At 47.3% G+C, this 224431-nt stretch overlaps 9 protein-coding genes, 1 long non-coding RNA gene and 1 other non-coding gene across 21 annotated transcripts; 2 read left to right on the forward strand and 9 right to left on the reverse strand.

Moving 5' to 3' along the window:
- The first annotated feature begins 230 nt into the window (after positions 1-230).
- On the forward strand, positions 231-21376 carry LPCAT3 (lysophosphatidylcholine acyltransferase 3). Its single transcript, XM_028711441.2, has 13 exons — positions 231-433; positions 11798-11905; positions 12017-12123; positions 12274-12367; positions 12891-12928; positions 14469-14647; positions 15009-15117; positions 16692-16778; positions 16882-17048; positions 19045-19192; positions 20566-20724; positions 20833-20959; positions 21050-21376. The coding sequence occupies exons 1-12, from the start codon at positions 307-309 to the stop codon at positions 20947-20949; spliced, it is 1440 nt and encodes a 479-aa protein (XP_028567274.2). The 5' UTR covers positions 231-306; the 3' UTR covers positions 20950-20959; positions 21050-21376.
- A 615-nt stretch (positions 21377-21991) lies between these two features.
- On the reverse strand, positions 21992-26089 carry EMG1 (EMG1 N1-specific pseudouridine methyltransferase). Its single transcript, XM_028711445.2, has 6 exons — positions 25922-26089; positions 24000-24101; positions 23543-23684; positions 23069-23127; positions 22833-22982; positions 21992-22251 (listed from the first exon to the last, which is right to left on the reverse strand). The coding sequence occupies exons 1-6, from the start codon at positions 26051-26053 to the stop codon at positions 22138-22140; spliced, it is 699 nt and encodes a 232-aa protein (XP_028567278.2). The 5' UTR covers positions 26054-26089; the 3' UTR covers positions 21992-22137.
- A 143-nt stretch (positions 26090-26232) lies between these two features.
- On the forward strand, positions 26233-33138 carry PHB2 (prohibitin 2). The gene is made up of 9 exons (XM_077921131.1): positions 26233-26381; positions 27076-27208; positions 27302-27386; positions 28198-28277; positions 28699-28883; positions 30635-30764; positions 30989-31092; positions 32146-32223; positions 32992-33138. The coding sequence occupies exons 2-9, from the start codon at positions 27082-27084 to the stop codon at positions 33070-33072; spliced, it is 870 nt and encodes a 289-aa protein (XP_077777257.1). The 5' UTR covers positions 26233-26381; positions 27076-27081; the 3' UTR covers positions 33073-33138.
- Positions 33139-39931: 6793 nt separating this feature from the next.
- Positions 39932-80743, reverse strand: PTPN6 (protein tyrosine phosphatase non-receptor type 6). 5 transcript variants are annotated; one of them, XM_028712360.2, is made up of 16 exons: positions 80587-80743; positions 79447-79522; positions 73817-73939; positions 71414-71608; positions 61153-61369; positions 58711-58827; positions 55771-55884; positions 53935-54031; positions 52415-52485; positions 52165-52314; positions 50077-50208; positions 47848-48002; positions 45996-46063; positions 44409-44560; positions 43338-43426; positions 39932-41906 (listed from the first exon to the last, which is right to left on the reverse strand). In XM_028712360.2, exons 2-16 carry the CDS (start codon positions 79458-79460, stop codon positions 41792-41794), a joined length of 1809 nt encoding a protein of 602 aa, XP_028568193.2. In that variant the 5' UTR covers positions 79461-79522; positions 80587-80743; the 3' UTR covers positions 39932-41791. The 5 variants fall into 5 exon arrangements, with proteins under 5 accessions (XP_028568193.2, XP_028568191.2, XP_028568192.2 ...); XM_028712358.2 differs by having other exon boundaries at positions 79447-79525; XM_028712359.2 differs by having other exon boundaries at positions 79447-79525; positions 80581-80743.
- Positions 80744-86567: 5824 nt separating this feature from the next.
- C17H12orf57 (chromosome 17 C12orf57 homolog) lies at positions 86568-90409 on the reverse strand. Its single transcript, XM_028712855.2, has 3 exons — positions 90106-90409; positions 88445-88621; positions 86568-86908 (listed from the first exon to the last, which is right to left on the reverse strand). Exons 1-3 carry the CDS (start codon positions 90179-90181, stop codon positions 86760-86762), a joined length of 402 nt encoding a protein of 133 aa, XP_028568688.1. The 5' UTR covers positions 90182-90409; the 3' UTR covers positions 86568-86759.
- A 2039-nt stretch (positions 90410-92448) lies between these two features.
- On the reverse strand, positions 92449-92507 carry LOC114588209 (U7 small nuclear RNA). Its single transcript, XR_003704415.2, has one exon. It is a non-coding gene; the product is annotated as a U7 small nuclear RNA (small nuclear RNA).
- Positions 92508-95658: 3151 nt separating this feature from the next.
- ATN1 (atrophin 1) lies at positions 95659-128125 on the reverse strand. Of its 3 annotated transcripts, none has more exons than XM_077921127.1 (11): positions 127993-128125; positions 112543-112755; positions 110551-110604; positions 110147-110284; positions 108570-108683; positions 106257-108253; positions 104731-104953; positions 102366-103083; positions 99788-99931; positions 98174-98354; positions 95659-96640 (listed from the first exon to the last, which is right to left on the reverse strand). In XM_077921127.1, the coding sequence occupies exons 2-11, from the start codon at positions 112618-112620 to the stop codon at positions 96607-96609; spliced, it is 3681 nt and encodes a 1226-aa protein (XP_077777253.1). In that variant the 5' UTR covers positions 112621-112755; positions 127993-128125; the 3' UTR covers positions 95659-96606. The 3 variants fall into 3 exon arrangements, with proteins under 3 accessions (XP_077777253.1, XP_077777254.1, XP_077777255.1); XM_077921128.1 differs by lacking the exon at positions 127993-128125 and adding an exon at positions 127783-127947; XM_077921129.1 differs by lacking the exon at positions 110551-110604.
- Positions 128126-146839: 18714 nt separating this feature from the next.
- Positions 146840-159228, reverse strand: LOC114588109 (uncharacterized). Its single transcript, XR_003704375.2, has 3 exons — positions 157493-159228; positions 157022-157113; positions 146840-147974 (listed from the first exon to the last, which is right to left on the reverse strand). It is a non-coding gene; the product is annotated as an uncharacterized LOC114588109 (long non-coding RNA).
- A 4803-nt stretch (positions 159229-164031) lies between these two features.
- ENO2 (enolase 2) lies at positions 164032-191103 on the reverse strand. 2 transcript variants are annotated; one of them, XM_028712265.2, is made up of 12 exons: positions 190950-191103; positions 181673-181774; positions 178231-178326; positions 177960-178018; positions 174659-174728; positions 173679-173812; positions 171828-172050; positions 168976-169173; positions 168149-168350; positions 167919-168027; positions 166806-166864; positions 164032-165007 (listed from the first exon to the last, which is right to left on the reverse strand). In XM_028712265.2, exons 2-12 carry the CDS (start codon positions 181755-181757, stop codon positions 164938-164940), a joined length of 1305 nt encoding a protein of 434 aa, XP_028568098.1. In that variant the 5' UTR covers positions 181758-181774; positions 190950-191103; the 3' UTR covers positions 164032-164937. The 2 variants fall into 2 exon arrangements, with proteins under 2 accessions (XP_028568098.1, XP_077777125.1); XM_077920999.1 differs by lacking the exons at positions 177960-178018; positions 181673-181774; positions 190950-191103 and having other exon boundaries at positions 178231-178328.
- A 183-nt stretch (positions 191104-191286) lies between these two features.
- On the reverse strand, positions 191287-201420 carry LRRC23 (leucine rich repeat containing 23). Of its 4 annotated transcripts, none has more exons than XM_028712266.2 (8): positions 201239-201420; positions 199067-199201; positions 197363-197475; positions 196941-197194; positions 196695-196825; positions 195796-195932; positions 194721-194988; positions 191287-191589 (listed from the first exon to the last, which is right to left on the reverse strand). In XM_028712266.2, the coding sequence occupies exons 2-8, from the start codon at positions 199190-199192 to the stop codon at positions 191548-191550; spliced, it is 1071 nt and encodes a 356-aa protein (XP_028568099.2). In that variant the 5' UTR covers positions 199193-199201; positions 201239-201420; the 3' UTR covers positions 191287-191547. The 4 variants fall into 4 exon arrangements, with proteins under 4 accessions (XP_028568099.2, XP_028568101.2, XP_028568100.2 ...); XM_028712268.2 differs by having other exon boundaries at positions 201235-201420; XM_028712267.2 differs by having other exon boundaries at positions 201171-201420.
- A 6491-nt stretch (positions 201421-207911) lies between these two features.
- Positions 207912-219547, reverse strand: TPI1 (triosephosphate isomerase 1). Its single transcript, XM_028712496.2, has 7 exons — positions 219346-219547; positions 212025-212148; positions 211282-211366; positions 211022-211154; positions 209975-210060; positions 209728-209815; positions 207912-208501 (listed from the first exon to the last, which is right to left on the reverse strand). Exons 1-7 carry the CDS (start codon positions 219455-219457, stop codon positions 208383-208385), a joined length of 747 nt encoding a protein of 248 aa, XP_028568329.1. The 5' UTR covers positions 219458-219547; the 3' UTR covers positions 207912-208382.
- Positions 219548-224431: the final 4884 nt, after the last annotated feature.

A 224431-nucleotide genomic window follows, 5' to 3' on the forward strand; every position in this document is an offset into this window, starting at 1 on the left:
CCCCCTCCCTCTCCCCCCTCCCACAACCAGACACCGCCCTCTCGCGTGGGGGCGGGGGGCGGGGAGGCGTGAGTAACCTTTGCCTCAGTTACGCTTCGGAGCCGCTCGCTCCGCCCCCTGCCACCTGTTAGCCAATGAGGCGCGGGAGCCGGCGGCCCGGAGGCCAATGGGCCCGAGAGGCGGGGCGCCGCGGGGGGGGCGTGGCTTGGGTGAGGGGGCCGCCGCGCCGCCGGTGCTGCCAGTGCCGTTGCCGGGCGTCGAGAGGGGTCACCAGAGCGGGTCCAGTCGGGCGGGCGGGCGGAGAAGATGGCGGACGAGGGCGGCGGCGCCGGGGCCGGGGCCGGTTTCCACATAGCCACCAGCCTGGCGGAGGTGGCGAGCTCGCTGGGCACTTCGGAGCAGGCGCTGCGCCTCATCCTGTCCATTTTCATGGGTGGGTAAGGGACGGGTGGCGCTGCTGCGCGGGGTGAGGGAGGGAGAGGGAGGAGAGCGGGTCGCGGCTTGCGGGCGGGACACCCCATTCCCACGTACCCCGCGCACACGTGTCTGGCACGGAGGAGGGCAGGCGGACCCTTCTCCGCGTGGAGCGGCTCACCTGTGGCGCCAGGGATCAAGCCACGCCCGCCAAAAGCCCAGTCCTCTTTCCTGCACATGTTCCAGCTGTTCCTATTTTCGCCTGCAAGCCTCCTTGAGCCCCTTTCGGGGGGGGAGGAGGGAGGCGGGGTAGGAATAAGCAGAATAATTATAATAAACCCGCATATTCTCTGAAATGCACTTCCTGGGAAAACTGGGAGGGAGCCTGTAGCATGTGGTTTACATGCAGAGGAAGTGGGGGGGGGGTTTGTTGGGGGTTTTTGGTAGCCCGTTGCATCTGGAGGATCTTAACTGTTTTACAAGTAAAGTTATAAGAATAAATCTTGAGCAGGTGCTGGGAAAGAACTCTGCTGGAGAGCCACTGCTACTTCCTCTGTGTAGGCCACTGAGGGCTGCATGGACAAATAGTCTGATTTACCATAAGGTTGCTTATCCTAAATTGCAGTTGTAGTGTGTGTGTGTGAGAGAGAGAGAGAGAGAGAGGAAAAAAACAGGAAATGGTGGGCTGCCCTTCTGTGTGGGCTTCTTAGAAGCATGTGGCTGATCACTTCGAAATAGGGAAAGGTTCTTCTGTTTGATCTAGCAAGGCTGTTCTTGTATGTACCTGTATACTGACCTCCATAGCCTTTCTGGTTTCTGTTCCCCTTGCCTTTGTTACAGATGTCTGCCATAGAGATTGGGATCAGCAAGTTGTTTGACTGACTGTCTGCCAAGGAAGGGGACAGCAAGACTTACCTACTTTTAATAACTGTGTAGAAGACAGAAGTTGGGACGCGGGTGGCGCTGTGGGTTAAAGCCTCAGCGCCTAGGACTTGCCGATCGAAAGGTCGGCGGTTCGAATCCCCGCGGCGGGGTGTGCTCCCGTTGTTCGGTCCCTGCTCCTGCCAACCTAGCAGTTCGAAAGCACCCCTGGGTGCAAGTAGATAAATAGGGACCGCTTACCAGCGGGAAGGTAAACGGCGTTTCTGTGTGCTGCGCTGGCTCGCCAGAGCAGCGATGTCACGCTGGCCACGTGACCCGGAAGTGTCTGCGGACAGCGCTGGCCCCCGGCCTATAGAGTGAGATGGGCGCACAACCCTAGAGTCTGTCAAGACTGGCCTGTACGGGCAGGGGTACCTTTACCTTTACCTAGAAGACAGAACTTGAGTTAAGCAGTGTCTTCTCAGTCCCATGCAGTGGGTTTCACATACCAGTCTTCCCTCTCGGAATCCATAAAAGCTTATGCTGCAATAAATCAGCTAGTCTTAAGGGTCCTGCAGAACTCTGCTGTTTGTTTTACATAGCTGTCAAAGCCATGGGAACCCTACTGTCCTACATTACATGTATGGCAAAGGTGGCTAACCTCTAGGCCTCCAGATGTTGTTACAGATGGTGTGCTAGGGGGAGGGGTAGTACCTCTGCTGGGGGACACACCATGCTCCTTCTGGGGTAGTTTGTCCTGTCCACCTTTGATCCTCACCCTGCACTCAGTTCTCACCTGTGGCTCCTAGAAGCTGTTGCAATGTGATAGCAGCCACACCCCAGGAAACGGCTTCAACTGGCTGGCTAAAGCAGGTGAGGGCAGTTGATGGGTCTCAAATCCTTGGTGAGTTAGGGATTCCCCTGCGTGCGAAGACAGGCTCCGGCGGACGGAGCAGATGAAACCAATGGTGTATCCAGTGGTCAAGTAGGCAGTTTCTACACGTGCCATAGAGGGAATTGGGGGGCAGATGAAGCTTGTCAGCTTGGAAAGGTAGCCCATCTAGGAGAAGGAAAACTCTGGTCCTAAACCTCAGCTGCCTTGCGGGACACCTTCAGGAGATGAAAAGGCTAAGGGGTAAACCCCACAAATCCAGAGTGGAGTTCCCGAGACAGTTGGATGGTGCCTTGTACACTTCATTTCGGCAACTCCTGCAGCCAACCTGGTGCCAAATGTATTGCTTTGTTTTCCTTTGGACCATATCAGCAAGGCTGAGAGGGGAGTCTTCTCGTTTGGGCAACCCAGGACCTCCACACACACTGCCCAGGCTTGCGCCCCAGGAAGGCCGCTTCGGTGCTGCTAACGTAGTGGTTTGGCAGACAGACACCAACAACAATTCCCATCATCCCTTGAGCTTTGCTAACTGGAGCTAATGGGAGTTAAGAGTTCAACATCTGGAGGATCTTAGGTTAGCCACTCCTAATCTACAATCACTCCTTGCGTACAGGTGTGTGAAATGAGCACGGATCTGCCATTAAGAGTTAGAGCAGTGAGCACTGAATAAGGGCAGCATGGCTCCTTTCCTTTTTTCATGATTGCACAGAAGAAGGAAGCAGAAACAGGTGCAGTTACTTTTCACTCCTACAAATGTTCTGTGCAGTTCTTAAAGGTGCATGAGTTCAGCTGCCTGCCTTCTGAATCAGCAATCACCCCCTGGCTACAGCTGCAGGTGGTCTGCCTGCAGCCCAAGTCTAGGGCAGAAAAATATATGAGTGACCTTGGGAGCACATATGCATGTCATAAAATGAATAGTGCTGGAGTTGTAACCTGTGACACAGTTCTAAGCATACTTCCATTGACATACTTCTAAGTAGACATGGTTAGGGCTGGAGAATTTCTAGTTCTGTCTGCCCTATTCCGAGTCCAGCACAACACAAGAAAAGAAAGGGTGGAAGGATTCCAGGTTATTTTTAGATGAAAGAAAGGTTATGTCTCCAAGCATCAGTGAAGATTGTGGGGGCACCATGTTGAGTGCTGCACATTGCTGGGCTCATGGCACCACATGCAGATTGATAGGCAGGCTTGAAAGTAAAGGATGAGTCATAGCTATGTTTTGGATTTGTGGCTTCCCAACAGCCTTTACAATGGATATGGATGGCTTAGGGTGGTTTTTCTGAATTCTGACAGTCTTCTAAGTCTAATTCACCTAAAACAAAACAGATACCCCATTCACTCTTAGTCCTCTCTTTGGCAGGAAAGTGCATACCATCTTTACACCATTGAATTTGTGTGTGCCATCTGCTGCTGTGCATAAGGATCTGTAAGTTTGGGCATGAATCAAACTTGGCATTAGAAGTGAACAATTACAGGACATCTCAAATTTCCTCCTAAAGCCAGCTAGCCAGACGGCTTGGAGAGGCACTGCTATGGCAGGAACTAGCATGTGTTCTTTATCTCTCTCCAGCTCTCATGGTTAATATACGTTTTGGTGGCACAAACCTAAGTTCTGCTAGGAGGAAAGCATATCTGTGTTCCACAGAAGCCATCTTTGCAGTTTTGTATGTGTGTTCCCAGGCCAAAATAAATAGTCCCTCAATTCAGAGCTGCAACGTTAGAATGTCTTTTTCTGTGTTCCTTTGGATCTCTTGGCATTCTGAAATGTGGATGGTGGACTCTCTTTTTTCCAGGGAGACCTGTTCAGCTAAATATGAATCACTATCACCAGGCTTAATTTTAAAATGTTTTGGTTTTTAGATGTTTAGGAATGCATATCAAAGGAAAAAGATAGCTGACTGTGTTCAGTTTAACTAGGAGGACTGTATCTTAATTGTGCAAATGAAAACTAGCTCTGGGTTTATGTAAAGACCTCTGATGGGGAAACCTGAGGTGGTAATACTCCAAGATGGAACCACTGTGCTTTCAAACAGGATAGTGGTGATGCTTTCAATGAAGCAATGCTCTAGGGACCTATTTATGGTCTCTCTTACTTGCTTTTGCCAATCACTTCTAAAAACCAACTACTTCAGTTTAAATTCTCCACATGTCTTAGTCTCAGTTTAGACCAAGCATGATCATGTGTGTTTTCTCAGAAGTAAAAGGTTTGCATTGCATATACTGTGGAGAAGCATCCAAACCTGACTGGGAACTCTGCTAAGGTGTGGCTGTCTTAACTAAGAGGATCATGTGGGAAAGTTGGATCACTGTTAATTATTGAGTAGGGCGAGGCAGATCTGCTGATCTTGCTATCAACTGATCTCACGTGAGAAGTATTGTGTAAATGTACTGCACTCCAGAGGTTCAGCATTGTCAAAATGCAGCACATCTTTCTTGAGCCACACAATTCTTTCCTCACTTTGATGGTCAAGAACATTATTGCTAATTTCAGGAAGCTCTTGCTAATTTCTTTCTCTTGATCCTCACTTGCAGGTATTCTGGGATGATTTTGTAAATGAAACTGGAACCAATCTTCTCTTACAGAACCTCCCAGTTTGCCAAACCCACAGTGGCCATCCAGTTTCCAGAATGTGCCAGAGCCAGTGACCATGATCAGCATGTCACTTGCACCGCCACACTCTCATCCCTTAGGTCAGGGAGTAATTAACTTGTGGTCCTCCAGATGCGGTCCTACTATTCCCAACACCTGTGACTATTCACCATGCTTCTTGGGGCTGATGGGAGTCCAGTAACATCTGGAGGGGGACAGGTACCCACCTCTGCCTTATCAGGTAATGAAATGAAAGAAGACAAGTATCCACCGTGTGGTGTAGTGGTTAAGAGCAGTAGACCCGTAATCTGGTGAACTAGGTTCACGTCTCTGCTCCTCCACATGCAGCTGCTGGGTGACCTTGGGCTAGTCACACTTCTCTGAAGTCTCTCAGCCCCACTCACCTCACAGAGTGTTTGTTGTGGGGGAGGAAGGGAAAGGAGAATGTTAGCCGCTTTGAGACTCCTTCGGGTAGTGATAAAGAGGGATATAAAATCCAAACTCCTCCTCCTTTCCCAAACAAGCTTCTTGCCCTCTTTTTCTTCTCATTGGGGCACCAGATTTCTCCTAACCCCTGACACCTGTCAGCAGCTTCTTCCCACTAAGGCTTGATGCAGAGCGCTCCTTCCTTTGGGGGGCTATTCCCTTCTGGTCAGTGCAGAATAGTTCACTCCCGCAATAACTTTTGCCATTTCCATCCATGCGTCATGTTTTTATGAACAGTGAGAGAGGAGACTTAAAGGGATTGACAGAATAAATCTTAGAAAGAAAAAACACTTGGACCCGTTTTAAAGCTTTTTTTCTGTATCTGTTTTGAAGTGTGCACCCTACTCTTGTGTTCCTTACAAAGATAAAATAGCCTGTCTATCTCAGATGTATCTGATGCTGGTTACATCAGTCTTCTTTATAAGATTAGTGATGGTGTGTGTTACTGCCTATCTCCTCCTCCACTTGCCAGAGGTGCTCCACCTGCTCTGTCTCTTGCCTTCTGTTCCCTACCCCAGTGTTTCCCAACCCTTTTCCGACCGTGGCCTCCCTTCCCACCTTGTTTCCTTCCTGTGCCCCCCCATGGGCGTAGCCAAGGGGGACAGCTCCTCCTCCAATAAGTAAAAATCAATACAAATCTGAGTTTCTGCCTCCCCCCAACAAAAATCCTGGCTATGCCCATGCCCCCCCCCATCCTACCGGTTGAAAGGTAGCTATTTAAATGTTTTGTTTGTAAATAGAACAGGTTTTATTTATAATTTTAATAATTGATACAAAATGCAATTACATAAAATGATAGGAACATAATGAAATATTGTTGAAGCAAAAGAACACAGAATCATGGAGCTGGAAGAGACCCCAAGGGTCATTTTTCTAGTCCACCCCACTGCTATGTAGGAAACTAAGCTAAAGCATCCATGACAGATGGGCACCCAACCTCTGCCTAGAAACCTCCAAGGAAGGAGAGTCCAGAACCTCCCGAGGGAGATCCATCTTCCGTGAATTATAAAAAGCAAACAATGATTATTTGACCCCAATTATTTGGAGTTCTGCATATGTGGGAGAATTTTAAAAGGCTTCACTGACCTGGTGCAAAAAGATCTTGTCATCCGGAGGTGCCCTGGCTGCCTAGATAAAACTCTGCAGCCCCAAACACACTTACCTGGGAGTAAGGTCCACTGAATTCAGTGCAGCTTTCTTCTGAGTAGACACTTACTTACTAGATGCCAGTCAGCAGCATCAGATCCCCCTCGGCTAGACGGTGGGGTGGATTGCACCCTGCACTTTGCAGAGTCAGGCCCAGGCTGCCACCCGGCCCAGCACTGGCAGCAGCAACAAGCAGCTCTGGCTCTCCCAGCCCCACCCATTGCCACCCCCCCCCCCCACGCCTGAGCTGGGGGTTCTGGATTGCAAGCTCTACTGGTCAAAACGGGAGCCTCAGCGATTGCCCTCTCCCCCCAGAAACAAACCAGGACTGCTCCAAGAAAACACACGTGGCAAAAAGGAGTGCTAGGCCCTGGTGGGCCGCCCCCTTACCCGCTGTGATTGGCCAAGTGGATAGCCAGTCAATCAGGATTATAAAAAAATAATGATTTCCCTCTCTTCACTTCTCACTTCCCTCTGTGGCCCCTAGGCTGGTGCTATGCCCCCCCCCCCCAATTTGTGCGATTTTATCTTGTGGCCCCCTTGGAATACGCTGGGGGCCCCCAGGGGGCCATATGGTTCCCAATTTGGGAAACACTGCTCAGCCCTACCCAACTCCATTGCCTTTAAGTTATGCTAAGGTAACGGCTCTGCAGGGCTGCATATGTGGGACACTGTGACTGTTCCCTTGTCTGTAAACAGACAGTTCACTATCTCTCTGCCAGGCAAGGTGGTTGTACTTCAAGGTGCACACTCAGGAGCCACTGGGCACACGGAACTCCTAGTAAGCATAAGCTACAGCACTTTACAAAATGCCCTGTACAGTCGTTCCTTCTGGAAATGCAATCCTATATGGCATGAGCTGTATCGTAATTGGATCTTGCCCTAGCTTCGCCTGTGCTTTCAGCACCACACCTTATTGGAGGCAGCTTTACTCATCTCAGGTGAGCGTTGGATTAAAAGTGCATTTATGTCAATGGGCATTGTGTAAGATCTACAGGAAGACAGCATTTTGAACTAATATCCAGCACTGTCTGATCATGCTCCTCACATTTTTACAGAATGAATGCTTTCATTTACTATGTAGTACTTCTGCTTTTTCCATGTCAGGTCTCCAGCTAGCTTCTTAACTGTCACAATCTTCCATATAATAGTTTCTGTATTCATTTGCCGGTAGTGTTTTTGGCCCTCTAGTATAAGGTTACCAGCTTTTTTTCAATGAATCCGGGGACACTTTTCAACTTTGGTGGATTTTGTATGGGGACTGATTTGTAAATCCGGGGACTGTCCCCGGGAAACGGGGACGTCTGGTAACCTTTCTCTAGTACTCTTTTGGTACTTGAAGTGGAAAGTTAGCCTTCAGCACTAGCATGTCGGCTGCCTTGATGCCGAGCATTTGGGGCTTTCGTTCTCAGCTGTCTAGTGATACTATGATATCAGCATTCTGTACCTCTCACGCTCCTTCTACATGTTTTCATGTCTCTGGATGCATTGATATGGTTGGATGTGAACAAGATTCGCAGTGCACAAAGTCTGCTATGTTTCCACCAACTCACTTTTGACTGTGTGCTCGTTCCGCAGCCTGTCCCTGAGAAGAAGGGTTTGCTACTGATAGCTCAGTTGGTTAGAGTGGTGCTAACAATGCCAGGGTTGCAGGTTTAATCCCCATATGGGACAGCAGTGCATTCCTGTATTGCAGACTGCTGGAGTAGATTATCCTCAGGCTCTACGATTCTATGATCTTGAGTTGGGTCATTGGTTTATTAGCCCAGTACTGCTCACTCTTGATTGGCATCAACTTCCCAAGGTGTTGGAAAGAGAGTGATATTTCCTAGCGCAGGAACCTGGGATGTTTTTACTGGAGGGGCTGGAAATACAACCTGGGACATTCGGCTTGCAACACCTGTGCTGTACCACAGACAGATGACCCTTCCCAGGTGAGCATTGCCAGGTCCTCAGGAAGTCTAATGTTGGATTATATAACATTCTTTTGGATACATGTTGAGGTCAGGGATGGCCATGCCAGGAGAGAAGCTGAGGGGGCAGTTTGGGGTCACTAAGAAAGGGATCAGAATAGGAGGAATACAAATTTGACACACAGCGTACAATCGATTGGGGAGTTCTGTGCAAACCCCATTGGCACGTACCGCTGGTGCAGCTCCGAACTGTATCAGATAGGGCCCGACAGGATAATTCCCGCAAACATTGATCCCTCTTATCTTATTTTTAATTACAGGAAATTCTGCCCTGCTTCTCAAATAATTCCTATGGTGACTTACGGTACTATAATACAAAATCCAATAAAACATTTAAAATGTATGAAAGCACTCTAAAAATATAAGAAGGTAGCAACAAATCACCAGCCGAGATAAAAACTGATTGGACTAAGAGGCCTGGAAAACAGCCTCTGCTTGCTGCTGAAATGATTTCAAAGGAGGCACCAGGTCACCCTCCTTGAGGAGAGCGGCCCACTGTTGGGTGGCCACAGCCAGGAAGGGCCAGTCTCCAGCTGGATGCTGGTCACATCTCCAGTAGAAGGGAACCCAGAGACAGACCTCACTGAAGATCTAATGGGAGTGGACAGGGAAGGTGCTAGTAAGATCTCCTCCTGGTCCAGAGAGCCAGTGTGGTGTAGTGGTTAAGAGCAGTAGTCTCGTAATCTGGGGAACCGGGTTCGCATCTCCGCTCCTCCACATGCAGCTGCTTGGGCTAGTCACACTTCTCTGAAGTCTCTCAGCCCCACTCACCTCACAGAGTGTTTGTTGTGGGGGAAGAAGGGAAAGGAGAATGTTAGCCGCTTTGAGACTCCTTAAAGGGAGTGAAAGGCGGGATATCAAATCCAAACTCCTCCTCTTCTTCTTCTTCTTCTTCTCTGTGTAAATACTACCTGCTTTTTCTTCATCAAGCTCCTAGGCAAAGCCTCTGGTATTATGAGTACATTGGAATCATGACTCTCAGTTTCATGGTATTCAGAGACTCTTAATTTATGGTTGCTCTACGTCCTCAACTTTGCCAAGAACTTTGCCACCTACCTCCTACCGTCAGGAGCATTCCGAGAATCAGCATTTCTTTTGGAACTCCTTGCTTTTATGGCTGCAAAGATAAGTTTGGAGCGAATAGTGCCTGTGATTAACGACATCATTGCATTGGCAAGGCGTGTCATAAGGACAATAATCCACATTGCGTACCAGAACACTTGCGTGTGAATTTATCCCTTTAAATTACTGCTTAGTCCTGGATCTTGATAGCTAGTTATTTTTTTAGCTTGAGAGAAGAGAAGCAGTGTATCTGTGGCTCCATTAGTTTGTCTTCCGCTTTCCAGGAAAGTTGAAGTGTGACAGCCCTTGTAGCTCAGGGTGCTCTTAGAAATAAGCGCTCACCAACTTATTTCTTTTTATCCTACAATCATTACTGGGAAACTAAGGTTTTGCAGATTTTTACAGTGCTTCAGAAACTTGTTTCACCAGAGGTGCAAGTGTGCTAAATTGGTGTGTCATGCATCATCTCAATTTGTTTTTTAAAAATCTAGTGAGTATCTGCAGTCTAAAAGCTCCCAAGAATGTGGGCTGCTGCTAATTCTGCTAAAAGGATTAGGTGGCACAGAACAAGACTAATGGGATTTGAACCTTTGATTCCATTAGTAAATCATTAAACCTGAGGGTGGGGAGTAGGAAGATTTGAACCTTGAGGCTTGAAGCCTTTGGGCTATAAACTTGTGGATTTGTCGATGTGTTTCTTTAATTTCAAAACAAACAAAATAATGGAGTACAACCTCACAGGATTGGCATGAGGGTAAATGCAAGAGAAGTTGTAGCTGTGCTATATATCTGATATTAAAATAATCCAGAAAGCTCTGTAGGAGACTCATAAATAAACCACTTCTTCAGGGGAAAGGAGTGTGAGATCCAATTACAATGTCACTTGGTTACTAGGTAGTATTTATAGCATGGCCGGTTGTACTGGAGAGCAATGGTAAAATATGGCTTGTGTGGTCGATTACACTTACTAGAATCTAGTTCATTGTGCAACTGGCTGAAATGTGCAACTGTCAGTCATGAATGGGGGGGGGGAGAGGTGAGCCAAGGGGGGCTCTTGGTTAGAGCAGCGTTGCAGTTCAGAGCGTTGAAGGTCTTGATGCAGGCTTACAAAACGTTAGAGAGAGTAAAACTTGTGCAATCAGTAAACTGCCTGAATACGAAATAATCGACTCAGGAAATTTTACTGGTAAGTTTATTGTCAGCAGTTTGGAATGAGACGTGTGTGAAACAAATCATTTTAATTTTCAAGGGTTCTTTGGGGCGGCACATGGCATTTCGGTCTATCCTGCACCCTAGAATACATTGCATCTCTTGACGGGTTCTTGGTCAACTCCAGCTCCCCAACATCCAGGTCATGGGGGCGGGTGGGGGTGGCAAGTTTTGCCGCTTCTGCACCAGTGTCTCCAAACGTAGCACTTTAGTACTTCCTCCATAGGACTGAACTGGAAAAAAGTAAAGGTGTGTTTAGGGTGTCAGCCAAAGCTCCCTCCAGTCCTTTCTTCCAAAGCTCTGTTTCTTAGTCACTTTAAATTGTTGAGTACAGAGAGAAAGATGTGGTAGCATCACAGTGAATTGTGCTAAAAGAACATTTTATTATTATTATTATCATTATGTATTAAATTTGTATACCACTCTGAAGATCACAGCATCACACTTAGCAGCATTAGTATGCCTGGGCAGTATTCTGGGTGTGTGGAGAAACCAAGGATACTCAGCCATTGTCAACAGCCCAGTTAAAACTGACTCAGGAAGTATCTTATGCAGTGGGTGGAGAATTTTTTCTGTCTCCATGGGGCAGATCTTTATCAGGATTAGCCTTGTGGGTCTGTTAGAAGATTGATGCAGTTTTCCAGGGTTTCTACTTCCAAAGGCTGTCTAAGTTTTCTCTGATCATTACATAGTGTTGGACGTCTGATGTAGTTCTCTTGTCATTGAGAACTGGTTCTCATTTAAAAATGCTGTCATAATTTTTGTATGGTTTGAAGTCTTTATAAAATTTTATCTGTGCCTCTTTGGGGGTTTTTAATTTTGCTTTTCCCCCTCAAAAAATGTTTATGGGTTCTCTCATTTTCTACTCTTATTGAAATGCTGCCCCTCAATGAGTACAAACTTAATTCACAAAATTAAGTGTACCCCTGCGTCCCCTGGAGCAAGGCACTCTTAACTTCCCTGTTCCTCCTTACAGACTGGGCTGAGTCTAGAAGATAGCCATGAGCTCACAGTAAAGTCTTATTTAGCTAATGTGAGTCCTAAACGGTCAGTTTGGTGCACCCTCTGCGTCCCCTGGATAGTAGAATAATCAAAAGGGAATGCTTTTATAGAATCCATTTGTGTTCGTCTGGACTGATCTGTGCTCCTGTTCTTTCCCTATAGGATACCCTTTTGCCTTGTTCCAGCGCTATTTCCTTTTCCAGAAAGACCTCTACCTCATACACCTGTACAACACGCTAACGGGGCTCTCGGTTGCCTACTTCAACTTTGGTAAGGGGGGCTGAGAAGATGGCTGCCCGACCAGTGAGTACCAGAGTGGGGGTGGGGGGGCCATGTTGCTTTCCCTTGCGGTTTCTAATTGTCTCACATTTACCTCCTCAGGGCCGCAGTTCTGTCACTCCCTCATATGTGTCTTCGTTCAGTTTCTCATACTGAGGCTCATGGGCCGCACAGTCACTGCCGTCTGCACTTCCTTCTGCTTTCAGATGGTAAACCTGTTCCTTCTGTGTTCCTCTCTGAGATTCTGATCTTGCTGTCTTTTGCTCTGCCCAGCAAGAGCTGAGCAGGAGCCTGGGGAGTGGGGGCGGGAGGGCAGATAGAGGAAGCAGCGGTTTATCCTCACGGCTAATGTCTTTCAGCTATATCTGATGGCCGGCTATTTCTTCACTGCCACAGAGAGCTATGACATCAAATGGACCATGCCACACTGTGTCTTGACTCTCAAGCTGATAGGTAAGCAATTTTGCTCATCCAGTTCTGTTCCATCGCCGTGCTTTGGCGCCACAGATTCCCTCCTACGGTCCAGCTATGTTGCTGCTTTAAAACATGTACAGTCGTACCTTGGTTTGCGAACGCCTTGCGGCTCAAACATTTTGGCTCCTGAATGCTGCAGACTCGGAATTGACTGTTCCGGTTTGCGGACTATTTTTGGAAGCCGAATGTCTGATGGGGCTTCCATGGCTTCCGATTGGCTGCAGGAGCTTCCTGCAGACAATCAGAAGGCACACTTTGGTTTCCGAATGTTTTGGAAGTCGGAACAGACCTCCGGAACGGATTCTGTTCAAGAACCAAGCTACGACTGTATTGGGAAATCCCAGGGCAGATTACATGGGACTTCCAGTAGCCTCTCAAGCAGATAGTAATCTGGTTCATACTCACTGAACTGCAACATTGGGTTTTTCAGGCCATTCGGTGGGCTGACTTTTTGTACAGTGTTGGCCTCCTTGATTATATTGGTATCTCTTTCTACCCCTAGGTTTGGTCATTGATTACTATGATGGCAGAAAGGAAGTGGTGAGTGAATTTTCTTTCCCCCATTCCTCTCAACGGGATTGTGTTCAGGGGAGTTATTGGAGATAAAGGCTGTAGCAATTAGGAAAGGGTCCTGTGGAGCAGGCTGGGTATCCAGGAAAGTGTTTTTTTCAGGGTAGAAACCGACCACTTCTCAAACAGGTTATGAGTGAACCTCTAAATTCCAAACACTTGTACAAACAAGCACAGAGGAAAAATCTGATATAAGAAGTCAAAAGTCAGGCTTGTTAAGAGAATCAGAAAGTTACAGATACAGTGGTACCTCGGAAGTCGAACGGAATCTGTTCCGGAAGTCCGTTTGACTTCCAAAACGTTCAGGAACCAAGGCGTGGCTTCCAATTAGCCACAGGAAGCTCCTGTAGCCAATCAGAAGCTGCGACGGACGTTCAGGTTCCAAAGAACGTTCGCAGACCAGAACAATCACTTCTGGGTTTGCGACGTTTGGGAGCAAGGCGTTCGACTTCCAAGGTACGACTGTATTTGAAAGATGAGGCAGTGAAAGCAGAAAAGGTGCAAGAAGCAAACAAAGCTGGCAGAGTTACAAAGCCCTGGTTACAAAGAAAATGGGGCCAAAATTCCTAAGCCATTTTGATCACCTTAACACTACACAGACACACAACTCACTTTCTTATTTTAAAGTTATCCTTGGGGCTGAGCAGAAAATGTGCTTCATCCAATCTAAGTGAGACTTGATAAACTTGGCCCATGAGAAGATGACTTGAAACGTCCAGTCTGAGGGGGCGGTCAGCTGGGACGTTGAATATGCTGAAACACCTATGAAGCATGAATCCACTCACACCTGTCAACGGCAGTATCCAGATCATGATTCGAGGGGGAGGGCAGGACTCCAACTCATGCCTTTGCTTTTGTGCATAAGGGCTGCTGGGAACAAGGCCAGAAAAATGAAGGGCTCTTTTAAATGAAGCTTCTTTTAAACAGGCCACAGGCCTGAGGCAAAGATTACAGATAATAGAGTGATGACTTAAGGGAAAAAATAACAAATAAAGTTGGTGCAAATGCTGACTTTGTATCCTCCCGCTCCTTTGCAAAAACCTCCTGCTTTCAGGTCTATCAAGCAGTATTTCTTCAAGTTTGGACATATGTGGGTGGGAGTGGGGGGTTAGTTCATTTGAGGATGTTAGGGAGGATTGGGTAGAGAAATGCTATCTGTTACTGTGCCCTTGAGCTTATCATGGCTTCTTCTGTGCCAGTCCCTGCTTCCATTTCTAGAACTCCAGGGAACAAAGCCAGAAAAAGTTGCAGTTGACAAGTCCTTAGGAAAGCAAATACCAGAACAGTTCGCTGTTAGGATTATGAACGACACTACAAAGCATGCTATGAACCTAGAGATTTCTGTCCATGATTGACCTATGGGATTCCTAATGGTGGATCTTGTTCTTCAAAGCATTTAGAGCAAGTGAGTTAGGCAGCTTTAAGACTAACAAAAAATCTCATGCATGCAAGCAAAAGCAAAATCACGGATGCTGATGCTGTTGTTGGTGTCTTTATTATTTTTCTACAGCAGGCTCTCACTCCTGAACAACGACAGTTTGCTGTTCGGGGAGTTCCTACTTTACTGGAAGTCACTGGCTTCGTGTATTTCTATGGTGCCTTCATGGTGGGGCCACAGTTCTCCATGACACAATATCATAAGCTGACAAGAGGCGAGTTGACTGACGTTCCAGGCCAAAGACCCAACAGGTAATTTTCCTTGCCCCGCTTCCCAGTGCCTGGAGTATTCTTGTCCATAGCGCTACTAATCAAGACTCCAAACATTGTGGGGTGTGGGGCATTCCAGCTTCCTCATGGTGGTGATTCCAAAATCCATGCAAGGGCTATAACTTTATTGGGTCAAGCAAAATATTACAGACTCATGTGCAGTGCCCAAGATTTCAGGTTCTCCAGGGTTCCCCCCATAAAGGTACTCATTGTAATTAAAAGCACATAACATTGTCCATTTGAGCCACAGTCCACTTTCCCTTTGTTCTGAAATAGTGCACCGCTAGAAGACTGATTTCCTCTCTCTCTCTCTCTGTCTCTCTCTCCCCAACGTTCATTTCAGCTTTGTGCCTGCCCTTAAGCGCCTGGGCTTGGGCGTCTTCTTCATGGTAGTCTACACTCTCGTGGCCCCCTACATCCCTGAGGAATACCTTGTCTCAGATGATTACCTGGTAAGAAGGGCTTGGAGGAGAAAGAGCGGTAACTCCAGGAGGAATAGTATTAGTAATTATTATAATTATTATTATTGCTAGAGTATTTGTATGTGGTCTAAACCACAGAGCCTAGGGCTTGCCAATCAGAAGGTCGGCAGTTCGAATCCCCGCAACAGGGTGAGCTCCCGTTGCTCGGTCCCTGCTCCTGCCAACCTAGCAGTTCGAAAGCATGTCAAAAGTGCAAGTAGATAAATAGCCCCACTGATCCTCTGCGACCAGTACCAGTCAGGCTGGCAGACAGCAGTCCTGAACACCCTTCAGAAACTGGGGTTTGCCTCTCAAGCCCTTCTAAGTCTGGGGTTGGGCCAGGCAAAAGCTACGGTCAGGCAAAGAATCATAGACACCGAGAGACAACAGGACTGCTCAAGTTGCCCCGACTATAAAATTGGAGAAATCAAGAGATATATATTGCCGCACCGGCAGCATCTCTCTTCTTTCTCATATCCAAAAATGCAAGAAGGGCTTTTACACCCGCCAGAAGCTTGGCTCTGCCCTTGCCGGTCCTGGAAGGAGCCTTTAAAAAAGTCCCATGTGCTCAGAGACCTCGCGCCTGTTCATTGGGGGATATAGGATGCCCAGAGCACTTGTTCTTTAGATGTCCCTTTTATAAAGAGGCACATAGTGAGACCATTGATCCCATACTGGTGAGGCTCGCCAATCTCCCGGAAAAGCAAAACTTCAACCTTTTCCTGTTAGGCAAAGATCATAAGACGACCTGGATGGTCGCCAGCTTCTGTGTACAGATCTGTAGGCGCAGACCATCCCCCGACTCAAACTAGTTTGTTAAGAAAATCCCCAAACTCGGTTCCATGGGTGACTCTGGGTCATCTCTCTGCAGTAGCTTATCTTAAAGTTTTAAGTGTCTATACGCTTATCGCATTTATAAATTTTAGTTTTCCTTCTGGGATTGTACCCCCAAGTGTGTTTTATAAGCTGGTCTCCGACCATAATAAATTATCTATCTACCTTGAGTCCAAGTACTTTCTCAGCTAGAAGAAGCTTTTGTCTCTGTCCCATCTCAATGCATCTTCTTTTTCCATGAACCACCATAAACACTTGCATGAGAATGTATAATTCTAAACAAAAATCTACACTTCCACTCAAAATTACATGAGAAACCACTTGATTTGTATTGAATGCACTCAAAACATTGCACGCCTTTAAATTTCCCTGCTGCTTTTTTATTATGTGTATATATACATAAATGTGTACTGCTAACTATATGAAAGGCATCCTTAGATATTTTGCACATCCTGTTTGCATCATACATCTATGAGGATATTTTAATACTAGTTTTACCTACCACAACCCAGCTTTATATGCCATTTCTCTGTACTGTTGCAACTGCACTCGAGTTTTTTGAGACGAGCCACAGCTTCTTCCCAGAGGTGCATGTTTGATTCATCATTAGGTTCTTGTTTCTTGCATGTTGCAACTGAGCAGACTCTCCCATCATAGCAAGTTCATTGAAGTCTTGCCTCTGATTTCCAGTGCAAAGCTTACCTCACAGATTTTTTTTTTGTTTCCTGCAGGAACAGCCCTTCTGGTTCCGCTGCGTTTATATATTGATCTGGGGCAAGACGATGCTCTATAAGTATGTTACCTGCTGGCTGGTCACGGTAAGCCTGGAAGCTAAACTTGGCCTGCTAAACCACTTTCGCCTGTTGAGTAAGGCCAAGCAGCGTCAAGACAACTAGTTAATCTTCGCCGGTTTCGTTGCAGGAAGGAGTCTGCATCATCACGGGACTTGGCTACAATGGAAAGGATGAAAAGGGGAGGCCAAAGTGGGATGCTTGTGCCAACATGAAAGTCTGGCTATTCGAGACAACCCCTTATTTTACAGGCACCATCGCCTCCTTCAACACTAACACCAACGCCTGGGTGGCTCGGTAAGCAATGCTGATAGCTTTTCTGCAGAACAGTTGTCCCCAAACCTGGCTAGGGAGGAGGTAGCCTTTTGTACAAGACCAGAAAAAGTCCTGAGGGTATCTGTTTTTTTGTGTTTGCTACCTTGTCCCACTTTTGAAATGTGAGCAGTGTTTAATTTTTTAAAAAAGCATATATCCAGAGCTTAAGGGAAATCAATAGAAATACCAGTGGGCAAGAACAGGGCTTCTGTGCTCACGATTAGCCCAATGTAGTAAGTCTCCTTGTTTGAACTCAGTAGGATTTATTTCTTGGTTAGATTTACTACTAAGTAAAGCAATCTTACTTAGTAAATGTATACCCACCATTCTTTGCCCATGGAACTCTAGGTGTAATATACAGTGGTGCTTCGCAAGACGAAATTAATCCGTTCCGCGAGTCTCTTCGTCTTGCAGTTTTTTCGTCTTGCGAAGCACGGCTATTAGCGGCTTAGCGGCTATTAACGGCTTAGCGGCTTTAAGAAAAAGGAAACAAACTCGCAAGAACTCGCAAGACGTTTCGTCTTGCGGAACAACTCAAAAAACGGAAAACCCTTTCGTCTAGCAAGTTTTTCGTCTACCGAGTCTTTCGTCTTGCGGGGCACCACTGTAGAGTGTAATATAGAAGGCTTCTTTGGTGGTTTCCCAACCAGGAAGTGAGCAAGCCTGAGACCTGCTTAGCCTCAGCAAGGCACAAAAGCACCATGTACCTTCCCAGCATGCACACAAAATCTCTGGGATGGGGGAACCTGTGGCCCTTCAGATGTTGCCACGTGGTGTGGCTCCTGGTCATGCTGTCTAGGGTAGTACCATTTGGGAGTTGAACATTTGAAGGGGCCACAGGTTCACCATGCCTCACCTAATGTCTTTGTGCATAATCCAGCTGCTCCACAGTAGATTCACATGATTACCTTCTTCAGAGCAAGGTGTTCATCCCCAACCCATTTTTCCTTCTTTACATCACCTGGAGTGGTGACGACTATGCAACTATCCTTATCTTGCAAAATGGCTTGACAATGTCCTGTTATGAATTACAAGCTGGTAACGTTTGGAGCTGGTGGGATTGTGATTTTTAATACCCTGGGTGGTATTCAAATAGGTGTGACTCAGAGGAGACGAAATGAATGGACCTAATTTAGTCACTTTCATTAATTTCACTCAGTCTGCTCTGAGTAAATCTTAGTTGACTACCACCTTGGCTACTCTGGGAATTGTACAGCACCAATCAAGAAAGTGCTTTTACACATGAAATAGAAAATATCCGCTGCATGCCTATGATAGTGGAAATGGATTCCACACAAAGTTTGAGCCCCCAGAACCGCTCATTCAGAAATTAAGCTGGAACGCAAGTTGTTCAACTTGAGGGTTTTCTTGTGGGCAAATGATGTTTGTATTTACCTAACTGAAAAGCATTCTCCATATCTTTTAGAAACCAGTCCAATAAAGAAAAAAATTCATGCAGTAAAATAAAACCTATATGAAGGTTGTCACAACAAATCTAAGATACAGAACACAAATTATTCTAAGAAGTTAGCTAATTAAGAGGTTAGAAGTTATCACCATGGCAGTCTATAGCAATAGATTTAACTTGCACAGAAATCTTGTATATAAAGAAAGCCATAGCGCAGTACCAAAGCGTACGTCCCAAGTTTGATTCTTAGCATCTAATTACTCTGTTTGCCCAGTGCCTCCACCCCAATCTAACTAAAACCAGCTTTTTCCATAAAATTGAGATCAAATTATTTCTGCTACATGGAGAAAAAGATAACTTTGAACCAGGGCCCGCCAGTGTTTTTAAGTGCTGGTTTAAAACCCTTTTCTTTTGCTGTTTGAGCCTCCTGCAGCAAAAAACCAAACCAAAACTTGATGAAACCACCATTACCTTTTGGAGATGACATTGTTTCTTTTCTTGAGAAAACTAAATGGTGATTAATGCCTTCAGGACTGGCAACTGAAAGGATTTATTGTTTTCCATCTACAGCTACATTTATAAGCGGTTGAAATTCCTGGGGAACAAGTTATTATCTCAAGCACTGTCCTTGCTTTTCCTGGCTCTCTGGCATGGTCTGCACTGCGGATACTTGGTGTGCTTCCAAATGGAGTTCCTCATTGTCATTGTTGAGAGACAGGTGAGGAGCTTTAAATGAGTGGAGTTAGTAGGACTGTTGCTAAAGTCAGCCTCTAGGTCAGGGCGACCCAACTTTTCATTCCAAGCGGGCTTCAAGAGTGCTTCAACACAGAAGCCATGGGCTGCACACAGCCTTATTTCACTGGAGGTGGGAAGTGAGGCAAAAGCTTTGATGTCCCCTCCCAGCCCTCTTCTTAAAGTCGCTGCCTTCCCAGAGGCTTAGGGAAAGAGGCACAAGGCTCTGGCAAGGTCCTAAAGCCTGCCCACCTACTCCCTAAAGTGCTAACTATACTTAGGCAGTGGCGTAGCGTGGGGGGTGCAGGGGGGCCAGCCGCACCGGGCGCAACATCTGGGGTTAGGGCAAATCCACAGGTTAGGGGGCGCAAATCCACGGGTTAGGGGGCGCAAATTACTTGCCTTGCCCCGGGTGCTGACAACCCACGCTACGCCACTGTACTTAGGGAAGGAGATGGGAGGACTCTAGGACCCTGTGAGAGCCTTCAGGCCTCCTTCCCAAAATCCAGGGCCTCACCCAGCTTTGGTATGGCAGCAGGAGGTGGCTCACCTTGATCTAGGTACTCTGGCTTTCTTGGAAAGTCCTCCATCAGATCCTATAAATTGGTAACACCAGATTGCCAGGAAGGATGTGGAATGAAGTTTCTGAATTGGAGGTTAGTTGACTTCTTCCTTGTGTGATTCCTCAGTGAGCAGCATCAGTTTACAAAGGGTCATGTTGGGGTTTGGTTTTTCAGGCTATCTTTTGTGTTCTAGACTGCAGAATGAAAGAGAATGTTTTCTTACTACAGTACCCAAGGCTAAGACACTGGCTTTCGTAAATGCCAATGAATCAAACCGATTTAAGATTGGGGGCTATAGGTTGACAGCCATATTAAGCAGTCAATTTATTATACGTGTCCCTTCAGTGAAATCTAATTCTGTAGACCAGGCTAGGGTGCCTGTGTTCATCCTACGTTTTTGTCGACTCCCAGCTCATGTCCAGCACAGCGGATGGACAGGGGTTGTAGTCCAGCAACAGCTGGAGGTCTGCAGTTTCCCCATCCGTTTCATATGCAGTCTGGTTTTAGACCACACAAAACTCTGGCTCATGTTGTCTCCACTCAAGCCTGCCCACAAGCTAGCTTTTTGAGGGGTTTACTGACCACTGACAAGCCACATCTGGGGCTGCTGTTCCACCTTAAGAGCTGCTGCACATTGGATTCTAGTACTAAACAAATAGAAATCAGAAAAACAGTTAAGACCTGTCTAGTCAGTGGAAGCTCAAACTATGGTGTGGGCCCTTAATTGCTGTTAGTACAAAGTAAGGTTTGGTGTTGTCTGATCCTAGTCATGGAGACCAAGTTCTTCTTGTTACAGCTTATTGACCTGGTACACGACAGTCCACCTCTGGCTGCCATGGCCTCGACCACTATCTTGCGGCCTTTCTTCTACGTGATTCAGCAAGCTGTCCACTGGATGTTCATGGGATATTCTCTGGTGCCATTTTGCCTCTTCAGTTTGGAAAAGTGGCTCAAGGTACTGAAGAAGTCTAATCCATTGGGAAAGAGGACTTCCCCTCCCACCCTCCCCTTATTGTCAGCAGTAGCATGTCTTAACTCTCGCTTCCTCATTCGCTCCTTCTAGGTATACAAGTCTATTTATTTCCTAGGCCACGTGGTGTTCTTCACATTACTGTTTGCAATGCCTTACATGCGGAAAGTACTTGTGCCACGAAAAGAAAAGTTAAAGAAAGCCGAGTAACAACGAAAAGGTAAAAAAAGTAGTCATGGGGGTGTGCTACTGCTTTGTAAGCAGAATCAGGTGGTATGCAGCTAATTAATTGTGCTTCTTTCTCTTCCAGATTGTACCACGTGTGCATTTATTATGGGGATGGTAGAAGCATTACCTGCCAAACTTGCTGCGGTCAAACCCATGCAGAGTGACAGTGGGAAAAGAGCACAGGGGCGAAGACCCCAGACTGAGGGGGACTGGGGAACTGGCTGCAAACTCCCTCCCTCTTCTACAGGTTGCCTTATCTCTCAACTTCTCCCTACGGACACTCCAGTCTCTGGAAATGTCAGATGATTGTAAAGCACTTGACGCAGCTGCCATCTAGGAATGGAGCCACCGCCTGACTTTTTCTACTTTCCAATTCTGTTAGATAAAATTGGTCCCAGTTGGTTTTTCACTCGTGCCTCATCTGCTTTTTAAAAAACAAACCAGCTGGGGAAGCTGGTGCTGCTTCTGTCTCCTAGCTTTGTAGGCAAGGGGAAAGATAGGTTGGTGGTGCTCATAAGCTACACAGGAGTATGTGGGACTCCAGACCCACCCGCACTGTTTTAGGTAAATCGAAGGACGATCCTCTGTTGTAACAACTGCTGCGACCCTCCAGCTATTGTTGGACACAGCTTGGCTATGGGGCTATCATAAAAGGCCAGAGACACTGGGAATGACAGCAGAACAATATCTGAAAGGCTTTAGATTTACTGTGCTACTTCATTTTCGTACTTTGCTGCATGTCCTTTTATACAACACCAACTGAGCAGAAAAATCTTTTTCCTGCTATGTTTTAACCCTTCTGCATTGGCAGTCACTTCTTTTTGGGTGCCATCTAAGAGAAAGTAAGCAGGGGTAAATCCCTGACACTGCTCCTACTCAGGTTTGTTTTTCCCATCTTACTTCGAACAAGCACAGCTGTATATTCAAATGACCTCTTGAAATGCCTATTGAGGTGGATACCCAACCAAGGCAACACACAAGTGCCATCCTGGTGCTTACATACCTCTCTACTGAGACTATCCACCACAGTAAAAAAACAAACATTTATTTATGCTCCCAAACAAAACATGAGGCAATTCTAACAGGTAGAACCCTGTAGCGCACATTGCTCCAGGACTTGGAGCAAGCAGTTAAGTCCAACTGCACAAAGTCCACATTGCATTAGTAAGTTCACACCACTCCCCACATCTCTTCAAAGGCTGTGGTGATCTTGGCACAAGTCAAAGCAGCAGAGAGTGGGTAGTTGCTGATAGAGATAGTCTTTTCTGTGTATTCCACATTAACCTGGAAAAGAAAAGAAACAGCCAGCATGTCAGTGAATGTCTGCATTGTATTTTCTGTATGCTACAGTGGTGCCCCGTAAGACAAATGCCTCGCAAGACGGAAAACTCGCTAGACGAAAGGGTTTTCCGTTTTTTGAGTCGTTCCGCAAGACGAATTTCCCTATGGGCTTGCTTCGCAAGACGAAACGTCTTGCGAGTTTGTTTCCTTTTTCTTAAAGCCGCTAAGCCATTAATAGCCGCTAAGCCGCTAATAGCCGTGCTTCGCAAGACGAAAAAAACCGCAAGACGAAGAGACTCGCGGAACGGATTAATTTCGTCTTGCGAGGCACCACTGTACATCTTAAACTCACCAGAGCAACATATGCAAATTACTACCCCTTGAATTACGAGCTTAAATCAAGTGTTCTACAGCCACTTTATCCTCAAAAATATTCCTATAATAGGGCATTATAATCCTGTAGAGTAGACCATATTCAACTACATGCACACTACCTATGAACAGTGCCTTGCCCTAAGGCCAGCTTGTGCATTCAGGTGAGATTCCTGACTTACAACTGACTGGTATGGAAATGGACGTCTTACCGAGCCGTGAGCAAAAGCTCCCACAGTGATAGCTATTGGGTCTGCAGTAGGGACTATGTCACGGACGTCTGTCACAGTAGGGGCTGAGAAGGATGTGTTGATCTTCGCACAGCCTACAGGGAGGTGATCGGTCACAGGATTCTTAATTACCTAATAGAAGAAAAATGGACGGGCTTGAAAGTAGAAGCAAGAACAATCTTGCAAAGAATCACAGTGAACTAGTAGATTTTTTTTACCTTTAATAACTTCTGAGGCCCATCAGCAGCTCTGACGCTAAATTTGTGCAGCAACTGAACTGAGGAGAAAAAGGCAAGATATATTTACATTGGCATTACAGAACAGAGGCAGACTCTAAGATAGGAGAAATAAATGGGCAGTTCTCACAACTGAGGTATTAAAAATTGGATCTTCCCATTTTTGTAACACTGTGCATGTCTGGAATAGCTTTTCTCACCCTTGTACTATGAAGATGACTGTTGGAAGATTCAGACTGGAAAAAGGAAGAACTTATTCTACATAGTGCACTTCTGAACTTCACTAATTGAAGATATAATGGCCACCAGCTCGGGATAGCTTTAAAAGGGCTTTAGATAAATACATGGAGAATAAGGCTACTATAGATGGCTACTCCCTCTCACATACAACCCTGCATTTATCTCCACTGAAAGCATAAAATTTTCTGAGGGGAAAGCAAGCCTCTGTCCTCTTACCCATGAGGCCACAAAAACGATCAAAGGTGCGAGGGATTCTGGTCTGGGGATTGACTTCAATTAGAACATTCTTTTCTGTATGGATATAAACTTGGAGAAGGCCAGCTCGATTCAAGGGACTGTCCATGAGCATCAGGAGGCTCTGGGAAGAAGAGAGAGAAAGAAATAAGCTAAAACAATTCAGAAGCAGGGAAATTCGCTGCAGTAACATCTGTCAGACCCCTGCAATTGTGTATTTTAAAAAGGCAGTGTGAGAATGAAATTCCAGCATGCGAGTTTTCTAGGAATCTTTTGGGAACATTTGCAATCTGAATAATTTTAAAAGTTGCCAACGGTATTTTTAAAAGCTGTTGTGTGGGAACTAAGTTTTCCTATCAATGCTTCAGAAATAGCAACACACCACAGAGGCGACTTAAAAGTACACTACTTTAATTATGTAGTAGATACGTGAATGTACCTGGTGGGTGATGTCAGGTCGAACTGTTCCAGGGTCCCGGCCACTGCGCAGAAGCAACGATTTATGCTTGTCGCAGGTCAGTAGCTCATAGGTTTTCCCAACCTGGACGAATAATCATTTTATTTGTTTACATGTATTCGGCACAATCTTTCTACAGTGAAGTGTACTCAAGACAGCTTACAATAAAATGTAACATGACACAAACTTAACACAAATTGACAATAGAACAGTAAAAGGAGACAGTTAAAATGTGCTAAATTGGGAATTGTACAGTAGATTAAAGGTTCCTTAAGTGCTAGTTGGCAAACAGAAGCCTGACAAGTGGCTTTAGAAAGCCCACAAGGAGGACGTGAAAGCGGCAGCTCCAACTCCTATCAGAGACCCATGTTTAGAGGTAGACTATATCAGAAGGTAAGGTACGCAGGTGGCGCTGTGTGTTAAATCACAGAGCCTAGGGCTTGCCGATCAGAAGGTCAGCGGTTCGAATCCCCACGGCGGGGTGAGCTCCCGTTACTTGGTCCCTGCTCCTGCCAACCAAGCAGTTCGAAAGCATGTCAATGAGCATAAATAGGTACCGCTCCGGTGGGAAGGTAAACAGCATTTTCGTGCGCTGCTCTGGTTCGCCAGAAGCGGCTTAGTCATGCTGGCCACATGACCCGGAAGCTGTACGCCAGCTCCCTCGGCCAATAAAGCGAGATGAGTGCCGCAACCCAAGTCGGCCACGACTGGACCTAATGGTCTGGGGTCCCTTTACCTTTACCTTACCTCAGAAGGTGCGGGCTCCATGCAGTTACCATGGTCAACTGCCATTGATACATTGCCCATGATGAATATATTATTAAATATTTACTTATACCCCGTCTATTTCCCTGATGGGACTCAAAACATCTCCCACCTCCCCACCCACAAGGCTTGATCTACACATAAAGCAGAGGTGAAATAATGTGCTGTTTTAAAGTAAATCAATTAAATGCATATACAATTTAAACTGTATTAATGTTTAATTGTTTTGTCGGGGGGTGGGTAAGCAGGGTATAAAACAAAATGATTTCTGAATGATTTCCCTACGTGAAAAACCACCTACACACCATAGCGTGGCACATCAGAGATAGGTTTGACACCATCCTTTTGGCAAAACACAGGGCTGTGCGGGGCAATTCTTTTTCTTTCATCTGGTGCTGAAGTGACTTCAGAGCAATCCATTACAATCTATTGCAACCTAACAGGATGGCCCTTCTGGAATTCACACACAAGAACACATACGAATTTGTAGAATCAGAGTTGGAAGAGACCACAAGGGCCATCGAGTCCAACCCCCTGCCAAGCAGGAAACACCATCAGAGCATTCCTGACATATTGTAAATCTGTCTGTACCTGGCTACCCAGAGCTTAAATGCAACATCTTTCACACACATTGTCAAAGACATACATTTATTTGGAGAGGATCCCTAGTTTGGCAGAGAGAGAGAAAAGCTCTGAAATACAGGACGTAGCATTTTAGTACTGAAACGCGGGGCGATCCTGTATTATACAGGACAGGTGGCAACCCTAGCACCCGTCCTTCCTTGCAGGGGGGCGATTTGATTTTTAAAGGGGGGGGATTCGAGAACGAGCTATTAACAGTTAATGACCTTTTAGGCTTCCTCCGCGTGAATAGTTCACTTTTTGAATAATGAGAATTATGTGGGGGAGAGAGATCGGGATTTTAGAGATGCTTAGGTGAGGCATGGCCAGAAGAAAAAGGTTGGGGGCCACTGCCTGAGGGGAAAGGCCGTTCAGCTTTTCCCCTGGCAGGCGCCCTCGGCCGCCCCTTCGCGGCCGCCCCTTGTCTGAGGGAGCAGGGCGACGTCCAGGCCCCGCATGCGGCTGCCCCCCGCTTCGTTCTCAGGCCCCCTCACGGCCCGCCCCGCCCGCCCCTTCACCTTCACGGTCTCCAGCGACGCTCCCTCCAGGATGACCAGCAGCCGCCGCTTCCCTGCGCGCTGAGGCGGCCCCCGCTCCCCTCCGCCCGCCGCCTCCTCGCTGGGGCGCTTCCTCGCGGAAGCCGACGCCATCTTGACGCCGCGCAGGCTCCTCGAGGTCGGCGAAGCTGCTTCCTGTCGCCTTCCTGTGAGGGCAGGGGTCAGGGCAGGAACTACTTCCGGTCCCCAAGTAAACCCTCCCCTTCCCTTCAACCCTCGTTTGAGGGGGGAACGAAAAATACAGAGAGAGCAGCGGCGTTCAGGCGGAGACCCGGAAGTACTGTTCCCCCCCCCCGCGAGGTTTCACTTCCGGCAGCCCTGCTTGTCTGCCGGGGAAGCATTTAGTGAGCGGCCACTTCCGGTGTCCTTTTCCCAGGTGGGGCAACGGCGTGCTTGGGAGAGGAAGAAGAAGGAGGAGAAGGTGAGGGGTCTCTGCGCTCCTTCGAGCCTCTGTAGCTTCTGCGAGTCCTTGAGGCGACTCTTCTGAGGGTTGCGCTCCTGAGTCGGGACGAGCTCGCTTTTAGGAGGCCCCGGGGTGCAGTGCTTCTGAGCATGTCAAGAGCGCTGTTCCACGAAGGGGGAGCAGCCTCTCTTTCGTTTTCCCTTCCAAAAAGTGCTCTAATTTAACCAGTTAATTAATTTTTATTGTATATGTGTTTGTGGTTGTATTTTTGGTTATCATTCGTTATATTTGTTTTATTTTGATTTTTTCTCTTTTCTTTTTGTTTCATTGATTTTATAGTATGTGCTGTGTTTGTATGAAACTTAATATATATTATTGGAAGTCAAAAAGTGCTCTAAACGTAAGGAGTTCTGGCTCGAAATGTCATTCTGCCAGGGGGGGGGGGAGAACTAATTCATGTTTTTAACTCAGCGCTTAAAAATGGTCAGCGCCCCCCATTGGTGCTGCGTGTAAAGATGCAGGATTCATGACTGAGAGGAATCAAAGAGGGACCTTTCTATGTATCCATGCTCAGAGAGCGAAAAATGGAAACATGTGTTTCTGTGTATCACTGCTTTTCTGGCAACATAAGAGTTTGGATAGGAAAACCTGCAGAGCTGTGTGAAATACATGGCTTTGGTTTTTCATTCCGTGTTTCTTTCCCCATATGAAGGTTGCCATGGCTCAGAGCCTGAAAGACTTGGCTGGGCGCCTGCCCACCGGCCCTCGGGGCATGGGTACTGCTTTGAAGTTGTTGCTGGGTGCTGGTGCTGCAGCCTATGGTATCCGTGAGTCTGTCTTTACAGGTAAGTCAGTGGTATTTCTGTATGGTCATCTCCTACCTTTTGCACAATGCTTGGTGGTAACTACTGACTGCTTTTGTCTCTCTGTTTCCACAGTGGAGGGTGGCCAAAGAGCAATATTCTTCAACCGCATTGGTGGAGTTCAGCAGGACACCATTCTTTCTGAGGGACTGCATTTCAGGTAACGGGTCAAGAACTATGTCAAGAACAGGAAATCCCAAGTTGTTGTCATTCCCAGACAAATGTTTTCTAACAGCACCTCACCTCCAGAGATTCCTCATTATAAAGCATACAAACCTTAATTTAATTTGAAATTCTTGTAGCATGCCAATATTTTTTATCTGATCACAAACTCCTAAGAATCATTTGTCAACTCTTAAGAGGCACCATATTTTTCGCTCTATAAGACACACCAGACCATAAGACGCATCTAGTTTTTGGAGGAGGAAAACAAGAAAAAAATATTCTGAATCCTAGAAGCCAAAACAGCAAGAGGGATCACTGCGCAGTGAAAGCAGCGATCCCTCTTGCTGTTCTGGCTTCTGGGATAGCTGCGCAGCGTGCATTCGCTCCATAAGACACACACATTTCCCCTTACTTTTTAGGAGGGGAAAAGTGAGTCTTAAAGAGCAAAAAATACGGTAAATGTTTTCTCTTGTGCTAATATAGTTTCTCCTTTGGCTAAATGTCTTACTGTGAAAACTTCAAGAAGTGCTGTTCATGAGAAAGTGAAACCCAAAAATTGAATTGAAGGACACTAAAGATTATTTGTTATTTTAGTGCGGTGTTATCAATGTGAATCGAGTAATATAGTTTACTAAGACATAGTATCAACAGAAGAAAATCCAGTTCTTGGGCAAGTATTGTGGTTTCTCTATCTTAAAGCACATGAGAAAAGAAAAAAAGTATTTGTAGGAATTCTTTATTTCCACATATCTGTACTGCTTGGTTTTGGACATCTTAATTTGGTATAATCTTCATTTTCTTCCTAGAATTCCCTGGTTCCAGTATCCAATAATTTATGATATTCGAGCTCGGCCCCGCAAAATCTCCTCGCCAACAGGCTCCAAAGGTGAGGTCATAGAGAAGCACATTGTCTTTTGGTTTTGTATTCCTCTCTTCAATAAACACAGGGTGATGCACATAGTTTATTCTACTTTCCTCTTTTCCCTATTGAATCTTTACAGTAATCCTGTAGTGCACATTAGGCTGAGAGAGGGTGAGTGGATCAAGCTACCCAGTGAACTTCAGTGCAGAGAGGGGGTTTTCATTGTCTCCCAAGTCTGAGCCCAGCCATTACATCAGATACCACGGCTACTTTATTGTCACTTCTTGAGAAGATGTGTTTTTCCATAGCCAGGGTTTAAAGCAAGGGCTTCAGAACAATCTTGTACAGAGCAGCATGAATGGGTGAGATCTGGGTGCACAGTCAGCTTTGGAAGGTGAAGTAAGACAAACCACTGGGACTATGCTTAGTTTGATTCTGTCTCTAGACTTGCAGATGGTGAACATCTCCTTGCGAGTTCTGTCACGCCCAAACGCCGCTGAACTACCCAGCTTGTACCAGCGCCTTGGTCTGGACTACGAAGAGCGAGTCTTGCCTTCCATTGTCAATGAAGTGCTCAAAAGTGTGGTGGCAAAGTTCAACGCCTCACAACTCATCACCCAGCGAGCTCAGGTTTGTTCACTTTCCATGCAGGCAGACTTACCTGTCCCAACTCCACTTTTCACGGGAGGAAGGGCTACGGAGGAGGGAGGTTGCAGGTTATTGGTGTGGATGCTGCATGCTTCCACTGCCTCACTAGTTTTTGATGGTTTAAGCCTTAAGAAATTTCCCATGGGATAGATAAAATCATTTGCAAAGTTTGTCATGATTATGCATTCTTCCATTTACTGAGGCAATCTTCCCTCATTTCCATGTCGCTCAGTTATTTAGTGAAAGGTAATTAACTTAGTAGGGACGCGGGTGGCGCTGTGGGTTAAAGCCTCAGCGCCTAGGACTTGCCGATCGAAAGGTCGGCGGTTCGAATCCCCGAGGCGGGGTGCGCTCCCGTTGCTCAGTCCCAGCGCCTGCCAACCTAGCAGTTCGAAAGCACCCCCAGGTGCAAGTAGATAAATAGGGACCGCTTACTAGCGGGAAGGTAAACGGCGTTCCGTGTGCTGCGCTGGCTCGCCAGATGCAGCTTGTCACGCTGGCCACGTGACCCGGAAGTGTCTGCAGACAGCGCTGGCCCCCCGGCCTCTTGAGTGAGATGGGCGCACAACCCTAGAGTCTGTCAAGACTGGCCCGTATGGGCAGGGGTACCTTTACCTTTAATTAACTTAGTTGGTGTCAGTTTTTAGACATTGCCATGGTAAGTTGCATGGTAAAATTTGGGGTCATTTAGACATACAACTGGATACAATTACAAAATAATATCATTTGATGGACAACTTTAATCCTGGATTAGACTAAAACAATATGGCATTGGTGGACATAATTGTCTGGTGGACTGAGGAACTGGAAAGCCTTTCCTCAATGAAATGCAAGGGCAGTTAAGCAGTATCAATATGTTTTAAGGTCACTTCTAAATATCAGATAAAGTTTCTAATGAGATGTGATCTGGCCTTTAAAATCTCCAGACTCTTTCTTGATTTCCTCCAGTAGCTGCATTTGGCTCTGGGCCTACCCAGTACTGGCCTCTGGAAGTTTCACATAATGATTAATGTGACAAGCAAAGTGATAACTCTGTAATTTAGCAAAGTAAGGAAAATTGAGTGGTGCTGCCCATGTTGCAAAAGATAATGTACCACCTTTGGAGATTTGAGCAATCACTAAAGAAAACCTGCTTCACGCATTTGGCAGAAACTAGAGTAAATCACCTGGAAATTATAGGTCCATAAGTCTGTTGGATATGACATTGGTTTCTGTATAAACTAGAGTAAATCACCTAGAGATTATAGGTCCATAAGTCTGTTGGATATGACATTGGTTTCTGTATAAACATGACCTTCTGACCAAATGAGAAGAACGAACTAAATCAACATCATTTTTGAAGCATAGACTGGCTTCAGGTATGGAAGGTGTTTTCTTTTGTGTTCTGAACTATCTTATTAATAAGTGTACTGAGAGTTCTAAGAAGTCTCTTCATGGATGCTTCCCTAAGAGTATTTAACAGAGCTGAGCACAAAAGGCTGTGCCTAGACCTAGAGCTTAAAAATTCCTTTGTCACAATTTTATTTTCTAACACATCGGCCAAGGTGACTGGGCCTGGGCTGACTCTCCTTTTTTCTCATCTGCGTCTCAGTGACTTGAACATGAAACTCGAGCTTTTTGAATTGGATGCTTTTCAAAGCTCTTGGGGGTTCTCATGACTTTTCCTGGTCTGAAGGAAGTTGCCACCTGCTCAGGATAAATGTGGAGGACAAACTGTTGGGTTATTGCTTTAGGTGTCTTTGCTTATCCGTCGGGAGCTGACAGAGCGGGCGAAAGATTTTAGCCTTATTCTAGATGACGTAGCCATCACAGAACTGAGTTTCAGCCGGGAGTACACAGCAGCGGTGGAAGCCAAGCAAGTGGGTGAGTCCAAACAAGTTCTGGTCCTTTCTCTAAAGCTGTGTTTGCATAAAGTCAGCTAGGACTGCTCCACATGCACAAATAGCTGGACATAAGCCCAGCTAAATGGAGTAGGGCTGTTTTTTGACTAAATGTGCACAGGACAGGCCTGCAAATCTTTTAAAGAACGAAAGAAACCCCTGGAAGTGGTTGCAGATTCTCATGTTCTCTTTGCTCTTCTTCTCCAGCCCAGCAGGAGGCGCAACGAGCTCAATTCCTGGTGGAGAAAGCTAAACAGGAGCAGAGGCAGAAGATTGTTCAAGCGGAAGGAGAAGCCACAGCTGCCCAGATGATATCCTTGCTTTGCTGTGGGGAGACAGCCACCACACAGTTTTCCAAGGGCGTGGGAAGTGGTCTCTTGCAAAATCCCCAAACTCCAGATTTTTGAGCTTGGACTGATATAAGAGGCATCACATTGCACAAGTGAAGGGCATCTGTTTTCGGTTACCTAGAATTGCTGGTGGGAGATTTGGGGGTGCTATTAGGAAGATTTTTGAGTGCTGAGATTCTGAGGAGCTACCCTGCAACAAGAAGTTAAGCAGCAACTAGAGGTTATTCACTCCTGAGGACTTTCTGCTTCCCTGTCCTCCCCTCTCATACCAGACAGCGTTCAAGTGAACGGGGTGCTCAGTTCTTCTCCATCATATAAAGCGTGTTTCCTTAAACGTGCAGTCCCATTGCCTGCAGAAAGATGTTGGGACTATTTTATGCCAGCTAATGCTGTGCTAGGGATGCGGGTGGCGCTGTGGGTAAAAACCTCAGCGCCTAGGGCTTGCCGATCGAAAGGTCGGCGGTTCGAATCCCCTCGGCGGGGTGCGCTCCCGCTGCTCGGTCCCAGCGCCTGCCAACCTAGCAGTTCGAAAGCACCCCCGGGTGCAAGTAGATAAATAGGGACTGCTTACCAGTGGGAAGGTAAACGGCGTTCCGTGTGCTGCGCTGGCTCGCCAGATGCAGCTTTGTCACGCTGGCCACGTGACCCGGAAGTGTCTTCGGACAGCGCTGGCCCCCGGCCTCTTGAGTGAGACGGGCGCACAACCCCAGAGTCTGTCAAGACTGGCCTGTACGGGCAGGGGTACCTTTACCTTTTTTAATGCTGTGCTAGTTGATGAGAGCTTTGGAGTGAAGCATTAGGGGGAGCACTCTTGCCAAATACATATTTCCCCCCACTGATTCATTGATTCCTGGTGTGTAGCAACAGGATGTTTGCAGTTGTACAGAACTGTCTCCCACAAGACTGTGGCTTCGAGTGGAGCAAAGTAGGGCTGTGTTGATCCCAGGTGGGTGAGTTCAAGGAGGTGTAAGTCCCACATTCCAAAATGGTGAAATAGCGCCTTAACCTATTCACATTGGTGAAGCCCTCAGCAAGAACCCAGGTTACATCAAGCTCCGCAAGATCCGTGCCGCCCAGAACATATCTAAGACGGTGAGTTTTAGGACACTGGAGTTGCTTTCTCAACCCCCCCCCCCACAGTGCTTTTCCAGGCCAAGTGATGAACCTAAGGCGAATACGATATGCTTCCTCTGATGTGTCTCTCTGCCACACTTATTTATTACGTTGGTCTGTGCATCTTAGCAGGGGCCTTGGAGCCTCTGGCCTTTGTAAAAGCAGACCCACATCATGTTCAATGTGCCATACCCAGCTGTGGCCGCTTACAGACCATAATGTGCCACAGGCCAGGGACAGGCTCACAGGAAAATCAGACACATGGAGAAGCAGAATGAACTGAAGCATTGCAAAGACTGATGGCCCTGGGCTAGAGAAAAAGAATGTAGGATAGTAGATCAGAAATAAAATACTCTACATTCATAGTGAAAAAAAGGGAGTAAACTTGAGTTCAACTCTTTCAAATTATCACTGTTGTGGTTTCTTGTCCTTACTAGAACTGTACCCATAGTGGTGCCTTCCAAACTTTTTCCAGAACAACAACAGCAAAAAGGACTAGCAAATTATTTTTTAAAAAGAGACTTTCTGCCAAGGCTGTTTTTCTTTTCCATCCCCCTTTAAGCTTTGAGACTTACTTTGGCTAACAGTTTTTACAGTTCAGTGCTGAACGTTAATTCTCTGCCATTTGTTTGGAATTGGTGTCCCCCAAATGCTGGCAGAAGGAAGTTCTCTATTGAATGCAGTTATTTGTACCCCTGGACCTTTGCTTGCACCCTCCTTGATCTGTCCCTTCCTTGCCTTTTACAGATCGCTGCATCTCAGAACCGCGTGTATCTTACAGCCGACAACTTAGTGCTGAATCTACAGGATGAAGGTTTCACTAGGTAAGGGAGTTTGTGGAGATACCTCCTAAAGTCTTTTGCTTCCTTCTGTAATGAGCCTTAGGAGCTCCATCCCCCAAATATGAGTTTCTTGGAGGAATAGCAGAGCATAAGAAATAAACAATGCCCCTTGCTTTCTGGGTGTTACATAAATGCACATGTACTGTCAGTCATCCATGCACACTCTCGCTGTGTGTGTGTGAGAGAGAGAGACAGACAGACAGACAGACAGACAGACACATGGACAGCTGTATTCCCAGATTTGTATAAAGATGAATAAACTGAGACAGGCATGTCCTATTCATGGTCAGATCCCAGATCTGGGAACTGGTATGCTTGCTTGTTCTGGACAGAGTTGCAATTCCTCTGATGGGAAGGGTACATAGTCTGGGAGCACTAGTTCCACCTTCGTGCTACAGAGGTCGATGCCCCTCTAGTGACAGGGGGACGAATTCTGCTAAGTAGTCGGGCTAACGGAAGCCAGCACAATTGGACTTTCCCCCTTCTCCTCCTCCTGCGTGTCTGCCACTCCCTCCCCAGATCTGCCCAGGAGGTTTGGAGAACTAAAACAGTGTGCAAGGGGAGGAGAGGCGAGAGAGTTCTGTTGGGCAACCAGAGATGCTTTCACTCCCAGAATGAGCTCCTTAGTGCTATGTTGAATTCCACCCAGACTGCTTATTTCCGGTTATACCCATTCCTGCCCTTTCCACTGTTCCCCGTGCATTGGTAACTTCATTTCTAGAGTACAGAAATGTGCTCCATGTGGGGCTACTCTTTGTTTGGTTCAGGAATTTGTCACTAGTGTACAATGCTGCAACTAGAGTATTCAGCATCATGTCTTTCCACATTCATGCAACACTGGCACTTAAAAATCTGCAATGGCTGCTTATCTGCTACCAAGCCAAGTTCATGGTTTTATTATTGAGTTTGGATTTGATATCCCGCTTTATCACTACCCGAAGGAGTCTCAAGGCGGCTCACAATCTCCTTTCCCTTCCTCCCCCACAACAAACACTCTGAGGTGAGTGGGGCTGAGAGACTTCAGAGAAGTGTGACTGGCCCAAGGTCACCCAGCAGCTGCATGTGGAGGAGTGGGGAAGAGAACCTGGTTCACCAGATTACGAATCTACCACTCTTAACCACTACACCGCACTGGCTCTTGTGCACACAAAGCCCTGAGCAACTTGGGACCAGGATACCTGGCGGCCTGCCTCACCTATTTGTACACCACAGCAACCTTTGTGATCTTCCATGGCTGGAAGATGGTCATCTAGGAACCCCATAGAAACAGGCCTTCTCCCTTTGGGAGTTAGTTAGTTAGTTAGTTAATAAAATTTATACACTGCTTGGTTGTAAAAAACAAAACATTAAAGTGGTATACAAAATATAAAACAGTAAAACCAAGAAAAAATTACAACTCTACAGTGGTACCTCAGTTTACGAGCTTAATCTGTTCCGGAAGTCTGAAACCGTTCTTAAACCGAGGCATGCTTTCCCTAATGAGGCCTCCCACCACCGGTGCCCTTTCACCATTTGGATTCTGTTCTTAGACCGAGGTAAAGTTCGCAAACTGGGACACTACTCCTGGTTTTGCGGAGTTCATAAACCAAATAGTTCATAAACAGGGCTGTTCTTAAACCGAGGTACCACTGTACTTTAAAACATAATACGAAAGTTAAAAAACACTAAAATGGACTAAAATTACCTCAGCTTTGGAAAGTATATTTTTATGGTTAGCAGAGTGATAACTGTTTTACTGTTGGCTTGTCTGTTTTTAATATGATAGATTTTTGTAATGGGCTTTTTTTTTTTTTTTTTGTATTTTTAATGTTTATTTCCAGCAATTCCTGATACTTGTAAATCTCTCTGAGATTTTGCTAAAAATGTTGTGGCACATAAATTACCGAAGTTGATAAAATAGTTCTAACTTTCTATGTCTCTCTCTCCCCACCCCATTCTTCATCACCACTTTTTCGTTGCGCTTCTGGTTACAGAGGAAGGTAAGATAACAATATTTTAACTTCAAGTAGAGCTGCAACGTTTAACTGAATAAAATTCCCTCCTTCCAGGGAATTGGGGGAAGGAAAGAAAGAGAGACAAAATGGGAGGGTGGTTGCTTGGAATGGAAAAAGCAGAGAAAGAGAAACCAGGGCGGGGAGTGAACTACCGTATTTTTTGCTCTATAAGACTCACTTTTTCCCTCCTAAAAAGTAAGGGGAAATGTGTGTGCGTCTTATGGAGCGAATGCAGGCTGCGCAGCTATCCCAGAAGCCAGAACAGCAAGAGGGATTGCTGCTGTCACTGCGCAGCGATCCCTCTTGCTGTTCTGGCTTCTGAGATTCAGAATATATTTTTTTCTTGTTTTCCTCCTCCAAAAACTAGGTGCGTCTTGTGGTCTGGTGCGTCTTATAGAGCAAAAAATACGGTACTTCTACTACTCAGAAGAATTCCAAGTTCCTCCCCCCCCCCCCTCCCCTGCTGTTGTTCCTTATGTTTTCTGAGTGGAGCATGTGCTGTTATGATTGACTAAGGCTGTTTCTTGGCGGTGAAGTCAGTCGTCCGCTGTTCCTGCTCTGCTTTACTCCAGCCTGATTCTGTTCCCCCAAAAAAGTTTTTGATTTGAGTTCCTACTGAAATGAGGCTGCATTTTGTATTTTAATCTTGTTTTTCAGTTGTATTTCAATAAATTGTTTTTATACTTTGTGTTAGCCGCCCTGAGTCCAGTCTTGGCTGGGGAGGGTGGGGTATAAATAAAATATTATTATTATTATTATTATTATTATTATTATTATTATTAGCCCCCCACACCCACGTTGTGTGAATGTTCCTCTTTGGCAACCCCCTTTTTTGTTGTTTCTCTTGCAGTGACAGCCTCCTGATCAAGCAGGGGAAGAAATGAACTAGCGGCTGCCTCCCAGACCCATCGAAATGACTGGCAGAATGGGGGTTATGCGCAGCCGTGGAAGAGCCTTGCACATCTCTGCTGCCCATAAGTCTTCTCTTTGGCCTGGGCCTTCTTTCCAGTTGTCATCTTCACTTCCCAACGCGCCATTAATAAGCCCTTTCTTGGCTCATCATCTGGTTCCTGTTTTGGGGAACTGCCAGCCGTGAAGGCCAGCTGTGGAAACAGTCTTCATGCTGAGGCGGGGGGGGGGGTAAACTTTTTGCTCCCATGGTCACTGACCCCACCCCACCCAGCCTGAAGTACTGGGTACAGGTGGGCAGCAGAGACCAGCCAAGGGGTTGGTTTTTAAGTAGATCAAATTGTTGCTCTCCTCTTCCTGCTGGGGCTGAATGAGGCCTGAGTACATATAATCCCCTGCCTCTCACGTCAGTGGAGAGTTTGCTATCTTTGCCCCCTCCCCTGCCCCTGGCCCCCGCCGAGCACCTCGTCTCAGGAATAGATGGGGCTTCTGCAAGTGCTGTGATCTCCATTTATGTAAGTTCTTTTGCATCGTGATTCACAACTTTATACAAATAAAATCAGGTCCAAAACACTTCTGACACCATTGTGAATGAATTTTCATTTTGTATGGGGTGGATTTCTTAGAGTCAAGACAGAGAACTCATGCAAATGGCTGGGAAGCCGCCCATTCATCGCCCTCTAAGTCCTCTGGGGGGGAAATTGCTAGAATAAGCTCCCTAAAGTGCTAAAGAGAGGGCAGGTACATGCTTTAGTTCTCAGTCGACTGCTGTGTTTTCCATCTGCTCATTTAGAACTTTGTTAGAAATAACATTCTCCTTTCTGCAGAAGGTTGTTTTCTTTCGTTTTTGCTGTTATGCAAGAGCAGGTGGTGTTCTGTCAAGCCTGTGTAGAATACGACCCGTTACCAATTTCCTTAGAACTACTTACATTCCCCCTTCATGTCTGGTATGGTCCTCAGCCGCAGTCATAATGGTTCATGTGAAAACAGTTCAGAAATAATTGCTTTAAAAGTGAGGTGGGTTCTTTGCTGTTGCCATTGGGGTTTCTTGTAAAAAAAAAATAAAACAAATAAAACCACAAATAGGGCACACATACATTTTCTACCAGAGCATTTGAGCAATGAAATGAGTTCTCTTAAGAAAACTGGCAACTTTTTTTTTTTAGGCAGTGAAAAAAGCTACAAGCTGGCAGGGGGAAAAGTTGGTGGTGGCCAAGCTCTTTCAGCAAAGTATGCCACAAATAAATGCAATGATTTTGTGATGGCAAGGCATCGTCAAGCCTTTCTCTTGGGGAAATCATGAGTTTGTGCTGTGTCAGGGTTGTGCACCTTCAGACCGCAAGTAGATGTTGCGTTATACAAAAGAACTACAATTTCTTCGCATAGAAAGCCTGTGTATCGGGGAAAAGGATTGTAGCCTAGCCACCTGGGTATACGAGTTTTCTGTGTGCATGGATTTGTTTAGTTTTGAAGATGGATGCCCCTGCTTACCTCAGCCTCCCCATCTTATAATTTGAGGATAATACTAAATGACCTTACAGGACTACGTGAGTTTCTAAAGCAATGTCTGTGAAGCAGTCTGCACAAACTAGAGCACTATATATGCTAAAAGTTGATGTTGCTGGTATATTTTTGTGTTGCACAGTTTCAGTGTCTCCCTAGTCCTGTACAACTTTATCAACGACTTGGATGATGAACTCAAGGGCATCCTGATCAAAATTTGCAGATGACACCAAACTGGGAGGGGTGGCTAACACCCCAGAGGACAGGATCACACTTCAAAACGACCTTGACAGATTAGAGAACTGGGCCAAAACAAACAAGATGAACTTTAACAGGGAGAAATGTAAAGTATTGCACTTGGGCAAAAAAAATGAGAGGCACAAATACAAGATGGGGGACACCTGGCTTGAGAGCAGTACATGTGAAAAGGATCTAGGAGTCTTGGTTGACCACAAACTTGACATGAGCCAACAGTGTGACGCGGCAGCTAAAAAAGCCAATGCAATTCTGGGCTGCATCAATAGGAGTATAGCATCTAGATCAAGGGAAGTCATAGTGCCACTGTATTCTGCTCTGGTCAGACCTCACCTGGAGTACTGTGTCCAGTTCTGGGCACCACAGTTCAAGAAGGACACTGACAAACTGGAACGTGTCCAGAGGAGGGCAACCAAAATGGTCAAAAGCCTGGAAACGATGCCTTATGAGGAACGGCTAAGGGAGCTGGGCATGTTTAGCCTGGACAAGAGGAGGTTAAGGGGTGATATGATAGCCATGTTCAAATATATAAAAGGATGTCACATAGAGGAGGGAGAAAGGTTGTTTTCTGCTGCTCCAGAGAAGCGGACACGGAGCAATGGATCCAAACTACAAGAAAGAAGATTCCACCTAAACATTAGGAAGAACTTCCTGACAGTAAGAGCTGTTTGACAGTGGAATTTGCTGCCAAGGAGTGTGGTGGAGTCTCCTTCTTTGGAGGTCTTTAAGCAGAGGCTTGACAACCATATGTCAGGAGTGCTCTGATGGTGTTTCCTGCTTGGCAGGGGGTTGGACTCGATGGCCCTTGTGGTCTCTTCCAACTCTATGATTCTATGATTCTAACTGCAGAAACGGCAGGCAGAATGTAGCAACTGTGTCTATGCTATAGCCAGCCTCACAGCTCCTTTTGCTTGGAAGATTACTACCTGAAGAGTGGGAATAAAATACATCAATTTAATAAATGAAAAATAACTCTTAAGCCATCCACGAACCTCCTGCACGGTGCATGGACAGCTTGCCAACCCAACAGTTCCAAATGCAATGTGGTCTGGCACAAGAGGGCAGTGCTATGTCAGAAAACACGAAAACCTATTCCAGGAAGGATGGAGGGAGGGTACTGCCCTCCTCTGTGTCCTCTCTTTTTGTTACGGTTCCTTAATTTTTAAGACTGCAGAGCAGGGTCAATAGTGACTCAACAAATGCCTCGCTGCTGCAGTTGTACTGCTGTGGCCTAAGGAAGTTACCTGTCGAGATACAGCAGGCAGACGATTCTCAGCCTCTTGCAGAAGACATATCTTGCCTGAAGACCTTCCTGCAAAGAGCCAAGCCTACATAGCAGAGCCCTGTGAAAGTGCAGTTATTCTTAAATTTCTAGTTCTTCTGCTGAGCTTATAAAAAAGAGGACCTCATTTCAGTCTGTACAGCCTACTGGCAACCTAGATCTGTACCCCAGTTCATTTTTTTTCTGCCCTTAGCAATCTCAAGATTTTTCCTTTTTTTTTTTTTTTGTAAACTCATACCAAAGAGCATGGGTAGGCAAACTAAGGCCTGGGAGCCGGATCCGGCCCAATCACCTTCTAAATCTGGCCTGCGGACGGTCCTGGAATCAGTATGTTTTTACATGAGTAGAATGCGTGCTTTTATTTAAAATGCATCTCTGGGTTATTTGTGGGGCATAGGAATTCATTCATTTTTTTCTTCAAAATATAGTCCACCACCACCCCCACAAGGTCTGAGGCACAGTGGACTGGCCCCCTGCTGAAAAAGTTTGCTGACCTCTGCCAAAGAGCATGCAAAGGGACATGGGTATGTCATATTTTAATCTCGGATGTCCTTGTTGACAACCCTGGAGCATCTGTGTCCCATAGTGTAAAACACTTCAGTGCTGTCTGGATTTGGGGCTGACATGGGAGAAGCTGTGTGTGTGTGTCCCAATTTCACTGCTTATTAGCTCTAGGCATTTTTGCATCGGAAGCAAAAATAAAGAACAAAGTTGGAGCTCTCTGAGGCTGAAAGCAGGAAATGGCTTCTGGCATGTGCTGCCCGCAGCAGATTGACTAAGAAATCTCCCTGTTTTCCAACAGCACCTGTAGATCATTTCCAGAGTCCCAGCAATTTTATTCACTCTCCTGCAAGTTCAGTACGGAACTCTTAACAATTTAAAAAAAAAAGTCTTCATGCAAATCAAACAAAAATCTGGTTTATTTACAAGTCAAGAAAACCAATCCACTGGATTAGAAAATTATCCATTATTTACACACAGCACAGCGTTAAGGTTCGGTGGCTAGGCAGAGGTTGGCATTTGAGCTGGAGGTTGCACAAGGCAAGGATGGCTTTGACCAGTTAGGTGAAGCATTTGAGCAGGCGAGAGAAAGACAGGGAACCAAAAAGTGAAGTTACAGAAGCAACGTTGATCCCAAGGGCACTTTATACTGCTTCTCAGCCTGACGGGGCTTGCTGTAATGGAATAGCCTAGGCTAGAGGTCATGATAAAAAGAAGACTCAAGATCTCAAGACTAAGGGGGAAATGGCAGGAGTTCTAGCCTTCCACCAGGGCGATTGTGTACCTGTCTACTCCGAAGTGCAATCAGTGGGACTCCCAGCTGTGTTTTCTGGGCCCATGGGAAAAACCTATTTTTGCTGCTTCTCTCCCCTCCAGACATAGAAAGTGTCCCCCCCAGACACTTGCTCTCCCAAGGGGTCTAGATAAAAGTGAGATCCGGCTGAATTAAAACCGATCCTTGTGAATTTGCATGTTTTTATATGGAGTCCCACCCACCGCTCTGTCTCAGAAAGTAACCCATCATCAAATCAAAATTTGCAGTGATAGATGGCACAGCAAAAAACACAGATTCTGTGCTAGGCGGAGCTCAATGCACATTAATCCATGGCACTTTGGCATTAATCCTTTTGGCTGCTGCGTAGAACGACAACAAAACCAGCCAACACATCACAGAACAGAGTGGTGACCTAGGACGGTGGTTTTGAAGGGCTCCCCTGTAGAAATTAGGCAGTCTCATAAGGACCTGAGCTTGGGATCTTATTTTAGGGTCATGGAAACACTGGAAAGCTCAGGATCAGCAGCCCATTGGCCCATCTAGCCAGGGCTTGACACACCATTAAGCAAAATAAGCCCATGCTTAGGGAAATTTTCCATTGCCAAATTTTTAACTTCAATGCGCACAAATTGCTCAGCGGAGCATTCATTTTTTTCAGCTAAAAATCGCAACTGAACAACTATGCAACAAGGCAGGCTGGATACCTTATCTCTACGAAGTATCGAACAGATCTGTTGTGTAATATTCGTTTTGAGGATCTGACCAAAGGCTTTGCAATTAGAAAAGGTAGGAGATTTCCCCAAAAAATATAAATAAAGTGGAAGTATACAGAAACAAGCATTATTTTCCATCTTACTGTAGGTTTTGTTTCAGTTCTAAACTAAAAAAAATTATAATTTTATGGTGTGTGTGTGTGTGTGTGTGTAGGCACCAAAATATTTTAAGTGCTTGGGGCCTCTAAAGGTCTTAATCTGAGCATCTAAGCTCAGAATTGTCAACACTGGCTGGAAGCTGGTCTCCAGGAATTCAGAGAGGGGTCTCTTCCAGCCCCATCGGGAGATGCCAGGGATTAAATTTGGGATCTTCTGCATGCAAAGCAGGTGTCTTACCGCTGACCTACAGCCCTTCCCCAATAATTGTTATGGTTTGGAATTTAATGGTGGTTGGGGCATGTTTCAAGCATTCAAAAACTGTCTTTTAGAAAGGGTGAAGGCTGGAAAGCCGAATGAATTTGCAAGTGCACTGGGGAGTCCAAGAGGTGTATGGGATTAGTATCTTGGGTCATAGGAGAAGCAGGAAGAATTGCATTCATTAGTAGGAGGCGAATGGAAAGGTGCCATCTGCCACTTCAGGCACCCAAATCTCTTGGGCTAACCCTCCGTAGCTCAGTAAACCTTTCAGAGGAAGTTCTCAGCAGGGATGGGGGGGGTAGACAATTTCTGTCTGCTGCGAATGGAGCCAGGCAGGTGGAAGATTATCTATGGCATTATTTTTTCTTCAGGGAGCCCTTTGGTTTCTTCTCCTTCCCTGAAGGCCACTGCTTTTGCCCTTTTTCCTCTTTTTTGCCTAAATTCTCATACAGGGTGGCTTCATCCTTCTGCCTGTGAAAGGAGAAAGGGAAGAACAGAAAGCAGAATGAGCGCTCTTAACGATAACGGAACCTAGAATAAAGGGAGGGAGGGAGGAAGCACTGACTGGAAGATGGGGGTGGCTAAGCTGTAAGGCCAAGCCATGGCCTTGTGTTGTTTTATACGCTGCCATCTCTTAAAATACAGTGGGCGCTCGGGTTGCAAATGTGATCCGTGCGGGAAGCACGTTCACAACCCACAGCGTTCACAACCCACAGCGGCATGTCTGTGCATGCGCAAAGCATGATTTAGCGCTTCTGTGCATGCGCGACCCCCGAAACCCGGAAGTAACCCGTTCTGGTACTTCCGGGTTTCGGCGGGTCCGTAACCTGAAAAAACACAACCTGAAGAGTCTGTAACCCGAGGTATGACTGTATCAGGGAAATATGTGGCAATATGTATTTCCGTAAAACCCTACTGAAAACAGCAGAAACTGGTCATTGAAATTGTCCATCACATCATGCCACATCCCCTTGGACCCATCAGAAAGATGACATGGTGGGTCAGAGACTGTTATTATGATTATTTTATCATTATGCTGTCTATGATTGTGCTTTGCATTATGCTTTTTTTTATTATGCTCCATAACATGTACGCTGCCCTGGGACCTTTTGTTAAAGGGTGGCATATAAATTGTAGTTGTAATAATAATAATGATGATGATGATGCCATCACAGCAGGTTGTTGCGTGAACTCAGCTTTGCAGCTTGGTGCTGGCACACATACTGCTGAGTCAGCACCTGAATCAGCAATTTGCTTTACATGCTGTGAAAATGGGCTAGTCCTTCCTCTTGCCCCCAAGCACTCAAGCTTCAAGTGGACCATAGGTGCCAGCTCCACAAAAATTCCCCATGAAGGGGTCGTGCAACCCACAAATTTGGGTGCCAGGGCCATGCACACTGCATGGAACCCAAAGCCCTGGGCACCCACATTGGTGGGCCAATTTGGTTCTCCTGAAGTGGGCTCTTTCATATTTTGTTCCACTTTTTTTTACGCAGCTCAGATAAACAGGAGGCTACCATTTCAGCAGCTAAATGAATAATATAAACAGAGAAATGTTTTGAAAATGGGTGCTAAAGTGTTCTGTGGATCCAGAGGGGTGCTGATTGTGTGTCACACATGTACCAGCCAACAGGACACCTGCCATTCCCTTGAGTCCCTCTTAAACTGAGCGATGCTGGGGGAGGGGGCAGACTTCAGAGCCGGATTTTGTGCACGTTTTTGAGCCGCCCAAAGGGAGAACCATGTTAAATGTGTTTGGAGAGAGGACAGGAATGTCATTCCTAAAGCACTGTCACTCCGAAAACATTACAGGTTGCCTTTGCCAATGTTCTATTTATCTACCCCGTGAGATAGTTACAACTGGGAGAGATGCTCTAACGGCTGCCATGCTTGTGTTCTTACTTAGAGGATTTCCGTGAAGCCTTTATCTTCTGTGCAGGTGGGTAGGTTATATTCCCATATTCAGATTCACTTGGTTTTCCTTTCGTAGTCTGCAGCAGAGAGAGAAAAATATATGTATAAATCTCTATATAAGGGGATTTATGGCATGGAGCACAGTGGCGCTGTGGTCCTTTGGGCAATGCAGTATTTCCTCACACAGCAAGGGACCCCATTTAGGCAGGAAGGAGAAGGTCAGAGGCAAAGCTGCAGGTGCAACCAAGGGGGGAGGGAGCAGAAGTAGCAAGCCATTCCCTCTTTCTCCTCCCCACACTGCCTGACCTGCTATCTCTGGGGGAAATCCTTCTCTTCTTGCTGTAACTCTGGGCCTCTCCAGGACATTGGAGGGCTTACGACTGAGTCAAATGCAGACCAAAATGGCCATGCCATTCCTAGCAAGTGTATGGTTGGCTGCTTTGGGGTCACACAGGGATTGTGCATGCACACACACACATGCACACAGATACCTGGGGTACACTTTGCAATGCCTAATTATACAAGGCGCTAGAATCTGAATGTCTGTCCCCAGCAACATTGCCAGAAGAGGTGAGTCACCCAGCTTGGTAAAAGATAAAGGTAAAGGACTCCTGGACGGTTAAGTCCAGTCAAAGGTGACTATGGAGTTGCGGTGCTCATCTCGCTTTCAGGCCGAGGGAGCCGGCGTTTGCCAACAGACAGCTTTCCGGGTTATGTGGCCAGCATGACTAAACCGCTTCTGGCACAACAGAACACCGTGACGGAAACCAGAGTTCATTGAAATGCCATTTACCTTCCCGCTGGAGCGGTACCTATTTATCTACTTGCACTGGTGTGCTTTCAAACTGCTAGGTTGGCAGGAGCAGGGACAGAGCAACAGGAGCTCACCCCGTCGCGGGGATTCGAACCGCCAACCTTCTGATCGGCAAGCCCAAGAGGCTCAGTGGTTTAGACCACAGCTCCACCCGTGTCCCAGCTATGATCTCCTTGAGGATGCGGGGCATCTTCCGTAAAGGAGAAGATGCTAATGATAGTGACCACCCCATGCCAGTCCCATACCTGCATAACATCCAGCTTCTTCTTAGTGGTCTCTATGAACTGGCAGATAGCCATGTAGATGAACTTGTACTGTGCTTCGGTCTGCACCATGCCTGAGCGCTGGGAGCGAACCATCTGAATGGCCTTTGGGATGTCGATATCACAGTCAAACCCTGGAAGGAAGAAAAAGGGGGGGAGGGAGGCGGAATGTGGATAGCTCAGTTGGTTAGAGCGTGGTGCTGCTAGCACCAAGGTTGCAGGTTCAATCCCCGCTTGGGGCTGGACTAGATGATCCTCAGGACCCCTTCCAACTTTGATTCTACAGTGTAATAAATAAACGGGGGAAGAAGTCGTTCAAGACTTACAGGCCAATCGTAAGCAAGTGGCACTGAAAAAAACAGGGCTTGCTCCCAAGTAAGCATGCATGGGATTGCTGTCTTTACTTTTCCTTGCACACGGCACTAAGAGAAGCATATAAGTTATGAAATATAAAACAACATCACATTCCATAATAAAATATTCTGTAGCAAGCATAGGAAAAATGAAGGCCATGATCCAGGAAAGTACATTGATGTCCCACTGATTTCATTAGGAGGGATGTGCAGCCCAATCCTATGCATGCTTACTCAGAAGTAGGTCCTGCTGAATTCATCCGTGCTTCCTCCCAGAGCTGGCAGCAGCTTTAGACATGTGCTCAAGTCTCCCACTGAGCTCAATGCTCATCCATGAATGGTCGAGATACACCTATCGAAGACATCTAGCTGCTGCAGGTGGGATAATGCTTCCATAATGTACAAATGTTTGTACAATATCCAACATTGAAAAATTTTCTGGCAGAAGGTCATAGAGACGGTCGACATGACTGTACGGAACAATCTTAAATTTGCAGAGGAGATTGTCCTTTTGAGTTATATACCCAACACATGGAATCTAAGAAAGGGACAATATAAATGGACTCCCCGCGGCCTTCGTACGGCAAAAAGACAGGTATTGATGAACTGGAAAAATAAAGATGAGGATCCCTTTAACGACTGAAGATATGTACAAGCTTGCTACACATGAACAAGTTGTGTACAAACGTAGACTTGCCATGGACAAATTTAACAATATTTGGTTAACTACAATAACAATTCCCCCCTTTTTTGTAATGTACACAATATCTTTTTTGTTGTTCTGTTCTGTTTTCTAGATGGGTACTATTTCTTGTTTCTTCTTCTTCTTTGAGTCTTATTTTACTCTGTGCACTTGTAATTTTGTACTTTTTTACTTTTAAATAAAGAATACAAAACAACAACAACAACAACAACAACAACAACAAGATGCCCATCTTTACCCAGGCTTCCCCCACGCCTGCTGTGCTGCTACAATGTTACTTTCCTATTGATTATTGGTTTTAGTTCATGGTTATAATGTAATTTGTACTGGGTTTTAATTCACCCTTGCTGCTCAAGAGGGCAAACAGGGGATGGGAAGTCCTGTGTCATTTACGGGACAGGCTTTGGTCCCATCTATGTGACCAGGAAGGCAAGGGGCTTAACCCTGGCCAGCGGCAAAGAGGGACCAAGGAACAGAATGGCCACCAGGATTCAAAACAAGAAGTGACCTAACCTTTGATGGAGATCAAATCCACAATCATATCGATGACTATGATGGTCCCGGTGCGACCAATCCCAGCACTGTAGGGAGAGATGGAGATTAGGGAGACATGCAGAAAACAGACAAGGCTTCCCTTGCTAGAACCTACCAAGCTGCAGTTAGTCCAAGACTGTGGTTAAAGCAGCAGTCTCTGGACATCTGCATTTCCCTTCCCAGGTTGCCTTTGTGCCCCCAACATCCAGTATAAGGTAAAGGTAAAGGGACCCCTGATTATTAGGTCCAGTCGTGACCGACTCTGGGGTTGCGGCACTCGTCTCGCTTTACTGGCCGAGGGAGCCGGCATACAGCTTCTGGGTCATGTGGCCAGCATGACTAATCCACTTCTGGCGAACCAGAGCAGCGCACGGAAACACCGTTTACCTTCCTGCCAGAGTGGTACCTATTTATCTACTTGCACTTTGACGTACTTTCGAACTGCTAGGTTGGCAGGAGCAGGGACTGAACAACAGGAGCTCACCCCGTCACCAGGATTCGAACTGCCGACCTTCTGATCGGCAAGTCCTAGGCTCTGTGGTTTAACCCACAGCACCACCCACATCCCAACATCCAGTATACTTAGGTATCTGTTGCCTCTATATAGGGAGGTTTCACTTAGCTCTTATGGCTAGTGGTTGCTGATAGATCCACCGCCCTCCGTGAATCTGCCTTGTCCTTTCGGAAAAATTATTTTACGTAAACATCCCTGCTTGAGAGATTAACAAATAAACTACAGTTGACATGTGGGTAGATCAAAGAAGATGGCTTGACCCCAGTGTGGTTTAATTTCATAGCATATGGCAGTATTCCAGAAAATGAAAAATCCCTCCCCCATAAGAATTAGGCTCAATCTGGTTGATCTAAATTTAAACCTAGATTATTATATTCGCTTTGAACCCCCTCCCATGTTCATTAATATACCAACACTTTGTTTCATTGGTAACGCAACAGGAAAAGTGACTATTACTCATACTTAATCTAAGCACAACAACCACAAGGGCTCCTGATCAGGCTACGCGATGTAGAATGTTATCTGTTAATTTTCTTCTATCCTGTTTCATATTTGTTTTTGTTTAAGGCAAGTTCATGAACCAAGAACTTATACATTGACCACTAATAATGAACCAAATGTTGCAGATATTACTGCGAATTTTTTACACTGTTTTTGTGATATACAAATGGCATGAGAGGACTTGGTCTGTTTATTTGTATTATTTATTATTCCTATTATAAAGCCCAATAAAAAGTTAGTCCAAATAAAAAATAAAATAGCAGTGATCAGCACTTCTTGCGGAATGTACCTATTAAGACTTATGAGCGGATGCCAAAATTTATCGCTGGTTTATATACCGGCACTGTGATATTTTCCCAGTTTATTTTACTGATCGTTAGAGAATAGTTTTCTGTTTGCTGCATAAAAGGTAAAGGTAAAGGTACCCCTGCCCGTATGGGCCAGTCTTGACAGATTCTGGGGTTGTGTGCCCATCTCACTCAAGAGGCCGGGGGCCAGCGCTGTCCGGAGACACTTCCGGGTCACGTGGCCAGCGTGACAAAGCTGCATCTGGCGAGCCAGCGCAGCACACGGAAACGCCGTTTACCTTTCCGCCAGTAAGCGGTCCCTATTTATCTACTTGCACCCGGGGGTGCTTTCGAACTGCTAGGTTGGCAGGCTCTGGGACCGAACGATGGGAGCGCACCCCGCCGCAGGGATTCGAACCGCTGACCTTTCGATCTGCAAGTCCTAGGCGCTGAGGCTTTTACCCACAGCGCCACCCGCGTCCCTGCTGCATATCCAGCCGTTAATTCACAATGGTGCCAACTCACTCACCTGCAATGAACTATTATGGGTCCAGCTCCAGGGATGCTCTCCTGCTTCTGGTTGACTTGGTCAAGGAAGCCCAGGACTCCTCCAGGCTCACTGGGCACTCCATGGTCCGGCCAGCTCAGGTACTGGTAATGCCAGATGTCTCGCACAGCCTCACTCTGGCAGGGGGCAACAACATCACACCCTCATGTGGGTTCATGCATGCAACTCCTTTGTCTAGCTCTCAACCCACCGGCTTGCTCTCTCCCATCACGCTTACAGTTAGAGAAAGCAACCCAACGCTCTCCTAACTCTCTGATGGCTGGAGGAACGAGATCGGCCCAGCTCCTCTCTGTCTGTCTCCCAGAGGCTTTGACGACTGTCTCCAGAGAGGGGAGGCAGACAAATCTGACCCCCGAGGGACAGTCCGCAAGCAAGTTCTCCTGCACAAGCCCCATAAGAGGCTTTTATTTCAAGAGGAGAACTTTAGACTGGATGCAACCCATCTCTTATGCCACCCCCCAACTGAAGTCCATCTGAAGAGCCTGGTGGGCCCAAGCAGATTTCTGCTGTCTCCACATATTGGCTATTAGAGGAGCTTCACATGTTAAGATGCAATTTGTCTGTCTGCTGTACCTCAGGTTACATACGCTTCAGGTTACAGACTCCGCTAACCCAGAAGCAGTGCTTCAGGTTAAGTACTTTGCTTCAGGATGAGAACAGAAATCGTGGCAGCAGCAGGAGACCCCATTAGCTAAAGTGGTGCTTCAGGTTAAGAACAGTTACCACTGTAATTGTCCCAGAGCCAATTAGTAACAGCGTCAGTGTTGCACAGGCCTTGAGGTCCCAGATTCACGAAGGTGATCAGGCGAAAAGGGCAAGAATGGAAATCTGAAGCTCTGGAGTCACTTGGAGGAAAGCGAATGAAGCTGCTGACAGAGGCATTGTGGGATGGGATGGGGGAAGAAAGAGGAAAGGCAGAACCAGCAGCAGACATTTCAGGGGACTAGCAATTCTTTTCGTAGAATATATATGATTCATGTGCTCCGTTATTACAGAGGATGCAGCTGGCATCACAGCCAAACTGCAGCACCCCAGTGTTTTCGTGTTTTGTTTTGTTTTTTAAAAAACTTATTTATTAATTTTTCACAAAGAAAAAAATAACTTTGCAAATTTTAAGATACTTTACAAATTTTATATACTTTTAAAATATTAAAAGTATGAGTAGATTGTGTGCCAGAGATGGAGATGGAATAGCAAACATCGAGGTGCTGGGCAAAGTGCTGGGATATTTTTTTCCTGCAGGTCCTTATTTTCAGCAATACTTGTAGCAATCAGGGCCATCTTTACCCAGGTGTACAAGGGGTGCGTGGCACCTGGGCGCCGAATTCTGGGGGGAGCCAAATGTATACCTACTGTATACCACCGGTCCCTCTCAATCGGCGGCAATGGAGCAAAAATCTCGGCCCCCTTCCTCCATCGCTTTGATGCTCTGTAACATCGTTGTTACAGGTGAGCGATTCCCCCCCCTCAAAAAAAGGTCAATGGAAGTTAATTTGGGGGCACCTAAACTCAATTTCGTGACAGCAGCCACGAAATTAAAAGACGCCTGCTTCTTGGGAGATGGACAATGACAGGGCTAGACAGCATCTTGAGAAGTAGAGACATCACCTTGCCAACAAAGGTCCGTATAGTTAAAGCTCTGGTTTTCCCAGTAGTGATGTATGGAAGTGAGAGCTGGACCATAAAGAAGGCTGATCGCTGAAGAATTGATGCTTTTGAATTCTGGTGCTGGAGGAGACTCTTGAGAGTCCCATGGACTGCAAGAAGATCAAACACATCCATTCTTAAGGAAATCAGCCCTGAGTGCTCACTGGAAGGACAGATCCTGAAGCTGAGGCTCCAATACTTTGGCCACCTCATGAGAAGAGAAGACTCCCTGAAGAAGACCCTGATGCTGGGAAAGATGGAGGGCACAAGGAGAAGGGGACGACAGAGGACGAGATGGTTGGATAGTGTTTTCGAGGTTACCAGCATGAGTTTGACCAAACTGCGGGAGGTAGTGGAGGACAGAGGTGCCTGGCGTGCTCTGGTCCATGGGGTCATGAAGAGTCGGACACGACTAAACAACAACAACAAACTCAATTTGGGGGCACTGTACGGATCTTTGTACCCCAGCGGCACATATGCTAAAGTCGGCACTGGTAGCGATAATAGTAGTCACTGAACGTTCTCCAGGCTTGGTGTACTCACATTGTGGACTGATGAAAGGCAGAGCTGTCGGAGTTTATATTCTAAGGCATCGTGTTCTCCGATGTTTTCCACAATGTACGGCCCATACTCTTTGCTGCTGCCCACCTCTGGCCAGTAAGGGACACATTTGTTCTGTTAGGAAACAGAAATCAGGTTTTGATGGGTGGCAGAGGGAACAACTGGAATCTTTGGCAGGCCTTGAATGACTCCTGCAAGGTGACATAACTTATGGATATATTGGATAAGTATAAACGAGATGTTATTCAGGATGCAGTTAATCTAGAATTGTAGAGGACCCACGTTTGGGTGGAGGGAAGTCTTAATACTTTACTATATAATTTTATTTTCAGCATTCAAGCATTTTTTCTTCTCCTTTTGTACATCACTGATGTGAAATGATAATTGCGATGTATACTAAAAAAATCAATAAAGATTAAATACCTCCCAAAAAAGAAAGAAAGTGGGAAGAAGATCACAGCTGTCCTCTTCACCTAAAGCAAAACTTGGAAGGAAATCTACCAAAATAACCACCTGAGGATGGTGAGAGTTCAATTACATGCAAACAGCACACGGGTAATAAAAAAACGATTTGACTACTCCTTCACCAGAGTGATTTGGGAGACAGAAGCAGCGGCAGGGAGACAGGAAGGAAGTCCTTAAATCAGGGATAGTCGATGTGGTCCCATCCAAATATTGCTGACAATAACTTCTGTCACCTCAGGCTATTGGCCATCCTGGCTGGGGCTGATGGGATATTTATATGTAATTAATTAATGAATATCCTGCCCTTTACCCCAAAGGAGCATTCTAAAAACATCCTAAAAACCAGTGACCTCAGGGTTGCCAGAAACAGTGAACTTCCAGCCATCCAAAGTCTGGGTGTTTGTTTATTTATTTATTTATTCCTTCCCACCCCCCTCCGGAAGTCAATAATGAGGGAGACAAGCACACCTCACTAGGGACGGCATTTCGCAAATGAGGGACTACTGCATCATTCTCTTGGCTCTTGGTTTGTATCTTTCCACAGTCCTGGTTTCCCCACCACTGAAAAAAAACCCTGCCCCCCCAACATCCACTTTCCCACCTTGTGCATGTGAATAATAATAATAATTTATTTATACTCCGCCTCCCCCCCCCCCCCCGGCCAGAGCTGGGCTCAGGGCGGCTAACACCAGTAAAAGTACAGTAAAAACATAATAGGAAAGAAAAACCAATTTAAAATACAGGTTAAAATGCAATTTAAAATGCAGCCTCGTTTTAAAAGTAGCCCATAGATCAAAACTATAAGGGGAGGGAAACATAAGGGTCAGACTGAGTCCAACCCAAAGGCCAGGCGGAACAGCTCTGTCTTGCAGGCCCTGAAGAAAGATGTCAAGTCTCGCAGGGCCCTAGTTTCTTGTGACAGAGCGTTCCACCAAGTCAGGGCCAGTACTGAAAAGGCCCTGACCCTAGCTGAGATCAATCTAACCACCTTGCAACTTGGGACATCCAAAATGTTGTCATTTGTGGACCTTAAGGTCCTCCGTGGGGCATACCAGGAGAGGCGGTCCCGTATGTATGAGGGTCCTAGAGCTTTAAAGGTCAAAACCAGCACCTTAAACCTGACCCTGTACTCCATCGGGAGCCAGTGCAGTTGGTAAAGCACTGGATGAATGTGATCCTGCGGCAAGGACCCCGTAAGGAGCCTCGCTGCGGCATTCTGCACCCGCTGGAGTTTCTGGGTCAGCTTCAAGGGCAGCCCCGCGTAGAGTGAGTTACAATAATCAAGCCTGGAGGTGACCGTCGCGTGGATCACTGTGGCCAGATCAGGGCGGGGAACCCCACAGGTCAGCAAAGTGGCAGGAAGCGAAGGGTTAACATGAAAAGGTGAAGCAGTTCTCTGCTAGAACTGAGTTTTGCGGCAAAGAAATTGGCAGTTGTGCATCATTTGTGTGGAATGTTTGGCAGCACCTCCAGCCCTATAAATCTTCCAAGGGAGTTTCTCACAATTCTGGAGGAGATTAAGACCAAGCAAGAAAGATGTAATGTATGCTGAGAAGGTGGAGGAATGGATGGAGAGGAATGTCCCCCCCCCTTGCCCCTCCTTACCCTTCCTTTCTCCACTTCTCGAGTGGTCATCACAATGATGCGCGAGTTTTCTTGCCACACCATCTGCCAGAAATCATTGGTGGTGGCATCTAGGCAACCTTGGCTGGCAATGTAAGTTTTGCTGCATTCCTCAGGGCTGAATAGCTTGTTCTGCAAGTGAGCAAACAGGTAAAATATAAAGGGCCTGGAGCAAAAATCCGCCACCACCGCCACCACCCTTCTTTCTGGAAGACATGACTCAGCTCCTCACCTTGATGTAGTTGGCATTTATATAATCTGACCCAGGATCTCTGTCTTGGAGGATGACTCGAGAGTGGTCAACTAAAAGAGGAGGCAGCACAGTTAGTATGTCTCTTAAGGAATGCCCTATGCAACAGGGGCTTTTGCAATCCACTCTCTTCAGGGCTCAAGATGCAAACAGAGGTTGCAGCATGTGTCCTGTGACCGGGGCTGGATTTAGGTTTGATGAGGCCCTAAGTTACTGAAAGGGGACGCAGGTGGCGCTGTGGGTTAAACCACAGAGCCTAGGACTTCGCAATCAGAAGGTCGGCGGTTCGAATCCCTGCAACGGGGTGAGCTCCCGTTGCTCGGTCCCTGCTCCTGCCAACCTAGCAGTTCAAAAGCACGTCAAAGTGCAAGTAGATAAATAGGTACCACTCCAGCGGGAAGGTAAACGGCATTTCTGTGCACTGCTCTGGTTCGCCATGCTGGCCACATGACCCAGAAGCTGTACGCCAGCTCCCTCGGCCAATAAAGCAAGATGAGTGCCGCAACCCCAGAGTCGGTCACGACTGGACCTAATGGTCAGGGGTCCCTTTACCTTTACCTTAAGTTACTGAAGGTAATGGGGCCCTTTATATGTCCAGCTGCCCTTTGTCAACAACAAATCGTCGCTGTCCACAGACACTTCCGGGTCACGTGGCCAGCGTGACAAGCTGCATCTGGCGAGCCAGTGCAGCACACGGAAACGCCGTTTACCTTCCCGCTAGTATGCGGTCCCTATTTATCTACTTGCACCTGGGGGTGCTTTCGAACTGCTAGGTGGGCAGGCGCTGGGACCGAGCAACGGGAGCGCACCCCGCAGCGGGGATTCGAACCGCCGACCTGATGATCGGCAAGTCCTAGGCGCTGAGGTTTTACGCACAGCGCCACCCGCGTCCCGGGTGGCTGGTGACTATCTAATGCTTATTAGATGGATTTCCCCCAAATTGATTTCTGAACTTCGAATTTTATTGTTATTCATGTTTTTATACTGTATTTTATGCTGCTTTTACAATTAAGTGTTTTAAATTTGTTGTTAGCAACCCTGAGCCCAGTTTTCTGAACCGGGAAGGGCGGGGTATAAATAAAAAATTATTATTATAATATGGTAATTTATGGACCTACACAACACAAAACACTGTTGCTGTATGTAGGTTTTATTTTATTTGTTTTTTATCTTATATTTTGGAAATGTACATCCAGTTTTTCCCCCTTTAAATATTTTGGAGCCCCCCAAGAGAGTGGGGCCCTAAGCTATAGCTTGTTTAGCTTATACGTAAATTCAACACTACCTGTGACCAGTGCTATTTTTCTAGAAAAAGAGGTCCCAGAACTCACCATGAACACCTCCCTCATTCTCCTAGAATGGCAATGGAGCCCACCTGAGAGGTGCCGGAACTGAGTTCTGGCTGAAAAAGAGCACTGCCTCAGACTCCTCTGGCACCTGATTCTGTGGCCTGTGTAGGCCCAGCTTCTGGGTCAAGATGATAGGTGGAACTCCAGACTCACATGGCAAAATGTTCTTATAGCGGTTCTTGCCCTTGTTTTCTGGTCTTTGGCCCTCATGCCGTTCATACAAGTTATTCGTCTCCTGTTTCTGCAAGCTCTGAAAGGGGAAGAGGCATGGAGGAGTGTTTAATAAGGGCAAGCATGGCTTACAGCTGGAGGAGAGAAAGAGATCTAAAAACTGGGGTTCATGGGTTCAGCTTGTCCATGGGGTTGCTGAGAGGTGCTGTTAGCGCTTGCCTGTGGATTGGAGGCAGGAGGCACAGGCAACCTCTCTCAGGAACAAGAAGTGACCAGCAGGAAGCATCTCTCAAGCATGAGGAAGCATCCATGTTCAGCCTCACCCACACCTCCCTCTCTTGCATCAAAATTTAAATAATAAGTCTCTTGGGGAGGTGTTTTTGTTTGTGATGTGCCATACACATCGGTGACACTGAGATAATCTCCAGCACTGTCGCTGGTTGTCTTCCAAGTTGGCAAGGCTCACTTGACATGAACACTAGGGCTGGACAATACAGTGGTACCTCGTTCTGAGTCCGGGATCCCCAGACACTAGACGAAAAGGACGCACAACAAAGTGCCGCTTCTGCGCATGCGCAAAGTGCGATTTAGCGCTTCTGCACATGCGTGAGAGGAAACCCGGAAGTAACCCATTCCGGTACTTCCGGGTTTACAGCAAACGTTCGACAAAATGAACGCTCGACGAGGCGGACTCAAAATGAGGTACCACTGTATATCAATATATCGTCCCAAACCAGTTTGAAGTCCATACTGTGATATCGGTTACATGATGTGTGCTAGGGCTGGGCGATATATCGTCCAAAACCAGTTTCAAGTCTATATCATGAAATTGGTTTTTTTATATATAATTTTTGACCTGACAATGTATTGCAACTCAGTGTGTGTGTGTGTGTGTGTGTGTGTGTGTGTGTGTGTGTGCGCGCGCACGCGCTATGCAAAAATCACAATGTGGGGAAAACTGTGAAACCAGCCAGTGCCTGTACATAGCTCTATCCTTATTTCAGACATTGTGATAAATCAGTATATTGTAATGTTTAGCTGGTGATAGATCACAAAGTTGAAAACCATCTATTGCCCAGCCCTAATCAACACAAAATAGGCTTTAGTGTCATTGGCCTAGAAGAAGAAGAAGAAGAAGAAGAAGAAGAAGAAGAAGAAGAAGAAGAGGAGGAGGAGTTTGGATTTGGTATCCCGCCTTTCACTCCCCTTCAGGAGTCTCAAAGCGGCTAACAATCTCCTTTCCCTTCCTCCCCCACAACAAACACTCTGTGAGGTGAGTGGGGCTGAGAGACTTCAGAGAAGTGTGACTGGCCCAAGTCACCCAGCAGCTGCATGTGGAGGAGTGGAGACGCGAACACGGTACACCAGATTACGTGACTACCGCTCTTAACCACTACACCACACTGGCTCTAGTCCTCTGCAATGCTCTCCCATTAAGAGTTCCAGCAAGTGTCTTCAGCTTTATCCTTTAAACTCCTGCCAAAAACTTTTCTATTCCACTTTTGCAGGCAATTGAGAACACATCTCTCCATCACAGTTAGTTGCTGCCCTCCGATTTTAATTATTTTCTGTTTTTATTATATAGATATATTATTGTAAACTGCTTTAACTTTTCTTAGGATATGTCAGGATGCAAATGACTTTATACATGAATGCATTCTAAAAAGGCTAGCGGTCGAAACAATAAGGTCTTGTGAATGCGTCAGTACACCACCCCCGGTTGAGGTGGGGATAAGCCAAGAACCAGGACAGGAGTAGGGAGTTCCAGACGCCATAACGCATCACGAGGAAGAGGAAGCCCCACCGTTCGCCACTCACATCGAACTCCTCCCAGAAACCTCCTTTGGCAGCTTCTTCCTCTTGGCTTCTCTTCTCAAGCATCTGCACCCGGTCCTCAATATCGGCTGCATTCACCCGGGTGGCGTTGAAAGGCTAGTGGGAGGGGAGGAAAGAAGGAAGGAAGGAAAGAAGGGGAAATGTGAGAAACAAACAGGTCTCTCTGGAGACAAGAAAAAGATAAAGTCAAGGAGCAGAGCTCTCCCACCCACAAACCCAGAATCTGGGCTGCTTATCTCGTTGGTTGCTTGGCGGCTACTTTTCCCCATGAGATGGGAGGGGGAATGGGGGGGGGACATCCACCAAGGAGAGAGAAAAATGATCAGTTGAAGGAGAAGGGGAACATAGAATCATAGAGTTGTTGTGTACAGTGGTACCTTGGGTTACAGATGCTTCAGGTTACAGACTCCGCTTAACTCAGGTTAAGAACTTTGCTTCAGGATGAGAACAGAAATCACGCGGCGGCGGCAGCAGCGGGAGGCCCCATTAGCTAAAGTGGGACCTCAGGTTAAGAACAGTTTCAGGTTAAGAACGGACCTCTGGAATGAATTAAGTTCTTAACCCGAGGTACCACTGTACTGAGTTTGGATCTTAGAACAATAGGCTGGTAGGATCCTAGAGTGCAACAACTGATTGGCCTGCAGTAGCAGCCCAATCAGGCAGAACCCATTGTGTAAATAATGTATATAAAGCCTAAGGTGGGGGGGGGGGGCTTCACTCTCACTGTTTTACCAGCTGCAATAAAGAGCATGAAATCAGTACGTGACTGGTGGTATATTTCAGGAGTTGAAAGGGACCACAAGGGTCATCTAGTCCAACTCCCTGCAATGCAGGAATATTTTGCCCAAGGTGGGGTTTGAACCCACAACCCTGAGATTCAGAGTCTCATGCTCTACTGACTGAGCTACAATCAGTTCCTTCTATCCCAAGGTGTCTCTGTGGCCCACTTTACATAGGGCAGCCCTCTATTTTGAAGGTATCCTCCATTTGAGGACTTTCCAGTCCAAGTCAGGCTGAACAATAAGATTCCAGAAAAAGGGAGAGGAGGAGCCTTGAAGCTGTCCATCAAAATGTTTTTTTGAAAGCTGAACGTCCGACGGGGTTTCTGCAGCTTCTGATTGGCTGCAGGAGCTTCCTGCAGCCAATCAGAAGTCGCGCTTTGGTTTCCGAACGTTTTGGAAGTCGAAAGGACTTCCGGAACGGATTCCGTTCGACTTCCAAGGTACGACTGTATTTTAAAATGAATATTTTAATTCATCTGTACGAGAAAAACTGAAGGAAAAAGCACATAAAAGAATAAAGGGTCATAGACTATTTCTAATAAATTCATACACTGTATCTTATAATGTGTTGCAATTTGTTAAACTATCTTATCACAGTCACTGTAGCATTTTATGCCATTGCTACAGTGACATAAAAAATGTTAAACACCTCTCCAAAAATAAATAAGCATTCATGACTTACTTTGAAACTTCTTGGTCATTAACCCCGAAATTCATATAAACAGTGTTTCTCCCCATTAAGGCTATGTCCTAAATCTTCACTCTTAATTGTTGAAATACTCACACACACACCCCTCTTGTTGATAAAATGACTGTGGTTGCTACATCATTTGTTCACCAGTTTTGGAGTTTACTCCAGAGGGATTCTGTAATGCGTGACCATAATTCATGAAATTACTGTCCGTAGTTTCTTGTACAAGGGCAACTCCACCAGACATTGTTGCTACCATCTGAAAATTAGTCTCTTAAAGTTAATCAGAGACCAGTCTTTCTACTTTCCAGATCTACAGTTAAAACTGATATTCTACTTCTGCTACTTCCTTATTCTGCCTCTCCATACAGCTACAAGTCTTTCTGATCTAATGCCATCAACACTTCCTTATGTATTAGATAATTTCCCCCTTGCCACTGGCTTTAATAAAATCTGTGTTTAAGATAACTCCAGTTTGCCAATTTGATTCTGCTGCATGATCCTTCTTACAACATAACAATAATACTTGAAAGCTGTGGAAATGTGGCAGCTTTTCCCCCATCCTCATCTGCAAAAAAACTTCATATTTTTTTTTAAAAATACATTAGAAATTTTCCACAAATCTGTCCATCTCACTGAATGAAATTTAAGCCAATTACTTGTATTTCCCCAAACTGCTTCGCAATCACAATCCCTTGCAAAAAAAAAAAAAAAAAAAATCCAGCTAAAGGAAAAAGGTTTAGGCCCAAACCATAGATAATCCAATTTTTTGAAAAGCCACGTAACCGAGATGACTTAAAAACAAACAAAAAACATGAATCATATTACTTTCCATAGACCACATCACATAACAACATGGGATAGAAAAAGTTTGTTTTTAATTTGAGGATCCTGGGTTTTGACCCCAACAAATAACATTGTCTAAATTCATTCTCATTAATTGTGTGTCCCTCCAGTTCATAGCTGTCAACGTTTCCCTTTTTTAAAGGGAAATTCCCTTATTCCAAATAGGATTTGTTATGTACTGAGTTGAATAGGATCCAAAATGCAGCATTCTGATTGGTCCTAGAACAATGCAGCAGTATGATTGGTCCACAGGAGCCACCCAATCCAGCTCCAGGTGGAAGTGAATCCGCAACCTGATTGGCCTACAGGAGAATCCCAGAAATAGCCAATCACGTGCGGCCCATTGTGTAAATAATGTATATAAATCAGATATTTGGGGGGAACTTTCATTCCTCACTACTATGAGCTGAATAAAGAGCATGAAATCCACACTCGACTCCGAGTATATTTCAGGATTCCTCGCATGAAAAGGGAAAAGTTGACAACTAGGCTCCAGTTGTTTTAGAGAAACATCTAACAAACGTTATAAATAAGAGAGGAAATCAAATGGGATGGGTAAAGCAGACGTGGTCTACACTTCTCTGTGTATCTCTATATCAGTACCTGTCTCAAATACAGATAGGATCCAGAGGCCTCTTCAATTCCCGTTTTCTTAAAATGCTCCACCAGGTCAGCCAAGCTGCCAAACCTCTCTGTGCCCCCAATTGTGTACTTCCCCTTCTGGAGGAAAATAAAAAAAATATATTATTAGTCATGTCCCTTATATATGTAACACACTTCTCCCGTGCATAATTTTTTGCTGATCAGTTATATTTCCAGTGATCTGAGAGGTTATGACCAGAACCAGTCACAGATAACCCTCACATTTAACATGCATACACCAATTAACACGAGACACAATCAACCAAGACTTTCTGCTGTTGAAATGAATTGGGAGATCTCAAAATACCACTACAGGCAACTGCCATTTTGCATGTGTTTGATGTGCACTGAGCATGCACACGCCATGTTTTGCACTGGAAGAGGAAAGGGCTGGGGCGGAATGGGGTGAGGCAGGATTACGTGTGCTTCACCATAGCTGTCAACGTTTCCCGTTTTTTAAGGGAAATTCCCTTATTCCGAACAGGATTCCTCGCAAGAAAAGGGGAAAGTTGACAGCTATGGTGCTTCACCAACATGCACAATGACTCGGAATGTCATCCCTCCATAAATGGATGTGTGTGCACCTGTCTTGTTTTCTTACGCAACTGCTATTTGTTTCAACAGAGTTCCCCAGAAGAACTTCATGGTGGTTAGTGCCCCATTCATCTAACGCCCATCCTATTTCCCCTCACAGCTTGGTTGTTTAACCAGCTGCAGCAACAGGCACTTAAAGGCAGTGAGAAGATCTAATGCAGTGTGATGGCTTTGCCAGCTTTAGATCGGAAAGAGATGGTTCAAATCCCCACTCAGCCACAAAGCTTACTGCTTGTTCTTGAGCTAGTGACTCCATCTCCATCTCCATCTCCATCTCCATCTCCATCTCCATCTCCATCTCCATCTCCATCTCCATCTCCATCTCCATCTCCATCTCCATCTCCATCTCAACTTACTGCACAGAGTTGCTGACAAGAGAAGTGCAGAATTCGGCAGCCAGGTTGCTCACCCGGGCAAGACAGTTTGAGCATATTACGCCGATCCTGGTCCAACTGCACTGGTTACCCATTAGTTTTCGGGCCCAATTCAAAGTGCTGCTTTTGACCTATAAAGCCTTAAATGGCTTAGGACTGCAATACCCCAAGGACCGCCTCTTCCCATATGAACCTGCCTGGACCCTGAGATCATCTTATGAGGCCCTTCTTCGTGTGCCTCCTCCTCGAGAGGTCCGGAAGGTGGCAACACGAGAACGGGGCCTTCTCTGCAGTGGCTCCCCATTTGTGGAATGCTCTCCCCAGGGAGGTTCCCCATGCGCTTTCATTATACACCTTTAGGCGCCAGGTGAAAATGTTCCTTTTTAACCACGCCTTTGGTTTGCAGAATAAAATCAAGATATAAAATCACAAAATACCTAATAAAAATAAAAACAGCAACCCAATACTGTACTCCCTTCCACAAAAAAACCCAAAAACATTTTAAAATCGGAGTCAAGAGTTGAAAATCCCTGTTCGCAACAATATGTCACGGAGAACTGTAGCCAATGCTTTCGAAGAGAGGCATGGATACTGTTTCTGGTTGAATATCCAACAAAAAAATACTTTGAAACTATACTACACTAAAATGTTTAAATGTGGGGTTTTTTTAGTGTCCTTGAATCTTCCCACCACACTTGCCATTCTCTAAAGTCACACCCTTTGAGAACTAGAGGGTTAGAGTGTTGGACTAGGACCTGGGAGTGGCTGGGGACCCGAGCCAGATGGGTGGGGTATAAATAATATATTATTATTATTATTATTATTATTATTATTATTATTATTACATCCCCACCTGGCCATGAAGCTCACTGGGTGATCTTGGGCTAGTCACTGCCTCTCAGCCAAACATACTTTGCACAATTGGATTAAAATGTTGTTGTTTTTTGTTTTTGTTTTTGTTTTGGTAGAGGGGAGTATTGGGTTGCTGTTTTTATTTTTATTAGGTATTTTGTGATTTTACATCTTGATTTTATTCTGCAAACTGCCTTGAGACCCCCTGGTCTACAAAGGCCTTGGGAGGGGGGATTATTGGTTTTGTTCTGTTCTTGTTTTTATTGTGTAGTCTGTGTTTTTTATTGTATTTTTATATTGTGGGACGCCCTAAGAGCCCCCGGATAAAGGGTGGTATACAAATTGAATATATAATAAGTGGGGGAGGATGAAGTCCTCACAAAAATTCCAAGATGGGAGGCACACAAATGTGATGAATAAAATAGTAATTAAAATTAATTAATAAATTAGGCTCACTGGATTCCTGGTTGTCTCTTAATTTTGAGACCATGAGAAAGAGAAACATGCCATCTAAGGGTGCTGATGGGAAAGAGGTTGTTTTCTGTCTCCCCGCCCCTCAGCCACCTCTCCACAAGTTTCTCACCTCACACATAACCTTGACGTGAGTAACTTTAAGTCGTTCTTTGGGGGTGCTAGCGGCTCCAGTGGCATCACCCCCAGATTTAGGCTGGTCAGTGAGGACAGACAGCACAAAGTCACCCGGCTTGCTGAGGCTCTCGCGAACCAAGAAAGTCCATGGAGCAGCCTTAGTTTGGAGTAAGGTCTCAGCAGCTGGGCCAGAAAGATGACCATGGTACCACCTGGGGAGAAGGAGGGATGAAGAACAGAATCAGGCCACGGAAAAAGAGGGTAAGCATGGCTGAAGCATCGCTGGGGTAACAGAAGCAGCATACGACAAAGCATGATGATGATGATGATGATGATGATGATGATTTATACCCCGCCCATCTGGCTGGGTTTCCTCAGCCACTCTGGGCAGCTCCCAATAGAATATTAAAAACACAATAAAACATCAAACATTAAAAACTTCCCTAAACAGGGCTGCCTTCAGATGTCTTCTAAATGTCAGGTAGTTGTTTATTTCCTTGACATCTGATGGGAGGGCGTTCCACAGGGCGGGTGCCACTTCTGAGAAGGCCCTCTGCCTGGTTCCCTGTAACTAGACTTCTCACAGTGAGGGAACCGCCAGAAGGCCCTCGGAGTTGGACCTCAGTGAACTGAATGATGGGGGTGGAGATGCTCCTTCAGGTATACTGATAATAATGATACAGTATTTACCTAGCAATGATGGTGTTATCAATGTGTTAACTAGTATCTACATAGCACTGTTCCAACTGCTTTCTGCACATTATCTCCTGCTGTGTTTTTAGATAACGAAGTTGGTTAGCAATTCTATTTTAAAGCATTGCTTTCTATCTCCAACCTTGGACTTTGGGTTGCTGGAGTAATGCAGCTGTGCAGGCTGTTTTTTCAGAATTATCTTGTTGCATGACCACCTGCCATTCCCATATTGGAGAAGAGTAAAATGTATTTAGTAATATACACAGGGAGAGGTAAAAAGGTAAAGGACCACTCTGGTAAAGGTAAAGGACCAGTCAAAGGTGACTCTGGGGTTGCAGCGCTCATCTTGCTTTCAGGCCAAGGGAGCCGGAATTTGTCCACAGACAGCTTTCTGGGTCATGTGGCCAGCATGACTAAACTGCTTCTGGTGCAACAGGACACTGTGACGGAAGTCAGAGCGCACAGAAATGCCGTTTACCTTCCCGCCGCAGCAGTATCTATTTATCTACTTGCACTGGTGTGCTTTTGAACTGCTAGGTTGGCAGGAGCTGGGACAGAGCAATGGGAGCTCACTCTGTTGCAGGGATTCGAACCACCGACCATCTGACCATCAAGCCCAAGAGGCTCAGTGGTTTAGACCACAGCGCCACCCTTTTAACACTTTGGAGCAACCATGACAACTGCTCCGGTCATCTCTGCATCACACAACACAGCCAGGGATTTGACAGGCGCAACAGCCACACCAATCAGAAAATCCCCATAAACAATCTGGGATTCATTGGAGTCCGCTAGCCTCTATAAATGGACTGTTGTAATAGGTCCTTCACCCTTCCCGAAAGGAACAGTTGCAGCAAGCCTAAACCTCAACAGGATGTGATCTGATGATGACAAGGGACTAGACCCACTTTCAGATCATCCTCCTTCCCGCTAGAGAAAACCAAACTGACAGTGTGTCCTGCAACATGACTAGAGCCGATGACAAATTGGGACAGCCCCACAGTTGCCATGGCAGCCATGAAGTCTTGCGCTCTTGCAGCTACAGCAGCCTTGACACGGAAGTTGAGCTTCTCCATTAATAAACTCAGGAGTCTCAACACCAAATGAAATATTCCCTGACAGTGTCATGGGCAGGAGAGTGACTGGTACGCCAGCAGATTCCCTCAGCTGTCCAAAGAGCCCAACACAAAATATAAGCACTCCAGATTGGCACACAAATTAACAGAAAGCCTAGAAACCATTCTGATAATTTTTAGCAACCATTCTTCTCAGCCCTCAAGTCTGGGCTCAACCAGTGTTTGCAATTAAAACACGGCTGAAGAAGATGTTATTATAAATTGTGCTGGCATTTAATAACAGTATCAGTAGATCAGAGAGCAATCTGGTAAACCAACCATGGACTATCTGGCTGAGAGAGAGAAAGACCAGAAACGACTACAGGCATAAAGTGTCTTGGTCTGAAAGCTGCAAAAAAAATTCCCCTGACTATTCTCACAGGTATACCATTCTGACACTTTTTTTTTGTGGTCTTCTCAGATTCCCTAATTTGTCCTTTAAAAAAAGTTTTGCTGACCCCCTACTGTGATTCAGTGAAGCCCAAATGTTTGTGAGGACCACTCCCCAAATAAACGTTTTCTTTCCCCCGCAATTAAATCCTCATTTTTATACTTGAACAGGCCCACTTTGAAAGGTGGCCTACAGAGGGTTGACTGTGGATCAATGCGGCCCCCAGCCCGAAAGATTTAGCCATCCCTGAAATGCAGGTGCTCCTACGCTTTGAAATATAGAAACAGCAACAGCTGCCACCTTCCCAAAATAGCATTCCTGGTTCACTTCTCCTGAAGCCTCCATTTCAGTTTTAACCAAAAGATATGGCAGTTTCATGACACTCATTAGCCACACTGGATGGGATTCAGCTGAGTTGTTGCATGCACAGAGCAAGGTCCTCTCACACAAAAAGACATCCCTCCTCCTCCCCTGTGCGCCCCCCAAATCTGCCCTGGGGGATTGGGGGGAACCCATAGCACGCTTAAGGGGTGCAAGGATCAGACAGGGGTAGTGAAGTCTTGGTGCTCAAGCCATAGCTGTCAACTTACAGATTTGAAAATAGGGGACCAGCAGCCTCAAAAATAAGGGATTAGCAGCCAAAATAAGCCTCAAGCGGTGGTTCCCACAGTGCAGCAACCTGGGAAAGGGGATGCAGCAAGGAAAACCACCGTCACCTCTCCGCTGGGAAGCGCTGAGCAAAGGAGAGTCCCCAGGCAACACGGCCAATTTGATTGGTAGAAAGAATGCAAGCTCCACACCCCAGTCGTTCTTAGACTTCTTATTGGGTGAGCAATGCAGCCAAGCAACACAGTTGGAGCTTCCCTCCTCCCTGGCCAGCAGGGAGGGAGGGAGAGGAGCTGCTTCCTTTGAAACCCGGGAAATTTAAGGGACATCATCAATAAGGGATAGCAGCAAGACACAGCGCGGGGATAAGGGACTTTCCCACCAAATAAAGGACGGTTGACAGCTATGGCTCAAGCAGATCTCATTTCCCATACGCATAACCCACATAGTCCTACACTGAGTTCCACCCATTGTTTAAAACGAAAGGAGAGTTAAGTTCCCAACTGATTTTCCCTTCAGCTAGCTATGCATGCGGCGATTGTTTCTGAGCAAACTCCAGGCTCTGATGTTTTCAAGAAGTACACGTATAATAACCAACGCAGCACGACAGGAAAACCAGCAGGACAAGGCACTGAAAAAGTGTGGGGTGGACATTGCTTGACACAAACAAATAAACTCAAAATGAATGCTCAATAAGCAGATTGCCTGGAAGTTACCCAAGCCAGACCAATGGTTCAATTGGTCCAGTTTCGTCTAAATTAAGGATGCCATACGTCCGGATTTTACTGGACATTACCAGGATTTCAAAGACTGAAGTGATGGCCGGGGGGGATTTCCAGAAGGCAGCGGTTTGTCTCGGATTGAAAAATCACATTTATTTATTTTTTGCATTTTCGTAAAAAAAGAAGAAGAACTTTTGGGGTGTCCTGGTTTTTACTTTTTGAAATATGGCAAGGCTAGAATTGACTGCCAGCCATTACCTCAGCCGTTCAGAGGTCATTCTCAGCCCTGCTAACTGGAGATTCCTGGGGTCGAATCCTGGCTCTGCTACCGAGCTATGGCCAAGAAAGCTTTGAAGGGAGGCGTAAGTGAGCCTACTCGGCTGCTGTTATGCTGTTTCAGGGCATCTTCATGGTGGCGTATCCTGAGGGGGCTGTGGACCCGGACACAAAATTCTAGGGGGCGCAACCCACAGCAAGCTCCCTCGCTTAGACCGAAGCACACACAGCATGGGCCTTCAGGGCTGTGGTGGCACCTGCTTCTCCTTGTGGAGAAGGGATGAAGGGTGAAGGGATGCCCGCCCCCGGGCAGAACCGCCCCCAGCCAGAGCCCAGACTTTTCCTGGCCTGCGCCAGTCCTTTCCTGGGTCTGCCACCTAGCATATGTTCTTGGGCAAGGCAGCACCCCAAGAAGGGAGCGCAGAGAGGAGAGCCACCCACTTGCCCAAGACCCCTTGGCACCTGCCCTTGTGCAGTGCGGCTTAGGAGAGGTACCTGGGGAAGGGCTGCCCTTGGCCTCACGCCCTGCTCTCCACTGATCTCCTCCTAGGCCTGCTGCAACTGCGCTCCGGTTCTGCTGGGACATCGCTAAGCCTGCCAAGGAGCTCCAGCCACTGCTCCGCGAAGTTCGCCTATTGCCTCCTCTGTGACACCCGCAAGGAGGTTAGGGAGCATGACCCTTGCCTTGCCCTGGGTGCTGCCAACGCATGCTACACCACTGGGCTTCAGTGGGCGGCAGCCCATGAAAAGCCATTCAGCCATGTGCTTGCTAGTAGCACATGCATTATACAGTCTGGACCAGAGACCGCTTTTTTCTACAAAAGTTAATTCACACCCGATGACCCAGATTTGGAACGAAGCTCCATGACGCACGTACTTATATGACACATGCTTGAAAACAGAGTTGTGCCATAGCAACCCAGTATATATTTTGAGCTGTAAGTGTAAGCATATTAGGCATACCTAAAATCGTAAAATGTGTTGACCCATAAGTTCATTTCACAAATTGGTGTGGAACGGGTCTGTAATTAGTGATTGAAATAAACCATTAACAAATCATCTCAGCATTTACATAGCACTTTGGGGTGTTCAAAAACTTTGGACACATGATCACAATAAGTTTTACAGCCACATTGTAAGGTAGGTCATTATCATCCTAATCACCATCTATATTCTTGGGGAGTTCATTGCAGAAGTTAGATTTGAACCAGAAGTTGCAGCCAATGCTCTGCACCTGTATTTGAGAGATAGATTGTGGATCTCTCTCTCTCTCTCTCTCTCTCTCTCTCTCTCTCTCTCCCTCTCTCTCTCTCTCTCTCCCAGCTAATTTCCAATATTGTGTTCCTGTATATAATGTAAAGAACCAATAAGATTTCTGTCCCTGATAGCACCCCTTTCCAAGTTCTTTGTATGGAAGTTGGTACTTTCCAGAATCTTCCATAGCCCTTGCCTGCTGTTCTCCATCTACTATGGAAACTTCGTTTTCTTTCATTTTTAAAAAAATAGCACAACATGGTACACAGTTTTTAAAACAGTTTTGAAAATACGCTATAAATGCTACTCTATCTGATGAAGGCATTATTGAAGCTATATTTAAAACAAAAACAAAAACAGAGGATTGCAAGGGAATAAAAGGGCATGGAAAACCTTCAATCCATCTGGGCATGGAAAACCTTCAATCAATCTACCTCTCTTTTAAATCAGAACCAGTGAAGGCGGTGAAGGTCCTGTGTGAGTGCCTGGAGGCGGTTGGAGGATGGATGGCGGCTAACAGATTGAGGTTGAATCCCGACAAGACAGAAGTACTGTTTTTGGGGGACAGGAGGCGGGCAGGTGTGGAGGATTCCCTGGTCCTGAATGGGGTAACTGTGCCCCTGAAGGACCAGGTGCGCAGCCTGGGAGTCATTTTGGACTCACAGCTGTCCATGGAGGCACAGGTCAAATCTGTATCCAGGGCAGCTGTTTACCAGCTCCATCTGGTACGTAGGCTGAGACCCTATCTGCCTGCGGACTGTCTCGCCAGAGTGGTACATGCTCTGGTTATCTCCCGCTTGGACTACTGCAATGCGCTCTACGTGGGGCTACCTTTGAAGGTGACCCGGAAACTACAACTAATCCAGAATGCGGCAGCTAGACTGGTGACTGGGTGCGGCCGCCGAGACCATACAACACCGGTCTTGAAAGACCTACATTGGCTCCCAGTAAGTTTCCGAGCACAATTCAAAGTGTTGGTGCTGACCTTTAAAGCCCTAAACGGCCTTGGTCCAGTATATCTGAAGGAGCGTCTCCACCCCCATCGTTCTGCCCGGACACTGAGATCCAGCTCCGAGGGCCTTCTGGCGGTTCCCTCACTACGAGAGGTCAAGTTACAGGGAACCAGGCAGAGGGCCTTCTCGGTAGTGGCGCCTGCCCTGTGGAACGCCCTCCCATCAGATGTCAAAGCGATAAACAACTACCTGACATTCAGAAGACATCTGAAGGCAGCCCTGTTCAGGGAAGTTTTTAATATGTGACATTTTAGTGTATTTTTTATCTTTGTTGGAAGCCGCCCAGAGTGGCTGGGGAAACCCAGCCAGATGGGCGGGGTACAAATAATAAATTATTATTATTATTATTATTATCTGGCCAGTAGAGTTCAGAGGGGCAAGACTCTGGTGGTCTTGTCAAGCCCCCTGGACCAGAGAGGACTTGTATGGGTGAAAGGATGAATGACTCCCAAACAGGGGACGGGCCAGACTTGCTATTATCCTCTAGAATAAGACCATCTAGATGTCTTCTTGCGTTTGGGACCAAAATCCTGACATTTTGCTCCTCAACTGGAAAAACTTACAATGACAATTTGTCACACTTGTTTTGCATCTCAGTCTCATTTTGCCTGATTGAAAAGCCTGAACGTTCTTTATCTGAACTTTAGCATACCTTTTTGCTAGGACAGCAAGGTTCAGTCAATAGAATAATGAACTAATATGTCTGTTGATTAATCAGAGGAGTTAAAGCCACACTTGCTTTTTAAGGCTACTTTAGTTTTGGTACGTTGTTGTGACAGGAAATGAAAAATAGCATATTTAAAGATGGCCGCCCTTTTTAACTTCTAAGAGGGGTCGGGTTTTCCCCTTGTTGAGTTAAACTTTAGGTTTTCTTATATTTCCTTCACTCTCTTAAAAAGGGGCCTGTCCTAATATTCTGGTAATTTTCAAATATAAATGTAATTGATTAATTAACCACTGAAAATACACAAATCAATTAAGCATTCTTTAATCAACCCAGAGAGCCTCAACTTGTTACAAATGTGTTTTGAAATTATAGCATAAAACCCTGACTATACATCTTTTACAGTCCAAGTTGAACAATGATTGTGAGTGAGGCTCTCTAGGCCACGGGGCAGAGTGGTTAACCAATCCTATTATTATTATTATTATTATTATTATTATTATTATTATTATTATTATTATTATTTCTGGATGGTTTTCGGGCATAAGGAGCTTAGATTATTTTAGCCGTATGTCAAGGAAGGGTGCCCAGAGCCTCTAGCTCTCTGCAAAGGTGAAGAAACAATGCAGGGCAAGTATGTGGTGTGCTGTGTGGTATATGGGTTAGTTGTCATTGTTAGTTGTGGTGGTTGTTTGTGTGTTTTTAAGGATTCTGTTGACCTGACACAAATCAAGTTCTGTGGAGTGTAATTATGGACTCTTTCTGTTTATTCCATTAGGAAAGAAAACAAGATGACCATCTGCCACAGATGCTTTAGTACAGGGGTCTGCAACCTTTAAGACAAAAAGAGCCACTTGGACCCGTTTCTGAAGAAATAACCACCTGGGAGCCGCAAAACCATTGCGACATTTAAAGCATGTGTGCCGCTGCCCTCCGATCTGACAGCGGGTGGGAAGGTGACGTCGGGACGGTGCGTGAGTAACGCACGCACTGCCCCCGTGCGATGTCACAGCCAGTACAGCGCCCGCCACAGTGGGGAGTGTCGGGGCGCACAATGCGCCTCCTCCCCTCGCTAGTATCCGCCCCGGAGCCGCGGCAAAGGTGTAAAAGAGCCACATGCGGCTCCGGAGCCGCGGGTTGCAGACCCCTGCTTTAGTAGTAGTAGTTATTTTATTGAATTTATATACTGCCCTATAACCGGAGGTTGAGATTCCTGCATTGCAGGGGGCTGGACTAGATGACCATCAGGGTCTCTTCCCACTCTACAATTCTGTGATTCTAAGATAGATGTATGCAGCAAATACGCTAGCAAATAAGAGGTATCCACAGTGACTGCATATTTGCTTCTGCTAGCCCAATAGGCACACGGATCAGAAGATAAACATGGGCAGATATGAGGCGGGACAGGGAGAAATTATTGCTCTGCAGCCCAGCAGTTGAGCTTTTTGTGTGTCTCAAACCGTTAGAAGGGCCATGAGATTAGATAAGTCCTGTGCTGTTTGCATCCTACCCTCAAGACCCAGGACAATGGGCCAAAAGTATATTGCGGGGGGGCGGGGGGGGTCCTCTATGCTGATGCTAACAAGGACAGCTACCTCCTATAACCAAGATAAACAGGCAATCCTGTAATATAGTAACTAATTTAATAATAATAATTTTTATTTATACCCCGCCCTCCCCGGCCAAGGCTGGGCTCAGGGTGGCTAACAAGCAATAATAAAAACAAGTTGAATGAAAACAACTTAAAAGCAAGATTAAAATACAACATTAAAATATTGAAACATTAAAATATTAAAATGCAGCCTCATCACAGGAGGAGAAAGGAAAAAGGAAAAAGAAAGGGGGGGGGGAAATCAAATTGGCTCCAAGCCAAAGGCCAGGTGGAAAACAACTCTGTAAGCTGAAAGCATTTAAATGTGACACTTGTGTGATATAGTTGGAAAATAAAAAGCTAAGGAGAAAATCCTACACAAATCCAGAGTGGCGTCCCTAAGACAGTTGGGTGGCGCCTTGTACGCCTCCTTCCCGCAACTCCGGCAGCCAGACCGGTGCGAAATGTATTGCTCTTCTTTCCTTTGGGAGGCAGAGAGAAGTCTCTTGTCATTTGGGCAGCCCAGAACCTCCAGACGCACTGCCCAGACTGGTGCCCCTGGAGAGGTCAATTTGGTACAGTGGTACCTCAAGTTACATACACTTCAGGTTACATACGCTTCAGGTTACAGACTCCGCTAGCCCAGAAATAGTGCTTGGCCCATTTGCTTCAGGGTGAGAACAGAAATCGTGCTCTGGTGGCACGGCGGCAGCAGGAGGCCCCATTAGCTAAAAGTAGTGCTTCAGGTTAAGAACTGACCTCTGGAACGAATTAAGTACTTAACCTGAGGTGCCACTGTACTGCTAACGCAGCAGTTTGATTTCACACCCACCCACACCCCGCACACTCCGTTGTCTCTCGAGACAGACAGATGCGAACGACTGCGACCCACCTAGAGCAAAAGCTAGATAGATGTCCTGTTTCTGCTGCCTGACTTGGACTGCAAAAGTTGAGCGGTTGCTCACAGGTCAAAAGGCGCCTGGCTGGCTGACAAGGTTACACTGGACTCCTAAGTTTTGCATGCCTGGTTTCAGTTAAAGTCAAATGAATCTGACAGGGCATAAAACTCAAGAGGGAAATAAACAAGGTGCTTACTAGGGAAATTTTGCAGTTCCTTCGGCCTTTATTTTAGAAACTTTTATATATGAAAAGCCCCCACCTGTGGAGTTGCTGTTCTCAAAGCTTTAAAAATGACCCAGACCTGCAATTGTTGAGTGGGCTCCCTCCCCTTCAGGGAGGAAAGAGTTAAGCTTCACAGCCCTCGCTAAGGAGGAAGCCACATGATGGAAAATCTTGGGGTGGGGGTGGAGAGACGAGAGAGAGCTGAAAAGCTTTCATAAGTGCCTAGAGGGCAGAACTTTCCAACCGCAAGGGAGGAAGCAGTAGGTTCCCTGACCAACTGCTGAGTTTTGGATGCAAAAAAACCCACACAAACTGAAGGGAGGACAAAACATACATATTTCCTGTAAGGTGACACCATTGATGAACCGGGAGCGGGAGCACAAACCTACCCAGCACTCCTACCCCGCAATATCAAGCAGAGTGGATTTCCAAAAGCCCATCTGATTTGATAAGAGAAATTCTGTGTGTGAGAGAGAAGCCGAAAAGGGTATTTTGCTCGGTCAGATAAGACTTCTGCTGCATATTTAATGCAAGATCTCTGCATCTCACCTACACCGCAGTTTTCATGCGTGCCAAAAATAGCGAAATCAGAGGAAATCCAGTTTCTAAAAATAAGTTGGGCGATATTGAAACTTTCACAAGGCGAAAGGCAGATTGTGTGAGATCTGCAGATCCGGGGTGGGGCGGATCTCTTAGTACACGAAGGACCGAAGAGATTTTTTAAAGGGGGAAATATTGAGATGGGGGAAGATAAATAATCCACCCAGGATAGGGCTCAGTTACAGGCATAAACGGGCCTCCTTTCTCCTTACCTTTCTGTTGTTGGATCAGAGCAGTTCAGGGGATACCTCAGGTCTATGACGGTCCCATCCTTATCTTGCAGGGATCCCTGCTGCTGTGTGTAATATTCAACCAGTTCTGACAAAGTGGCAAACTTCTCTCCTCCATAGAGGTCATAAAAGTCCCCCGTATTCTGGATACGGATGTGGGTCACCTGGTCACCGATCCTGCAAGGAGAGGCAGAAAAGCACCTGGTCAAGAAAAGTTGGAGGTGCTAGGAATTGTGGAGGGGAGTGAGGAGGATGAAGCTGCTTCCATGGTTCAACTGGGGTGTGTTGTCATCAGCAGGGTTTAACCTCAGCACTCGTTTTAAATGCCAGCACTCGGCCCCAGACAAGTAAAATAACTTCAGCCTTTCATTTAGGCTGCAGACACACTATTATCTTTAAAGCACATTCAAAGCACATCAGGCAAACAAGGAATCTTGGGAACTGTAGCTTACCCCCCAATGGTGCTACAATTCCCAACACCTGTACACACAACAATTCCCAGGATTCATCGGCTGGGGTGTTGAAGATACTTTAAAGGTATTGTGTGTACACAGTCTCATAGTGGAGTACAGTGGTACCTCGGGTTAAGTACTTAATTCGTTCTGGAGGTCCGTTCTTAACCTGAAACTGTTCTTAACCTGGAGCACCACTTTAGCTAATGGGGCCTCCCGCTGCCGCCGCCGCGTGATTTCTGTTCTCATCCTGAAGCAAAGTTCTTGACCCGAGGTACTATTTCTGGGTTAGCGGAGTCTGTAACCTGAAGCGTATGTAACCCGAGGTACCACTGTACCAGATAATAATTTGTGGCAGGGAAACGGAAAAGATGTTATCCAAAGGTTATGGCTCCCATTACGCATATGCACACCTGATGTTGCTTGCAGATAATAAACAGTGAGAGCTTTCTTTCCTTCTGAAGCAAACCAGAGAATTCTATGGGACATGGAATAGTTACCAAAGGTGTTTTTATTTGAAATGGCATACAAAGCAAATCTGGGGGTTCTGAGGAATTTCTGTATGAAAATAAAAGACTAGTTCAGGTAAGAAATTTCAGTATGATCATAGAACTGTAGCATTGGAAGGGATCCCAAGGGTCATCTAGTCTAGCCCCCTGCAATGCCGGAATCTCAACTAAAGCATCCATGGAAGGTGGATCCACGACAGACACAAAACATCAGGAGGAGCTTTCTGACCGTGAGCCTGTGGTTCTAGTGAAATGTCTCAAGCAGTTGGATTTTCACATCCCTGAGATTGAGAAGAACTAAGCAGGCAGCATCTGCCCCAGAATCTGTGTAGCACAACCACGAAGCTGGTGAAGGAAGTCCACAGCCTTAAGGGAGTGTCTGCACCCTCAGCCCAATGGCAGAAGAGGACCTTCCAACTCCAGTTTCTGGCAGCTTTCCAGACGCTGTCAACTTGAGCAATTGGTTGGCAACTGTGGGAGAAGTAAGCTTATAACCTGGGCTTCCTTGGCCTAACTAAATCTGGCCTGCCCATTGTTTAGGGGTGGAACGGGGATCTAGTTGCCAGAAAAGTAGGTTAGGGAAGGAGAAACAGCTATTTTTCTTCTTCTTGCTCCATTTCCGTCCACCTTAGCTTTAACATACAGAGATACCTCGGGTTAAGAACTTAATTCGTTCTGGAGGTCTGTTCTTAACCTGAAACTGTTCTTAACCTGAGGTACCACTTTAGCTAATGGGGCCTCCTGCCGCCGCCGCAAATTTCTGTTCTCATCCTGAAGCAAAGTTCTTAACCTGAGGTACTATTTCTGGGTTAGCGGAGTCTGTAACCTGAAGCGTCTGTAACCCGAGGTACCACTGTACTGTCTTTTCACTGGCCTCCACCCTGAGCTTACCAAAAACTCTCCCATATCCCCCCATCCCCTGCAAAAAAAGGGCTATACTTTACTTGCTCTGACCCAGAAAAATTCACTCCCAGATCCTGGGAATCTTATGAGTTGGATCATGTAGTCCTCCTGCAATTGCAGCTGTCCCATACAGGGATCGAACCTGCAACCTTGGGGTTATCAGCACCAGGCTCTGGCCAACTGTGCTGTCCAGGCAGAAGGAGAAGGCAACAAGCCCCCTATGGTCCCACATCTCTCTTTAACCCCTTCATTCAACCCATCCAGGCTGCAGTCTGCACTCTTCCACCCAGACTGACTTTTGAAACCCCTGTTTCTGTTTGCCTCAGAGTTTTCTGGATACCACTTTAAAAATTAACTATGAGGACAGGCACAAGGGGCTGTTACCCCCATCAATCACATAGGGAAACCCTCAGTGCGTCTGTAGGGCTGAACTATTTATGTGAGGTGGGTCCAGGCGAATGGACAGACAGTCCCATGGAGAGCTCCGTGGAAGGGAAGGAGAATGGTGCTCGGACGATTACCTGACAGAAAGGGAAAAATCTCCCTTGTTCTTCCGGCTGGGGCGAGCCAAAAAACTGCCATGAACTCCTCGTGCTTTGAGTAAGACCTCAGCATCAATGCCACTCAGGTCACGGTGGAACCACCTGGGTTATGGGGGGGGGGGGGAGAGAGAGAGAGAGAGAGAGAGAGAGTAGGAAAATGAGGATATAATAATAAACTGGGAGAAATGGAGGGAGGATGCAGCTTGCACAACTCAATCATCACAAGGAGGGTTCCTCAAGACTACTACATCTCAAGAAGGGCCAGAAGGCAGACATTCTTCTCCCAGAATCCTCTCCCCTCCACTTAGTTCCAGCAAAACCCGAGTTCGCACATGCATGTTCAAAGGCAACATCAACCAGTGAGCTTTTCAAGGCGTTCATGTCACACATTCAGCTGCCCTTCATCAACGGCACATCCACATTTTCCTTTCACCCTAAGTGCTCTCTAGACCCAGGTTCACACTTTCCCCAAGAAAAGCTGCTCTTTAATGCTGAACTGGAACAAACAGCAATCTGGGTTTCCTGCAGATTGGCGTTTGCTCCAATCCAGCGGTAAATAATGGGGGTTTTTGTGGGGAAAGTGCCTGGGCAAAAAAAAGCGCTCAGACACAGTGCTTTAAAGTGTGGAACTGTACCTAGAAATGTGACACAAAAGGCAGTCTGGATGACCCCTATGTAGGGGGTGGAGGGGTGGCTACCTTAGGCATGTGGGAACTGCCTTTGAGGCAACTTTCCTGAGGGAGCAAAATGCCAGCCATTGAGAGCTCTGGGCTCTTTCTCAGTCCCAGCCACCAAATCCATAAAGCTCTACACAACTAACAGAACAGCCTCCTTCTACTTCCACTCACGCATAACACAACATCCTAGCTGTAGTCCCAGGGCAGGAACTTTCGAAGCCCGGGATAAAGAAGGGGTTGGCCTTCCATTTGCATTCCCAGCTCTTTCCTTACCTCATTATCGTCGGCAGGCAGCAGGCGGAACCGAAAGAACAGCAAAATAATAGCAACAACTGGAGGGACTCGCTTTAAGATGTCGATAAAGGAGGAGTCAGCATCTACTTGGTGAAGCTCGCTAACTTTAAATGTTCCTTCGCTGCCTCTGTCCACCTACATCACACGCTTCCTCGGCCTCCTGGCTTCCATGGTGTCCAGTGTCTATTTGGGTTGGTGGGTAAGGGCAGACAGACCCAACTGCGGCAAGTGCACAGTTCAGAGCTGGCGTTCACTATTACAGGAACAGGAAGCATATCTAACTTATCGCCCCTATACATGCAAGCTGCTCTGCATACACTTCTGCTTCTCCTTTTGGGTCCCTCTCCTTCCGTTCCCTCCTCCCCGCTGCACCAGTATTTCTGGGGTTTTCTTCGTGGGGAGGGAGGCTGCAAGGGCAAGACTGCACGTTTTAAGTGACACCTGTGGGGAACGGACACCGGCAACAAATGCAGGGATGATACGAAAAAGTGGTACCCAAGAAAGGTACGGGATACAGGATGGATACAAAGGGCTGTTTGTCAAGGCGCAGCATACCACAGCATGCTCATGTAACCATTTGGTAAACTGGTTGCCCGTACTATTCAGTCCAGAGGCAAGCAGAATTTTGCCACTCTCTGGCTACTTCCCTAGATTTGTGATCAGACGGAGAAGTGTGGTGAGATTTTTCTCACAGCCTGCCATGATGATATAGGGAACCAGCCTATCCAGTGGTTATATGCATACAGTGTGGTAATTTACTATTGAGGGAATTATTGTTTCTTTATTTTATTATTTATTAAATTTGCATCATGTCCTTCATCCGTAGATCTCAGGGCGGTTCACAACATAAAATTACAATATGAAAGGAGGAAGATGGAGTCTGCGGAACTGGCAAGGCCAAGAGCAAAAATGAAGAGGTCAAAATGACGAAACATTCTCTGAGGACTGGAGACCTTTTATAGAACATCTAAAAAACTATCATAGTTGCACGAAAACATGAGCAGGCTTTGAAATATGAGCAGCATTAAGGCTAATAACTTAGGATGGATATATGGAGTGTTATAAGATAAAATATGCAGCATTAAAGGATAAACATAGAACACCATTGAGGGTGAGGGGTTAGAATACAATGCATAAATTAAAGGTAGTGTTGATGGTAAATGTAAACTTTTCAACACTAAATAAGCAATTTTTTATTAAAAAAAATACAGTATATAAGACACAAGATCTCAGGGCTAAACCTTGCAATTCTGGACCATATTTTTTTGCAGGCTTGACTTCCAGAGACTACAAACTTCCACCAGTCCCAGCCAGCAGATTTTCTGTGGATATTGGTTGGCCATAATAAAAGAACACTTTAGAAAGAAAGCAAAACACAAACAAACAGCCCACCTCTGTGAATTCTGTTCTAACAGGTCAGAACAGCTACGTGTGTTTGACCTTTAAATATTTACTGCCCCATGCAACCACTCAGGTGGATTGTGCAATCGCCTTGGCCTTGTGATTCTGTTGCAAGAAACTCCTTCCGAAGAGATGCTGTCTTGCAAAGCTGCATTGTCTTGCTATAACTCTTTGCTGCTCTACACTGAACCTTTAGAGTGATGCCTGCACAGTCCTTGCTTTAAGGGATGGTATATTTTCAACAGCTCAGCCAAGGTGGCCTGAAATTGGCAATGGTAAATAGATGAAAAGAACGCTGTTTCAGTTAATCAGCCTGAGAGCCAAGGGCTCTATTTAGTGTACAAACATTGCTGTAACCTTTAGATAGGGTTTCCAGGACCAAAAAACGTAGCAAGCCTTCATTCCCACAGAAAGATTTAATAAAGCACTGGTCTTCAGCAGATGGATGGAGGTACTCAGACTGGATCTTAACCACATCTAAGATGGGTTGCACCAGAAGCAGCAAAACCATCACCACTTTCTTCTTCTAAGTGAACACACTTTTTGTTATATAGAGGAGGAACACAGAACAAGAGAGCAAGGAAAATAGATAAATTAGGTCAAAGCACCATGGAGGCTACAAATGGGCTCTGTTTCTCTGCAGACCCAGACGAAGAAGACCTTACGCTATCCTAGTCCTGTTAGCTGCTGTTGTGTGTGGCAGGCAGAGAGGAGACGTTCTTTCTGGAAATTATGTATTTATATTTATTTCACAAGATTTATATACGGCTTAGTTATAACAGCAGCAACAACCTCTCATTGCATAGGCTTCATAGATTAGTGAGAATGATGTTTCTGATGAAGAAGACTCTAGCCCAAGAAAGCTTGTGCCATTAAAAATTGTTACTCTTTAAGGTGGAAGTGCTGCACGGCCTCCGAGTGTCCCTATTTTCTAGGGATAGCCGTCCCGGTTTCTGATTTGATCCCAGAATGTCCGACTTTTCCTTAGGATGTCCCTATTTTCATTGGAGAAATGTTGGGGAGGGTATGAAGTTATGTGACTCCCGAGCCAAGGAGATAAGTAACTATACAACCTTTAGAAGACATCTGAAGGCAGCTCTGTATAGGGACATTTTTTAATGTTTAATATTTTATTATGTTTTTATAAATGTTGGGGCAACCCAGTCAGGTGGATGAGGTATTATTATTATTATTATTATTATTATTATTATTATTATTATTATTATTGAATAGGATGTCCTTTTTTCATCAGAAATGTTGGAGGTCATGTTGCTGTCATCATGCTAAAATTGTACTGTGGCCTTCTTCAGTAGAAATAGTAATAAGTTGTTGTTGTTATTGTTGTTGTTGTTGTCGTCGTTGTTATATTTATACCTCACCCTGGGCAAAAAAAACAACAACCCTCAAGCACCCGGGTGGGGGGTTCCAGAAAATTTATTTATTTATTTTGTGAATTTCCTTTAAAAAGTGTGAGAAACTTCAAATTGTTTGCAAAGCTCAACAACTTTGACCCCCCCCCCCCAAAACAAGCTTCTGTGTCCGGATTTTCACTCTCTGAAATATCACAACCCTGTAAAAATAGTTTTGTGTTATGCCAAGCCCATCATGGCAGCCATTTTGTGACTGGCACTCTCAAAATGTGAAATGTGCCCACTGGTTCAAAAAGGCTGGATATCCCTAATAGATAGTAGACCATTACGATATTGGTTTCAGGTGCCTTATCATTAGGTAAAGGTACCCCTGCCCGTACGGGCCAGTCGTGTCCGACTCTAGGGTTGTGCGCTCATCTCACTTAAGAGGCCGGGGGCCAGCGCTGTCCGAAGACACTTCCGGGTCACGTGGCCAGCGTGACGAAGCTGCTCTGGCGAGCCGACACCAGCGCAGCACACGGAAACACCGTTACCTTATCATTACCCTTACAATAATTATCCTTATCATTAATTTACCCTTACAATAATTTAAACTGCCACTAATCCCATGTCCAGATACACTAGCTGTATTTTCCATTCAACAGAGTTTAGACAGAAAAAGATGAAAGGGGAAATCCATCCACAAGCCATCTCCGTTCCCATCACAACAAACTGATGTTTGATGAAATGCTATAGCATTTCCAGGCAAGCAGAAAGAAACTGAAGTAATTGAAAATAAATGTGGGGCCGGATGGGATTATGCAGACCCTCCAAGTGTCCTCATTTTCCTGGAATGTCCCGCTTTTCCTTAGGACATCCCTACTTTCATTGGAGAAATGTTGGAGTATATGGTCGGACGTCCCTGTTTTCATCGGAGGGTATAAGTAACTATACGACCATGAGAAGACATCTGAAGGAAGCCCTGTTTAGGGAAGTTTTTTTAATGCTTAATATTTTATTATGTTTTTATATATGTTGGAAACCTCCTAGAGTGACTGGGGCAACCCTGTCAGATCGGTGGGGTATAAATTATAACATTATTATTATTATTATGGAATAGGACGTCCCTATTTTCATCAGAGAAATGTTGGAGGGTATGGATTATGCAAATCATTGAACAGGGCTGGGATGCTTTGCATTCTATCCTATTGAATCCTAAAAGTAAGTAGTTGTACCTTGATTTTCAAACAGCTTAGTTCTCGAACGTTTTGGCTCCTGAACGCTGCAAACTTGGAAGTGACTGTTCCAGTTAGCGAACTATTTTTGGAAGCCGAACGCCCGATGGGGCTTCTGCGGCTTCCAATTGGCTGCAGGAACTTCCTGCAGCCAATCAGAAGCCGCGTGTTGGTTTCCAAACGTTTTGAAAGTCAAACGGGCTTCCGGAACGGCTTCTGTTCGACTTCCAAAGTACGACTGTACTAGTCAGTAGATACTGAATGCACAGCGACTGCATCTGCCCAGAGTTGATTCGGGTTTTAAGAGTGAAAACACCCACCAACCGAAAAACAAAAGCAATAAACCCTATCCTAAAGGCATAATTGCCCACTAGGCACTTTGATGGTTATGTGTCATAAATTATCTAATGGGAAATAAGCATATAGAGTTGGATGCTGAAAGACTGCCTTTCTGTTCTGCTAAAATGTGTGGCCAGCATAGCCCCCCAACATCAAAGCTTATGGTGCCCATAATCTAGAAGGTTAACTAAACTTCCAGATTCAGTTTCCTTACAGGCAGTTTTTGTTTTCCTTCACACGTATAATTCTTCAGAATTAGGTTCCTCAACTCTGCTAGGCAAAAGTTTGGAATCCCTGATGGGAGAGAGACATACCTGCAGGATGGCATCAGGACCTCAGAGGTCCCCCACTAAGAGAGCTTGAGAAAACCAGGTACCACGGCCTACAGTCCTTCTGGAAAGAAAGGAGAGAAAAGGAGAGAAACAGTATATACAATATTCAGTGAGCACAAAGGCGGCTCACATGACATCAATAATACAGAAATCAGTCTCCAGTAATTTAAAATATATATATATGAAACTAATATTGTACAATCGCTGTGCATATCTACTCTGAAGTAAGACCCCTTGAGTTCAATGGAACTTACTCTCTGGTAAGTATTACCATCTTCTGCTTTTTTGCCACCTTAAACTACATGAGGAAAGGCAAGGTAGAAGACTTCTAAATTTTAAGAAAGGAATAACGAAAGTACATAAATTGTGTTGTTCCAAGGGGTGTTCGCCTCACAGCAGTCTTTTTTCACTTCTCCTGGGGAGGGCAGGGGACAGTTTTGTTTGATTCACTGCTCTTTGACAATGTGTAACATGAGAAAATAACAAAAAATCTAAATAGCAAAAATATGTAGAAAATTTGTTTACAATGCAAATGCTCTGTTCACATACTCTTTGACATGCTGGCTACATTACAGTTTTAACAACAAGTGTGCATTTTCCTGAGACTTATCTATGTGTAGATTAAAAAAAAAATAAAAATCTCGTTTTCTAAGAATTCAAGAGCTGGCTGTATCTCTCAGTATAACTAATTTATTTGCACATTACTGTCACAGTCCAGATCATTCATTCTTCACCTGAAGCTTCTGTTTTTTGTTCCAACCATTTAAACGCCCCCTCACAATCTAACCACACCAATTTTACAGTTCTTCCGTTTTGCAGTTTCTTTAACCATCCCGTGAAGCTACGGGGCAGGTGAATGTAAAAGTCGCTATATCCCAACTCTCAATCACACTGAGACATCTTCCCAAACAGATTTGTAGAACATTGCGTTGCCACCAGATGTGTAAAAAATCCAATGTGTGCGTTCTGACGTTACCAATATCTGCTTTAAGAGAGAACGATATATGCTCCTAATTTTTGCTGCAGTTACTGGGACCAAAGCTGGAGGCCCAGAGCAAAGCAAACTTTCCCTGGGGCACCCACATTAAATCCAAACAGAAAAGGCCCAGAACTCACGTTTACCTGCCCGGGCAAGAAGCCTCTTCCTTAGTAACACGGATATAGCAGAAACAGGAGGAAGCCCCAGTTCAGATGGCTGTTCTAAGCACAAAAGGCTCCATTCTTTCCCCTGGCGAATGTCTCCCTGAGCTATAGTTAATAAATACACAAGGGAGTGTGTAAGGGGGGGAGAGGCTGAACCTGAGCAGGTAACTAGAGGAGGGACTGCCTGTTCGCTCCACCCCATCCACCTTCTGCGGAGGCCCTGACTGGGTGGATCTGCAAGCAATTTGCAACAGAGACACCGAAAGCAAAAACAGGTTCATCTCTGAGCCAGATACCTCTGTCAAATGCCACTCATCTTTTTTTTCCATGCAGCTTTCTGTTTTAGCCTCAGCACAGATGTCTGCCGCTTTTTCAAAACTCAGAGGCCGCTGTTGGTGGTTTATACAAATGTGCTATTTTCTCACATTTTCTCACTCTTTTCTTTTCTTCTTCTTCGCCAGTTTGAATATCAATCCTCCTGCAAAGCTTCTGTACACAAGCACTATCAAAGGGTGCCTAAGAGGCCTAGAGATCGTAGAGTCGGTGGAAGAAGACTGGAAAAAGTTTAAAGACTATTTACAGAAATACTGTAAAATTAATGAATGTTAGAAGAATGTTGAAATGAAGTTATATGGCTTTAGTAGAAATGTTATAAGGAATGAAGTATAAATTGATTAATAGAATATTAAAGGGAAAAATAAGGTTAGAATGTGTTAAGATAATTATAGGATAGAAAACAGAGGAAGATGGAAAGGAATTGCTGAAACAATTAACAGAAGTGGAATACAAAAAGGGAGGTGTGAGGAGGTCGTGGAAATAAGTGAATGAAAGATAAGATACTGAAATTGTTTGATGTGTTTTAAACTGTTTTTGTTTTGTTAGTTTAATGTGTTAGTGTTATGTAGTGTCTCTGTATTGTATTGTATTGTTCTTTTTTTTGTAGTGTTTAAATTGTTGGAAAAGTAATAAATATTATTTAAAAAAAAAAAAGAGGCCTAGAGATCGTTTTTCAAAAGTGTTTATTGGGATTCCATTGTCACCAAAGTGGCAAACTGGAATCTGGTTTGCGCTATTTCGGACACCCTGCGATGGAACACTGAACAGAATACTGAACATACACGGACAACTTCCTTGTACAAAGGAAATTAAGCATGTTCAAAAGAAAGTTAGGCTGGAGCGCTTCTCCTTGATGGGTAGTTTTCTAGATGCGGGATATTTTTTTTAAACTGTGATGGAGAAGCATTCCCTTATGGAAGGCACCACGTGTAGAGTGAAACTGAAATGGTACAGCTCAGGACCAAGATGCAAATGACAGCGATAAGGTCTCCCATAATCTTCCACATCTGCTAAAGAGCTTCTAGGAACCTCCAGTTTGGACACTTCCCCCTTGCACTTTATGTGATTGAAGTACCTCTCCCTCAAAGCTACTATTAACTGCAGGGGGTGGAGACGAACAAGGAGCCCCTTGGCCTTATCCTCTTCATGCCCAATGTCAACTCTAAGGCAACTGGGGGTGGGGGGGACGGGACGGGACCTAAGTCAGAGAAACAGTGAAGGAAGTAAGGGTTAACCCATGGGTAGGCAAACTAAGGCCCGGGGGCCGGATCAGGCCCAATCGCCTTCTCAATCCAGCCTGCAGATGGTCTGGGAATCAGTGTGTTTTTACATGAGTAGAATGTGTCCTTTTATTTAAAATGCATCTCTGGGTTATTTGTGGGGCATAGGAATTCGTTCATTTTTCCCACCTCAAAATATAGTCCAGCCCCTGAGCAGGTCTGAGGAGCAGTGAAAAACTTTGCTGACCCCTGGGTTAAACCCTTTCCCTGTTTCTTTGTCCAGATTTTAGAAAGGGAAGAGAATTGTTTTTCATGAATTTGAAAGACGTCCAGCTCTGCGACTGGATCTCTCACCTCGTGTGTAATTTGGCCCTCAGACACACATAATAGGTTTCATTACCTCCGTGAGCATTAAATCCTGTTTGGAGTTATTCCAAGGCGAAGTGCAGAGTCACTCATAAGCAACAACCAATGATAAAAGGAGCCATTTTAGCATCCTTTATGTTAGGGACGCGGCTGGCGCTGTGGGTTAAACCACAGAGCCTAGGACTTGTCGATCAGAAGGTCAACGGTTCGAATCCCCATGATGACGGGGTGAGCTCCCGTTTCTCGGTCCCTGCTCCTGCCAACCAGCAGTTTGAAAGCATGTAAAAGTGCAAGTAGATAAATAGGTACCACTCCAGCGGGAAGGTAAACGCCGTTTCCGTGCACTGCTCTGGTTCGCCAGAAGCGGCTTAGTCATGCTGGCCACATGACCCGGAAGCTGTACGCCGGCTCCCTCAGCCAATAAAGCGAGATGAGCGCCGCAACCCCAGAGTCGGCCACGACTGGACCTAATCGTCAGGGGTCCCTTTACACTTTACCTTTATGTTAGAATTACCAAGTGCATGGTCACCCACATCTTCCCTGTCTGTGTAATGAAGGATTTGATTTCCGTATAGTACTGCATTTCCCCCCCTACAAAGGATTCTGCTCTTCAGAAAGCAGGGCCCCCAAAGGAGCCGCCTTGAATGGAGACAATATTTCTTGTTCCTTCATATCTTACAAACATTGATTTATGTCATTATATAGTGTTGATCACTATAGACTATAGCGAATATTTCAAGAATGTGACTTGTCTGTTCCTCCTGCTGCCCTGGTCATTCAGGAAGTTACTGAGTAATGCAGGTCCCGTCTCCTAAAGGTGCTACGGGGATTTATTTTTGTACGATGTAGCATAACAAGTACAGTGGTACCTCAGGTTACATATGCTTCAGGTTACAGACTCCGCTAACCCAGAAATAGTGCTTCAGGTTAAGAACTTTGCTTCAGGATGAGAACAAAAATCGTGCTCCGGCGGTGCAGCAGCAGCAGCAGCAGGAGGCCCCATTAGCTAAAGTGGTGCTTCAGGTTAAGAACAGTTTCAGGTTAAGAACGGACCTCCGGAACGAATTAAGTACTTAACCCGAGGTACCACTGTAATGGCCATGCTGTTGGAAGAAATGCTCACCAAACAAAAGTTGCTCTTGTACATAATAACTATCTTCCAGTTCATACAAAATCTTTTTTTTAAAAAAAAAACCACCTTATCTGAAGTGAGTAAGCAGTTGGCGTATTATCAGATACAGATTGCAATCTGCAAGTATTAATAAGTGTTCCTGATTGCTAGCGGAAATTTGCCCTTATCGTAAGCTGATTCAAGTGCGTGAAGCGATAATGGAGCTCCCATAGCCCAGCTTTTGCCCCACTGTGTGGGTCGACATGATGGAGAGCTGCCTTTGGATACAAGGCAAATTTCATATCCTGTGCCAACTGTCCTGCTTCTATGCATTTCTTTTTTTATATATATAATAATATTTTATTAAGTTTTAAGAATAAAAGACACAAGAAAGTTTTAACAATAAAAGCCCAAGAAAAATGTAAAAACACAAAAATACAAAGTTACAAAATACAAAAATACAAACATTTAACCTAACAAAGCAGAAGAAGAAAAAAAGGAAAAACATATAAGCACACAAGAAAAGAAAAACACAAATCCCTCTTTTTTAATTTCTCATCTTTGATTAACTTATTTTCCTGACTTCCTCACGCCTCCCTTTTTTGTATCCCTTTTTAAAAAATTAGTTCAGCAAATTCGTGCCCTGCTGCTTCTATACATTTCTAAAGGTCAGGGTGCCTTGGGTTACACACACCCTTAAATTTCAGCGTTCTGCCTCATAGGAAAGTGTAATAACAGCTTTTCCTTGTTCTTGAATCATTATTATCCCTCTTTATATGCTTGTGTGTATATTCAGGATTCATTCTGGAAGCACTGATACATTTCTGACTGCTATGGCAACCTCTGTCTTCTCCCCAAGGGTGATTGATGTGTGTGTGAGTCGGGCAACTCCCACAATCCAGGATTGTTTTGTTTGGGATGCTGCCCTCTAATGTCCGGCGAATTCATTTATTTTAAAATTTGTTTTTGTTAATTTTCAGAATTACAGAACTGCAAACAAATCTTACCAAAATGAGTAAACAGGAAAATTTGTTTGCAAAACATAAAAGAAAAACTACTGCTTGTACACTTATGCTCTTTCTACAGCTCATTCCACTGCCCGTTGTTTGACTGCCAATTCCACAAAAGCGCATGCCATGCTGCGTCCCTCTGGGACTCCTCCTGTCCTATTTTAAACATAATGAGGTCTTCCCATATGGAATAAAACCTGTCCTTTTTTTATTTCATAGAATCAAAGAATCATAGAGTTGGAATAGACCACAAGGGCCATCGAGTCCAACCCCCTGCCAAGCAGGAAACACCATCAGAGCACTCCTGACATATGCTTGTCAAGCCTCTGCTTAAAGACCTCCAAAGAAGGAGACTCCACCACACTCCTTGGCAGCAAATTCCACTGTCGAACAGCTCTTAATGTCAGGAAGTTCTTCCTAATGTTTAGGTGGAATCTTCTTTCTTGTAGTTTGGATCCATTGCTCCGTGTCCGCTTCTCTGGAGCAGCAGAAAACAACCTTTCTCCCTCCTCTATATGACATCCTTTTATATATCTGAACATGGCTATCATATCACCCCTTAACCTCCTCTTCTCCAGGCTAAACATGCCCAGCTCCCTTAGCCGTTCCTCATAAGGCATCGTTTCCAGGCCTTTGACCATTTTGGTTGCCCTCCTCTGGACACGTTCCAGTTTGTCAGTGTCCTTCTTGAACTGTGGTGCCCAGAACTGGACACAGTACTCCAGGTGAGGTCTGACCAGAGCAGAATGCAGTGGCACTATTACTTCCCTTGATCTAGATGCTAGACTCCTATTGATGCAGCCCAGAATTGCATTGGCTTTTTTAGCTGCCGCGTCACACTGTGACGCGGCAGCTAATTTCTTTCCTGAGCAGGTGGAGCTTTTGAGCCAAACCAAAACCTGGACATTAGAATACCAGGCCCCAACAGTGCTGCCGGAAAGGAATAATTAAAAAGATCATTCTTGCCACCATTATCAGGAAACCATTGAGTTTGTAGTCCTTACGCTCTTTGGTTTTGGCCGTCCCAAATGTTTAGAAGCACTACTGCAGCTTTTGGTAAAAGGTATTGCAGAGTAATCTGATCTCCGGGGGGGGGGGGGGGCGGGGACGGAATCCCCTCAAATTATTGCTATGGTAGGAGAACTCCCAAAATAAAATTATTCATGGGGTAAAATTATTTCTAGGGAGACATGAACAAATCATTATTCCCCTCCCCCCCTTTTTTGGCCTGGTAATCAGTTTTGCAAGGGACGCGGGTGGCGTTGTGGTCTAAACCACTGAGCCTAGGGCTTGCTGATCGGAAGGTCGGCAGTTTGAATCCCCGCGATGGGGTGAGCTCCCGTTGCTCAGTCCCAGCTCCTGTCAACCTAGCAGTTCGAAAGCACGTCAAAGTGCAAGTAGATAAATAGGTACCACTCCGGCGGGAAGGTAAAGAGAGTTTCCGTGCACTGCTCTGGTTCGCCAGAAGCAGCTTAGTCATGCTGGCCACACGACCTAGAAAACTGTCTGCGGACAAACACCAGCTCCCTCGGCCAGTAAAGCGAGATGAGTGCCAAAACCCCAGAGTCGTTTGTGACTGGACTTAACTGTCAGGGGTCCTTTACCTTTTTTAAAAAAAAAATCAGTTTTGCAGCATGCTTTGAAGAACTACGTTTTGTATCCTCAATTTCAGAAGATTTGTGGGCACCAAATTTTACTTATCCAGACTGTGGGAAATTGTTTTAACAATTCTGATAGCCCAATAAGTGAGCCTAGATAACAGTGTGCTTATTCTCCTTCTCAGGACCGAGCCGACTGATTTTATGAGGATTCCAGGTTGTATATGTGTGTGTCAAAAGAACAGGAATGGAGCGCATTAACCAAACCTCTTCTCCCATCATGGGGGCAGGACTCTGTCAGAAATATGCAGGGAGATAATTTACAAACAAGCAAAATTTATTCACGAGCACAAAAAATACATAATATATGATGCAAAACAAGGACTGCTCACAGAAGTCAAAAACATCTCTCATGACAACGGAAAGAAGACGATGTCCAAGAATCAAGGTAACACTGCCGCAGGGGCAGCAGCATAATTTAGACAGGGAAAGGAGGCAGAGGTTTCCTGCTTCATGATGCTGCCACACCCCCTGCCCCAGTCCCATGGGGGGGCAGTGTCATTGGAGGCAGGAACATGGATTTTAGCTTCCCAGACATGCTTGCAATCTCGGGATCCTGAGACTCGTACGATTTTATCAATCGGGCAAACTTTAGGACTCCTAGGGAAAAAAGGAGGATAAAGTGAAATCCAATTTATCCACCAGAACACTAACTTCTTATTGCTTTTATTACAATGCTCCCCAACATGGCTTGACAAGCAAGGAAACCTCTTTTGGCTCAGCCGAGCAATCAATGGGGCACCTTCCTTTTTTTGCCAATTCCTTTTTTTAACTGATTTTCAAAAATTTTAACAAATTAATTAAAATTAAAAACAAATTTAAAAGTTGACTTCCCACCCCTTTCCATATGTTTCTTTTCTCTCCCTCCTTTGCTGCTCTCACAATAACATACCTTTTCCTAATTTCTATTAATTTCCCATCCTTTCTCAGTTTCCACCTGCTGGGCAGGTTTCGATTCCTAATTAGACTTTTGTTTAACATTTCCCCAGTTATTCAAGTGGAGTTATTATTCTTCCTTCATCTATCCATATAAACCGTAAATCACAATTTTTAAATCGTATTTCCTCCAGTGCAACTTGTTAATCTTGCCTTTATGCATTCACAACGCTATAATTAAAAGGGGTAATTCTATAATCCTCTTTAACCCCAGAATTCTATTCAAACTTCGCAATCCTCACAAACGTTTGGGGAGTCTCCTGAGCCTGCATGTTATGAAGTTCCCTTTAAGCAAATAAAACTTTGACAATATCCATTTCCCCAGGCTTAATCTTCTAGCTGTGTCCATGGTCAGATGATAATAAATAAATAAATTAATAATAATAATAATAATAATAATAATAATAATAATAATAATTTATTATTTATACCCTGCCCATCTGGCTGAGTTTCCCCAGCCACTCTGGGCGGCTTCCAATCAAGTGATAAAAACAATACAGCATTAAATATTTAAAACTTCCCTAAACAGGGCTGCCTTCAGATGTCTTTTAAAAAGAAGATAGCTGCTTATTTCCTTCACATCTGAAGGGAGGGCGTTCCACAGGGCGGGCGCCACTACCGAGAAGGCTCTCTGTCTGGTTCCCTGTAACCTCACTTCTCGCAATGAGGGAACCGCCAGAAGGCCCTCAGTTGCTGGATCTCAATGTCCGGGCTGAACGATGGGGGTGGAGACGCTCCTTCAGGTATCTTGGACCGAGGCCGTTTAGGGCTTTAAAGGTCAGCACCAACACTTTGAATTGTGCTCGGAAACGTAATGGGAGCCAATGCAGATCTCTCAGGACCGGTGTTATGTGGTCCCGGCAGCCACTCCCAGTCACCATTCTAGCTTCTGCATTCTGGATTAATTGCAGTTTCCGGGTCACCTTCAAAGGTAGCCCCACATAGAACGCATTGCAGTAGTCCAAGTGGGAGATAACCAGAGCAGGCACCACTCTGGCAAGACAGTCCGCAGGCAGGAAGGGTCTCAGCCTGCGTACCAGATGGAGCTGGCAGACAGCCGCCCTGGACACAGAATTAACCTGTGCCTCCATGGACAGCTGTGAGTCCAAAATGATGGGACGCAGCTTGCGTTTGTGTCACCCCGCAAGGAACGTGAGTCAGTCTAGCCCCTTCCCCTCCACTTCAGCACTTTGAACTCACCTTCCCCATCATTGCTGAACCCATAGGCTTTGATCACATCCTGCTGGATCTGGGTAGCCACAGGCAGCAGGAACTGCAGCATCTTCCCCATGTCATTGCAGGCGTTGTCCCTCGCCTCCTCCATGCGCTGGGCGTTTTCCGGCGCACCAAATGCCTTGATCACTTCAGCCAGAACCACTGGGGAAGGAAGCAGAAGGACTGTTGCCACTAAGCAGTCACAAACCTGCGAGGAACTTCCAACATTGGAAGAACGACAGGTCGAGATGGTGGAATACGCAGAGTTGGCAAAGTTGACGGGGGAAATCCGAAATCAGCGCGATGAACTGTTTCCAAAGGACTGGAGTAAATTTATATTTTATACGGAAGAAAATTGTAAACATCTGAAAACGTTTGTAGGTTTGAATTGAAATGTTTTGTAATGTGAATATAAGGAACTAACTTACATATGAGGTGAAATATTAAAAGAAGGCAGAAGGTAAAAAAGTGGTTATAGAAATGCTAAGAATTTAGTAAAGATGTTCAGAAGTCAGAAAGAGGGAGGGAAGGAGGTCGATGCTCGGTCTGAGTAATGTATCAGGTTATAGAATTATGTAACAAAATGTGAATATGATAAATATGGAAAACTCAATAAAAATCATTATATAAAAAAACCCTGCAAACCATACACACAGCAAGTGGAACACGCAAGCCATAGGCCAGGGGTCTGCAACCCGCGGCTCCGGAGCCGCATGTGGCTCTTTTACACCTTTGCTCCAGGGCAGATACTAGCGAGGGGAGGAGGCGCATTGTGCGCCCCGACACTCCCCACTGTGGCGGGGGCTGTACTGGCTGTGACGTCGCATGGGGGCAGTGCGTGCGTTAGTCACGCACCGTCCCGACGTCACCTTCCCACCCGCTGTCAGATCGGAGGGCAGCGGCGCACATGCTTTAAATGTCACAATGGTTTTGCGGCTCCCAGGTGTTTTTTTTCTTCGGAAACGGGTCCAAGTGGCTCTTTTTGTCTTAAAGGTTGCAGACCCCTGCCATAGGCACTGACTCTATAGGGCTGAGGTGTCTTCAAGTCCCCACAAAGTCTGTTGGGACAGGTTTGCGCCACCCCAGTCTTGAGGGGCCAGGCCTTGCCGTGGTGGGCCTTGCTGCTGTGGCAGCAGACCTCGCCAGGGCAGCAGACCCTCCCAATGTTGGGCAGAATTCGGCATATCTGAGGCAGGTGCATGCCTCCACCTGCTAATACTTTATCCACGAGGATCAAATCTCACCCTTGTCTCAAATTTCCTGGGATGAGTTACCTACACGCAACAGCCTTGAAGTGAGGCTCTCTGAGAAAAGGTTTCCAGTGAAGGCGATGCCAAGTTCCTGGAATAAGGAAGATTAATAAGAGGAACCAGCGCCATCGTCCATTATTTCACAGAAGACACTCTGCAACTAAACAGTCCAGTTCAAGAGAGAACTGACAAGAACCGTGGCAAAACCCCAACCCCTCCGTCTCACTGGAAAAACCACAGTTAACACAACGTTCAGTTTTACACTAGTCTTTCGTGCAATGGCTTTCAATTGTGTGGCTTTCAGGTAATCCTTTCCTTGTAAACACATCAGCCATGGAACCCGTGTGTGTGGCAGAGGGAGGTGGATTTATCCCCCGATGCGGGTCCTCCTCTCACCTTTGGCTTGCTCGGCTGTTAGGGAGACGGGCTGGGCCTGGGCCGAGGCGGCCACGGGGCGCTGCAGGCTGGACATGCGGCGGCCGAAGGGAGGCGAGGCGCGGGCGGCGAAGAGGAGACCCGGGAGGTCGGAGCAGGCGGCGGCGCCGGGGCTCCCTCCGCTGCGGGCTGCGCGCCCTGGTCAGGCGCCGGGAGGAGCGGACGCGCGTCTTCCTCCTTCGCCCCGCCGGGAAGACGCAGCAGCAGCTGCTTTGCAAAGCATCCCTCTCCGCCCCGGAACGTGTGGACCCGCCTTCCCACTTCCGCGCTGCAAAGCGGGTTGGAAACGCCCCGCTCCGGCGATGACGTCACTTGAAAGCTGAAGGGAACCTCCCCGGGCAGGGGCAGTCGAGCTGTAGATTGTTTTGGGGTGGGAAAGCAGCGCTTGGCTTGTTGCCTTTAGCTGCTGTTTCGAGAGAAGGAGAAGGCTAGCAGGAGGGAGAAGGCTAGCAGGTGGGGCCCATAACTTGCATCATAGGAGCCTACACAACACAAAACACTGTTGCTGTATGTAGGTTTTATTTTGTTTTTTTATCTTATATTTTGGAAACATCCAGTTTTTTACCCTTTGAATTGTTGGGGAGCCCCCAAGAGAGTGAGGCCCTAAACCATAGCTTGTTTAGTTTATATGTAAATCCAGCACTGGATTTATGCCTTACTTGCGCTGTTCTGTTTTGCTCTGTTATGTTACTGTTGTTTATTGCTTGTAAGCCGCCTTGGGATCCATAGAATTGTAGCGTTAGAAAGGGACCCCCAAAGGTCATCCAGTCCAACCCCTGCAATGCAGGAATTCATTTGAAATACAGTCAGTCAGTCGTGCAGTCAATCAAATGGGTTGCACAGCAAGGTGCTCCTGCGGCCTGATCCTGCAGGGTTTGCTTGATGGTCTGCCGCCCTGCTGTTTTGCTCCTTCGTCTTCCTCCTCAGGATATATAGAGCGTGTCATTTTGGCTGCATGCAGGTTGTGGGTTGTCACAGGGTTCTTGCACTCCATGACCCACAGATCTGTTAGAGACCCGGGTGGTGAATTTCAAAGCAAGAGGCCGACTTACTGATAAGTATTGTTTAAAAGTGTTTCCCCCCACCCCAACAATTGAAAACCCTCAATTCCAGTCTGATCTCATTTATAGGAGCACAATTCAAAGTGTTGGTAAAGGTAAAGGCAAAGGGACCCCTGACCATTAGGTCCAGTCATTGCTGACTCTGGGGTTGCATGCTCATCTTGCTCTATAGGCCGAGGGAGCTGGCGTTTGTCCACAGACAGCTTCTGGGTCATGCGGCCAGCATGATTAAGCTGCTTCTGGCGAACCAGAGCAGCTCATGGAAACACTGTTTACCTCCCCCCCAGAGTGGTACCTATTTATCTACTTGCACTTTGATGTGCTTTCGAACTGCTAGGTTGGCAGGAACTGGGACCGAACAACAGGAACTCACCCCGTTGTGGGGATTCGAACCGCCAACCTTCTGATCGGCAAGCCCTAGGCTCTGTGGTTTAACCCACAGCGCCACCTGCATCCCAAAGTGTTGGTGCTGACCTTTAAAGCCCTAAACGGCCTCGGTCCAGTATACCTGAAGGAGCATCTCCACCCCCATCATTCAGCCCAGACACTGAGGTCCAGCGCTGAGGGCCTTCTGGCGGTTCCCTCGCTGTGAGAAGCGAAGTTACAGGCAACCAGGCAGAGGGCCTTCTTGGTAGTGGCCCCTGCCCTGTGGAACGCCCTCCCATCAGATGTCAAGGAAATAAACAACTATCTGACTTTTAGAAGACATCTGAAGGCAGCCCTGTTTAGGGAAGCTTTTAATGTTTCATAGATTATTGTATTTTAATATTCTGTTGGAGGCTGCCCAGAGTGGCTGGGAAGGCGCCCGGCCAGATGGGCAGGGTATAAATGATAAAGTATTATTATATAGGAGACAGAGGGATGCAGCTCTTGGTTATACTGCCAATACGAAGGGACATGATCTGGGTGAAATCAAGCCCTTCCAGTCCTCATTGACTTAAATAGGAAGAGATGCTTCACATCCATTGGGCTTGAAAATAAGTTAACTCTAGTGACTATAACGCCCCGAGTGCATTTGCTCTAAACACAGTGCATGTTCTGAGGTTCTTTGGCTCAGGTATGATTTGCTCACGAGGACAGGACTTGTACCCATGCGTGAAAATAGTGTATGGGGGAACCCACGCAGGGGCACTGTTTGAAAGCTGAATCCCGCCTCTCTTCCAATTATATGGATACGAAGGAAAGGAAATGCAACGAAAGAACACATAATGTCTTTTGTAATCTGCAGTTTGATCAGATTTAGGGTGGCTCTCCGCAGCTGCAGCAGAAAGCCTGCTGGACAAATCCAAAAAGAAATTGCTTGACGTTTGTCCACCGAGAACAGAATACGGTTTAGGCGACAGTGACCAGTAATCCCTGCTTGTGGCGCAACACAAAGCGTCAACAGCGGTGGGAAAAGCAACCCCGTTTTCTGCAGAATTTAGATTTACCCTTGAAAATGAAGCTTTGGGCACCGTAGAGCTCATATGCTAAAAGTAATGGCTTCCGCTGGACACAGTGACGTAAGGTCCACGCCCCTGCCAGTTGACGGATCCCGAGGGAGGAGCTGGAATATAGGTTCGGAATCTCAAAGCGGAAGAGAGATGGTTTTTAAAGCCACAGGGCTTCTTCAGAACGGGGTGCCACGGAAAAAGGGAATAGCTAAATCCTTAGGGTTTCACTGGAGGTTTTTGAACGGTTGCTCCAAGTTTGATGCCCTGCATCTGAAACAACCATAAATGCAAAAGCTATCATGCTAGTGTGCATCACAGTGCAGTATCTACACCACCTTTCAACACTTAGGTTGAAGTTCCTGGGATAGCTCAGTTGGTAGAGCATGAGGCTCTTAATTTCAGGGCCATGGGTTCAAGTCCTACTTGGGTGGGGGGAATCCTTCATTGCAGCGGGTCAGACTAGAATCAGCGGTTCTCAACCTGTGGGCCCCCAGATGTTGTTGGACTACAACTCCCATCACCCCTAGCTAGCAAGGCCAGAGCTCAGGGATGATGGGAGTTGTAGTCCAACAACATCTGGGGACCCACAGGTTAGATGATCCTTGTGGTCCCTTCCAACTCTACAATTGTCTACGAAAAGGAAGCAAGTCGTCTTGCAAGGCTGTGAAAGCACCCTCTGCTTGTCCAAGAGCCTTTTCATTTCCCTCCGGGAAAACCAACCATTTATGGCTGAATCGTAACAGACATTGACCGGGTTTTCTGTGAATTGATGCTTGTTCCAATTCAGTGGTGAGCAGTGGGTTGAAAAGCCTCTCCAACCAGTGCCTAGAAAGCAGAGAGACACGCAGAAGATGTGGAATAAAGAGAAGTGTGGATGAACTCTTTGGATGCAGGCCTGGCTCTTAACAAGACAGCCTCTTGTTCTTACTCAGATGTTCCCCCACAAACCACATTGAAAGTTGTTTGGCCCACTTTTCGGGGTGGATGCCAGCAGGCAGCTGGTTATTTTGGCTGTTGCTGGTGTACCTAATGTCCTTGTCTGTGGAGTGTGCCCACACACCTCTCCAATGAACATCTGCTCACTATGAAGAGTGCGAACGTTGAAACATCCATTCTTGCCACCCACCAAGGGTCAATAGTGGGGGGTGGGAGGGGAGTAAGAGGAGGGCCAAGCTCAAAGGCCGCTAAAATTAAGACACTTGTTGATTTGGTATTTGATAAGCTTTGTAACTTGCTTTGTATGCACATTGTAGCATGATGCGTCACACGCTCAGCTATGAGCTGCCGATTTAAGCAAGTAAGGGATGAGATTTGGTCAAATGCATCTTTTACTCAGACAAGATCCATTGAAATGAATGCACTTAACTTTTTATCATGTTAATTAATTCAATGGATCTACTCTAAGGGCTCACTCACACTTTTGCAAAACCCACATTTTATTGCATTGTGTACCGATGAATTTCCCCACGCCCCATAGCTATTCTCGATGCTCTATGCCTGTGTCTTGCAAAAATCCGATCTCACTCACTGAATCGGATCTTATCAGACGCATGGACAATCCGAAGAGAGGTCTTGCTTCAGTTCAGGGGGCAAGATCGGATTTTTGCAAGGCAGAGCCGTGGACCAGTAAAAGAAACTCTTGGACCCACGGAAATTAATTGCTGCACAATCCGATCTAAATACGGCCAAGCAAAAGTGTGGATGAGCTGTAATTAAGTTAGCTGAATATTACTCAGAAGTTTTTAAACTGGCAGATTTTTCTGTATTAAAGCTGAAAGTGGGCATTGCGTACTCCCCCCTTCCATGTGCATAACTCCTTGTGCAAGCAAGGGTGCTGTGGGTGAGAACGGTTTATGCATTTCAGCCCCAGAAAAAGAATAGAAATGAATTGCGCCGGTGGTTCCGCCACGTTATCTTACACGAGTACCTTATTTTTCGCTCTATAGGACGCACCGGACCGTAGGACGGGGGAGAACGGGGGGAAATCTCCCCCTCTCTGCTCAGCACCCCTTCAGCGAAGCGGCAGGAGAAACGGAGCCCCTTCCATTTCTCCTCCCACTTGGCTGAAGGGGCGCTGCGCAGCTCTCCCTCTCTGCTGAAGCCAGGAGAGTCTTGCTCTCCCGGCTTCAGCAAAAGGAACCCAAAGCGTTCGGAGCATAGTGCGAGTTCCCGCTGCGCTCCGGAGGCTTCAGGCCGTGCCAATGCCTCTTGCTCTCCAGGCTTCAGCGAAAGCAACGCAAAGCCTCCGGAGCGTGGAGGGAGCGCTCCCTCTGCACTTCAGAGGCTTCGCGTTGCTATCGCTGAAGCCAAGGAGCCTGGCATTCGCTCCATAGGATGCACACACATTTCCCCTTAATTTTTGGAGGGGAAAAGGTGCGTCCTATAGTGGGAAAAGTACGGTATATGAACTGGTGCATTCCTCCACTGCACAGAAGGTATGCTTGGTGAACCCAGTCTTTTTAATAGTTGATCCCTATCACCAGGGATGTAAAGTGAAGCGAGAGCAGCGGAAAAAATGTCCCCTACCTAAACCTCCCAAATCTGACGCTGGGGATTCCACTAATGCAAGCACAAACCGACACTCTGCTTGCTACTGGAAGCGCAGTATGAAAACCTAACTAAAGAGTCCGCGGTGGTAGTTTGCAAGGAGGAACTGGGTTCATCCAGCCACTTGCCCAAAGCACACGCCAGGAGACACTGAACTGCAGAGCTCTGGAGAAAGGAGAGCTTCAGAATAACAACACCACTCCACTCTAGTCCAGAGCAACAGATCCTGTTTCCGGCAGTGTCCTGTTCCACTTCCACACTTTGCAACAAAATAGCAGGGGATGTGGTTTCAAAAATCTTATCCTCTTGGTAATAATAGCCCCCGCGGGGCGTGCAGAAAACGAACAGAGCAGAACAGTTTCCAGTACGCTTCTTTTTTGTTGTTGTTGCTTTGCTAGTTTCTTTCTCTCCCCCTCCCCACACTTTTAAGAGTGCCCTTTATATAAAAACTATTAGAATGTGTGTGGGGGAAATTGGGTGTGTAGGGAGATTCTCCTCCCATAGTTGGGCATCTTTTAATGTTCTTATGTAAATATATATGAGGACAGATCAAGATATACAACCGTGAGATTAGACACACACACGGGGAGATCAAGGAACCACAAATTGCTACGCAAAACCGCCACGTCTAACAGAATGTGCATGAGTTAAAAGTACATCAACTGGAAGGGGGTGGAGGGGGAAAGGGGCAGCTGCCATCGTGGAAAGTCCCAAACGTGCTTTTTTTCGTCACTCGGCTGCATCCACCTCCGCCCTCCTCACCCCCATGAGATGGGAGGGGAACGGGCAGTTGCCATCCTTCAAACAGTCCCGCAGCTCGTCAGTGCTCCTTCCCTCTAGGCATGGATACGAAGAAAAATGGCAGCTGCCCTCTTGGAACAGTCCTGTGGCGCTTTGCACCTCTCGGCTCGGCCCCCGTCTCTCAGGGGGGCTGAGCAAGAACGGGGCCATGCCTTCTTGAAACGTCCCACGAGTCTTCTGGACTCTCTCCTGCGTCAAGGCATGGCGGAAGGGGGCTTTGGGAGACTCCCCCCATGCCTTTCGAAGTTCCTGCTGACTGGCCGCAATTTGCCCGAGGATTGCAGGGGGTGGGGTGGGGAGGGCAGAAAAATAGATGCACGATGGTTTATATACCTTTGCTTACAGGATACAAGGGCACATTTAGCCACAGGTTCGGAATCCTTGCCTGGTGTTTGGCGCCCCGCTTGTCCTTCCCCTTTTGCTACCCCCCCTCCCGCCAGGGGTAAGCCTGCTTTCGTCACTCTCCCATTAAACGACATTAGAAGTTGTGTCACTGTGCAGCTTCCAGGGTTTGGTTGGCAAATCTTCCTCTCTTCCTCTCTCTCTCTCTCTCTCTCTCTCTCAGAAGCAGCAGCAGCACCAAGAGGGTCAATGACGTCGCCATGGGGAATGGGATCTGCTTAGAGGGGCTTGTCGCTTTCTTTTTTCAGGTGACTGGGGAGAAGAGCAAGGGGGAGAAACAGAGAAGAAAGAGTGAACAAAACACCACAAACGTGCACCTTTTATTTTGCTCATTTCAAGGCAATCTTGTCGCTTTCCATTAGCAGCCTTCTTCTGTGTCCAGGGCAGCTGTCTACCAGCTCCATCTGGTACGCCGGCTGACACCCTACCTGCCCACGCACTGTCCTGCCAGAGTGGTACATGCTGTGGTTATCTACCGCGTGGACTAGTTCAATGCACTCTTCATGGGGCTACCTTTGAAGGTGACCCAGAAACTAGTCCAGAATGCGGCAGCTGGACCGATGACTGGGAGTGGCCGCCGGGACCATATAACACCAGTCCTAAAAGATCCACATTGGGTCCAAGTACGTTTCCGAGCACAATTCAAAGTGTTGGGGCTGACATTTAAAAGCCCTAAATGGCCTTGGCCCTGCATACCTGAAGGAGCGTTTCCACTCCATCATCCAGCCCAGGCACAGAGGTCCAGCTCCGAGGGCCTTCTGGTGGTTCCCTCACTACACGAAGTGAAGTTATAGGGAACCAGGCAGAGGGCCTTCTTGGTAGTGGCACCCACCCTGTGGAATGGCCCTCCCATCAGATGTCAAAGAAATAAACAATTACCTGACTCTTAGAAGACATCTGAAGGCAGCCCTGTATAGGGAAGTTTTTAATGTTTGATTATTTATTATTATGCTTCATAATAATAATCCCCAGCCACTCTGGGTGGCTTTCAACAAAATATTAAAATACAGTAATGCATCAAACATGAAAAGCTTCCCTAAACAGGGCTGCCTTCAGATGTCTTCTAAAAGTCTAGTAGTTGTTGTTCTCTTTGACATCTGATGGGAGGGTGTTCCACAGGGCGGGTGCCACAACCGAGAAGGCCCTCTGCCTGCTTCCCTGTAACTTGGTTTCTCACAGTGAGGGAACCGCCAGAAGGCCCTCGGCGCTGGACCTCAGTGTCCAGGTAGAACGGTGGGGGTGGAGACGCTCCTTCAGATATACTGGACTGAGGCCAGTACTTGTTGGAAGATGTCCTAAGTGGCATATTATTCTTATTCTTATTCCACTGTAAACGTCTTCCATATCACTAGGGCCCTGTGGCAACAGGAAGGACTCTTAAAACACTGAAACACACTTTGGAAACCTATACAGTGGTACCTTGGGTTAAGTACTTAATTCGTTCCGGAGGTCCGTACTTAACCTGAAACTGTTCTTAACCTGAAGCACCACTTTAGCTAATGGGGCCTCCTGCTGCTGCCATGCCGCCGGCGCACGATTTCTCTTCTCATCCTGAAGCAAAGTTCTTAACCCGAGGTAATATTTCTGGGTTAGCGGAGTCTGTAACCTGAAGCGTATGTAACCTGAAGTGTATGTAACCCGAGGTACCACTGTATTAAGGAGAAGATTGGAAGCTGTTGTGTCTGGGAGCAGGCAGCTTCTTAACAATTCTGCTCTTGGGATCCCTACTGGTCCCTTTGTGCTAGCGCAAAACCAAACTTGTTGATGCACAACGAAGCTACTCACCTGTAGTAATCCTCCTGGGTGGGGAGCGGCACTCCGTGCAGAGGGTGGTGGGCGTGCAGCCACTGCTGCTGTTCCAGGGCCAGGCGCTGGAGCTCTGCTGACTGTGCATGCATGGCTTGGAGCTGATGCGCTGCCGACATTGGAGCCGAGAGAGAGCCTGGCAGGTCTCTGTAGGGCGCAGCTGGAGCCACAGAACAAAACAAGGACAAGTCACATTTTGGGGTGATCATGGCGAACAGCACGGGTTCTTTGCCTTTAACAGCGGCACAAAAGAAGAAGAGTTTGGATTTGATATCCCGCTTTATCACTACTCGAAGGAGTCTCAAAGCGGCTCACAGTCTCCTTTCCCTTCCTCTCCCACAACAAACACTCTGTGAGGTGAGTGGGGCTGAGAGACTTCAAAGAAGTGTGACTAGCGCAAGGTCACCCAGCAGCTGCATGTGGAGGAGCAGGGAAGCGAACCCAGTTCACCAGATTACGAGACTACCGCTCTTAACCACTACACCACACTGGCTCTCAGAATTTCTGGCAGAATTTCAGCAGCAGAGGCAGCTTGCAGCGGAGGGCTGAGAAAAGGTGTGTCTGCCCTCGTTCCCTCTTCTGTATATAAGACAAGCTGCCTTGCCACCTTCTTTTGCATCAGGCAGCAGCTCTCTAAAGCTTTCAGACAGGAGCCTCTCCCACAGAGCCAGTGTGGTGTAGTGGTTAAGAGCGGTAGACTCGTAATCTGGTGAACCGGGTTCGCTTCCCTGCTCCTCCACATGCAGCTGCTGGGTGACCTTGGGCCAGTTACACTTCTTTGAAGTCTCTCAGCCCCACTCACCTCACAGAGTGTTTGTTGTGGGAGAGGAAGGGAAAGGAGAATGTTAGCCGCTTTGAGACTCCTTCGGGTAGTGATAAAGCGGGGTATCAAATCCAAATCCAAACCCCACCCTAGAAATGCTGTGCGGGTTGTACCTAGTGCCTTCTGCATGCCAAGCAGTTGCTCTGCCCGTGAGCCACCCAGCCCTTGCTCTGCGCTCACTTCTTTTGCCTTACAGAGCTGAAGCAGTGGCCCAGCTCAAATCCGCAGTGGGTCACCTTCAGTTTGCACCTGTCTGACCTACAGGCCTGCAAGCTGAAGATTCTTCCCTTTATCTAATAAGAGTAACAAAACACATTCTAATGTAATTAAAAATAACCTCCCGCATGCTTGTTGATTGTCACGGCGCCTTGGCATTCATTGGCTGCAACCCTGTAAGCCGGGAGCAGATTTATATTCTCGGCAAGCCATTGGTTAGAGAGAGAAAAGGCTGCCTGCCCACTTCCCTGTCTTATTTCCATAAATAAAAGGGCAAGAGAAGGACCCACAGCAGAAGAAGGTGTGAAAGAGCACATAATATTTCTGCGAAGACCAGACCCCCAGAGTCTATTATCCTACACCCTTGCCCCCTAATCAGGTCCTCGCTTTTGATTCACAGTTGTTTTGCAGTTCCACGCATGCGCCTATGCTCTCGGCCACACTCAATCCATTTTCTCACACTCCCGCTTTTCGTTCTGTCACTTCTCTTCCCTGCCCCCGCATCTTGCCGCTGTCTCTGTGCTGCACCCCCCCATCCCTTACAGAGATCTTACCAAAAAGCTGGTGGCGCAGCACCTCATTTTCATGCAGTGGGTGAGGAAGGAGCGGATTAGGGATGGTACCAGCTGGGTAAGGTATCCGGGTGAGATGCGACCCAGAAGCCAGTGGATCGATAAGAGGGTGAACAGAGGCGGAAGCTGAGGAAATGGAGATTGTAAACAGTTAGCTTATGGCATGGGATATAGAGAGCAACAGGAGGGGGGGGGAGGTGTTGTGTAATATGTAATACAGTCCTACCTTGGAAGTCGAACGGAATCCGTTCCGGAAGTCCATTCGACTTCCAAAACGTTCAGAAACCAAGGTGCGGCTTCTGATTGGCTGCAGGAAGTTCCTGCAGCCAATCGGAAGCTGCAAAAGCCGCATTGGACGTTTGGGTTCCCAAAAACGTTTGCAAACCGGAACACTCACTTTCGGGTTTGCGGCGTTCGAGAGCCTAAACGTTCGAGTCACAAGGCATTTGACTTCCGAGATACGACTGTAAATTCAAATACAGTTTGTTCCTGATTTTTTTGCATTCAGGCTAAATTGTATGTTAGCATTTATGTGGCATTTTTTCAGTAATCTTTGCAACATCCTTCTAAGGTAGACAAGTGTTACCCACACATTGCAGATGGGTATTGGATCCACTGAGAAAAACAGCTATTATTGTTGTTGTTGTTATTTATTACATTTGTTTACCGCCCTTCATCCCATAGATCTCAGGGCAGTTCACAACATAATATCTACAGCTACAGAGAGAATTTGTAGCTGAGATGATACAAGGTGCTGGATGTCATTGCTCACATTAACATTCATACCCTCCTCTTCCTCTCACGAAGGGGCCTGATTCATGTAACCAGATCCCTGAGAATCTCAACAAGGTTCTAGCTTTTACACATGCAAAGATAGGAATACAAGTAGAACATCACAGAGCCCCCAAAGAGTGACTGAATAAAATGTCCAGAGCTTATGCCCAGAGACTTTAGTATTTCAGAGTTCATTTTCCCTCCCTGACCAGCAAAAGCAGAATGAAATATGCAAAAGAAGCAACAATTTTGCGTGGACGTTTGCTTGATTTGAGTAACAGTATTCAAGTGGCAGAACCCAGCATTTCTCTGCAAAATTTGGATTGCAGAAAAACTCCACAGATAAGAAAGAGGGAAGCAGAGTCTCAAGAGCTCGTCTTTCAACTTGCAATCAAAGCCTGTAACAGGCTGAAAATACACAGACTATTAATTAATTAATTAATTGGCACTTCCAGGCTGAAAAGAACAGCACAGTTGCTTGAAGCTTAACTTCTAGGTGAGGTGCGAAACCCATGTTTGAGCTGTACCGTGTCAGACAGAATGTGGGGGTCCGCACAACTGACTGCTGCTCTGCGTGCAAAAATCCCCATCGCGCAGAAGATACATCAGGCAGAATGATTCTAGTCCCATATGACACGCACCAGTTTCCCATGTGCAGGAGATTATCTTGTATGCAACAGCTTTCATTTGTGTAAGAATCCGATGCTGAAATGGCACAACCAGAACAGAGGCCGGTCACTGTATCATGAGCTGGAAGGGACCCAAATGGTCACCTAGGCTCACCCCCTACAATGCAGGAATCTTTTGCCCAACGTGGGGCTCGAACTGACTGCAAGAAGTGAAGTTACGGGGAACCAGGCAGAGGGCCTTCTCAGAAGTGGCATCCTCCCTATGGAACGTGCCCCCATCAGATATCAAACAGATAAACAACTACTTGACTTTCAGAAGACATCTGAAGGCAACTCTGTTCAGGAAAGTTTTTAATGTTTGATGTTTTATTATGCTTTTATATTTGTTGGGAGCCGCCCAAATTATCTTACAAAGCAACTAGAAATAATAATGTCGACATATTTGAATTACAGTGCTGGAGGAGACTCTTGAGAGTCCCATGGACTGCAAGAAGAACAAACCTCTCCATTCTTAAGGAAATCAGCCCTGAGTGCTCACTGGAAGGACAGATCCTGAAGCTGAGGCTCCAAGACTTTGGCCACCTCAGAAGAAGAGAAGACTTCCTGGAAAAGACCCTGATGTTGGGAAAGATGGAGGGCACAAGGAGAAGGGGACGACAGAGGACGAGATGGTTGGACAGTGTTCTCGAAGCTACCAACATGAGTTTGACCAAACTGCAGGAGGCAGTGGAAGACAGGAGTGCCTGGCGTGCTCTTGTCCAGGGGGTCACGAAGAGTCGGACACGACTAAACGACTAAACAACAACAACAATTTTCACTTTAAGTAGCATGGGACTAGAGACTTCCCTTTTTGTTTCAATGAAATATGAAAAACCTGGAAATGTGCCCCAAATCATTATCCATGTTGTTGTTGTTGTTGTTGTTGCTGCTGCTGCTATACCACTGTGAAGGTCCTGAGTATTGCTAGGGGCCTGTGCTTTCAATATTTTGTTTATTCAATGTTTAATATTTCACTTGATATTTTGTTGGGAGCCACCCAGAGTGGCAGGGGCAACCCAGTCAGAAGGATGGCCTAAAAATAATGTAATTATAATTATTAAGGACCAGACTTAAAAGTGATGCCAAGGCAAGCTGGAGAGAGAGGCCCCGCTCCTCACCTGCGTGGATGGCGTCCTGCTGGTGGAGATGGAGATGGGAGTGGATGTGGGAGTGCTGGTGGTGATGGGGGGTCACGTTGAGCATCTGCAGCCGGGCCAGGGGGTCGTTGCTCAGGGCGGCCACCCTTTCAGCATGCTGCCGCTCAGCCGCCAGTCGCTCGGCGTAGGACATGTCGGGCCGCAGGGCAGGGCCGGCCGCCAGCGCTAGCCGCTCCCTCTCCAGGTGGCCCAGCCCCGGGTGGAAAGGGAAAGCGGGGTGCAGGCCCGGGCCGGCCTGCAGAGCCAGCCCCCCGTGGCGCGGGAAAGGATCCATGGTGGCGCTGGGCACGGCGTGCAGCTGCTCCAGCTCGGCGGGCTTCACCTCGAAGCCGGGCTTGAGGCGCTCGCGCAGGTCGCGGTCCCGGAGGTCTCGCTCGCGGGCCTCCCGCTCTCGGAGCTCCCTCTCCCGGGTGGCCGGGTCGCTGCTGTAGATGGCCGGCACGTTGTAGCCCAGCAGTCCGGGGTCCACCGCGCCCAGTGGGACGTAGAAGGGGTGGTTGCGGTTGCTGGGGGACATGACGTGGGGCCGCGCGTACTCGCTGAGGGTGCGGAGCGCCGGCGTGTCGGGGCCCAGATAGGGGGGGACTGTGGCAACGGCGCTGCCTTGCTCAAACGACGGGCGGTGAGGGACGGGCCCCAGGGAGGCGCACTCCACTGCGCGGCCTTCTTGCGCCACCTTCTGCAAAAGACCAGAGAGAGGCGTGTTTCTAGGCCGCTTTTTATTCAAATAAAGCCCAAAGCGGCGTGCAAACAACAGATAAAAATAACATAATGTAACATCACAAATACAGTGGTACCTCGGGTTAAGAACTTAATTGGTTCTGGAGGTCTGTTCTTAACCTGAAACTGTTCTTAACCTGAAGCGCCACTTTAGATAATGGGGCCTCTTGCTGCCGCCGCACCACCACCATGCTTCATCCTGAAGCAAAGTTCTTAACCTGAGGTAATATTTCTGGGTTAGCGGAATCTGTAACCTGAAGCGTATGTAACCTGAAGTGTATGTAACCCGAGGTACCACTGTACAGCATAAATCGAATGGAATATAGTGGTACCTCAGGTTACATACGCTTCAGGTTACAGACTCCGCTAGCCCAGAAATAGTACCTCGGGTTAAGAACTTTGCTTCAGGAGGCCCCATTAGCTAAAGTGGTGCTTCAGGTTAAGAACAGTTTCAGGTTAAGAATGGACCTCCGGAACGAATTAAGTACTTAACCTGAGGTACCACTGTACTTAACAAATCATCAGTAAAACAATCCCAAATCAAACAATTACCATCTATGTAACACTATTAACAAAAACAACTAAAAAATAAGATAAACATCACAGTTACACCAAAATTCATATTATAGGATTCACGAAGTACAACAGCATTCATATCTATAAAACAATATTAAGAACATCAACAAAACAAAGTGTTGAATTTGTACACGGGCTCTCCCCTCTGCCATGACCCATAATTTTTCATTCTATTCAATACATCAAAATACACCTGTACACAAAGCTCCTTAATGAGCTACATTCCTTTTCATTAGCTGCAAGGAGTCCTGTGTTATTATCAGGAGCAAGCATGATAGGTAAATCACACTGTGCAAGTTGAGAATTACCTCTTTATTGGCAAAAACATGATTGACACGAGTGTCAGGCCTAATGAGTACATCAACTCGTCTCCAGTAGGGCTTGCCCCCATGAAGCATTTGCTGAGATTGAAGGTCCCTGCCTCTCCACAGCTGCCTGAATCCCCTCCTCTCTGCCCCCCCCCAACAAGCAATCGGATACTGCGCCTGCATGAAGTCAACCCCTCCTTCACCCTTTTCATGCCTCTTCTGGTTCTGGGAGAACTTATTGCAGCAGGAGGGAGAGACACCCGTGACTCTTCACCAGCTGGACTCATCTCTGCCTCTTGACCTCTCTCCTCTCCTGCTTCAGCTTCTGCCTCCGATTCTGGACTTCTCTCTGCCACAGAATCTCCCCGCTCACTAAGCCCTGCAACCTCTTCAGCTTCCACCTCCTCTTCCCCACCTTCTCCCTCTGACCACTCATCGTTGTCCCACCACCAATCCCCGGACTCTGAGCCTTCTCCGCTTGGGGGGTTCCCAGCTGATTTCTCCCACCATTCCTCAGAGTCCAGCAAGTCCATGACGGTTACAGGCATAACTGAAAAGGCCTTGTGCCAAGCCAGGCCATTCATTCGTTGGGTTTGGCACCAGACCACCATGTTGACCACACCATTGTTCTGTCCAACATTGGCTCTCCTCATCACTGGTGGAAACCTGGCAGTTTCCTACCCTTTTAATTGGGAAATGGAGGCTCCTGCGCCGGTACTTACCACACTTCTTTCCAGCTCCCGTTCCTTCTCCCTCTCCCTCTCCTTCTCTCGCTCTCGCTCCCTTTCACGCTCCTTCTCCTCCCGGGCCTTCTGCTCAGCCTCCCTGCGCACCTTCTCCACAAGATCTGCCCTCTTCTTGGCCAGCTTGGAGCCGTCCAGTGGTACAAAGTAGAGATCGGTCCGTGAGCAGGAGTTGAAGCCGCGATCCAGGTGTTTATTGAACCTGTGGAAGGGAAGAAGGAAGAAGGTGTCAACGCCCAAATGAAATGGAGAAGGAGGGAAGGCCAAAAGTGGTGAGGACAACTGAGAAATGTGCCTTCAAAAGAAAATAGCATGTATATACAGCCATACCTCGGAAGTCGAACGGAATCCAAATCATGGCTTCCAATTGGCTGCGGGAAGATCCTGCAGCCAATCGGAAGCCGCGGAAGCCCCGTTGGATGTTTGGCTTCCAAAAATAGTTCGCAAACTGGAACAGTCACTTCCAGGTTTGCGGCGTTCGGGAGACAAAATGTTCGAGAACTAAGCTGTTTGAAAACCAAGGTACAACTGCATCTGAATCCTCCAAAACCCAGGAAGGGGGGGGGGGGCAAATGCCTCTCTAGCTAGCCTCTTGGGATTCTTCCCTATGCCATTCTATCTCCCCAGACTATGCCCCTCACAGACCCTGCTCCCTAATTTCTCGAGCAAAAATAAATAAATGAATTCTCCAATCTGTGTGAATTAGGTCAATGAAGCCAATAGGCAGAATTCTCCCTCTCTCTTTTGTTGTTGCATATTCTATCCTGTTTCCACGAGTGTTGGTGGGGGATGAGGAAAGCAAGGAATGTTGTGGGGCACTAGTGAAGATCGCCACCCACTTGATCCACAACAAGTCCAGTTCTGGCTTCTGAGATTTTCCAAGGCTCATCCTACAGCCCCCAAGGCTCAGGGAAGTCTCTGGGGCACATTTCCAGGTTTTTAATACAGTCCTACCTTGGAAGTTGAACAGAATCCGTTCCGGAAGTCCGTTTGACTTCCAAAACATTCAGAAACCAAAATGTGGCTTCTGATTGGCTGCAGGAAGCACCTGCAGCCAACCAGAAGCCGCGGGAGCCCCGTAGGACATTTGGGTCCCAAAGAATGTTCGCAAACTGGAACAGTCACTTCCGGGTTTGCAGCATTCGGGAGCCAAAACGTCCGAGTACCAAAGCGTTTGGGATCCAAGGTACGACTGTATTTCATTGAAACCAAAAGGAAGGGTCTAGTCCCATGCTACTTAAAGTGAAAATATGTAGGCATTACTCTATCCAGTTGCTTTGTAAGAAGAAGGCAGGGGACCACTTTTGGCCATTGAGAGCAAAACCACCAGAAGGTGGCTAAGGTGCTGCGCATGGATTGGCGGTTCATGCACGGTGCAGGCCCAATGGCAGAACTTCTTTTATGATGCGCTCTGAGATTTCCCAACCCTTCCCGCTCATCCTTACCCCATCTCTCCCCCATTCCTCTCCCTTCCTCCCTGTCCCTGGCTCCTTTTCCTTCCTCACCTCGCAGACTGGCTGGCATGGCTTGCCACGTCCACCACCTTGGGGGCTGGCGAGGGGCTCCGGATGGGGGGCATCGGACTCTCCGGGGGCTCGTATTCCTCGGAAGGCTCTTGCTTGATCTGCGCAGCGCTGAGGGGCAGCGGGGGCAAGGGAGGGGGAGGGGCCGGCATACCCCCTGCAGCTGGGGGGGCCACAGGGGCTGGCGAGGGGGCCTTGTATCCCCCGCCCGCCGGGGAAGAGGCCAGCCTGTACCCCGGTGGGGTGGCTGCACGGAACGAGGACGCTGAGGAAGAGGAGGAGGAGGAGGAAGGAGGGGAGCCCGGCTTGTAGGGGGCCGGGGGCTGGAAGGTGGGGGACGGAGAGGCCGTCCGCTTCCCGTAGGGGGTTACCGAGGGGGGCCCCGCCGGGGGCGACGCCGTCTTGTAGGGGGCTGCCGAGGCGGAGGCCATGGTGGTGATGACGGTGGAGAGGGTGACGGAGGCGGAGGTGACCGGTGGTCCGGCTCCGTGGGCAGGTGAAGGCGGTGGCGGCGGTGGGAATGTGTAGGCTGCAGTGTTTTGCCCCTGGGGGTGGCTGCATACTCCCAGGTACGTTCCCTGGGGTGCAGAGGAGGAGGAAGAAGAGGAGGTGGTGGAAGAAGAAGAAGAAGAGGAGGAGGAGGCAGAGGACGAGGAGGCGGAAGAGGAAGACGCAGAGGGGGCCTGGCTGTACGTGGCATGACCGTGGGGCGGGTAGAGGCGGAGGCCATAGGCGGCGTGGGACGGGTGGTGCGGGCCTGGCTCCAATGGGTGGGGATACCCTCCGGGGGCCTGGGGGGCTGCCGCAGCCGCCGCCGGGCCCCCCGCACCACTGCCGTGGCTGTGATGCTGGTGCTGCTGCTGGTGGAGGGCTGCCTGGCCCGGGAAGGCGGCCGGAGGGTGTGAGCCGACATTGCCCAGGGGGCGGCTATAGGGCGGCGGCCCTTGGCTCCACACTGGCTGGGAGGGCATGGAGGGCTGGGTGTACTTGGGGGGCTGGCTGGCGACGGAGAGGCTGCTGGGCTGGGGGAAAGAGTGGCCGTAGGAGGAGCTGTAGCTGGGGAGGGCCTGGGAAGGGGGCGGCAGAGCGTACTGGGCGGCTGAAGAGCTGGGCGGGGGCGGGGCGGGGGCGTAGGGGTAGCGGGAAGGGACGGGCGACTTGTCCTGGCCCATCCCGTGGGGAGGCGGGAGGTGCCCGCCCAGCGCTTGCCCCGCCACCCCCGGGGAGCTGGAGGCGGCCGACATATTGTTGAGGGGCCTCAGAGCGGGCGGCGGGGGCAGGTTGGCAAGGACGTGGGGGAAAGCGGCCGTGGAGGAAGGGAGGACCGAGGGGGAGTTGTTCGGAGGGGTTTTCTGAGGGGGCAGGCCCCCCGCCACCGGGGCCAAGGAAATGGGGGTTGTCGGGGGCGGGTTGTGCTTGGTGCCAAGGGCTTGCTCCCGCCCGCCTGGCGCGGGGAGGCCTGGCCCTGCGCCAACTGCTTTGGGACCCATCTGGACCACGTTGGCGCCAGAGTAGAGGGGGACGTGGGTCGTGCAGGAGGAGGAGGAGGTAGAGGAGGAAGGCGAGGACGAGGAAGAAGAGGAATTGGCAGACAGAGTGGGAGGCGGCGGGGCTTGCGCCTGGAAAATCCTCGAGGCCTGGGCCTCAAGTTGCGGCTGGTAACTGCCGGCGGGGCCCGGAGGATGGACGTCCCCTGCCAGGCCAAAGTTTGGCTCTGGTGGGCGAGCTAGGCCCTCTGCCAGGGGGGCAGGAGAGGGGCTCTGGGGGAAGAGTGGGGGGTGGTGGTAGGAGCGGGCCGGCCCCTGGGACAACACTGAGGAGGAGTCAGAGTCGTTCTCCACGCTGCCAGGGCTGTAGACGCTGGGCGAGGTGCTCCGGTTGTCCTGGTCGATGTCGCGAGGGTCGCTGCTTGTCTCATCGTTGAAGCTGTGGCCATCGAGGCTGTCAACGTCTGAGGGAGACTGAGGTCTCGGCAGCTCCTGGAGTGGAGAGATGAGGCACAGGTTGAGCAGAGGGTCTCGCAAGGTGGGGGGGGGGGGGTCCTAGAGGGAGAATTTGGGTGCACAGCAAATTTGGGCTCTTCAAGGGTAGTATGCCTTGCTCACGCAAGAAGAACCTGTAGCCATTGTGGCTTGGTGAGGTCTCAGGTATGGAAGCACATCAGCCATGTAGCCAGACCTAGCACAGGTGAGCACAGGAAAGGCAGGGACAGCCTTAGAAGGACCTGGGACAGGACACCTCAAGAGGTGTTTGGGGCACGCAGGGAGAGGAGGCCTGTGGCCAGGGAAGCCCCACCTCGGTTTTCGTTTTCTTTGGGGCATTGGTGTCCTCTCCTTCGCTCTCCGATATCTCCTCCGGGCGGCTTTGCTTGCTTCCTTTAGGGGCCATGGACTCCTCCACCCGACCCTTCTGCAAGGCAGAGAGAGGCCCGGTTAGAAATTTCTTCCCCAAGTTTTGCAATGTACGTTTGTTTGTTTTTTGCTTTCTATTAACTGTGGAAAATGTAATGTAACACGATGTGCATGCTAGACTAGCTGAAACTGCTTCCTGTACTAGTCCAAGGAATGAGCCCATCGTTCAAAGTTCGGGAAGAGAACGGGAAGGCATTGTGAGGCTATGCAGGTGATCATATTTGGTTACTTGATGACAGAACACAGGACAAGTGGTTACATAGAACTGTAGAGTTGGAAGGGACCCTGAGCATCATCTAGTCCACCCCCTGCAATGCAGGAATACGCAGCTGCCCCATATGGGGATCGAACCTGCAGCCTTGGCGTTATCAGCCCCACATTCTGACCGACTGAGCTATCCATGTTTGTGAGAGTGAAGATAATGCAAATTAACAAGTGGACAATAATTGCTCCAAAGAGGAAGCACTCTGGGATGCATAACTCAATGCTGCAAAGCATTTGCTCTCGGGAGCAATTGTTGTTCAGTTGTTAATTTGTATTGCTCTCACTTGGACACAGTGCTGACACTGAGCATAGCACTGTGAGGCTTTTCCATCCAGGAGGAAGAAGCAACAGATGATAGATGATGGATAGATAGATAGATGATAGATAGATATAGATAGATATAGATAGATGATAGATAGATAGATGATAGATAGATAGATAGATAGATAGATAGATAGATAGATAGAGATAGATAGATGATAGATGATAGATAGATGATAGATAGATAGATGATAGATAGATAGATAGATAGATAGATAGATAGATAGATAGATAGATGATAGATAGATAGATAGATAGATGATAGATAGATGATAGATAGATAGATATAGATAGATGATAGATAGATAGATAGATAGATAGATAGATAGATAGATAGATAGATAGATAGACAGAGGTGCTAAAGAATCAGTTGCTGGGTAAAACAACTTCACTCAAAAGGATTTTTGAACGGCAACTATTTTAACAATCTAAGTGGTTTTTTTGGAGAAATTTCTAAAACAGCTTTTTTTTTAATGCAATTTTTCACTGAGACTTTCAAAAAGGTTAAGGAAACAAAATCATATTAACAAGGCCGCACAAACCCCTGCAAAATCACAACAAAGGTGAATTAAATAAAAGGTAAACATTCATCACTGCTTGTTCTAATTTTCCTGACTCTTGATAGGGTCATGATGGTGCAGCGTAAGAGTTCCAGAGATGCCGTCTTACTGGTCTCAGGTACCATGTGCCATGGATGTGAAGAATGCCACAAACTTGCATTTCCCATTGGTGCATTTGAGTAGAACATCTTGCTTCTACTGCACATAAAAACCAAAACTGGAGACTATCTGGTGCAACTCAAATAAGTGTGTTACTGTCACTTCCAGTTCTTGAGCTGCCAAAGTGTAGCTTGACACAGAAGCTATGATGACCTACCTTGGACGTTTGCCGGGATTTCTCAGCCTTGCCATCACTGCTGGAAGTGCTGACGCCACCTGGAGAGGCTCGGCCCCGCGTCCTGAGCTCCTCTCGGGGCCCCGGAGTCTCCTTCTTCCTACCACTCCGCATCGACATCTGCAGAGAACATTAACGGAGAGACGAGAGGCTTCTTTCAGCGGTCCTGTGAAAGTGTCTCCTGCTTATCCCAAGCTGGGGCCAATCCCACCCTGTTCTGACAAGTGTTTCTCAGGGTTGAGTCGCACCATCGCTTTGATGCATGGAACTGTCAAAGTGATAGGTTCCCCCCACCCCTCCGATTATATTTTATTAAGTTTCAACATTTTTAACATATACAATCAAAGCACAATTTCGTCTTTTTGCTTTTTTTGTCGACTTCCCACCTTGTTTTCCATGGAGTTGCTGTTCCTCCCCTTCTGCTGCACCCTATCTTCCATCTATTAAATCATAACCACAATTATTATAATCTAATTACATCTGTTGGTTCATAGCTCAAATCCTGTTCTTGAGTTCCATCATGCTATAATATTTCCTTAAGTATCCCGAAAAAGCCATCCATTCTTCCATAAAACACTCATCATTAGCTTCTCTTCATTTTGCTGTTAATTTTGCCAGTTCTGCCTAGTCCATTATCTTACTTATCCATTAATAAATCTGCAGTTTTCACGCTGTGTTAAGGAGGCCTCATTGTGGACTTCAACAATGGTGCACAAACTTTCCTGAAAGGCACTCTGCCCATTACTGCTGCTCTTCCTTTCAAATCAGAACCAGTGAAGGCGGTGAAGGTCGTGTGTGAGTGTCTGGAGGCGGTTGGAGGATGGATGGCGGCTAACAGATTGAGGTTGAATCCTGACAAGACAGAAGTACTGTTTTTGGGGGACAGGAGGCGGGCAGGTGTGGAGGATTCCCTGGTCCTGAATGTGGTAACTGTGCCCCTGAAGGACCAGGTGCGCAGCCTGGGAGTCATTTTGGACTCACAGCTGTCCATGGAGGTGCAGGTCAATTCTGTATCCAGGGCAGCTGTTTACCAGTTCCACCTGGTACGCAGGCTGAGACCCTATCTGCCCGCGGACTTTCTCGCCAGAGTGGTGCATGCTCTGGTTATCTCCCGCTTGGACTACTGCAATGCGCTCTACGTGGGGCTACCTTTGAAGGTGACCCGGAAACTCCAACTAATCCAGAACGTGGCAGCCAGACTGGTGACTGGGAGCGGCCGCCAAGACCACATAACACCGGTCTTGAAAGACCTACATTGGCTCCCAGTACATTTCCGAGCACAATTCAAAGTGTTGGTGCTGATCTTTAAAGCCCTAAATAATTTTTGGGAGCTGCCCAGAGTGGCTGGGGAAGCCCAGCCAGATGGGTGGGGTATAAATAATAAATTATTATTATTATTATTATTATTATTATTATTATTATTATTATATTCCTTCTGCAAGGGGCTGTTGTACATGATCTAGGTGCATCGTAAGTGAAGATTCATGAGGTCCAACAAAACTGACCAGACCCTGTGTGGACCGAATGTACACCCTAGAACAGGAGTAGCCAATGAGGTGCTCCCCAGATCACGCTGGATCACAGCTCCCAACATCTCTGACCAATGGCCAAGTTGTCTGGGATTGATGGGCGTATGAGTCCAGCAACATCTTAGAAGATTTTCCCCCGCGAATTCTAAAGGAGGCAAGTTACCAAGGTGAGATGTTTGAAGGCCTCTGCACTAAACTTTCCATTCATTATTTGGTGGACCTCAATCTTAATCAGCAGAGGCTGACAGTTTGAGGAACACAGTTATTTCACCGAAGGACGTTTGTAATAGGGGATTAAAAAGAACACTCTTTAGGATGACCTTTCCTCCCAAGGGTGATTAGTTAACTTTAGTTTATTGATTTGTTAATAATCCAGCTTTACTTTTCATATATTGAAAACACACCTATCTTGAGGGTGTTGGGTTTTTTTGTTTGTTAGACATGGCTTTATTTAGAATTGAGTCACTTAATTTATAAATTAAAAGGAAGAGAATTAATCAACTGAAACAATTTAACACACAAATTCCCCCCTTTTTTGCTTCTTTTCTCCCCCCAAACCACACCCAAAAATTATCCATCACCCAGGTGCAAATGGTCCACAAGTGACCAGCTCCCCTGCAATTTATGTCCACGAACCCTTAAGCTTTTCCAGTGTCCTCAAAGTCTCCCCTGCAGACCCCCCCCTCTAAGTTTATTCTACCTCATTGCCCAAAACAACTTGGGATAGCTTTAAAAGGACCTGAGACAAATTCATGGAGAGTAAGGCTTGAACTATGACGGCTTTGCAACAATACTAGAGAGACCCTGAGTCCTTCCCCCTCTCTACCCCGCAGTCTCCTGGGCACTTACGGAGTCTTTATTCTGTCGAGTCTTCATTCTTTTGGATGTAGGGTCCCCATTCTCCTTTGTCCGAGTGGATGAAAACATTAACTTTTATACAGTCCGCCACACAACTATTCCTTGGGAGACTGAGGTGTGAGCCTCAAGGGGTAAAACAACCTCTGCTCTTCGGGAAAAGGGCAGGGAGAACTTTGTCCAAGGATGCTAGGCTCCCAACAATTCCTAAAACAGAGAATTTTGGTTAGTGGGAAGGATTAAGAGGTCTGGAAGTGCTGTGTAGGTGAATCATAGCTAGAGATTTGTTCACTCCTTGATTTATATCCCTCCTTCTTTCCAAGGAGCAAAAGGTGGCGAACATAACTTCTCCTCCCCATTCGATCTCCACAACGACCCTGTGAGGTAGGTTAGGCTGAGAGGCAGTGGCAGCCCCAAAGTCATCCAGTGAGCTTCGCAGCAGAGGGGGGATTTGAACCCTGGTCTCCCAGGGCCTCATCCAGCACTCTGGAGAAACCCAGCCAGATGGGTTGAGTATAAATAAATAAATAAATTATTATTATTATTATTATTATTATTATTATTATTATTATTATAGCATAATGCTCCTTAACCTCAGTTCCTTTCAGTGAATATAAAGGTAAAGGTAAAGGTACCCCTGCCCGTACGGGCCAGTCTTGCCAGACTCTAGGGTTGCGCGCCCATCTCGCTTAAGAGACCGGGAGCCAGCGCTGTCCGAAGACACTTCCGGGTCACGTGGCCAGCATGACAAAGCTGCATCTGGCGAGCCAGAGCCACACACGGAAACGCTGTTTACCTTCCCGCCAGTAAGCGGTCCCTATTTATCTACTTGCACCTGGGGGTGCTTTCAAACTGCTAGGTTGGCAGTGAATACACAGTTACAATTTAAAACACAACAAATTGCACTAAGCATTTCAGAGCAGCAGAGAGAAATGAGTCTATGCTTTCATTTTGTTCATTTTGTTCAGACTACAGTGGTACCTCAGGTACCTCAGGTACTTAATTCGTTCCAGAGGTCCATTCTTAATCTGAAACTGTTCTTAACCTGAAGCACCACTTTAGCTAATGGGGCCTCCTGCTGCCACCGCGCCGCTGGAGCACGATTTCTGTTCTCATCTTGAAGCAAAGTCCTTAACCCGAGGTAATATTTCTGGGTTAGCGGAGTCTCTAACCTGAAGCGTATGTAACCTGAAGTGTATGTAACCTGAGATACCGTTGTACTTCCCCCAAAACTGGCAAGAACAACATAAAAAAAGAAATCATTTATTGCCACAAAATACAACAAAACATTGACACTACGACTGCTTATTGTTGTTCCTGAATTATTATGTTGTTGCTCTTATTTATCTGTTTGAACATTAACAGTGGTTCCCTCTCCTTGATCGCATGTCTGTGAAGCTGGACTACAAGAAAAACCCATTGCTTCAAAAATTTGCTCAATTCATAACCATGCTACTTATATCCTTTTATAAAATCATGGAAACATGGGTTATTTTAAGCGCCTTATAAAACAGAACTCCCCCACCAAATGCGCTGATAAATTATAGTCAAGAAAATGTATATTACACATGACTCCCAAAAGGAAATCAAGTCACTGGGCTTTGACCAGAAGATGCAGTCAGTTATTTATTTTAATGTTACTCAACAAATTGCATATAGTTGATGATCATTTCACATGGAGGGTCCGTTCTTGGCCCCCGTATGTGTCAGTGGAGCAAGTTCATCCTGTGCAGTTATGGCACGTGTTTTGTGACATTTTTGGTTACTTCCAGGCTTGGCTTGTGTGCTTGTGCACAATCTCACATGTTTCAGGTGTGTGCTAATAGGTCACCCCCTGTCTACCACTTTCACTGCAGTAAAACCTCTAGGCGATTTACAAGAAATATTAAAAGTATCAATAAAACATTATTTTTAAATTTAAAATGAACAGTAAATGTGATTAAAACACATCCATATCCCTGTGTCTGGATTTCTGCTTCTTTTCTGACTCCTGTTAACATTCTAGGGCCACTGCGATCTGGTTGACGTCCAGACATGACCCATGTGGGGTGCCATTTTGCATGGTAAAGTCATTTATTAGCACAGCTTACATGGCTTGGGCTAACCCCAACCATGCCAGCTCATATTAATGTTGTGCCTCACAGGCGGTGTTAGAACTCAAAGCTAGGTGCTAAATGGCTCCTTAAACCAGGGTTACAATTGCCTAAACAGAATGTCTAGTTGCCATTTTGGAGCCAGACTGCTTGGGAGTCATATTTTTCATTACGTTCTGGTTCCTGAAATCCGTTCTGGTTGTGCAAATAAAATATCATGGGTAGAATTCCAAAGGATGTGTTGCTAGTGTGTGAAAATAGGCAAGATCCTATTATTATCCACCCCCATCATCCAGCCAGGACACAGAGGTCCAGCTCCGAGGGCCTTCTGGCAGTTCCCTCACTGTGAGAAGTGAGGTTACAGGGAACCAGTCAGAGGGCCTTCTCGGTAGTGGCACCCGCCCTGTGGAACGCCCTCCCACCAGATGTCAAGGAAAGAAACAACTACAGTGGTGCCTCGCAAGACGAAATTAATCCGTTCCACGAGTCTCTTCGTCTTGCGGTTTTTTCGTCTTGCGAAGCACGGCTATTAGCGGCTTAGCGGCTATTAACGGCTTAGCGGCTATTAACGGCTTAGCGGCTTTAAGAAAAAGGAAACAAACTTGTAAGAACTCGCAAGACGTTTCGTCTTGCGAAGCAAGCCCATAGGGAATTTCACCTTGAGGAACGACTCAAAAAACGGAAAACCCTTTCGTCTAGCGAGTTTTTCGTCTTGCGAGGCATTCGTCTTGCGGGGCACCACTGTATCTGACTTTTAGAAGACCTCTGAAGGCAGCCTTGTTTTTAATGTTTGATGTTTTATCGTTGTCAGAGCTGCCCCAGGTCCCAGCTCACAGAGGACCAACGCCAGTCCGTTGTTATATCAAATAGTCTTTATTGAAGTTCCGTTTCTCATTTACAGCCACGGCGCACAGCTCTACGTCTTAAACCCTAGACCGCCGAAGCTCCGTCTGAGTCTCCTCCCCCCAGACACCAGTTTAAGACCCTAGCCTTGCTCCACCTCTTCCTTTGTTCTTTCCTCCTCTGGGTCCGCTTGTCCGCCGGGGTTTTCCCCTTTCTCGACTCTTCTGACGCTGAGTCCCCCGAGTCTTCCCCCTCCCTCCGGCGGGCTTTAGGACATGGTTCCCAATCTGGGCTTTCTGCTGTCCCGCGCGCCTGTACATTTGAACTTGGCGCGCGCGCCCAGCCTGCCACCTTCCTCCTGACCGTTATACTGCTCCTGTCGCTGCTTCCCTCTTCGGGGACGCTAGCCGGACCTGACTCCTCCTCCCTGCTTGCCGGAGGAGACGCTGACTCTGACCTATGGGACTCTTCCCCCCCACTACGCTCTGGTGGGGAAGCTGGCCCTGATTTCCAGCTACTGCTTTGGGAGTCTCCGCTGGCCCCCTGCTTCTGGTGTGTCCCCCCTGGGACCCCCCTTGCCCTGGCCATCGGCGCCCCCTTCTGGGAATCTTCTGATTCACTGGAGAGGCTCATGGAATCTCTCGGGTCACTGTCATTCTCCCCTCCGCTGCCCTCAGATTCCTCCCCCTCGCTCTCCATTTCCTCTCTCCCCTGTGCCTCTGCTCCTGAGCCCCTGACAATCGTGTTTTTAATATTCTGTTGGGAGCCGCCCAGAGTGGCTGGGGAAACCCAACCAGATGGGCGGGGTATAAATATTATTATTATTATTATTAGTTGTCTAATCAGGCCAAATGACACTTTAAATCCAGGTTACTATTGCCACAACAATGGAATGTCTATTCGCCATGGGGCTGGGCTACATGCCCCTTGAGGTTTTCTTCCCACACTAGAATTCTACACTCTCAAGTGCATTGCTTGACTGTAGCTTGCTCTTACAGCAATTCCCTTGTCCCACTATGCAGGAAGGAGAAGCAAACACACATAGTGGAAATGGAAATAGATAAGTTGTGGGTGAACATATCAGACGACACAGCAATTCTTCAAACAGCTCTTGTTTATTCACAGGCCAGAACAGAACTGAACTGAAGGGTTCAGCCAGCCTGCTTATATAGAGCTCCACTACAACGCAACTGTAACCATTTTCTGTAACTATCCAATCACTGAATGTTACTTTCCATCCCTTATTTGCATATGTGGACCTGAACTATCTACAGTATCCCCCTGCTGGCCCAGGGTGAGAACTTCAGTACATAACAGAAATGGAAATGGAAATGGTGTAACTATGGACTAAGGCAGAGATTTTAAAACTGTGGTCACCAACCCGGTGGCCAGAAATCTCCACATAGCCGCAATTGGACTCTCACCGGTGGCAAAACGTGCCTGGCTCATTTCCAACACTGAGCAGAACCGGTGAAGCTTTCAGAAGCTCCCTGTCATATTGCCACTTGGTTCCACGGAAAACTGCCCCATGTCAGCACTGATTGGCATCTCCGCAAATGTGGATTTGTTAGGACACATAGCTGCTTCTGTGTCGTCCCCCACCCCCAAGTTTTCACTTCAAAATAGTTCTCTAATCAAAGATCCCCCCCTCCAGTTTTAGGTATAAGAATATGCCCGCAACATCAGCACTGTGATGGCCTGGGATTCCGATTCGGAGGATGAAACAGAGGAATCCCAGCCTGCACAGGAGTCCCCGCCTCCAGGGCCGGCTGAACTGGGGCAAGGCCTAGATGCTGAAGAGCCTGCACCTGTGGCAGTGCATCAGGAGCTGGCCCCAGGTGAAGCCCTTCTGGCCCCAGAGGGGCTTGATGACTCAGTGGCCACAGGTGAGCCTCCTCCAGGGCCCAGTAACCCTTTGGCCTCTCCTGATCTGCAGAGGCTTAGGGCAGAGAGGCGAAGGGAACTGGTTGCCCCCAGGAGGAGTGCTCGCCTTAAGGCCAGAGGAGACGGGGCTCCTGGGGGCCGGGACCGCCCCTGGCCTTAGAAGAGGATAAAAGCCCAGTCAACTCGGCCCCAGGTTGCGGGAGCAACGTCGTTGTTGACTTCGGACCTTCCTGTGTTCTTGATCCCTGCTCGGCCTCCTGTTCCCGACCATCCGGTGTTCCTGTTACCTGCTCAGCCTTCTGTTCTAGCGTTCCTGTTCCCCGCCCGGCTCTCTGCATCGGACCTCGCCCCTCTTCGTGTGGACTCTGCTACACTCACGGTACCTTACCCCCGGGACCAGCACAAGCACCATGCAGACAGAAGAAGCCTCTTTCGTATCAGCAGAACTTAAATTTCTGTTCCTTGCTTTCTGCCACCTCCTCATGCCTGGAAATCCCTGTCACCCACCCATCCACCCCATGTTGTTGTTGTTGTTTATCCCACCAGGGACGTGGGTGGTGCTGCGGTCTAAACTACTGAGCCTCTTGGGCTTGCCCATCAGAAGGTCAGCGGTTCCAATCCCTGCGATGGGGTGAGCTCCCGTTGCTCAGTCCCTGCTCCTGCCAACCTAGCAGTTTGAAAGGATGCCAGTGCAAGTAGATAAATAAGTACCGCTCCGGCAGGAAGGTAAAGGGCATTTCTGCATGCTCTGGTTTCTGTCATGGTGTTTCATTGCGCCAGAAGCGGCTTAGTCATGCTGGCCACATGACCCGGAAGCTGTACGCTGGCTCCCTCGGCCAATAAAGCGAGATGAGCGCCACAACCCCAGAGTCGGCCACTACTGGACCTAATGGTCAGGGGTCCCTTTACCTTTACCTAACATTTACAGTACAGAACAATCAAGTAGAAATAGGGCATTCTCTTCTGCAAGTCCCATTGAAGTGAGTGGGATACATGTTAGAATATAGCGCTGCTCTTGCACAGCTCCTGTTTGTTCCCTTTAATGTGAGATGCACAAGAGAATTTCATGAAGGAATGAATTTAAATGCGCACATATTGCTATTCACTATCCTGGAGATGCACTCAAGCAAATTTGTGGGTGGGAAGGAGGTATCAATTTCTCATTTATTTCACAAAATCTATAAACGCTTGATTGTAAGAAAACAAAGAAGAATTAACTACAATAATTTGAGAATTTTGAAAAGGTAAAATAACAAGAAACGGATTAACAGATTCTTTGTTTAAAATCTAATGTTAGGCTGAATACCCCTACTTGGGAGTAATTTCCACTGAACACAATAGGACTTGCTTCTAAGCAAGCATCCTTAGGCTCGTGCTGTAAAAAAACTAGGATCATTTTGCATCATGCAGAGTTTTTGAAAAATGAAAATATAACAGATATTCTGGGTTGCAGAACAGTTTGCAGCTCCTAGCGGTGTTTAGCAGTATTCCCCTTTTCACAGGGAAAACATTCACACTCAGAAATCCAGCAGTTCATTAATGCTAAGCAAGAAAATGTGTTTCATGTTAACTAAGCTCGCTTTGAGCTATTTTGGAAGGTCACGGTCTATTTCCTGCAACATACAGAACAGTGTGAGAAACTCAGATATATAAGCTAGGTGTCAAATGGCTCCTTAAACCAAGGTTGCAGTCGCCAAAATGGAATGTCTAAGTTGCCACTTTGGGGCAAGATGGCTTTCCATTTCTACACCGACTTATATTTTAAAGAACAAATCTCAAAGTGGTTCACAACACACTGAAACATCAAATAAAATAATCCAGAATAAAACAAAATCAAGCTTCAAGGAAAATATTTCAGGTCCTTCTCTGAAGCGACATTTTGCTTTCCCCAGGCACCAGCCTGGCATCCAGAGATCTCCGCGTAGTCACAATTGGACCTGCCCCAGTCGCAAAACACGCCTGGCTAATTTCAAACACTGCCAGGATGAAGTAGGGACCTCTTGATCTGGAGTCAAATGGCGTACCGTGACTCTGGACAGTCACATGGAAAACTTATCAGGCCCTTTCCCAAAGCTGGTAGGCCAACAGACCACTTCTGATCACTGAAACATCTCCTCCGGGGTGCTAGCATTTCAAGGTACAGTGGTGCCTCGCAAGACGAAATTAATTTGTTCCGCGAGTTTTGTCGTCTTGCGATTTTTTTCGTCTTGCGAAGCACGGTGTCAGGAAAGTTTTGGAAAAGCTTCAAAAACCTCAAAAAGCTTTAAAAACCTCAAAAAAGGCTACCACACCGCGTTCTATGAGTTGCTCCTCGAGGTCAAGTCGCAACTGTATTAACGGTGTTAAGAAAAAGGAAACAAACTTGCAAGACGTTTCCGTCTTGCGAAGCAAGCCCATAGGGAAAATCGTCTTGCGAAGCAGCTCAAAAAACAAAAAACCCTTTCGTCTAGCGAGTTTTTTGTCTTGCGAGACATTCGTCTTGCAAGGTACCACTGTATGTAGGCACATCAATGAACCCATCCTCCTGGCGAAATCCAGTGCAAAACCTCCTATTAGTACAATTGGTTCTTCCTCTTTCTTCCCCTGCCATCTCCCCCAAATCCACTCTGGGGGGACAGAAGAACCCGTAGAACAGCCTGCAGCAGGAAGTGAGGGGAGATTTTTCTGTCGGGATACCCAGAAAAGCTTGCACGGACGGAACAATCTCCTTTGTGCAGCACTGAATTCCACCCAGATAATCCCTCTCTATCTTACCCTTTCATAGCACATGTAATATGGCTATAGCGGCCTTTTGGAGTCCCTGGGGTACATTACCTTTCTACAGGTCTGTAACCAACCTGTAATTTGGCAGAACCATGTGTATGACACACATTCACACACCCACACACCCCATAGCCTGAGGGCCACACCTTGGGAAACCACGGGCATGCCCACAGCCAGGAATGTTATGGCAGAAGTTCAGGGGCTGTTTGTGCGTGGGCAGAGAGCATCACGTCAGTATGAACAAGCATGTGTGAATGAGTCAACACCGATGAAACAGCATGGAGAGGTTTTGTGTCACCTCCCATTGCCTTGAAGACAATTCGGCAGAGCCACTTTCTGTTGTGAGTTGCCTGGTGCTGGGTAATTAGGTGTCACACACAAACACACGCACGCACACGTCAATCTGCTGTCAGTTACAGCCTCACACACTGCAATGACAGTGTACATGCATGCAGTTTGGCAAGGAATGATGCCATGCATCTCTGAAAGATGAATCGTCACTTTGCAGCTACACCTGGTGACGCATAAAATAAATAAATACATATTTTACGTATTCAAACGGGGCTGTATACCTCTGCCTTCCTCAACCTTGGCCCTCCAGAGGTTTGCGACGCCAACTCTCATCCGTCCCAGCAGGCACAGCTGTGCTTGAATGGTGGCTTATGGGAGTTGTAGTTCAAAACATGTGGAGAGACCCAGACAGGAAAGGGCTTAGCTTGATCCTATAGAACTGGAAGGAGCTGCAAAGCTGGTAGGAGGAACAAAATGTAACTCCAAATAGTGATAAGGAATACGGGGCAGGGGGACGGACAGACACCCTGACAGTTTCTGGCTCCCATTTATCCACTCTGCCCAACGCAGAATGAAAGGACAATCCAGCATTTCACAAACTACTCCTGGTCTTACTACAAGAAAGCAATTGGACAGGTTTTTGCAGCTTCAAATGGCAAACAAAGGGGGGGGGGTGGAGGTGGAAAGAGACCCAATGCCTTTTCCAATCCACCCACCTAGAAAGGCTTTGAAGGATGTTAGCAGATCCAGGCACCAACCCAGAAATCTCCAAGCATGGTGTCTTCACACAGCCAATGGGACTGTACCACTAAATCGTATGATGTACCGTGATTTACACAGCTGGGACACAGATCTTATCGAATGCAAAGAGGCAGGGAAGGAGTCCAGAATTGCATGTGATAATGATGGAGCCACAGAGTGTTTGTTGTGGGGGAGGAAGGGAAAGGAGAATGTTAGCCGCTTTGAGACTCCTTAGGGTGGTGATAAAGCGGAATATCAAATCCAAACTCCTCGTCTTCTTCTTCTTCTTCTTCTGACAAACAGGGGGCTGCTCACTTCACATCTAATGCATGTGTGATTACGTGGTGGGAGTGATTTAAAGTGCCAAAGCAGCAACAGCAGCAGCAGCAGCAGCATAATAATAATAATAATAATAATAATAATAATAATAATAATAATTTATTACTCATACTCTGACCATCTGGGTTGCCCCAGACACTCTGGGGCAAGGATATTGAACCTTCACCCTCCCCAATCTATCCCCAGAAGTCGTCCCCCCACTGGATTCCAGTACAGTGGTACCTCTGGATGCGAATGGGATCCGTTCCGGAGCCCCGTTCGCATCCAGAAGCGAATGCAACCCGCATCCCTGCGTCTGTGCATGCGTGGGTTGCGATTCGCCACTTCTGCGCATGGGCATGATGTCATTTTGACCATCTACGCATGCACGAGCGGCGAAACCTGGAAGTAACATGCTCCGTTACTTCCGGGTCGCCGCAGCGTGCAACCCAAAAATACTTATCCCAAAGCTACTTCAACCCAAGGTATGACTGTACTGGAAACAAGTCTTGCTGGAAGAAAACAAGTAGGCAGGGCAAGAGAAAACGAGCTGCAGAGAGAAAGTGAGTGGAGAAGTTCAGCCTCACCTCCCATGAGACCCTTAGGTGCTCTATATTACACTTCCACCGATCCTCATCTTATGAAAGATTCAGGCAAATCTGTGTATAAAGACATAGACCTGCCACAGCCATTCGCAAGAAACTTTGGTGCAATGGGAGTGGCAAAGAGTAATGAAAGATGAGTGGGGAGTGAGTAAAAACTACTCAGTAAGTCACTAGGGATGCAGGTGGCGCTGTGGTTTAAACCACGAGCCTCGGACTTGCCGATCAGAAGGTCGGCGGTTCGAATCCCCACGACGGGGTGAGCTCCCATTGCTTGGTCCCAGCTCCTGCCAACCTAGCAGTTCGAAAGCACGCCAAAAAGTGCAAGTAGATTAATAGGTACCACTCCGGCGGGAAGGTAAACGGTGTTTCCGTGTGCTACTCTGGTTCACCAGAAGCGGCTTAGTCATGCTGGCCACATGACCTTGAAGCTGTACGCCGGCTCCCTCGGCCAATAAAGCGAGATGAACGCCACAACCCCAGAGTCAGCCACGACTGGACCTAATGGTCAGGGGTCCCTTTACCTTTACCTTAAGTCACTAGCTTTCACACACTGTTCTCTAGAAATCAAGACTAGCACAATTTCTGAGCTCCCAAGCCAACCACAGCAGACCAGACACCTACTGGAGCCCACCAGGACCTTCCCAACCCCATCCCTGTTTTTGCGATCCCCAAAGCAAAAAAATCCAAGCAACAACGACAACAAAAGGTTTCACAACTTAGTGGGCTCCTGTACATGGCTGGTTGTGTTCAGCTTGGTGGATCACCAGTTGTGCAGGCCTGATATAAGTTAAACTGAAATCCACTGTTATGTTTGGGTCTTTGGAGAAGAAGTGGCTGATTCTGGGTCTTTCTGAGACCCAGGTTTCTGAGGTTTTGTGGGGCTCCCTTTGGTGAAGCCCCTCGATTCCTGCACTCCATTCTGTGCCCTTCACCCAAGAAACGGATTAATAAAGTATAATGAACAGAACTCAAAGAACAGCCTGTCCGACAGAGACTGCAGAAGTCCTGTCAGTTGAACTGGCCCAAACTGGCCACATTCTGACAAGTCATTTTGTACATTCACACAGACAAAAACAACTAAGAGCAGCTGCCATGCTTCTGTGTCCCTTCTGGAAACAGTCTACCGTTGAAATGGAGTTTCAAGCACACTCTGTAGCAGTGGTAACCAATGTGGGTCCCACCACATTCAGTTGGACTTCAACTCCCATCAGCCCCATTCAGCGTGACCAGGGATGATAGGCGTTGTAGTCCATCATCAACTTAGCAACATCACATTTGCCACCCTTGTTCTGTGGCAAATCACAAGTTTGTGAAAAGGCAAAACTAAATAAAAGTGATGCTACATCTGCAGGAAAACATATTCTCCCTCTCTCAGTTCAGTCTTTCCTGCCTTTTCTTCAAGCTTGGTGGCCAATATGAACTTTACCCTGTGTTCAGATCTTTCGGGGAGATACTCTGTTCCTATTTCTACAGTGGTACCTCGGGTTAAGTATTTAATTCGTTCTGGAGGTCCGCACTTAACCTGAAACTGTTCTTAACCTGAAGCACCACTTTAGCTAATGGGGCCTCCCACTGCTGCCGCACCGCCGGAGCACGATTTCTGTTCTCAACCTGAAGCAAAGTTCTTAACCTGAAGCACTATTTCTGGTTTAGCGGAGTATGTAACCTGAAGCATATGTAACCTGAGGTACCACTGTATTGCCTTATTCTTTCTTAATTTTAAAATGTTTCCTTTAAACTTCTCAAAATATATTTCAGACAAGTTGAGGGTCCAAATTTCCACTCACGCTGCAAAGCTCACGGGTCCAACTTGGGAAAGTAATGACGTCTGAGTCTAACCTGCCTCCCAGGGTTCTTGGGTTAACACCCTGAGCACCTTGAAGGAAGGGCAGGATTCAGTATCATAAATGCAATCAATGAATTAAATAAATAAAACATATCGCGACTGTTTTTTTCCTTGTCTAATGTATAGGTTGTATGGCACATCCTTTTTATAATAGTTTTATGAGATGGTTGTTAATTTTAAAAGCTGTGACTTTGAACGTTTCCTTGTGAGATGTCTTGAGGGTTCCACTGGGACTCTAAGGCGGGATAAAAATGTTAATAATTTTAAAAATGCCATTATGGTGTTACTTTCCTTCAAAGGGGCACATTATTTTACATTTCAGCACCGTAAACGCTACTCAGCAGCTAGAAGATCTCCTCCCCATTCATTCCCTAACTATCAGAAGTAAAATGGAAGGAAATATGGATAAATCCAAGACACGCCTCTGGACTGAGAGCCATTACTGAAGTTAACAGGCTGACAGACATAACATTATTTTTATTTAAAATAAGACGACTTTTCACAATGATATTACAATGTGTTTTTCTAGCACTGGCCTCAGTGGGGAGGAAGGATAGGTAAATCCAGTGAAATCTATTTCCAATTCAATTTCTGTGGAACCCCTTTTCCACAAAGAAATGTGGTTACTAGAATGCAGTAGAACCAACCACAAATGTATATTGTTCTGAAATGGCAAGATAATAATGGCCAAGCCCAATAGCAGCTCAGCCTTCTGTATGGGTATCAGTTAAGCCAGAGGTAGGCAAACGAAGGCTCCATCTTCTCTGGAGCTGTTTATCCTTCCCTCCCCACCCCCCACCCCAGAACAATGTAAAAAGTCCTGATACGGTGGCAAATAAATCCTGATACGGTCCATAGATCTTATACCCATTACACCTGAACTGTCCCATTGGCATTATTATTTGAATATCCACAATACGTGGAGTCGGGCCATTGATCTATTGCATCAGGCCATGAAGCTACCTAGCTCAGTAACGCTATCAATGGCTATTTAAGGTCTAGATGCTTTACAATGGAGGTGACAGTGACTGAATCTGAGGCCTTGCATATAACAAAGCAATGTTTTGCTTCAAATCCATCACTTCTGCTCGCTAATAGAAACGTAGGAAGCTGTCTTGTACGAAGTCGAGCCAACAGCCCAACTAGGTTATTACTGTCTACACTCTGGGATTTGACAGGATTTTTCTCCTAGCGTTACCTGGAGAAACTAGAGATTGAAAATAGGTACTTCTGCATCTCTACCACTGAGTCCTTCCTCTAATACAGCCTAGAAAGCATAACAGTGACTCCACGGATAACACGTTTCCCAGTATTCTTAAAACAAAGCAGACTACGACCAGGCCAAATGATGCCCATCTTTTAAAAACTACTAGATATCAAGCGATGCCCATTGTCATATCTTTACAGAAGCATTCCTAGTAGAGCAATTGAGCCATGGAAACTATCCAGTGACAGGGGACAGGGAAAGAAGAAATATCCGCTATGTATATCCATGGAGCTCCTGAGTTGGAAAAAAACCCAGTGGGTCATCTTGCCTAACCCTGAGGTTGCATCCCCACATATCCAACCGATTGATATCTTTTCTTGAAACAACTCCAACCACAGCATCAAAACATCTAGAGAGATCTCTGTCCATTTCCTGTTTTCCTGTGATTCCTCCCTATTCCCATCATTCCATCCCCGCTCCCATGTTCCCTAAAATGATTCCATGACATTACTGCAAGGATGGGATAGCAATAACAAGAAGAAGAAGATATAAGGAGGAATAGGGAATAAGGGGAAACCATTTTTCCTAGTGCCCATTCTTATTCACCCACCCACCCACATATACATATACACATACATATACACAATATTGCATACATATATTGTACACACAGAGACATCCGGCGAGAGAGAAAGCAGGAGGGTGAGCACAGTGGCGTAGCGTGGGGGGTGCAGGGGGGGCCGGGCGCAACATCTGGGGTTAGGGCAAATCCATGGGTTAGGGGGCGCAAATCCACAGGTTAGGGGGCACAAATCCATGGGTTAGGGGGCGCAAATTACTTGCCTTGCCCCAGGTGCTGACAACCCACGCTACGCCACTGGGCGAGCACAACGGTATTAGAAAAAAAGCACACCAACTGACGAGATACTTTAACTTAGTAGAAGATGTGCCTCTCCCAGCCATGGTTGTCAAGACTGGTCCTCTTTTGCGTGGCATTTGAAGAAGCTCAGGGGAATGCAAGTGTGAGGGGGGTGGGGAGAGAGAGAAAAAGACTGATGGCCGTATTCAGTGTATCCTACTCCCAGAGTAGTCCCATAGAAATTATTGGACATGACTAACTCAGACTCATTAATTTCAATGGATTGCAACCTTGACTGTTTTTTGGACTATACAGACTAAGAAAAGTGGGAGGACTCTTCTTTTCAATCTTGTGGATGAGTCTGTAGGACAACTGGAGAAGAACCACCTAGAGCAGTAGCTTCCATCTTGCCTACTGATGTAAGTCTTCTCTTTCTCTCCCCCCCCCCCCCCAGGTACTGAGCCAGGAAGCCTAATGTTCAAATTTTGCCTCATCTTGGAATTCACTAGGCAGCTTTAGGCAAGACGCTACCACCTCATCCTTCACCTCCCACCTCCAATTTGTAAAGCAAGAAAAGCGGCCTACTTTGCTGGGCTGTTGTCCGTGAAGCGCTATAGCGCCTCAGAACTGTTAAGTACAGAGTTGAGAAGGCGCCTCCAATCACTGGGCTTTCTCGCTAGGTGCATGAGGTACTGGGGGGTGGCTCTGGAGAGAAGCAACATCTCCTTAATGTTCTACTGGATTGCGGCCTTTCAGGGTGCCTGTTCTATGAAACCTGAAACCTTCTTCCAAGAGGAGAGATTGAGAAGTCCTCCTGCTGTCACTTAAAAGACTGAAAAGAAGCCGCCTTCCACGGAAAAGACCACGGCTTGGGAGGTGCTGTGGCCTCGCCTGTGCATTCCAGCCTCCATTCATTTGCACAAATAAGCGAAAGGTTTTTACAAGACCCATCTACTCCGTGGAGGGTGTGAAGCACCAGACCTTGCCCTTCATAAGAGGCACCCTCCTTGTCACCCCCCCACCTCCACCCAGGAGTAGCGCTACTAGACTATAACTCTCCAGAAGGACACACTGGAATGTCAGGCTCCTGGCTCTCTGGCTGGGGCTGCAGGAATCGGTTCTCTGAGGTCTAGTGGAGCTTCTACATTATGAGGGGGTCTCCTATGGCAGAATGCAGCTTGGGTGAAGGGGCAGAATTAAACTGGGGGGTGGATGTTCTCTTTGGGACTCTCCTTGAGGTTCTGCAGCACCTCTGCCCGGGGTTCTAGGCGTCTTCCACTGTCAGGCCCCGCGGATCCGGCGCAGGGAGTGGACTTGTTCCACGGGGCTCCACCGTGGAGTTGGCCATCTCTGCTCCGGGGAGGCGTTTCTTAGGGGCTCCCTAAAAGATCTCTTCCGCAGAGCCAGCGCTCTTATGGGGACGGGAGTCGCCAAGAGCCTGGGCAGTGAGTGGTGTGTGTTTGTGAGCGCGCTCTCGCTCGCTCGCGCTCGGGTGCCTTTTAAACCACGACCTCCCGGGCTAGGGAGGGTAGGTGGGGGTACCTCCTCTCCTGCGCGTGGGGCTCCTGTCGCCCGATCCCTCCTGCTTCCTGACATCCCCCTTCCCTACTTCGCGCCCTCCTCCCCGCAACCATCCTCCTCTACAGGGAGAGAATGAGAAGAGATGGCCAGGCGCCCGCCAGCCCGCTCGCCGTCCCACCTCCCTCGCCCCAGAACGCACGATCGGTGTCGAATGGATGCCGAGCAGGCGAGAGAGACGGGGCTCCCGGGCTCCTCGCACTTACCGGGCTCCGGCAGCGAGGTCGAATGAAGGGGGGAAGGAAGGAGAAGGAGGCGCAGGAGAGGCTCGGAGAGCCAGCTGTAGCAGCGGCGGCGGCAGCTGCACAACTCCGTCTTCCCCTCCCTCCCTCCTCCTCCTCTTCCTTTTTCTCCCCGGGACTTCAAAGATGGGGGAGCGGGAAAACAGGATCGCAACCCCCCCTCCCCCGCCGTACCTCCAGCCTCCGAGTGGCGTCTGTCGGCGGCGCCCCCCCCCCCCCGCCTCCGGGTTCAGGCGCCGCCGCCCGTGCCTGCGCGCTCGCCCATCGCAGCGCCCGCCCGCCGCCTGCCGCCTTGGCCACCTCCCATTTCCGAAGAGCCCAGTACGCGCAAGCAGCCCCCTCCCCTCCCTCTCCCCCACCCCTCTCTTTCCCTCTCCCTCTCCGCGCAAGAGCGCATCGATTGCACCCGCCGCTCGCCAGCAGGGGAGAAAGAACTGTTTGCGCCTTAAAGCAAAACGATGGCGAGGGCGCAGGAGTCGGGACATGTTATATAACGCTTTTTAAAAGGCGAGGCGGTGGGGCTGGAGGGGGAAGGGGGTTGGTGTGAGCAAAGGCGAGATCGCGGGAGAGAAATGGAGGCGGACGGGTGCAGGGGGACGGGGTGATAGGGTGCCCAAGGATACGAGGCCTTCTCTCGGGCCTTCACCCCCCCCCCCATTGCGCGCAGTATTGACCCACACAGGCGTGCCAACTTGAATAAAATATTGGGGGGCCCAGGTAAGTCCCACCCCCACATAATAGATCACACGACACGGCGCGCACACACACTATTTGGATGGCAATAGCCATCAACTTTGCGGGGGGGTGTGTGCAGCCCCTTTCAGTATTTTATTTGGGTTGGGTGAAGGTACCTCGGCCCCTATGAACTGGTTCCAAGGGACCCACATGTTTTGGCGCTGCATATTGTGCCGGAGTGTGTGCGGGGGTGTCGCATTGAGGGTACCCAGCTCCGTGAAAGTTTCATTGGGGAGAAGATCCCACTGGGCTGCAGAGCGTTTGCTGCCAAGGCTCTGCAAGATGTCTCTAGGATCGGGGCTGCGTAAAGCTGGCGAGCGGCACCTTTCCGCTTTTCACGGACGGCTATGTCATCTCTCTCTTCCTTCCAGAGCATACGTGCAAATCTGGGAGGATGGCGGGGGGGGGGCAGTGGTGGTTTCAAGGGAGACCCCTTCAAACGAGAAGGAGAAGGGAGTTCGGAAGAGAACGACAAAATGGGGAAGAATATTAATCTGTCTCCGGCTACAGACGCTCCGAAATGGCTGTGGTTGGAGCGGAGGTCCTCCTGGCTGCCTGCCTCCCCTTCCTTCCCAAGCCCCCTGCCCCCAACGCTCCCCCCCCCCCTCCTCCTTTCTCTTCCCAGCTTTCCTGCCATTTCTCCTCCCCTCTCAATCCCCAGTACAAAGGAATGGGAGATGCCTGGAGCTTTTTTTGGCAAGGCAAGACTCGGGAGCAACAGAATCTAGGAGCGGGGGAAAGGAAGGAAGAGACGGATCGGATCCCGTAGGAACTGGATTCCGAGCAAACACTGTGCTCTGGAAAAAGGCAAGGACCAGGGAAGGAGCCTCTGTAGAAGCGGTGATGGCTGGCACCACGGAGGAGGTGGGCACGTAGCGGGAGGTGTAATAAACGGAGCCAATTCAAGGGTGCATTCAGACGCGCCACTAATGCCGCTAATGATCCCCGCCCTAAGGTTCGGCAGTTCTTGTCATTTAACTTGTCAAAGGGTTTTGGACATTCAAGGCTGCCAGCTATGGGAGCTTACTGTTTTGCTGCCCTGGGTGAAAATGAAATTGAATCACTTCTTTCCCAAAGAGCTTTCAGGAGTGTGGCCCCTTTTCCATGCAACCAAATGGAGTCTGAAGGAAAAGGGCTGCAACCAGCAAGACCTTTGCAGAGGGAGCACCATCATCCCTTCTTCAGACTTTCCTTGGGACAACAGGGACTTTGGTGGGGAGAAACTGCATTTTCCTTCAAATATTTACCCACTTGCACTCTTAGGGACTCCGCTCTGGATTTGTGTGGGGTTAAGCCCGGCTTCCTCAACCTCGGCCCTCCAGATCTTTTGGGCCTACAACTCCCATGATCCCTAGCTAGCAGGACCAGTGGTCAGAGATGATGGGAATTGTAGTCTCAAAACATCTGGAGGGCTGAGGTTGAGGAAGCCTGTTCTTGAGCGCTGGACCCACTATTGGTCTTGTCCGCTAAATCCACCAGAGCCTGTCTTTGCATGCAGGGGAAGTCCCTAACTCACCAAGGGTTTGAGATCCATCAGCTATCCTCACCTGGTTTAGCTGGCCAGTTGAAGCTGTTTCCCAGGGTGAGGCCACTATCACATGCTGACAGCTCCTAGGAGCCACAGGTGAGAGCTGAGTGCAGGGTGGGACCAAAGGTGGACAAACCAGGAGGAGCACAGTGTGTCCTCCATCAGAGGTACTACCCATCCCCTAACACACGACTCCCGTTATCCCTGATCAACGAACATGCCAGCTGAGGCTAATGGGAGTTGTAGTCCAACAAAATGTGGATGGCCACATGCTGGCAACCCCAGATCTAAATAAGGAAGAAGAAGAGGTACAGTGGTGCCTCGCAAGACGAAATTAATCCGTTCCGCGAGTCTCTTCGTCTTGCGGTTTTTTCGTCTTGCGAAGCACGGCTATTAACGGCTTAGCGGCTTAGCAGCTTTAAGAAAAAGGAAACAAACTCGCAAGAACTCGCAAGACATTTTGTCTTGCGAAGCAAGCCCATAGGGAAATCCGTCTTGCGGAACGACTCAAAAAACGGAAAACCCTTTCGTCTAGCGAGTTTTTCATCTTGCGAGGCATTCATCTTGCGGGGCACCACTGTAGTTTAATTTTGCTTAATTTTAGAATGGTACAAAATACACAGGTGTTACGCCACTCATCTCTACCAATGTTGCATGGTGGCAGGTCCAAGAGGTAGTCATGAAACTTGTTCAGTCATATTCTACCTGGTAGTCACACAAAAAGTGATAGCAGGGAGAAAGACAGCATTTCTCCAGGAACTGCATGTTAATGTAGTTTTCCCATAACAAAAGCACTTCCTGGAGGGGAAATGTCAGGCACTCCCACCCCCAAAATACACCTCAATAACAATTTCACATTTATTGTTCGGGGGGGGGGAGACATATGGGGGGGGGACCCTAAGAAATCATGGAGAAGAAGATGCAACTTTTCTAGATAGGACATAAACAAAACGGACTGGTTGAAGGAAAGTCACAAGATTGTAAGTCATCATAAGAGCCAGAGAAGGAAGATTTTAAATCCCTGGGGCCTAGGAAACAAGGAACCTTGGAATATTATTATTATTAATTATTTGATTTCTTTGGCACCCAATTTCAAAATGTTTCTAGGCAACTTGCACACCCAATTAAAAGCAACGATTAAGTTTAATATCTACACACAGCCATTAGTTGGCGTCTAGTGGGCCAGGAACCATTTTTGAGTTGGAGCTTGATCTAAGCTTGGTTGCTAAAAGAGCACGACCACGTGCGCAAAACAACCAGTTTTAAAATAAGAAGTGGGTCCCAATTGCATCTTTTGGCTAAAGGTGGCTTCCAGACTGATGACTGACTAAATAATGTCACTTCCATTTGCTATATAGTTAAGTCAGGTCTACAAATGTAGCCGATGGGAGATCTTTTCGAATTCTCCCTTACATCAAAAGCTCCCTGAAAGTTGAAACAGCAGGAAACAGGCTAGACTAGAAATGTTCACCTTATACATTAAAAGCTCCCTGAAAGTTAGAACAGCGGGAAACAGGCTAGACTAGAAACATTCACCTCATTGCCAAGTTATTTTACTCACAAGGTGGCTTGCTTGGCTTTTTTTTTTTAAAAAAAAACAAAACAAAACTCATGCCACTGAACTATAAATGGCATTTCTCATCTGCAGTCTGAAGTGGTACAGTTAACCTCAGGATTCTTATTGCCTCATTCTGCTCCTTGTATAGGCCAAACCTGAATCTGTCCCTCCAAAAGGTATGGGATTTTCTAATCCAGGGGAGGGGAAGGAGTGACCTGCCATATGCTGTTGGACTACAACTCCCATCATGCTTGACTGCTGGCTGATGGGAGTTGGAGTACAACAACATTTCATATTGTGATTTTATGCCCTGAAAACTGTGGATATAGGGCAGTATGAAAATTTAATAAAAAGAATAATATTTGGACAAGTCACAGGTTCCCCATCACCCTTCTACACATTATTCAAAGGTAGAGTGGCGGGCCAATATGGTGGAATTCTGACTTGCGCCATTTCAAAATAAAGGTGACTGGGCCATATTTTGAATCCTTCCCTGTATAAAAATTTCCCTGCATATAGTAGTATCCAAACAGAAAATACATGCAGGAAGATTATTAACATGTGGTGCATTCAAAATCATAACCCCTGCCTTCACTTGGAAAGACTAGGTTTCCCCCCTAAAAAATAATGTCCAAAATTTGGGGGCGGCTTATACACAGATAGATCTCTCCCCATTTTCTTAAATCGGAGTCCCTCCAAAATAGGTAAAGGTAAAGGTAAAGGTACCCCTGCCCGTACGGGCCAGTCTTGCCAGACTCTAGGGTTGTGTGCCCATCTCACTCAAGAGGCCGGGGGCCAGCGCTGTCCGGAGACACTTCCGGGTCACGTGGCCAGCGTGACATCGCTGCTCTGGCGAGCCAGAGCCGCACACGGAAACGCCGTTTACCTTCCCGCTAGTAAGCGGTCCCTATTTATCTACTTGCACCCGGGGGTGCTTTTGAACTGCTAGGTTGGCAGGCGCTGGGACCGAACAACGGAAGCGCACCCCGCTGCGGGGATTCGAACCGCCGACCTTTTGATCGGCAAGCCCTAGACGCTGAGGCTTTTACCCACAGCGCCACCCGCGTCCCCTTCCCTCCAAAATAGGGGGCGTCTTATAGACAGAAAAATACGGCAATTCAGAATTCTGCCACCTCGGGCTGCCACGTCCTCCAGCTCCTTAGAATCATAGAAGTGTAGAGTTGGAAGGGACCACCAGGGTCATCTAGCTCAACTCGCTGCAATGCAGGAATATTTTGCCCGATACGGGGCTCAAATCCATGCCCCCTGAAGTCAAGCGTCTTGTGGGAGTTCTTGCAGTGTGGCTACATTCTACATTTGCTGCTACATAGCTATGGGGGTATCCATACATGAACTCCAGAGGGCTGTACAGGTTAGTCCCACCCCACTGCTGCCGCCCCTGCTGTCCATGTGTCCAGGTATGAGAAGAAGAGATGTGATAGCCATCTTCAAATATCTGAAGGGCTGTCACATGAAAGATGGAGCAAGCTTGGTTTCTCCTGCTCTGGCTTCAAGTTAAAAAGGTAAAGGTAAAGGGACCCCTGGCCATTAGGTCCAGTCACAGACAACTCTGGGGTTGCGGCGCTCTTCTCGCTTTACTGGCTGAGGGAGCTGGCGTACAGCTTCCTGGTCATGTGGCCAGCATGACTAAGCCGCTTCTGGTGAACCAGAGCAGCACACGGAAACGCCGTTTACCTTCCCGCCAGAGTGGTACCTATTTATCTACTTGCACTTGGACGTGCTTTCAAACTGCTAGGGTGGCAGGAGGCTTCAAGTTACAAGAAAGGAAATTCCAACTAAACATTGGGAAGAACTTTCTGACAGCAGAAGCTGTTTGGCAGTGGAACGGTCCCCCTTGGGAGTTTGTGGACCTGGAGGTTGGACGGCCATCTATCATGGATGCTTTAGCTGAGATTCCTGCATTGCAAGGGGGTTGGACTCTAGGATTCTATATGCACACAGCAACCTTCTTGTGGAGGTGTTTTATTCACACACATCCATATGTAAGCAAGGGCACTTCACATGGCTGGAGGTGGGGGAATGGCTGGCAGATGAGAGTGGAGCTGGTCCATGTGGCTTCCTCACAGTCCTCTGGAGCCGCATGAGCACCATACACATAAAGCGGTTTCATTCCATTTCAACAGGCATGGCTTCCCCACAAAGAATCCTGGGAATTGTAGTTTGTTAAGGGGCTGAGAGTTGTTGGGAGACGCCGATTTCTCTCACACAGCTACAGCTCTCAAAATGATTTAACAGTCAGTCCCTCTTCCCAAGGAACTCTGGGAATTGTAGCCCTGTGAAGAGACCAGAGGATATTGATTATACCTGCATTTTTTGAAAAACAACAACTCATATATTTTGGCATAAATCATGTCTGAATTCTCACTGCTTTTTTAGGGTTGATTATTTTAGTATACTGTACTTTGCATACATTACATTCATAATTTTCATTTCGTTATGTTTAGAGCGCTGCATTAATGTTGAAAGTGCTTTATGGTATTTATTTCATTTCTACAACAGCCTTAGGTGATAGATTATTAATATCCCCATTTTACAAATGAAAGTTGAGATTGCCCTCCTCAGTCTAAGGCCAATACTCTGCCAACTACACCACTTTTCACAGCATGTGGTTAAGCCACTAAAATGCTTCACTTGATGTGACCATGACTAATCACATACTCCGTGGTTGAAATTCTAGCTTCTGAAATACTTAGAAATGAACAAACTGTGAAGTAATGAAATGCAGATTGCAAAACTCTGGGCCGAGATGAGATTTCTGATCAGAACTCGCATTACACGTTTGTGAAATTCACTGCACATGAACACTGTGTTCGTACAGTTGCTTTGCAATAAAAATGAGAAACATCGCAAATCAAATCTTTGTCTTAACTTGCCATGTGTGCTACAAGGAGAGTTTGAGAACAACGTTTAGCATGTCTGTAGCCCTGTAGACTGGTGTTCTAAGTGCTTCTCATATGTTTTTATTAAATCTTACAACAGCCCTATAAAGTAGGTCAGTATTATTCTCATCCCCATATTTAGATGAAACAGAGATACTGGCTTCTGAAGTAAGTTTACAACAGGATATTTGGACAGTGGACTGCCCGCTTTATAGCATATTTACATCATGCGTCACAACAAACAATAAACCACATAATTTAATGGAATTTACTCCTAGTCCCGAGTAAATGCTTTTGGAACTATAACCTTAGCCACTCTGCTATGCTAGTTCTATGTGAGCCGGTTTTTAGATGGAGGCCATAAAGGGAAAGGGACCCCTGACCATTAGGTCCAGTCGTGACCGACTCTGGGGTTGCGGCACTCATCTCGCTTTATTGGCTGAGGGAGCCGGCGTACAGCTTCCAGGTCATGTGGCCAGCATGACTAAACTGCTTCTGGCGAACCAGAGCAGCGCACGGAAATGCCGGTGACCTTCCCGCCAGAGTGGTACCTATTTATCTACTTGCACTTTGACGTGTTTTTGAACTGCTAGGTTGGCAGGAGCAGGGACCGAGCAACGGGAGCTCACCTCGTCGCAGGGATTCGAACCGCCGACCTTCTGATCGGCATGTCCTAGGCTCTGTGGTTTAACCCACAGTGCCACCCGCGTCCCCAATAGATGGAGGCCATATAATACTGTTATAGCACCAGTTGCCAGTGCTTTTTTTCTGGGGGGACGCAGAGGTACACATAACCCTAAACATTTTGTGTATCTAAGTTTGGCCTCATTGAGGGGCAGTATTTCAATGTGAGTAGGAAAATGAGAGTACCCCTAAACATTTCTTTTTAGGGGGAAAAAGCACTGCCAGTTGCCGTTTTGAGTGCTCAATGTACATTTCTTCAGTGTTTATGCTTCATATTCATATAGCGCTTTCCAACACTCAAAGCACTTTACAGTTGCGATCCACAGCAAACCTGTAAGACAAATCAATATTACCTTTCCCCATATTGCAGGTAGGGAAACTGAGGCTGAAACAAAACCGTTTGTGTCCGTAGTGCCAGTGCGTTGGGGAGGAGCCCAAAACAACAGTGGCTGCCTGCCTAAGATCCCCTTATGGGTTTATGCATGATACTTGAGTGGGAACTTCCCAAGTCATAACTCATGTGCAAGCAGCCTGGTTCAGCGCATGGTTACTACTCAAAACTAAGCCGCCCTTTCAGCTACGCTCTGTTCCCAAGATGGCACATGCCTCAGCATGTTCGCTAGTCCCACTGACTTCAGCGCCACTTGCACATCACTGTATGGCACAAACTGTCAGCTGATGTGTCAGCAGCCGAGCCAAATCTCTCCCTCACCCCAATATGGTAGTTGATACGCAGCATCCATGTGGTTGGGGGGCAAAAGGTTCTCAGGGTGCATAGAGCAAAATCCTAGTGGTTGTGGTCCCTTCACCCCCCCTAAAATATTTGAGGGGGTTGTCCCCCCAAAAAAGTTGATAGGCATTGCCATTCAAATGGTGTGTGCATAGGGGCCAACTCCTAGGTGCTGAGGTCCTTTTGCTCCCCACAAAATATTTGAGGGGACTGCCCCCCCCAAAAAAATCGATAGGCATTTCCATTCAAATCGTGTGCACCAGGACTAGTGATTGATTGTGCAAGACGGGGTAAAGGTAAAGGTAAAGGGACCCCTGACCATTAGGTCCAGTCGTGGCTGACTCTGGGGTTGCGGTGCTCATCTCGCTTTATTTGCCGAGGGAGCCGGCGTACAGCTTCCGGGTCATGTGGCCAGCATGACTAAGCCGCTTCTGGCGAACCAGAGCAGCACATGGAAACGCCGTTTACCTTCCCGCTGGAGCGGTACCTATTTATCTACTTGCACTTTGATGTGCTTTCGAACTGCTAGGTTGGCAGGAGCAGGGACCAAGCAACGGGAGCTCATCCCGTCGAGGGGATTCGAACCGCCGACCTTCTGATCAGCAAGCCCTAAGCTCTGTGGTTTAACCCACAGCACCACCTGTGTCCCTTAAGACGGGGCATACCCACCCACCCCCCAATTTTTTTTACTCAAGTTGGCACCCCAGTTGGGCTGTCTAGTTGTGGGTGAGAGCAGTGGCGTAGCGTGGGTTGTCAGCACCCGGGGCAAGGCAAGTTCTTTGCGCCCCCTAACCCGTGGATTTGCGCCCCCTAACCCGTGGATTTGCGCCCCCTAACCTGTGGATTGGCCCTAACCCCAGATGTTGCGCCCGGTGCGGCCGGCCCCCCCTGCGCCCCCCACGCTACGCCACTGGGTGAGAGTAAGAGAGAGAGAGAGAGAAAGAGAGAGAGAACTATGGTCCCGCTGCTCAGAGCAGTGCTTCAAGCCCCCCCGGTTGTGGGGTGTGCCAGGCCCAGCCTTGCTTTTTCAAGGGGGGGAGAGTGCCCCCTACTGAAGCCTCTGCGCCATCGCCTGCGTCGCGCGCTCTTTGCGCGGCTTGAAGAGCGCAACTCCTTCTTCCCTCGGATGCGGGTCAGGACTCCACGCCTGGTCTTTGCTTCCGCCGGCCTGCAACTAATCAACATGCAGAGCCTTGCCTGGAGGATTACACAAACCGCACACACTTCAATTGCCTTCTCCTTCTCTCTCCTCTCTCTCTCTCCCCCCCCCCCAACTTCGCCTCTCTCCATCTTCCCCTCCTGGAGCCTGTCCCATCCCCCCCCCCGCCTTTTTCCCAGTTACCAGGCAACGGCACAAAGGGAGAGAAGGAGTGCGGAGGCCAAGCGAGGGCCCCGAGTCCTTTGCAAGAATGGAGGGGAATGCGAGGCAACCCAATCAGAGCCTCTGTACCTGGGAAGCGAGCGAGGCATAATGGAGAGCCAGAGCCATTGAAAGGCGGGGGAGGCGGGAGGGGGGCCGGCAGGGAAAGAGGAACACACAGCGATCATGTTCTACAAAGGGCAGGCAGGGCAAGGGACCGAAATGCAGGAGGAAAAATAACGAGGAAGCAAGCATCCGCCTCCTCCTCCTCCTCCAACTGGGGTGAAGATAACAAATGTGACATTCAAGGCGAGAGCTGGGCTTCTGGAAAGATGGCTGGCAGTGCAATTGAGGTCCCCTTCATTCTTTTTCGCCTTGGAACAAGCCTTATTAAAATTGCCACATGGAATTTATCTACAGCTCTGCCCACCCCCATCCCCCCCAAAAAGGAAGGGGAGGAGGTTTCCAGAAGAAGAAGAAGAAAAAACACGTTTAGCTATAGTCATGGTTCTTCCACAGGCAACAACTCCATGTGTTTTTTACACCCTCACCTTCTCATCGTATATTTTTGCATTTTAAAAGAATAATAATAATAATAATAATAATAATAATAATAATAATAATTTATTATTATTTATACCCCGCCCATCTGGCTGGGCTTCCCCAGCCACTCTGGGCGGCTTCCAAAAGAATATTAAAATACTATAATACATCAAACATTAAAAGCTTCCCGAAACAGGGCTGTCTTCAGATGTCTTCTAAAGGCCTGGTAGTTGTTGTTCTCTTTGACATCTGGTGGGAGGGCGTTCCACAGGGAGGGCGCCACTACCGAGAAGGCCCTCTGCCTGGTTCCCTGTAACTTGGCTTCTCGCAGTGAGGGAACCGCCAGAAGGCCCTCAGTGCTGGACCTCAGTGTCTGGGTAGAACGATGGGGGTGGAGACGCTCCTTCAGATATACTGGACCAGAATGCCCAAGGCCCCTTTAAACAACGTTACTGAGTAGCTACAAGGGCATCTAAGTATGTGCAGAGCGCTTTTACCTTGCCACTGAGCAACTACAGCAGTTTGCCCATATCCTGAGAACCAAGAAGCAGGCCTCCTTCCCAGGCCGATGACAGGGACCCTGTGCGGTCCTGGGCTGCAGCATCACCCTCTTTTTAAGCACAATACTGTTGCCTCTTCCCTTGGCAGCCTTCTGGGAACACAGACCCAATAAATATAACTGAAGTCTTCTAGCTTGTGGTTGTACCCCCGTTCTACTACTAAGCCTTATCTTGGTCAGGGGAAGGAGGGCTTTAGCTCGATGGTGGAGAGCATTAGAAGCTTCCAGGTTCAATCCTTGCCACCACTAGTTAGGGTTAGGATTGCACCTTACCTGAAGCCCTGGGGAAGCAGGACCAATCAGAATGCTGCATTCTGGATCCTATTGTTCCGGGACCAATCAGACTGCTGCATTTTGGATCCTATTCAACTCAGTACATAACAGCAGTGTAAACAATAACAGTGCAAGGCAGTTTTCCTCTCTTCTGATGCACTAACTTGCCTTAAACCTACTTTTCACCACTGGTTGGTTGCAGGTCATCAGAATATATTACACTGCATAGCTGTGATTTTTTAAAATGTCCGTTGAGGCATTTTTCTTCCAAGCTCTGGAGCCCAGGGTCTGTTCTGTTCCAGGCCTGTGCCAGCCACAGAGGTTTGTCGCAGGTTATGGATGCACATGTGAATGTAAGAGGAAGGGAAAAGTTGTAGCGTTGTCCACTGCCTTGTTCTGGTCAATGAGACCAATCGAAATGCTCTTCCTGCGCTTTAAAGCATGAATATCTCTTATGGGCACAATCCTCCAGGAAATTTTCGTTTGCAAGACCTATTGAAATTAATGGGAGCCCACATTTCAATGGTCCCTGTGCAGGAAAATTTACTGGCTGATAGGAGTGCCTCTCTCTTAGTATGAACGTCTGTTCCAGATGATAAACAACCCACACTACAACGTTCATATTAGTCACAATCCAGCTCCAAGTATGATATCCTGTCCACATAAGAGCACGAGAATAGCTCTGTCGGAGCAGACCAAAGGTCCGTCTACTTCAGGGGTAGGCAACCTAAGGCCCAGGGGCCAAATCCGGCCCAATGGCCTTCTCAATCTGGCCCATGGACGGTCCAGGAATCAGCATGTTTTTACATGAGTAGAATGTGTGCTTTGATTTAAAATGCATCTCTGGGTTATTTGTGGGGCACAGGAATTCGTTCAGACTTTTTTTCCAAAATATAGTCCGGCCCACCACATGGTCTGAGGGACGGTGGACTGGCCCACGGCTGAAAAAGGTTGCGGACCCCTGATCTAGTTTCTCACCATGGCAAACCAGATGTCTATGGGATGCCTCCAAGCAGGACTTGAGTGCAACATCGATCTCCCCACTGGTGTTCTCCAGCAAGTGACATTCCCAGGCATACTTCTCCGACCATGGAGGCAGAACAGAGGCATCACAGATATCAGGGCCTGAGAATTTTATCCCCTTTGCAGGTCCATGCTCTCGAGGTGTGTTGGGGTGTGCATAAGAGAACAGTTGCTGCTTAGGTAATAGCCTAATGAAAGTTTAAAAACTGATAGAGGTAGACAGAGAGGAAGTTGGGTATCTTGTGACCAGTGACATCACAGAAGGTATTCATTGGTTGCCCGTAACATTGGCGTGCGCACATCTCCGTGTAGTGATTGGAGCAATGGGTCTCAAACTTTTTCCTCTGGGCTACACTTTCAGAATAAAAAATTGCTTGTGCCACACCACATTTGGAAAAACATTGGGAAACAGAAGGAAACGGAGCGATGCTCACTTTGTAACATAGAACACAGCTATCACCATGGGAAATCCAGAAAGTATAAAGCAATGCAGCTACATTACGTAAGAACATGAATCATTCCCAAAATATAATGATAAACTGGTCGCTTACATATGCACCTGAAGTATGTATGCAAACTCAATGAGAAGTGTGAGCTCGTTTTTGCCAGGTAGCCTCAATTACTGTATATGAGGTCTAATTTGAAGCAAACTCTCATCTCTTCATCAGAGCAAAGCAGCTTTTCTGTTTTCTGATCTTTCATATTTCATAGAATCAGAGAATTGTAGAGTTGGAAAGGACCCTGGGGGTCATCTAGTCCAGCCCCCTGAAATGCAGGAATATGCAGCTGCCCCCAAATGGGGACTGATTTGTCAAGAGTTGAAAATCCCTGTTCGCAACAATGTGTCACGGAGAACTGTAGCCAATGCTTTCGAAGAGAGGCATGGATACTGTTTCTGGTTGTATATCCAACAAAAAAATACTTTGAAACTATACTACCCTAAAATGTTTAAATGTGGGGGGTTTTTTAGTGTCCTTGAATCTTCCCACCACACTTGCCGTTCTCTAAAGCCACACCCTTTGAGAACTAGAGGGTTAGAGTGTTGGACTAGGACCTGGGAGTGGTTGGGGACCTGAGCCAGATGGGCGGGGTATAAATAATAAATTATTATTATTATTATTATTATTATTATTATTATTATTATTATTATTATTCTCCTCACTGGGTGATCTTGGGCTAGCCACTGCCTCTCAGCCAAACCTACCTTGCACAATTTCTGTAGAGATTAACTGAACTCTTTTTCCAAGGTAAAATGTGGGATCTAAAAGCAATGAAATTATTATCATCGTCATCATCATCATCCCACACTTCAATTACAAAAGCAATGCTCTGTGTCGGCTATGGTGTGAAAACATGGTTGTGCAAGTAACATAAGCAACTATATATATTTTTTGAAGCGGATAAAATTACTTCCAGCCATCAGCTTCCCTAGCAATGGTAGCTCCTCCAAACCCAGAAAGCATGACGAAGAAGAGTCGCCTGTTTGAACAGGGAGTTGTACTAAAATAGAGACGGTAGACCCATCTGCTGCTGTCAAGGCTAACCCGATACATTCTGATGTTTGAAGCAAGGCTATCCAAGTGGCACTCTGCTCCACAGTCAAAAAGAAACTGGAATAACTCACAAGTTGCTGCCTTTAAACAACATCCACAATTTGTCAGATTTTGTGAGGCAGTCACCTCACGGTTCTTTGCGGTTGCCATTTCTCCCATGTTAAGCCCTTGTCAGCAACCTGTTTGTACACCTAGCAACCAATTACATCTCACGGTGAAGAAAGCCTGACATGTTTAACAGGTCAGGAAGCACAGGGTCAAGAATGAATGCTTGTGGAAAAGCAAATATTAATACAGAACTTGAGACTAGTGCTAGACATTACTGTGTAATGGCTTGTGTACCTCTCTGTCCTTGTGCTGTTTCGTTTTTCCATATTTTTAAAAAACTTGTTGGTAGAGTTTGTTACTTTAGAATAAAAAATATAAAATATCGCCAAACGAAGGTAAGCAAGAACCAAATACATCCACTCTATAAAAGCACCCACCCTTTCGCTAGTCCACTATAATCTGCAATCTTATTGTTCCCAGCAAGCCAATGCCCCAGTTGCACCAGTGTAACATTGGCACAACTTCGTCAAGATTCTCTGTAATCTCAGTGCAAAAATTAAGGAGAAAACAATAGAACAGCCAAAAGCATAGAACAAAAGCAACCCCACCCGTGTCCTTGTCTACTGAACCACAACAGCAGGTAAGAAGCAGATATATTATAGAGTCCTGTTGACCCTCCAAAGTTTCATGCAGGACCACAGAGGTTGTATAAGAACACAAGGACTCTATATAAAGGTAAAGGTAAAGGGACCCCTGACCATTAGGTTCAGTCGTGGCCGACTCTGGGGTTGCGGCGCTCATCTCACTTTATTGGCTGAGGGAGCCGGCGTACAGCTTCTGGGTCATGTGGCCAGCATGACTAAGCCTCTTCTGGTGAACCAGAGCAGCGCATGGAAACACCGTTTACCTTCCCGCCGGAGCGGTAACTATTTATCTACTTGCACTTTGACGTGCTTTTGAACTGCTAGGTTGGCAGGAGCAGGGACCGAGCAACGGGAGCTCACCCCGTTGCGGGGATTCAAACCGCCAACCTTCTGATCGGCAAGTCCTAGGCTCTGTGGTTTAACCCACAGCGCCACCCGCATCCTACTTCTAAAGGTAAAGGTAAAGGTACCCCTGCCCGTACGGGCCAGTCTTGCCAGACTCTAGGGTTGTGCGCTCATCTCACTCTATAGGCCGGGAGCCAGCGCTGTCCGCAGACACTTCCGGGTCACATGGACAGCGTGACAAGCTGCATCTGGCGAGCCAGTGCAGCACACAGAACGCTGTTTACCTTCCCGCTGGTAAGCGGTCCCTATTTATCTACTTGCACCCGGGGGTGCTTTCGAACTGCTAGGTTGACAGGCGCTGGGACCAAACGACGGGAGCGCACCCCGCCGCGGGGATTCGAACCGCCGACCTTCTGATCGGCAAGTCCTAGGCTCTGTGGTTTCACCCACAGTGCCACCCACAACCCTCAGGACTTTATATACATGGCTATAAAGGCTTTCATGGCTCAGGACCTCAATACCTTAAGATTTGCCTCTCCCCATATTGAACCGAACCTGTGCTTGTCACCTGAGGCCTTTCTCTGTGTCCTCCATCCCAGAGAGGTTTGGATAGTGGCAATATGAGAATGGGCCAGAGAGATTCGCCTGGCGCCTTCATTATATGTTTTTAGGCGCCAGACAAAAATGTTCCTCTTCAACCAGGCCTTTGGCTGATTAATATTCTACAGACTTTTAAATGTGTCTGTGGGAAAGGGGGTTAGTGTTTCACTGTTTTGTTTTACTTGTATGTTTTTATCCTGTGTTTTATTCTGTGAACCACCCCGAGATCTTCGTATAAAGAGCATAATAATAATAATAATAATAATAATAATAATAATAATAATATTTTTTTATTTATATCCTGCCCATCTGGCTGGGTTTCCCCAGCCACTCTGGGTGGTTTCCAACCGAATATCAAAAACAATACAGCATCAGACATTAAAAACTTCCCTAAACAGGGCTGCCTTCAGTTGTCTTTTAAAAGTAAAATAGTTGTTTATTGCCTTGACATCTGCTGGGAGGGCATTCCACAGGGCAGGCGCCACTACCGAGAAGGCCCTCTGCCTGGTTCCCTGTAACCTCACTTCTCGCAGCGAGGGAACCGCAAGAAAGCCCTCAGCGCTGGACCTCAGTGTCTGGGCTGAACGATGGGGGTGGAGACGCTCCTTCAGGTATACAGTATATAAATCTAATCAAATAATCAAAAAAGACTGTAGAGAACTTTTAAGTCTCCCACATGTCCTGCCACTCCCTCGCCCACCCGGGGAAATGGAACAAACGTAAACTGGGTTTTCCAAGCATTGGTATTTGCTCTGATTCCGTGGTAAAGAGAGGATTTTCCCAGGGAATGCAGGGAGGCAAACGGAAAACCATCACACCTGTGCCAAAAAGCGTGGGACAAACAGAAAGCATCTTGGACCCGTGAAGTCCGGAATGAGCAGAAATGTGGATGAACCCTGAATCCGACATCCCATTGTGCCAGAGCAGGCAGAACAGTTGGAAGCGGATGTTCAGCGATGGGTTTTCTTTGTTCCCCTTTGCGTTCAACGGAAGAGTTTTAACTTACAACATGCCTGTGGTCACTGTAATATTATGCTGGTATGTGGGCCAGGTGAGAGGTTTGAGGGAGCAGAGGATTTGGTGTAAGCCCGTTCTTCCTCTGCCAGCACCCTATTTGGAGACTGCCATCCATGGAGTTAAGATGGAGTCAGGCATATGGAGTGCCTGGCCAGATTATCCCTGACGTTGTGCCTGGATAGGGGGATTTACAGTGCACCCTAAAGCCCCTGGCCAACATATCTGAGGTAAAAGATTGTGCCCAAATTCCCTTTCCAAGGGCCGCCCCATAAACTTTCTGACTATTGTTACCTCAAAGGTGTTTTTGGTTTTGTTTTTTTGTTTACTTTTTAACCTGTCATGTTCAAAACCCCTTCAAAACCAGTTCAAGCCATTTGGAAATAAAGAGAAGGTTCTTATTGTTTGAGTTGGTTTAATCACTAGAGGGGAACAGTCAGTATGACCCACATTACTTAAGCACTCTAACAGGCATTTTTAGATGACAAATTCCTGATACTTATCTATTTTTGTGTGCGCGCGCACGTGCACATATATATATTATAAATGTGTGTGTGTACATATAACACACACACACACCCTGTGCCAAGGTTATCCAAACTTTGCACAAGAAAAACTGAATCCCGCAACCTTTATAAATTAGGCAACTTAAGCAAATTTTAATATTTGTTATCATGCATAATTTATTCTGCTTCTCCTAGCTATAGGGAGGCATGAGGAGCTATGCAGGGCACTGAAACCTCTTCTCCATCTCTCTCTCTCTCTCTCTCTCTCTCTCTCTCTCTCTCTCTCTCTCACACACACACACACACACACACACACACACACACTATCGCTGAGCCATTCTTCACAGCCACAGGAACTATCTAGGAGGGATGGGGAACCTGCGGCTCTCCAGGTATTGTTGTACTCTGTCTCCCAACGCCCACACCCAACAAAGCCGATAGTCAAAGGATGACAGTTGTTGTTATCCAACAACATCTGGAAAGCTATAGGTTCTCTACCCTTAAACAAATGAAAACAGGGGTTCTTGTACCCTGCCCTGCATTTGGTGGCTTTTCTGTGCTTGCACAGAACTACAGAATAAATAGGGAGCTGGCCATAAGCACAACACCATCAAGAGACACACTAAATATTAAATGCAGTAATTGTTTTAGAAGCCACGGTTGGAGCACACAGTTGACAGTGGATAAACTAAGTGGGGAGGGACATTCCAGCTTTCCTGCCCAAACAAAAATTTAAAACTCTTAAAGGGGAGAAGCTGCTCTTTGGGGAAAGGGATCAGAAGTAGAAAAACAACAAGCAGAGAAAACGCTTCGACTCCATACACCTACACACACCATGTCTCCACTATCAGGTCATGCAATATGGAAGTGACTTACAAAACAGAAAAAGAGGTTTTGGACTACAGTTAGCAACATAAGAGACCGGCTGGATGAGACCAAGGGCCTATAGACACCAGCATTTTTCTTTCTTGAAGTCAGTAAGCAACAGAATTAGGACATACATCTCATAGACGTTGCAATTTGTTTTGAGCACATTGACTAAAGTGAGCACTAGCAAATATGATGTGCTTGCAGGACAAAATAAAAAATCTGGGTGCAATAGAGTGACAAGTTCTGCCATGCAAACAAGCCCCATTGAATCGGATGGCACTGCTCTTTATGCAGGTCCCATTCAATTTGATGCCACTTGGGCAGGAGGTCTTGTGCCCTTGATAGAACTGAAACGCACAAGTCCCGTACTCCTTCACCGACACGGCTTGGTCCAATATACAAGCCGTCACCGATCAATTTAGCAGCTCTCCAATGGGCAGTGTGAAGAGGCGATGTTCGCCGGATAGATTGTCTAGTAAAATCATTATCTTCTCTGCCCACAGGACACACATTGTACTTCAAAATCACATTGCCGACGGGAAGTCGTCCAGTTCAGCTAATCATCTACAAGGGCATTTTCCCCAATGCAGTCGAAGAAGGAATGTCAGAGCAACTTACCCCCAAGAGATACGTGTGGCAGCAAATGTTCAGAGTCCAGTTCTGCTGCCAGTCTTGAGGCAAATCTCTATCCTGCCAGATGTTGCTTTCTGTGGGGCTGATAGACCCTGAACAGGACTCAAGCCTTTAAAAACCTGATCTGGTGTAACATTTATATTATGTCGGCATAGCTCTCCCCTTCTCCTCTTCTGAGTAATGTCATAATGTGGCAGTTCTTAACGTCTGGTGGAGCTAATTCTTTACCTTCAAGCTTTGTACTCAACCCTATGAGGTACAGGTAAATACTCAAAAGATTTCTGACCCTTCGGATTTTCCACAATAGTCCCTTCCCTCCAAGGAAAAGCTAAAGCATTAAGGCCTTTTTAAGGCTGATCGCTGAAGAATTGATGCTTTTGAATTATGGTTCTGGAGGAGACTCTTGAGAGTCCCATGGGCTGCAAGAAGAGCAAACCTCTCCATTCTGAAGGAAATCAGCCCTGAGTGCTCACTGGAAGGGCAGAGCCTGAAGCTGAGGCTCCAAGACTTTGGCCACCTCATGAGAAGAGAAGACTCCCTGGGAAAGACCCTGATGTTGGGAAAGATGGAGGGCACAAGGAGAAGGGGACGACAGAGGACGAGATGGTTGGACAGTGTTCTCGAAGCCACAAACATGAGTCTGACCAAACTGTGGGAGGCAGTGGAAGACAGGAGGGCCTGGCGTGCTCTGGTCCAGGGGGTCATGAAGAGTCGGACACGACTAAATGACTAAACAACAACAATTTAAAAAAGAAAAGATGACTGAGGATGGGGAACATGTGTCTATGAAATTACAAATGGCCAGGGGCTGCCCCACTACTCACTCTGCTCCCCAACCCCCTGCCGTTCACACTGCATTAACCCTCCAGAGCTTCCCCTCAACTAGGTGAGTTCCCACTAGGCACGACACAGTGATAACAGCAAGAACCTTTATTGAACTACATCACTGGGAAACAGGGGCAAAGCAACTGCTTATATACATTCCTGAAAGCCCGGGCCACTCCCACTCCCAACGTGATAGGCTGTCTAAACTTCCAAGCTGCGAATCACGACTCAGAGTCCAAGGGCCAATGGCAGAGGCCCAAATCCTGAAATGTTCTGTGATTGGACATAATGTATCGAATCAGGAGCTCAGAATCCTTAGTCCAGACTCAAGCTCAGGCAAACACAGACCACTGAATACATAACGGTGTGCAACTGCTAAGCTTGCTTTTCACCATCCCAGACCCCTTTCTGAAACCACCTCTCTCTTCTGTTCTGCTGCCCTGCTTTGTACCCCACGCCCACGCCTCCTCCTCCCCCCCAACACCTTTTGTGCAACCCTCCCTTGCACACAAACCACCCTCCATGGTACCGTTCTGCATCCGGGGCCGGCTCACCCATGAGGCAAGCTGAGGCAACTGCCTCGGGTGGCAAGATCCATAGAGGCAGCAGATCCTGCCTCCAAGAAATGCATCACCTTCTGCTTCTGCAGCAGCACACTCCTTGAAGTCCAGATCTGCCTTTCCGCCTTGTCCCTGATGCAGATCTTCACTCACTCCTTCTTCCCGTGTGTGTGTGTGTGTGTGTGTGTGTCATTTTGTGGTTCGCCTCAGGTAACAAAATGTCTTGGGCTGGCCCTGCCTGCATCTTCCTCCTCCCACACAGCGCGGCTACAAAGCACCCATTTCACTTTCCACCCAGCTATGAAGCCACCAATCTTTCCTGTTCTGCAGAAGCTCTCATGCCCCTGCTCTCATCTTCAACCGCATTCCCATGGCTCCTGCTTCCTCTCTTTTTGCAGCCCCCTCCTCCTGCTCATTGTTCTCAACTCTCCTTTGCACACTGACCAGCCACATTTCCAGGCCTCCTCCCATTCTGAAGCCCCCTTTGCACACCCACACTCCATGCTCTTAAGAGCAAGCCTGTCAGTTAGCGCCTTCAGTAAGAGAAGGTAAAGTCACTCTGTTGAATCTGGAACTTCATGCTGAAGGCAACATAAGGTATTGCGTGAAGGGTCGGTAGAACATCTGAGGGCTCCACATCATTTATCCACATCCCCATGAGGCTGCTGAGGAATAGGAGAGAGAGACTAGTGAGTACAGCGAGAAGGGAGTGACACTAGCAAGAAAAAAGTAACTGTTGTAAACAACAGCAGAGGTTTGAAAAAAGCAGGGAGGGAGCACACTGAGAAGCACATGGACACCCTGATAGGTATTAGGGCTGGGCGAAATCTGGTTTTCAGCATCGTGATATACCACCAGCTAAACATCACAATATACTGATATATCACAATGTCTGAAATGAGGATGGAGCTGTGTAGAGGCATTGGCTGGCTTCACGGTTTTGCTTGCATCATGATTTTTGTATAACACACACACACACACACACACACACACACACACACGATTCACAATGTATTGCCAGGTCAATAATTATGAAACCAATACCATGATATGGATTTGAAACTAATTTTGGGTGATATGTCACCCAGCCCTAACACTCATCACGATTCAGTATAGTCAAAAATTATGAAGCCAGTATGACGATATATTGATATATTGCCCAGCCCTAATAGGTACACGGCTGAAGTCAAGTAGATCTGACAGGCAGATCTATCAGGACGGTGTTCTCGTTCATCTCAGTGGAGTGTGTGCATGAGAAGCTCCTGGTGAGTTATATAAGTGTGTCAGGGGCGCAGACTTGCCCCCAACAATGACGGAGCCCAGCGCCGCATGACGTCATGAGTGTCCAGAGGAGGGCAACCCAAATGGTCAAAGGCCTGGAAACGATGCCTTATGAGGAACGGCTAAGGGAGCTGGGCATGTTTAGCCTGGAGAAGAGGAAGTTAAGGGGTGATATGATAGCCATGTTCAAATATATAAAAGGATGTCATATAGAGGAGGGAGAAAGGTTGTTTTCTGCTGCTCCAGAGAAGCGGACACGGAGCAATGGATCCAAACGACAAGAAAGAAGATTCCACCTAAACATTAGGAAGAACTTCCTGACAGTAAGAGCTGTTTGACAGTGGAATTTGCTGCCAAGGAGTGTGGTGGAGTCTCCTCCTTTGGAGGTCTTTAAGCAGAGGCTTGACAACCATATGTCAGGAGTGCTCTGATGGTGTTTCCTGCTTGGCAGGGGGTTGGACTCGATGGCCCTTGTGGTCTATTCCAACTCTATGATTCTATGATCATATGCACTTAATGTGCAATTGGGGGGGGCACAAGATCCCCATTGCCCCCTGGCGGCAGCAGGGGCTGGAGGGCACAGAGAGCAAAGATCACCTTCTGGGGCCCAACCAGTGCTCTGCCGGTGGCTGTGGGGAATGCAGAGGGCATGTTTGCAAGTGGGAGGGCGATCTGTTTGGTGGGCCCTCAATACAGTGGTAACTCCGGTTAAGAACTGAATTCGTTCTGGAGGTCCATTCTTAACCCGAAACTGTTCGTAACCTGAGGTACCACTTTAGCTAATGTGGCCTCCCGCTGCTGCTGCGCCATCGTCGTCCGATTTCTGTTCTCATCCTGAAGCAAAGTTCTTAACCCGAGGTACTATTTCTGGGTTAGCGGAGTCTGTAACCTGAAGCGTATGTAACCTGAGGTACCACTGTATTGGAGGGGAGGCTCAGCCCCCTGCCCACAAATATTGAAGGGGCCGAAGCCCCTTCTGCCCTCTATAGTTGGCATCCCTGGTGTGTGTGGTGGTGGTGGGCAATAAATTGGGCAATAAATATCAGCCACACCGCCGTGCAGCATGTCCTCCAGATTCTTTGTAACGTCCTTTCCTGAAATTATGGCTTCCGACCACCTTTCATTCCTTGTACCGCTGCAACTTTAGAACAGAACACCTTATCAGGTACTTCTGAAATCAACTGCAATACCTCACAGGGAACATAGTTAGCAAGCCAATGTGGCTCACCGCATATTTAATCATTTATTTATTTTTACATTTGCTGCCGTTCAATTTTCACGCTGCTCTTATTATTTATCTATTATATTTGCATCCCACAAGGCACTTAACAGCTGTATATGGGGCAGATCTCTGTCTGCCTTTGAAAACTGAGAAAGATAAAACTAAGGAGGAAAGCCCTGCGAGTTACACTGAGCTCGGAGACAGCGACTCTCCGAAAAGCCGCTCTGTAAGCTCTGTTCTGTAAGCAGGGATGAACTGCCATGGCCTTGTTCTATCCACTATTTCACACTTGTTATCTGTACAAAAACATGTGTGTTAGTGTTGGTGGAGTTTAATGTGAGGCCCAAATCTAGGAAGACTACAACGATTAAGAAATTTGCTTTCAGGAGTTCAGGTTCAAAATGACTCATTTGCCAGAGGTTTGGAGGGAATAGCTGTGGAAAGATGGAAGGGTGTGTTCCCTGATCTAGGACCTGCTAAGGGAAATTCTTCATGCCTGTACCAGTAATTATTGTGTCCTTACAAACCGCCTCTATGTATTTGGCAAGACTGATTTAGATGACAATCAATGAATGGGGATAAGCATCCCATACAAAAGCTCTCTGCTAGCATACAAACACAACAAATGTAACATATTAGTCTAAGGTAAAGGTAACCCTGACCGTTAGGTTCAGTCGTCCTTTGCGGCACACATCTCGCTTTACTGGCCGAGGGAGCCGGTGTACAGCTTCCGGGTCACGTGGCCAGCATGATTAAGCCGCTTCTGGCAAACCAGAGCAGCGCACAGAAACGCCGTTTACCTTCCCGCCAGAGCGGTACCTATTTATCTACTTGCACTTTGATGTGCTTTCAAACTGCTAGGTTGGCAGGAGCAGGGACCGAGCAACGGGAGCTCACCCCGCCATGGGGATTCAAACCACCGACCTTCTGATCGGCAAGTCCTAGGCTCTGTGGTTTAACCCACAGCGCCACCCGCGTCCCTTCAACATATTAGTCTAGCCTTCTGCAAATATAAATGCATTTGGTCACTGACCTCAGCATACATTTGATGCTCTTTTTTATGATAGCACATGCCACAGGAAGACCGTATCCTATGCACGTCAACTTAGAATCATAGAATCATAGAATCATAGAATCATAGAATCATAGAGTTGGAAGAGACCACAAGGGCCATCGAGTCCAACCCCCTGCCAAGCAGGAAACACCATCAGAGCAATCCTGACATATGGCTGTCAAGCCTCTGCTTAAAGACCTCCAAAGAAGGAGACTCCACCACACTCCTTGGCAGCAAATTCCACTGTCGAACAGCTCTTACTGTCAGGAAGTTCTTCCTAATGTTTAGGTGGAATCTTCTTTCTTGTAGTTTGGATCCATTGCTCCGTGTCCGCTTCTCTGGAGCAGCAGAAAACAACTTTTCTCCCTCCTCTATGTGACATCCTTTTATATATTTGAACATGGCTATCATATCACCCCTTAACCTCCTCTTCTCCAGGCTAAACATGCCCAGCTCCCTTAGCCGTTCCTCATAAGGCATCGTTTCCAGGCCTTTGACCATTTTGGTTGCCCTCCTCTGGACACGTTCCAGTTTGTCAGTGTCCTTCTTGAACTGTGGTGCCCAGAACTGGACACAGTACTCCAGGTGAGGTCTGACCAGAGCAGAATACAGTGGCACTATTACTTCCCTTGATCTAGATGCTATACTCCTATTGATGCAGCCCAGAATTGCATTGGCTTTTTTAGCTGCCGCGTCACACTGTTGGCTCATGTCAAGTTTGTGGTCAACCAAGACTCCTAGATCCTTTTCACATGTACTGCTCTCAAGCCAGGTGTCACCCATCTTGTATTTGTGCCTCTCATTTTTTTTGCCCAAGTGCACTACTTTACATTTCTCCCTGTTAAAATTCATCTTGTTTGTTTTGGCCCAGTTCTCTAATCTGTCAAGGTCGTTTTGAAGTGTGATCCTGTCCTCTGGGGTGTTAGCCACCCCTCCCAGTTTGGTGTCATCTGCAAATTTGATCAGGATGCCCTTGAGTCCATCATCCAAGTCGTTGATAAAGATGTTGAATAAGACCGGGCCCAAGACAGAACCCTGTGGCACCCCACTAGTCACTCTTCTCCAGGATGAAGAGGAACCATTGATGTGCACCCTTTGGGTTCGGTCAGTCAGCCAGTTACAAATCCACTGAGTGGTAGCATAGTCAAGTCCGCATTTTACCAGCTTCTTTACAAGAATATAATGGGGCACCTTATCAAATGCCTTGCTGAAATCAAGGTAGGCTACATCCACTGCGTTCCCTTCATCTACCAGGCTTGTAATTCTGTCAAAAAACGAGATCAGGTTAGTCTGACATGACTTATTTTTCAGAAATCCATGCTGACTATTGGTGATCACAGCATTCCTTTCTAGGTGCTCACAGACTGTTTGCTTAATGATCTGCTCCAGAATCTTCCCTGGTATTGATGTCAGACTGACTGGGCGGTAATTATTTGGGTCCTCTCTTTTCCCCTTTTTGAAAATAGGGACAACATTTGCCCTCCTCCAGTCTGCCGGGACTTCGCCTGTTCTCCAGGAATTCTCAAAGATGACTGCCAGTGGTTCTGAAATCACATCTGCCAGTTCTTTTAATACTCTTGGATGCAGTTCATCTGGCCCTGGAGACTTGAATACATCTAGACTAGCCAAGTATTCTTGTACTATCTCCTTAGTTATTCTGGGCTGTGTTTCCTCTGCTGAATCATTTGCTCCAAATTCTTCAGGTGGGGCATTGTTTTCTTTATCGGAGAAGACTGAGGCAAAGAAGGCATTGAGGAGTTCAGCCCTTTCTGTGTCCCCTGTTTGCATTTCACCATCTTCTCCTCTGAGTGACCCCACTGTTTCTTTGTTCTTCCTTTTGCTACGAACATACCCATAAAAGCCTTTTTTGTTGCTTTTAACCTCTCTAGCAAGCCTGAGTTCATTCTGTGCTTTAGCTTTTCTGACTTTGTGTCTACACGTGCTGGCTATTTGTTTGAATTCCTCTTTGGTGGTTTCCCCCCTTTTCCATTTTTTGTACACATCCTTTTTTAATCTTAACTCAGTTAAAAGTTCTTTAGATAGCCACCCTGGCTTCTTTAGGCACCTTCCATGTTTCCGTCTCATTGGTATTGCCTGAAGTTGTGCTTTTACTATCTCCCTCTTAACAAACTCCCAGCCATCATGAACTCCCTTTCCTTTTAGTATTACTGTCCATGGGATCTCACCCAGCACTTCCCTAAGTTTTATGAAGTCGGCTTTCTTAAAGTCAAGAAATTGAGTCCTAGTATGCTTGGCTGCTCCTTTCCGCTGTATAGTAAACTTCAGAAGAGCATGATCACTCGCGCCTAATGATCCTTCCACTTCTACCCCACTAACCAAGTCATCAACATTGGTTAGGACCAGATCTAAAATGGCTGTTCCTCTTGTTGCTTCTCCCACTTTCTGGACAATGAAGTTATCTGCAAGTCCAGTGAGGAATCTGTTTGACCTTATGCTCTTGGCTGAGTTTGACATCCAACAAATATCCGGGTAATTGAAGTCCCCCATTACTACTATCTCCCTTCCTTTTGCATGCTTGGCCATCTGTTCCAGGAAGGCATCATCTATGTCCTCCGTTTGGCTTGGGGATCTATAGTAAACTCCCACAATGAGGTCACTGTTATTCTTCTCTCCCTTAATTTTGACCCAAATGCTCTCACTTTGGCTTTGAGGTTCTAAATCTTGGATCTCTTCACAGGTATACACATCCCTGACATATAATGCCACTCCTCCTCCTTTCTTGTCTGGTCTGTTTCTCTGAAATAGATTGTATCCCTCCATTATTACATTCCAATCGTGGGACTTATCCCACCAGGTTTCAGTGATGCCTATTATGTCATATTTAGTTTGCTGTACCAAGAGCTCAAGCTCATCTTGTTTATTTCCCATGCTTTGCGCATTAGTGTACAGACATTGAAGTCCATTAATCATTCCCCCGTGTCTCTTATTTAAGGATTTTTTCCTCCCACCACTAGGTCTGTGTGCTGTTTGCTCCATTTGGTCTATGACCTTTGGATGATCATCTTCATCAATTGATAGACTCCTACCTTCAGGAGCACTGTCTCCCTCCCCCACATTAGTCAGTTTAAAGCCCTCCTGATGAGGTTTCTGAGATTTTTGGCAAAAACATTCCTCCCAACCGTTGTGAGGTGCAGCCCATCGCTTGCCAGAAGTCCATCTTTAAGAAACTGCAGCCCGTGATCTAAGAATCCAAACCGTTCCTGTTTACACCATTTGCGAAGCCAGTTGTTCACTTCCACTATTTTTCCCTCTCTCCCTGGGCCACGTCGTTCAACTGGGAGGACAGATGAGATGACAATTTGTGCATTTAATTGCTTCAATTTCCTGCCCAGAGCCTCGTAATCTCTTTTGATCTTCTGGAGGCTACTGCTTGCAGTGTCATTGGTTCCCACATGAACCAAGAGGAAGGGGTATTTGTCAGTGGGTTTTATGATTCCTTGCAGTCGTTCAGTTACATCTTGGATCTTAGCCCCGGGGAGACAGCACACTTCCCGAGACATCAGGCCCACAGATCACTGCTTCTGTTCCCCTCAGTAGGGAATCCCCTATCACCACTACACGCCTCCTCTTAGGTCTGGTCGGGGTTCTTCCGTGAGCTGTCCGTTCCAAGGTCGCCTGCACATTCCCTGAGGACTGACTTTGCTGCTCGTCCTCATATACCTGATCGACTGTAATGAGGGAGAGATCCTCAAATGGGGTCTGCTCTTCGTCTTCCATGCTAGGGGAGAGGACCTCAAAGCGATTGTGTATTTCTAAACAATCAGAGCGAACCCTGGGCCTCCTACTTCTTTGAGTCACGTTTCTCCATATATCTGGCTCCTGTGTTGGTGAACTAGCCTCCTTCTCAGGGGAGTCCCCTGTCCCCTCCTTGGTGGAGACGGTGTGCTCTGTTGCTTCCAAGAAGAGCTCTAGCTCTCTAATTCTTTGGAGCGTAGCTACACGTTCCTCCAGTTGCTGGACTTTGTCTTGTAAGAGTGCAATCAACATGCAATTGCTGCAAGTAAAGCTGCCTGCAACCTTTGGCAAGATGGCAAACATTGCGCAGGAATCACAGGCGACTGCAGCTGTTCCCTCACCCTCCATCTTGAGAACATGTCGTTGGGGGTGACTACAGCGGTCTTCCATCATAAAAAAGCGTGAAGACAGGACAAATAACTCCCCCCCAAAAAACCCCTAGTTCTCTGCCAACAAACGTGTGAGACTAGCTCCCCTAAATCTAAAAGATGGATCAAACTGCGCACGCCGCTAGGCGCGCGCCGCTGCCCTGCAAACTCTGATAAGCTCCTCCCACAGCTAATCACCTACCTCAACAGAAGCCCTGCCCCCTCTGACCTTTGCACAGGGAGAGCAGCTAATCAGCCACAAGTAACACACACAAGAAAACCCTTTTTTGCACCTTCTTCAGCTGCTGCCCTGCAAACTTGAGAAAGCCATTTCCCGATCCTGGGGAGATGATGTTGCGGGATGGGAGCAAGCCCTCCCCACATGCACGGGGCGGGATTGCCCCTGCGCCATTGGATGGTCCTCGGCCATGTCATCCCTAGGCCGTCCAATCCGGTGCAGGCTATTTAAACCGCCCACGGTCAAGGACTCACCCCTTTTCTCCCTGCTCAGTCCCTTCTTGCACCCTTAGGTTAGGCTCTTATTTCTTGACCTTGCTATGGACCTCGGTTGGTCGCCTTGGTTGTCTAAGGGGCCTGGTAGGAATTTTTCGCCAGCTGGCAAATTGGCACCAGCCATTTGGTTTTTCACCTGAAGGTAAAGGAACCCCTGACCATTAGGTCCAGTCGTGACCAACTCTGGGGTTGCGGCGCTCATCTCGCTTTACTGGCCGAGGGAGCTGGCGTACAGCTTCCAGGTCATGTGGCCAGCATGACTAAGCCACTTCTGGTGAAACCAGAGCAGCGCACGGAAACACCGTTTACCTTCCCGCCGGAGTGGTACCTATTTATCTACTTGCACTTGACGTGCTTTCGAACTGCTAGGTGGGCAGGAGCAGGAACCGAACAACGAGATCATAGATCATAGGTACATATCACTATAAAGTCCTTCAAAGGCCATCACCAACCCCTCCTAATTCAAGGGTATTCCGTTAAAGGAATCCAGGGGGCATGGTCTCTGTCCGAAGCCCCAGACTGGGGTGGGGGGCTAGGGCCATGGCACGACCCCTAGCGGTGACCCTGGGGGAGTTACTAGTTGATGTGCATCAGCAAGGCTCCCCCTACTGGTGGTTAACCCTTCCAACACTGCGGATGGGCAGGAGGAGTCAGATATAGTCATGTGGTTTCCAGTGCCTAAGCCAATACCACTCACATTCTGTAACCAATAAAGTTGTGGCCTTTTTCGCCCATTAACCTAAAATACTGCTTGATGTGTCTTTATTCCACGTCCTGGGAGGGTCTGAGACCTTGCCATGCAACTCTATTCCAAGCAAACATATGTACAGTTTGGCTGTACATGTGATAGGCTGGAGGCAGCCAATAATTCTTAAGAGAGCTGAAACCGCTTTGAAAGACGGACTGGTCCCTGTTCTGTGCGGACGCGTTGACCCCACAGCCTTCTACAGGCAAACAGCTTTTCCAATGGGTTCATTGCAATGGGAAAATCTGCAAAACCTGTTTGCCAAATGCAAACATTGGCTGAGTGTGCCCATTAATCCCTCTTTCAAACCACTTTCTGAAAAAACTGTCTCTCCAGACTGTTGGTTTTCAAAGGCTAGAGGCAGGCAGCAGTTTGAAAGAGGGGCTGCCACTCCTGGTGGGTATACTCTCGCCACCTCTGATGATCCACTCTGATCAAATATGCTTTGCAGGTTTTGGATTGTTTAGGGTAGCCATACATCTGGGATTTCCTGGACACATATGTGGAACACTGCAGTCGGAAATCGTTAAAATGTCCGTGCATATGGCAGCCCAGATCATCAATGCTGTTTTTGCCAATTTTCCTTAAAAATAGCTCAAAAACGGCTCTCTTTCTCTTTTTTTGCAATTTTGCTTAAAAACGCTCAACGACTTTTCTGTCCGGATTTTCACTGTTTGAAATATGGCAACCCTAAGATGGTTAAAACCTGCAAAACCTGTTTGACCGGAGTGATAGGGCTGGGTTGTTGCTTTTTTACAAAATTATGCATGTACCTCATAGAAAAGGAAGTCTCCTTCAAAGCGCTTTAAATGTTCGTAAAATATAGTTGTCTCCCTTAAATTGCCTTGCGCTGTTAGAATCTATGCTGGACAGACAATTGCATGCAACACAAATTTACAGCAGGATGTACAAAAATGGCAAGACATTTTCCTGCAAGATTGTGCACGCCTTTGCCCCTCTACCTCCCTGTAGCTCACTTTCACTTTCTTCCAAACTACCACCAGCTTTCACTCATCTGCTGGTCCTTTCAGTTTGATCACGCAGGCCCAAAATGCTAGGAATCCAGTCTAGGTCAACATCCCCATTTCCTCCCTTCAGGTTTGTAAATTGCAAAGCAAATAATTTATTAACTCTTTCACCTTTTTATATTATATGGTTAAGCCCCTGTCCTTACATGCCTCTGCCCTCTAGTGGAACGCAGACGGCCAAATGCTTTCTGCAGTTCCATCCTCTTATTTCCTTACCTGTTGAAGGGATCACATTTTGAAGAGAGGAGTCTGAGACAGGAAATAAAATGGAGTTTTATGCAATGGTCTCTCAACTACAGTTCCCAGAATGCTCTTTGTTATTATCCTTTGTGAAGCTGAGCAAGCTCAGCCAAGTTGCCCACTGCCCTGCCTTAGTCCAAGGATGAGAGTCCATAGTGGCTCTCGTTCCAGGACTCTGTGGAGCCATCTGATTCCTGGAACTCAGGACCTGGAGCATATGAAAGAATAGCATTTTTTAAAAAATAAATAAATCTTGCAAATTTCACACTATGGGCCCTATTACAGTAGGAATTAAACTGATGGCTGCTTACCCTCTGCTAGTACTGTATATATCCAGCATCCCTCTTCCACAACAAGCCTGGATAACTGCATGAACATCTCCCTTCATTGCACATTGGTGAAGATTATTCTCCAGTGGCTTTCTGTACCCATTCAGCAACATTTACATTTGCCTTCTGGATATAGGGTGCTTCCAGACAAGGGCTTAATTTGCAGATGGATCGGTGAGATGCCACAAGTGGGACAATGGCCACCGGTTTATTTTACTTTGTGGGATTACTTCTGGAAAGGCTAAATCTTGAATAAAATTGGAGGTGTTGGTGGCAGGATACGGGTTGCATACCCTCCAACATTTCTCCAATGAATATAGGGATGTGCATATAATAATAATAATAATAATACAGTGGTACCTCGGGTTACATACGCTTCAGGTTACATACGCCTCAGGTTACAGACTCCGCTAACCCAGAAATAGTGCTTCAGGTTAAGAACTTTGCTTCAGGATGAGAACAGAAATTGTGCTCCTGCGGCGCGGCGGCAGCAGGAGGCCCCATTAGCTAAAGTGGTGCTTCAGGTTAAGAACAGTTTCAGGTTAAGAACGGACCTCCGGAACGAATTAAGTACTTAACCCGAGGTACCACTGTAATAATAATAATAATAATAATAATAATAATAATAATAATAATAATAATATCTTGCCCATCTGACTGGGCTGCCCCAGCACTGAGGCTTCCAACATATATGAAAACATAATAAAGCATTAAAAAAACTTCCCCATACAGGGCTGCCTTCGGATGTCTTCTAAAGGTTGTATATTGAAATAAAAAAAATTAAGGTCTTTTATATATATATATAATAAATGTTCATACACGTACCAACCAAGCATGTACATAGATATGTGGACCACATGTCTGGAGCAGCAGAGGAAGACCGTCCTGAAACCATTTTGACTCCCAAACTGACCAAATGTTTTCTCTGCGAGGAGGGAGGGGGTGAGGGAACCTTCCCATTGTCTCAGAATTGGGTAGTCACCATCTCAAAGGAAAGGCCAGACTACCAGGAAAGGCAATCAGATAAGGCATGATCAGATAACCTGACATCATCATCATCATCATCATCATCATCATCATTTATTATTTATACCCCGCCTATCTGGCTGAGTTTCCCCAGCCACTCTGGGCGGCTCCCAATCAAGTGTTAAAAACAGTACAGCGTTACATATTAAAAACTTCCCTGAACAGGGCTGCCTTAAGATGTCCTCTGAATGTCAGGTAATTATTTATCTCTTTGACATCTGATGGGAGGGCGTTCCACAGGGCGGGCGCCACTACCGAGAAGGCCCTCTGCCTGGTTCCCTGTAGCCTCACTTCTCGCAATGAGGGAACCGCCAGAAGGCCCTCGGCGCTGGATCTCAGTGTCCGGGCAGAACGATGGAGGTGGAGATGCTCCTTCAGGTATACTGGGCCGAGGCCGACAGGAAAAACAACAACATTCAAATTCCTGTTGTAGACCACCTTTTCTGTGATGTAGGTATGTTTGTGGGGGGAGGTCTTGGGTTACACCCCTTCTGTGATGTATGTATGATGTATGGAGGGGTGGTCTTGAGCTCCAGGGCGGGCAATTTAAAATATAGACAAGGGCAGGCACACCTTTGTTCTGGGTCCTCCTCCTTTCCTGCATGTGAGGGGAGCACCCTGTTGCAACAGTTCAATAAAGATCAGGCTTATTAGCTGCTTTGCTTCTCAATATTCTCTGGTTGGCCTCTGTTATTTTCTCCTACCGATGGAGAACCTACAAAGGACTCTATAAGGGCTCTTGTGTCCCCCATATGGGAATAAGGGCAGATTCTGTTTACAACAATAGTTACTAGTCTCCTTGGCTTGTGGGTTGCAGAACTCCATACCCTCCAACATTTCTCCAGTGAAAATGGGGATGTTCTAAGGAAAAGAAGGATATTCCAGGATCAAATCAGAAACCTGTGAATCCGGGACTGTCCCTGGAGAATAGGGACACCTGGAGGGTCTGCTCTCTCATGGTCGAAAGTCATTTATTTCTGTATTGGGAATAGAGGACTTCCGGGTTGGCGCCATCGCTGAATGGCGGACTCCCTCCGAGCTCCGGAGGGAGCCTGCTCGGCAGGGGCTGGGTCCTACCGCGCCGGCGACGCGGGGACCCTTAAAAACCACGGGCACGGAGCCCGTGGACATGGGTGACTCGGCTGGTACCATTAGCGCCCTCCCGACTCGTGAAGGAGCCTTTTTAAAGGCTACGGATCGGGTGCTGGGGAGTGGCGTGGTGCTTTGAGTCCTCTGCTTTCCCTGCCGAGCGAAGCCGCATGCCATCCGGCGGAGAGCGCTGACTTCTTCCATTGAAAATTCGGACTTTTAACAACAACCCGTGAGTAATTTGGAAACCGGGTTTAAAAGGAGAAAAAAAGGAATCTTTTTTCGGATTTGGCACGAGCGGGGGGGGGGGGATCCAAAAAGGAAGTCAGTCCCCCTCCCTACTGTAAACATTTTAAAACAAGGACTGGGTAACCAAGGTCTAGCAAGAAGCGTATTTCTGACAAAAATTAAGAATTCCACGATGGGAAACTACAAGAACTGTGCTGGAGGAGAAGAGTGGAGGGAGAAGGAAAACGTAATCCCCCCCCTGGGAACCGGGGCGATTTGTGAGAGAGCCTGGTGAAAAGAGACGGAGACTTTGACAGCTGTCAAAGTAGCTGTCAAAGTCGGAAAATTTAAAGAGGACTCTGCTATGAGGACTTTGCTAGTTAATTTCGTTACAATTTGCTACGATTTGGATACAAAATGTCAAAAATATGGAACAACAATCGGACTTTTGGATCAGAGGAAACAAAGTTACTACAATCCCCCTAGAGGGGTTTCGGGACATTACAAAGATGGTCGTAAGTGGGAAAATACTCTTGGAATTGTACAGGACTTGTTATCTCCTGGGAAAGCTGCAAAACTGAAATAGTATTTTGTCTACAGGGGTGTTTACATTAAAGGAGACAATAGAATTTTCTATTGAAGAAAGGAAGGGACTGAACGTAAGTTTTTGTTCCTGAATAACAACAACCCCTGTAGAGCTACTAAATTTATGAATTAGAACGTTTTAGCAGCGGAACAAGACAAGAAACTGGACTACAACATGGAAAGAACAATGGTGGGAGCCTTAAAGACCAAGGAAACTAAAGGCCCTTAGGGGCCGTTTTTGGATTGGAGATTTGAAGTTAAATATCATAAAAATAACTTTTAAAAAAACTGGCAAGGAACTGGGGGAAAATCTGATTATGGACCTAAGATTTCCAGGCAGACAACAGATAGACTGATGGACATGGGGAATTTAAACCAAGGAAGGGGGGGGGGGAGATTTAGAATCCAAAGGCTGTGTAACTATTTGCTGAATTTGTCTTTTTATATACTTGTTATCTTTTATATCTTTATATAGTTTTTATACTTTGTTGGGGCGTCTTTATTAAAAAAAAGGGAATTCGTGGAAGGAAAATTAAATTTTAAATTGGGAGTGAGAGCTTGTAGAACCAACGTTATGAAAGGGGAATATGGTAGGGATGGGGGAGGGGGGAGTCCCAGAAAGTGGGTAATGAAAGTAAGGTTTCAAATGTATTTTATTTTTGTTTTATTTTTACTTTCTGTATTTTGGAAATTTCAATAAATATGATTTAAAAACAATAAAAATATTTCTGTATTGGGAATAAACCGCTCTTCTCTCCATGAAAACAGAGCTTAATTTGACACAGGTTTAACTAGGAACACAGCCACAAAACCCATTTTCAATGCCAGGGCTTGGCTAAGAATCTCGTGTTTTGAGTCTGAGACCTCGCCGTGTAAGCAACCCATGCCTCTGTGTTCTCTTTTCGGACACGATGCGGAAACGTTGGCCCCTTTATGATTGGCAAAAAAGTATAAGGCAGCTGAATTGGTTGGAGCAGGCACAAATACATAAAGCGTGACTTTCTTCCCTCGTCTGGTCAATATGACAGAATATCCTGTCTGCTGCAGCACACCTGTAGGGCTCTACCTGCCCGAAGATCAGCATTCGGAGGCCAGAGGTGGCCAGATGTAATTCCTCTCCCACAGGCAACTGGTGATGTAAAAGCTGAGCACTCGCCACTTGCGCAATGCTGTGCATGCGGCTCCAAATCAAACTCGGATGACCAATGGATACAGCCCTAGCGTACTGGAGACACCATTTTATGCACCCAGCACCTTGTATGCACACAATTCCTGAAGTCGCAGGGGATCTGCACATACATTTTTGTTGCTAGTTTGGGATGAATACGTTCTATATATCGAGATGGGGAAGGAGGAGGTGTCTAAACGGCAAGATTTGTAATAATCAGGGGAAGCATATTTGTGTGAGAGGTTTGAAATACATTACAATATCACAGGCGCTTTTTTATATAAAAAAGCTATTTTGTGGCATTTATCACCAATAAATACAACATATCACAGTATGTTCCCTGCAACAGATCCATGATAAGTTAGTGGATAATGCGTTGGCTGTGGCTGGAATTGGCTGAAAATAAATCTGTCCCCTCCAGTTAATGAATGACTTATTAAATTCAGTACTTTGTCAGCTTGTCTCAGTTGCTGTCCCCATTTCCGAAATATCCATCACTGTTAATGTTGGGATGGGAGGAACAGAATTAGTTGTTTTGGTTTTTTTAAAAAAAGCAAATTTAAAAAATGAGAAGGATTTTCTTAGAAACTCCTCAAACACCGTGCAATTGATTGCAGCTGTATAAAATAGGCAGGGTTGTGGGTGGTAGAATTATGGGATGGGGAGGTCAGGGGCCACACAGCCCAGCAGAAATGGACCCTCTCTTCTTAGTGTCTATCTTCTTTATCCTTACCAGGGACTCAGCTACATTAGTCAAGAAACATTCTTTTGAATGCGTTATAAACATGCAACAGCAGATGGCGCCAGAGAGCAAAATAAATTTCTAAACGTTTTTCATAGTGGTTCCCCCCCTTTTGTTATGATGATTTAATTTCTAACTTATTTATAGTGTGTTTTTTCCTGTGTGTAGATCCACCTCAGGTCTCAGGGTTTGAGCTGCAACTTCCGGCACTAGCTCTCCAGGGGAAGGAATAACATCTGAGGGTAAAAGGCCAGAGTCAAGGGGGCAGAATATTTTCTCCTTGGCACGATGAGAACTTCTGCTTGTTCTGCCTGCTCCCCCTCCTTCAAATAATAATAATAAAATCTGGCTCCATCCCTGACACATCCATCTACCCTTGGCTAGTGAGGTGTGCTGTGGTCTGTACTATGTCCAACTTCAGGCCAGAAGTGGCTCACCAGGTGTGGTGATGCTGGCACCCTAGTTTCCTGGCAGGTGGGTTGCTGCTACTTGCAAGGAGAAAGAGGAGCGAGACGCCAGGGAGGTCAGCGTGGTGCAAATGCCCTGTGAGGAATGGCAGATAGAGTCTGCTGGTGCCTTTGCACCATGCCAACTTCCTTATCGCCTTGCCTTACCTTCTTCCAGTAAGCAAAAGCAACCGCCCTAACTGGAAGTCAGCATAGCAGCTGCCCCACGCAGGGAAGCCTCCTCTCTGATCCAACAACCCAGCCTCTGAATGGTCAGGCACTATCTTTCAGATTCCCGATTCTGCTACTTAAGTCTGAGCCTCAGCACACCTGCAAATCCGAGCCCCCTCCCCTTGCACAGAGCTCGGGGGCGGCCGCCAAGACCACATAACACCGGTCTTGAAAGACCTACATTGGCTCCCAGTACGTTTCCGAGCACAATTCAAAGTGCTGGTGTTGACCTTTAAAGCCCTAAACGGCCTCGGCCCAGTATACCTGAAGGAGCGTCTTCACCCCCATTGTTCTGCCCGGACGCTGAGGTCCAGCGCCGAGGGCCTTCTGGCGGTTTCCTCACTGCGAGAAGCAAAGCTACAGGGAACCAGGCAGAGGGCCTTCTCGGTAGTGGCGCCTGCCCTGTGGAACGCACTCCCATCAGATGTCAAAGCGATAAATAACTACCTGACATTCAGAAGACATCTTAAGGCAGCCCTGTTCAGGGAAGTTTTTAATCTGTGATATTTTACTGTATCTTTGGTTTTTATGGAAGCCGCCCAGAGTGGCTGGGGAAACCCAGCCAGATGAGCGGGGTACAAATAATAAATTATTATTATTATTATTATTATTATCCACTTTCCATCTTCCTGAAGTGAAACCAAAAAGACATTGAGGCAGAGGCACGATGCTCAGGTGTGAAACATAATTTAATTTTGAGGGTTGGTCTGTTGGTTGGTTTTCTCGTGTGTCTGGGGGTGGGGGTGGGGTTCTCCGCTTGCTCAGTTGAGGGTGAAACTTCTGGAGGTCGAAGCAGAAGTGATAGGAGAGCAAGGCGGGGAAAAGGTGATGGGGAAAGAGCGCCGTGTGACCGAACAACCAGAAAGAGAGAGAGAGAGAGAGCGCGGTCTGAGCAGGATGCGGATCACAACAACACGCCCACAATGCAATGACCCACAACACCCCACAAAGCATGGCATAAGGACCCAGTGTATTGCAGCAGCACAGGTTGCCTTGGTGTCGCCCGAAAACACAAACCAAAAGAACTTTCAGATCAGTCGCAGGTGTAGGTATGGCACCACACAGACAAACACACACACACACACCCCGCCCGAAACAAAAAGAGAAAACAAAACTTGAAGGCTGGCAGGGACAGGCTAGAACATACAGAAACCTGCTGTTGACAGTAAGCGCTACGAAGGTTTTAAACACTGTCATAATCCAGGAGTTAAACACAGACTCCCAGCGGCAACAAAGGAGGGGGAACACAGGGCTAACTTCAGCCACGCACGCCCTCACCACACGTCCAGACAAACATGCTCACAGCACTTGACACCGGAGTGCAACGATGATTCAAGCAGGCCCAGAGAGAAGACACTGCGCAACACACGCAAAGCTGGCTTGGAGCACCGCAGAGGGAAGCTTCATTCTCCACACGTCTTGGAGGGGGCGGCTCCAGTGAGAGGCCAGAGGAGGTAGCTGGAATGGGGAGAGGAGACAGAGGAGCCGGGGAAATGGAGGGTGTGGTCTAAAGGGGCACTCAGAGTCTGTGCACTGGGGAAGTCAGCAGGCAAGCCAGAGTGTGCCCAGGGCAGGGCTTATAGGACGCTCGGGTTACGGAAGTTGTGCCCGGCAAAGTGGGCTTCGTCGCCAAGCTCTTCCTCAATCCTGTGGAAGGCAGAGAGAAAGGCAGGGCGTTATATTCACTCCAAAGGCCCTGCTTCACAGAGCAGACGTAAACCAGAGACGGTTAGGTTCTGCTGGAATTAAAGCACAGAAGTCAATTACCGTATTTTTTGCTCTATAAGACTCACTTTTCCCCTCCTAAAAAGTAAGGGGAAATGTGTGTGCGTCTTATGGAGTGAATGCAGGCTGCGCAGCTATCCCAGAAGCCAGAACAGCAAGAGGGATTGCTGCTTTCACTGCGTAGCGATCCCTCTTGCTGTTCTGGCTTCTGAGATTCAGAATATTTTTTTTCTTGTTTTCCTCCTCCAAAAACTAGGTGCGTCTTGTGGTCTGGTGCGTCTTATAGAGCGAAAAATACGGTATGTTAAAGGCCCCCCGCTGTACAAGCTACAGGTTGGGAAGGCCCTAGCAGGCGTGTCTTATCCATAGACGTTAGTGGCGCAGGGCACCAGATTTTGGAGGGCGCCACAAGCTGAGTGTCCGGGAAGAAGAGTCAGGCCACGCTCCCTTCCCCATTCTGGTGCAGGCCCCTCCTCTCCTCTCAGCCACCCATCAGAGCATGCTGCGTCCGGCTCGGCGAAGCCCCTTTGCGTCCCCTCCTGCTGGGGCTGCCTGGACGCCTGGCAGGTGCAATTGGGGGTGGGCAAAGGGCGGGGCAGGCGTGTCTCTCCTGCCCCTCTCTGGTCGCGTCGCTGCCTGCGCGCCTCCCTGCGGAGTCTGCGAGCGGAGCAGGGAAGCGTCCTGTGCAATCCTGGCACCGAGCGAGGATGGGACAGCCGGTGAGCCACCTGATCTGCTTGCTGGCCCTCCTGTTGCGTGGACTTCCCTGGATGGGGGCAGGTCAGGGGCGCTGGGCGCTTAGAGGGAGGCTTTGGAAGAAGGCGCGGAAGACCATCTGGGCACCTCCGGGCGCCTCTTACTTACGTGCAGCGCCAAGCACGCGTCGGACCCTGCAATGTAAACGAGCCGGACCGAAGGCCCCCCCCCGCCTTAATAAAGGTCGACAACTCTGGGAAACTGGGGGGGGGGGACGGGACGCTGGAGAGATATTGGCACTGGATATGCTTAAGACGGCCCTGGAACTCCATTCGACTTCCAAAATGTTCGGAAACCAAGGGGCGGCTTCCGATTGGCTGCAGGAAGCTCCTGCAGCCAATTAGAAGCAGTGGAAGCCATGCTGGACGTTTTGGTTCCAAAGAACGTTTGCAAACCTGAACACTCACTTCCAGGTTTGCGGCATTCAGGAGCCAAAACGTTTGACTCGCCAGGCATTCAGCATCCAAGGTATGACTGTATAAACCAGGCATAGACCAACTCGGCCCTCCATATGTTTTGGGACTACAATTCCCATCATCCCTGACCACTGTTCCAGTTAGATGGTGGGAATTGTAGTCCCAAAACATCTGCAGGACCGAGTTTGCCTATGCCTGGTGTAAACTGACAGTGCGTCCCTCAATTTCCTGTGGCATTGCATGATAGAAGCTGAAAGAGATCTTAGACTTACACGCTGTTCCATCATTGACAACCATATGTCAGGAGTGCTCTGATGGTGTTTCCTGCTTGGCAGGGGGTTGGACTCAATGGCCCTTGTGGTCTCTTCCAACTCTATGATTCTATGATTGTGTGTGTGGTGGTCCACCTACACTCAAGTCTCCCCTAAGCTCTGCAATGGTGAATAGCTCACAAAAGCTGCCTGCATGCATTCACCCATTGCACAGAGGCCGACTCCTGCTGGAAGGCAAACTGATAATATGCCAGCATTTCCCCTCTTGTTTCTTACCTCATTAACTGATTGTATTTCGCCAGTCGCTCGGACCTGCATGGCGCTCCCGTCTTTATCTGCAAAAGTCAATGTCAATGCAACAGTATTTTATGGAGGGTCCACACCAGCATTACAAACGGGAACAAGCACATCATGAGCAAAGGCCATGAGTGAATAGCGGATATTTTAAATTGGCTTTTGCTTGTGCAGTTCGGCAACTCTTTACTTCTGGTAAATAAGCCACCACAGCTGTTAGAGGACTGTCAAAATTTGTGTCCCAGTCTTTTTAGACTTGTCTACCCATGTACTATGGAATGCGGGTGGCGCTGTGGGTTAAACCACAGAGCCTAGGGCTTGCCGATCGGAAGGTCGGCGGTTCGAATCCCTGCGACGGGGTGAGCTCCCGTCGCTCGGTCCCTGCTCCTGCCAACCTAGCAGTTTGAAAGCACATCAAAGTACAAGTAGATAAATAGGTACTGCTCTGGTGGGAAGGTAAATGGCGTTTCCGTGCGCTGCTCTGGTTCACCAGAAGTGGCTTAGTCATGCTGGCCACATGACCCGGAAGCTGTACACCGGCTCCCTTGGCCAGTAAAGCGAGATGAGCGCCACAACCCCAAAGTCGTCCTCAACTGGACTTAACGGTCAGGGGTCCCTTTACCTTTTTACCCATGTACTATCTGAAACCAAAGGGGTGCGTTGGCTGCCAGATATGGAATACCTTGGGATTACAGTGGTACCTTGGTTATCGAACTTAATCCATTCCGAGAGTCTGTTTGACTTCCGAAATGTTCGAAAACCAAGGCACAGCTTCCGATTGGCTACAGGAGCTTCCTGCAGTCAAGCAGAAACCGCGTTGGATGTTTGGCTTCTGGAAAAAGTTTGTAAACCAGAACACTTACTTCCAGGTTTGCAGCGTTTGGGAGCTGATTTGTTCGACAACTAAGCTGTTCGAGAACCAAGGTGCCACTGTATTTTCAACTCTCCTACCCCACTATTCTACAATGGGACACTTAAGTTATCTCTGGCTGTAGAAAGAGATTATGTCTCTACACTGACATGGTTGATCCAGCCTTCACCTGTTTCTTCTCCAGAGAACACCCAAGACACGTTTTCTCCCCGCCCAGAACTTACCTGGCCAGTACAGAGTCCCACCACCAGGTCCGCAATGAAGGTGTCTTCAGTCTCCCCTGATCGGTGACTCACCATCACCCCCCAGCCGTTTTCCTGGGCCAGTTTACAGCTGTGGAGGGAGACAAGGAACTCAGTGGATTTGCCTCAGTCCCAAGTCCCAACAGGTCTAATGTTCTTGGAAGGGAACGCGACTGGGCACTAGTGGAACAGAGCGGTTTGGCTGAACTCACGCTTGGATGGCCTCGGTGACTGATCCAATCTGGTTGACTTTCAGCAGGAGGCAATTGCAGGCCTTGTCTTCCACAGCTCGCTCGATGCGTTTGGGGTTGGTCACAGTCAGGTCGTCCCCCACAATCTGAATCCCAACGTTTGCTGTGAACTTGGACCAGGCCTCCCAGTCATCCTGATCAAAAGGGTCCTCGATCGACACCACTGCAGAGAGAAGGGGGAAACGAGAGTACCTTGGTACCTTGGTTCTCAAACTTAATCAGTTCCGGATGTCCGTTCCAAAACCAAAGCGTTCCAAAACCAAGGCGCGCTTTCCCATAGAAAGTAATGCAAAATGGATTAATCCGTTCCAGACTTTTAAAAACAATCCCTAAAACAGCAATTTAACATGAATTTTACTATCTAACAAGAGCATTGATCCATAAAATGAAAGCAATAAACAATGTACTTGCAGTCATGCAATCAATCAGTGGGTGAACTGGGTTCCACACAGTCACAAAAACAAACAAAAAAAAGAGTCACAAAAATGCAAGATAAATAGGAAAAACAGACAGACCTCAACGTAACACTCAAAACAGAAGTGTGGCACTCAAATCAGAAGTGTAACACTAAAAATGGAGAACGTTCGGCTTCTGAAAAAAGTTCACAAACCGGAACACTTACTTCTGGGTTTGCAGTGCTTGGGTCCCAAGTTGTTTGAGTACCAAGGCATTTGAGAACCAAGGTATTGTATTGCAGCAACCCATTGCTCCTGTTCCCATTCGGCAAAGAGCAAAAACTTCCACAATCTGGTGCCCTGGTACTGAGGCTTTAGGCATGGTGGACTCACCTGGGTAATCCCTTACAAAGCTTTGGTACAGGTCACCCAGCTCATCAGCAGAGATATAGCGGCTGGGGTCATCGGGAGATTTGAAGTCCAAGTCATATTTTCCGTCTCTGTAGAATTCCGATGCGGCCACATCCATGCCGATCACAATCTTGTCAGTGTAGCCAGCTTTCTCAATGGCTTCCTTGAGGAGTTCCAGAGCTGAGAGGTAGGAAAGGAGAGAAACTCGGATTTTGCAAGCATCTGCCATGTTTGAAAACTATCTTTTAAGGCTCTTCAGCTTCCAGACCAATTTGTGCAGAGGCCTGTTTATCAAGCATGTACCCTAATATATTTGCACAGAGGTTAGACAACAATGCCAGCTAGTGGTTGTTATCCCACACTTTCTTGTGCAGTTTTCCATCCATCACACTTTCCTTATTGGACATTTGGCAATGTGGAAAGCGATAGAATATTTGCCCTAGAAGCTGGGGGATAATCACCAAAGTGTGTGTGAATAAACAGCTAATCTGGAAGTATTTAACAGGATTGAAGTGGTTTGTGTTAAGTGGTTTACCTAATGTACGCATAAAAATACCAATAAAATCAGGTGTTAGAAGCAGGTTGAAGCAAATATGCACAGTGAAGCCTTAGGACGAAACAACACATTACATTAAACATAAATTTAACTGTTATGCTGCACACTGAATGATTTCTGCTGTTGCACTTCTGGCAATACATTCATAGCAGCTCAGCTCGCCTTGAATAGTTCAGGAACCACATTCCGTACCAGCTGAACTGTCTTCAGGAGCCGTCCTCCATATACTGTATTGCTATCATTTAATCTGAATTGGACTGCAAGAAGATCAAACCTATCAATTCTTCAGGAAATCAGCCCTGAGTGCTCACTGGAAGGACAGATCCTGAAGCCGAGGCTCCAGTACTTTGGCCACCTCATGAGAAGAGAAGACTCCCTGGAAAAGACCCTGATGTTGGGAAAGATGGAGGCCAGAAGAAGAAGGGAATGACAGAGGACGAGATGGTGGGACAGTGTTCTCGAAGCTACCAGCATGAGTTTGACCAAACTGCAGGAGGTAGTGGAAGACAGGAGTGCCTGGCGTGCTCTGGTCCAGGGGGTCACGAAGAGGCGGACACGACTAAACGACTAAACAACAACAATCTGGACGTCACTATGGCATGGCAAACATAGAAGCCAAGTGCCATGTGGATAGGACTGGCAAAGACTCTGAGGACTTCCAGCGTATGACAACACACAATCAAGAGATTACTAAACCACATAGTACTGAATGCACAGACAAGGAACAAGGAAAGTGGTGGTGTGGCTCTGTGATGGGGAACAGAAGTAGCCAATTATGGAGCCATTAACAAGAGAGCGAGGAATCACTTCTTTTGCTATGCCTGTTGTGAAAAACTCCTTTTCTGACAAGGCAGCTTAGAGCCTTTTTAGCATCTCAGCAATCCCTCACAGAGAGGTGAACATCCCCCAGCCTAGGCCTTGGCTTTGGGAGAGACAGTGCTTTCCCCAGCCCCCCACCCCCAAGAAAAATAGGTGCTTGCCATGAAGTTGTTACAGTTAAATCACTGGGGCAACCCAGTGCCAGTTTGACAACAGCCACATTCACCACCTGTGAAGGTGCTAAAAACTACAGCAAACGGTCTCACTTGCTGGTTTGGGGTCACTCCTGGTTCTGGAGCAAGTCAAATAAATGCGCCCCCATCTCCCTTGTTCTCTTAGATTCAGGCAGATGTCAAGGGCAGCTTGGAAGGGCCCAGTGTCGTTGGGGCAATGCTGCCAGATGGGTGGGAGTATATTATTATTATTATTATTATTATTATTATTATTATTATTATTATTATTATTATTATTTAAAGGTAAAGGGGCCCCTGACCATTAGGTCCATTCGTGACCAACTCTGGGGTTGCGGCGCTCATCTCGCTTTATTGGCTGAGGGAGCCGGCGTACAGCTTCTGGGTCATGTGGCCAGCATGACTTAGCATGGCGAACCAGAGCAGCGCACGGAAACACCGTTTACCTTCCCGCCGGAGTGGTACCTATTTATCTACTTGCACTTGACGTGCTTTCAAACTGCTAGGTTGGCAGGAGCAGGGACCGAGCAATGGGAGCTCACTCCATTGTGGGGATTCGAACCGCTGACCTTCTGATCGGCAAGTCCTAGGCTCTGTGGTTTAACCCACAGCGCCACCCGCGTCCCACCTTATTATTATTTAGGGCACCCCTATTTTCATTGGAGAAATGTTGGAGGCTATGCAGTACCTATGCCAAACCTCTGTTGTCAATAAAATTGTGGCCTGATTTGTTCCTCAAGGACAGCCTCTTTCCATAGGAACCTACCCGGACCCCAAGATCATCTTCTGAGGCCCTCCTTCGTGTGCCGCCTCCTTGAGTGGTCTGGAGGGTGGCAACACGAGAACGGGGCCTTCTCTGCAGTGGCTCCCCATCTGAGGAATGCTCTCCCCAGGGAAGTTTGCTGGGCGCCTTCATTATACACCTTTAAGCACCAAGCAAAAACGTTCCTTTTTAACCAGGCCTTTGGTTGATCTGATTTACATCCTATGCCCTTTTAAATATGAGTTTTTTTTGGTGGATGGGAGTATTGGGTTGCTGTTTTTATTTTCATTAGGTATTTTGTGATTTTATATCTTGATTTTATTCTGAGAACTGCCCTGAGACCCCCCCCCCCCCGGGTATAGGGCGGCATATAAATTCAATTAATAATAATAATAATCCCATTCAAGCTGTGTTGTGTCATTCACAATTACTACTCAGTGGGAGAGGTGCAGGGAGTGCAGAGCCCAGGCATGCAAGTAATTCCACACTCTGTTCCTGTTCTCACCTTCACTGTTCTCCAGGATGTTAGGAGCAAAGCCTCCTTCGTCGCCCACATTGGTGGCATCCTTGCCATACTTGTCCTTGATCACACCCTTGAGATTGTGATAGACCTCGGCACCGATGCGCATGGCGTCCCGGAAGCTCTCGGCCCCAACTGGCAAGATCATGAACTCCTGCATGGCCAGCTTGTTCCCAGCGTGGGAGCCCCCGTTGATCACGTTGAAGGCCTGGGAGAGTTCGGGAAGAAGAAAGACATGAAACTCGCTTAGAGGACACCTACACGGTCAATTGACATGGTACGTGTTAGTTTCTGTTTGCCACTGAGCAGCTGCTTAGAGTCACAAGGCTCTGTTTACATTCCAGAGACAGTCCAGGCTATTGGAAGTCTCACGGGAGAAGGGAGACGGATGTGACGTACTGGTTTCTCTGATCCTCTTTTCCTTTGTTTCAGCTGCTCTCTGCTCTCACAGGGTGAGGATTTTTCTGTCTGCGTAGCTTAGAAATAAAGCATAGCATGTAGCCATAAATCTCATCACTTCCGTGTGCTGTTTTGGATTCTCTGCTGAATGGGATGTGCCTGGAGCCTTATCAGAGGCTCAGGTCGTCAATCATGTCGGGGGCGACTCGGCCAGAAGATGAGCTTTATCAGCTCGGTCGAACGAAGATCCCGACAGTTCGTGCAGGCCTTAACTGTCATGGCTTCCCACGAAATGCCCTGGAAGCCGAGGTTCCATGAGGGTCCTGAGAATGTCTTGTTAGCAACCCATTTTACATGGAACCAATCGCAAGGCTGCATTCCAATGTGAGGTTTATTGCATGAGCTTTACTGGCTATTCTGCTAGTGCTTCCAACCTGATTTCCAACATTCCCTTTACACTGCGCTACCAGCTGTGTTATGGGACTGTGGCTCTTTGAGGGATATTACATTATGTCGTGCTATTTCAAAAGGTGGAAAAGAACCGTATGCCGGGATAAACTTCCAGTTTCATCCTGTAAGTGGCAGCAGCACGGTCAAGAAAAGTCCAAGCAAAGTTTGCACAGTTTCCAAGTTAGTGGTGCTGCAGATTGATTTCCCCTCCTGGAAACAACTGAAATTGAAATGAGTACTAAACTTCTGCTAGCTTCCACCCGATTTCCAGAAGTAGATAGAGAAAATGAAAAATTTCTTGTTTTTTTATTACATACTCTGAGCCACTTAATAGGTTAACGATTATCTAACTTGATTGTTGTTCTCTGTTAGCTAACATGTGAATGTTGTAACCTTAGGTCATGTGAGAGGTATTGGGTTGCAAATCTCCCTTTTTGAAAGGGAGTTGCCTTTAGACTTTGTCTCCCAAATGCCATGGAGTGAGGATGTAAATGAAGCTCTCCTGAAGGGAGAGTACACAGCCAGCGGCCAATGGAGGCCGGAATGCAGGCTGTGGAAAGAGAGAAAGAGACCTTTGCTTATAGGTCTGTTTGGATTATTTCATATTTTGCAAGATGCTGAGCCCATACAAGACACTGTATGGATATTTTGGTTGTATCTTTGATGCTTATGATTTGTTCTGAAGAGTTCTGACACTAAAAGTTTAAATTTTTATTTTTATGGGCCTGGACAATGATTCCTTTCCAAAAGGGGTTAGTTCTTATGATTCCAGTCACTTCAAACTGCACAAAAATATCTACAATAATGCAGGGCTGAAGCAAGGTTACACTTGCAGCGTGGCTATAAAGGGTATGCAGAGAACTGAGGTTGGTGTGACCTCTCTTCTCCTAGTAAGGGATTTCCATTTCCTTGCATATATGGTTACTCTACAGCCTCCGGCTTCCCTTTGGGTTCTCCTTGTGAAATCGGGAGTGATTAAATGCTTACCGGTACTGGCAGAATGAGATCGGAATTTCCAGCCAGGTCAGCGATGTGTCGGTACAGGGGAATGTCCTTCTCCGCAGCCGCCGCTTTGCACACAGCCAGGGAGACACCCAGGATGGCATTGGCTCCAAACTTGGCTGTGAACATCATCAAAATTAGGTGACCACTATCAATGGCCCTTTGCTCAGGACAATTCAACAAAGCAATATATAGGTTCCCTGGCCCCAAAGATCATACAATCAACTTTCCAGCCCCACAGCACTCGCTGCTAGTCTAGACCTGGATTCCTTGTGTTATGGATTATGGGGTGTTGGCGGCTAAACCCTATAAAATAGTAGGATTTCGATTAATTGGGATATGGATGAAAGTACAAGCTGCAGAATTGTGGCAGACAAGGAACCCCTGGGTTGGCTTATGCAATTGGAAAATCTGTTAACATGACAAAAGGGGTTGCATGGGCCATCCAAGAGGAATCCTTTGGCCTGGGGAGACAGATGCTGCCCAGGTGATGGGTGTGTGTGTTTGCTGTGACAGGATAAGAGAGTTTTTGAGCAAGTGGAGCTGGGAAGAAGAAGGAAGAAGAAAGACTGGGATCCATCTTGGGCAGGCTGGCTGAAGGCTGGCTGGGAATGATGCCTTGGACTCCATTGGCTGCACTGCTGTGGGGGAGAACTCTCTCTAAATGACCATGTTGTAAGATCTGGACCCCCTCCATGCAGACTAACATTGTAAATAGGTGAATAAACCACATTTCTTAAAACTACGTCAGTCTCTGCCGTGTCTCAGTTTTCTAAAGGAACACAGGTGAGTGCCTGGAACCCCATGGAAACTTGCAGAGAGTCGGGGTGGCACACGACTTTTTTTTAACTTCCATACCTCAGCTAGTGCCTTTTAATCTTGCTGTAAAGTTCCTGGCTTCTCTCCCAACTTGCCCCTCTGGCCCCCTCCCACAAGACTTTTTGTTATGAATAGAGAGGCATTACATTTATTCTCTGTCCCGTCCATCTCCAGCATGAGGCTGTCGATCTTCTCTTGCTCCACGACTGAAAGGCCCTGCAGAAAGAAAACATCTCTCAAATTGGAAGTCTGGATAATGGGCTGCCTAGGGGACTTCCAGACAGAGGACACTTTGGGCAGGTCCACACAATACGTTTAAAGCACATCCGACACACATTGAAAGCACATGACTTCTTCCCAAAGCATACTGGGAATTGTAGTTTGTTAAGACTGCTGGGAATCGCCTGCTCTGGGAGGGGGAAACTGCAGTACCCAGGATTCTTTGGGGGGAGGTATGTGCTTTAAATGTATGGTGAAGATGTGCTGTAACACTCGATTGGGAGCCGCCCAGAGTGGCTGGGGAAACTCAGCCAGATGGGCGGGGTATAAATAAATTGTTGTTGTTGTTGTTGTTGTTGTTGTCCTAGTGCTACAAATAATTGATTTTCGGCTGCAAGCTATAGACAGAATTGCAGCTGACCATCTACCCTTCAGTTCTGTCCATTTCTCACTGGTGAACTCTTCTCCTGTCATTTAGAAGTGAGGGCGTCTCAACACCATTTTGGCACCGACTTTTATTTATGCTTGTGTTGTTGGCTGGGTTTTTAAAAATAATTCATGAAGTAGCACATTAACGAAAATTAAAAGGGGGTCTTAAAGCACAGGGCAAGATGATTGCAGCTAATCTGACTTCTGAGTAAACGTGGTTACCAACTGGGCTGTAAGTCCCACATACCCTCCGACATTTCTCTGATGAAAATAGGAACATCTGCTTTTCTTTTGGACGTCCCTATTTACCTCAGAGAAATGTTGGAGGGTATGGAGTTATGTGACCCCCAAACCAAGGAGAACCTTTAGAAGACACCTGTACAGGGAAGTTTTTAAATGCATTATTATATTCTCATATATTTTGGAAGCCTCAGTGGCTGGGGCAGCGTAGTCAAATGGGCTGCGTATGAATAATAATTATAATTATAATTATTTCCCACTTTCCCTTAGGATGTCTCTATTTTCAATGGAGGGTATGGCGTTATGTGACCCCCCCCCCCAAGCCAAGGAGATAAGTAACTATACAACTTTTAGAAGACATCTGAAGCTTTATAATGTTTCATGTTTTATTAGGTTTTTATATATGTTGGAAGCTGCCCAGAGTGGCTGGGGCAACTCAGTAAGATGTGTGGTGTATAAATGATAATGATAACAACAACAATTATTACATGCTACTACTACTACTACTACTACTACTACTGTTATGGAATAAGAAGTCCCTACTTTCACAGGAGAAATGTTGGAGAGTATACTAGTCATATTTGCAACTTGCCTAGAAAACTTGATTTTCCCTGCTTGTTTGTAGAAGAAGAAGAGTTTGGATTTGATATCCCGCCTTTCACTCCCTTTAAGGAGTCTCAAAGCAGCTAACAATCTCCTTTCCCTTCCTCCCCCACAACAAACACTCTGTGAGGTGAGTGGGGCTGAGAGACTTCAGAGAAGTGTGACTGGCCCAAGGTCACCCAGCAGCTGCATGTGGAGGAGCAGAGACGCGAACCCAGTTCCCCAGATTGCGAGTCCACCGCTCTTAACCACTACACCACACTGGCTCTCTATTCTATAGTACAACTGTGGGCGGGGGGTGGGAGGGGAAAGTGTCAGCAACGGAGGGTTGTAGTCCTACAGGACTGCAGCTGGAATCTACACAAATTTGCTCAGATGTAAGCAGTAGAAGGTTGGAAGATGGCAATTGTACAGGATTACAGCCAGAACCTGCACTGCTGTTTTCGATGTAATCTACTAATTAAATAGCAAATTGAAGTGTGTGGTTTGAGGGAACCTAATTCCAGGAAGCAAGCAATTAATTAAAGCGGAGAGCCAGTTAATCAGGGGAATAGACTTGCAGTGCCGGGCATGAAACTGAAAATACACAGCAAGCAACAGGGCAGGGGTGAGGAACCTGGCTCTCCCCACCCTCCTCAGATTTTATTGGACTCAATTTCCCATCAGCCTCAGGAAGCCACAACTCCTCCCATCGCACCGCAGTCCTGCATTTTCCTATCCACACCTCCAAAGAGATTGTACTGCTATTCGGCTTTTCTCTTCCTTAATGGATTTTTCACAGTGGGGAAAAAATGGTGAAAGGGATGGCAAAAGGCAGAAGGGTCACAACACTATCTGGACTGCCCGTAAAAGGCATGAAGGAGGCACGGCGACTGCAGATTAAAAGCCCCCTCTGGAAATATCCACAATGTTCTTGATCAGCGGTACCCAAACTTAGGTCTCCAGCTGTTTTGGAACTATAATTCCCATCATCCCTGACCACTGGTCTTGCTAGCTAGGGATGATGAGAGCTGTAGTCCAAAAACAGCTGGAGACCCAAGTTTGGCCTTTTCTGGTTATTGAATCAATGCTCTATCAGGACTCAGCTATACAGCTTCAAATAAAACGTTTTAAGTGTGTTTTAAGTGCAGCGGGTGGCGCTGTGGGTTAAACCACAGAGTCTAGGACTTGCCGATCAGAAGGTTGGTGGTTCGATTCCCCGCAATGGGGTGAGCTCCCGTTGCTTGGTCCCTGCTCCTGCCAACCTAGCAGTTTGAAAGCACGTCAAAGTGCAAGTAGATAAATAGGTACCGCTCTGGCGGGAAGGTAAACGGCGTTTCCGTGCGCTGCTCTGGTTCGCCAGAAGAGGCTTAGTCATGTTGGCCACATGACCCGGAAGCTGTACGCCGGCTCCCTCAGCCAGTAAAGCGAGATGAGCGCTGCAACCCCAGAGTCAGTCACAACTGGACCTAATGGTCAGGGGTCCCTTTACCTTACTTTAAGTGCAATATGCAATGTGCCACCAGATGACACTAGGTGAGCCTTATAGAAAATTCAACGTATATTTAAAAATGCTTTTTTTAAAAATAAAGCATTTTCATAATGGTTTTTATATGTGTATAGATTCCATCTCATGCTTCCTTCAGGTTTCAAAAGCTGTTGTCCGTACACAGGATTGGTCCTGTCACTGCTCTTTACAAAGGCCTCTGGAGGAAAAGGTATTCCTCCATCCTTTGACAGTGCGCATGCGCGCGCGCGCGCGCACACACACACACACACACACACACACTCACATGCATGCACACAGAGAGATAGTATGTCAAGCATCCAGAAAACAAAGCAGGCTGAAATGAAGGGACAGATAGAGATTGAGAGAGAGAGAGAGAGAGAGAGAGAGAGAGAGAGAGAGAGAAAGAGAGAGAGAGGATGAAAGACCCGCAAGTTGAGCCAATGAGAAAAGCAAAGGGGGATCCTTACACAGCTCACGAGAGCAGGGGCAATGGTGCTGTTGATGTGATCCACCGCCTGCAGGACCCCTACAGAAGGAAAAAGACACAGAGAGTGTCAGACAGAGGCAGAAGGAAATAAGAGGCAGAGAAAGGAAGGCACACAAGGCCACTCACTCTTCACCGTGGAATTTCACTGGCTGACACCTTTCGGCCAGCCCAAAAGCAGAAAACACACAGAGAGAGAGGACTCTGGAATTATTGTTTGTCATTCTATGGGCAGAAGCCTGGAATACCCCTACCTTTCCCAAGGAATCTGGACTTATCGTTGTCACGCAGCTCTAGAGCTTCGTAGATGCCGGTGGAAGCGCCACTGGGGACAGCTGCCCGAAACATCCCTAGGGAGGAGCAAAAACCAAGGTGGAAAACATTAAGGGGAGGAGCCATGAACATCACTTAAGCCCACAACTCTTCTCTGATGAAACAGCTGCCTTGTCATTTTAAGGAAGTTGTTAAATTGTGGGTCAACATATCAGACGACACAGCGATTCTTCAAACAGCTCTTGTTTATTCACAGGCCAGAACTGAACTGAACTGAAGGGTTCAGCCAGCCTGCTTATATAGAGCTCCACTAGAACGCAACAGTAACCATTTTCTGTAACTATCCAATCACTGAACGTCACTTTCGATCCCTTATTTGCATAACTATCTACAGTATCCCCCTGCTGGCCCAGGGTGAGAACTTCAGTACATAACAGAAGTCACCAGCTCTTTTCTTTAAAAATGATAATAAAAAAATACAGCTGGTGTTTTCTAACCAAACTCTCCATAAGAAGTCCACCTACTTCCACTTTTGACTGTTTATGACCAATGAATCCGAAGACTAATTAAATCAAATTAACACTTAGGTTAAATCACTTTAAAATACCTGCTTTCAATTTTTTGCTTAAAACCCTGAACTAAGATTATCCTTCACAATGTACATATAGGTAGGGCTGCCATACATTTGGGATTTGCCGGACATATCCGGGATTCATCCATCGAAAACAGCATCTGGGCAGAATTTCCAAAAACTGGTAAAAATGTCTGGGGAAACCTGGGCTTATGGCAACCCATGCCGGAAGTGTTCAAAAACTTCTCTCTCTTTTTGGAGATTTTGCTGAACAACTTTCATGTCCCGATTTTCACTTTCTGAAATACGGCAACCCTAGTTTAGGCCCACTAACTAACTCAAAGGTTTCTGGCTTTGGCCTGGCCTAAACTTCTCTGCATAACCACTGAAATCCTTGTCGGCTATGTATGTGTGATGAGATCTGTTGCCAGCTGTGAGGCTGCTCCAGCAATGGTCTCTATCCACCTTGTGTGCAGGTAAGTCGAAGATCAGAGCAGAATAATGCAGCATCCTATCAGAATCTGTGTACATGCAAGACTTCTGAAGTACTTTTGCAGCACATCCCTTTCCGCAAAGGGTTCTGGCCACTGTAGTTTATCCCTCACAGTTACAGTTCCCAGCAAGTCATAGCAAACCCATAATTATTAGAGGGAAAGGATGTGCTTTGAAGGAATGATGCATAACACAGCTTTAGAGAGCCTCTTGATATTATAAAGCAGGATATAATACCCACAGAATCATAGAATTGGAAGCGACCATGAGGACCCTCTGCAATGCAGGAATGTTCCCCAATGTGGGGCTCAACCCGAAAACCCTGAGATTAAATGTCTTGCGCTGTACCAACTGAGCTATATTCTAAATTAAAATAAGAGGTTTGTATCTGGAGAAATGCAATTCTCCTCCCTGAGAGCACACACATTGCTATTGTGTCTAGTGATTGCAATAGTGTCGAAGGCAGACATGGCCAAACTTGGCCCTCCAGCTGTTTTGGGACTACAATTCCCATCATCCCTGACCCTGTTAGCTAGGGATGATGGGAGTTGTAGTCCCAAAACAGCTGGAGGGCCAATTTGGCCATGCCTAAGGCATCTAAGGCATGACTAGGTACCATAAAACACAAGCCCTCCAAGTGTCTCTATTTTCCAGGGACAGTTCCAGATTTACAGAATCCATCCCAGAATTTGATACCAGAATGTCCTGCTTTCCTTTAGGACGGCCCTATTTTCAAAGGAGGGTATGGAGTTATGTGACCCCCAAGCCAAGGAGATAAGTAACTATACAACTTTTAGAAGACATCTGAAGGCAGCCCTGTCTAGGGAAGCTTTTTTTAATGTTTAATGTTTTATTATGTTTTTATATATGTTGGAAGCTGCCCAGAGTGGCTGGGGCAACCCAATCAAATGGGTGTGATGTTGATGATGATGATGATGATGATGATAATGGAATAGGACTTCCCTATTTTCATCAGAGAAATGTTGAAGGGTATGGTACCCACCATTTCATTATTTTCATAGTTAGCTGCAAACAGCTATTTCACTGCAGCAAGGCTATCTATCCCCCTTGCAGGAAACTAGACCCAGCATTAATTAATTTAGTTTTTTGTTATGTAAATTGAAAACTTGGGGAAGGCAAAGGGGCTGTGCGGGTGGGGTGGCAACATTGAACCATTTCTCTCCAAAGCTGCTTTTTGCATTACACTGGAAGCCTACGCTGGCACCAACGGACGCTTCCCTGAAATGCAAATAGCAGCTTCAGGGCAGCAATTTCTGCTAGACCTCGTACACAGGCAGGGGAACAGCTTGGCTTCTACCTCACCCCCCTGGGTCAAGCCTGATGGACAAGGGTGGCGGAGTGAATAGCCAAAGCTGTCCTCAGACCAATGAGGAAATTGTCTGCCCCCTTGAGTCTGCCTTCCCAGGCACAGATTTTACTCCTGAGAAGCTGAGCGGGCAGCTGGTGTGCCTCAGTGTTTGCAGTTAAGTACACAGGTAAATGGACCCCTGACCATTAGGTCCAGTCGTGACCGACTCTGGGGTTGCGGCACTCATCTCGCTTTATTGGCCCAGGGAGCCGGCGTACAGCTTCCGGGTCTTGTGGCCAGCAGGACTAAGCCGCTTCTGGCGAACCAGAGCAGTGCACGGAAACGCCATTTACCTTCCTGCCGGAGTGGTATCTATTTATCTACTCGCACTTGACGTGCTTTCGAAGTGCTAGGTTGGCAGGAGCAGGGACTGAGCAATGGGAGCTCACCCTGTCACAGGGATTCGAACCGCCGACCTTCTAATCGGAAAGTCCTAGGCTCTGTGGTTTAACCCACAGCGCTACCCGTGTCCTAGTTAAGTACATATTTATGCCAATTAAAGCGTTTTTATTTGGTTGTCTCTCAGACACCTGACACGGCAAGTGCTTCAGCAATGGATACAGGGCTGGTAGCTGTTCTTCATGGGCTAAATTCTCATCACCTCGACCCTGAGGCCTGTGGAAAGGTGTATGCGTGTGAGACTGGGGAACGAAACCCAGGCACTGCTGTCTGCTTAAAAGAAAGCCAGGGCAGCGGGAGTCTGAATATGTCTCATTTCTCTGCCTTTCCCAACCGTCTCCTGCTCCAAAAGTGGGGATGCATCACAGAGCGTGGCTAAAATTAGATGCTTTTGCTGTGTGATGACTTTGCTGGGGAGAGGGAGAGAGGGAGAGGCACAGCTCCAGCCTCAGGCCATCTCTGCTTGGCGCCTCCTGCCCTTTCCGGCTCGCTGCCTTGGGACTGAGCTAATCCGTTAGCAGCACGATGCCCTGGACTGCGGCTGAGATCCCAGCTGCCTCCTGCAGTTTGCTGCCCCTCCACCAACACGTACCTTTAGCTGTGTACAAATCCACCTCCACGGTTGGATTCCCACGAGAGTCCAGGATCTCCCGAGCGTGAACCTTCTCAATAGACATGGCGGAGCTGGTCTTTCCTGGAGGAGAACAAACAGAGAGGAAAATGGGACCTGGAATTTTGGTTCCAATGCCCTTGCTGTTCCATGATCTCTTACACCACCCCCAGTTGCATCAAAGGGCCACTTGGCCTCAGTATGGGATGAACGGCATGATAAGCTTCAAGAGGGTTTGGAGAAAGAACAGCATGTTTAATAATGATGGTGATAAATTTATTTTCAAATTTTACAATACATATCAAATATTCTTTATACATTTAGTATTGTTATCAACTTCCTTTCCCCCACCCTTTCTGCAGTTACCTAAGTTATCTCTTCTTTTTTCTGCCTCTCCAGCATTAAAGACTAATTATAATGAATCTCTTATACTCAAAAGTTTAACTTCACCATCTGGGCGTGTTTAAGTCAGTCCTTACAACAGTTCTTTAAATATTCAATAAATGATCCCCACCCTTGTTTAAAAATCCTCTCTTCTTGATTTCTTAATCTTCCAATATGTTTCGCCATTTCTGCATACTTCAGTAACTTTTGTGGCCAGTCCTCCTTTGTTTGGAGCTAATTCTTCTTTCCACTTTTGGGCAAACACCATTTGAGGTGCCGTGGTTGCGTACATAAATAACTTTTTCTGATCTTTAGGTATTTCAGATTCAATTATTCCTAAAAGAAAGGCTACTGGTTTCTTAACAAAAGTCACTTTAAACTTATAATTATTTGTACCCAGCCCATCAGACTGGATTGCCCCAGCCACTCTGGGCGGCTTCCAACATATAAAAAAATATAATAAAACATTAAACATTAAAAAGCTTCCCTATACAGGACTGCCTCCAGATGTCTTCTAAAGGTTATATACTTTTGGGATGCAGATAGCGCTATGGTCCAAACCACTGAGCCTCTTGGGCTTGCCAACCAGAAGGTCGATGGTTCAAATCTGCACAACGGGGTGAGCTCCCATTGCTCTGTCGCGGCTCCTGCCAACCTAGCAGTTCGAAAGCACGCCAGTGCAAGTAGATAAATAGGTACCACTGCAGCGGGAAGGTAAACAGCACTTCCGTGCGCTCTGACTTCCGTCTCAGTGTCCTGTTGCACCAGAAGTGGTTTAGTCATGTTGGCCACTTGACCCAGAAAGCTGCCTATGGACAAATGCTGGCTCCCTCGGCCTGAAAGCGAGGTTGCCTTTGACTGGACTTAACCAGCCAGGGGTCCTTTACCTTTTCACTATATAGTTTAGGATTACTCATCTCCTTGACATCTGACGGAAGGGCGTTCCATGGGGAGGGCGCCACTGCTAAGAAGTCCCTCTACCTGGTTCCCTGTAGCTTCACTTCTGGCTGTGAGGAAGCTGCTCCCTCTTCTCCCTCTGACTGCTTTTCGTTGTCCCACCACCAATCCCCTGGCTGTGAGCCTTCTTCCCCTGAGGGTTCCCTCGGGGATTCCACAGCTGGTTCCTTTCACCACTTCTCTGCATCCAACCTGTCCATGGCAAATAGGAACCCAGCTCACAGCTTGTTTCTCCCAGACAAACCATGAGAGGTAAACCAAGAACAAACCTTGGGTATACTTGATGGTTTATCTGAAGTCTGAGCTCAAATGTAACACTAAACCAAACCATGGCTTGGCTTCAGGCAGTGTAGCAACAGGAACCGCGGAGGAGTGAAGCGATTATGATTTTTCCTCTGAGTATCCACACACTCATGTATCATCATCATCATCAATATCACTATCATTGTTATAATTTATTTGATTTATATAACACCCTTCATCATAAGATCTCAGTGCGGTTCACAGAATAAAGGTAAAGGGACCCCTGAACATTAGGTCCAGTCGTGACCGACTCTGGGGTTGCGGCGCTCATCTCGCTTTATTGGCCGAGGGAGCCGCCGTACAGCTTCCGGGTCATGTGGCCAGCATGAGTAAGCCGCTTCTGGTGAAACCAGAGCAGCGCACGGAAACGCCATTTACCTTCCCGCCGGAGTGGTACCTATTTATCTACTTGCACTTGGACGTGCTTTCGAACTGCTAGGTTGGCAGGAGCAGGGACCGAGCAACAGGAGCTCACCCCGTTGCAGGGATTTGAACCGCCAACCTTCTGATCGGCAAGCCCTAGGCTCTGTGGTTCAACCCACAGCACCACCCACGTCCCCTTCACAGAATAAAACACAGGATAAAAACAATTAAAATGAAGGCAAAGCAATAATCTCCCCTTCCCACATTTAAAGGGCTGTAGAATATTAATCTGCCAAAGGCCTGGTTTAGCATTTATTGTGAACAGAGCCATTCTGAATGCAGATATTTGCATACAATTCTGCTTCACGTAGCTCTGTCCTGAACGAAAGGATCGTGGAGGTGGGTGGTGCAATTCTGCAGGGTGTCTTTGCTGAGACATGTTGGTCTTGCAGCCGACATGCAAAATGAGTCAGCTGAGTCAAGTAGATTACAGTCACTGTCTCTACCACCTCTTCTAGAAGAAGATAAACCAGCACCCTCTGTTCTGGAAGACCTGCCTCCACGATGTTTGTGGATTCTCTCTCTATTGGTTCAGTACTGGGAGGAAATGCATTCTGCACTGCCTTAGAACCTTGAGTTCGTATGTTCCAGGGCTGAGTTTGGGGCACTAAAAGGAGATGCTGAGGCCAAGTCCCTGCAGACCAGGGCACAAATGAAGGGCTAGCTCCCTCTGACAGAGCACAGTGCATGAGACTCCTGCTTTAAGATGTGGTACAGATTTTGCAGCACATTTGCTTTCTCTCTGACAGAAAAGGAGCGTGCCTTTCTCAAAGAAAATCCGCTGGGGGTGGGGGAAGGAACTCACTGTGCATTTGCCAAGGGAAGGTCAAGGAGTCCAATGGGCTTGTGAACAAAAAGGAACAATGCAAGAGACACACAACTTGCCCCATACTCTCAGTGTCCCGATTTTACAGGGACAGTCCTGGAATTACAGAAGCCATCTCGGTTTCTGATTTGATCCGGGAATGTCCTGGTTTTCCTTTCCCCTCCCCTCCACATCTCAGAGAGCAATTAGAAGTGGTAAAAGTAAAGGTACCCCTGACCGTTAGGTCCAGTCGTGGACGACTCTGGGGTTGTGGCGCTCATCTCGCTCTATAAGCCGAGGGAGCCGGCGTTTGTCCACAGACAGCTTCCGGGCCATGTGGCCAGCATGACTAAGCCGTGGTGGGTAGGTGGGTGCAAAAACAGAGTTCTGTTTATACTGAAAATAAAATCCCTGTACCAAATGAAGGACTCCAAATGCATGGAGTGTTTATTCCTTAATTGTAAATGGAGCCTTACACTTTCTGCTCAGAAGTAAGTCCCACTGTATTCAATGGACCCGACTCCCAGGTAACTGGTTAAAGACGGTGCAGCCTTACACTGCAATCCTAAGCATTTTTACTCAGAAGTAAGTCTCACTGAGTTCAATAGGATTTGCTCTTTGGTATGTTCCTGATCATTCTCACACTTTCTCTCATCATTATCATTATTCCCTGACAAGGACTCAAGGCACTAACATTTTATTTCATTCCATTTATCTGTTGAAGGTGTTGTACATGATCCCTTTCCTCGCTCAGTTGTTTTTTTTACAACAGTCCTGTGAGGTAGGTTCAATGGAGAGGTTGCAATTGGCTTAAGGTGACAGATGTAGATGTGTACATGACGCCTATGCGTGTGGAAATATCAAATGCGAGAGAAGCTTCCTGATGTAGAATAGGATGTCCCTATTTTCATCTGAGAAATGTTGGGAGGGTGCGCAAGAGAGCCAGTGTGGTATGGTGGTTAAGAGCAGTAGACTCGTAATCTGGTGAACTAGGTTCACATCTCTGCTCCTCCACATGCAGCTGCTGGGTGACCTTGGGCTAGTCACACTTCTCTGAAGTCTCTCAGCCCCACTCACCTCACAGAGTGTTTGTTGTGGGGGAAGAAGGGAAAGGAGATTGTTAGCCGCTTTGAGACTCCTTCGGGTAGTGATAAAGCGGGATATCAAATCCAAACTCTTCTTCTTCTTCTTCTTCAAGCCCTGGCCTATGCTGCCGGGTTCAGCCCCACGGCGGTTTAAGCCAGAGGCCTGAGCTCTGCTCTAGATCCGAGTGCCTTTTGTGGCGGCAATGTGTTCCCACAAAAGCAGGCCACGTGGACAAACTCGACATTCTCCTTCCTCATCTCTGCTGTCCAGTTTCCTCTGACCAGAAGCTTACAGTGGAATTAGATTCCCCCACAGTGAAATATCATTGCCAGAGAGCTGACTTAGGTTCTGCAAACATTTATACCTTTAAAGTACATTTGAAACACATTCTTTCTCTCAAAGAATTCTGGGCCCTGTAGTTTACCTCTCACAGAGCTCCAGTTCCCAACTACCCAGAACAAACTACAGGGCCCAGAATTCTTTGAGGGCTGTGTGTGCTTTGAATGTGCTTTCAATGTAAAGCGTGCATACAAAATAGTTGCAAAGTGTTTGAGCTGCGAGGCTGCAGCTCAGATCTCACCTCAGGTGCAAACTGATGCGCAAGACACTTATTCCCCCTCTGGCTGTAACACGGGGGAAAATAATCCTGACCTTCCCTTTTGGGTTATTGTCAGATTACTGAGGTAACATATGTCAGGCTTCGCCAACCTGGCAGGCTCCGGATGTTTCTGAGGTGAATTGTCATAAAAACACCAGATGCCTTTTGAGGAGAGCCAAAAGCGCTTAGGCGAGACTAGAGAAGTTCCCACACATCCTCTCCTGATTGTTGCCTGTTCACATTTGCCTTTGTGCTGATTTCCCCAGGGATCTGCGTTTGTGTCTGAAGTGTATTCTCTCCATGAACAGCAGTATAGGATTCAGTGCCTCCCATGCTCAGAGAGGCAAGCTGAGTAATCTGACCTTGAGCCTATGAAATCACTGATACCCAACGGATCTGTGCTATTCCGGAAGGCTTGGGAAGAAGACCGCAGGTTCCATCCGCCTGAGATGGAAGGTAAATGAAATTCAAGAAGCTGGTCTTGGGCCTGAAAGCAACGAGATCATAGCGGAAGCAAAACAGAGCTGGTGAATTTTCCTTTGCTCTGCACTATTAGGGGTGATACAAGGCATCAGAAAAAGACCTAACTTGCACTTGTGCTTTCAAGACAGCACATCCTTATGATTGATGTAGTGCACACCCATTTATTACCTTTATACCCTGCTTTGCAGCAAAGTTTGGTTTCCAAAGCAGCTCACAATAATGAATACCCACAGCACAATCCCTTATTACATGGGTAGGCAAACTAAGGCCCAGGGGACCGGATCTGGCCCAATCGCCTTCTAAATCAGGCGCCAAGAACAGTCCAGGAATCAGCGTGTTTTTCCATGAGTAGAATGTGTGCTTTTATTTAAAATGCATCTCTGGGTTATTTGTGGGGCATAGGAATTCGTTCATTTCCCCTCCAAAATATAGTCTGGCCCCCCACAAGGTCTGAGGGACAGTGGACTGGCCCCCTGCTGAAAAAGTCTGCTGACCCCTGCCTTAGTACAACCACTTTTTAAAATTAGGGTGACCATGTCTCGGTACATAGGACAACCCTCTAGTTGAAGGCATCCTCTGTTTGAAGGGTTGGCTGGTCCAAGCCCAGTTTAAAAATAAAGAACCTATTCCCACATTGCAGCGGGTTGGACTAGATGACCTTTGGGGGTTTCTTCCATCTCTATGATTCTATGATAACCAAAAGAAGGAGGAACAGGGGGCATGAAGTTGCCAATCAGTAGCTAGTACCTGAACGGACACAGGACACTTCATCAGTTTCCTCCACAGGATTGAGGTGCATTTTAATTTAAATTATAGTAAATTATTTCTAAATTTTGCTTTATATACATTAGCATATGCACATGTTTGTCCTTGGTAATGCATTCCCTCCTTTTTGTGATTTGCAAGTGGTTGCCCTATCTGAAATCAACTGCATGTATAATAGGCTGTGTGTACAGATTTGCTGGAGCAAGTTGTAAGAGATCCTCTTTGGTTGCAGAGGTGTGATACCGATGTCATCCTGGATTGTGCCTCTGTTGTGAGGAATCCAGCATTCAGATGAAAGACCAGCACCCCCATTGCCACTAAGAATTCATCTGAAGTGCTTGTGCATCTGTCATGGGCATGACTGGAGAGCATGTATGCATTCTGTGCTAAAATAATTATGAAGCCAGGTAATCCAAATTCTGTGCAAAGAAAAAAACGGCTTCTGCGACTTGCATAAATTCTGCAGATGGAGCAAAGTGCAGAATTTCTTGGCAAAAATACACTATTCTCCAATGTTTATTATTTGGTACGTATTGTTTTGGTTTTGCTAATCACTAGAAAGGGTGAGGCGCTAAGGCTCTGAAGCCTTGGCCCCTGACAAATAGACATCTTATTTCGCAACAATCTTGGCTCCTGAAATTCACCAAAGCTTTTCCCACTATACTTTCAAACAGCCCTTCATAAGGGCTAGAAAGCTGCTTTCTTAAAAGTGGAGGAAGCTGAATTCTGTGCCCACTCCTACATCCTGCCTTTTTCTGCATTCATGGAATAAGTAGGATGCATAACATCACTGATGACAAAATACACACTGTGTCCCGTCCCGGCTTGTGTAATTTTAATAGGAGGATGGGACATTGGATATAGTTATTAAGCTACATCTAATGCGTGGACTTCTCCACTATACAGCATAATTCCCCAATGGGTTAGCCACTTAAGGCTGCAATTTTATACACACTTAGCTAGGCTTTTGGCGCCCTGTTTATTTTTTTTAAAAAAGACGATGTACACCCCGCAAGCACAAATTAAAACAAAGTAAGATTGGGTCATGTGAAGGCATTTTCCTGCAGGAGGTCTGTTTGTAACTGTTTACTTACCACTTTTACACCTCACTCTCCCTGCCAGGGAACTCCGGCAGCAAATATTTGCCACGTGTACAGTGCAACACTATACAGAGAAGGCCAATTCATTTCAATGTGACTTACTCCCAGGTAAGTCCTCCCATGTACTGAGGTTCTTACCCGCTCCGTGTCATCTGTTGCGATTGGTGTGCTTAGGTACAGGATTGGTGCTTGAGCAACGGCACAGGCAAACTCAGGGAGGTGCCCAGAATTATTGTGCTCGCTTAATATACCCGCTCGGGCTCTTTCTCGAAGGATCTCATCGAGTGCTGTGTAATTTGAAAGCAGACCCCCTTCCAGACTTGCTTAGCATCAGCAATACCACTGTGACAGGTGTCTTCAGACCATTCTCGCATCTGTCATCTTCTCTAGGCTACTGGCCCCAAGGGAAGAGACGAAGTCCTTGGGAGAGCAAGTGGTCTGCCCACTGGTTTCGGCATATTTTTAAATACAGTATTTGAGTTGTGTCTACTTGTTAACTTGCAGAGGTGCCACTCTGCATGGCTTAATGCACAAATGCCTTGGGAACATGGAGGAGGTGCACAGGAATCCTGCCCCCCTTAACCCCCCCACCCCCTACCAAGCAAGGACTCCTTTCTAGGATCAGTTGACTTGTTTCCTTACTCGCTTCCCGCCTTATTCGTTGTTGCTAAGCTCTTTTGCCAGCAACAGCTACAACCAGGAAAGAAGAATCTTTAGAAGAATGGCAATGCACGCTGACCTGATACTGTGCCAGGAAGAGATGTATGGACACCCTTCCACCTGCATTGTGTGTGACGCAAAGGGAAGGCTATGAAGGGGGGGGCAGAAAGGAGAAGGCCGCAAACACCACAGTAGGTGGTGGGGGAGAGGAGAGATGGAGCCTGACACAGCGCCGGAAAGAGAAGAAGGGAAAAGGTGCAAGGCACAGCACTGCTAAGGGTTTAGTCTCCTCTGCACTGCCAAAACCTGCAAAAATTGCAGATAACCACGCCAGGAAAAGCCTCTGGTGCCTGGGAATTTCAGCCAACAAGGCAGGGATTCTCCGGCACCTACGCAGGTCTCTATTCCCCTCCCACCATATTCTGCAGCACCTTCTGGGTCAGCTGCTCCAACAGCTGCTCTGCACTCCGAAACGGCTTGCCCAGTCTGTTCAGATGCCACAGGCGCTCTCAGTGGGGTGCAAAGACCCAGGACCATGGAAACGTCCTTGCCCCAGTGTCAAGAGGAATCCCCCCCCCCACCTTGGGCATGTGTTTGTGTGCACAGATGTACTGAGGACTCCCTGGGCATCAATATTTCTGCAGCAGAGCCCAAACTGTCAGCAATCCAGCCCAAATAAATTCCTGGCGGCTCATCCGTGCTTTCGCTGGCTTTGCCTTTTGATTCATTCCGGTTCGGGCAGAGATTAGACAAAGCCATTGGCTGTGTGCCTGATCCGTCGTCCGTCCCCCCCAGTCCTTTTCCAAGGGTCCTTGGGTTCAGGATAGGAAGGACTTTTGCAGGCTGTCCCCCCTCCCACTTTCATTCCTACTCATCTTTCCGTCTCTCTCTTCTATCCTGCCCCCCCTCCTTCCACAACTATTTTCCAAGCTAGAAGTGGGAAGGGGGGGGGCAGAGAGACAAGAGCACTGTCCTCTAAGGAGGTCAGGGCCAGATAAGCAGGGATAAGGGTTGGGGCGGGAGAGGCAGAACTGGGAACCCAGAGGCAGTCATTGGTACCAAGAATACACAAGCTGCCGTGAGATGGTGCAGTGAGGGCTTTGCTTCCCTGGTTCCCATCGCTTCCCCTTCCGTATTAACTGGAGCCCAGGAATCCACCTTATGATGACTTTTGGCTCTTTGGGCAGCGCTGGTTGGCATGGCTGCAACCTTGCCACGCAACTATAGAATTATTGGGTGATGGTGACTGGGGGGGGGGGGAGAATCACAGCTTGATCCCTGGGGTGGCAAAGTCCTGTGCTCGCCAGACTCCCTTGCCATCGCAGCAAAGGCAGGCTTAATAGTAGCACCCTCTCCCTCAGATGCCTCCAGCACAAGAACCCACCAAGGGGGGCACCGACAGGAGTCGGGGCAAGAAGACTCTCGAAAGCCCATGAGCGAAGGCTGGAGGATGGGAAGGAGCAGAATCAATCCTTGGGATGGTGGTGGGATAGAGAGGAGACCCCTCCAACATTTCTCTGATGGAAAGGAAAGGCAGGGTCAAATCAGAAAGCGGGGCGGCTTCTGTAAATCCGGAACTGTCCCTGGAAAATAGGGACACTTGGAGGGTCTGAGATAGTATTTTGAGATGCGGAGGGATAGGGGTTTCGCCTTGCGGGAGGAGGAGGAGGAGGAGGAGACGGGGAAGCCACTTACCTTCCTAAGGCAGAAGCAGGAAGGCTGGCCAAGGCAGCAGCGCACTAAGCAGAGATGGATGGCGAGAGGAAAGATACAGGATGCGAAGGGGAGCAGCTCTGTCCTCTGAGCCAGCGGCAGGAAGAGCAGCAAAAGCAGCAACAGTGGGATGGAGCCGCCCCTGATAGGGCCTGGGCGGGAGCATGTGACCCAGAGCTGGGATGAGTCAGGATTTCAAGGGAGCTTTGCAAACAGCACGTAGAGGATGGAGAGAGGGGGGGGAGGAGGGAGGGAGAGAGGGGCGGCGGTGCTGCAGAGATGGGATGCCAAAAACAACACACTCAGCCCGGCTCCATCAGACTTCTTTTCCTGCCCTCCTTTTTTAATCCACAGTCACATGCATCCCATCCCATCCCATCCCATTCAAAGCGCAGAGACACTCCTCTGTCTCTCGGCACCTTTCGGGTACTGCGCGCCAGGGAAGCAGCGCTCCTTGGGTCGGAAGGCGGCTTTGCAAGGCGGGCTGCAGCTCCTGCTCGACTCCGCGAACCAGCTGGCAGCTGAGCTCCGGAAAAGCGGCTCCGGGCAAACGCCCTGTCTGGGGACTGGCACTCTCGTGTCATTCTGGCGCATCATCCTCCTGAACGAGGTCATCCGTTTCCTGGAAGAAATAGGGGAGGGGGCGGAGTGGATAGGAAGAAGAGAGGGAAATTGGGTTATTTCCGGATGGAGGGTCTTTCAGGGGGCAGGCGGCCTGATTTGGCACACACGACACCCGCGAGACACGCAAGGAGAGGGCTGGTCCCACCCGCTTCTTGAGAGCCCAAATACTAAGATCAGAAGAAGTGCGTAATCCACAGAGAGGGTCTTCTGTGCCGACTCTGTTGAAATGGATGGGAATACGCAGCGGCCAGCAATTCTGATGCGGCTCGTGTAAAACTTCCCACTGGATGATTAAGCACTACTAGAGCATCAGGTCTAACAGCCTTAGCGCAAAATTTCTCCTTTCCCTCCAACTGCCTTTTGCTTTCATCTCTTTTATTAGCGGTCAGCTACTCACAGAACTGTAGAGTTGGAAAGGACCACGAGGGTCATCAAAACCAGCCCCCTGCAATGCAGGAATCTTCCGGCCAGTGTGGGACTCAAACCCATATTCCCGGCATTAAGAGTCTTGTGCTCTACCAACTGAGCTAGCCTTGTGCTTCTGTCTGTCTGTCTTTATAGCATCTAGAACATATTAGAAGCTTTATAACTAATAAATGGTGGTGATCAATTCCCTCTCTCTCTCTCTCTCTCTCTCTCTCTCTCTCTATATATATATATATATATACTGTTCTGTAGGTATGGCTTTATTCATTTTCGGATTAGCCATAGGATCACACAACTAAAAGCACAGAATGCTGACATTTACAGCTTGCTTCCAGGCGGGAGCTGCAAAGAGTAGGGGCAAAACTAGGCTTTATTTCACCCAGGCCAGGGGTCTGCAACCCGCAGCTCCGGAGCCGCATGTGGCTCTTTTACACTGTACTGGCTGTGACGTCACATGGGGGCAGTGTGTGCATTAGTCACGCACCATCCCGACGTCACCTTCCCACCCGCTGTCAGATCGGAGGGCAGCGGCGCGCATGCTTTAAATGTCGCAATGGTTTTGCGGCTCCCAGGTTTTTTTTTCCTTTGGAAACGGGTCCAAGTGGCTCTTTTTGTCTTAAAGGTAGCAGACCCCTGACCCAGGTCAAAGACACACACCCCACACACATTTGCACACACACACACACACACACACACACACACACACACACGGGCTGGGAGCCTCAATGACGCCCCTCTGGGGGTTTCACCTGGGGTGAAAAACCTGGCTGCCCCCCTCCCTCCCCCATAGCTACAGCACAGCACAGGGGTTGCAAATGGACCACTGGCAGGAGTTATTTTTAATTTATTGGACTTTATCCAGAAAGGACAGATCCAGATTAAATTGGGGGAGGGGGGAAATGGGCTGGTATTTCAACGGCAATTACGTTGTGCGGATGCTGCAAGCACATGAATGCGCGAGGAGCACCAGTCCCACCATAAAGCACCCATCTGGAAGCATTCCTTAGAAAGAAGGAAATCGGCTTTATGAGTTCCTGCTTCAAAAGTCTTCCCCACCCATGCCCGCCAACAGACACTGTTGCTCCCAGTCTGTGCTGGTTCAGTGTCCTGTTCTGGCAGGCAGCCTGTTATCTTGTCTGTGACAGGCACCATGGTCACATGGTGTGGGATTATTGAAAGCAGTGTTTCTTTTTTAAAAAACAAAACATAACATAACTGCCTTTTAAAGGTAAAGGGACCCCTGACCATTAGGTCCAGTCGTGGCCGACTCTGGGGTTGTGGCGCTCATCTCGCTTTATTGGCCGAGGGAGCCGGCATACAGCTTCTGGGTCATGTGGCCAGCAGGACTAAGCCGCTTCTGGTGAACCAGAGCAGCGCACAGAAACTCTGTTTACCTTCCCACCAGAGTGGTACCTATTTATCTACTTGCACTTTGACATGCTTTCAAACTGCTAGGTTTAGCTAACATAAAAACCCCACACCCTCCTTCGAACCTGGCTTCCCTAATTATTTCATTTGAATTTTCAAATGGATTGAGATTTCATGAGTTTGAATGTGTTATTTATATTGCACATATTTCTGGGAAACACTCACACACACCCCAACTGAGATCTTCATATGTCTTTGGGGGGTGCCCCCTGGTTGAGAAAGGCTGATGTGAAAAAATTGCTTCATTCATTCTCTCATTCGCTCGGAGTCCTGACACACAAAGAGTTAAGAACAGCTGCTGAACGAGGTTAGTGGTGGACACCCAGGCCTATGAGAGGCTAAACACATACTCACAGCACCTTTACTTTCCATGTTATGCTTTCATCCTCCTAATAGTGTTCACTTGCCACCTGAAACATCTCGAGATATTTTGCTTTGAATGGGTGTGGGTGTCAATGGCTGCCGTTTTCTGCACCTTTCCCAGCTCTGAGATATCCATCTGGAGATGCGAGGACCACAGTGGTGTGCAGTATTCTAACGGTGGCCACGCCATAGACTTGAAAAATGGCATTAAGACTTCTTCTTTCATTTTCAACCCCTTTCCCCAGCATAATGTGCCGTGCCGAATTCATTATAACATAGTTGTTGAGCAAGACCTCCAGGTCACTTTTTAACAGAGCAACTAGCATGCATGCGATTGGATCCCGCCCAAAGAGAGCAACAACGCGGGGAGTGATCTAAGGCTGAAAGTGACCAGATTCCTGATTTCAGGCTTTTCTCGTCTTAAGTGGGGATCCACACTATTCGTACCACCCCTGCCCCTGTGCTCAAATTATGGGGAGAAACAACTACAGTGGTACCTCTGGATACGAACGGGATCCGTTCCAGAGCCCTGTTCGCATCCAGAAGCAAACGTAACTAGCAACAGCACGTCTGCGCGCGTCGCTTTTCGCCTCTTCTGCGCATACGCGTGACGTCATTTTGAGCATATGCGCAAGCGGCAAAACCCGGAAGTAACATGCTCTGTTACTTCCGGGTTGCCACGGAGCACAACTTGAACGCGCTCAACCCGAAGCGCATTCAACCTGAGGTATGACTGTAAATGAAATCCACATACTCCTTTCCACCCCCTCCTCCACTATAGCCAAATTTTATCACTTTGAAAAACCGCAAGGAAAGAGGTTGTGTCACAAAAGGGAGGAGCGTATGGTTCTCTGTGGCTCCTGACAATTTGAGCCTTCGCTGCCCCTCCTGCCACCCCCCTTTGTGTCTCACTTCCAGCTCCAGCTCCTTCTCTCTCTCCTTCTCTCTCTCTAGTTCCAGCTCTTCTTCCCGGCGCCTCTGTCGCAGCTCCTCAGCATCCGTCCGTTCGTCCTCTTCAAAGAAATCCTTATCGAGGCGCTCAAGGCGTGGAAGCATCACCAGCACTTCCACCCGGTAGTCCCCTTCCTCCGCACAAGGGTTGTCTAGCAAGACCAGGGCTCGTAGCATGGGCAGCACCAGCAGCTTCGACACCTCCTGGAGCTGCACAATCGCATTCCCCCTGCAGGAGAACGAAGAAGTTAGCAGGTGTGGGAACTTCCAGGTCCTCCTGTTGAAAATGTTCCCTCTGTGCTCTGGTTTGGCTCTCTGATGCCAGAGTTTTCCCTTAACAGCCAGTGCCATAGTTAAGTATACCTTCTATGCAGAAGGCAGTCTTCCTGTGCTGTACATGGGTAAAGGGACCCCTGGCCGTTAGGTCCAGTCGCAAACAACTCTGGGGTTGCGGCGCTCATCTCGCTTTATTGGCCGAGGGAGCCGGCGTACAGCTTCCGGGTCATGTGGCCAGCATGACTAAGCCGCTTCTGGTGAACCAGAGCAGCGCATGGAAATGCCATTTACCTTCCCACCAGAGTGGTACCTATTTATCTACTTGCACTTTGATATGCTTTGGAACTGCTAGGTTGGCAGGAGCTGGGACCGAGCAACGGGAGCTCACCCCGTCATTGCGGGGATTCGAACTGCCGACCTTCTGATCAGCAAGCCCTAGGCTCAGTGGTTTAGACCACAGTGCCACCCGCATCCCTTGTGCTGTACATACATAGACTCTAGAAATGGCACCAGAGTGAGCCGAGAATGGCAGGAGCCTTTGAAGCATGGATAGGCCACTATATGGCCACTGGGACCATATAACACTGCTCTGGTAGGCCACAGGTTAACCACCCCTGATTTACAACGAATACTTCAAGGAGCTAAGAACCAGTCTCAAACGTAGACTTGGCTCAGATACCACTCCCTGCCTCCTGTGCCATTTCCTCTCTTATTTCTAAGAGGCCCTGGTGGAAATTCTGTGCTACGGGAAACAACTCACCGTAGGTTGAGATACTGGAGAGACTTCAAGCTTGCTGAGAAGCCATCCAGGGTTTCAATCTGATTGTCACGCAGATGCAGAGTTGTGAGCTGCCCCAGGTCCTCCAGGCCCTCTATTACGGTAATGGCATTCTGGGCCTAGGGGGAAAGATGTTGCAATGTAAGAGAAAGATGACATAGTAAAAGGCAAAGGACCCCTGGACAGTTAAGTCCAGTCAAAGGCGACTATGGGGTTGCGGTGCTCATCTCGCTTTCAGGCCGAGGGAGCCGGCGTTTGTCCACAGACAGCTTTCTGGGTCATGTGGCCAGCATGACTAAACCGCTTCTGGCACAACGGAACACTGTGACGGAAACCAGAGCGCAGGGAAACGCTGTTTACCTTCCTACCGCAATGGTACCTATTCATTTACTTGCGCTGGTGTGCTTTTGAGCTGCTAGGTTGGCAGGAGCTGGGACAGAGCAACGGGAGCTCACCCCGTTGCGGGGATTAAACTGCTGACCTTCTGATCGGCAAGCCCCAGAGGCTCAGTGGTTTCCAGGCATAGGCAAACTTGGCCTTGCAGATGTTTTGAGACTACAATTCCCATCATCCCTGATCGCTGGTCCTGTTAGCTAGGGATGGTGGGAGTTGTAGTCCCAAAACATCTGGAGGGCCGAGTTTGCCCATGCCTGGTTTAGACCACAGCGCCACCCACATCCTCGGACATAGTATTGATCCAGAGTACATCCATATACCCAGCAAGGGTAAGCGGACCTTATAACTAGTAACTGCATGCATACAATTAACAGGTCACATGAAGCCTGAGTAGTCCTGAGGTTGGTGATACTGAAAACACATCTGTTTGCTCAGGCATTTGGGGTTCGTAGTTAACGAAGCCGTCATCAGTAAAGTTCTCTTACCAGGTACAGAGTTTTGAGCTTGGGCAGGCAGAATCCAGCTGTGGACTTTAGGCCGTTTCCCCGCAATTCGATTGTCTGCAGATTTGACAGCTTTTCCGGGTCCAGTCCTGTTATTGCCTCGATCTCATTACCTGGGTGACGGAAGAATTAGACTGTGATGAAAGGGATTCATTCCCCCAGGAGATCACAGAGTATGAGTTTTGTCGTCGAAGGCTAGAGGGACTCTCTTGAGCGTTGCACACCTACTTTTCAGGTTGAGACTGACCAGCCGCGGGTGCCCAATGCCATTGCTGTCTTTGATGTGGTTGCTGGCAAAGCTGGCATGCTGCAGGTATATCAGCTCATCCAGGCCGGCGCTAGTTAGCCGATTGCCATCCACCTTCAGCCACAGCAGATGCGTGAGTCCTGACAGTGGGGACAGGTCTTTGAGCAGGTTTTCGGACAGGTCTACATAACGTAAGTGGATGAAGCCTTGAATGAGGTTGATGTCTGTCAGTTCCCTACCGCAGGATGAGGGCAGAAAGCAATGTTATTTACCAGTGCACTTGTCCCAAACTGCTCAATTTTTCCAGGAAGTGTGGACAAGGAAATTATCCCATTTCTGGGCAACTGCACCCACTGGAAGGGAGGAGAAATGGGGGGCAGGTTAGTCATGCCTGTGCACTCACTTTTCTTTAGCCTCTAATTTCACAAATGCATGAGCCAAGCCATTGCCAGTTTTACATAACATCGAAAGGCCTTCCTTCATGTGATCCTCGGTGAGAGGGTTTGAGACTTGGTGCTGGGGGGGAAAGCACAGCAAGGAAAAAAGGACATCAGACAAAATTAAAGTTGTCAAGCGGCAAAGATTTCTGCTGAATCTTTAAATTTGCCTCTGAATCAGGAGATCAGGCAATGGCGACTTATCCCTCAACCCCACAAATTTTACACACACTGTGCCTTCTCACCTGTGTTAATAATAATAATAATAATAATAATAATAATAATAATAATAATAATAATAACAATAATAATAATAATAATAATAATAATAATAATAATAATAATAATAATAATAATTTATTTATACCCCGCCCATCTGGCTGGGCTTCCCCAGCCACTCTGGGCGGTTTCCAAAAAAATATTAAAATACTGTAATACATCAAACATTAAAAGCTTCCCTAAACAGGGCTGCCTTCAGATGTCTTCTAAAAGTCTGGTAGTTGTTGTTCTCTTTGACATCTGGTGGGAGGGCGTTCCACAGGGAGGGCGCCACCACCGAGAAGGCCCTCTACCTGGTTCCCTGTAACTTGGCTTCTCACAGCAAAGGAACCGCCAGAAGGCCCTCGGTGCTGGACCTCAGTGTCCGGGTAGAATGATGGGGGTGGAGACGCTCCTTCAGGTATACTGGACCGAGGCCGTTAAGGGCTTTAAAGGTCAGCACCAACACTTTGAATTGTGCTCGGAAACTCCAGGTGTTACACCTGGAATTCTGTTCACTACAGAAGGCAGGTTAGGGGGCCACACCAAAAGACTGGAATGGGGTCAGAGGTGATCAAAGACATTGCTGCTTGCCCCCCCCCCCAGTTTAGTGGCAAAACTAAATGGCAGCTGCAATCTGAGTTGCAGTCTGGCAGCCTTAGATAAAATCAGGGTCCATGATCCTTTACAGAGATGACCATGGGGCACCCAGAAAGTATGAAACAATGCAGCTACATTACGTAAGAACATGGACCATTCCCGAAATATAATAACCAACAAGCCTCTTGCTTATGTACTTTAAGTATGTATACAAACTCAATGAGAGGTGTGCGCTTGCTTTGGGGAGGTAATCTCATTTATACAAGGCCTAATTTGAGGCAAACAGACTCCCATCTCCTCATCAGAATTTGCTCTTGCTCTCATTTTGAAAAGATATCTATTCACATTCTGCAAATAAAAAAAATACTATTTTGATGCTATACTATGCTACAGTATGCTGAAATGTTTCTTTGATTGTCCTTGAATCTTCCGGCCAAGGCAGCAGACAAGAAACAGACTCATCTTGGAGTATTTGCCTTTCTCCACCACGGAAGTCAACAGGGAAGAAATTTCTTCTGCCAAATCTAGGGCTGGTGGAATGCTGTGCCATGTATGGGGGTAAATGTGCTGCTCTTGTCTGCCGCTCAGATATCACCCAGGACTCCATCCTGTTCTGCTGGCGATACCTTATTTTAACACCCATGGACCAAGCAAGGCTTCCTCCAAATCCTATCACTCCTCAGCCATCAGAACTCACATACAGGATTTCACCCTTCGTCTCTTCCACTGACATGAGAGAGCCTAACTTTGGTTTAATTGTGTCCTGCATTTCTGAACATAAAAACAAAACAAAATAGCCACCAGTCTGTTACCTCTTCCTCCTCCTCCTCTGGCGCTTCCTTCTCCTCCTCCCCTTCCCCCTCGTCTCCACCTTTCTCTTCCGCATCATCCTTCTGATCTTCGACCTCATCTTCATCATCCGGCTCCTCATCTGACATTTTCAAGGGCTGGTACAACGAAACAGACTAAATGTGGTTTTTCAGCCACTGGCTAGAGAGAGAGAGAGTCCCCTCATTCTCATGGAACACGAGCCTAGACTGTGTGCTCCCGGTGAAAGAAATACCCATTCATCTCAACCCAGATCCATGCATCCCACCAGCATCTCATCCCATCCTTGGTAGTGGTAGGAAGCACATTTTAGGAAAAGCAGGGGTTGTCAATGTTTTGGGGCCAGTGCTCCCATTTGCAAACCACTTGTGGGCACCACACACAAACATCACAGCCAAGCACACACTGCGACCAGTTCTATCAGCTATGGCAGAAAGCGTGTTTCAAGTCTAATTTCAGCAGAAACATGTTTGTCCATGAGTTTGTTGCCGGCATCCATCTGTCTTGAGAGACAGTGGAGTGAGCCTCTGGGGGTGAAGTCAAACTAAAGTGACCTCCTTGGGGCACAAGCCTGAGCAGTGGGGATGGAGGTCCTGGGCTGCCCAGACAACAAGGCCCTCTTCTTAGCTGATGGGGTCCAAAAGAAAGCAGAGCAATACGTCTGGCACCAGCTTGGCTCCAGGAGTTGCCGGAAGGAGGCATACAAGGTGCCTTCCAACTGTCTTAGGGACTCCAGATTTGTGCAGGGATTACATACTCCTGAAACTTTCTTTCTTTCTCCTGAAGATATCCCACAAAGCAGTGGAGTTGTAGGACCAGAGTTTCCCTTCTCCTAGATGGGCTACCATCCCTGGTGGACGAGCCCCATCTGCCCCTCACTTTCCTATACAGTACATACAGAAACCGCCTTCTTGACCTTTGAACCCCTTCTTGGTCTTGTCCACTCAGTTCACCGGATCCTGTCATCACATGCAGGGGAGGTCCCCAACTCACCAAGGGTTTGAAACGCATTGGCTGCCCTCACCTGGTTTAGCTCACCTGTCAAAGCCGTTCCCGGGGTGTGACCAATGTCACATGCTGATGGCGTCTAGCAGCCACAGGTGAGAGCTGAGTGCAGGGTGGGGACCAAAGGTGGACAAGCAACCCCAGAAGGAGCACAACGTGTCCCCCAGCAGAGGTACTACCCCACCCCTAATACCCCACACACCCCTGGGTACCACACAGGTAACCCCGCTGTGTTTCAATTGGTCCTTGATTTAGGTTCTGGCCACCTGAGGTCTTTCTTTACCCTTGCTGTCTAACTAATGTCATCTGTCCTGGATCCCCTAACTGGCCTGGTCACAATGACAGGACGCCTCAGAAATGTATCTATCAGAGTAAGGTTGCCCAACAATTTTGGGGAAAACTAAAAAAATATATGTGTGGCAAGCTGTATATCAGAGGGCAACAAGGATTGTGAAAATGATGGAACCCGTATCTCTCAAACCCCCCCCCCCTTCTGGAGCCAGGAGCAAAAGTCTAAAATTCAGGGCAAAAAGCAGCAACGACCAAGCGCAACGATGCGATCCTGCCATGTTTTAAACAGCGCTAAGGCACAGAGTTGTGGGCTGAGGAGCTCAGCCACCTGCTCACCCTTTTTTTTTATTTATTAAATAATTTTTATTAAATTTTCCATTTTATCAATCCAATCAAATCACATTAAGTACTCCAAATTATACAAATACATATCATATAGTCCAAATATTCTGCCAAATTATAAATTTTTGTTGGGGTTTCCCATGCTTCAAGTTCAGTGGGGCTCTAATCATCTTATGTTTCTACTGCCTTGAGTTTCCAATAGTTCCTTCTTTAAATCTCCTTGTTGTTATCCTTCCGCCCCCTGCTCACCCTTAAAAGGGGGAGAAATTTCACAGATGTAACTTGTCGCAGTGCTGAGAGAAGCGGCGCCTGCTCAACTTCTCCCCCTCGCTATTGCCCTCCTGAGCAAACGACGACCCTCGGAGCCTGCGATCCCCAAACCAGCCAAGCCACAGACCCCTCAGCCCAAAGGAACTCTCCCCATCCATGCAAAGACCCTTCCCTGCTAACCCTTCTTCTCCCTTTGTGCGAGGAGGATCCAGGATGGGGAAGAAAGAAGAGCAACGACAGCTACCCACGCTCAAGCTCCGAGCTGCTGCTGCTGCTGGTGGTGCTGTTTTGGACGGGGCGAGACGGCGGCAGGCGAGGTGTTTCCGTTGCTACGGGCCCGGGACGCCGTTGCCAGAAGCCTCCGCTGCCCGGGCAACCGCGACCTGTTTGACGGGGGGTTGTTGTCGCCCAGTGCGGAGGAGTCGGGGCTGGAGCGAGGCAGGCGCGGGCGCTGATTGGCTGAGGGAGCGGCATGATTTGCATGAAGAGGCGCGGGGGGGGGGGGAAGGAGGGCCCGGGAAACCTCACCTCCTACAATCCTAGAGTTGGAAGAGACCCCAAGGGCCATCGAGTCCAACCCCCTGCCAAGCAGGAAACACCATCAGAGCACTCCTGACATATGGTTGTCAAGCCTCTGCTTAAAGACCTCCAAAGAAGGAGACTCCACCACACTCCTTGGCAGCAAATTCCACTGTCGAACAGCTCTTACTGTCAGGAAGTTCTTCCTAATGTTTAGGTGGAATCTTCTTTCTTGTAGTTTGGATCCATTGCTCCGTGTCCGCTTCTCTGGAGCAGCAGAAAACAACCTTTCTCCCTCCTCTATATGACATCCTTTTATATATTTGAACATGGCTAAACATGCCCAACATCTTGTTGTTGCTTAGTCGTTTAGTCGTGTCCGCCTCTTCGTGACCCCCTGGACCAGAGCACGCCAGGCACTCCTGTCTTCCACTGCCTCCTGCAGTTTGGTCAAACTCATGTTGGTCTCTTCAAGAACCTTGTCCCACCATCTCGTCCTCTGGCGTCCCCTTCTCCTTGGGCCCTCCATCTTTCCCAACATCAGGGTCTTTTCCAGGGAGTCTTCTCTTCTCATGAGGTAGCCAAAGTCTTGGAGCCTCAGCTTCAGGATCTGTCCTTCCAGTGAGCACTCAGGGCTGATTTACTTCAGAATGGAGAGGTTTGATCTTCTTGCAGTCCATGGGACTCTCAAGAGTCTCCTCCAGCACCATAATTCAAAAGCATCAATTCTTCAGCGATCAGCCTTCTTGATGGTCCAGCTCTCACTTCCATACATCACTACTGGGAAAACCATGGCTTTTACTATACGGACCTTTGTTCGCAAGGTGATGTCTTTGCTTTTTAAGATTGCTTTTCTCCCAAGAAGCAGGCGTCTTTTAATTTCGTGGCTGCTGTACAATACAATAAATAAATAAATATCCCATTGGGAAACGCTCAACTCAGACTCTCGTCCTCTGTGAACTCTGCCCTAGCTTCAGCGGAGTGTGTGTGCCGGCTGCCAGCATGGTGCTGCTGGTCTTAAGTCCAAGGCCTCCTGTCCCTTATCTGTGTAGCAATGTAATCTGTCAATCTGTGGCTGTCAATATATTTTATTTTGCTTTTTAAAAGCATAGCTTTAGCTTTCTGGGAGGAATTCAACATTGCGTCATTCTGACCATGCTGGTCAATGCAAGCACTTATGCTTGCCAGATAGAAGACGTCCCTTCTCCTCCCCTTCTGTGCTGTCCTGGGGGTTCTTTTGACCCTCCCTCCAAGAGCTAATATGGGGGGTTGCACAGGGGGGAGGAGAGGGGAGAAAGCCCCATTAAACTGGCAGGACTTGGTGCACTGGGTCCCACTGGCACAACTGTTTAGTTGAATCCAGGCCTATATCAAGGGCAGGATTGATTGAATTAAACTATTCCCCATCTTATTACATTACTGGTGGGCTGGATGGAGAGAGATACATTGGCTCTGCTGGCTTGGGAAGTAGTGATCCCCAACAACATTGCTAAGTAGGTTTCCCCTGTGCTACCACTGGAAAGCTTCTGAATTATTTGAACTAGACCTTGTCTTATATTTGTGATTTAATGGTGCAGATAGAGGAACAGGTTGAATGCATCCAGCCATCATAATTTTGGGTGAATATTCATTCTATGAGAGCTATGCACTAATACTTTATCTTTAATGTTCCTGAGATTTACAGGTGTGTATTTTATTACCTTGGTGCAAGCAGAGTTGTGCTTTTGTCATCCCAAAGTTGATCCCATTTTCATGAATTACTTGCAATAATTTGCAACAGTGTATATATGTGTGTTTTATAATTTATTTGAGCATTTGAAATAATGAGATGTGAATAAATCTTTGCATTGTTTTCTTTTTTTCTTTTGTGTTCAGGGTTACCTTTGTTTTAAATGTTTTGATTTACTGTTGCCTGCTATTATCCATTTCATTCTTTCTTTGTTAGCTAACTTGATTTTCTTTCAGGATGAACAATTCTAATTCACTACGTTGAAATGATGACAGGTGGCAAAGAAAGGGCTGGTGAAATTGACATAGATTATTTTACGTCCCTGGGACGCGGGTGGCGCTGTGGGTAAAAGCCTGAGCGCCTAGGGCTTGCCGATCGAAAGGTCGGCAGTTCGAATCCCCGCGGTGGGGTGCGCTCCCGCCGCTCGGTCCCAGCGCCTGCCAACCTAGCAGTTCAAAAGCACCCCCCGGGTGCAAGTAGATAAATAGGGAAACGGTGTTCCGTGTGCTGCGCTGGCTCGCCAGATGCAGCTTTGTCATGCTGGCCACGTGACCCGGAAGTGTCTGCGGACAGCGCTGGCCCCCGGCCTATAGAGTGAGATGGGTGCACAACCCTAGAGTCTGTCAAGACTGGCCCGTACGGGCAGGGGTACCTTTACCTTTTTATTTTACGTCCCTAGAACTGACCACGTGAGGGAGCTCTAAGACAGGCTATCAACAATTTTTGGGTGGCCAAAATGACAAAGCACTTCCTCCCCCACCAATTTTTGCTCTGCATTCTCTGTTGCTTAACAGATCCAGCAGCAACGGCATTATATTGTTTGCCTTTTTATATAAAGCAAAATAACAAACTGCTGGTCTGGGAGACATGGTTTATGGGTTAACTTTGCACTGCGGGGAGAATCACACCCTGACTATGTTCAGAGCGACTTGGGTTACCACTTCTGTGGTCATGTCCACAGAATGGAAGAGGACAGGACCCCCAAAGATGTGCTTTACAGGGAGCTGGCTTCAGGTACCAGGCACGATGGCAGACCAACTGTGCGCTACAAAGATGTCTGCAAATGTGACATGAAGGCTGGCAACCTGGGAATCTCTTTCAGATGCCTGCAGACAGGCAGCCAAGTTGTGCATCCATAGCAGTGACCACAGGAGGAATGACTGCTGGGAGGAGCACAGAGAGGAGGAACGCCATGGTGCATCTGCAGACCTTCATCTGCCCCACCTGCAACAAAACATGTCTCTCCCATATCAGTCTCTACAGCTACAGCAGGTGCCATCACTCTCCGCTGGATTTTACTGTATCCCCAGTGGCACTTGTCCATATGGGACCACTTAACACCGGTTCTGAGAGATCTGCATTGGCTCCCAGTACGTTTCCGAGCACGATTCAAAGTGTTGGTGCTGACCTTTAAAGCCCTAAATGGCCTCGGTCCTGTATACCTGAAGGAGCATCTCCACCCCCATCGTTCAGCCCAGACACTGAGATCCAGCGCCGAGGGCCTTCTGGCGGTTCCCTCATTGCGAGAAGTGAGGCTACAGGGAGCCAGACAGAGGGCCTTCTCGGTAGTGGCGCCCGCCCTGTGGAACGTCCTCCCATCAGATGTCAAAGAGATAAATAACTACCTGATATTCAGAAGACATCTTAAGGCAGCCTTGTTCAGGGAAGTTTTTAATATGTAACGCTGTACTGTTTTTAACACTGATTGGGAGCCGCCCAGAGTGGCTGGGGAAACTCAGCCAGATGGGCGGGGTATAAATAATAAATTATTATTATTGCCTCTCGAGACAGAGGCCAGCAGGTTTTCCTTTGCCAGGGGAGGATTAGCTATGGAGGTAGAGAGTGTACTCTGGCAGGCAGGACAGAAACTTGTGGGTCTCCGTAAGGCTGCTCTCTTCAACCTGGCACTTTCCAAAGGTTGCTGGACTCCAGCTCCCATCAGCCTCAGCCAATGGTCCGAGATGATGGGAGTTGTAGTCCAAAATTATCTGGTGGCCACCAGCTTAGGAAATTCTGCTGAAGAGGTGCATGCTCAATAGCAAATAGCACAATAACCCTGAAGTGCACCAGTTTGTCAGGCTCCAGTACCAGTTACCTTAATCTAGTTTTACAGTGGGCTGCGGAAATGGAGCCAACGGCAACCTTTTGAATGAGAAAAGGGTATAGCAGGAAACCCTTTCCCAAGGTAGTCTGCTGAGCAATCACGCTAGGAAACTTAAGTGAAAGGAGAAGGCTCAGCCAGGCAACCCACCCCTTGAAAGGTTTTTTGTTTTGAAAATACCAAGCATACAATTTAAGACTGCAAGCTCCTCAGGGGCAAAGGTATGCCTTGTTTGCTTATGAAATTCTGCATCAATATCTGTTGGCATCCATCTGCCTCAAGTGACAATGGAGTGCGCCTTTGGGGGTGAGATCAAACTGCCGAAGAATCACAGCGCCTGCTGTGGCTGAAGAGACTGTCAACTCCTAACTGCTGCCTCCTATGTTGTTTTTGCTATGTTAGCAGCACTGAAGTGACCTCCCTGGGACACATGCCTGGGCAGTGTGAATGGAGACCCTGGGCTGCCCAGACTTCAAGACCCACCCCCCCTCGGCCTCGCTGATGGGGTCCAAAGGAAAGCAGAGCAATATGTCTGGCACAAGCTTGGCTCCAGGAACTGCTGGAAGGAGGCGTACAAGGCACCATCCAGCAGTCTTAGGGACTCCACTCAAGATTTGCGTAGGGTTTACTCCTGAGCCTTTTCTTCTGCGGAAGATGTCCTGAAAGACAGTGGGCATGGACTTTTCTTCTGGAAGCCTGACCACAAGGCAGTGGAAGTTTAGGATCAGAGTTTCCTTCAATAGTGTTGCAAAGATGATGCGGTTACATCTTGGTACGGGCTAAGGGAGACAGTGTATAGAAGTGATGCCACCCTCCCCATCTGTAGGTATATATAGCAAATGTAAATTAAATTATCGTGTAGTATGTGAACAGCAGTCCAGCAACCATATTTTTTATCTACCTGCTTCAGACAAAGAAAACGACCCTGCAATTTAGTGGCGAAATATAGCTTCAGCATCCAGCGAGCATTTTTGCGTGATCAATGTTATATTTTCCTCTGCGAAAAGCTCAATTTTTTGATAACTGCGTTGACCAAGAGTAAACGATTCTTCCCAATTATAACAATCATTCCTCCGTGGTGCATAAAATCCAGCCCCCCTTTTTTTGCAAGCGATGCCCCCTAAACCACCTGCCTTGACAGATGTGGAATTTAAGATGGCCTGCATCTAACCAGAAAGCACTCCCATTTCACATGGGAGTTTTAATGCGAAAGTAACTTCTAAAATGTAGTTTATATGGCTTCAGGAATGCCAAGGATACAGATTCATTAAAACCAGTGTTATCAATCTTGCCTTAACACCCCCCCGGTCCGCCCTGCCCCTCATTCATTTCAGCTAAAATATGATTGCCTTCATTTTTCTATGCTGCATTCTCTGGCTTATGCAGCAGTCAGCTCTGCTCACCTCTGAAAGGTATGGACTTAGGGATAGACTTGACCCAAGCTGCACATGGCAGCTTGCTTTGAAATTATGAAAGCCAAAGTTTTCCTTCCCTGTACAGTGGTGCCTCGCAAGACGAAAAGAATCCGTTCCGCGATTCTCTTCGTCTAGCGGTTTTTTCGTCTTGCAAAGCAACCCTATTAGCGGCTTAGCACTATTAGCGGTTTAGCGGCTTAGCACTATTAGCGGTTTAGCGGCTATTAAAGGCTTAGCGGCTTAGCTGCTAAAAGGCTATTAGCGGCTTAGAAAAAGGGGAAGCGGGGGGGGGGATTGCAAGAACTCGCAAGACGTTTTGTCTTGCGAAGCAAGCCCATAGGGAAATTCGTCTTGCGAAGCAACTCAAAAACTGAAAACCCTTTCGTCTAGCGGGTTTTCTGTCTTGCGAGGCATTCGTCTTGCGGGGCACCGCTGTATTTGTGGTGGGGAGTGGAGCGGCTGGCAAAAGCTCTCCAGCCAATAAACAGCACTCTTAATTCTTGCCCCCTCCCATACATTTTCACTCCTGCCTCCAGACACTGTGAAAATGAGACTAATGCCTCTCAAAATATTATGTGAAAATCTTGAGGCCTGGACAAGTTCCCCACCACGTTCTCCTCCGTATGACTCAAAGTGAGCCTGCCTGGCAGAGGATCAGAAGCAGCTCGTGGCCCAGCAACAAATCATGAAAATCAGTGTTAAAGGGAAACACAGGATAACTTGACAGTGAAGCAAAATGGTCTCTGGCCCAGTAGACCCGAAGGAGTATCTCCATCCCCATCATTCAGCCTGGACACTGAGGTCCAGCACCAAGGGCCTTCTGGTGGTTCCCCCATTGCACGAAGTGAGGTTACAGGGAACCAGGCAGAGGGCCTTCTCAGTAGTGGCACCCGCCCTGCGGAATGCCCTCCCACCAGATATCAAGGAAATAAACAACTATCTGACTTTTAGAAGACATCTGAAGGCAGCCCTGTTTAGGGAAGCTTTTAATGTTTGATGTTTTAGCGAGTTTTTAATCTGTTGGGAGTCACCCAGAGTGGCTGGGAAAACCCAGCCAGATGGGTGGGATGTAAATGATAATAATAAAAATAACAACTAATAATAATTTATCTTGCAGGCTACACTGTAGTTGTGGCAACAGATTTCAGAGCCTTACGTTCGTTTCCCTTTCTTTATTTCTGTTCGTTGTTGGCTTAGGGGGTGGGACACAGTACGGACGCACATCTTACACACAACACAAGCCACTGGGTAAAGACTCCGACTCGGCTGAAGCGAGAGGCAAGAGACCCCGTCCTCAGCAAGGCAGCAAAACTAGACATTGATCAGGAAAAAACAGGCCTCTGTCTAGCTTACAGGGAGAAGAGCAAGGCAGGAAGGCCTGTCCCTCCAGCACAGGGGGAAGTAAACAAAGGCCTGCTTGCACAAAAGATCCAGCTAACCGAGAATTGCCTTGGCAACCGTTGTGTTTAGCAGCAGTGTGGGACAATTAACAGCAAAGTATGGGAACAGGGACTTGAAGGGGAGTTCATGTGACCCAAGTGCAGAGGGTGGGCGCAGGTTTCTACAGTGCCGTGTCTTCCGCCCGCGATGAACTGCACCCCCTCACTTCGAACGCCGAGCAGCAGCTTTCAGTGTTTCGCGTTGATGATGTCTACGAATTCGGGCTTGAGGGAAGCCCCGCCGACGAGGAAGCCGTCCACGTCGTGCTGGGAGGCCAGTTCTTTGCAGGTGGGGCCAGTGACGGAACCTGCAAAGGATTACAATTCCCTTTTTTAAAAAATTTAAAAAATGCCCAAGGAGGGAGGAGAAACCACACAGCAGATAAGGACAAAAAAAACCCCACAATGTCTTTGGCTACATGGCTTTTCCAAGGCTAATTCTGCGACCCCCTCACAGTGCCTTTCAAAAGCAAAACTACTCTGGGAGAGATAATGTGGAGGGGTGGCAGGAGTCCTTAATCCTGTCCAGCTTTTCTGCTGTAATAAAATTGTGCGTGCACAAACACATATACCCAAGGAGGGCACCTTGGAGCAATGTAGGCAGGTGAAGGGTTAAGCCCCACCTCTTCCCTTTGCTTCTCTGCTCTGAATTGTCTCCTCTCAGATCAGCCATGCTTTCAAAATTAGGTAGCACAATTACATGTGCTAGCTAGGCTGACCATTGGATCAAACCACTGCAAACTGTGGAGATTTCGCCACAAGCAAGTAGCATATAAATGCCACCCCACCTTGCCTTTTAAGAAAACCCCTCTTCTAACCCACATTCACAGCTCCTCACAAACCACTTATCTGCAACTAAATTATGTCTTTCCAGATGAACTCTCTTCACATTTTCTTTTAAAGTTTCTGTGCCTACCTTAATTATTAGTGTTGGGAGCAGGGTCAATCTGGTCATGAAACCGTGCTATCTAAAAACCACACAGAAAGCTTGCTGTTTGCCAACAGCTACATTGGGATGGCAATTTGAGGAGGCGGTTCCATAGGGCTGACCATCCCTCCCAGATTAAAACTGCCATTCTCCATGGCAAGCTGTGAGAAGATGGACGCAGCTTCTGCGCTTGAATTGTGGTTCCTTTAATTTTTATTGCCAGTGTTTCATTATTCAATTCAAGGATTGTCCTTGGCAAATCCTTACCAAAACCCTACAAAGGAGCTCAGCGCTTAAGACATTCTCCATTCTCCAGTACGAACCATCTCTTAGAAAAGGGAAGTGAATTTGGGCAACACTTTCCTCCCTACCCACATCCATATCTGCTGAGGAGGCAAGGTTTTTTTCAGTTCTTGTGGCCTGAACTGGCCCTACTACAGCCTGTGCAGCTAAGGAACTAAGGAACACGCAAATTAACTTTGTGCCCCTTTGAGATTCTGTTTGACAGGCGCACATCTGAAACAGGATGTTTGCTGTGCGATCAATAGGGGGAAAGGGCAAACTCTTGCCACACTTGCTGTGCGAACTGGGGAGGGCTCCGTTTACCTCCGTAGATGATCCGAGTCGACTGTGCAACAGCATCGGACACGTGACTCTTCAGCCAGCCCCTCAGCTTCTCGTGAACCTCCTGAGCCTAACAAAAGGCAAGAATCGTGTTACTCACAGCCAGCTAAAGGCCATTGGTCCAGAGTCTCAGGGTGGGCCCAGGGATATTCCCCATCCTCTGATGCCAAGACCACCTCTAAAGGGAAACATGATTTGGGAACACGGTTCTCGCTAACCGCATCCGTACCTGTTGAGGAGTTGCAGTTTTACCAGTCCCAATGGCCCAAACTGGCTCATAGGCAAGAACCACTTTGCTCCAGTCCTTCACGTTATCTGGGGACAAGAGAGGGGGACAATGAGCATTGTGGGGGGTTGGGGTTGGGGGGGGGGTAGTCAGGCACAATTTGACCAATTGGGAAGAGCATGTATAGTTAGATGGCAGTTGCGGGGTGGGAAAGCACAAAGATTAGACATCTCCAAGATCTAAATTTCCCATCAAGTTATGAGGCTAGAACTCCAGAATTGTAGCGTTGGAAGGGGTCCTGAGGGTCATCTAGTCCAATCCCTTGCAATGCACCAATATTTTGCACAGCACAGCGTGGGATTCGAACCCACGACCTGAGATTAAAAGTCTCATGCTCTGCTAACTGAGAGGGATTCAAAATAAAGCTGGAAGCCTCCATGAGCAGAGTAGATTCCCAGCTGGAGACATTCGGCTTCAGTGCATGTGGGGGGGGGGGGAGCAAATGAGGCCTGAATGTGCACCCCTGCCCCTCCCCCAAAAAACCCATGATACAGAGCACATTAGGAGAAAAGCCTGTATAGGGCTCAGGTTTTGGAGTAATGTATCCAGAAGCCAAAGTAATGAGAGAAAACCTGGGTCACTTAAAAGTTAGTGTTATCTAGAACTTTAAGGACCTCTGAGCATGCATTTACTGCAAGCAAGTTGTGCTTCCTTTTTCTGGTTATTTGGCTCTAACTTTTAATAAAATACAGGCAACTGAACAAGCTTTGTTGCATTGCATTCTTCATTAAATTATCTTTCCATTGATATATAATTTTACGGTATTACTAAAATTATATAAAACGGTATTATGAGCCATCAAACTTCAAAAAAAAAAAAAACGCTTTCCCCAAAAGGTTTCCACAATTTTGGCCACTGGTGTACATTTGCATTTGCTGCCTACTGAATGATCTATTACCAAACCTTTTGCCCCATTATTTCAAACGGAAGCATTTCCTTCCCCTCACTTGAAACCCAAGGAAGCTTCTGCACATTCCCATCTCTTCTTACCCGCAATAGCCTTGGTCTGCTCAAATACCACTTTCTCGGTGATGCCAGCCTCTCGCTCGTCCAGTTTTTCCCCAATGCAGGCGATGACGCCCAGACCCTCAGCCAAGGCGTGCGCCACCTTCTGCCCTATGAGCTGGAAAAGGGGGAGGAGGACAGCTTCAGAGTCCCATACAAACTGTACCATCTCCACACACCTCCTTGCTGCAGGTGATTCCTAGCCCAGCGATGGCGGAGGGAAAGAAATCTACTAGGTCACCCACCTCGTCGGACTCGCCAAAGACATGCCTCCTCTCAGAGTGTCCCAAAATCACCCAGGTGACACCAACATCCTTTATCATGGCTGGGCTGAAACAGAAGGAAATAATAATAATTTTTATTTATACCCCGCCCTTCCCGGTTCAAAAACTGGGCTCAGGGCGGCTAACGACAAATCTAAAACACTTTAAAACACTTAATTATAAAAGCAGCATAAAATGTGGTATAAAAACATGAATAACAATAAAATTCAAAAATCAGGGCTAGCTGGCTGAATTGGTCCTACTTGGGCCAGTGAGGAGGCCAGGGGAGAATTAGCTGTGGGGTCTCAGAGTGGGTGATCTTCATAAAAAGGGGAGGGGAAGGGAAGAGAAGGGAAGGGAAATAAAAGATCCGGCTGAATTCAAACTAAAAGCCAGGCAGAATAGCTCTGTCTTACAGGTCCGACGGAAGGAGGTTAAATCCCGAAGGGCCCTAGTCTCATGGGACAGAGCATTCCACCAGGTTGGAGCCATCACTAAAAAGGCCCTGGCGGAGGATAGTCTGACTTCCTTAGGGCCCTGGACCTCTAAACTATGGTTATTCATGGACTTAAGCTCCTCTGCAGGGCAGACCAGGAAAGAAATCACGCCATCTGTTCTGCCACGGGGTGCCAACCAAATCCTTATTTACTTTTTTTTAATTACCCCTCGCTAAAGGAATGCCGGTTCTTTGTGGCCCCCGGCCCCCAGAGTCCCAGAAGACTAACCTGATCTCTCCTGTGAAAGCTCCCTTAGGCACCTTGTAACAATTCTGGGCGGCCACACCGATCTTGGCATCGAGCTTTTGGCGGGCAAAGTCGAGGTAGATGGAGGGGGCACCACAAACGACCTCTGAGGACGAGAAAAAGAAAAGCATCTAGGATGAAGCAGGCGCCCCACAGAGTCTCTCGGCTGCAGACTGTTCCCACCCCAAGGCCAACTCACTCTTCGGGTGCTGGACACAAGACACTCGTGGCTCAACTCTGCTGGCCGTGCCATGAGGTTCAGAAGGTAACCATGGGTAAATAAACCTTCCCTTCCTTCCACCACCAATCTCCCCTTCCCCAGTGTTAGAAACTCAGATATACAGTCATACCTCTGGTTATGTACTTAATACATTCTGGAGGTCCGTTCTTAACCTGAAACGGTTCTTAACCTGAAGCACCACTTTAGCTAACGGGGCCTCCTGCTGCTGCTGTGCCGCCACTGCACAATTTCTGTTCTCATCCTGAAGCAAAGTTCTTAACCCGAGGTAATATTTCTGGGTTGGCGGAGTCTGTAACCTGAAGCGTGTGTAACCCGAGGTACCACTGTATACAGCCATACCTCGGGTTGAATGTGATTCAGGTTGAGCGCTATTGGGTTGCCGCGGGGCAACATCATTTTGAGCACCTGCGCAAGCGGTGAAACCCGGAAGTAATGGAGCGCATTACTTCCGGGTTTCGACACTCGCGCATACGCTCAAAAATGACATCATGCGCATGTGCGGAAGCGGCAAAACGCGACCCACGCACGCGCAGATGTGTCTTACGTTCTATTCAGGATGTGAACGGGGCTCCGGAACGGATCCTGTTCACATCCTGAGGTACCCCTGTATATAAGCTAGCAGCAAATGGTTCCTTAAAACCAAGGCTCGCAGTTGCCAAAACGGAATTTCTACTCTAGTTGATATTTTTTGGGCAAGACAACTCTAAAGTCTTGTTTTTCAAAGGATGGACTGACTGCGATTGATTCTCTGTTAAACGTCTGGCTAGTTCAGATGACAATTGTGAGCTAGGCTAAGAACTTCAAAGAAGAAGAGTGACTTGATCGAGGACAGTCCACATGTATATCGGCCTATTCCGAACTCTTTTTCTTAATCGTGACTGCTCCTGCTCGGGCTGCACAGGAAAAACAAATTGACTCGAGAAATTCATTCTATGCAGATAAAATATAACTGATACCACCACTATAAGGATGGGGCATTAGTGTCTGGAAGCAGTCCAGATCCAAGGATCCCCAGGGACGCGCCACCAGATAGTGGAGGTGTCAGGCGTCCTCCTGGCACCCAGACCTCTACACTTGGTCGCAGCAAGTGGTTGAAAGTCAGATGCAAAATGTACCTGGCCAATTTCAAACCAGAGTGGATAAAAATCAATGATTAAAAATAAAAAATAAAAATTGTATTTTCAGAAAATTTAAATCAGATTTTTTAAATAAAATGCTTTTGGAGAAAAAATACTTCTAAAGATAGTTTTCTATTTAAGTTACGTTATAGTCCAAAAGCTATTCATCAGGAAATAAGGATTTGTTTTAAGTTTTTCATGTGTGCTAAAACTCAGTCTGTGGTTTTTTTAAAATTGTTTAACCACATCAGTTAACAAAAAATGGATACATATGCTATAATGTTATTGTTTTAGTTAAACAAATTGTTTAAATTGTTATTAAGGAAATGATTGTTTTTCTCCTTCCAATAAAACATAGCAGAAAAGTTGTCCAAATATAAACAGTTAGCTGATTAAACCTCACAATAATCTCACAATTATCTGTCTGTGTATTTCTAATAGTATAACCAAATCAGTAATTTTTGATACAACTGTAAAAAACTACTCTGAAGATTTATTATTCCAAAAAATGAAACCTTCATCTGGTTGTAAATATATAAGATGATACCAAGAATGAGTCTTGTTGCCTAAATGGTGATTTAAATCGATTTGATTTAAATCAAATCCACCCTGTTTCAAACACTGTGGCCCTCTCTCTCGATAGCGCCACAGCACTATGCACAATCCCCACAGCACACTGATGGTCATTATTAAGTGTGCTGCTTGCACATCTCACATGCAGTCTGACTTTCCCCTTTCATGATCAATTGTGAATGCACCTCAGAATTCAGCACTCCAAGAGTTAACAGGGAGAACACAATCAAAAGTGATCTTATGGTCTCAAAGTTATCATACCTAGTAGCATTTGAACAATAGTCAGATTTGGAGGATTAAAGCTATCAGTTCTAAAAGCAGACCTGAAAACACACTAGACTGTAGGACAATTGGCCTGTGGAAAGTGGGGGGAGAGAGAGAGAGAGAGAGAGAGAATTTGGCTGAAATGAGGCAAAGGGGGAGATTTGGCTGAAGGTGTTAAGGTGGTACCTGAAGGAAAATGAATGTGGCAAGGGCAAATTGTTTTTAAAAAGAGAAGGGGAAGCTGGAATGGCATTTGCATAGTGATTTTGTGGAGCCTGGGGAAAGGTTTAATGTGAGAATCAGAATAGGCCATTGCAAGACTTGGGTGGGGGGCATTGCTAGAGAAGTAAAAGTTCCATGGGGGGGGGTTGCGTTTGGGGGTGAGGAAACTAAAGAGAAAACAAGTGCACAGCAAGGGGAAGAAAGAGCATAGGTTTCCCTAGAAATGGGACGCGGGTGGCGCTGTGGGTTAAATCACAGAGCCTAGGACTTGTCGATCAGAAGGTCGGTGGTTCGAATCCCCGCGACGGGGTGAGCTCCCGTTGCTCGGCCCCTGCTCCTGCCAACCTGGCAGTTCAAAAGCACGTCCAAGTGCAAGTAGATAAATAGGTACCACTCCAGCGGGAAGGTAAACGGTGTTTCCGTGCGCTGTTCTGGTTCCCCAGAAGGGGCTTAGTCCTGCTGGCCACATGTACGTCGGCTCCCTTGGCCAACAAAGCGAGATGAGTGCCGCAACCCCAGAGTCGGCCACGACTGGACCTAATGGTCAGGGGTCCCTTTACCTTTCCTAGAAATGGGGACCTGATTGGGTTTCAGAACAGAAGACAGGTAAGGGTTTGGGCAGCTGATGAGAAGGAGTGGGGAGCAGAGTCCACAGGAGTTTCTGTGTGGGGAAAACAGGATCTTTTTGGAAATCAAAAAGTTGGGCTTAAAATTAACAAAGACAAAGGCTACAAATCCCGTCTTCCTGATAGTGACTGGGTGTTAATAGATTTTACAGGGTGCCAACCAGGAAGAGACTGTCCTAAATTTGCTAAGTGGTTTCTAAAAATGCATCTTCATGCCAGATGGGGGGAAGGAGATGAACGTATTTTAGGGGATTTTCTGGAAGGAGCCTTAGATCATTGAAACTACTAGATTAGTGAGGGGGGAGAAGAAAGGAAGGAGTGACATTTTCGGCAATTTTCCTCTTTGCTTAACATTTACATGCTCTTTTGTTTATCTTTAAATTTACAAAGGGGAAGAGAGGATGTCAAAGACTTTCAGCAACGAAGCCTCACTTGAACATGGCCTGCCTGAGTGACAATAGATGCTCTCTCCTTGACTTTCCATACTAAAAGAACTTCCCTTCTCAGATGCAAGCCAAATCTTATACCAAAAGCAGAATCTTAGAGGTGCTGCACAAAATAATACAGCCTGGCCTACTTTTGTAAGAGCGAAAAGTGAGAAAGGATATATTTGTAACCCAACCTGAATCATTGGGATACTGCTGAAAAAGCCCAGGTAATAAAAAGAGTTGCTTTGGTAAATTTTTCAGTGAGGTTAAATGCATCTACTCCCTCCAAATAGTTTTCACTGAGAAAATGGGAATCTACACTAAATCTTATGTCTCAGTCTAAAAAGTTACCTTCAGCAAGGTTAACCACCAAACAGATTGGCTGCCATTTCCCATTATAGATTTATTTATTTTTATTTTTAAAAATCACCCTATCCCATTGACCAGGGATGAGGAACCAGTATTCCTCTGAATGCTGGACTTTAAATCCAAATGTTCCTGACCAGTGACCGTGATCCCAATTTTCGGAGGGTCACAGGGAAGCAGATGTGCCAGCCACGTCTGGGTTCAAGGCAGTACAAATAGCATCCTTCTTGGGTGGGTCAAATCCCTTCTTGCTCTGACTGCCAGCTCTAATCCTGAAACAATATCTGCCTGAGGGTCAAGAGCACAGGTAAGCAAACTAAGACCCGGGGGCCGGATCTGGCCCAATCGCCTTCTAAATCCGGCCCTTGGATGGTCTGAGAATCAGCGTGTTTTTACATGAGTAGAATGTGTCCTTTTATTTAAAATGCATCTCTGGGTTATTTGTGGGGCACAGGAATTATTATTTTTTCAAAATATACTCCGGCCCCCCACAAGGTCTGAGGGACAGTGGACAGGCCCTCTGCTGAAAAAGTTTGCTGACCCCTGGGTCAAGAGACACTTGAGCCTTGTAATTTGTTTTTGCAGGCTGGAGCCAGAACTCAGAGGTAGAAAACTTGCAAGTTAAAAAGATCTTACTGGGGTGGGAAAATCCTTTTTTCTGCACAGGATCCTGGGTAGCCACTGCTGGTCAAAACAGGTAGCAAAATAGGACGAGACAGACAAGTAGCCCGACTCAGGACAAAGCAGCCTCATATGTTCATAGATATATAAGAGGTTATAAAAATGGAGGGAAACCTAATAAGTGTGTCGGGTGGAGCTGTGGGCGCTGAAAAGGTCAGAAACTTGAAAGCTGACTCCCTGGGGTAAAGGGCAAACCTATTCCCTATAACCAATAATCTTAAGCACTGCTACACTATTTCTTGAGAAAGGGGGCTTTTGGGGTGCAGGCAGCCTAGTGTTTACCTAGCAACATAATCCTGGATGTTTTTACAAGCTGTTCTGTGGCTAGAAGCCTTGCTTAGCCAGTCGGCAAATAACTGGTAAGAGAAAGCAACAACCGGATAGCTCAGTTTGTTGGAGCATGACACTGATAACACCAAGGTTGCAGGTTTGATCCCCGTGTGGGGCAGTTGCATATTCCTGAATTACAGGGGTTGGACTAGATGATCCTCAGGGTCCCATCCAACTCTACAAATCCACGATGCAGTCTGCATAGGGGACACTGCAGTGGCATCTCCAACAGAGGGAGGTAAGAAGAAGAGGAGGAGTTTGGATTTGATATCCCGCTTTATCACTACCCGAAGGAGTCTCCAAGCGGCTAACATTCTCCTTTCCCTTCCTCCCCCACAACAAACACTCTGTGAAGTCAGTGGGGCTGAGAGACTTCAAAGAAGGTCACCCAGCAGCTGCATGTGGAGGAGCGGAGATGCGAACCCGGTTCCCCAGATTACGAGACTACTGCTCTTAACCACTACACCACACTGGCTCTCAGATCTGCTCAAATCCTGAGGAGGCCATATAATATAGAGGAGACAGAATATCTGGGGCAACTGAGTAGATCAACCTCTCCCCATATAGTTCATCTGGAGGCCCATTTCCTGACCTTTAGCAGGCTGCAGGGATAAAGTTTCCCAACTCCAAGTACAGTAGCTGGTATTTTTAGGCAGCTGCGCCGCCACCTATATTTAGGAACCCTCTCCTCCAGACCCTTTGACATTTCTTCAGGATGCCCCCATCTTGCCCTTTTCCAACCCGAGGGGGACAGCGAAAAGGATCTGCTGGCCAAATTTTGGTCCAGGCATCCCCTTTGCCCCCAAGCAAGGAGTCCATGCTGCAGGCAGAGTCTCCCGCTGGCACAACCATGCCAACCAAAACTAAGAGAGGCAGACGGGCTAGCTAGTCTCACTGCCTGAGAACTGGGCATCGTGCCAGCCCCGTTCAGACAAAGAATTCTGCAGCAGACCAGGCCTCAACTGCATCCCTTTTCCCTCTCGCTATATGGCCCTTGTGAGGACTCGTCAGATTATTTCCCGGCTTCTCATCCACTGCTAGCCACCAGTTAAATGTAGGGTGGGTGGTCATTAACACAGCACCCAAAGCACTCTGTGCCACGTGACTAGTGGGCAGGCTCTCTCTGAACACATGGATTTCCATAGACTGGGCTGAGCTGTGACTAATAGTGGGCCTAGTCGCCCTAGTACAATAGACTGTAGGGAGAGAAGAAGCTCCTTCAAGGGCATTCTGTGATTTTTAACCTTTCATTTTTCTCAGAAGGAGGTCATTAAGAGAAGGCAAAAATGTGCAGGCCGTGCTTCACACAACTGCTCTGCAAGGAGTAAATCTGCTCCTCTCACAACTATCAGTAAAAAATCACCAGCACTTGACCCGTTTACTAGTAATATAAAATCTACTTGTATTTTAATCCTCTTTGCATTGAAACAATTAACTTTGCTCTAAGCTTGTGCTTAAGGCCTGGGCTGTTCTATGCTGGCCTCCCTGGAAAACCCCTCCATGACTCCATTAATTTCAACAGCTCTACTCTGAATCAGAATTAAGTTGAACAGCACCCTCGGAACTGCCCGCCACAGTATTTCTTCGGCCTTTTGAAGCTGCCGACACGTTCCGCCCGAGGATTTTTCTTTCTTTCTTTTATAGTACAATAATGCAGTATTTCCCGGCGAGGAAATAATGTAGCAAGAAAAGCCTATTTTCTCTGCGCGGCCGGAAAGATGTTAAACAGAGAAGCAGTGGAAAAAGAAAGTATGTAGCAAGTTTCCTTTCCGGGGCGCAGAGGCTTCTTCGGCTCCCTTCCTCCTGGCAAGGCTTTATAAACGCCCAGAGAAGGAGAGAGAGAGACAAGGAAGGCAGCTCGCCTGCCGGGAGAGGCAGCCCTGGAGTACGTGCGGGCGAGCACGCGGCGGGGGCGAGGGAGGGACCCAGGCATCCGGGCGCCTCCCCCGCCCTTGCCCGAGCCCCTAGGAAAGGCACCGCTGCAGCCAGGAAGGGGGTGGATGGAGCGGGCCAGGACAACAGGCCGGCCTCCTTCACCGGCTCCCCTTTCTCATGCTCCATCCCATTAGAGGCCGCTGCGCGTTAATCGCAGACTCCTAGAGCTGGAAGGGACCCCGCAGGGTCATCCAAACCAACCCCCGGCAACCGCAGGCATCTCGACATTGTTTCTCCCCCTGCGCGAGTTCATCGGCGGGTATTATCCTTCGCGCTCCCCTATGGCGAAGGGGGCGCAAGAGGGGAGACGGGCAGGGCTCGGCGGGGCGTGCGCCCCCGGACGGTTCCCCATCCTAAACGTGGCACCCGGTGGCCCCGCTTGCCTCCTGCCAGCCCCTCCGGGGAGCCTGCAGACCCGGGCGCGGGGGCTTCCCCTCCCCTAAGGCTAAGCGCGCGCACGATCGCGCCCCTTCGGGGCTTCCCCTTGCCCCCCCCCCACCTGGGCACCCCCCGGCTCACCGGTGTCTGCGGGGACCTTGGCGCCATTGAGAGTCTGGATGAGCTCCCCGAGGCTCTTCTTGTCGCCGTTCATCTTCCAGTTCCCGCCGACGAAGAATTTCCTGGGCGACATGGTGACGGTGGTGGTTGGTGCCCCGGGGCCGCCCGCCTCGATGGATGCGAAGGAGAACTGCGAAGGTCAGAGCGCGCAGCGGCGGCGCAGCCGTTTCCCCGGCCTCTTTATAGGGGCGCGAGGGGGACCCGCCCACTGGCCCCCATGACGTCACGCCGGCCCCGCCTCCCTTTGATGTTCCGAAAGAAGCCGCGAGCGAGCGCGGGGAGGAGGCGCGTGCGCGCTGGCTGGCTGGCTGGCTGGCTGGCATTGCTTTGCCGGCGGTGATGTAAGAAGCAGGGAGACTTATCAAATGCACTTCACGTTTCTAAAAGTGCCTCTGTGTCTTCTGTAATCAGGGGTGCCAAACTGAATAAAGTATGAAAGGGGGGGGGTGCAGGGAAGACTTGCCAAACACAACAGCATTTGAATGGCAATGCCCATTAACTTGAATCCCTGACCATTAGGTCCAGTCGTGGCCGACTCTGGGGTTGCGGCGCTCATCTCACTTTATTGGCCAAGGGAGCCGGCGTACAGCTTCCGGGTCATGTGGCCAGCATGACTAAGCCGCTTCTGGCAAACCAGAGCAGCGCACAGAAATGCTGTTTACCTTCCCGCCGGAGCAGTACCTATTTATCTACTTGCACTTTGACATGCTTTCAAACTGCTAGGTTGGCAGGAGCAGGGACTGAGCAACGGGAGCTCACCCCGTCGCGGGGATTCGAACTGCCAACCTTCTGATCGGCAAGCCCTAGGCTCTGTGGTTTAGACCACAGCACCACCCGCGTCCCTCCATTAATTTGAGGGGGGAGCAATAGGTGTAGCCAGAATTTTTGTTAGGAGGGCAGACTTTATGTTGGAGGGGAAGAACTGCAGTTAAGTATTTTTATTGACGGGGGGCAGCTGCCCTTCCTTGCCCCCCTTGGCTACACCCATGGAGGGCAGTCCCCTCAAATATTTTATTGGGGAGGGGGGAGCGAAGAGACCTCAGGTCCTAGAGTTGGCTCCTATTTCTCTAATATTTACAATGAAACCACATCTCCATGAACGATTGGAAGTTGCAGTAGGCACCCATCAGTCTCAAGAAACAATGGAGTGTGCCTCTGAGGGTGAAGTCAAACCGTTGGAGAATCACAGTGCCTGCTGTGGCTCCAAAGAGCCATAACTCGTAACTGCTGCCTCCTGCATTGCTTTTGCTGTGTTAAGGGCACCAAAGTGACCTTCCTGGGACACAAGCCTGGGCAGTGTGTATGGAGGTCCTGGGCTGCCCAGAGGAGAAGACCCCCCTCTCGGGCTCACTGATGGGGTCCACAGGGAATACGTGGTATCATCTCTGGATTTGTGTAGGGTTTACTCCTTAGCCATTTCTCCTCCCAAGGCAACAGGTGTTTAGGATCAGAGTTTTCCTTCTTCTAGGTGGGCTACCTTCCCAGGTAGACGAACCCCACTTGACCATCACTTCCCTTTACAGTATGTGCAGAAACTGCCTTCTTGACCATTGGACCCACTTATTGGTCTGGTCTGCTCAATCTTCCAGTCTGCCTTTGCATGCAGAATAAGCCGCTAATGCACGTAAGGTTTGAGTCCCATCAGTTCCCCTCACCTGGTTTAGCCAGCCATTCAAAGGTGTGACCACTGTCACATGCTGATACCTTCTAGGAGCCACAGGTGAAAGCTGAGTGCAGGGAAGCGCTGGTTTAAAAATAAGTTAGCTGAAGCTGATCTGAATTATGTTTGGAATGGTGGCAGTAGCTCAGTGGTAAAAAATACATACTTTAATATAAAGTCCCAGGTCCAAATTCCAGGCAGGCCTAGGAAAGATCTCTCTCTCTCTCTCTCTCTCTCTCTCTCTCTCTCTCTCTCTCTCTCTCTCTCTCTCCCAGCAGAGCTGTTATCAGTGGGCATTACTCAGCCAGGTGTACCAACAGTCTGACTTCACAGGTAAGGTGTGGTCCTCTGGAAAGGAGCCAGGATGGACCAGGAGATGTGTAATTCTGCAAAATACCTCCCTCCCCCTGCTTCTCTTTTAGTTTAGCAAAACATTTTCTTTTTCTAAGCAACTCTGCAAGCAACATGTGTAATTGAAATGCACAGATGAGTTCTGTTACTTGTTTAAAATATGCATTACAGCAGCCTACGAAAGCCTGATCTGCATTGATTGGTAAGTTAAAGTTAAAGGGACCCCTGACCATTAGGTCCAGTCGTGACCGACTCTGGGGTTGCGGCGCTCATCTCGCTTTATTGGCCGAGGGAGCTTCCGGGTCATGTGGCCAGCATGACTAAGCCAATTCTGGCGAACCAGAGCAGTGCATGGAAATGCCGTTTACCTTCCCGCCGGAGTGGTACCTATTTATCTACTTGCACTTTGACGTGCTTTCGAGCTGCTAGGTTGGCAGGAGCAGGCACCGAGAAACGGGAGATCACCCCGTCGCGGGGATTCAAACCGCCGACCTTCTGTTCGGCAAGCCCTAGGCTCTGTGGTTTAAACAGCGCCACCCGTGTCCCTGATTGGTAAGTTAGTAAGGGTTTATTTGAATCTGTTCACCTTTGCCAACCAGCAGTCAACACCCCTTTTCCTCAACTCCAGCTTTCTGTAATTTGCCCCTTCTTCTGTACTGCTAAGATAATGCCCAGCAGCACAATGTGTTGTTTTAATGTCTTACATAAAACAGTGGCTTCTAGAAGGCTCTCTTCCCGTGTGTGGCAATTTGTGGAACAGGGCCCAGCACATCAACTGTTTCATACTTTGATCTCAGCTCAGGGCAGCCTTGAAAAAGAAGAACCTGGACTAAAAAGAGCAGCTTTCACCCACCTGCTCAACATGTGGAACACAATAAAGACCCACTTGCCCTGTGTAGAGTCATGAAAACATTCCATACAGCCTGCAATTCTAGCTACACCATTTCCACAAGGAAAACCTTTCCAGATCAGATCAGCACTCTCCCCAAATATCCCCATCACCAACATAAACATGGGGAAATGCCTGGTGTTGCATAATAGGGCCCGTTCTACCAATGAGTTGGCAAATACCTTAACATTTAGAAAGGGATTCAGGTTTCACAGTTAAAGTAGTTTGGTGATCAGCCCACACTATTTCTCTGTAAGTCTGAGTAGCTTTAGAAGCATAGTAAAGCACATCAGTTGTGGGACAGCACGTTTATAGAGCTTATGTCTGTGAACATCTGACTGAAAGCATTTGCAATGCCTGCTGAAACCTCAGAAGGTTATCTGACTGCATGAATTTCCAGTGATTGGAAAGTGTTCCCACTCCTGCATAGCTCACCACCCCTGGTTTTGCAGGCCAGAGGCAGAAGAGATGATGCAGAACAGCATAGAAGTTGCGGGAACTAAAAAGAATGGAAGAAATGTGCTGTGTTTGCATAATTGCAGCTTTTTCTGGGATTGAGTTTCTATTGCATTGGTGCAGAATTTCATTTAGGAGAGAATAAACATTTAGAAAATTCATGTGGCATTAGCTCCTGCATTTATCTGCGCTATAAGGAGGAATCTATTTTGTTTTATGCATGGGGCCTATTTATAATCACAATACAGCATTTATTATAGAAGTAAAGGGAAAGCCTCCCCAACTGCAACCCCCGTTTTGCTAGTCAGACACCTGAAATTTAGTACAGTGGTACCTCGGGTTAAGTACTTAATTCATTCCGGAGGTCCGTACTTAACCTGAAGCACCACTTTAGCTATTGGGGCCTCCTGCTGCCGCCGTGCCGGCGGAGCACGATTTCTGTTCTCATCCTGAAGCAAAGTTCTTAATCCAAGGTACTATTTCTGGGTTCAGGTCTGTAACCTGAAGTGTATGTAACCCGAGGTACCACTGTACTTAAAACTATTTAAGAGTAGGATGTCCTTTCAAACCTCCGCCTTTCACACTGAGAAAATAGCTGTCATAATATGCCTGAACTAAAAGAACCAGCCAATGGGATGCCACAGGAAATACTGTAGGGGAGGGCCTCTGTATGCCACTACAGAGACATGACCCCCACCCCACAGGGCAGTTTCTCCTCTGCAGCTGTATTGATCCACCAGCTCATACAACTCTATAGGGAACAAGGCCCTGGAAACAAGTGATGAGCACTTTAGATACAAGGCCTGCATGACAGCAATAGATAGCAGAACCATCACTTTGTCCCTACTGAGATTCATTTTGTTACTCACTACAGTGTAAGTTGGGACGCAGGTGGCGCTGTGGGTTAAACCACAGAGCCTAGGACCTGCTGATTGGAAGGTCGGCAGTTCGAATCCCCGTGACGGGGTGAGCTCCTGTTGTTTGGTCCCAGCTCCTGCCAACCTAGCAGTTCGAAAGCACAAGGTGCAAGTAGATAAATAGGTACCCCTCCAGCGGGAAGGTAAACGGCATTTCCGTGCGCTGCTCTGGTTCGCCAGAAGCGGCTTAGTCATGCTGGCCACATGACCCGGAAACTGTCTGCGGACAAACGCTGGCTCCCTCGGCCAATAAAGCGAGATGAGCGCCGCAACCCCAGAGTCGGTCACGACTGGACCTAATGGTCAGGGGTCCCTTTACCTTTACAGTGTAAGTTCTGTTGAATACAGTGGGCATCATTCTAACTTGTGACTGTGCCTAAAAGTAAAATGTGATTTTGTAACACAAGCCCAAAATGAACAAGCGTGACCAGGCAGAAGTCTCTCTCGTATAATACTCCTTTAGCGTAGCAGGCAGGGCCGGCCCACCTGAGAGGCAAGGCGAGACAACAGCCTCAGGTGGCAGGATCCAGTAAGGCAGCAGATTTCAATGCCAATTTCCACCTCCCCACACACCTTGTTTCTGATGCCGATCTTCCCTCGGTACCTTCTTCACTGACAGGGAATGGGGCTACCATTTGGGGGGCTGCCTCAGGTGCCAAAACTTTTTGGGTAGGGTGGCCGATAGATCCAATATATTGTCCAAAACCGGTTTGAAATCCATATTGTGATATTGGTTTCATAATTTTTGACCTGGCAATATATCACAAATCATGG

The sequence above is a fragment of the Podarcis muralis genome, chromosome 17 (genome assembly GCF_964188315.1).
Source record: "Podarcis muralis chromosome 17, rPodMur119.hap1.1, whole genome shotgun sequence".
Classification (NCBI taxonomy): domain Eukaryota; kingdom Metazoa; phylum Chordata; class Lepidosauria; order Squamata; family Lacertidae; genus Podarcis; species Podarcis muralis.

Bases quoted from the DNA above. Each gene is read 5' to 3' on its own strand.
- LRRC23 (XM_028712266.2), bottom strand. From the start codon at position 199,192: ATGTCAGATGAGGAGCCGGATGATGAAGATGAGGTCGAAGATCAGAAG. The intron at 197,195-197,362 runs GTGAGTGCACAG...ATCCTGCGGTAG, and splicing joins AAATTAGAGGCTAAAGAAAA to GGAACTGACAGACATCAACC. The intron at 196,826-196,940 runs GTAGGTGTGCAA...TCCGTCACCCAG, and splicing joins GGTCAGTCTCAACCTGAAAA to GTAATGAGATCGAGGCAATA.
- ATN1 (XM_077921127.1), bottom strand. From the start codon at position 112,620: ATGTTTTCATCCACTCGGACAAAGGAGAATGGGGACCCTACATCCAAA. The intron at 108,684-110,146 runs GTAGGTCATCAT...TCTGCCTTGCAG, and splicing joins AATCCCGGCAAACGTCCAAG to AAGGGTCGGGTGGAGGAGTC. The intron at 98,355-99,787 runs GTAAGATCTCTG...CTGTGGCTCCAG, and splicing joins GCTGCGCCACCAGCTTTTTG to CTGCGCCCTACAGAGACCTG.
- ENO2 (XM_028712265.2), bottom strand. From the start codon at position 181,757: ATGTCTATTGAGAAGGTTCACGCTCGGGAGATCCTGGACTCTCGTGGG. The intron at 168,351-168,975 runs GTGAGTCCACCA...TTCTCTCTGCAG, and splicing joins CTTTGTAAGGGATTACCCAG to TGGTGTCGATCGAGGACCCT. The intron at 168,028-168,148 runs GTGAGTTCAGCC...CTCCCTCCACAG, and splicing joins GTCACCGAGGCCATCCAAGC to CTGTAAACTGGCCCAGGAAA.
- EMG1 (XM_028711445.2), bottom strand. From the start codon at position 26,053: ATGGCGTCGGCTTCCGCGAGGAAGCGCCCCAGCGAGGAGGCGGCGGGC. The intron at 23,685-23,999 runs GTACATTCACGT...TCTTCTTCCCAG, and splicing joins GACCTGACATCACCCACCAG to AGCCTCCTGATGCTCATGGA. The intron at 22,983-23,068 runs GTAAAAAAAATC...TTCTTCTATTAG, and splicing joins GGCCTCAGAAGTTATTAAAG to GTAATTAAGAATCCTGTGAC.
- PHB2 (XM_077921131.1), top strand. From the start codon at position 27,082: ATGGCTCAGAGCCTGAAAGACTTGGCTGGGCGCCTGCCCACCGGCCCT. The intron at 27,209-27,301 runs GTAAGTCAGTGG...CTGTTTCCACAG, and splicing joins CCGTGAGTCTGTCTTTACAG to TGGAGGGTGGCCAAAGAGCA. The intron at 32,224-32,991 runs GTGAGTTTTAGG...TGCCTTTTACAG, and splicing joins CCCAGAACATATCTAAGACG to ATCGCTGCATCTCAGAACCG.
- TPI1 (XM_028712496.2), bottom strand. From the start codon at position 219,457: ATGTCGCCCAGGAAATTCTTCGTCGGCGGGAACTGGAAGATGAACGGC. The intron at 211,155-211,281 runs GTGGGTGACCTA...CCCCTTTTCCAG, and splicing joins TCTTTGGCGAGTCCGACGAG to CTCATAGGGCAGAAGGTGGC. The intron at 209,816-209,974 runs GTACGGATGCGG...GCCTTTTGTTAG, and splicing joins AAACTGCAACTCCTCAACAG to GCTCAGGAGGTTCACGAGAA.
- PTPN6 (XM_028712360.2), bottom strand. The intron at 71,609-73,816 runs GTAATCGTCCGA...CTCTCCTTGCAG, and splicing joins GATTTTTCCCTTTCTGTCAG to GATCGGTGACCAGGTGACCC. The intron at 61,370-71,413 runs GTAAGGAGAAAG...CCTTCTCCCCAG, and splicing joins TCTGATCCAACAACAGAAAG to GTGGTACCATGGTCATCTTT.
- LPCAT3 (XM_028711441.2), top strand. From the start codon at position 307: ATGGCGGACGAGGGCGGCGGCGCCGGGGCCGGGGCCGGTTTCCACATA. The intron at 12,929-14,468 runs GTGAGTGAATTT...ATTTTTCTACAG, and splicing joins ATGATGGCAGAAAGGAAGTG to CAGGCTCTCACTCCTGAACA. The intron at 14,648-15,008 runs GTAATTTTCCTT...CGTTCATTTCAG, and splicing joins CCAGGCCAAAGACCCAACAG to CTTTGTGCCTGCCCTTAAGC.
- C17H12orf57 (XM_028712855.2), bottom strand. From the start codon at position 90,181: ATGTCCAGCCTGCAGCGCCCCGTGGCCGCCTCGGCCCAGGCCCAGCCC. The intron at 88,622-90,105 runs GTGAGAGGAGGA...TTCCTTCCCCAG, and splicing joins AACAGCCGAGCAAGCCAAAG to TGGTTCTGGCTGAAGTGATC. The intron at 86,909-88,444 runs GTGAGTTCAAAG...TTTTTTCCCTAG, and splicing joins GTTCAGCAATGATGGGGAAG to GAGTCCTAAAGTTTGCCCGA.